We start from the raw sequence: 284823 nt of genomic DNA on the forward strand, positions 1-284823 counted from the left end.
CCGTCTTTACTCTTCAATGAAGGCTTTAAACTATGTTGGAGCCTGTGAGGATTGTGTTGAGGATATCATTTCAATTCTTCCACTGAGGCCAGATATTTACTCCATCCTGAGTCATGGCAAAGGATTTGAATGAATCTGTGTCACTCCAGAAAATGCAGTCCCAATTTTCCACAGGGCTTTACACCCTTCTAGCTTACATTTGGCACTGGATATTATGAACTTCTCCAGAACATCCTAATTATTTTTAAAAGAGCTTGCCACAAAAATTACAATGAATAATAAAGTGTACGCAAAGCATTTTATAAGTCGCTATCAAACAGGAGAAAGAAAATATAGAATGAGAGTGAAAGAGAGGACCAAATTTCTTTCTATCCCCCTTCCTCCTCCTCCTTTTCTTCCTCCTCCCTCTCTTCCCCTCCCTCTCAGGCTTTGTGTGTCTGCTCTTCAGTCCTCTCCTCAGTCAGTCCTGTCTCTCTTAGCTCAGGCACCTTCAGTCAACCCCAAACCACTGGAGCTTACAGCTGAACAGGTCAGGTGATGTGTGCTAGGTCCTGTGTCCAGTCTGGGATTAAATCACTCTGAGGGTTTTCATGTTACCTACAGAAATCTCAGGAGGAGCGTGTTTCACCGTGAGGTAAGTGGGAATGCCTTTTAGCACATAACATGTCAGTGCAGTTTGCCATAAAGTGCTTTTCTTGCACTACATGTCCAAAAGCTACTTTAAGGTGCACCTGTTGTGCATTCTCTGTAGAAATGCTGGCTGTGTTCCAATAGAAATGTCACTATGCCCATTGGGGTCAGTCTCAGCCCTGGGCTGTGGTGTAGTGGAACTGGAGTGATGCTGCTTCATCCTATACCTCTAGGATGAGTTTGAGTACCATTTCTGATCCAGATCGAATCACAGAACATAAATACTTGATGCTATTGTGGCAGAATTCAATCTAATCATCAGATCCAAATTTTGTTTCTACATCTGTTGTAAAGCAGTTCTAAAAGGGCAAAGGCTGTTGGTGCAGTAAAGTCTGATTCTTGATGAGCACCCTTGATTTTAGAAGAAACTACAGGTAGGGGTTCACATCGGTTTGATACTGGGCGTGTACATTGTTATGTTAATTTTTTTTCTTTAGCATTTGTGGGGAAAACATGATTACGTCAGCAGTATATTTATCTTTGTTAGTCAATCTGAAAGTCAACTGATATATAATTTTTATTTGTAGCTGAGAGTTTCAAAAAGTAAGATCATTTGATAATTTTACGATCATTCTGAACAACAACGAAAAATTATGAGATAAAATCAGCGACACGTTGAAGATTACATTTATATTTTAAAAACAGAATTATTACATATGCGGACACGTATTGCACGTTTAGTATTCCGCTTTCAAATTAAATAACCAGTTAGCAGAACGTAACGGGGAAACAATATAGAATCGAAATTCCAGTTCGACCTTTAGGGACAAAAATCTGAAAGTTTATATATTTAAAAAATGAAATGTTTTCAGACTGGCTTTTGTTTTCATAATCAAGGCAGTAATCGGCTATTTCGTGTAATTCCATATTTGACGCCGAACTGGAGTTGATCCACTGTTGCTTAAACAGCGCTTTCCGGTAAATCACCGAAACACGAAATATCATATATAATAGTTTTTTTTTACTTTTACTTATTGTTTATTGGAAACTGTATATTTCAGTTCATTTTAAACTCATTATTATTATTATTATTATTATTATTATTATTAATGATTAATGTATTTTCGTTTCTAAACGGATTGTTAAAAATAAACGTAGGCTACCTTTAACCTGTAGGTTAAGAACATTTTTTAAAAAGAGACAGGGAAATATAATTAACGAAATAAATATCGTAAAACTGCATTTTGCTTTTTTAAAAATATATATATTATTTAATAATAATAATAATAATAATAATAATAATGTATTTTACGGGGTGCTTAGATGCTTTATAAAGATACAAAAGGTTGTTGCAATATTATAAAGAAAACATTTTGCAAATAATAATGACGATGTTTAATATTCTTGATTTATTATTATTATTATTATTATTATTATTATTATTATTATTATTATTAAGGTGTCATTTTTAAACACTCACTCTTGTTACAGCGCACTCCCGCAGATAAATGCTATAGTTTAGAAATATAGTTTGTTTGTTCTTCTTCTTCTTATTATTATTATTATTATTATTATTATTATTATTATTAGTGTTGTTGCAGCAAGCAAAATAAAAAAAAATGTTTACTATCAACGCCTTTATTACATGAGGAGCCCATTTGGAATACTTACTTTATTTGGTTTCCCACCCGTTTTCAGACTGGTCTCAACTCTGGTGCTTGGATTGGCGCGTACATCCTCATCGAGTGATAGTGAACCTCTAGCCAATCAAATTGTAGGCAGCGGGATCGTATCAGCCAATCAGAACCCAGGAGCACCCGAATCCGTCGGAATATAGGTAGTAAAAGAATACTAAAGAGCGGTGGAATTTTTAACGGTCAACTGGTTAAAGTGCGCATGAGAGTGAATTACACAGTCAGTCGGAGGGTAAGCGCTTCGAAGGATGTTTTTAAAATTTCAAATTTCAACGGTTTTCCGCGCGCGCTGTGAAATTTCTCTCAGGATACACTCAAGTGGATTTCGTATGAGGAACATATCTGATTAAATATACCTTGTAAAACTATGTTTATACTGATACATTTATGTCTAAATGTTTTCAGCTTAATTACGTTTTTTATATCACATGTCCAAAGTGATAGCCTAAATATCGAGGTTTAATCCTTTTATGTAGTAACCTCTGTTTAAAAGATTGGGGACATGTAGATATATTATTTTATTTTGAATGTGCTGATTTTGTTTATGGGAGGTGTACGTCTATTATTTTATCATTAGTCTCACTGCCCATGAAGGCAACAACAACCCAAACCCACCTTGATTCCAAAATTCAGTATTTACTATTGCACTTGTAATTTTAGAAATAACGTCTTTTGGAAAAGTTTTACAACTGAAGTAACTTTATAACTTACTGAAAAATATATTTTATTTTTCTGTCTGAGGGAGTACAACTGGCAGCACTGACATTCCTTGCACATTTATTGCACATCATGGAAATAAGACAAGTATTTTTGAACGTGGTATATTTTATTTTGCAAAACAATCCTTGATGAGTTTTCATATGCCTTTACAGACATGCGCTTTGTTAAATGTGAAGTGGTGTTGCTTCTGTTTTATTCAGCCAGCACTCAGAGAGAGGCAGGAACGGTATGAAAACAGAGGAAAACCAGTCATGTCTTCAGCAGGCTCCTACTACCACTCCTTTTGGTGAGAACACAAAAGATCCAGAACACCAAACACAGAGATGACTCTTGTTATACGGTCACATTTTTACATGTGCAGCTTCAGTTATACTGTCATGTACAAATCATGTCCAAATCTCATCATGTTGTAGTACAATCAACAAAATCTCAGATCATTCATTTTTGTAGAAGATTTAAGATACGCTGAAAATCTTTCAAACCAGAAGCACAGATTTTGCCTTATGAAAGGGTTTTGTTTTGGTTTTATTGATGAGAATTTATGAAACCAAAGACACAGTTACTAAAGGCAATAAAATGGCCCCGACTTTACAACAGCTCCAGCTCCATGTGTTATCAAATACATATATATAGTAACAAGTAGAATTATTCAAAATATCTTTGAATAAAGTATTTTTTTTTTACTTTCACTTACATTGAACGTTAAGATGCCTTTGGTCTTTTTTGTGTAAAAGTATTACTCATTGATACTTATATGTAATACATGTGATGCATGACAAGACATTTTATAAAATTAAACCTTTATGTGTTTATTTTCTCAGATCATGTTGGCAGTGGTGAAGTGTGTGCCGGCTGTGAGTCTCCCATCGCTGACCGGTTCCTGCTGCGTGTAAATGAACAGTCCTGGCATGAGACGTGTGTGAAGTGTGCCGTGTGCCTGAGCACACTCAGCGGGACGTGCTACTGCCGAGACCGCCTGCTCTACTGCAAACACGATTATGAGAAGTAAGACAGGACATTCCAGCACATTCTCTACATTTCAAAACTCCAGGGCCACCCCAAACCTGTCATATTCTATACTGAAATAAGAGTAGTTGATAACATTCTTGCATATATTGCCACAGAAAAACATGTATCCCCATTTATGTTGATTTTTTAGTTTAATACGTCATTTTAAAAGTGTCTGTCCTGTAGCTGTTCACATTGTCTGAAAATCTCATGGTGAGTGGACCGACAGAAATTCTCCAAAATTACTCAGAATACAGTCTTTTTACTTTGACTTCTATTGAAAGTTAAGAAGGATCTTTGTTTCTTTAAAGTCACTCTCAGAGATACATTTTTTTCTTTGGATAGCATTGATAAAAAAAATATTGCTCACTGGTAGCTACAATGCTCAGGTGTTGCAATATTTGCAAATAGGGAGTGCACTATTTAGGGAGATGATTTCCTTTTGTTTAACAGGGCTAGACAATGTTTCATAAATCCCTAAAAATACTGATACGGAGATAACACTTGTAGTGCATGATTAAACAGCAAAAAAAAAAAAAAAATCTTCCTCTATTTCTTATAGAAAAGTTAGCTGTAGATTACAGACCTAGCCATTATTTACGATATATGTAGGCTGTGATACTAAAGTAGGAGATCAGTGCTTGATATTGTTTAACTTTATGTACTGCAAAAACTTGTCTTGTATTTACTTGATTCAAACATACACAAGGTTTCATAAAAATGACATCAGTCCAATTTTGACTATTATTTAACTTGCTTTTATCACACAGTTAACAAATGTGATGAACATTTGTGCATTTCTTTTCATTGTACATTCATAAACTGATTTAATGAGGTGTATATGGCATCTTTGTTCATATGCATCTATAGAGCGAACTCTGCCGTTCACAATTTCAGGTGAGTTTGAGCAGAGAAACTTGTATGGTCTGAGCTGGAGATCTCTGATCTCGAGGACCCCTAGTTAGATATGTTCAGGTCCTGATCAGTGTGAGACTAGGCCAGTCCGTGAACCAGCAGTGACATCAGAAGGTTCCAGACAGCTGAAAGACAATATGGCAGGCTGTTATCACTTGTGTGAAAAGTGTCAGACGCCTGCGAGCAGGAGCACTCCCTTCAACACTGACACCTGGAGCAGACTTGCAAGGAATGGAGAAGGGAGGAGATGGAGGGAGTAGAAAATGAGAAAGGGAGGTTGGCAAAAATGATTCTTCTCATGCTCTGTTTCAAAACATCTGTTTGTTTTGTCTGTATTCCATACGCCCCAATGTCCACAATAATGTCTGGATCAGGGTAAATTAGCAATTATTGTAGAGCGGACTAGATTATGACTGGATGCAGTACACTGCTCAAAGGTAGTATGGAGTTGTCACTGTATATTAAACTGTAAAAGTCACCACTTCATTGTTTAATTTACAGTAAAAACAATAATTAAATACAGCATGCATTTAAGGTATGCATTTTTCAGGAGATGTTGCTATTGCTTAGAGGGGAAAAAATTCCACAGCGTTTTCTGTCCATCCTTTCACTGTGAGAAGACTACTCTTCATCAATATGAACTGCCTCCCTCAGAGCCACGATCTTAATCACTAAATGTGTCTGAGATTACTTAGATTATAAGTAGTAGGTGAGGTGGGAAGGTAAGGTAAAATATTCCTGCATATTTTTAAAACCAGCTAAAACACATTCTTAAATTCTCTTGGAAACTGCTTTAAAACATTAAATACTGAAAGGAACAAATTTTATTGTAGTTGATGAGGATTTTGTTTAATAATCTATACAATTATGGTTTTAGGTTGTTTATTGATGCTAAAAATATTTTTGTAAGTAATGGATGTTTGACTGGCAGTAATAAATGTGGCCTCAGATTTATGAAAAATATTGTACCTTCATACAATATATTCATACAATGTCTTCTTGTTTGGAATAAAGACAATCACTTTTAATTGTCTGCTCTAGATATCTTTACAGTAATTAAATGATTACAGAATCTGATTTACATTTGGAGGTCATTTTCTTGCTTAGCCTTTAGAGTTCTTAAGATTAAAAATAAAAAATGTGAGTTAAGTTTAGCATGTAGTTAACCTTAGCCTTTTTCAAACTACTGGATTAGTCTTATGCTGATTCTTTACTCAAAGCATCTTAGCATTTAAGGTGACTTTAGGGTTAAATGTCCAGCGCAAACCATACCAATAGTTCTCTAAATGATAGCGGAACTTCTGAAATTGCAGTTTAGCAGCAACAAAACCGTAATGTTGTCTGGTACTAGTGGACTTTGAGAGGTCAGATTGCTGATTCAGACTTGTGCCACTACAAAACGTTGGCACCGAAGGAACTACAGGCCAGTGGTATTCTGTACTTATGTATTGATATGGCCATAAAGCTGACATTCATGCCTGTAAGCCTGAAAATGTAGCAATATTATATGAACTTTTTTGCTAAAGACTTGTGTAACAAAGATTCAGCTCATAATTTTAACATCGGCAGAACGGTAACATGCCCTATTGTTTCCTGTGCTTAATATTAGATTTGGGTAAGGACTAGTCAGAGAAAACCTTTTCTAAAATATGCTGCTATGAAACCAGTGTAATCTGAATCAAAGTGATATACCTGAAGGTAAACATAAGAGGATATTCTAGGTAATTTTTAAGAGATTTAAGAGAATTTTTATTGACAAATCTTTTTTACTGTCAAACGTATTCAAAATGATGTATGTTGGTACATATAAACAACGGAATATATAAACATAGCAACAAAATGAAGCAGTTATAGAATGCATGAATGAATGTATGGACAAAATCCCAGTAGTTGTATCCAGCTAAGAAGGCAGTAGACAGACAATTAATGGTTTGTATTATGGATGAAGTTGCTGAGAATCAGAAAAGGTTGGCACTGAAACACTTTTTAAAAAATCTGCTTTAAAAGCTATACAAACTTTGTTAGTTATGGTAGTGATGTCTGCTATAAGTTGAGTGCCATGGTATGTATCTGCAGAGGAGACTTGGCACACTCCTATCATGGTGACCTTGAGTGGACAAGCAACAAAAGCTCCTTGTGTTCGCTGCCGTCTGTCCATCGGCACCCAGCACCACTCAACCCTCCCCTTCCCCCACTCCCATAACACACAGCAGGTGCTTGCCCCATTAAAGGACTGCCAAGAAATTTCTGATAATAAAAAGTACAGAATTCAACTTAAGACATTTTTATGTTTAACCCTAGCCTGTTTTGCCATTTGTAATTGGTGATATGCTCATTGTTGTTTTTTCTTTAAACTAAAGTAGTAGGAAATATTTTTGGAGTGTGTGATATGGCCCTGAAATAATATCACAATATTTCAGGGTATTTTTGCGATAACTTTTTTGACGTTATGACAAAAACTGAAAAATATTTTATTAATTTCAAGACCATATTGTTGCAACAAAATAAAACATGTTTTATTTTTGCATAAATGTAACAGTTATAAATATACAGTAGAATCAAAAGAAATTTGTAAACATTTGGTTATTTTGTAAACAGCAGTAATTTACCAAGCTTCTGAGTTTATTAAAAATAAATAATATAAAAAATAAGCCTAAAAGCCTAAGACTGATCTAAAGTGCTGAAAATTAGGTTTTATTTTTTGACTTTACACATTCTGAACTGGGTGATTCTGCTGGATTTGAAGAAACAGATTTGTTGCGTATCCCCCTATTGTTGATACAGACTTCTTTCATATCTTACATATTACGGTGGTTTATTTAATATTTTGTAACCAACCCACCTCCATATGACTGAAGTCACTCTCCATTTTGGAACAATCTAATTTAATTAACGTATGCTGCATTATGAGTAACTTCATGAAGTCATTACGTAAACAAGCCAGAATATTGCTGTAATCGTAATTTTGATTTATTTATCATTTTAAAATTATATCGATATTAATGTGAACGGCGCTAGTTGTGATATCATTATGCTTTCTTAATTGATGAAGATGTTTCTGGAAAAAACAACCAGGTATATGTTGTCCCAATTTCAGCATTATTAGCTGTTTAGTTATGTAGTAGCATCTGTGTCTAAAAATACATTCATTACAATAGTTGGAAGTGATCGAGATATTCCATATCATCCATAAGCTAATTATTGCAGAGTGACGTTGGTTTAAGGAGCACTATAATATTCCTTAAAAATGTTACATTTCTTTGCCATGCATCATTCTCTCTCAGCAATCTCACAAATTTCTTATCAAGTCTTTCTTTGACAAGTGTTACAGCAACACCCACACACATTTAGCACATACCCACAAACTGACCGCCAGGATCACAGAGCCAGACAAACACACTCCGTCTTCGCATGGCTGTTGGACTTCTCAGTATGCAGCAGGCAACCAGTTAGCTGGCCCTGCCTGCAGCAGCCAGTCCCACACCAATAAAGACAGGCAGCCCCAGGGCATGGCGCCTGGGACCCAGGCTCAAAATGAATCTAGCGAGGGGCTCCCTCCATAGCCCCCACAGCACCAGTGTCCTCCATGCAGGGAGCACATATTTAGGATACTCCTGGTTTAATAGATCACTCAGCGGGACAGGGACACCAAAACCAAAACAGATCAGCTCCTTCTGGAGCTGAGAACTTTAGTCCCCAGACAGAAGAACATAACAGTATCATCAAAATGAGGCCTTACAGATGATTAGCAAGATATAAATTGCAGTGCTGTACAAACTGACTTTGTTTTATTACATCTACTGGCATGCTATTTTTAATTTCCGTTATCTAAACACAAATATGGGCATTTTTTACTGTCCTACATAGCCACTGATGAATCTTGTGTCTTTTTTGTTCTTTTGCTTGTATTTGTGTATGTGTCTGTGTGTGTATTACAAACTTTTTGAAACTTGTGTATTTAAAATTTTTATTTATCAGTTTCAACATTTGAATTATGTATATTTCACTATTTTACAAAGTCAGTATTTCAAATCAAGTAAAATGTCTATGCATATAACAAGGCTCAAAACCAATATTGGCTGGCTGTTATCTTTAGCCCCTGCATTAAAAACAGACATAATTCTATAGTGTAAATTACAGCATGCTTCCCAAATCCAATGTCTGTGAACACAGTTTATCCTTGCATCCACATATGCAGCTATTTCGGGTGGACTAAGCTCATTTAGGATGGACTGAGGTTAAATGGAAAAGTGTCCTTTGGTCAGACAAACCCAAATTTAAAATTTTGCAACTATCGTTCCAAAACAATTCACTTTGATATTTTCAATGAAATGTGGTGTTTAAATGATTTGCATATCAGCTGTAGTATCATGATCAAATCCTTTCTAAACTCATTCTTTTTAAACTCTATCAGCTTCAGTGAGCATACAGGTGCGCCCTGTAGTTCTACAATAACAGACGGTAGTCCATCTTCGATATGTTATTTACCCTCTTCACACTTCCATACTCAATACTAACAAAGAGCAGGTATTATTTGGGTGGTAGATCATCCTTAGCACTGGAGTGACACTGACGTGGTGGTGGTGTGTTAGTGTGTGTTGAGCTGGCACAAGTGGATCAGACAAAGTAGTGCTGCTGGAGTTTTTAAACCCCTCAGAGTCACTGCTGGACCGAAATTATCCCACCAACCAAAAATATTCAGCCAAATACATTCTGTGTCCAGTGAACAAAGTCTGAAGTAACTGCTTTTTCTGATCCACTCGTACCAGCACAACACAGTCTGTAATTTTAGAATTACAAAGTGCTTCTGCATGGCCAGTGCAGCTGAGTAAACCAATAGTGAGTGTAGAAAAAGGTCATAGAGTTAAGGCTGATCCGTGGATGTATGGGCAGCACAGTGAAGCAGCAGATCCTGGGGTTGTGGGCTGAGCCCTACCTCGGATGACCGTCTGAGGAGTTTGGTGTTTTTTCCCCCCGTGTCTGTGTGGGTTTCCTCCAGATGTGCTGGTTTCCTCCCACAACCTTCTGGGTAGGCCCTGGACCAGCCTGGACCCTGAACTGGATAAGTGGTTACAGACGATGAATGAAAGAATGAATACATTTTTTTTGTTTGTTATTGTTTTTTGTTTGCTTTCAACTATGTAACTATCCAAGATGAGTGCACTTCTCAGAACTATTGTAAAATGTTTCCCAGTCTTCAGGCAGAATATTTATAATTATTTAATGTAATGTATTGTCTTTAATGTCTGGTTCCTATATTATCACTTTGAACGATCCTTCAGAATAACATTTGGACCAGCATATTTCACATGAAATCACTCTGTAGGACTGAATGATCTAAATGACTGAATTATTTGTGATGTATTGCTTGAAAATAATTCTGAAATTAATGAATTATCCTGTCTATATCCTCTGAAATTTGAGCAGTAATATTTTGATCAAATCATTGTGAGATCATTAACACACAGTGCTGCACACTTTTATAAATGTCTTTATTTGGCCATGATGCCAAATAAATAGCCCCTTTGAACATCTAAAGAAATTTTAAATAATTATTTTTGGTAAAAGAGAAAATAATAAATGGACGAAAGACAAGTATTTTTATTTTCTTTGTCTTATTCCGTCTGTAGTTTATGGGCACCATCTCACTTTCTCTCTATTTCTCTCTTACCCTGTCTCCTTTGCCTCCCTCCATTACCTCATTTATCACTGTCTGGTTTCTAATAATATTTCTCTGTACCAAACCTCATTGCCCGCTTGTTGAGATTGATAGCAGTGATGACACCAATCAGTTTATCCCTCCGTTTATCGCCCGTTTTCTCTTAATCATCTCCCTGTTCTGTGGCTTTGCGTCTGGAGGAGGCAGGAGGGGGCTGCCATGATTATGGGAACAATGCTAATTAGGCTCTCAGACATGTCTCCTCACTGTGCTGAGGATAGAGGGCTGGCTCTAACTGAACGGCTTCTTGTGTTAATGGACACCAACAGCATTTGGCAATCAGTGCAAACTTTGATCTCATTGTGCCGTGTTCAGGCTGCTGTAGTTGTTAGTGACCGGACTTAAAACTGCCACTGGTGTGAGTTAATATAAAATATCAATTTATGGTTCAGGGTTCTGGAGGGCCCTCTGACAGTGAAGCAATAAGGGCACTCTAGCAGGCTGTTATGAGTTCAGAGGTGAGGTTCCCAAAGGAGTCATAGACCTGAGGACACTGTAATGTGGTAGAGAGTTTAGCATTTTGTGTTTAGAGTAGCTCAAATCAGTAAGGCTTTCAGGAAAGTGATTCTAGTTTCTTTCAGATTGCGGAAGTGCAATGATTTTGGATGTACTCTTCTTATTTCTACCATATCTGCACCCATAACTGTTTTAGTAACATGAATGCCATTTTAGAAAATGGACATTTTAAAACAATTTCTGTCAAACATTTTTCCCCATTTTTAGCACCACTTGAAAACACCAACTGGCTTTTACATTGTGTAAATAGTTCATCATGAATGATGGAATATATGGTCTTCTATAAAGTTACAGTTTCAGCAGCCTCAGCCCCAGTCACTGCTCATATCAGTTGTTTGATGGTGGCTCAGTGTTAGCACAGACGTATGAAGGTTTGTTATTTATACAACGAAAGGCTATTTTGTGATTACTAGACATTAGTACACATAGTACACAAGCGTTAGTTTCACGTAGATTAACAGTTAAAGAATAGAATATTGTACAGTATAATGGTGTTATATATTTTACTGGCCTTTCATTTAAGACTGTTTGGGTTGCACTTTTAACTCTGGTGGTTTTATCTGCAGGAATTCCTGTATAAATGTATTTAGGTCAGGAAAAACTAAGCAAAACAAAAACAAAAAATAAAGAACTGGTACTGGCAGTGTTCTTGTAAATGGTCAGAGTACATGCTGTTGGTCTTGTCTGTATCTGAAGGATCATTCTGATATGGGTTAGTGTTCAATGACATGTAGGACCGGAATATATCCCGCTTATACTGGGATCTCGATTTTGGAGCACACTTATTGTAGATTAAAGGCAATGTTTGAGATTTCAATCCAATACATTTTTTATAAAATTCAGTGAATGGTTCGTCACCATTCACTAACTCTCTGGTCTGTTTGCTTGCTGGGAAAAGTTTGGTGTTTATACACAGCCCTAGCCTGCAAAATGGGAAAGTACCTTATGGTCTCTCCGTGTGTCATTGGCTGAGCCACGGCCAAGGAACAGCATCTGGAGGTGTCCGGACGGCAGACACACCAAAAGTGCGACAAAACTAAACAGCTCAAGTTACAAATGAGGTTCTGTGGTACATTAATCAGTGAAAAGATGACAAAGATGTTAAACTTCAACCACATCAACAATCATATCATTCCAACTTCAAAGATGTGAAACTTCTGATAGAACACAAACACGAGTGAGAGTTTGTTTTTCTGTGAGAACAGCAGTTCTTCAGAATCATCTATGTTGCCTTTAAATGAGCAAACAATCATTGTCTCCAGTGATTTTTCTTCACAAACCAATGTAATGCGGAGACCTAGAGGCCTGGATGTATTATAGCTAAACCTAACCTATTTTAAACATTCACAAAAAATAAAATAATCTGTTGTATAACATGTAATAACTTTTAAGTGAGAGCATATTTTTCAGTGTACATATCTGTTTGTGGTACATGGTTCAGTGACACATTGCATATATGTCATATATCAGTGTTTTGTTAAAGTAAGCATTTCTTGGCCATGTTAGGGAATGACAGTCTTGCAAGATAAATGCAGTGAAAACAGCCAAACTTCAGTAACTATGTACAGTGCAGCTTTGCTAATGTAGTCGGACCATCCCTAAAAACTACAACAGAACTTTTAAGGTGTTTAGAATAAAGACTAACTTTGCCATCTCGGGTAAAAGACCAAAGCAGGTTTCACTCTTTGTCTATTCACTGTGTGCCAAAGAGAATCACAGACATTGGAATAGGAAGAGAGAAAGGACAGATGGATGAATGAAAGGGAGTTCAGGGAGCAGAGCAGACAGGTCAAAAGAGACTGTGGAAAAGGAGAGGATAAAAAAGAAAGCGGAGGTAACCATGCTGAGGCAGATGACTCTGAGGTGTCTCCTCTTGTGATATTGCCACTGTTTTTGCATAATGTGTGATGAGTTCTCATCATCTCAGCTCCCCCACAACAATTTCATTACAGGCGGCTAATAAATGTTTCATGGCAGAACAAGCTGCTCGCCTCTGCTTTATTAAATCTGAGATAATAAAAGGAGAAATCGAGAAAGGGAGGGGGCAGGCCAGAGAGAGGGAGAGAGATAGGGAGAACGCCATAGAAATTCTCAAACAGGGCTGCTGTATCTTCTGTTTCTGGGGCAACGTGTCCCCCCTCCTCTTTCTTTTTTTCTCTCTCGCTCCGGCACAGAGACACAGGAAATGAGAATCTGGCTGACAGGATATTGCGTTCTGGTGGCTTGGGGATTAGCTGTTTTATCCAAACACACACACATACAACACACACACACACATACAGGTTTACTCTCACCTCGAACAGACACACACCTCCACACATTGTCATATTTAATCTATACACCTCGGAATATCCCACATGCTACATAAACAACCATGCAGAGGTGATTCAGCTTGTGCAAACCTTGCACAGATTATAGTGTCAGTTATCAGATATTTCATATCCACTGTTCAGCCACTGTCCCACAGTCCACAGTAGTGGTTGTCATGTCAAGAAAATCTCCACTTATCAGAACAGCTGAATAATATTGCACAGTTTTTACATAATTATGATAAAAAGAAATGCTTTCTCAAGCTTGTAACTATAGACCTGCCATGAATCATCCTGTAGTTGCTGTCTGCTTTTATTCAGGGTCAGAATGAATGGCATTTTTTCAAAAATTGCCTATTTTCTTCTGTGTTGTGGTAAACAAATTGTTCCACTGAAACGAATGACAGGAAATACATACATTCATTTATTCATTCATTCATACATTATCTGTAACCGCTTATCCAGTTCAGGGTCGTGGTGGGTCCTGAGCCTACCTGGAATCGTTGGGCGCAAGGCAGGAATACACCCTGGAGGGGGCGCCAGTCCTTCACAGGGCCACACACACACACACAGTCACTCACTCACACATTCACGCCTATCGACACTTTTGAGTTGCCAATCCACCTACCAACGTGTGGTTTTGGACCGTGGGAGGAGACCGGAGCACCCAGAGGAAACCCACACAGACACGAGGAGAACACACCAAACTCCTCACAGACAGTCACCTGGAGTGGGACTTGAAGTCACAACCTCCAGGTCCCTGAAGCTGTGTGACTGCGACACTACCTGCTGCTTTAGCAGTATTTCAATAATAATAAACACATGCAACAAGCAAGCTAACACTCCTGCACTGATATGATGTTTGCCTGAACCTAAGATTGCTGCTAAATTGATGAATATAGACCTCTTCTTAATATAGTCTTGAAGCCAACTATAGAAAGATGACTTAACATAAGAGATCTGTTCAATCGGCAGCATACAGAATGGGCAGCCAAAAGTTCTTATACATATTTTACTGTGCTACTTTCGGTTGGTGTCTCTGCCTCAGTGCTTTAATCTAATCTATGTCTGCCACATCTATAGCTGATGTCAGTGTTCACTGTGGACAGTAACTTTGACATCCTACTCTGTATTTATTAAAAGAACAAAACAAATCAAGATTCAAGGGTTTTATTGTTGTATGCACAGTAAACATTCAGTTACACTGAATGAATGAAAGTCATATTCTGCATTATTTTCCATTCCTGCTAAGAAAAGAACAAATAAACTTACTCTTACTGCTCTAAAATACTCTTACTGCTGTATACAGTATATCTGTATTTATTATTATAGATGTGTACATATTGTAAATTTCCTTTTGTGTTAAATTTTTTATTAGAGTGTTTATTCTTTTACAACTGGTTGCTACTGTAATAATTGCAATTTCCCCCTGGGATCAATAAAGTATTTCTGATTCTGATTCTGAAATATACAGTATATAAATATAAAATGGAAGCAGGAAATAAGCTAAAACTACAAGAAAAAGGGTACACTATGTAAATGTGAGTTAGGATGTATTCAGCTTGAACAGTGTAATGCATTGGAAAAAGTTTTAATAAAAGTAATGTACTTGCTTATTGGTTGACAACTGCAGAAAGACTTTAAAACATTCTTGTAAAAAAATCTGCAGTAAAGTGTCATCTGCATAATGTGCACATTTTGAAGTTCAAAGATCAGCAGCCAAAAATTTAGTTGTGATTGTTCACAAGTCTAATGGCCCACATCATAAAAGTTGTTACTTGATCATGAAGAGACCATATGTTGTGGTGAGCTGTGTCCTTGGTGATGTTGTATGCTCTTTTGATTACCCTTGTTTTGTGAATGCTCCCCAGGGATGGAAAATTGTTCCTTCTGGCAGTGTTCATCCTATTCTGGGGAACATTTTCAGTCCTGTGCAGAGCAGACTGTGATCCTCTGGTGTGCATGCTCTTGATGGTAGCTTTGCAGAAGCTTCTAAGAATTTTAGTTGACTTGCCAAAACTGGTTATATGAATGTTGAGAAATTAGAAGGTACTCACCTCATCCACCGCCATCGCACCTATGTGTAGTGGTGTGTGGTCTGTTTTTCTCCTTGGATAAACAGTCATTTCCTTAGTCTTGTTGGTATTTAAAGAAAAATGTATTGTATGGAAAACATGCGACCAGATCTCCCTTTCCAGTGCTGTCTCCTCACCTCCAGTGATCATTGAATGGTTGTAGTACAGTACTGTTTGCAAATTTGATGTTATAGGGATCCGTATGGATCTTCAAGTTGCACTTGAAGAGAGTGTAGAGCTCTGAGGGTTTCTGTGACTGTGGCTCTTGTGCTGGATGTAATGGTGCCCAAAACAATGATTCTGTTAGAAAAATCTTAGCCCAAATTCAGAATGTAGTTCAGAGTCAGAATGTGTGGATCATGATCAATTTTGGTGGTATGACTGCATTGACTGCTGAGCTGTAGTTCATAAATAGTGTTCTCACAAATTGTTTCACAAATTAACTTGAAATGCACCTAAGATTTTAGTAAAATGATGACAACCACAAGGAAAAACACTTGGACACACAGTTCTCTCTTCAGACGGTACTGTATACAGTGAGATTAATATAGTATATTGTGATATGTGTGTATGATTGCACATTACAATGTACTGTACACTAATACTTATCAAGAACCAAATTAAATATATCAGCACTATCCAATGAATAGCATGTATCTCCACAACTTCTCAGCTTTATAGGAGAAGGAAAAAGCCTTTTAGTGGAAGTCAATGTGAAAGGATTTTATGCTGAGTAATTTTGGAGCATTTCTATTGGTCCATTCACTGTAAAGGACAGTTCAAATGATGTAGTAAACTAAAAATCGACAAAAATGGAGATACATGATTTATTTTGGACAATGACAATATCAGAAGAGACCAAACACATTTTTTATTGTGTGTATTGTAACAAACCCACATCTAATAGCACTCTAGCACACTGTGTCCAGCATTCAAGAAAAAAATTGATATTCCAGTTTTCCTCAACAAAATAACAGGTTTGGACACTTTGAAATAATCACAGTAGCAATATTCGTTATATAAGTCACAATTACATATCGTTTAGAGCTCTAGAGTCACAGAACTGTTACTGACAGGTGTTCAGTTCCTGAATGTTAGCACACCTTACTGTTGGTTTGCTCTTATTCTTAGCCCATATTTCATGTAATTCAACCAAAATAATAAGATAAAGTGGTTTAGATGTCATCGATTGTTTATAACAGCCCCTTAATGGGTGCACAATTGGTATTTATTCATAATGGCTTTCCTGAACATTTATTTTTTTTTAGAAACAAATAGATTTATGTCAGTCCCGAACACATCCATTCATCCCTCAGTGATCTCTTATTTGACTGTGAGTGGGCTCATATATACATTTATCACCTACCTGTTGGTGTTTGCATATTATCTTTGTAGATATTTGTGTTTCTCTCTGTGTGTGTGTGTGTGTGTGTGTGTGTGTGTGTGTGTGTGTTGGAGGCGAGTAGCAGGCGAGCGTTGCGGGGAATGCTGGGAGATTTTAATAACGCAGAAGCAGTGCAGTGAGATTTAATAAAAGGAGATGATGTGATTACTGAACCCTGGCTCTGAGCCACCTTGCTTCACAGCAATATCCGCTCACACACGCTCACACACACGCGCGCACACACACACACACACACACACACACACACACACACATATGTGCTCACACACAAACCTTGCAATTATATTTACTTGCATGATTTACGTATTGACTCCTAATGCATACACAATTGCACCAGCACAAAAAGTCCTGTAATATTTCTGCCAGTACAGAAACAGTCATCTGCTTGAAGATGCGCCATACATATATGTCCACCCACATCATGATTCAGAAAAAATCATCTCAAATTTATGTTAAGCTTCAGCAGAGTGACAGTATATCCACCAACTGCTTGGAAAGGTGAGCTCCACTGCCTTTTTCCCCCCAAGAAGGTCATGATCACAGTTAACCCCTTTACTCCTGGCTGATCAATGTTCTGGTAAATGTTTGAACACAGAGACCTCATAACTATGGCATGGTGGATGTGTACTACTTTTCTCCCTGATTTATCCTCATGCAACTGCTATGTGAATTTGCTCTGAGAATAATCTGCTGCACAATTTAACATAAGTAATCTGGTATATGAATGCTGACTGAGTGTTGTTTACTAGCCAAATTCACAAATTTTATCACTTTAAATGACACATTGTGGACACGTATCATGAGATTGTTTTAGACCTGTTAGCTTAAGGAAGGGAAGATTAAAACAAAGCTACTGAGAAATTAGACCCTCTAAAATCCATGCAAGGTCTGGGAGAGCACCAAAACTTCCCCCTCAAAAACATATTTCTGTCCATCTTTCTATTTTGCAAAGACAAATATAGAGGTCTAAAAGAATGTGTGGCAGTCAAGAAGTCATTAATGAGTCAAGGGAATTCAAAGATAAAAAAATTAACAGCTATAACAGACATGTTTTAAGAACAAAACGAAATAAGCTTAAAATTAATAATTTGTACTTGATGAATTTTTGTACAGGAAATTAGAAAAGTCTGACATTTGCACAGTTCTATATATGAACACAGCTTTATTATGTGTGCTATTGTATGATTATATTTTTGTGAATTCAACTGCATGCAGTACTACTAAGTGTTTTATGAATGCAGTTAGAGTGCTGTATGATTGCAGTTTATGCGCTATGTGACTGCTTGACAGCTCAAATGATATGTTCTCCCACGGGCACCTTTTCCGTCACAGCAAGAAAGGAAATGCATCAGGCAAAATTTCTTTGTGCCTGTAACCATGGTTTTTGTCATCATGAACATATCTTCAGGGCAGCAATGTCTAATGCATTTTTCATTTCAGCAATTATCACCCAGCCTGTAGTTTGATTCATTGCCATTCTTTCTGATGCTTTTTTGCTCATTTGGTTTTGAGGGTTTAATGATATTTGGTGAAAGTCACATTGCAATATTTTAAGCCATTGTGATAAATACTGCATTGAAATATGAAGTTTACTCTTTGTCAATTAATGGCTGTATAATACTGTAAAAAACCCACATTATTATAGTTATATTACTACCTTCCAAAAAGCCTAACAACACAACTATTTATGTGGTGTAACCTAAGATGTATTTAAAGATGAGTGTATGTGTGGAATTGGTGAGTTGCTGAGAGGAGTGCTGTAATTAGGCCTGTCACAAAAATTGTTATTGGTTTTTCGTACAATATATGGACATTACCTCAGGAATTTGTTTTGTCTTAATGTTGCCCATAGTGTTTACTGACATGTTTGTTTACATACGTCACCAAATTTTATTTTGTTCTGTGTTCTGTTCTCGGCTTTTCTCTACTCTCTCCATTCTGGAGTCATTGTGTGCAGAGTAAATTCATCTGTGTTAAATCAACACTATTAGTGGTAAATTATTAGTGGTAAATCAACACTGTTATTGGTTAAAGAGTTCAGTTGTGGTAGTGTCTGTTGAACTCTTGCAGATTTGCTGTGTGGATAGTTTAAAAGAGTGGATTTATTTTATTTTTGTTTTATTTATTTAATATATTTTAACATGATGTATATTCAATTCCTTTGCATGAATAACTTTGTTAAGAGTTTATTGCTCTTAAAAGGGGTGTAACTGTAATATATCCACCACATGAAATGTCTATTTTGAGAGGTCTGTCTGTGCTTTGCAGGATTAAGAATCACTGATTTATGTTTTCAGATGGTCCCTTGATTTGTGACAGTTCTGTATTAATAGTTCCTTTTTAAAGATCCTTTGAAGGACAACATGAAACACAGAAATATGTGATTGGTCGGGATTTCAAAATATATATCTGATACATTTGTCCACGTCTCTTTTCGGTTTTTGGTTTAAGAATATTATATATTTTCCTGGTCTAATGGTCAATAGCTCCAGGCTTACATTCAGGTCATGATACAGTAATATAATACAATACAATACAGTACAATAAAATGTGATGGGTTTCAATACCGTTTGTTACATCCTTAATAACTGACAGAGGCTTATTTGCATGTTCTGTGATATCAATGCTGATTGGCCAGTGACGGGATAACGATTAACACATGACATGTATTGTGTGTCTTGTTTACTTTGGTGAAGGTTTGAGGATCTGTTGCTCCGGGTAACACTGAGGGCCTGGGGCCTTTGGTATGGGTTTGTTAAGTGGAGGTTGGTGTAATTTGGCGGGTTTGGCAGATGGATTGAGACAGATTAGCTGTAGCAGCTGCGTTTCGGACAGGATCATCACATCCGTGCAGATTAGATGCCTTTATGCGTGGACCTGGCTGCCTCTCCCTTTACCGGATTTGGAGAATAACACCTTCTTCTCTCTCAGCAAGAGTTCTGCAACACACTCACAAGCATATGCACACACTCTTGCTTCCCTTTGCTCTAGGTCTTATTTTGCTGAAAAAAAATTGTACTTTCTCTGTTCTTTATTTCATGTTGCTTGCTCACATTACTGCCTTTTTGGGTGGCATCTATATCATTCTCTCATCCACCCACACACATTCACTCTCTCTTAGGTTTCTTATTGAAATAGTGAAATAGTACTTTTTAAGATGGCCAGGCAAGTCAAATTACTTTTCTCCTATTTCCTCTTGTAATATGAAAATATTTACTGCAGTAGCCACCTAGTATTACTTTAGCAAACACCTGGGATAATAGAGCAACCACCTGAAATAATTCAAGCATCAGCCCAACCACCCTGTTTTACTACTATGTAAAACATAGTAAACCTTCTAGCAACCACCTAATAGGTCAATGCAGTTACATATAAACTACCTAACAATGCTTAACAATGTTGAAGGAAACAGTTGGAATACCATTGCAACAATTAACAAGACCCTAGCATCTATCTGGTACCTAGCAGTCACTCAGACTATTGTAATAAACAGGATCATTCTTGCAAACCACCTGTAATTCAATAGCAGCCGACTCACGTGCATCTGGCATCTACTTGAAACATGATATGAACCTATACAGCTTCAAGCAACACCCTGGAAATACCAGGGATATTCTTAAACTGCCCTGGCTTTTTATCTAGAAATGGACATTTTTGTTATGAATTAAGCGGTATTAGCAAATGTTCCCATTCTAGTTTAAAATTATTCCCTCATAAACAAATTAACAAGGTTTTTTTTTCAGTTTATGTACATTTTCCAATAATTGTGTGTTATATTTTCTGAACACAGAAATATTCTACATCTTTGAATCAGTTGGCCTCTTGTTTTAATGGGTGTTTATATGTATCGATGTTGAAAATTAATTCATGCACAAACACAAACCTTCAGAATTATGACGGGACCCCATATCAACACAGCCGCAGGTACCTGTCAATACTCAAGAGTCTGGTCCTCTGTGTGTGTCTGTGCGTAAGTGAGTATGCCATGTTTATTTGAGTGTGTGAAAAAGAGTGAGGAGAGATTAACCCCATGGTATCCTCAATCCCTGGTTATGAGTTTATAGCGTCTGTCTAGGCATCGCACTGTTTAAACAACAATCTAATTAATCCTGTCTTTATTAGTTTCACTGAGCTGAGCTGTGCAGCGAGAAAGGGAGGGAGAGAGGGAGGACGGGGAATTCTGGCAGAAAATACCAACAAGGGAGGGAGGGCAGGGACAGGAAAAGAATGGGGGATTTATGAAGAATTTAAAAGCGAAATCACTGTGCCTTTAAAAAGAACTGATTTTGGGGAGAGACCTCATTAAAAGGGGAATATCTATAGGGTGTCATTCATGGCTGTGAATAATTACTGAGTTACTGATGATCATGGCTTTATAGCCACAGAGAAAGCAACATGGGTAAGGCACCCCTTGGGCTTTTATTATTTAAGATCATTACTGTATTATGTGTTGGAGCTGCACACCATTGTGTTTAATTAATAAATACGTTATTGTCACCTTAGTCGGTCAGTCTATTGTCAAGTGCTGCCCCCCAGTGCCTAACTAACAAAACTGCAGAAATATTACAAGATGGGTTTATATGCCTGGTTGCTCCTGCGCAATGGAAGTATTGCGTATTAATAATACATGTATGTATAATGTTCAATAAAAATAATTGGTAGTATGTTTTTAATGTGGCACTGCTTCTTTTATTTTATAATTTGATCATTTGATTCCTGATTCCTATTTAATTTCTATCAGCCGCACTTGAATTAATTTAATGAAGATAAACAGGGTTTTGGATGGTAACTGTAAACACTGAATTCCTTGAATAGAGGCCAATAATTTTTTAAGCTAAATGATATTTATTCTAATGTTGTTTTTTTTTAATAAATGCTTACTGCTACATATCGTTTCCTCAGATACATAAAAATGCATACACAGTTTTTCATTCTGGGATCTCTAACCTTTTTTGGCTTGTTTGTGTGTGTGTGTGTGTGTGTGTGTGTGTTAGATTGTTTGTGCGTAAATGCAGTGCGTGTCTACAGGTGATTGGTCGCTCAGAGCTGATCATGCGAGTGCTGGGACAGGTGTATCACCTGGGATGCTTCAGCTGTTGTGAGTGTGAGCGCCGGCTGCAGAGAGGTGATGAGTTCGTGCTGAAGGAAGGCCAGCTGCTGTGCAGAGGTGACTACGAGAAAGAGAGGGAGATGCTTGCCGCTATCAGCCCCGCCCCCACAGAGTCAGGTAACAGAGAAGAGACTTCTGAGAAAACATGCTCAGGTGTGCTGAAAACTTTAAATGAACTCATTAAGCATGACCTGAGGTGAACTGATATTCAGACATTACAAATTAGATAGTCAGACATGTTGATATATGTTTCAATTTCAATAACATAAGATAAAATAAAATAATTTTTAGAGGCTATTTCAGTAAGGTTTTGTGGCCAGAAATGAAGGAGAACATGTTTTATCTCTTTCCATGTTGGGAATAGGCATCTTTAAGGGAATGAAAAATACCTCCAGGTTTATGACAATATTTTATGACACTACTTTGTAAATGCACAGAATGAACTATTAAAACTGATTTTTCTTCTCCTGGCCTTACAGTTAAAAGTGAGGATGAGGAAGGTGGCACTGGCTCTGTTGGAGGAAAGGCTGGGGATGACAGTAAAGAGCACAAAAGGTCGAAGCGACCACGCACTATCCTAACAACACAGCAGCGCAGAGCGTTCAAGGCTTCTTTCGAAGTTTCCTCTAAACCTTGCCGAAAGGTGAGTAACAAAGACAATCAGAAAGCATAGCAAACCTGCACAAAGATACTCATGAATTTGAGAGATGAATGTTTGTGCCCTGTAGGTGCGAGAGACACTGGCAGCTGAGACTGGGTTAACGGTACGGGTTGTGCAGGTCTGGTTTCAAAACCAGAGAGCTAAGGTAAACCTACATCTATGTTTGTTGCAAAGTAAACCACAGTTACCTTTTTGAGTAAAAGACTACATGGCACCTAAATAGGCCTTTCATGACAGCTGATATAAGCCTGCATGAACATCTGTAAAGATTTATCCCTGGAAGTATCATTCATAAAAAAAGTTGATTTAGTCAATTTCACTTTGTAAAGTTATGGCAACTGAGGCTTGTTACAATATGTTGTCATAAAAGGCTTAAATACACTACAACAATACCCAGTTTAGTTTTACTACAGTTGGGGTTGGAGATTGGTGTGTTTGATTTGAATGGCTGTCTTTGTGTGTGATCAGATGAAGAAGATTGCTCGCAGGCAGCAACAGCAGCAGCAGCAGCAAGAGCAAGAGCAGATCGGAGGGAGCAGGAGGGGGCCGAGCAGAGGGGGCCGACAGAGCAACGATGACAGTGAGGGTAAGAGGTTGAATAGGTAAACATCACAGGGAAACAAGTTATAGGGATAGTTAGTTAAATAGTCCGAAATATAGAGTACTGTGCATTGTACGTTACATTCAAAATTATAAAGTGTGTATTTACTGTCATCTCATTTGTATTGCCTGAAAATTTAATGTTTGTATTTAAGGGCTGTTTTGATTAATTGATTAAATATATAAGGGGTGGTCTCTTTTGCAGAAAACAGTAGATTGACAGAAATATATTAATCTGTGTTCACCAGCCATATGCTTGAAGATCTGCTTCCCTGCAGATATAAGTTTCAAACCCAATACACAAACCCAAAAATAGGCCTCATCCAGTATGTAAAGGCTCACTGAAAAAAACAACAACATTTTTTTAGCTACTATGTCTAATTATAGTTGCAAAAAGGAGGAAAATGGTTTGGCTGTAAATACAAATGTATTGACAGAAACAAAACATTTGAAAGATGTTGTGGCTTAACATTCTCTCTCTCTTCACAGATGGTTCCAGCACTCATGGATTAGACGGCATGCTCTCCTATTCTTCTATGTCACGGCAGCAGCTCTTGGCTCTGGACCCAAACATATACGGGGCTGAGCAGTTCCGGCATGGCCTAACACCCCCTCAGCTAGGCCCTGAGCAGATGCATCCCTATGGTAAGATAAAAGAAACACAGAGCAGCAGAATCTCTGACAGCTCTGAGCTTTGTCTGATTTTCAAGCTTTGTTTACATTTTTCATCCTCACTCTCCCAGACACAGAAACAGTTTTTCATGACTTGGACAGCGATGGGAGCCTTGGTCACCTTGGAGATTGTCTCTTGGCGACGGCTGAGGGAGGGGTCGTGGCAGGACGCGTGGGAAATCCAATTGACCGCCTCTATTCAATGCAAAACTCCTACTTCACCTCATGACCCTTCTTCACCTCTGACCCAGACTAAGTCCAGCACCATCACCATGGAAAAAAGGCAGCATGCAGACAAAGTCTTGCTGGAAACCCAACTTTTGCCCCATCAAGCTTGAAGGAACCTACAAAACACTATCAAATTTGAGCTGTCCCAATAACGATCCAGAAGGAATAAGTTTAAATAAGATTTAGGCAGCAATCAGCAAATTCCACAAACTAGGATTTGACTAGGAAGAAAGGTTGGAGGCACCAGGAATAATATTACCCTCATGGGTAATCAGTATAGGTTGTGCACGATATCAACATGAAGACATGTACATAGATTTTTGTAACAGTCATAGGCACACTATAAATAAATGGAGGCAGCTTATCTCTAAAGTATTACCTCACTGTTTGTCCATGTTGCTGACTAAACAGCTTAAAAGTGAATATTTAAAATTGTAAAAAAAAAAAGAAAAAAAAAAAAAAAAAAGCTAGATGTAATTCATTTTCAAGTCTATCATTTACAAAGGACTGACTGTATATGAATATCGTAAATAACCCAGTAACACATTAGTGTATGGCAATATTCAAAAGGCATGAAGTCAACGTAATGAAAACATCCTGTACATAAACCTATATAGACATTTTTAAGAGGCTCAGATAAAGGCTGATTTTGTCAAATTTCAGATCAAAGGAAGATCAATTTTCTCTGACATTATGTTGAGTCATACTTTTCGTATAAATAGTGAAATTTAATTCAGTTTTTACATAAGGGCCTCTAAAAATCTCACATTTGATAAAGCAGTGTCGTTTTGTAATAATAATTTCACTGACATTCCCTGAGATACAAGATCCAGTGAATGTGTCGTGATAAGAAATGTCAGGGAAAAATTTGTCACTTGAAATATGTTGCGTAAAATAAAGATTGGCATATGTAGGTCAGTTGCAAAGAAGGGCTATGTAGAAGTCATACAGCCTTATGAAACATGCCCTACAATAAAGTGTTTATAATAAACATTATAGCATAGGAATTATCTTCAAAGTACACCCACATTTTAATTTAGTATTCACTTTTTAAGACCAGTTTTTTGGCCTGTATCAGTATCTTAGTGTTCTACTTTTTTCACTTAAATTTGTGTTATAATGCTAGTGAGAAACCTGCATAGCTAAATCTAGTAAATTATCTCAGATTAAATGTAATTTAGTGTTTTCCTTTCAATGCCTAATTTAACGGAACTTACAAGTTTGTTATGAGGTATTTTATAGCAGTGTTTCATTAACTTAGGGAGTTTTGTAGGGTTCAGAGAGCAAGGCATAGTAATACATACCAGAGACGTTAACACAGCTCCTTTCAGATATAAAGGTCAGCAAGACAGAGATGAGTAAGTAGTAGGCACCACTCGGTTGGCTTGTCTCAAAATTTAGATACTGGAGTACTGTTTACTTAAACTGGCCCAAACAAAATTATGTGTGAATCAGAATAAAAGTTATTTTGATTAGTTACAATACCAACATCCACATTAGTGAAGTCTATCAAATAGGAATGAGAAGATGCTCTTAAATATATGTGAAATAAAAGGCCAGAAACAAAGCAAAGAAATCCTAAATAAGAATTTTGCTTTTTTTACAACCACACTTACACATTGCTTTAAGGCTCTTCCAGTAATATTCAGAGTCTTACTTGAAAGATTTGAAGCTCTGTTTGAGCTGGATTAGTTAGTTGAACCTAGGGAAGAGTGTGAGATGATTGCAGAGATGAGTTATTTCAGTCCATTATAAACTCTTTCTGGATTATTGACCAATTAATCAAACCTGCTTCACTAGGAATCTTTCCTGAGATTTATTTTAAATATTAAGTTAAACCTAAGATGGTGAAACAGGCCTAAAGACTTATGTTTGATTCATTACTGATTAATTACAAATACATATCATTAAATAAATCCTACAGGATATTGTAGCTAAAATTACAAATCAGAGCAGGGTTTGAGACATTTTTAGAAACTTTACCTCTGTTATTCTCCTACATCTGGAGGAAATGACATTTGAACTAGATCATTAGCTAAGTCCGACTTAGGTGGAATTCTTTAATGTGTGCCAAAAGACTTCCACTATCTTGACATCAGCCCAAATTTAGGGAAGTCTTAAATTGCCAAATGCTGGAAAGAGGTTTAGTTAATGGTAGGGATCTCATCAGGGTCTAACATAGCTAACAGGGTTGCTTTGAGAGCCTCGCGGGTTACAGGGTAGAGGTACACTCTTATAGCATCTGCTTTAATCTTTACTACAAGTGTTGACCAAACGGCACCTCTGTTTTTCAGGAGGAGGGCAGCACTTGGCAAGTTGATGCGAAATGTTATTGTGCTCAGATGTGATACGCTTAGTGTGTTTGTATTGTTACTGTTGTTACAATTACCACTACAATCTCCCTGTTACTCAGTATGATACTGTGGAATATTTTGTAGTTTCTCCTGTGTGGCAGAACTTCAGTATTGGAATATTTATGTTTCAGCATGTTATACTGTATATGTGAGACGTTTCTTATTTAAAATTGAAGAATGTACAGAGCACTTATCGTTTTAACAGTGTTGACTCTATGATCTTGATCTGCAAATGTCTGTACTGACAAATCAGATCGAGCCAAGTAACTGTGCAGCAGAATATTAGAATATTTACACATCAGATGGTTTTGGATCACTTGTTTATTTGGACACTGTCAGGGTAATTCATTGTGTAATAACATTTATAGAAAGTTTGCTAAAAGGGAGAAGATTTAAGGCACAATTTTTACATTAATTTTTCTGTGATTATTTTTGAGTGAATATTGTGTTTCTGTGTATTGTGTTTTCACATTTACAATATAATTGCTAATTTTAGCTGTTGTTATAACCATATCTTCTTGATTAGTGGGCCTACATCTTCGATATTAGGCTTTTGGATTGTCATCAGGAAAAAAAAATGGAAAATACACTGCCCAGTTCAACTTCACGTTTGGCTACCCTTTTGTTGTAATAATAACTGTGGTTAAAAGTTTATGCCTCACAGCCCTGTCCTCCCACTCAGTGGTCAAAGGGATTCTGACCCTCCATAGGCCCTCATTTTTTTTTGTTCTTCTGCCAGCAGGCAGCAGGACATAAGAGGGAGAGACCGCACACATTCCTTAGTTTAATATTATACAGTCAAACCACAAGGGAGACGAGACTCATGAGGAAAACCACTCCACATTCTCATCAGATTAGAATAAATATTTTTCCTGATTCAAAAATGGATTAAATGTCATGTCTAACAGCTTGAACAGGAAAGAAAACTGAGGTGTGATATATCAACTTCGACATCTCTCATCTAAAGCCTTCAGCAAACTACCTCTATAAGACTAACCGAGCAGCTGCTAAGATTAGTTCCCTTATAATATGGAGATGAATATTACCATATTGAGACTAAAACATATATCAAAATAATTTATTTCAACATTTAATGAATTCGGAAGAAGATCGTGAAACATGCAGAGCTTGTTATTAGGCCTGCCACAATTATTACATAATTCTCTGGAGGGCGGCACAATGGTGCAAAGGGTAGCGTTTCTGACACTGCTCCAGGGAGCTTAAGTAGTGGGTTCAGTCCACATCAAGTCCCAGAAACACGTTGGTAACTGGATTCGAATCTGCTGTCTGTCTGTATGCATGTGAGAGACAGAGACTGGGTGAGTGTGCTATTCCCTGTGATAGACTGTCTGAGGTGTTCCTGCCTTATTCCCAATTTCTGTGTAGGCTCTTGACCCACAAAAGTGGATGAACCAGATACAGATGACCGAATGCCTGATTGGAATTATCACAACCATATAACAACACTAAAACAATATACCTTTATTGGCATTAAATATTAAGAGTTCGGTATTTCTTTGTAAAATAATATTTCAAACAGGAAATGCTGGTGTGTCTCTGTCACACAGCTCCAGTGTCCTGGGGTTGTGGGTTCGAGGCCCGCATCAGGTGAATGAGGAGTTTGGTGTGTTCTTCCTGTGTGCGCGTGGGTTTCCTCCCGGTGGTTCAGTTTCCTCCCACGGTCCAAAAACACACATTGGTAGGTGGATTGGCGACTCAAAAGTGTCCGTAGGTGTGAGTGTGTGATGCCCTGCGAAGGAATGGCGGCCCCTCCAGGGGGTGTCACTGTCTTGCGTTTAGTGATTCCAGGTAGGCTCCGGACTCACCGCAACCCTGAATTGGTTAAGTGGTTACAGACAATGAACATTTTCCAGTCAAATGTATAAAAAAGAAATCCTAGAATGTCTTTGTGTGTCATTTCTTATAGTTTTAATCAAACAGAACCACATTAGACTTAATGATCCCAGGCGTAATACTATCATCTGTTAGGAGGGGTCTTGTGTTCTATGTGGGTTGAGTTTCTGCTTTCCCTGTGGAGAGACCAATGGACCATTGTCAGTTTGAGATGTTTCAAAACACAAGCATTTTAATCAAAGACAAGTTTATAAACTGGATTCAATTTTTATTTCAAACCACAATTGGCCATAATCTCCCTGCTACTGGGGAAAAGATCAAGAATCATTCATTTCATATCCAGAAAATAGACGTTTAAGCAAAAACATGCACAAATGCCTCCACTAAACTATCAATTATAATATCACATTCTCCTGTATTTAGTGTGTGAGGTCTGGGCTCTTTGGTGGTGAGTCTATTGTGTGTAAAACAGCAATTTGTTTGATTTGCAGATTTTTTTTTTTATTTCCATTTCCTTTTCTCAGTAAGGCTTCTTGCAGACCATCTGTGCTGTTTTCTCAAAGTGGAAGAACGAGGAGCAACACCTGTGTATATATATATTTTTTTTATCTAAAGAGAGACTAGAATTTGTTCTTCTCTTCTCTCACATATGCCAGTTTAAAGTAAAGTTTTTGTGGTTTTTAGGTGTCCCCTGTTCTCTTTTACAAGGAAACAGACATGTCTTTGCAGCCTGTGGAGCACTCCTGCGTGAGACTGTGGAAAAATAGCTCCCTGCCTTATGGTTCCCAACTCAGAGCATAATTGGGTGAGAAATAGCCAGTATGATGAGCTACTTTGCATCTACAAACATAGATATTTCAGCACCACAGCCTTCTTTATATCTGATCTTCTTTATAATTCTGCCTGAACAGTAACTGTCTGTGCTTAATGGTGGTTTAGACTGGAAATTACATAACTGAACAATGGTATTATTATTATTATTATAAAAATAAATATAAATATTATTATTAAATAATAAGTACTTACCCAAATTTTTAATATCAACACCCTCTGCACATGCAATAAAACATACAACTTGTGGAGAACACTTCTCAGGTGAGGCTGCGTTCTCTCGCAAACAGCTTTCAAATTCTGAAAACTCAACTGCACAGTCTGTCCTGATTTTCCTGATCACTGGACTGCAGGAACAAGAAGCAGAGTGTTTAGAAATCTTGTACAGACTAATAATAAAATACCAGAAATGCTTGTTTCTCCTGATGTAAAGTTGGTTTGCATTTACCCTTAGTTGTATTTTAACAACAAATAAAAATTTGCATGCTCAGACCACACCCAGAACTCAGCTTAAAGTTGGATATGAACTCTGAGAATGTTGGGGAGGAAGGAGTTCTGGTTGGTTTTTGATGTGGACACAGAAGCTAGAGCCTCCTGTCCCTCAGCAGGAGAAAGCAGTCAAGGAGACGGTTTATGATGTGTCAAATGTGTAAGATGAGGAGTTTCTTTTGCACATACTTCATATTTCATAACAACAAGCAGAGAACTGAGTGTAGACATACTGGGAGGAGGTGCATTGTGCCACTTTCATTTTCAGGTGTTGGCACTCTTGCTGCCAGGTTGCTGGATTAGAAGCAACACAAGCCCCATACTCTTCCATCTCCTTCTGGCAGCACTTGGCTGTAATTTCCAGGGCAGCCTGCCTGAAAACAACAGACAGCGTTACATGATAGTTAGGTGAATATATCATTAAGTTTGTAGAGTCCTGCCTGCCCAACATTTCTTGTAATCTCAAGGATGTCAAAAGTGAGTTAACAGTAGACACTAGGACATTACAGCAAAGAACTGTTTGCAAATAGCTACAAATGTTGGTTTTGGGCAATCATGGCCTAGTGGTCAGAGAAGCCATCTTGGGAAGGTCACCGGTTTGATCCTCATGACCGGCATGAAGGAACAGCACTGTCGTCTTCCCTTAATCCATGGCTGAGGTGCCCTTAACAAGGCACCTAACACCCAACTGCTCCTTGGGCACTAAGAATGGCTGCCCGCAACTCTAGGTGTGTTTACTGCCCCTAATGTGTGTGTGTGTGTATATGTGTGTTCACTGCCACAAACGGGATAAATGTGAAACACATTGTACAATGAACTTTAAACGCATGTTAGAATGTTTTGATCGTTTGTTCCGGATCAATGCCACTCCAATTCATCCCAAATATGTTGGATGTGGTTCTATGATTCCAGGAGTAACCATGGCCACAATGGTAAGAGAAGTGTTTCCCTATGACTGGTAGATAATTGGGGGCTGAGGGAGCGAGAGACCAGCACTGTCTCCTCTTTTAGCATCCACCGCTGAGGTGCCCTTTAGGCAACTAACCCCCAACTGCTCCGCGGGCGCTGGGATGGTACTCTGTTGCTCCGGCTGTGGGTGAGCTCACTCCCCCTAGTGGACTTGTTTGTGTCTGATCACTGCCAAAGATGGGTTAAATCCAGAGGAAATAGTTGACAAAAAAATAAGCGTTTAGCACTTCATCACTCTATCAAAAAATGCACTTACACTGCCCTACAGACAACCTAAAACCGCTTTATATTCGCATGATTCCTTTATATTCATATATTAGTATCGGGTCAGACTCAAATTACTCCTTACTCCCTATGTAGTGCCATACGCAGGTCATACATTGGTGGAAACAGCCTGTAAACGCATTATACTGTGTATTTATATTTTGCGATACTACAGTACTCCTCATTTAGCGAGTAGTGACGGTTTCAGCTAGGGAATCGATATTGGTTTTAACATGTAGTGTGCACTATGCAGGGAGTTAAGAGCCATTTGTGGCACACAGACTACCACCCCTAAAGAAGCGAAAGAAAGAAGGAATGAAGTGAACATAAAATACCCTAACCCGTACTGCTAAAAGGCTGTAATGGCTATAAACACGCACACCAAGAAACTCAAGTGAAAACGCAACGTAATTGTCGATACTCCAGAGGTTAAACAACAGCACTCACATGTTTGACCGTCGGTTTCACCACAGCACAACACGAAGGTTCATAAGCCACATGGATCTAACACCACACAATCAACCGACTCACTGATTGGTTAGAGCGCTGAACTAAGTGCGTTCCTATTGGTTGTTGGCCTATAAATCACGTCATGTGAGGCGGGCTATACAGAAGAAATTTTTATTTTATTTTATTTATTCATATTGAACAATGTATGATGCTCATGCAGATAGACGGACAGTTTAACCGCAATCAAAATAGGCAAAAACAATTATATAAAAGTCCCTTGCCTGTCATATATTAGCCCCCCCCCCAAAAAAAAATAAAATAATTAAAATTAAATAAAACTCTATGTGGCTTAGATATAAATTTACACATTCACACCACTATCTCCTCTTCACTGCTCACTCAGAGATGTTATAAATATATAAAATTTTTGCACAGCAGCAGCTTGAAAGCCCCACCCTGCAAGTTGATAGGATTTATTTTTTTTATGATGTCAGAAACCCTAACTGTTTTAATCTGCCTCTGTGACGGTGTTTCAAACACTCGAGTTTCAAAGTGGAAATGCTCCACCATGGCATTGACTGCTTATTTTGCTCATGATATGTCCCAGTGTATAAACTCCATAACGTCATGCTAATCATGTCAAACATTTAATTTTCATTGGAGGGAGTTATAAGTGCTACAGGTTTCTGTGAATATTTTTAAGTGTACAAATGCACATTTTTCAAGCCCAAAAACCTTATCAAAAACATATATTCTGAGTGTGCTGGATTTTGTGCCTCACTAAATAAGAGACCATAGTTAAATTTCTTTTTTATTATTTTTTTTTCTTTGACTGATCTACAATCAGTTTGAATCTAACCAACTTTAGGAATGTATACAATTCACCAAATAAATAAATAAAAACAAAAATATGTAAGCAAATGCTATTAGGCATTAGCACTATTAGCAACATCCTGACCAGACCATGAATGTAAACACAAAATATGTTTACAATTTTAAAAGAATGAACATATTGAGAATTTGATCATATTTGGACAAATATCAGAAACAATAGCCAGCAAAGTCAACACGTGTGCACACTGGGACAGGCCCGGTTAGTTTGTGACCTTTGTAGTGCACTATGTAGGGAGCACGGCGTGGATTTGAGCGTGACCGATGTTAAATCTGACGTTGTAGTTTTTTGACGGAACTTACGTCTGGTGCCGTACGCTGTTACGTATACGGAAGGCGGCGTACGTTGTGAGCGGCTGCTGAGGTTTTATTGATTTATTTATTTATTTATTTTAGATATTATTTTGTTTGTGTGTGTGGCCGGACAACACGAACGGCGCGCGGCTGCGTTACATACATAATCCGCCGTTTTCACCGGTCAGGAGGAGGCGGAGAGAGCGAGATAGGGAGGGAGGACGGAAAGAGTGAGAGAGATAGAGTGTGTGTGTGTGAGAGAGATAGAGAGATGGACGCGGTGAAACCTCATACAGCAGCGCCTTCCAATAATCACATTGAGCCGCGGGACCGGGGCCCGGTAGACGAGCTCGTGAGTTCGGCGACGTTGTACCGGCGCAGGCCGTGGCTCCTGCACGGCACCGTGCTGCCGTTCGCCACAGTGCTGTATCCTGGCTGGCTCTACGCCTTCTTCGGCGCCTCCGGAGCCGTGACGGAGCAACCGGAGGCCGGACTCCTCGCGCTCGCCGCCATCGGCATCGCGCACATCCTCACCGCGCTCTCCGGTTACTGGTCCGTTCATATGCATTGCTGGCTCACCTGCTCCAAGGTAAACACACAAGTACCGTACACTGCAAAGGGCTTTTACCTAGCAGAGAAGATGTGGTGTAAGTAAACACCAACCAGCCATATCATTAAAAACAGCTCATTGTTTCTAACGTTACATTCATTGTCCATTTTATCAGCTCCACTGACCATGCATATGCTTTGTAGTTCTAAGTTTACAGAATGTAGTACATGTGATGTTCTGTAAAATTTACAGCCCCCCTCCAAAGGGACCAATATACAGCAGGTGTGATTTGAACGAGCCATCATTCTCTGCTGCAGTGACACTGACAAGCTGGTGGTGTGTTAGTGTGTGTTGCGCTGGCATGAGTGGATCAGACACAACAGTTCTGTTGGAGTTTTTAAACCCTGTGCCCACTCACTGTCCTCTCATTAGACGCACTACTTTATTGCTCCTCCGAGTCTACTTTATTGCTCATCTGTTGCTGCCAGTTTGTTGTTCGCCTTCTAGTTCTTTATCAGTTGTCAAAGTACAGTGCCCGTGGGCTGCTGTTGGCTGGATATTTTTGGTGAGTGGAATGTTCTCAGACAAGAAGTGACACAGGGGTTTAAAACTTCAAAGCAAAAGGGGTTTTCACATGAAGCAGGATGCTTTACAGAGCCTAGGGTTACACTGCCCAGCTACAAGCATGGCCTACAGGGTTTTAAAAACCAAGACTTGTAAAGTCTCAAGTATTAACACCCCCTTGCTTTGTAACTTGTAACTGCATTCTCTGATAGAGTGATAAAGTGCTAAAATGCATTTATTGTCACTGTACAAGGTACAGAATATTTTCCTCTGCAGTTTACCCATCTTTGGCAGTTGAGGGTTAGGTGTCTTGTTCAAGGGCACTTCAGCAGTGGATGTTGAGGGAGGAGACAGTGCTGTACCTTCACTCCCCTCCCCCCCCAATCAAGGGATCAAATCAGTGACTTTCCTGTCCCAAGCCCACTACTCTTACCATCAGGCCGCATTTGCGTATAGTGCTGTGCCTTTTTAGTGAGTAGAGAATGAGTAAATGAGTGAACCATTTCTGACACAGCTCATGATTAATGATGTTGTACTGGTGAGAAACAGTATACTTTGCAGAGGGACATTTTTAATACCTACAAAACACTCACTACCGGGACAACACACATGATAATGCAACTACAACATACTTTTTATGTGCCCTCCGTGTTTTTTAAATTTTGTGATGTGATTTAAGGCAGTCAGAATAAACAAATGACATCACTGAGTAGCGAGTGAGTATTCAGATATCACCTTCGTTTGGATTTCTAGGAGCCAAAAGTCAGCAGATTTACTGCTTAGCTTGAAATGTCTGTGAGGCTTTCATAAAATGAAAGTGAAAGGTACATTAAAAAACGCTTATATTTTTGACACAGTGGATTTAAAATTGAAAAACTACACAATGTTTCAAAATCTTGTGAATTGTTAACAGTTACGTTATAAATGTTTGTAGACCTTGTGTGTGGTGTCACAACTCTTCTCCTAAGCACTAAGCTCTCAGTCCTAATTCCACCTTCAGGATCCCACGGTTGCTCCACTCCGGTCTGGTTAGTTCAGCTAGTTCAGCCAGGATGCTTTCCTGAGCAGGACTTCTCAGAAAGACAAAAGGAAATGATTGTCCAATAACACTGTCTCCTGGCTCTCCTCCTATTTACAGCCCTAACTGAAAAGTCCTTTTTGTGAAATGCCCCTGCTCCGTGTCACTGCACTGTTCTGTGTTTAACCAGCAGTTGGATTACAGCATTGGTAAACGGTCAGGTTCTTCCTGAGCTGAATCACACGTTCAGCGAGAGAAAACACGAGAGTGTAGTAAACAACAGGCTTTAGTTGGAAAGTTTATGTAAGAAAATATTATCAATTATCAATTATTAATTGCTGATGAAGAGTATGATGTCTCTTGGTCTTCATCTATGTAACATAAAGCTTAAGTAAGTAAAGCTTAATGTTACATTTATTTATGGTCTACTAAGTGTTTATAGCTTTATGTACAACATAAGATTTCCACCTGCCATAGTACGAGGTAGTGGTTCCCAAAGTTTTCTTCAGTGCCCCTCTTTTGTATTTAAATATATTTTCTAACCCCCCACTCCTGCACACAGTGCTAGCTGTGCTCAGACATACCTCATGTGTTTTCCTTGCTGTGCCACCCTTCAATAGCTGGGAACCACAGGTATAAGGCATTAAATAAATCATGAAATATAGTGGACTCTATTTTAGCACCCTTTCATAGAATGACTCATGTTGTGGTCCCAAGTTTGGTTAGCGCACAAGTCTCTGAGTTTGAATTGAAATAATTGGGGCATGTTGATGTTAAAGATAGAGTGGCAACCTCTGTGCTTACTATACATCTCCAGTCTTGGTCACCTCCACGTTCTCCTGCGTGTGCTGGACAACATGAGAATGTGCAGTGGGAATAAAGCACTTAAGGGAACACTAATTTGAAGTGAAATGATACCGCAGTGTGTGAGAATCTCCTTTTCTGTGTGTTTGTGACAGGAGCCAGATCCAGCAAAGGCCACTTTAGCAAAAGTAATACCCACACCTAACAATGGCTCTGCTGAACTCGTACCACTTCAGAGGGACAAGGTGAGGCTGCCTTCCTTCTTTTATCCTGCATATATACACTGTTATGCAAGGTGTGTGATATTACATTGATGTGCACATTTTGTTTGTTACAAACACTAATAGTTTTGGTTTTTATAGGATGAAGATGGAGAGGAAATCCTATCCTTTGAGTTCCAGAAAATCCGCTACATATTTGACAAAGAGAGGAAGCAATTTTTACCTGTGGCCTTCCCCATTGATCAGACGATGGGCTACTTTCAATCATGGAGGGGCTACCAAGAGGAAGCAGATCTGCGAGCTGCTGAGAAGCGGTACGGGACGAACCGTGCAGAGATGGTGGTGCCGGACTTCCTGGAGCTATTCAAGGAAAGGGCCACTGCCCCGTTCTTTGTCTTCCAGGTGTGTGCCATTAGGATTTTATATTGATGGGTCAGTTAAGTGTTTTCTTCGACTGCACAGCACTTTTATTAGGGATTTTTCATTGAAAACACCACTAGATTTGTTTCCTTCTCTGAGAAACCATCCCAAAATGTTATCTAACGTGTTTGCACCTAACATTCATAGGGGAATATGGTAAAAAATATATATATATATGTCGGGCAGAGCTTTCTTTTAAATGCGCCACCACTAATATACATTTTTTTGGGGTTATTTGTTTTATTTTTATTATGTAAAAGACGTGAAGTGCATTACCTCTGAATGTGAATTCTACTACTGCTCCTTTGTACAAAATAAACCCTTCTGATTTCTCTTTATTATTTACATTTAAATTTGCATAAAAATATACAATCACTGTAATCATAATTTCTTTCATTCAGTGCACATTTGAAGGTATTTTGAGTTATAAATAAGACATTTATTTTGTTGTCCTGCAGGTGTTTTGTGTGGGACTGTGGTGTCTGGATGAGTACTGGTACTACAGTGTCTTCACTCTCTTCATGCTTGTGGCCTTCGAGGCCTCTCTGGTGCAGCAGCAAATGAGAAACATGTCTGAGATCCGCAGAATGGGGAACAAACCATACATGATCCAGGTAAAAAGTGCAGTTTATTTTTCCGAATTTCTGCTCTTCAGAGATTTGATGGTTCTTTGTCTATTTGACTATGGTTTACTGAACTGAGATAATAGACAATTAATTTTTGTTATGTATAAACGTATTGTATCCTCAGGTCTATAGGAACAGAAAATGGCGGCCAATATCCAGTGATGAACTCGTCCCTGGAGATATAGTTTCAGTTGGTAAGTGTCACAGAGTGTAAGATATATTTCACAAGATGTAGAAGACAACATGACGCCTTGTATTTGTCTTTCATTCTCAAGGACATCATCCTTCAGAGTAAACAACATGACGAATGGCCCTCTTAAGGACAAGGCATATATAAAAGACTAATGCTTATTTAAAACATTTCAGTACATTTTGTCCCAGTATTTGAAAAATAATGTATATCATGAAATCTGTTCAGTTAGTTTTTACCTGTATGACTTGGGTTTAATTTGATGGTTAATGTGAATGCTGAGTGACCCAGGACTAGGACAAGATGCAGGACAAATTTCATAATTTTCTCTTTTTGACCTGCTTGTGTTTAACCTATATAAAGATACAAAAATAAATACCAGGCCAGTCCCAAACCTGCAGAAGAGCACTAGTTTATTTATTTATTTTTCTAAGAAGAGTTGTTTATTAGACGGGTTTTTTACAAAGCAGGATTTCTCTGTAAACAGAAGTAGAACAGCTATAATTATCAAGCTCCAAGTGTGTTACAGTGTGTTTTATTTGACCTTGATTCTTAGCGTCTCTGGCAGCTGAGAATCCCTGCTTTGTGAAATAATATCTTTTTTTATTCTAACTCCGCATTCCTGGACCTCATCTGTTTCCAAATCTCACAGGACGCTCTCCTCAGGAGAACCTTGTCCCGTGTGATGTGCTGCTGCTTAGAGGCCGCTGCATTGTGGATGAGGCCATGCTTACGGGGGAGTCAGTACCTCAGATGAAGGTCAGTTTAAGCTGCCAGATGTACAAAATAAAGATGTTGCTGATTCCTTTGTTTGTAAGAGCTCTTGCCTCCCGTCAGACAGCTTGTAGGATCATAACTGGTTTTACCTCTTTTAGAATTCATTTATTTATTCATTCATTATCTGTAACCGCTTATCCAGTTCAGGGTTGCGGTGGGTCAGGAGTGTACCCGGAATCACTGGGTGCAAGGCAGGAACACACCCTGGAGGGGGCACCAGTTCCTCACAGGGTGACACACACACACACAAACACACACACACACGGACATTTATAAGTTGCCAGTCCACCTGCCAACATGTGTTTTTGGACCGTGGAAGGAAACCGGAGCACCCGGAGGAAACCCACACAGACACAGCGAGAACACACGATACTCCTCACAGACAGTCACCCAGAGGAAACCCACACAGACACAGGGAGAACACACCACACTTCTCACAGACAGTCACCCGGAGGAAACCCACACAGACACAGGGAGAACACACCACACTCCTCACAGAGAGTCACCCGCAGTGGTGACTGGAGCTGTGTGACTGCGACACTACCTGCTGCACCACCAAGCCGTTCACCTCTTCAACATGAGGAAATCTGTACACTTGGTAAAACACTTGGTAACACATGGTAAAACTTACCCAACACATTATGGCAAACACTGTTTGGCAACAAGCAGCATTTTCATAACCATTTCCTGTAATAGCTTTCTGTGAGGGAGCTTTTAAAGACATTAAATGCTTTGTATTTCCGATTCCCATCACCACTGAAGCTGAACAGTTCTGACTTGGCAAGTTTCTCTTGATTGGAGCACTAAGCATAAATCCAGTGACTGTTTACCTCTTAATGATTGTATTATGCAGTTGCAATTGGTGGAAATCCCTTTTAAGATCTCTTGCCATATGATTTGACTATGATTATTCAGGAAATTATAAAGTATATTACCTTTATTACTGTTCTAAATATATACGTGAGAGAGAGAAAATTTCTAAAATGCACAGAAACTCTTAAAGTGGGGGTGGAATATATAAAATAAGAGTATATCCTGAGAATGTTACTATGGCCAAGAAATTGCCTGTTTTATTGAGATTTTTATTTCTTATTGATTGTGCCATTTCAAAAACAGTGCATGTGAATCACATATATACTTTTACTCTCACTTTAAGAGCAAAGGCTTTAATAACTTTCAACTGCTGTCTTTGAGCAGAGAAAAAATGAACAAAAGTGTAATTGCTTTGACCTTCTGGGGCTAAAGGAGCACTTCTACAAAGAATTAACTCATAACTGTATGTCTGTAATATATTTAGGAACCTGTTGAGGACTTGGACCCTGAGAGAATATTGGACCTGCAAACAGACTCCCGTTTGCACGTAATCTCAGGAGGCACAAAAGTGGTCCAGCACAGCCCCCCTCTACGCGCCAGCGCTGGCCTCAAACGTTAGTATCACACGGCTCCGTCTGTTTCATTATGTTCTCCCTTTGATTCCAGTCACTGTTTCCTCTTTTTAATCTTAGCACAGAACATGCTGTGAGTCATCTTACACTTGGCTCATTCACAAATGGATTCTCTCTGTTTCCCTCCCTCTCCCCCTCTCCCGTTTCATCTGTGCAGCTGTGGACAATGGCTGTGTAGCATATGTTTTAAGGACAGGGTTCTACACTTCACAGGTGAGGAGATTTCATCAACTGGAAATGACTCCTTGTAACCGTAGATTCTTCATTGTATATAGATTAAAGTATAAATCCAGTACATTGGTTGTTTACCAGATAATATCATCTGTCATCATTACATGACCCCTGGTTTTATTAATTATGTATAACATAACATGAACTTATTACTTATCTCTAACTTTGCTTTTGGAAAACTGCATTTATACTAGTTATATACCAGTTCCTGTATTATATAATAATAGTAACCTGTTAAAATAATTTAGGAAAAGAAAATCAGTGTTACTCCATACTACATAGACATTTTTGAGTTGTGAACTATAATATTTATATAATTTTAGAGTTCCAGTTTGTGATTTTGAGAAATGTGATGATTGAAACTCTGTGTAACTAAATATATAATATCTAAATGTAAAATTGTATCATGCAATATTAGTTATGACTTATATAATAAGAACACAAGTGCGTACTAAATAGTCTGAATTGTGCTGATATTTTAATTTCAGGGGAAATTATTGCGGACCATATTGTTTGGAGTGAAGAGAGTAACAGCTAACAATTTGGAGACGTTCATCTTCATCCTTTTCCTGCTGGTGTTTGCCATTGCTGCAGCTGTGTATGTGTGGGTCGAGGGTGAGTTATTGCCACACTCTCTACAAGTGAAAACTATGCAGATGGTCAAATTGAAAGTGTTGTAATTGATCTTAATCTGTTATAATTAGTTCTCCTGCGTAGTTTTGTTTAATGCCTTCATACGCAGCTGTGTAAACGTTCCCATCGTGATAGCATCTGCTGAAAATACGTGATAATTTGCGGAGGGCTTTGTTGGAGTGTAAACATTGTTAAAGCTCAAGAGAAGGCAGTAAAATGGGGCCATTACCCATGACAAGCTTACCTTTGTGCACTATTTTCAAAGCAGAGAACATATGTTAAACAGAGCTGCCCCTGTGTGGGGGGCATGTTCTAAGAAACCTATAATAGGAAACTCGGGACTACAAAAATATGGTTTAATCCATTTTTTGTGGGGGTGGGAGGAGGGGGTACTTTACTGTAGTTAATATAATGGATTGTTTCTTTAATACATAGTAATTACAGATGTAAGAACTATGTGGAAACGATGACTATAATCCTTATCCAGAATGCTTGTCCTCTCCAGCATCAGTCTTATATATGATTTCTGTCTCCTTCAGGGACCAAGGATGTGAGCAGGAACAAGTATAAGTTGTTTCTGGAATGCACTCTCATCCTCACCTCTGTAGTGCCACCTGAGCTACCCATCGAGCTCTCACTGGCTGTCAACACCTCTCTCATAGCTCTGGCCAAGCTCTGTGAGTATCTTTGTGACAGAGAGTGTAGGATTTATACACCAAGCTCAATTCATGGAAAGTTAAAATAATATTTCAGCTGTTTTTTCTAATAAACCATGTAGGACCAGCTCATATTTTCAATTTTGTTTTTTGTCAGATGTGTTTTGCACGGAGCCCTTCAGAATTCCTTTTGCTGGAAAGGTGGAGATTTGCTGCTTTGATAAAACTGGAACTCTGACAAGTGACAGCTTGGTCGTGCGTGGAGTGGCAGGACTGAGGTAGAGCCCTGTGTAGTCAACTACACAGTAATATGAGGTGTATTTTATCTCCCGTGTGTGCTACATTCTTTAAGCTCCTGCCTCTGTCTCTCTCACAGAGAAGGAAAAGAGGTGATGCCGGTGTCTGAAATCCCTGTTGAGACTCATAGAATTGTGGCTACATGCCATTCCCTGGTTACACTTGATGACGGTCAGCTGGTGGGTGATCCACTGGAAAAAGCTATGCTGACAGCAGCAGACTGGACCCTAACTAAAGGTCAGATGGGCAATACTTATCCCACAAAATCTTGTTAATTGTTAAGCAAAGTGTGACATATGTCAATAAAAAATCATATCTGTGCCTCTTTTTCCAGATGAAAAGGTGTTTCCTAGAGCCATAAAGACTCCAGGGCTGAAAATCCACCAACGGTTCCACTTTGCCAGTGCTCTGAAGAGAATGTCTGTCCTGGCATCGTACGAAAGACTGGGCTCCACTGAGCTATGCTATATCTCTACTGTCAAAGGAGCTCCAGAGACACTTAGGAGCATGGTAAGCTCTATAGAAATGCTATAGAATTCCTACAGTTAAAGGTACACTAGGTAGTATTTTTATGTTAAAATTACTCCTTCAAAATAATAGGGCTCTGGGCTCAGCACTGCAGGAACCTTCATTTCAGGACAGTGCTGTTAAATGGACTGTAGGGGGAGCCCAGGAGCAAAAATCTTATAGTATTACTTTAACAATAAAGCCCAGCATTTTTAATGTTATATATTATTGCCACCTCTTTATTGTGTTTGATCCAAAATATAATTGAAAACTATTGTCTTCCAGTTTTCACAGTGTCCAGCCAACTATGATGAGGTGCACAGAGAAATGTCCAGAGAAGGAGCCAGAGTCCTAGCCCTCGGATACAAGGAGATGGGGCACCTCAGCCACCAGCAGGTCTTATACTAATGTCTGAAAGACTAATTAACAGCCTTCTGTTATTCTGTGCTAAGATCATTAGCACAGAATAGGAGTGTGGTCATAATGGCTGACCAGTTTGTGTCTGTGTCATTTGTGCCAGGTACGAGAGATGAACCGTGAGGCTCTAGAATGTGATTTGAAATTTGCTGGCTTCATGGTAGTTTCCTGCCCACTCAAGAATGACAGCAAGGCAGTAATCAGAGAGATCCAGGAGGCCTCTCATCATGTGAGTGGTATAAGGATCTCTAAGGTCTTTAAAATATATTAAGACAACATTTTAGAATATTTTCTTTAATACCTTTTTAAAATGGACAGACTCCTTCATGTTACCATTATTTTATATTTATACCACATTACTTCAGTATAAATATATTAGCATATTTTATTGTGACCTGAATCACCAAGGGGAGTATACTTTTGGCTCTTTCAAGTTATGCAGAATAATCATGCAAATAACTAATTAATAATTGTTGAATGTTAGAGGAGGTACAATTGAATGTTTTAAAATAAGAAATCCAAAAAAATCTTTTAGCCTGTAAACCTGTACGGAGATCATGATTTTCAGGCTTTCCCATGCAGTATATTGTCTCTAATATTGTGTCTTTCTGTGTTCAGGTGGTAATGATTACTGGCGACAATCCTCTAACTGCCTGTCACGTAGCCAGAGAGCTCCACTTCATCCAGAAAGAGCACACACTGATCCTTCAGCCCTCCATTCAAGGTACAAGCCATTTAACACCAAGCAAGGCAGCTTTTGACATGTATCATCATTCAGGAAAGAACTAATGTCGCCCATTTAAGTGACATTAAAGAAAGTTAGATAAAAATAGGGGCAATAAACCTTATTATTTGATGAATTCCAGCACAATTTTTGGTGCTTAGGTTAGAGAGATTAGTCCATTTGTTTTGTAGAAACCATAATTTAAGGAGAGTACAGCTTTCAGATCATGAGGCGAAGAATAACAAAGCGTATGTGAACTGCCAGTAGACAGTAGAAAATTGCAATATAAATATCGATCATAAAAACTGCAATTAGATATTTCCCCCAAATCATTCAGCTGTAGTTCTCCCTGCCATTGCATATCTGATTCAGCTCATTAAGTGCTCGGCAGCTGACCTATATTTGAGGCGTGTGCTACACATTCTCATTAGGTAGAGTGGGTTTTTTGCCAATGTCTAGCCTTGTAACAGTAACTGTGAAAGAGAGCATAGATGGATTACATGGCTGATGGTGCTAAGCCAATGAGATGTTCAAGCCTGGTGTTCATTGAAAGTAAAATTACTCTCCAACTTGTGTTCTTTTTATTGCTTTCCCTGCAGGTGAATGGCAGTGGGAGTCTATAGATGGCAGTGTCCATGTACCAATGCCCCCTCCCTCTGTATCAGGGCTGGTCAGTCAATATGACCTTTGTGTGACTGGAGAGGGGCTGACCAGGCTGACCTATGACCCTCGTTTGCTCAGTGCACTGCTGCCACATGTGCAAGTATTTGCCCGTGTCAGCCCAAAACAGAAGGTCAGAAATTTACTGTTGACTATTTCGTATGTATGCTATGAGTTTGCTATTAGAAGAACAACATAGCGGATTATAACCACTTACACTTTCTGTTTGTAAATCTTTTATCATGAAATTGTTTATTTAAAATGAAGGTCCATATGCAGGCATTTACTAGACATTTTGAAATATGGATTAAACGGTTGTATACTTCTCCTTCTTTTAGGAGTTTGTCATAACTAGTCTAAAGGGATTGGGATTTGTGACTCTTATGTGTGGTGACGGGACCAATGATGTTGGAGCACTCAAACATGCCCATATAGGTGAGATTTTAGATTGTATTTTCCTTTTATTTAAATATTTTAAATTATTTATTCACACATAGTATACTACAACATACACTGACCATAATTGGGCTGTCTTTCTCACAGGAGTGGCTCTGTTGGCTAATGCCCCAGAACGCATGCCAGAGAAGAAAAAAAGAGGACGAGAGAAGGAAGCACCTGCTAATGACCCAAAACCCATGCCTCCAATCACAAGTTCAGGGGGAAAATTGAGCTCTAGAGCAGCCAGGCAAAGGGTGATGGCTCAGAGAGAGGAGCAGCTCGCTGCACAGAAGGTGTGTGAAAAAGGGTCACTAATTGATGAGCACTGAGCTAAGCTTGTTTGATCCCAAGCTCACAAATGGTAATTGAACCTGCTGGACCAGTGTTTGATGGTTTAACAGGTGATTTAATACTTCTGTTGATCCTGGTAATTAACAGATACATTTATTCAGGAGTATTTGAGCAGGAAGTCACCAAAATATGCTGGAACAATGCTGGGAATCTCTACTTGAATTATTCTATTATTTTAACATTCTTTAATTTGCCTGCAAAATAACTTGTAAAGTACAAGCCAATGGTGATAAAGCTCACATAGCCACTGTTATTTAAATATTTGGAGTGATGCACATTTAGTGGATTTCATAATATATTCTTTTCAATTATTGAGATTTTACCACTTTAAAGCTGTTTAAGCCCCAGCCAGTAGAGGGCGCAACACACTCACTCACAATCTCACACCCTGGACTCCACCTACATGGACCACGGTTGGCTCATTAGCTGAATGGTCTCATGTCATTGACACTGTTACGCTCATGATGCACAGTCTCCTCAATGTCCTGGACAGTTGATGCATCCTCCTCAGGAAGCAAGGCTGGCTCAGCAGTAGTGTCTGCCTCTGGGCCTGAACACAACACACCTAGCTCCACTAGCTCCAGATTTTAACAAAGTCCTCGATATAGACAGACTGAAGTGGGCAGCAATTTTAATCATCAAAGTCATCCTTTTTGCACAACCGCAACACATCCAAACTCAGCCTGGCTACAAAATCGTCCAAGTGAAATCTAGATGTAGCTATCCTACCTATACTCCTATATTACAACACAGTACCACACAGTGGAACACAACACTCTGGCAAACCTACTAAACAAAGACAACAACAACCATATACAAAGTCACAAAGAAGTCCTGGATAACTGAATATCCCAGATGAGCCCCCAAATATGTTACGCTCCTCAAGGTGAAATAGCTAGGAATAATAAGGAGGCAACGCCTATGTTGTAACCTGTGTATGGCGAGCGCAAGCAAAAACACCACAGCAATAAATGAGTATAAAGAAAACACCAGTTTACTTGGTTACGAGAAAACAGATGGTATGGTACAAATACAAGTATACATAAATACAAATACAAGTGTATATATAAATAGAAGTAAAAAAAAAAAAAAAAGTTAATAGTATTTGTAAACAGCTTATATTGTTAAACACAATTATGGAAAACAGTTAGTAACAGTAAAGGTGGACATTGGATGGTGCCAAAGGAAAAAAAAAAAAAAACACATATGGGCTATACCTGCACGTAACAGACACACTGTTAAAACTTCTGCTCGAATCTAGACATGCTTGGTTAAATTATATGTCTAAGAGGGTTAACTGAGGAGTGTCTATTGCTAATGTTATGGTGTGAGGGCACTTGTTTTCAGGTAATGACACTATGTCAGATGCTGATATAGCATGATTCAGTCTGCTCATTTCAGCCTGCTTTGATGAATAAGGGTGTGTGTGTGTGTGTGATGTTACAGGAGAGAATATGTCAGGTACTGCGGGAGTTGGAAGAGGATCAGCTTCAAGTGGTCAAACTAGGAGACGCCTCTATAGCTGCTCCATTCACGTCAAAACTATCCTCTATACAGTGCAGTAAGTACCAGATATGATGCTGCTATTCGAGTGTTTTAAGCCATCAAGTGTTTTGTCATTCCTTAACTAGTGTATGTTACATTAAACAGTTTCAGAATATAAAATAAATACACCAGACAACATGCATGACAGTAAATACGCAGTATACAAATTTCACGATTCTAATTAGACAACATGACAATATACAGATGAGTGCCATGTTTGTGTACAGCTGTTAAAGTGGCAGTATTTAAATATAGGGGCTCATACAAACATCTGTAAGCTGTAAATTTATAGGTGGGTTGTGGTAGAATAATAAATATAATCTGTGGTTTAATTGGTGAATGTAAAATGCAGTGTAACATAGTATCATCGCTCCTTTTTTTTCAGTCTGTCATGTGATAAAACAGGGCCGTTGCACCCTGGTGACCACACTGCAGATGTTTAAGATCTTGGCTCTAAATGCCCTCGTTTTGGCCTATAGCCAGTCTGTACTCTACCTGGAAGGTGTCAAGTTCAGTGACTTTCAGGCCACTCTTCAAGGCCTGCTTCTTGCCGGCTGCTTCCTCTTCATCTCAAGATCAAAGGTATGAAAACTCTGTCCTATTGTTTTCTACTGCAAAGATTTTGGGCGCTCATGAAAGCTGATGTGGTAGAATGTTATAATAATGTTTCTTGTTCTGGACTGCAGCCCCTGAAGACTTTATCCAAAGAACGGCCCCTGCCCAATATATTCAACCTCTACACTATCCTGACCGTACTGCTCCAGTTTGCTGTGCACTTTTGCAGTCTGGTTTATCTTTACAAAGGAGCACAAAGCAGAAGCCCTCCCAGGTATCATTTTATGTATATCATTTATATATTTTTTATTTACTTTGATTAAATGTTCTCTTCTAATCTCTTTTATATGGTTCTCATTAGCAGAGTGTAATTAATCAGAACTATGCTGCACTTATTTCACAACAATTTTGATCCCAGATGGTTTGTTGTTTTCCCAGTCTAACACACATACTGAGCTTGGTAGATAACAAATAAACACATTGATGTTTTTCTTGCTTAGAGACACATGATGCAGTTAAAGTATTAAGTATTTAGTTTAAGTATTATTACGCCAATTTTGGCCTGTTGGTTGTATGCCTACCATATGTAGAAAAACCTCTCATTACAAGTCCACTACCCCACACCTCCTAGTATTTTCTTTACACCTAAAGACAGGAATTGGACCTTTGGGATAAAGATGTTTTCCAATTTGCAATAATTTCCCGTTTGTTTCATTTCTTTCTTTCTTACAGAGAGGAGCAGTTTGTTGATCTGTATAAGGAGTTTGAGCCCAGCTTGATCAACAGCACTGTGTACATAATGTCTATGGCCATGCAAATGGCTACCTTTGCCATTAATTACAAGGTATTGTATATTTTTAGAGAAAGATTTTATAGTTTTTAAAGCAAGGATTTGTATTTGATTATATGTGGATAGCTGGACCTAAAATTAATTCATTCATCTGTAAGCGCTTATCCAGTTCAGGGTCGCGGTGGGTCCATAGCCTACCTTGAATCACTGGGCGCAAGGCAGGAATACACCCTGGTGGGGGCGCCAGTCCTTCACAGGGCATCACATATATATACACACACACTTTCACTCACACCTACGGACACTTTTGAGTCGCCAATCCACCTACCAACGTGTGTTTTTGGACGGCGGGAGGAAACTGGAGCACCCAGAGAAAACCCACACAGACACAGGGAGAACACACCACACTCCTCACAGACAGTCACCCGGAGGAAACCCACGCAGACACAGGGAGAACACACCACACTCCTCACAGACAGTCACCCGGAGGAAACCCACGCAGACACAGGGAGAACACACCACACTCCTCAGAGACAGTCACCCGGAGGAACCCCCTGCAGACACAGGGAGAACACACCACACTCCTCACAGACAGTCACCCGGAGGAAACCCACGCAGACACAGGGAGAACACACCACACTCCTCAGAGACAGTCACCCGGAGGAACCCCCCGCAGACACAGGGAGAACACACCACACTCCTCACAGACAGTCACCCGGAGGAAACCCACACAGACACAGGGAGAACACACCACACTCCTCACAGACAGTCACCCGGAGGAAACCCACGCAGACACAGGGAGAACACACCACACTCCTCAGAGACAGTCACCCGGAGGAACCCCCCGCAGACACAGGGAGAACACACCACACTCCTCACAGACAGTCACCCGGAGGAAACCCACGCAGACACAGGGAGAACACACCACACTCCTCAGAGACAGTCACCCGGAGGAACCCCCCGCAGACACAGGGAGAACACACCACGCTCCTCACAGACAGTCACCCGGAGGAATCCCACGTGGACCTAAAATTATTATTTATATTTATCTTTGTTATTAGGGGTGTTTTGATTAAGAGATTGTGGGCCAATGCCAATATCAGATTTCTATGGGCATGTCTATTTGTGCACTAAACATTTATAACAGAAATTTGGAAATAGAATGCATCTGCTTAGATCAGCATTAAAGAAAAAATTAAACATATATATTGTTATAACTTCAGTATTTTAAATAAATTGCAGACAGTGTAGCACAGTAGCCCATCACATAAATGCTCTTCCAGTGTACAGTAAACAAGTGAATACTTTTAAGAGATGATCTGCTTTTAACAAAAATATATATTTCTGATATCATCATGCATCCCTAATAGGTGAGTACTTTTAACACAAGTCGAAGTGTACTAATTAAAGGCTGTTTTTCTTCCTCAGGGTCATCCTTTCATGGAATCTCTCACAGAAAATCGTCCCTTGCTATGGAGCATTGCCTTATCTGGTCTTGCGATAGTGGGGCTGCTAACTGGGTCATCACCTGAATTTAATGAGCAGTTTGCCCTTGTGGATATTCCAACAGAGGTGAGAATATGCAGTTCATACCAAAACATTGTGACAGTCATGCTTGCCTCAATACAGGAAGTTGTATGTAGTTTTGTAGGGCTGGCCTAAGCATCAGAGTTACTCATGTTGTTGTTTGTTCTTATATTGTTCTAATCTTTGTTTAATCTGTTTTCTGTGTTTGTGTCCTTGCAGTTTAAGCTGGTGATTGCCCAGGTCCTGGTGTTAGATTTTGTTGCAGCTCTGTTAGTGGACAGAATCTTGCAGTTCCTGCTGGGTAAAGGGACCTTGCGGTTGCCGAACTGAACTGTTTTATCAGTAGTTGCCAAAGCAGCCGCTGCCTCCAGCAAACTTGCCGCAAATGGGAAAGAAGGCAGTCAATGGCGGCAGTCAACTCTGTGACATTCAGAGGAAGCAGGGATGGACAAGCATGGCACTCAATACTGTACACACCCCAGTGTTCCCAGTCTTTTTTCTCATTCTTTATTCCTGTTTTTTTCTATCCTTAGACCCATTGCTTTTCTCCTGATCATATTATCCCCTTCAATCCATTATAACTTCCCCTTCCCTGACCCTGAGAGGCCAAGAAGATAACAGTATTGTGTGGAAAGTGTGTGTGTGTGTTTGATGCGTTTGACTTACGCACCTGACAGGGGCATTCTCTAAGAGAACTGCAGAGTGATTAATTTTTCTTTTTTCATTTTGTAAAAATACAGATGTCTGAGAGACTTATAAAAGACCAAAAACTATGTGTTGCTCTGTGTTTTTTTTAATCACTCTGATTCTAAGTATATAATGTACTGATTCATTATATAAACATTACAAATAATGAGAGCATTTCATTTATAATTTGACAAATAATGGCATATACTAAGCTACACTTTCACATAAAGGCTTCTGTCAACATATTTTCTCCATGTTACCAGTGTTCAACTGTGTTTGGACCATGCAGCAGAATTCACCTAAAACCAGACAAATGTCTGAATTACAAAATATCAGCAAGAAACATTTTTAATTGAAAAACAGATCAGCTTCATGCGCCTTGTAGAGTCAGATTACAGGACAGATCAGTGAGTATTCGGCTCACAAGAATTTTGTCTCTGCCCAGACACCATATATCTCCAAAATGTTAGATGTTTGGTAGTATTTCAATTAATGTTTTACACCATGTGAAGGACATCTATTTTTTAAAAATATAAAGAAATATACAGATGCATCTTTATTTTTATGGACATTTACAGTCTGATTAACGTTTATCATTTTCATGCATTTCATTCTTGAGTTTTGGAAAACGGAGCTTAATTATAAGTGCTCAAGCAGTTCACTGATAAATTTTTTTAAGTGTGTATTACTTTATCTGACTGATTCTGCATACTTGATGTCTATATATTAATTATTTCAAAACGTGTGTGGGGTGGAGGCACTGTTGAATATTACATTCGTTGTGTCTTATGTGCCATTTTCCTTGCATTCGATCATTGTGTGTGTGTGTGTGTGTATATATATATATATATATATATATATATATATACACACCGCGACCCTGAAATGGAGAAGGAGAAGAAAATGATGATATATATATATATATATATATATATATATATATCATCATTTATATATATATCATCATTTTCTTCTCCTTCTCCATTTCAGGGTCGCGGTATATATATATATATATATATATATATATATATACACACACACACACACACACACGTATGAAATGCAAAATAAGCAGCCAAGGCCTTGACTGAATATTTCCGATTTGAAACTGCAGTTTGCTAAAGGCAGGCCAAAAAAAAAAAAAGTGTTTCTTAATAATTCTAAATAAATCATATTTCTAAGGAACAGTTCCTGTGAATTTACAGGATGAACTACAAGTGTGTACCGGAAAGGGTTACCTCTATGCCACTTTTATTTGGCAAAAAAAAACATAAATATGTAATATGCCGAGATGAATTTTTATTAGTTTAATCCACAACCAGAAGTTACAGCAGCTCTAACAGGGCTTAATGGAACCACTCATTCAACTACATTTCCCATGATGCCTGACGGCGTCGCAGCGCGGGCTTTGAAAGAAAATGGAGGAGCTTCAAAACGACAAGAGCGGAGGGTTCGTATTTTGAGTTGTTTTCACGGTTTTTAACTGCAGGATTTCGTTGGCAACTTCTCTGCTTTGGAAAAAAAAGATAATAAAACCCATGATAATATATCCAGCGACAATATCCTTGAATGGAAAGGACAGAATGAGGTCTGTTACTCTATTGTAGTTTTTGGTACCACTTTAAATTCACGCCTAAGTAATAAAATGGCGAATAAATTCTGCTTCGTAAAATCAAGTGACATTTTAAACAATTTAAAAGTGAATTAGTTCGTACAGAAGCTGGGCGAACTTTGAGTTTAATATATGAATTCTCACTTATAGCACACGATTTAATACATTTCTCTGTTTGACAGGCATGAGGGTGAAGATATGCATTCTACGGTAAGGAACAGGCCCAGTTTTAGTACTAACTTTACCGGTTTCATAATCAGAACTCACTGAATAGTCATCATATAACGTCCTGTTAAATCTGTAAACCTTCCCTTTATCTGCCCAGGTTGTAGCCATCAATATATTCTGGTTTTGCTTTACCTCTTTCTTTTGCTACTTGGCTAAGATAAGCCTCTTTTTCACTGATGTAGGTTACAACAGAAGAGGTTTCTCAAGGGACCAAAAGACAGTTGGAGATGTCTCCCAGCCCACAACCTCCTCAAAAGTCTCCTCGCACCTCGGCTTCACAGGAGTTCATCTCATCTGTAGAAGAAGGGAAAACAACAGATGAACAAAAGTCAAGCTGTGCTGAGGGTGATGCAAGAGAAACTGTGGGTGAGGATGTTGTGGTCACTGATCTAAGCCCCAGCTCAAGGAGAAAATCTTGGAGGAGGTCAACTAAAGGCAGGAGATCACTCCCCGCCCTCCAGAACACCTCCCAGGGTGAGTCCATTTGGTTTGCCTTTCTTCGGCTGCGTTTAGATATGCAGAGCATCTCATTGAAGTGTAAACCAAACAGATATCCCAGACTTAGAGCTGGCTTTGTTGTGCCTTTAAAGACACTATCTATCCTGATAATGTAATCTGTGTTTTTATCTATTGTTCCCATTATTCCTTTCAGATCTGTGTAAATCAGTCAGCCAAGACCTGCAAGATAATGAGAGGCTGGAGAAACTAATGGAAGCTGCCATGCAGGTGCTAAACTGCTAAACACTATTAGTAAATTAAGTTTTCACTCTCTTTGTTTGATACTGTTTTTGACTGTTAACCTTTTTTCTGTATTTTATTTTATGTCTATGCAGCATACAGTAAAAAGACTGCAAAACACTTTGTGTACTATACCAGGTGCTGATATGGAATTGTTTCAGACACAAGGTACAATATTATCCATCTTTAAGTAGATTCCATTAGTTACATTTTCTCTTTTTGGTGCATTTAGTGTTTTTGATCCTCACTCTGTAAAGGTTGAATTTGCAGACATGTTAAAATGAAAACTATTTTTTGTTTTATAGTTGATTCTTTACAGGTAGAATGGAAAAGTCTAGCCAAAAGCATTAGTCAAGAAACTGTGCTTTCACTCTTTAGCAACAACAGGTAATGGTTGTTTCTAAATGTGCTTGATGTCACCTATTGTTTTACCTCATATTGTATATGTTTTGTCTCTTATTACTATAATCTCTTTTTCCCTTTCTGTAGTGACCCTTCCATTCAGAAATTCATTGATCATACGAAGGAGGCCATCGGCAGGTAGACTTACAGTGCTATAATCAGAATCACTTTATTTCACTGTGTTACACACACACACACACACACACACTTTGTGGTATGTACAGGATTTGAGCAACAATCTTAATTGTCGTTTATAGTATGTTACAGCATGTTCATATAGTGAGAAGTAAAATTGTGCTATTTGCCAATATGCTTTTGGTGCTGTTTTGGGCTTCTGTAAAGGGGAACTTGCTGGTTTATTTAAAGTTAAATGTATGCACTGTTTTTAATGAAACTGCTTAGAGTGAACCTATCTGTAGGTTGTTAGGATTGCTGATGGTATAATAAGCATTTTTAGCTAATTTATTAAAAATGTATGTTTTAGGTTGCAGGCTGAAAGTTCATCTTGGGAGACTTTGTTGATTAAGCATCGATGTAAAGCTGAGGAACTGGCCAAGTGAGTATACCCAAACTGACATGAAAACCTCAAGTTTATTAATACTTAAGAACTTAAATAATTTGCTTTAAATTTAGCGTAAAAGGTTGATGATCAGCTTTCTGATTCGCCTTTCTTCTGCAGGCGAGTGAAGCAGGGACAGGAGAGTGGATTGAAACTGGACCTGTCCTTGCTTGCCCAATCTTCTCAAAGCAAGCTCATCCTGAATAAACCAGATTACCACACAGTGCTCTGTAGACAGGAGAAAGTGCTTAATACAATGGAGTTGGTGGTGAGAATACATTTTGCTTATGTTTAGACTAACTTTGAAATGCATGTTCACTGATTGTGTGGAATGTGGTTTTTATGTATTATGGAATAATTTGGAAAGCCTTTGGATTTAATTTACAGTTCCTTTTATTGTACAACAGGTTGTGCTGGTGAGCAGCAATTAAACTCTTACACAAGCCAAAGAGTTAATTTCTTAATACAGTAATCCCTCGTTTTTCGCGGAACTACATGTGATATCCTACCCGATTCTTTAATGGAGTAATTCCTAAGCTGTGATTTAGCGTCAGTAAATTTCACTCGGATGTGGACATGAACAATACACGTACTGTACGTAAGAAATACTTGTAAATGATATATTTTGTCACCTACAGGCCTAGTCTAATACATGTAAATAATAAAAAAAAACCTTTTAATTTACACATCTTTCAGTTTTCCTAGATTTTCCCGCAAAGTAGCGAATCCGCGAAAAATGAACCGCGAAGTAGCAAGGGATTACTGTACTACCATTTAAAAATTTTGAAACATTTTCATCCATATTTTTTTAATATTTATAATATAACAATTATTTAGCTACAGGAAAGTACATTAATTATTTTTGAAGCATTGTAAATGACAGTTAATAAAACGAGGAATGTTTGATAGATGCCTTGAAACAGAGGTGAAACTTTGTGGCATAAAATACATTCATAAAATTAAACATGTTTAAGGTTAATATCAATCATCTCTAACATTTCAAGTTTGTTCATAATATGATTCTTTTTTTTATAAATATATTTCTAACGTTGTAAATAATAGTCAATAGATTTATTACTACAATTTATTAAAGCACATTATAATTACATAATCCTTTGGACCTACTAAGAAGGCAGAAATTGTGTTGGTCACTACACAAAAGACAAGTCTGAATTACACTTGATTTAAAAATTAATATCTATTGGCGTTTGATTTCACAGATGGACTCTCAGTGTATGATGCTGAAGGAGCTGCTGTCGTTCCAGGAGCACTCTCAGTTGATGGTGAAGGAGACCAGTGCCAGACTGGGTGAGGAACACACTCACAGATATGTCCCTGTTAGAAAGGAGTTATAATGGTCATTAATTTACACTGCTTTCCACTTGTTTTGTTCCACAGCTCGTAGCGCTGGATTCCAGGATCTCCCATCCTCTCCAGTGAGACAGCTTCTTAACAGGCCTCAGTCTACATCTTCCTAGGTCTGCTGGTGCTGTGCAGTGTGCTTTCAATCTGTTAAATAATTCCCTGTTTGTAGCTGTATATGTTTGTAAGTCTGTTGTTGAAAAAGACTTGTTTATTTTAGGCAGCGTCATGTCATCTAAGTTGTTATTTTGCACCTTCTAAAATCCACCTGTTGATCAAACCTAACAACAGCAGTCAATTATTATGAGACATAGATTAATTACCAAAACTGTTGAATAACAACAGTTGTTCCAGTATTGGACTGGTGAACACTAGATGGCAGTACAGTTATGCATGTATAAAGAGCCATATTCTGCTGATATTTACTTGCTTGTACCTGTCTGCCCTATTTTAATAACTCTTAGATTTTTTCCACTTTTCTTTTAAATTTTCTGCAATATCCGGTGTTTAAATTGTTTAAAAATAAAAGGCTGGTGGAGTGTGTCACTGACCTGGGAAATTTAAATATGAAAGCATTTTAACTAATCTGTAAGCTTCTTCCTTTAAATGAAGACAGGAGAGGCCTATTTATGTTTAGAAAAGGATTTCAATAACAGAACAACCTCAGAGAATTAACATGACCTCTTGGACTTGGTGTTATGCATGGCCCTAAGTCTATATTTTATAATGAAATTAACAAGTAATGTCCTTTTGTAGACTTCCAGCTACATTGTTTAATTGTGCTTTCTAAAGATGTTAATAAACTATCTGCACTTTTTAACTAGCTTAAGAGAAAAGCTTTGCACATTTTCAGTAACAGGAGAATCCCACAATCTGGTCTTTATTTCCCCAGTTTACTGAGGACTGTTTTCCTGCCCTGTGTTCTCACCACCCATTTGTATCTCATGACCATTCTGTGGGCCTTTCCCCCTCCCCCACTCCCAGCTTACCACCCCCTCTCTTCCCCTCTCAGTAATGCCGGGCTACTGAGGCAGAACGAAGCACTGACATTGTGCCAGTGATTCACGCTCCAGCTTTTCATTCACATCTTCTCTCATTCTTTCTCTCTCTCTCTCTCTCTCTCTCTCTCTCTCTCTCTCTCTGCGTATCACCTCTGCTTATCAGGAGAAACTCTGCAGGCTGCAATGCATCGAGTTAGTGCTGACCATTTGAGAAGAATGATGTTTATGTCCCTTTTAATACCACACAACTCCAAGGTAGAACTCTACTCAGGCAAAACTACTACTTCTGTTGTTAGTAAAGTAAAATGAGTGCAACAAGCTTAAAGAGATAGTGAAAACTTATATAAAACCAGAAAGGGGGGAGGGAGGGGGGTGGGGTAAATAGGGTTAGATCAACATTGAAAGGGACTGTACAAGATGTTCATGAATACACATGTTTATACATTAATCATACTTCAAGATTTAAAAACCATTTTAAATGATCTGATTATTTTAAAATGAAGTTGTCCAAAGAGATTTAATGTGAAATAATCTTACCAAAGCAGAATACTTCAGCTGTGGCAATGGGAACCAGACATCCTAAGGGGTAACATCGAGAGCGCTAAATGACACCTGTTTCATGTGAAAAGGAATAAAGTTGGGTGAGGATCGTGAAAAATGAAACACGAGTACAGTTTTTGTACATAAAGCGTCTGCTGTCTCAGACTTGGTGTTTTCTCCTCCTTGTTGATAAGTTGATTAGTATTTTATATGCGTGGTGTGAGGTGGAGGAGGCGTTGGAGAAAAGTGGGGTTAAGTCCCTGTGTTTGAGGCAATAGGGGGGGGGGGTGGCACACAGCTAGAGATCGATTCTTATTTAGATGAAAATGAGGCTGAGTGCTCGTGGGCTGAGAGTGCATCTGCCTCAGAAAGAGCTAAAGAGGACACCTATTCAGACTAGAATTTTAAGAAGCGCTTCTGAAAGAGACAGGTAACTTTCACTTTGAGGGCATGTGGCAGATCAAAATCAAAGCCTCTACCACCTGCATTTATTTGATATTAATTGATAATTACGTAGAATTATTTCTCATACATTTGTAGCATAAGTCAGGACATGTGAAAATTATGATATTTGGGTACTACAGCAATAAACAACATATACACAGCGCACACTTGACATGAGAAAGGCCAGGAAACAAGATGAAAACAAATAATGTTTGTTGATTCAACAATTCCTGAAATGGCAATCTTTCATTTGTGCAAATGTTGGAGATCAATGGTTCATTTAGTCTCCAGTCAGAGACCATTAAGTGGAAGTTAATAATACTTAACATGAAATTAAACAAAACCCTCAATAACTAAATGTATTATTACACTTTAGTGTGTTCACATTTTGCCTTCATTATAGCTTCTATTTTTTTAACGGAACTTGTTTTCAGTTTTTCAAAGAAATCTGTGGGGATAGAATTCACAGCCAAAGTTCAGTCTTAGAAGTTGTTTGCATTTTGTTTCGTATGTCCCTAGAAATGCCAAATGCAGATTACCAGTCCTTAAAACCTTACCTCAAGGACACCGTTTGGTGACCAAAGCAATGGCTTTTTGACATCCAATGACTCCACATTTTTTTAGACATATAGTATTGGGTTGTTTCCCCATTGTGGAAGTATGGATTTTTCAGATCTGAAGCAAGTGTGGAGTTTGTCTGTCTCTCTACACAGGTCTGAGGACACCCGGGAGTCTGCCAAATACTGAAGAATAATAAAAAATATTGTCCGGACTGTTTGCCTGCAACTGAATATAAAAAAATGCTGAATTTGACAGGCTTTCTATTTTTTTTCCCCCTAAGTAGAGGGAAACCTGTCTAAATAGAAATTGCATTGAAACACATAGTATCTTCACAAACCTTCTTTCTCTGATGCCACACTCAGGCATATTAAATTATTAGACAGTCTGTTAGACCACATGTATCATTTAGGGTCACATAGTGCGAGATTAGGTAAACAGTAGCTGTTTCTCACGCCCTAAATTCATCTCGGGTGTATCCCAGCACAGCAGTGATAATGTGTCGGGGTCATGGTTTGCACGCTCCTCAGATTGATTAGTGGCAGATTGTAGACGAGAGATGTGCAGAGCGTCAGCATAAAACTCTGGCCAGTTTCTCGTCCCGTTCCCTCCTCGAGTACCAGGTTCCGGCCGCTGCTGCTTCTTCCGCCGCCTCCTCCTCCAGCCATTTGTCTGAGAAGACTGTCTTTCTCCTCAGAGTGATGAACTACCCCAGAACTGTGAGCGTTTGCAGAAAAAAAGAATGGGGCTCTGCTTATTTTTAATCTGCACAGTGCGTGTGCCCACAAGATAACGTATCAGAGATGTTTTATTAGCTTGAGTTGTATACAACCGTACCTGATGAGAAAAGTCTTGCCGTGGGTTTATCTGCGACCTGCAAAGAACTTGACAACATGTTGATTTCTTGAGATACTGTACAGTTCAGGAGTCATACACCACACTTCACTCCTTGCATTTCCATATAAAACAGAGGTTAATTCAAGTTTTTCTTTTTCAGGAGATATTTCTGAGGAGAATAGAATACTGTTGCGTAAGAGTGACAGGAACAGGAGAACTTGGGATCCCCTAACAGCCATGCAGTGACTACTAAATTACCACAAATACTTAGAAGGACTGGACAGTTCAAGCCACACACTTGCCTTGGACAGGACAAAATCCACAGGTTTTTTTGTCTGTTCTTCCACTATGGGAAGACAACACCATGGGTCTGAAAGTGGGTGTTGCTGTTAGGAAGCTGCTACTGAAAAATGAAATGCACACACAAAAAGGATAATAGAGCAGCCATGGGCTTGTCAATACAGTGGACAAACCACCACAGAATTTGATTAATTCTCTCTAAAGGAGTCTTGCACATTCCTTCCATCAGACCTCAAGGATTATGGTTTGTGTCATCTCCCAAATCCCCTAATCCTGAATTATGAGAAATTAATTAGAACAGGGATGGGAGGGAAAAAAAAGAAAAGGACATAATTCAGGTGTACAGGCAAAACCTATTTGTTGAATTGATATCCATAAACACAACCGTATCAGTTCAGGATTTGATGAATAATCCTGCTTGTTGCTTCTAGTTTGCCTCTTGTACAATATGTTGCAGAATATCAGTGATAAACTCAAAATGTAAAAAGGCAATATGGCAGAGGGACGTAACAAAGAATGCTGTCTACATTCCTGGGTGACCAATAAAGATATTAAATGAGTAAATATATATGTAACAAAATGATATAAGTATTATTGGCTCTAGAAGGCCTTAATGCAAAACAATGAAGGCTGGAGGTGTTTTTGAATGTTGACTGTATGGTGTCTTTGAAAGTCTCTTCTATATCATCTACTGTTTCTTAAATATACATGAATTCATTCATAGTCTGTAACCGCTTATTCAGTTCAGGGTCGCGGTGGGACGGGAGCCAACCCGGAATCACTGAGCGCAAGGTAGGAACACACCCTGGAGGGGCGCCAGTCCTTCACAGGGCGATACACACACACACATTCACTCACACCTATGGACACTTTGGAGTCGCCACTTTTGGACCTTTTTTTTTTTTAATCAAATGACATAAGGAGTCTGGAAACATAATTTAATGCATTATTATAAACTATTATATAACCTACTGTACTATTATAATACACTACAATAATGTGTTATAACAGGATATAAACACTATGGCTACCATTTGACAGAAACATTTTTAAATTATGCTTCTTAACAATGAAAATAAATGAATAAATATAGACAGTGATAAATGTTTATGTAGTTTTATAGCAGTTCTGGTGAAAGGTTTATGCTGGTGTCATTGCAAGTGCTGTCCTTCAATGAAGTGTTACCCTATTTCTATAAGTTGTTATAACATGGTACATTACTGTTAAGGGTGATACATTAAAATATAGTTGACATGGTGCATTGATTTTTTTTTGTTTGTCAAATATTAAAAATATATATTTTTATTAAATCAATGAGCAGATGAGAAAACATGAGCAAAATTGACAAGGGCCACATAATTACTGCCATGCTATTTGGCCCTAAATAGCGAGGTTTATGATGCCCTCTTGTTCGACGGGTGAATATCTACTGACAATGTACCAGTGAAAGGGTCTGGGCACACAAGTATCATCAGTGCATGAAAGCAATGAAGGCTACTCAATCTGTTCCAAACCCACAGAAATGTGACTGTGGCAAAAGTCACTGAAATTTATAATGATAGTTACAGAAGGAATGTGTCACATGAGGCTTTACAGACTGGTCAGAGTGCTCATGCTACCCCCTGTCTACCAATAAAAACACCTACAGTGAGCCTGCGAACTGCAGAACTGGACCTTGTAGCGGTGGAAGTAGGGGACCTGGTACATTGAGTTCTGTTTCCATCACATGCCCATGGTTATGTGTGCAGTGTTTACTGGGGAGTGTGATAGAGCATGTGATGCACTGTGGGAAGAAAAAGAACCAGTAAAGGGAGTGTGAATATTCTGCCAGAAAACCTTGGGTTTGCTTTTAAAATTAAGAATACCAATAAGTAGTTTTCTCTAGTAACAATTTTATGCTTCTGGTAAGACTTTACAGTAAGGATTTGAAGATCTTCTACTACGATAAAATGTGTTGGCGTCTGGTGGGTATACCACACACCAGGATTTGTCAGTTTAGCCTGATACCTTAGGATTAAAGTCAAGCCACTCCTGTAAGAAATGGACTGAGGGGCATTCCTTTAAGAAAATCCTTGAACAGTGGCTTGTTTTATCTGGCAAACAGAAACCCTGCTTTGTTGTATACACCCTACATTTTCAGGAAACCTGTCACTGTTTCGGTACCTTTAGCTGTCACTGTGGTGGTACCATGCCGCCCACGGTGGCGCAGCAGGTAGTGTCGCAGTCACACAGCTCCAGGGACCTGGAGGTTGTGGGTTCGATTCCTGCTCCGGGTGACTGTCTGTGAGGAGTTGGTGTGTTCTCCCCGTGGGTTTCCTCCGGGTGCTCCGGTTTCCTCCCACAGTCCAAAAACACACGTTGGTAGGTGGATTGGCGACTCAAAAGTGTCCGTAGGTGTGAGGGCAAGTGTGTGTGTTGCCCTGTGAAGGACTGGCGCCCCCTCCAGGGTGTATTCCCGCCTTGCGCCCAATGATTCCAGGTAGGCTCTGGACCCACCGCAACCCTGACTTGGATAAGCAGTTACAGATAATGAATGAATGAATGTGGTGGTACCCTCAAAGGTAAATACTCAGTACTTTTTTGTGAAGGAACATAATTGTATCATATTTAATTTTAAATGTAGAATTTTAAGTTGCGTTTATTTCATTTGCCATATTTCAGTTCCAGGACTTTCATTTTACATTTTATTTTTATTTGACATAGTTCTGTAATGAAATCTTTCAAATATTTACCTCTCCCTTTAGAGAATGTAATGTACCATTAGGGAACACAAATGGACTTTAAAACTACTGTTGTACCTTTTAAAAGTATATTTGCTTTGTTTGTATATTTAGTGACAATAACGTACCTGTACAGTACCTCTATTTTTGACAGTGTACCCCTGATGTTGGATGGTATCTCATGAATCAGAAACACCACTCAGAAACTTAACCCAGACCTTCTGCATAAAGATCAATCACTTTAGAGATCAGGTTCACTGTTTAATGAGCCCAAGGGGGAGGGTGTAGTAAAGTCCCTTTAGCCGACACTTGGCATTGGGCGCTCACAGTGAGCTTAGGCTCTTGTACAGCTGCTCCAAATTGCCCTAATGTCTTGGTCAGTGATTTGCTATGGAGACAAAAGTCCGGACATATGTTTGTCCTCTATTTACCATTATATTGCGTTTATTTGAACACAATGCGCGATGATGCCCCCTGTGGTTGCCACTTGTACTGCAGCCTTCCTCCTGGGCGATGACGTAGCGGCTAGTGTGGCCGCTACAGCGGTGCGATTTAAGGAGAGAGAGAGAGAGAGAGAGAGAGACTCGGATAGAAAAAAAAGGGAGAGAGTGAGAGAGAAGCAGGAGGGCTTCGGGGGGAGAAATTAAGAATTAAGGAGCCAGTGGTCGTGTGGCTGGGATGGAGCCGAGCCTTTCCACTTTGAGCAGCGAAAGCAGGTTTTTAGCGGCTCGTGCGTAATCTCTACATTCCGGTTCTTTATTTTGTTCGCTCGCGCTCCCGGAGCCGTTCACGGTAACGTTAGCTCGCGCGGCTAACCAGTGCTGCTGTGGCTGTTGCTAAGCTCGGCTAGAAATGCTAAGTGGCCTCGCTGCTGCTCCAGAAGGAGAAGAAAGGTAGCGAAGAGTCCGAGGCATTTTTATTTTCCACAGGGTGATCGTACTTTCTGTGGCGTTTGTCCGTTTCTTCCCTCAGACTGAACGCTGGTCTTCCTCTCGACTCGCCGAGTGTTTTTTTCGAAAGCTGTTGTCGTCGCCGCGTTAACGGAAAGTCCGCGGACTCCGGAGCTGTGTGTGTGTTTTCGGTACAAACGCCAGCGTTGTGGTTTTTAAAGGAAACCTCCAGTTTAACGGACATTTTGGGTTCGGGTTTCTCCAAACTAAACAACAGAACAAAAGTGTTATTTAGTTTGTATTCTTCTGACGTTACTCGCTATCGGGTTTCTTTCAAAATTCGCGCTTCGTGAGGGACTAACTGTTACTTAATGTGTGTTTGGGGTCTGTTTTGATCCTCCTTTTTATCGACGTTACTTTCAAGTCTCCTTACTCCTCGTAGCTGCACTTCAAGCCCTGTTGTTTCCACTGCAGCCAGTGCAAGTGCACGCATCTTCTTCAGTATTTTCTACGGCCAAACAAACCTCCAGTGTCCGCTGCCACAGCAGTTGTTGTTGTTGTTGTTGTTTACTCACTCTGTATTTCACTAAAAACTAACATTGTTCTCCGAGCGGTAAGGAGCTGTATGTGCCTTTCAGTCCTGCCTAGGATCGACATTCGTATATTTTTCTATCGTCCCGGGCCTTGCACCGTTGCAAACCCTACATTTTGTGAGACTAGTTTTTGTGTTCCTCCCCCACCAAAACGGCGAGGTTTCTCTGAGGAGAAGCATGGACGATCAGACCCGTATGCTGGGTCTGGGGGGACTCGGAGCCCTGCCCCAGGCCGACGTGGGCGACCCGGACTCGGCGAGGAAACAGGCTCTCGGCCAACCGCAGCAGGACATCGGGGACATCCTGCAGCAGATCATGGCCATCACGGACGAGAGTCTGGACGAGGCGCAGGCACGGTAAGGACAGAGTTACAGGATGAAGTTACAAGATCCAGACTGCCTCACGTTTTACCTGATGCTGTTTCTGTGACTTAGGCCGGCAACCTGCAAGTATTAATGGGGCACTTATTTAAAAAAAGATCACTAAAAGGTAAACAAAGCCACTCAGAGTGGTTTACAAAAGGTGCCTGCTTCTTATTCATTCCCACTCTCGGTAAGAGGAGCACAAATACAGCCATTTTACTCATAATCCAACAGGGAACCTGCATGTCCTGAGATTTTATGAGTTTCTGTCAGTTTAAACCATTTGTATTTATGTTTTTTTGGGTTCCTGTTTTCATTTTTAAGAATTTGAAACCATCAGCTGTGTTTCACACTGCCCCAAGTAACACAAAACAATGTCTTAGGCGTCAGGTTACCAGTTAATAACCTTTTTTTTTTCTAGAGTATGTTTAGAGGCATTCACCCCCCACCAACACAGTGTACAATTCTGACAGGGCAAGTTTCTCCAGATCTGAATGTTTCACATGAAGTCACTTCGGATTACTGTGTTTACACCATAGGGCTTTAGATTTGTGGAAATGTTGAGCACATGCAAGGTGTTTTTCATCGCTTCATTGGTTGTCAAGCTAATGAATCCTTGGTGGGGAAAATTAGTAATTCTTTTTCTTAATCTCTTATTTATTTGTTTCATGGTTATTACATAGTAATTAGTCCTCAGATTGAAAAGCTTTCATTTATTGCATTTCAGTTAACTGTCCGCTCAACATACGGCAAAGTGTCATGGCCAAATATTACATCACAGTAATTGCAAGTCTATTATACACAGCACATATCAAGAAAATTTAAAATGCTGCAGCGATAACAATGATTTCATCATGCATTTAACTTATTGTAGTGCACTAAATACAGTTACACGGGCCAAATTATGCTCTCTTTTAAATGGAACATGTCAGTTGATTAGTTTTCTTTCAGTACTGTTTGACCCTGTAACAAAATTGATCATGTTAATGATAATGTACCATTTTATTGTCCATCTCTAGCTCAACATCATCTGTACTATGGAGATATAATGTGCTGTAATGGCCACTACTTCACCTTCTTTATTGGAGATGTGGTGCACCTCCTCGGTAGGAATGTGGAAAAGTATGAACCATTAAAATACTAAGCATCAGGCTAGTTGTGAAGAGCACGTGTGCCCTGGAAAAGCAGTTTAGGCAACCAAACCATGGGCCCCAGTAGATAAATGAATGTGATTAATCTGCTCCCTCGTCATTAGCATAGCTAATCAGGCAGCTCTTAATTAAGCCATCGCCGTTGAGAGTTTGCTGGTTCGGGGCTGAGGTGCAGGCCTCAAATCCCGGCTCTTCATTTGAAAGATTTCAGCACCCATAGCCTGTGTGTATTGACTGTGGTTTAATCGATCTGTCCTTGTATGTGAGTATGTTCTCATGAGCCATCTTCGGTTGAAGTATGGTTCTTGGTTCTGTCCGAAGGTTTGCTGCACAGAAAACTCTCCATCTCCAACATCTATGCTCTTCAATAGAGAATTGTAGGCTGTTCTGCGATGTGTCATTAGCTTGTGATTTTCCACCAAACCACTTGACCACCTGGTTCTCTTAATTAATTCACTTCTTTCACCCCCCTTTCCGTCCCTCCATCCATCCCTCCCTCCCTGGTGTTCATCCTTTTCATTGTGTGCAGGGCGCAATCAATTCTCCTATAATGTGTACGCGAGTGCAGCTGTCCACAAATCGAGTTTCTATTAATGAGATTGGGGAGGGGGTTACACGGGCAGTTTATGAACGCTAGGATATTGCTTTCTACGAGTGGAATCCAAGTTAAAGGTTTTTAACCAGGCCATGTCCTTTGGATGTACATTGTCTTGCTTTGATTTCATTTCACTTTTCTTATGTTTGTCTTTTAGTGATTGTGTATTTCTACAAATAATGCTAGATTAGCTTATTTAGCTTAAATTAGCTTAGCCTTTTTTTACTTAACCTGCAAATATATGATATAATGAAAAATAATGCTGTTTTTCTTTTCACATTTTCCATATACTATTTATCTTTGTCTTAATGCTTAGAGGGAATAGCCAAGTTGACAAAATGAGGTTATTAGAGTTGCAGGTAAAAAGACATAATTTATTATATACATTGTTGTCTGTATTATGTAACGCTCCTGTTGATCTGTTAGATTTTATGTATGTTATTTGATCTATATCATGGTTATTGCACTTACATTTTTTTGGAAATATTCTGAGGCTGTTATATGAGAATGACTAAAGCCTGTGTTAATTAATTTTATCCCGTTTCTAAAGTGAGTACAAATTATAGAATGAGAACAACACAATGTTTTATTCAATCTGGTTGTGTGCTCTATTTATTGTCCCCCTAATGTTCAAGGGCTTTGGTTGCAGAAATTGCAATGCGACAGATCTGGTGCATTTTGTTTAAAATGCCACTATAACACAGATGAAATTGGAAAGGGTCCCGGTTGTCCGCAGCCAACTGGCATGACCTTTGTTTCCGCTCAGAAGTGAAATAACAAGTTAAATGAAAGGCGGGTTGTGAACTTATTTTTGGCCTAGTGTTGTGTCTCACTGTAACAGGCCATACAATCTGAGGGCAGGCTTTCCCCTTGAGCCTGGTCAGTTGTGATGCTTTTATACTACAATAATCTTATTTACTTACATTTTAACATGATGTTTTGTCTATTGTCCTGTCCTAAAGCAAAATTTGGCAAATTTACTGGTTTGGTTGATTATAGGTTGTCTTTGTCAGTGATTACTCTTGTATTTTATGTTGCAACGTCTTGAACAGTTCTCCTTTAATACACATGATCCTAATACACATAATCTAGGTGTTTCAGAAGAATGTTGGACCCGGATTGTGTAGAACATAGTTGTACTAACGCTGAAGTATCATGATGTGTTCCTGGTATAACATCTGGTGATATTTAAGATTGCATTAATAAAGTAAATGACCTCATTCTTCCTGAATACTACTCTAGGCAACATTGCTGGTTTTCATTTAACTTTCCGTGCTGATGCATTTAAAATAGCAGCAAATGAGGGCTGAATTTAAGGTTAACACAGAAACACATAAATAAAGATTTCTGTTTTGTCAGTACTTCTAAAACTACACCTAATGTGTGTGACACCAATAGAGGAATGACTATATCACCCAGCACAAGTATGATTTTAGATGTGGAAGAGGTTTGCTGGCCTGCACAAGTTAAACAAGTTACAGTAGGTGTAGTCCACTATTGTCTACCACAATACAAACAATGATTTTATACACTGGAATTGTCTCTTATCCTTCAGTGTGTACACATTAGGTTTATTTTATAAAACCTCCCCTTGTTGAAACTGTAATTAAGGTGATATTAGAGACAAAATAAATATTAGTGAATTCATTCAGCAGATGTTTCAGGAAATCACTGGCCCACGCTTTTCTTGGAGCTCTGCCTCCGTAAAGTGTTTAGGTCCAGCCCTAATCTAACTCATCTGATCCACTTAATCAATATTAGTTTAATGAATATTAAGGCAGGTGTACTGGAGCAGGTGGTAGATCTCTAGGAATGAGGTTTGGCAGCCTTGCTTTAAAAGAGAAGTATGTCAATTTACACAGTACTTGCTGATACATTAAATTAAAGCAGAGATATTTATTTCAAGTTTGTATTTGCATTTTTTGTTGGTAAAATTTAATTTGAACTGAAAACATTTGTTTTTGATAAAGGCATTAAAACTAAATTCCTTCCCTAACAAAAAACAGAATAAAACATTCCGGGTAGAGTGTTGAATAATGATAAGACACATTGATTTCATTAAATCTCAACGTGGATTCATATTAATGCATGTTACAGTGCATATATGCAGTGCTATACATTCATGAACTGTACTTTTAATTTAAGTAGTTAGAAGACGCAGTGAGGAATTGTATGTTATTTATTCCCTGCTCCATTTGTAAAATCAGCAATAAGGCTATAAAAAGGGACCAGGTTAGACGATGTTTGTTTAAATCATTTCCATACGTTCTCAGTATAAATAGCAAACATGATGTGATTCATATCATCACTATCCAATGAAAAGCATGCATCTCCAGATTAGCAACTTCAGAGGAGAAGGTAAAAAACCTTTTTAACTTTCCGTGGAAGTCAGTGTAAAAATATTTTTGGAGCATTTTTATTGGTCCATTCATTATGACATTTTCCCACAATGTGAAGGACAGCTGCTGTGTTCAAATGATGTAGTAAACTAAAAATCAACAAAAAATGGAGATACATGTTTTTCGTTGGACAGTGACCGTATATTTTCTGGTTATTACAGCACAGCAAGGGACTCAGGCGCAGGCAGTGATGCACTTTAGTCTGAGTCTTAGATTATTTTTGGTCAAAGCTGTTTGGTCAAATTATGGAATTGTGTTCTAGTAAAAGCTTGAACCTTTTCATCCCCATTTTCTTTGTGTCTTGTCTGACTATGACAAGAAAGAAAGCAAGAAATGCGACTTGGACTTGATAAATGGTCAGTGCTAAGTGCTGCTTAGCAGGCCGGATGTGAACTCTATTGCATGTGTTTTTTTGCTCTCTTAAATTGATGGCGTTGTAGTGGGAGAGGGAGAGCAGATATTTTACTCACTGATTTCTGAGAAACAAATCAAGCAATAAAAATGTGGAGGAGAAGTTTAGCAAGTTTTCTGCGAAGCATTTTTGAATGATTCTGCTGCTGTTAGTTGAGCACTTCGACATAATTACTAATGCCCCATTTTCAGATACTTTTGAAATTTCGTTGACCAGCCATCATTTAATTCAGTGTCTGAGAATGACACAAAGCCCCAGCTAACTACAGAGATATACATCCACCTGCGAATCACATGCTCCCAGTTTTTCTGTTCTACGTTCACTGTGAGGCTTCTGCCTTGGCCTCACACTGCCATTGCATGGTGGGTTGGGATGGGGTATTGTTGGAGCGGTGGAAGGCGATGCCAGTGCACTCCGTGCTGGTTGCCCGCAACCTTTCACCTTGTTGCCCTGTGTCCAGATGCTGGCAAGAGGAGGGACCAACCGAGTGGGGTGGAAGAGGTGACCCCACAGAGGGAGGGGGAGCTGGGGGGGGCACAGCAGGGGATGCCCTGCCGCTCAACTTCCAGCACAGGTCAGTATGGGACTGCATGTGCACCCCCACTCCCAACCCTTCTCATACCTTCCATGCCAATGGCAACCGCTCATTCAGTCCCTGCAGTGAGTGACAGGCAACCCAAACACTCACACTAGTATTCATTTCTCCTTAGGCCTGTTCGGGTATTTATGATGCCTATGGTTAGTGAAAAATAAAGACTGAATATTTATTTTTGTCATGATTACATACATTACTGTGCTCTTCTAAGCAAATCATGATTATAAGTGCTACTGGACATACATTGACAGACTGCATGATTCATCAAAGAGAAATACTGTTTAATAAGCTTTTTATATGTTTACACATTTATATATATATATATATATATAGATATAGATATAGATATGTATATAAAGAATATGTATTTATTTTCTTCTCTTTCTTTTTTCTTTTTAGTGTGGCAATACATTTAAAACTTTTGCTTGAAACAACATTTGTAACCTCAAAAAAAACTGTTTTTGTTATATGTATCCTACCAAGGAAATAGCTTAGGAATTTTTGTAATATATTTATTTTTGCCTATTTTTGCCACCCCTTTTCTCCTTCCTCATTGAGAAGCAAGTCCTAGGCTATTCTGTCTGGCATTAGCGAATACACAAGCAATGGAAAAAATACTTCCAGTGCTGCCTTAACTCAATGTTGATGTATAATTCACTGGTGAAGGAAAAACTGTGCTGATGATGATGATGACTCACCACCTATTTCACCACTTAACCTTAGTGTTCAGTGTTAGCTCATTAGCTCATTCAAGTAGGTATCTGTGAGCTTTTCAATTTTCTACTGAGTGCTAGTGATGTTTTTGGCATGCTGGTTCACAATATGTATATCTGAGTGTCACTTCTTTAAGTGTTGAATATCAAAATCAGTAAGCATGTGTAACTTTAATATACACTGAACTGCATTTAATTTACCAAATAATCTATTCTCTGTATCAACCTGTAGCCACATTTGTAATTAAACAAGTAATTGTTTTCAGTTGTTTTAATTGTTTTTATAATTAATTGATAAAAAAAAATGATATATCTGTCGTTCAGTAGAAGAAAGAATGCAGAGAAATTATAAATAAGACTCGTCACTGGTTAAAATATGAATGGGATTCTAATACTTTAACTGTTTGCAGATAAAATCCCACCTTTCAGCAAAACAAGACAATCTGCTTGCTGGTTACGCTACAAGAGGAGGAGAGTTGACCATTTTGTGGCATTAGTGGGGAAATCCCACCCTCGATGTGGAGATCTGTGCAAGCAACATAGCAGGGACAATATGAAAAAATCACGTTTTGTGTGCATTAATGAGCAAAACACTACAAACTATTCATGATTTTTTTGTTATATTTTACCAGTGATTTGAAACGGTAATTTGACCTTCAGTTTTGACTATTCTGGTCTCTCTCCATTCATAGAGATAGAAGCCTGGTCTTGTGTGACTGGAAATAACTGCTTGGGGGCATTGCAAAGATGGCCGCTGAGTGAACAGACTTCTCTATATGGTCTTTGATATTTCATTTGATATTTGATATTTTTGGAGATGTTACTAACCTCATGATAATCAGTTTTAATGGAAAACACATTTCTTCTTTTTGTTAGTGTGTTAGCTATGGGCTAAACTGAGGGCATATTGTCATAGTTTAGTCATTTGCCTCTACATTTTAGGCCTCGTTTTCTTCAGAAAGATCAACTTCAGATCAAGAGCCATTTTAAATTGCTAGAACTGCCGTGTGGCTATTTTTGGTCGAGGAAATTGATTTGAAGGACTGAATTGTAAGCAGTTGAGGTTCCTTTCATTTAGCAGTCAGTGGATTATACTAGGTTTTGTTGATCCAAGCAAATATTCAGTGGTAAAATAGCACAAGATACAGCATGTTGTAAGCTTAATTGCCATATGTTTTATTGGTGACATCCTCTACGTACTGTCATATCAAACACTGGCTTCTGAACCTGGTATTAAATGACATGGTGAGCTGATATTCTGGCCCAAATTTGAACTCATTCAGGCTGTCAATAGAGAGTACTAAAATTCCTTTAGTCTATGACCGAATATAATCGGTGAAAGGCCGTCATACAATTCCTATTTCACAGAGAGTGAATTAAAATCCATGTCCATGGTTGTCGGGTCTTAAGATGACTGGCTCTCTCTCACAAGTAACTGGCACAAGCGCGAATGCATGTATGCTAAAGATGCTGATCCGGTAGCTGAGCCAGAGGTTACAATAGAGGGAATGAGTCATGCGTTATAATATAGCCCTATTTGATAGGCCTATATTGCACATAAGCCTTATAATGAGACTGTGCTCTGGAACCTGTGCTGTAAGTAATCAGTGATTCAGGAAGAACTCATTTTAGATTGAAATGCAACATTATTTCTCTCTGAAGCATGTCAGTGTTTAACAGTTTTGGCTTCTTTAGAAGCTGTTATAGCATCCCTTGTTCTTAAAGCTTGCATTGGCTTAAGCTTAAAAGGTCTGTGATTTTTTTTTAAGCAAGCCACCAACATGACGATTGCTGACCATTATAAAAGGTTAAATTATTGCTTCTGGAAAATCTGTTTTCCTGTATTTGATGCTGTTCTATGTAAAAGTTCCCTCGTATAAACCAGACCAATGTAAATTTCATTTTTGGAGGCCATGCAATAATGAAAGGCTGCATAAAAGATGAAAGTTTGCTAGTGTTGCTTTCTGTAGTGTCGGTACAGTCCATTCTCAGGGTGTACAGAGGAGGTGGGAAGAGCACTGGAGGGGAGATGGTGCTTAAACAGCTTTTCCCTGAAGACAAATTAGGACTACGCTTCATTTAACTCATTTAGCTGTAGAGAGGCTGAAGGACTACTACAGCACACTATATCTAGGTTATAACTGGGATGGGTTTAAAAGAATCGGACATTATGTATTGTGATCTTAGTTATGTACATTGTGATTGGTGTGAGACTTTAAACTGAATCATATTTTATATGTTGCTTTGACCCATTCCTTTGATTTTATGAACAAGAAAGTGGCTGATTATGAGTTCTTGATATTTAGATGCCTTAATTTTTTAAATATTATAATGAGAAAGTGTTTTTGAGATTGTGAAAATACAGTGACACATACTGTTATTGTAAAATGTGGTATAAATCACTTTATAACTTCACTCTAAGTATGTCACCCTTGAGGTACAAGCTCATTGTAATTTCTGTCTGTGAACGTATGAACCTCTTTTGAATAGTTCTGGAGTGAATTCAGAGTCTGAACAGAGTTGTACTGATGTGCAAACTCTCTCTCTCACTTTCTCTTTCTTGCAGGAAACACGCCCTGAACTGTCACAGAATGAAACCTGCTCTCTTCAGTGTGCTGTGTGAGATCAAAGAGAAGACTGGTAAGTTATTCGCTCTTTTCAACTGTACTAGATTTTTGTGCGAGTTTCAGAAGGTGTCAATCCAGTCTGTCTCAACTAGCTTTTCCCCCTCATGAAACTGATGTATTTCATTTAAGATCGGTCGTATAGAGTGGCAAAGGTTCATCCGATGTTTGTTTGTATGTTGCTTTGTTTTTAATAATGTGGGCTCCTTCCAGCTCCCTCTTTTGTCATAGCATAATAACTGTGAGTTCAGAATCAACATAATGTCCAATATGTCAGCTTGAAGTACTGATAATATCGAGCTGTTCACAGTACATGAGCTGAGTCGCACGTTGTGCATTGATTGAATGTTCTCATCGTCTGAGCTTAGTCTTCATCCACATTGATGACCCTAGTTCACTCCTCAGTCAGCTTGTTCCTTACGTTGTACCACGTTCGGTTGCATCTGCTTTTTTACAATATGTAGAAAACATGTTGTGATTAGCTAGGATATTTGACTCCACAGGCTTGTCTACAGCATGCTTTTATTGGCATTACTTTTAGACGTCTGTTGCATGTGAGTCAAAATGATTATTTAAAAAATGTTCATAGAGAGCAAACACATCCATTAGTAGCTTTGCTGAAAATTCTACAGTGGTTAACACGTTATCTTTGTATCTGCGCTTTCTAAGCCATGACTATTAATATGCTCAAGGCTTTTGACAGTCAGGCACATCCTCAGCACCATTCTCTCTTTATTATAACATATTGACTTTCCCCTTCCCCAGCCTCCACCTCAGTCCTACATAAAGCAAGTCCATGTAGAATTACAGTGTAAAAATGTTGAGTGGGCACCAGTTTACTACGATCTGTCAATAACCCGGCCTCGCTTCTCCCTAATTGGATGCAAGAAACGGGTCGGCTGGAGGAAAGGGGGGTGGATGTGGGGGTTGTCCCTGTTGCCAGGGCAACCTGCTGTCTTATTTACCTAATGTCATTCACTTTGATTTTCACATTTAGCCTGCCAGCTGAGAGTGGGCCTGGGAGAGACGCAGCACTGAAAAGCGAGGCACAAGAGCCTATAGGGGACACACAGACCATTATAGAGGGCAGAAAATGTTTTGTATAGCGTATAGGTTATTACCAAATGTAAGATTTAATCGATGGTCGTGATATGCACCTTTTTTGCCAAAACATCATGGTAAAAAGTGTACTGCAATTTAATATAGGTCAGAACTATAGCTGTAGTAGTAAATTGATTGAAGAACTGTAGTGTAACTCTAGTATATTGGTTTCAGTGCTGTAGTATTTAGGCCAGACTGCTGTAGTATGTAGGCTGAACTGCTGCAATATTTGCCCAAAGTGCTGCAGTATGGAAGCTAGAGTGCTGTAGTATAAAGGTTAGAGTATTGTAATATATAGGTTGAGGTTCTGTAGTTTATAGGCTATGCAGTCATGTATTAGGATACAAAATAGTAGTGCTCTTAGATATTTTCTGTCGAATTCAGACATAGTTAAATATAGCAGATGCTTATGTACAATGATTAAAGCTACATATGCTACAGCTCTCTCTTTCAAGCCAGGATTTTGTATATTTGATATGATATATTTGCAAACATCATTTATTTTTTGTATCTCTGAATAGTCTCCTTAGGGTGGCAGGATTCTTTTGACAATCAGTGATCCTCAAGGGGATGCATGTAGTATAATAAGCTATTAATAACTTATTGTTGATTAGTAAGTTATGACCCAATTTATGCTGTTGTTTTCCTTCCATTTGAAACTGTGATGCTGGATCAATTTAAAAAATAATATATAAAAGCACTATAACACTCATGGTTATGTGTTAATGCGAGTAACACTGGCTCTGATGATCTGTCGTACTCTCCTTCCTGTGACCAAAACACAGCTGTGATCAATAACTTACCCTCTCTTGTATTCCTTGTGTTTGTTTGCTTTGGCTAAGGAGCTGTAGTGTAACTGATGTATATAGGCCAGACTATGATATTATAAAGATTGTGGTATCTGAGCACTGTAGAATGTCTATAGTATATAACAGGGCTGAATGATTTGGGGGAACAATACTGAATTGCAGTTTTTCTTTCCAATGTTGTAATTGCGGATCGCTAAGAGAGAGCTTATTAGAAATTACTCCTAGGTTTTTTTTTTTTTTCCCAATCACAAAGACTATGATATACATATATTTTTAGGCTTGGTGCATGAATGTTGAATATCTGTGTCACTGTCCAAAGAACAACATGTATCTTCAAAATATGAGAAAAAAATCTTAATTTTCAATGAAGGTCAAAGTAAAAAGGTTTTATTTCAAAGTAATTTCTATTGGTCGGTTCATCATGAACGTTTCACACATTGTGAAGGACAGCTGTTGTGTTCAAATGATATAGTTAACTAAAAATGGAGATAAATGTTTTTATTTGGACAGCGAAGATGTATTGAATGCCCAGGGAAGCAAAGTTGAAAATTAAACTGGCTAAACCGGTATGTTTACAGACTGTTTATTAGTGTGCACTACCCCTTTAATTCCAAATCATATTATGTAAAATACATAGTGTGCTAGAACGCTACTCTAATTTCTGCACTTAAAATTTAAGATAATCATAAATAATGTAGAATATAATTAAGATTACAACTTAAAAAATAGCAGTCTATAAAATAATTAACTCTTCATGCCTAGTATATAGACTGGAGTGTGTGCAGCAATTCTCTGTCACACTCAGCAGGAGTCCTGTTGGCTGGTCACCTCTCCATGTCTGACCACGCTCTGTCCTGTTATGTGAAAGCCCCATACTGCTTTTAGGCCCCGTCTCCGAAATGAGGAATGTGAATTATACAAGGTGCTCTCCTTTATTTACTGCTAGTGTAGTCATTTCTCTTTCTCTCTCTCTCTTTCTCTCTCTTTCTCTGATTTCATCTATTTCTTGTTCACATCACTATTATATTCTTTTTGCTGTCTTTCTCTTACTCTTTCTCTCTGACTCATTCCCTCTCTTTAATGTCAGCTCACTCACTCTGTCTCTTTGCATGCACTCTCTCTCTCTCTCTCTCCCTCTCCCTCTCTCCCCCTCCTCCTTCCCTCAGTTTTTATACACTTTCTCTCTTACTGCCGAGCAGCAGGGATGAAAGCAGCCAGAGCTCGGGTCTATCCCCGCTGCTTCGGTCTTGTCCTCTCCTCCTCCCTCTCTCTGCCTCGCTCCCATTCTTGAAAGAGAAGACTTGCTCTGAACTCCAGGCTTTGATATGATAATGGGTGGGTAGGGGGTGAGCAGAGACTGGGGAGAGTGGGGGAGGGTCACTGAATTCCTCTGAGCACTGCAGTTGGAGAAGATTGTTTTTATTGTTAAGGAAATGTTCTGCTCAAAAGCAAGTCGCCCTGCTGCAAAAGGTCTTTCCTTCTTTTTTTTTTGCCTGCACTTAAACATGACCTACATATGTGTGAAATTCAAGATTAGTTCATTAATCCCCTTAAAAACAAATTAAGAGAGGTGCGTTTTCTTTCCATTCTTTCATCCCACCTCCCCCCACCGTCACCCTTTAAGTGCTGCAAAATGGCTTCTTGCTGGTGAACATCTATTTCTTTCTGCTTTTTTCAGTGTCAACGCACACACTTTGGTTCATAGATTGAGTCATTTTTGATTGGGTTATCTTTCTTCTTAGTGCCATAGCCAGAAATTAATTTTGAGGGCTGGTTATCACAGCAACCACAGGGCTACTCATTCATTAACTATATTTGCTGTTGCTCTTGCAATAAAAATGAAATGATTAGTTGTCAGAATTATATTTGCAGGGTTGACTTTGCAAGACTACAGGCAAATGAAAATGGACAGACTGGCTCTTCAGCATGCACATAACAGCACAGGTCTCAAATCAGATTCAAATCCCATGACTACATTGGGGGGTGGGAAATATTTCATGGACTTCATGGCCTGAAACTTAACCAGTGCCTTGAAAGACTTTAAACAGAGAATGTCACTGAGTCTGTCATTTGAACAGCCAGATGTACATGGTCAGCATATTTATCCCATATATCTGTGTGTTGTAACAATTAATTTGCTCATATGCCTGTGTAGAGATGTTTTCTGAATATCTTCACATGAGAAAAATTAAGTCTTTTCTTGAAGTTTGCCTGTGGATGGGGATTTTTATGTTCTATTGTATGTATAGCAGTTTTCAGCTTTAGAATTTAAGCAACAGTAAAAACCAACCCATGTTTACGCTATGTGTAGCCTCCTGGATATAATTTGCTATAATTTTAGCAATTGACTACAAATGTTTTTAAGTTCAAACGGGCTTTGTTTCCCTCAGTTTCTGAAAAGAGGATACAACTGAACAGTGCTGGTAGACAAACAGTGAAGTTTTTGTTTGAACTGGAATGAATGGCAGTGACTTATTTGCACATTAAGTTGTACTTGAGATGAGCTAATTATTATATGCACATAGTGGTACCATGGAGGCATTAAAAAGCAATTAATCTGACTAATAAGGTAGTTTCACATGACAGATTACTTAGATTTAGCACAAAGTATTTCTTTGCCTGAATGAACAGCTTAATACTGATCTTCTTTTGGCTTTGCTTCATTGCATGGTAACTTGACTTAACTTGCTTCGTCTTGAGCTTTGTAACTTGAGACTTGAGGGTTAAATCTTGAGATTTACTTGTGACTTACATAAGCATGTGTATCATTCCTGTCTCTGGAAAACTGGGTCTGAAACTTCACTTCTTGTGGTAGCCTAGATATAATATATTTAGCCAGTCTTCATAAACCAGTCCCAACTTTTGAGGGTTGTAGTTTTGAATGCAGATTTTATTGTTGTTGTTTTTATTATTATTTTCATTTATTGCCAGTATCTTTAATTTATTGCCAATTTTAACACTGCTGTACCAGTACTAATCTAATTTGAATTAATCTGAACCTAAATTCTGAAATCAGCAAGTAATGTTGTTTGCAACAGTAAGCACAGTTCAGAATTGTACATCAGAGTGCACAGGAAATCTCATGGTAGAAAAGTGGCTTTGTGGTGCACACCAACGACATTCATGTAAATGCCACCCTGTTTCATGTAAAATTGATTTCCCTTGTCTTTAACGTAAATATTTGTTGGCAAATATAATTATCTTTGTGCATTATCCAGTGCCCCCCGGCATGTAATGCAGAAGATGCATGCTGATTGTACGTGTGAAAGCACATGATATGATTTCCACCTTTATTAAGGAAATGAGGCTATACTTGTACAGAAGTCCAAGCCATTGCAGATATTGCTAGGGGTTAGTTGAATTTGTGATCATCAATTCCTAAACAGCCTAGTAAATCAGTCAGAATCTTACCATTTTCAAATCAAGACAATTTATTGTATAGTTTCCTTATTTACAACCGTCAAGCTTGTTTAATAGCCACTTTTATTTCTTAGCTTTTCCCAGCAGATAATCTTTTTTTTTGGGGAGTTGTGGGCGGGGAGGTGTTTTACAGTTTGTCTAAACACCTGCTGGTTTTCTAGTGAAGTCCAGTGAGTTTATGTGAAGGCCTATCACTGTCTGGTTGTGCTTCCACTTGTGGAAGTTCAGTCAATCACAGGCGTAATTAAGGCTTTTTAATTATTATTCGTTCTTGAGAGAGCTTAATTTTAACCCTGCCATAAAATTTAATGAGTTGTTGGAAACCACAGACTCCTATTATATTTTATGAGGCCAGGTCTGCAGGCCCATTGAGCAGAGGAGACAGGGCAGAAAGAGACACACACAGACAGCAGCAAAGGTAGAAGAAACAAGAGAGGTGGACAGTAGCAGAGAGAGATTGCTGCACATAGAAAGACACACATAAAGACAGTGAAAGTGCATTCTACTACCGTCCATACAGTTCAGCGGTTTTTTCTTCTGCTGAAATACAGACAGCAGAACAGGGATGATCTCAGTCCATCAAACAGACAGAGATTCAAATCAAACATATACTGTATAAACACAGCCCTCTCTGGCTCTGCCTAATGTCCACTTAGTGGCATAGCAGCCATAGAAAATGTTGATTTTTTTACCCTTCCCTTGCTCATACTTGCTCTGTCGGAGTCTCATCGCCTCTGCGCTTGTGTTTTTTGTGTGGCACTCTGTCACTCAATCTGTTTTTCTCTTCTCCATTCCCCTCTCTAGAGCGGTGAGAACGAAAAAGATACAGCGTGCAAAGGTGGTGGTGGTGGGGGGACGTACAGAGAGAGCGAGGGAGAGGACGATAGAGAGAGATTGATGAGGCTGTAAGAGCAGCAGTAATTACTCTGTGTCCATTCCCCATGCCGGATTGGCAGACGGCTAATATCGCCCAGACCCCTGGCCCTGACAGGCACCCCCCCATCCCCCTTCCTCCCCAACATAGCCACTCTGAGAGGGGGTGGAGGGGTGTCGAGCATCACCTCACACCCTTTGCTACAGACTGCTGCTGTGTGGGCTTGGATGTCTTTTCTCTCTCATTACGTTATTCCTCAAGGAATCGAGCTCCTGATGTCCTCTTTGAGAGAGGACAGGCAAATACAAAATGGGACCAAGGCGGTTTGTAGCATTGAGACGTTCTGTGTTATGTTACTTGACCTGGAAGATTGGAACATCATCCACATTTTATAAAATTAATAAGACAAAGAATTGATATTGTAAGGATTTGAACATTGTTGCTGCATCATATGCATCCCTAAAAGAGATTACGTAGTGGTAGTTGTGGACAATGTGACAAAAATATATCACAAACGTTTCCAGTATGTATAGTCTGTGTCATGATATAGGCCTGTAGTTTTTCTGAAGTGGTGTGTCTTACAATTTAAAACCTGTAAATAATACAATTTATGCTCAGTATTTTATATAATATTCTAAACTAAATGCAGCCACAAAACCCAATTATAATATGTTCCATATATAAATATATCACAGTAGCAGATGTTTTCTTTTAATAACCATACTTCATGCTTCTCTATAGGTCTATGATAAATAAATCTTTTTGCTTGGTTTGATTGGATTTTTCATTTCTCTTAAAATTGTTCAAAATTAAACTACTGTTAAATATTGTAGCAGTTAACATTATAAAGCACCCGTTCCCCAAACACTTTTTTAAACTCCTTTACAAAAGATATCTGACATCAAGCCTCCTGACTTCCCAATGTGATGTCTTTATTTTCCACATGAGTGGCCTTTGGGGAGTGGGTTGGTTCACACATTTCAATCAAACCTGTAATTATTTAATTTAATTAATTGATGTCCCACAACGGGAAATTACAGCAAAACTCACAAGCCCCACAAAAGTGAGTTAGTATCCCAGGTTGAATTTACCTCCAGTGTGCTGACCTCCCTCATTAGGTCTCTCTTTCATTCACTCCCTCGGTCTAGGGCCAGAGTTTGGAAGAAGCCAATGTCTTTTTAATTAAAGATATGTAAATGTGGCCTCAGCTGGATTACTTTAGCTGGCGTGGTTGTGGCGGGGCGGTGGCGTGTCGGAGCCCAGCTCCTAATCCAGACTAATTAAAGATTAATTACAATTGATAGGAGCCTTCCACCCCTCTGTCAAGCTCTCTGCCTAATTTGCTGGAGTATCTCCCCTCCCTAATGCTGGTGAGATGGGGATAAGGTCTGTTAGGGTTATGGTTATGACTGGAGTCTTGGGGGTCATCAAGGGCCTGTGTCTCTGTAAGCCCTGAGAGCTTCCCTTCAGGCCAGGGAATTTACGCGGACGACACTTGGATTGAGGTCTTAGCCGCTTGTTAATCTAGAGTAATCTGTTTGTCTCACGCAAAGGTGTCAATACAAACGCTCCTTCAAATGAGCCCGTTCTCACAGCTGCGTGTGAAAATTGCATGGGCGAACGTGGTTCTGTAAGGAATACGTTTCTGAGCTGCTTGTCTCCTGCGTGCTCTGTGGTGATGCCTCCTCTCACAGAGGTAACTGAGGTAATTCCTCTCTCCAGGCTTCTGGAGAGTTTTGCTACAATCCCTGGCGCTGTTCACTGTCAGCACACACTCACTCTCAGGGTGCACACTAAAACTCGCTGTATGGGATTCTGGTGCCCGCCTCTCCCTGGCCCTGTTCGGCTCTGTCACGGTGCTCGTTCGCTCGTTATAAATGGGGGCTGCTCCTCTGATCTATTGCTTAATTGCCACCTAATTTGCATAACAGTGCAAATTAACGACCTCTCAAATGAGCGTTCATTTTTCACAAGGTCTTTAGGAGCTCCTTAAGAGGCGGTGCTAATTAGCACAGGAGGCAGCTGTGCTGATGAGCCAGAGAGCTGGGGAACGCGAGTATGGACGCAACTGAGAGCAAGAGAGGGGTGTGACCACAGGAGTGACGCATTATTAAGAAACCTATTCCCTGTCCTATCCTTGTTCGGAGAGAGGATTTCAGAATAAACCTATTTTCTCATCATTTGGTGAATTTAATGATTTTTTTTGTTGATGTACCTAGTACACTGTGATATCTTGCACACAGAATGATGAAATCTATACACTTTTTGTTTGAAAAAATATTGGCTGATTATTTCCTAAAGTACCCGCCTGCATTATCAGTTCTGATAAAAGCCTGTCTAATTGTTTGAATGGATCAGAATGATTTAACCTGTCCGATATTCAGTTTCAATGTTGATAGATTTTATAGGGGTGGTTTCCCAGAAATGAATTTAGCCTAATCTTAGGGGCATTTTGTATTGTAGTTTTCCATTACAGGAGCAAAGGAGGATATAGTCCCGGACTAAGCTTAATCCCTGTCTGGGAAACCAGTCCATAATGTTCACATTCAAACTTAAAGAATGTGAATCGAGTGCATTCAAGCATCTTGGGATGAGGCAAGTGTAAGCCACTTGTGTTTAAATAGTTGTGTGTAAGGAACAGAAATACTCAAAAAGTTATGACTGTGACAGGCCTATTTGGAAATGTGTATATTCAACCAGTTTTGCCCATCCCTAACTGTCATGGCAACACAGCCATATCCTCCATGGTTTTCTTTGTGGTAGACATTCACAGAGGCCCTGATCAGTTTTCTGGGAATTTCATAGAATACAGCCTTTGGAGCAGGAGCAGTCTCTCACCCTGCCGGATAGAATGCATATAACACATATTGTTTTTTTTCTTGATGTGGTGTGAATTAATTAGGGAAGCCTGTTGTCTCGGTGTCGAGGTGTCTATGAACTGCTAGTTGAGTTAACTGAAGTCAGATTAATGGAATGCTTGGTTGAAGCCATGTGTTTGTACAAGGTGTGAGCACTTCTGGTCACACCTTAATCAGATCCCTCTATGTTGACACTGACCACTGACCACTCCTTCACCCAGAAAGCAGAAGGATATGTGTGTGTGTGTGTGTGTGTGTGTTTGTGTGTGTGTGTGTGTGTGTGTGTGTGAGAGAGAGAGAGAGAGGCTAAGTGCGTGCCACAGTGCTCCAGTAAATAGACCTAACAGACGCTGCTTAACCTGAGCTGCTTAGAGCTGTTACTGACCGATGGATTGTGCAGATTACTCCACCCTGGCGCAAACTTGCATGCCCTCTTCGCTCTCTTGAGTGCCTCCACATAACACCACTCAGTCTGACCTCATGTTCTCTCTCTCTTTCTCTCTCTCTCTCTCTCTGTATCACTGTCTCTGCCCCATTTGAGGTAAATATCAGACCCTTGACATTTTCCTCTTGATGGTTGTCTCGTTTTCACTCTCTTTTAGCTTTCTCTCTTTTTCTTCCTCTTGGTATTGCCTCATGTTTCTAAGAAGTTGCTTAAGATGTGTGGATAGTGGTCTGCTGCTACTAACCTCTGTTGTTTACCAGTTGATGTGAACTCCAAAGAGTCAAGTGGCGGAGATAACTTAATGTGAATGCACTGTTTCAGGAATTGTGGCTCCGTGCCAAATTCTATATTGTTCTTGCATATTAATGCCATTATATGAGCATTTATTTGGATTATTTATATGGATTATCAGTAACCCAGAAATATAACATTTATATTTATTGGATTACCAATGAAGTTCTGATACTGGTTCTGATATCACACATCACCTAATCATTTTGCTCTTCTGGAATGCAGTCATCAACCAATATGTATTAAAATATAAAATATAAATCCTGTTCAGGGGCGCAGCAGGTAGTGTCACAGTCACACAGCTCCAGGGAGTTGTGGGTTCGATTCCCGCTCCGGGTGACTGTCTGTGAGGAGTTGGTGTGTTCTTCCCGTGTCCGCGTGGGTTTCCTCCGGGTGCTCCGTTTTCCTCCCACAGTTCAAAAACACACGTTGGTAGGTGGATTGGCGACTCAAAAGTGTCCATAGGTGTGAGTGTGTGAATGTGTGTGTGTCTATGTTGCCCTGTGAAGGACTGGCGCCCCCTCCAGGGTGTATTCCCGCCTTGCGCCCAATGATTCCAGGTAGGCTCTGGACCCACCGACCCTGAGCTGGATAAGCGGTTACAGATAATGAATGAATGAATGAAAATCCTGTTCAGGGCAATGGTGGGTCCAGAGCCTACTTAGAATCACTGGCTGAAAGGCAGAAACACACACTGGACAGGGCAACAGTCCAATCCAAGGCATCTCACGTGCATGTGCGCGCACACACAGTCACACACCTACGGACACTTTTTGATTAGTCAGTGTTTAAGCAAATAATACATTTACAAGTAGAATACATTAAAATGTACCAATCACCAAATTATATCAGGGATTTTTCTTCTTTCTTGAAAAGTATTTGACATAATAATTCATCTTTGTAACAATAAGACAGAGTCAGGAGAGGACATCCAATCAGAAGAGACGTACTTTGCATATATTATTTTTAAAGGCACAGTAACTAAAAAGCTTATTTAATTTTAAGGCTTGTGTAACTGTTCTTGTGAATTTTGTTAATTACATACAACAAATAAACAAATAATATAAGTGAGTAAGTGTATGAGAAAGTGTTTTTAAAATACACAAGTATAATAGCCATTAAAGAAATTGGTCATTGTTCTTCTTATGATTCTTATATTTCAATATAGGGCCATTTTTTGTGGCCTACATCAGTTTATGTTTGTATTTATCAATTTGGGCCTTTTTTATTTCTTTGTCAGAGCTCAGAAATGCCACCCCTATTGCTATAGCCTTCAGGCTTTAGATTTATCAGCAGTTATGGTCAGAACTCAGGCATTTTTTGAACACCATTTTTTTTCACTGCTCTTGATTTCAGCCCATCATGATCACCCCCCACCCCCTTAGTGTCTGTGTGTCCCTCCTTGGTATCCTCACTCTCTTACCCATCCTTTGTGTTCTGTTCCCTTCTCTCTCTCTCTCTCTCTCTTTCTCTCTCTCTCTCTCTCTCTCTCTCTCTTTCTTTCTCTACTGTCTCTCTCTCTCACTCACACACACACACACACACACACACACTCTCTCTCTCTCTGTCTCTCTCTCTCTCTCTCTCTCTCTCACTCACACACACACACACTCACTCACTCACTCTCTCTCTCTCTCTCTCTCTCTCTCTCTCTCTCTGCCTTCGTCACTATGATGCTTTTATATCACCTCCTGTGACTCTCCTTTTGCTTTTTTTCCCCCGATTCTCCTTGGCTCTCCTTCTCCCCCTTTTTCTTACCTTTCTCTCCCTTTCTCTCTCTCTCTCTCTCTCTCTCTCTCTCTCTTTCGCTCTCCCCTGCTCCCTCACGCTCTCCCAGTGAAAGGCTGAGAATACCCAAGGGAGCTGATGCAATTAAAATGCTAATCCTGTCTGTCTACAGAGAGAGGGAGGGAGGGAGGGCTGACAGCATGAGGGATTGCGGCTCACATGGAGAACTCGACTGAAATGGAGAACAGAGGGAGAGACCGGGGGGCTGGGGGCGCATAGAGAGGGAGAGCAAGAGAAAGAAGGAGGGGGTGTTTGGCGGGAGAGAGGCCAGAGTGAAAAGGGGGATGCAAGTGAGAGAGAGCGAGCGTTAAGCGATACAGAAGAAAAAGACAGACGAGGGCTGAGCAAGAGCTGAGAGCGGAGCCGTGATGGACTGTGTCTCCAGTAATGCACTGAAAATGGCACCATTAATATACTGCTTGCAGCAGTGAACACAATGCCTTCGTCTGCACTTAACACATCACCTGTAGTGTACCTGAATAGCAACGCTCCATCGTCTGGGCCAAAATGAGAGGGATTATGTATGCAGTCAAACCCAGCTGCTTTCCCTGAATATTTCATAGGATGACTTGCCAGCTCTGTAAGCCAGCCCCACACATTTTACCAAGCCCTGGAGGTGGTGTATTAAAGAGAACCCCCCCCCCCTTTTTTTATTTTTTTAAATTTGCTTTTTAGCTGTTTATTTTTTTATCTGTTTTAGCTGTTTAACATTGCTTGGTTTGAGAAAGTTTGGAGAGGTGTAATTAGACAGGATTTTCTTTATTTATTTATTTTATTGTTTAATTGAAGGTACATAAATTTAATGGAAGGATATTAGCACAACTTGGACAGATGTAGCGCATTAAAACATGCATTATCTCATTAGCATGGGGGTGTGTTTATATTAATGAAGTGTGCTAATTGAAAGATTTACAGGCTGGCTTTATTAATCCTCTTAAAGAACACAAACATTCACACACCGTGAACTCGCGGGCTGCGCCTCAGAGCCTCCGCACAGAAGGGAAGCCCACTGAGAGAGATACATATTCCACCATTTGTCTTTTGCCATTTGCCATTTAATTAGTGGCTAATTGTGGGTTTCAGATTCATTTTTGCACCATACGGTGTGCTGAATCTGAATGACAGAAGAGTAGTTTAAACATGAGGTCCATAACCCTTGGCTCAGAATAGTGCGGGGGTATTTGTGTGATTATTAGCAATCACGGCTTAATTGGGATAATTAGGGTAAACACAGGGCAGTAAGCTTCAGGGCTGCAGCTGGAGGGTTTACTGTTTGTTATTGGAGGGAGGGGGTAGGGGTGAGTATTGCTCCTTTGACTTGATTCAAATGCTGGTAAAATGGTACCCCTGGTCTGACCAACCCCAACCTTTAGTCCTTTCTGCCTGGTCAGCTCAGGAAGTGGTTAGTCTGGGAGCGTGTTTGGGGCAGCCGAACCGGTGTTTGTGTACTGAACCATATGTGTGGAGTGTTTTTCTCTTCTTTTTTTTTCTCTTTTTTTCCCTCCCCCCTTTATTCCGTCTGCTTGCTGCATGTTGGTCCAAATCCTTTTTTCGCTGCTTAGCCTCAGTCTCCACGGAAAAGTGAACAGACACTTAATCTGATTTAATGTACTCTCCGAAAAAAAAAGTTTTACTTCTATTTTTTTTATTGGACTTAGGGGGAGCTTTACTGGCTGAAATCAGGAGAGGGTAAAAGATAAAGTAAGAGAAAGAAAGAGAGAGAAAGAGAGGGATGGGCGAAACAGGGTCATTAGTTCAGTCGGCTGGGTACGCTGCATTCCTGAACCGTGAGAGGGGGAGAAACGGAGAGAAGGAATGTGGTAGAGGGGGGTTGAATGAAGGGACCCAGAAGAGGCAAGAGGGAACAAGAATGAAATGAGTGCTAGCCAGAGGAAAAAAGTTAAAAACTCGAAGGAGGGAGATTATAAAGAGGGGGAGGGAGTTAGAAACATATTAAGTGGCGTTACAGTTGGTGCAGCGAAATGTGTTATCAGTTAAGTGTTTGAAAGAGAATACAAAGAAAAGCTTTGACTTTTTTTCTGTCTGTGTGGCACAGTCAGCAGATCCACATTAGCAGAGCACCTTGTAATATGCATGGTGGAGTAGATTCTGTATTGTCACTGTCCTAAAACCGTTTCACTTTAAGACTATTTCTATTGGCCCACTCATCACATTGTGTTCACAAAGAACAACCGTTGGTTACAAAAACACAAATTATAGCGGATTAATAAGAATATATGTGTACAACATCTATTGGCCTCTGCCCTGAGAAATATCTAGCTGAAAGTTTTGTCTTTTGTCTTTTTTTTTTTTTTTTTTGTGACTCATTAGAAACAGGCTGGACCAGCAGCCTCACGGAGTTACCCGTTGTGGCGTTCTTTGTGGAATGCTGTCAATGTGTTTCAGTAGAAAGTTCAGCAGCTTTTTTTTTTCTGCAGAAGACAGAATATCCCTTCTTTCTGTACTGTCCCACGATGTGCACCTTTTTCTCTCTTGCATATATCCCCCTCTGTGGATTTTCTGCCTCTTATGTGCATAAATATGAGGGGGGCTGTCTGTAAGTTGTGTGAGAGATGTGCTGGAGCTAGTGGGGTGACAGGGGTCCCAGGTTAATACACTGCTGGACTGCTGGGGCTGAAAGCTGTACTTATGGCTGCCGGCGCTGCTAGTGACAGCACATGCTCTCCTATTACTAGAGCCATGCCTCATACTCGCATTACACTGGCCCACTGTCACAGAGGGACCATGCTGTCCTCTACTGGCCAAAAGCAGAACTGTGCCCTTTTTATTTTTTCTTATTGTTTACCCATACTGTGCTTGCGTGTTTTGTTCTGGTTTGCTGTTGTAGTTATTTAATAAAATATGATGAAAGGAACCTGGTGTGTCATAAAAAAATAATATTTATATCATACACAGTGCAAGGGCAGTATTGCTTCTGTAGTGTCAATATATTGTATGTTGTAAATGCAAAACTTTGATAGCAGCAAAAATACACTACGTAGCATACCTCCCCCCCTCTTTGACATTAGCTTTTGAGGTTATTTCATTAGATACTGTTTAGCTTCTGCAATAATAGCTTGTTAGTGACAAAAGCTAATTTAATAGCTTATTTCAAGACCCTTTTAACAGTGAAACATCAACAGCAAACATTGAAGGCAATATGTGAAACATCTATCACCACCCTGCTCTATGTTTTGGAAGCAGGACATTACTGTGCTTCTTTGTTGATGTAAAACAGTACTTCTCAGCCTCTCCTATCCTCATAAAAACACATATCTTGTCTCTTTGTTCCACAGTGTTAAGTATCAGAGGGGTTCAAGAGGAGGACCCCCCAGACCCCCAAATCATGCGCCTGGATAACATGCTGCTAGCCGAGGGTGTGTCTGGTCCCGAGAAAGGTGGCGGATCAGCAGCAGCAGCAGCCGCCGCAGCCGCAGCAGGCGGATCACCCAATGACGGAAGCATTGAGCATTCAGACTACAGAGCCAAACTCGCACAGATCCGCCAGATCTACCACTCAGAGTTGGAGAAATATGAACAGGTATGAGGCCCATTCAGGCATGGTGGTCTCAAGCTTTTTATACATCAAGCTATAATATACAGGAAAGTATATTAGTGGCCTTCTGTTTAGGATGTTATGTATTGTTTAATTCTTTTTGAGCATTCTTACAAATCAAGCAATTATACAGTACAGATTTTTTATAGAAGTACAAATGTAAAAGATGTAAATATTAGATCTTTAAGCGTTCATCTGATCTAGTTGCAGTCCCAGTGTGTAGTAATATTATTCTAGTGATATACTGCAGTTATATTTTGATCATAGCCTGCAGTCTTGTTCTATGTTGTGACTCACCATCTCTCTCTCTCTCTCTCTCTGGCATCTCAGGCTTGCAGTGAATTCACCAACCATGTGATGAACCTGCTGCGGGAGCAGTCGCGTACCCGACCCATCTCACCCAAAGAGATAGAGCGCATGGTGGCCATCATCCACCGCAAATTCAGCTCCATCCAGATGCAGCTCAAACAGAGCACATGTGAGGCAGTCATGATCCTCCGCTCTCGCTTCCTCGATGCCAGGTGTGTGTCTGTGGTCTGTGCTCTCTGTTTCAGCCTCTGCACAGGTTTTATTTGAAGTGTATAAGCCATAAGATTGACTTTTGGTTTTTGATGCAAAGACTTAGGTTAATACTGTTTTGGAACAATATTACGAGGTATATCCAAGGTTTTACAAAGATGTATTAGTCAACAAAGAAAATGTATTGTTTCAGATTTACAAATATTTAACTATTAAACACGAAAATATATGTAGGTTCACTGGTTATTTTGGATAGTAAATAAAATGGCTATATGCCATTTGATATTGTATATGCCAAAATTCTTAATTCCTGACACTGTCAGTGTAAAGAACTTTCCTCTACAGTGAGCATTTTGCATCGTACCACACTGAATAAAGAATCAAACACTGAATTATGCAGCACATTTTAAAAGTCTGCTATTCCCCTTTAAAAGCCTTGTGCATGTTTCTAAATTGCTCATTTAATGTCTAATGTTATTTTGTTCTCTTTACAGGCGCAAGAGGCGTAACTTCAATAAGCAAGCAACAGAGGTGCTAAATGAGTATTTTTACTCTCACCTGTCTAACCCCTACCCTAGTGAGGAAGCGAAGGAGGAGCTGGCCAAAAAGTGCGGGATCACTGTCTCTCAGGTGAGAGTGTTGACTGACATTGTTCAGTGAATTTCCATCGATCAGTTGAACTAACATCTTTGGCATGTATCAGCTTTAAATCATTTGTCCTTGTCATAAAGTTATGATCCAATTATGATCCAATTAATGTCTTTTCAGGTCTCTAATTGGTTCGGCAACAAGAGAATTCGGTACAAGAAGAACATTGGTAAGTTCCAAGAGGAAGCGAATCTGTACGCAGTTAAAACAGCGGTGGATGCTGCAAATGTGTCTGCACAGGCTAGCCAGGCAAACTCTCCAGCAACACCCAACTCAGGTAATGTCTTCACCAACTGCTTATTATTCTGTAGAACACAAACAAACACACACACACACACACACATACACACACATACCTTTCCTTAAACTTCCCTCAAACCAGCCAGAGTACAACACATGCCAACACAACTAGCTCAGCGCCTTTGCTGGCCTTGAAAGGGCCCCAAAAGGTCTGTTATTATTTCACAACACACACCCAAACATAAACACACACACTCACACACGCACACTCTGCTATCACTGTTGTCTTTCCCTTTCAAGGTTCTACGTGTGTCTTTGTTTGTCTTTTCCACCGGTCACAAGTCTTCGTTTTTGCTCTTTGCTCATGGTCACCACTGTCTTTTGACTGTCTTAAGTCTGGTTTGATCTGGGGCTTGGCTTTATGGGCTGAATTCGGTTGTTGCCTCTTTCCATGCAAATTTCTCACACCACTGTGGTAGTTTATCTTATATGAAAGGACATAAGATATAGGAATTGTGTGTTTTCATTTTTAAACATACACTCTATTTGGTAGTTTCATTTACTCCATGTTTAATTGCAGAGAATCAGCTGATTTCACATGATCAGAATTTTCATATTATATTTAGTGAGTGGTTTCCTCTGATTTGTGGCATTTTTTTCTAGTCTCATAATATCTGTTAGCTTTTGTCTTTGTCACCTTGAGCCATTTTCACTGTTTAACATTTAACACACTATATATCCCCCCTTTCTTTTCCACTTCAAAGCATACATATATATTTCTAGTATAATAACCTCTATTTGCTCAGGAGGCAGAGGGTAAAAGGTAGGTGATTTAACATTATTTTACAATGGTTAGTTCTGACGTTCTCATATTACTACCAGTGCCTTCCCTCAACTGGTGTGCTTTAAGATTTCATGGTGCATAAAATGACAAGTAGAGGCAAGTGGAACTGGGTGTAAAGGATAATTATTGTTAATCATGAGCTTGCTTTGACTGCGTCCATCATGGCCTGCAGACAACCGTTTGTTCCTGTTTGTTATGGAGTTTTTTCTTCTTTAATACAAGGGCTTGAGCAGGATGTCCCAGAAGCCTTGGAATGTGACCTGTCCTGATTTTCATGCCCCGAGCACAGGGTGCATTTCCGTTGAGTCATGTCTTTAAATCCTTTCCATACGTGACCCTGGCAAAACTGCGTGTATTGCCCCACAGGGTCTTCAGGGTCCTATGGCTTGTCTCGGTCAGGAGAGGGTTACCTCGGCCTGCGTTCGCTCAACGGGGAGGGCCTCAACATCGCCCCCTCTCTGCAGCAGCAGGTAGGCACTGAGGACTCCCCCAAGGCCTGCCTCAATGCCCTCCCTCTCCCAGAGGTTCCTTTTTAGTTTCCTTAACCGTCGCTCCCAACCCTAATCCTGGAACAATCTTGCCATGCATATAGTGTTCCCACTCTAACGCACCCAGTTAAAATCAGGAAAGAATTGTTGATAAGTTTTGGGGGTGGTACATGTATTTCGTTCTTTTCGTTTTCGGTTTTTGTTTTTTTATACTATGCTCGTGTTACTGAAGTAGAACTATTATTCTATTTCATTTCCTTAAGAGAAACATGATATGTAACACCCTGAATTGCATTAATACCTTCCAAGTATTTATATTTATCTGAAAATGTTCTGTTGCTCATCACTTAGAAGCAATTGTAACTTGTTTTATTAAAACATCCAGTCGTAATTTTACTGTCAATAATTGTCGTAACTGTCAATTTAACTTTATTCAAGATTTAATTTTATATTATGTTTAGATTTACTTTGTATTTTTGTATGTTTAAGAATATTTAAATATGGGTATGTTTCCTGTAAAGCAAGGTGTTGTGCTCCAGACTTTTGAGAATGATTTTGACAGTCTCCATAATTTTTAAGTATTCTTTTACCCCGATGAAAGACGTAGATTTAATTGGTTCATGTGTGTTAGAGGAAGGAAACGCTAAAAAGTGTATGGCAGTGGTACTCCAGGTGGCTTTAGTTGTCCTCCCACTCATCCTGAGCCCAGTCTCCTGTGGCACCAAGACGTCTGCCATCAGACTCTAGCAGTAGCTCCCAGTCCTGCGCCCTCCCTGCATAGACCCACACCCAAAGACCCTTTTACCATTTCTTTTTTACCATCATACTGTATTTAGTACTTGTTCATTGTACCCTGTGTTCTTACCTTGCACCTTCACCCATGTGCTGTGGGTCTTCTTATCCACTGGGTTCTTCCTTCAAAATGCTGATTCAGTTTTCTTGTTCTGTGATTCTGTGAATAAGGACAGCTGCACACGAATGTGGAAAAGGTCCTCAAGCTCATGCCTAGCCCTGAGGCCTAGGCAACATAGAACCAAAATGGATTAGGAGTCAGCAAGGCTTGATAATAGAGTCGTTGTCACAGTCCATGTCTGACATGTGACTTCCGTCAAGTCTGAAATTGATAAAAGATTATTAAGTCCGGCCTTGGGATGTTAAAGGGTTTAGGGGTTTTGTTTTGTGACTGCTTTCACCGACTTTTATAATCACCGTGTGGAGTGGAGTTAATAATTATGAATAGCATGATTACTGATAATGGTTTGCTATTTCAGATGTACTTTGGTGTAACAGTCACACTGCACTTAAAAACAGGAGTGCCATTCAAGTGCCATTGTGTGTGTTCATCTAAAACTAGGTGTGTGATTGCAGAATGTAATAATAATCATGTATTATCTTCTGTGTGTGACAGGTGGATACCCTGCACCGTGCTACACACCTGACGGGCGGCTATGAGGAGCTGTCAGGAAGTGCCCTTTACACCCCACACCACCTAGATGTGAGTAATATTGCACACATTAATTTTACATTTAATCAAACAAAGTTTGAATTTAGTTTGTACTTGGGATTTACATTCACCATAGTACTACTTTCATACAACATGTAAGGATTTTAGCAGAAACTTATTTTCGGCCCGTGCCAGGTTAGGTACTTACCCATATCTGATCAGCTATGTCTGAGTAATAAATACATTTGTTTGTGGACATTTTTTGGCTTTCACAGATATTAATAGTTTTTCTTTAAACCAGTATAATACTCATATTAAGAAAGTAAAGCAGCGGGACTTGAATGACAGTTTTAAATAGTGAAACTAAATCAGAAAAACAAAATGAGAAAGGTGATGCAGGTGTTATGTGTCTTTCTGCTTGATCCTTGGAAATGTAGTAAGAGTCAACAATCAGCAAAGATGTTTTCTACATATTGACATTAAACAATTGCTTTTTACTGCTCCCTAAATAAATCAAGTGCTACTCTGCTTTTAAAATATAGAATTTCTGAGGCTTAAGAATAATATTTTAAAATGTCCCGTTGAATTGTAATAATAATGTAGAGTGTAACACTTTGTTTTCTTTCTGCTACAGGCCAACGGAAGCTGGCAAGAAAACCCCAATCCCTCCTCCATCACCCCTCCACCCGGACATCCCAGCAGCGTCCACTCGGACACCTCCACCTGAGCTTCCACTACTCCCCACAACTCACACACACAATATCTGAACTCTTCCACCAGTGCAGCCCTCCTTGATCTCTGCTTTTGTTACACAGTTTAGCCACTGCTGATGCCAGTGAACATTTTCCCCCGAGTTCTACTTTGTAGGTCAGCTCCACTGTGGAGATGGACCACAATGGACACACATACATACACATGTAATGACCCACTCATTCAGCCAGAGAAGATCACACAGGAGCTCCTGCCTCCCTGCTGAAACCAAAGTGCTGTCAGCAGTCAAATCTCCTTCTGTTCATCAAAAAAAAAAAAAATGAAAGAAAAAAACAACCTCAGACAACCCAAACACCAAGATCCCATGCAAAATTCCTTCAGTCTCCATTTAACTTGTTTTGCCTGTGCTTTTTTTTTGGGAATTTTACAGCTGCCTAAATAATAGAATAACTAGTTATGTTTTAAGATTCATGCACATTTACACTTGGTTGCATTCCACTATTCAAAGGATCAACTAAGCACAAATATAGATATATTTAGAAAGGTGAGGGTAGAAGTGGAGAAGACAGCAGTGGTGTAAACCTTGGCTGGGTGATGGGTCATGCTTTTACACTTACTTCTAGGGAAATGGAGGGAAATGGTGCGCAGGTCTGTACAGGAGCAGAGGGCAAGAAAAAATGTAAACCATGCAGCTAGGAGTTACACTCTGCCCTAGTCTGCTGTGTCTTTTAAGAGAAGTAGTAGTTTTCTTTAGTTCTCACTTTCTGTTTTGAAATAGACTAGTGCTTTTTTGTAATACACTTTCCCACAAATAATGCACCAGCCACCAAATATAAGTACACTGTAGACTTCATTAGTTTTTCAGTTCATTCGGAGTGGATGGTACATGGAGCCGGTTTAGAAGTGGGCCAGGACAAGCAAGGTGTTTTGTTTTGTTTTTTTGTTTTAATAAATACAAAACTGTCTTCCATGCATGTAGGCTTCAAAGCTGTTTTAGAGATTTAAATTGCATAGCTTGTTCAGTTTTAAGATTCTTTTTTTTTCTCCTCATTTTTAATTTCACATAAAGAAATGCTACAGAATGGAGAGGATATATTGACAGACCAAAAACCATAAACAAATAACCTTACCATGCATCATGTACATGCACACAGTATATTGCCCCACCAGGAAACCACAATTTTGGGGCTTTTTGCAGTATAGTGTGCTTCCCTACAGCTTTGCATCAGCCCCCAGATGCAACAAAGCACTGAAAAAGATCCAGTGCTTACAACTATGGTCTTTACCTGTACTCTTCCAAACCAAAAATGTTAAATACTAAATGCTTATGAGAGTGTCTCATAATTGTAGATGTAAATTGTGCTTGTTACAGTTTGGGAGGAAGCGGATTCTGTAGGGAATTTGATTTTGTGCTTCTGTATGTGTTGTCTGATGGCCTCTCGTGGTACATATATATGTTTGTGTGCGCATGAGTGTGCACAGGACGTGTGTTTGGAGATTTTTTTTTTTTTCTTAAATTGGTTTCTGGGTTTTTGTTTGTTTTGTTTTTGTATGTATTCTCAGTCACACTTTATAACTGATTGTATTGTATGTGCAATTAAAAGCACTCATTCAGTAATAATAGCATGCCACAAAAGCACATGCCGTCCCTTCTGTTGCTGATCATTTTATGCCTCACAGGAACTCCTTTCTTTTTTTTTTTTTAAACCAGTTAACATGGCCAAGCAACAAGGGCTTTTCTCCTTTGAAGTTTAACCAAAAACTAGCATCAGACATGTTCTGAATTTGAAACAGGTGGACTGCAGCCAACACCTTGGAATAACACACCAATCTCGAGTATCGTTTTTCTGACACAGGAGATATGGTATGCTGGGTTGTGTTGTTTCTAACGTGCGTCTATCCCTCTCTCTTTATTTTTAATACAGTCAGACCGTGGTAGTACCAGGGCGTTTTTGATACACGAATGGAAATTGTTACACAAAAGACTCAATGATGAAACATGAGGGGTTTTGTTTATATGTATGAAAGAACAAACTCTACGGACCTTTTCAAGGAATTACCCAGATCATAGTGTCATGTATAGATTAATGTTAGTTAAAACAAAAAAAAAATCATATGGCTGTCTTATAACTAATGCTATTACTACACCAAATTACATTTGTTTTGTTTTTCTTCCTCCTTTTTGTACCGGTCATCTATGGATGTCATTGTACAGATTGTGGAATGTTTCGGTGTATTTCTCTTTTTATATACTTACATGTTGTTTTTTTAATGCCTGGTTTGTTTTGCCTTTACTCTGCTGATGAGTAATATTTGTAATGTTCATTTTGGATTTTGTTGACTTTGAATTGGGGATTTGGAGTGTTATCTGCGTGTTTTTTGTTAGACCTGATATTTGTTCATGGTGCAGTGAGAGTTTCCTTACTGTCGCCGTGTTATATCACATCCAGTCACGGAGGAGTAGAAAAGTGCATCCTCCAGCAATGACCACGTAGCGAGGAAAGCAAAAACGTTTATCCAATTTTGTTGAATTTAGGCACTACATTCGATTTTGAAGCTCCTCCCTTTTTATGATTTCTGATTGGGAGCTTGGGCTGGTTAACAATTATTATATATTTCATTATAGTTATTACTTGTTTAATAATTGCAGATTAGGCCGGAACCAGTGATGAGCTTTGACTCACCAAAATCAGCTCATCGACATATGATGACCCCAATAATTTGGAGCTGTCTTCATACGTTTCACCATAACGTGCTTGCGGTATTTGAGCTGCAATGTTAACAATCTCCCTCTGATTTTTCAGAACAAAACAGGGATGGGTCAGTCATACTGAAAGTAGGCTTGATAACTATTCATCTCCATTTCTGTCTAATCTCTGCTCTGTCTAGACACTTAGCAAGAAAGCAAGTTTATCTAAGCATTTTATCTACAGAGAAAGGTGTGCTGAGATGGATTGTGATTGTGTTCCCACGTATGTCTTTTTAAGCTCAATCATTTCCTTTCCCAGCATATGAGAGTAGACAAACACAAACTTGCCCTTTTATCATGATGTCAGAAGTCTTCTCACAGTTCCTTAAACTAGTCAAACATACAGAGGGAATGTAACTGAAACTTCCTTATCATTGAATGGTTTTGCTTTCATTGCTGGAGACGTGAACTTTTCTACAGCAGGAAGTTGCATGTTTCTCACACAACCGCATGAGATTCCTATTGCACATCAATGGTGTCTGAGATGGTGCTGGTCACGTTGTGGTTTGACTTAAAATATCATGTCACGTGAAATTAACGTGTGCAGAGTGCACAGTGCGCTTTGCCTTCACACAGAGCTCAGAGACTAAAAGTCAAAGCTGAGGCACCGTGACCCAAGAGAAGCTTCCTGTCATCATTATACTGATTTCAGCAACAACCACAACTGATCCTAGGTCAGTGATTTAATATACTTTTAACACCACTTGCAAGTCCACACTACTATACAATTCTACTGCACCATGACAAATGATACCGAGGTGGTTCTTTCTGTTATTTTCTTAAAGCTGTAGTATATCCTTCTTCCTCCCATCTTTTGTCCCTTCTGTATTCACCACTCCCCCTTTCTCTACCTCTCCTATTCTCTCCATTTCTCTTGTATATAAACCTTGCCATTTTCAGACTTGCTAGTCTGTTATGAACTCCTTTTATACCTCAACTTTAGAACTGTTCTAGTAAGAGAAAAAAAAAGAAATATGAGAATTGTAGTGTTCCTTATTAGAAAAACAAAAACTAATAAAATAATCTAGTGTGCTTTTGATTTTTTGTGTCTGGTTTATCATTCCACTTATGAGGCTGCATGTGTACATCACGCAACATGAACTTGTACAAAAGCCTTCTGTGTGGTTTATTCAAATTATTCAACATTTACTGCAAACCTAAGAACATGTAACAAATGCTTCATTTAGACAGCAACATCTCTTGTTTATAGAACAGTTATGTTATAAAACCACACTGGTACATTGATGCCCTGTCCACAATTATGACTTTGTGAAGAGGTTCTGAATGAATCAGATCTAAATGTATGTGCATGACTGCAGAAAACAAGGCAATATATTTGGGGTCTGGATGAAGGAATGGAATGAAGAAAACAGTCCTTTGTGTCACGAGAAGAAACTTGCATCTGTTTTAAACAGGACAGGAGTCTTTGCATTTTAATGTGAAGAATGACATTCGCACAGAGTGTTGTTGTACTTCTAGCATTTCTAGGTCAGCAAACACTCTCTTCTTATTGTGTCTGTCTGAACATTGGAAGGTTCAACCTCCTCTTCCCCTCCCCGTCTGCACAGAAAGCACAGTATGCGTTTGAATGTTCTCCTCATCTCCTTGTCCCGGCAGGAGTAGATGATGGGGTTCACCAGAGAGTTGCACTCTGCCAAAACCAGGCAGTATTTCTCAAACTGCAGAACAAACTTTTCAAAACGAAGCCCATCCAGCAACAAAATGACCAAACCTGGGGTCCAGCATATCACAAAGGCACCTGAGGATAGACACGACAACATGCAAACAGAACAAAAGTCAGCAAGCATAAATCTTGAGGCTTTGTTTGTCAAGAACCACATCCTGTTTTCAGCAACATACAGCCCCAAACCGTGGAGTCTACTTAGAAGGATTCACTAGTTTTCATTAGGAACAGCCTTTCTAGTCCAAGAACATCTGTTTCCTAGAGAATGTTACTGTGCAATTATCATTCCAAAGGACAACAAAACTGACTACGTACCAGCCAAGGGAACAAAGTGCTACATATGCTGTACCTTAATAGTTAACATACCCTCCAAACACTCTCAACACCTCCAACACTAGGATTCAATTCACTAATCTGCATTCTGGTTTGATTTAAACTTTGCCAGATGCTCCCATTGAAAATGACTTAACCCCTTCAAGACAGTTATGCTGCTACATACGGACACTTACACAAATTTAAATATAATAGTCTTCCTGCCTGGTGAAGAAGCTCATAGACCACAGTGAATAACAGCCTGTCTCAAAGTATGCAAATTTGTGACGGCAGCCACGTGCAGATGTCACACTGATGGAATAAACCTCTCCTAGCTCTCACTGCCCAAACAGTAGAGTTCCGTGTTTAGCACATTTAAAAAAAAACTGTTGTAGTCCTTTTTGTGTAGCAATTTCTACGCATTACCACATACATTGGCGAAACTGCACTAAAGCTAGGTTTATTAAATAGTGCCCTCTCTTTTTTAGATACATGTACACTTCAAATCAGTTCAAGGGTATTTTAAACTCCAAGATATTTGCATCGGCCAAAATGTGTTCTCTTACACAACAAAGTACTTTTGTTAATCTCTCTGAATAGGAGTATCTGCTTCATGTTGTAAATGTTAAAAGACAGGGCTTTAGTGACTGGTCACTTAGTAGTTTCATTTGCATACTGCTGTCCTACGTGATATCATTACAGCAACCGCCCATATACCGTTAATGATTAACAAGACAGCACTTTTATTTTTATGCGAATACCTGCCAAACCAGATTGTACATGTTAGGACTTGATCTATCGTGATCTAATTCCAAAATGCCTGTGCCGCCCCAATTAATACGAACATATTGTTGCTGTCCAATAAAAAAAATGTATCTCCATTTTTGTTGGTTTTTAGTTTGTTACATCATTTAGAAATTAGAAAACATCATGAAGATACATGGAGATTGGAGATACATGTTTTTCTTTGGACAGTGATTAAATATATTGCGCATAAGGTAAGGAAATCCTTTACCCAGGATCATGGAGACCGTCTTCATCAGGCTCATAAGTGTATCGCCGTTCGAGATCTCTACGATGTTCAGGGCCATGTTTCGGCTTTTCCGTCGCACATACACAAAAATGTGCGTGTAGATGGCTAACATGATGGAGAAGGTGAGGAGGTTGAGCAAAGCCCAGAACACAAGGAAGCTCCGAGAGTAAAGCGGAGCTACAGTGGAGCACGTTTCCAACTGGCAAACGCAGTTCCAGCCCATTGTGGGCACCAGGCCCATGATGATGGCCACCGTCCAGATGACCACGATGAGCAGCAGCACTCTGCGGTTGGACATGGTGCTGTGTAGCTGCATGGTGAAGATGGTCTGATGGCGCTCTAGAGCCACGGCCAGCAGGTTGACCACAGAGGCTGTCAAGCTCATCTCTATCAAGGCCCCACGGAGGAACCACTGCTGCTGGGACAGCCCAATGGTCCATGGGCCGGTGTGAAAAATGAGATTGAGGTAGGAGATTCCGGCGAAAAGATCTGCAGCTGCCATGTTTCCCAGCAAGTAATAGATGGGGAAGTGGAAGCGGCGGTTCATGATGATGGCCACCATGACCATCATGTTGGCAAGGATGATAAATACACAGACGGGGACCCCCAAGCCCACCACCACAAAATCAATTGGCCTCCATTGTTCACTGATGTTCTTTCTACTCTCAGAGTAGAAGTATGAAACGCTCTGATTAAGTCCCTCACACTTTTCAGAGGGCATCGCTGAGGAAAAGCTCAGGGTCAGGAGAGTGACCCCAGTGTCGCAGCTAGATTTCCCTTTCCTGTGGTTGCAAGTCACACTCCATTAGAGATAGTCAGTTCAAGCTAGGGTGGCATCCCATCAAACGGTTAAGAGGAAATCTGTTCTTCAAGAATGTCCTAGAGAAATAAGAGAAGGTGATATGGTAATATATATCAATGCTTAAAAGATGCACAATATTAATTTATGATATTTGGACACAGTGCCAATATTAAAAACATTTTACTGAGCCGCCATAAATTATAAAAAAAACTAAGTTGACATTATTTGTAATTAAACATACAAATATACAAATAATTATCCTGCTTTTGTGTCACAGCCTTCACTTCTATGTAAAAGCTTTATAGTGATCCTCCTGAACATTTCTGAGATGATTTGACTACATTCAACCACACAAGCAGAAGTGAGGTCACATACTGATATTTGATGATAAGCCCTGTATCACAAAAACAGTGCAACTGATCCCTATGATACTGGCAGTAGCCCCAGCTGACTTTACACCCCTCTAGCCGACACTTGGCATTGGACAGGATGATCTTCGGCTTATGTACAGCATTTCCTTGTATCTGTCAATGTTTTTTTTATAAGCGCTGCTCAGTGCCCATGAAAAACCACAAACATTTGGCCATGTCATGTATTTACAAAGAGGTGAGTTTTATCATCACATTCCAGTGAATTCAGGTGCCCGTGAAGGGCCTTTTTATTAGTTTGTGTGTGAAAGACATTGTAGAGCTTTCACATTTCCCAGTAAATAAAAGGAATTATTACTGGAAGAGTTTAAACTAAAAGTCATTACATTTTCAAAATTGGTCTGAGTCATTACTGCATAACATAAGGCATTTGGAAATCTTAAACCTTTGCCTATAACTCAGCCCTTAATGTAAATCACAGTTATGAGGGGCATGAGATTATATAAGTCGTTTCACTCAAGCAGAGCTGCCAAATTCATTACTATTGCATGATAAATCACTGGTTTAAGAGGCTGTAACTGACATCCTATAGGATTTCCATGTTCCACCTTAAATGTTGGAGCAGGCGCCAGAATGCAACTCCTGCACCATTTAAGGTGGAACGGAAAATTTCCCCAAAGAAGGCACTTTCAGCATCCATTCACTAGTTTGGGGACAAAAATGTGAAAGCCTGTATATACACATATACCCAACGTTAGACGTTAAAAAAGAGCTAAACATTCATTTCACAGTGACAACAATCTTAGATTCACATCTCTTACACCAACATTCAGGTTTGTCTGGTTTGTTTTCTGAAACCAACAATGACCAACCAGGAGGCTGAGAGGTGTAGGTTTTCAGAAAATTACATTTTACCAAAAAAATAAATAAAAAAAAAAGAGAGCAAAGCAAATACAAAACATCCTGACGACATTTCGTAGGCAGAGCAACATCTGCTTAAAGTTAGTTGTACACGACTGGATTCGCCAATTATATTTTTTACAAGTTTTAAACATTCCTTAACAAAACCAAAGGAAGCGAAACAAACCTCTGGAAATTTTAGAATCACTCACCGTCGACGTGAACGGTCCCTCTGTGTTCAGAAAAGTCCAGAAAAGATGTTTTGTGCGCGACAATTGCGCTCCTTCTTGGGTGTTCTCCCGCGACTGACGCCTCGACGACCTCCTTTACCGAGTTTATGATTTACAGCTGAACTCCGGGCTGAAAAAACAGACCTCGCCGATTGGTGGGGATATTTTGACGTCACAACTGTCCATAACGGCACTAACTGTACTGTGGCTGTTCTGGTTTATAATCTTATTTAAAATCAACGACATGCCCTTTACAAAATGCACTTTAAAAGCGCGTAAAATGCAGTGGAATTAATTTAATATAATATTATCCCCGAATTCTACTATATTATGAAACGTTAACCAAATGGAAAAGGTTTTGTACAAAACTAACCTACGTTTTACAATGAAATTTACAACGAAAGGTCACTTACAATAGTGTATAAATCAAATCCAATATAATACACATTCCAGACGTCAGTTAAACCCATCTCTGCCTTATTATAATAATTTAATTAGTGCAATTATTTCAAAATAGCTAACTAATTAACTGAATAAATAAATAAATACAATAAAAGTTGCCTTCAAAGCCGTTAAATGTAACTCTACACCTTCACCTTCATTCATTATTAACAAATCTAAATGAGTTTCAAAAACACCTAATAATAATAATTAGTCCCCACCTCTAGCTTAATTTGGATATGATAATAAGGGAAAAATTTGAAACAGGAATTATAAAGAACATGGATATTTTTTAGAGGTTAAAAGTAAGTTTTACACTTCTCTAAACAATGGTTTATTACGTATGTGTTGCTGGGAGAAGTTGAGGTATTTAGTTTCCAAAAACAGTTCAAATAAAGAATTAAATAGAGAACCAAGTACCATTGTGCCAGAATGAGGTTTCAGTGACTGAAACTTCAGGAAAGGGAAGAGTGAGAGACAAACTAAAATTATATAATATATTATTATATATTCCTAAGTATTTATTTCTAAGTATATTTATTTTGTCAGTAAAATAATGTATCATTCAGTGTATAAGTGTTTAATTGGAAATTTTGTACAGAATCAAATGAGGGTCATGAATATTTTGGAAGTAAAATTGGGGGCCGTGGGAGTGAAGGAACAGCACAGTCCTCCATCAGTCCATGGCTGAAGTATCTAATCCACAAATGCTCCCCAGACACTGGGAATGTCTGCCCACAGCGCTGGGTGTGTGTTTACCAATAGTGTAGAATTAACAGGGACAGAAGTGACATGTCCCCACCAATATCCAGTGATTATTGAATTGTACCCACCAATAATATAATCCCCTCAAAATAAATAAATAAATAAATAAATAAATAAATAAATAAATAAAGATCTCTCAACGTCTCATTAACCTAGAAGTGCAGAAAGGGTTAAATCACGTTCTCTACTAGAGTCCTACCACCCAGTAACACATATGGTCAGTGTGATTGGCAGTGCCTCTCCCTGCTGTCGCGTGAGACTCTGTAGCTAAGTTTGGTTGTTTGCAGCCAAAACTGGAAGGAAAACTTTCCAGTCATATACAGAGTTACTGTGCAGGACTCAGGTGCAATGTGAGTGACACGTGGGTGTCAAAAGCGAGTGAGGATGGCAGCAAAAAAGAAACTAGGCTTAGGTAGACCTAAGCAGCTATTTTTCAAAGAAACGTGTAAGTCGCTTAAAGTCAAGTTTGCTAATGAAATTAGTCCATCATTTGCACTATGGCTGAAGTAAACTGAAGTCTAAACTACTTCGGTGTCAGACATTAGTTTAACATTAATTTAAATTATGAAATGCATGCAAAGGGTGTGTGGGGTCCCCACCAATAACAAGAGCAAATCTACGCCCTTGGTGTTTGCTGTCCAGAGTGTATTAGCGTGTGAGAAAAAGAAGGTCAAAGAAGGGTTCAGTGTGAAAGACGCATTTCACTGTAAGTGGTACACTGACCGATCAATGCACTTTTGCACACTTTGAACTTATTTTGGAGCTTGTGAAATATTTGGCTAGCATGTATATATCACCCTTTCTGTACTTGTGAAAAATGTTGCATTCTCGTACGTGAATGTGTGAACCCATTAAAAAGAAATTTCTCAGAATAATAAAGACTTACAGTTCTGGAACCATTTTGTGCACCCACATATAATTTACACACATGGAAAAAGAATTTGACAAAGTATTTTTTCTATGTGTAATTAACATTTTTACAGAAATATTTTCACCAGTGAGGTGCGAATCTGAGATATGGACACACAATTCCAGTCAACACTGAAGTTAGAAGCTTCAAATCAGGAAATACAAGCATGCTGCCCTCTGATTAGCAGGTTTATACATGCAATCTTTCACATTTTAACAAAATGTGATGCACAAATTTGGGCTGATTTTGTCGCTGTCCAAAAAAAACCCCAAATATTAATCTCAGATTTTATTTCAACTGGACACAACAATGTCCTCTAGAATGTGTGACAATTTATTGAAGAATGGATCATTAGAAAGTGTCACGAATTGGAATGAGGTTCCTTCCAGCTGACACAACATGCAGAATATACTCTGGCACACCTGTGTGAGTGCAACTGCAGGGCGGGTGGCTTGGGGAGGCCCTAAAATTATATTGAGCCCCTCATACAGATACGAACACTCAACTAACAGGAAGATTTAGCTTCTTAACCACACATCTTTTAAGTTTATGTCCATCAATCACACATGCGCAGAGTCAATTACCATTTGAAATACTGCTACATTTGAGCATATGTATTTGTCAGAGTATTACAAGCAGTAACATTAGCATTTTAGGGATTGCCATTAAGACACTTGGTCTTTTTTTCATGTTCATTGTTTCTGTGCATCAGGTGGAGAGGAGCAGAGCTAAACAATCTTCAGTTCCTGTGTTGATATGTGCCGGATGTTCAGAAGTTTCACTAGAGTTCAAGAGGTTGCTTTATAAGCAATTTTCAAAGCATTTAGAGTTAATTCTTATTTCATGCCAAATTACCATTAAAAAACATAATAGGACAAATAGTCCCTCCAATCTCAGTGGTTAGTCCAAACTGAATCAACTTATTTTTAATAGAATCAGTTGCTGATCTGAGATTGAATAATGTGCTTAATCATCATCATCTTTTTCACTTAAATCATTTCAGGGCTGTGATGATGTGCTTAATAATTTCCTAAATATTATAATAAAAACTGTGCTCAAGTTGTATATAAGTTTTCACTAGAACTGAGTCCAAATGATCTCATGTAAAATGATCCACACATAAAAAACTCTATCCTTATCTAGTAAAAATAATTATCCCCAGGTATGAGTTAACTCTAAAGCTACACACACTGATTATGCAGCTGAGGAGCCGGACATAGTGTGGCTTGATGTAATATCCCTATCCAGAAGGAAATCCAACAATAGTTTGTTGACCACCCCCAGCTGATTCTGCTCGACCTAGTGACTGCTGTCAGGGATTAATTGTACAATGACAGGGCCTCTAACATAAGGTCGCATCCCTCCGGACATCCCTCTCCACAAAAATACCATACCCTTCTCCCAAGATTAACATACTGACTACTGCCACATCCTGATGCTTACACACATACACACACACATACACATATACACACACAAACACACACAGGTTGAGTGAGTCTACAGGAGTTTAAACTAGAGATATAACATGTATATGGAAACTACTTTGTAAATAATAAGTTCCAGGGTCTGAACCATTCGATTCTAACAAGTGCAGAGTCCTGTGATCTACAGCCAACTTCTCGAACCAATCTTTAGAAGTGTGTAAAATTATCTCTGCACATTTCCTTTAGAAACTTATAGAAGATTGTATGAACTGAATAAGAGATGAGTTCAAGGAAACTGTGTACACTAACACTAAAATAAATATGTATTATATTAGGTTCTTGAGGCTTCTGTGTAATTTGAACAAAATTTGAACATTTGGATATGAAAATAATTTATTAGACCTTGATGCAGTTTTGGTCTGAGTGCAAAGCACAGAAGTTACTGGAGATTCATCACAAAGCAGCACAGATGCTGTTACAAATGTTAAATAGTGAAAGCATAAGAAGTGATAAGTAGCACAATGCCTATTAAATTAGCAGATAATATAAAGTCAGTGTATATTTACATTTACATTAATGGCAATTGGCAATGTAACCCAGTGGACCATTTAATTCTAATCATGTTACAACTGTGAGCGACTGTGACATTAAAACTCTTGCAGTTTAAGTTTTTTCCGAAGAGTATAACACAGTTTGTGTGTCACAGGCATCTGTGGCTTTGTATGTGTTCTCCGCTCTGGGTTTTATGAATCATTAGGGTCAATCGAACAGATCGAGACCTTTACCAAGCTGCAGCAACCGTTAAGCTTTCATCTGATGTTTAAGCATTTTGATGTGAATTTCCTGTATGCGGTAGTCTTTAAAAAGATCTACATCTACATGAGTCATTTAACATTAACGGAAATAGGACCCGCAATTAGATTTCAGAAGCCAACAGGGTCTCTACATGTTTTGTGCTTTTTCAGTCCTGTCAGAGGAGTATCTCATGTGACTCCTTATGTTTGAGAGAACGCCAAGAGGGTGTAAAGTGCCTTCAAGGCCAAGGACGGGGGCTAAGTTCATTGAGTCATTGTTCTTTTGAAATTGCTTCATCCTGTTAAGGTGGGTCCAGAGCCTACCAAGAATCACTGGGCGCAAGGCAGGAACACACCCTGGACAGGGCAGCAGTCCATCATACCACACACCCACATTCACTCATACAACCATATCTGTGGACAATTTTACACAGACAATCCATCCTGTCTTTTAGTATTGTGGGAGGAAACTGGGGCACCCGGAGGAAACACATGCAGACACAGAAAGAACTCATCAAGGTAAGGATTGAACATAGGCCCCTAAGACAAGGGAGCTGTGTGGAAGGGGAACTATGAGATGTGCAGCCATGTTAAATTATGTACAACTGGTTTGTTTTGATGGAAAAAGGTGCTTCTAGATCTTTCTTTAGCACTGACTCCTTTTTACAGACATATCTGGGTAGGATAACAAATCCCTACTCAATAAAACCTGGAACCATTACTCATGCAAGTGAAAGCAACATGAATATAGACACCACATCATATACTTAATAACTGACAGATAGCAAGGCACAGGAAAAAAGATTTCAAAGAGTTATCAGATAGATCTGATCCACAGTTTTTCAGCAGTGTATTAATACTTTATTTGTATCTTCATTCATTATCTGTAAGCGCTTATCCAATTCAGGGTTGCGGCGGGTCCAGAGCCTACCTGGAATCATTGGGCGCAATGCAGGAATACACCCTGGAGGGGGCGCCAGTCCTTCACAGGGCAACACAGACACACACATTCACTCACACCTACGGACACTTTTGAGTCGCCAATCCACCTACCAACGTGTGTTTTCGGACTGTGGGAGGAAACCGGAGCACCTGGAGGAAACCCACGCAGACACGGGGAGAACACACCAACTCCTCACAGACAGTCACCCGGAGCGGGAATCGAACCCACAACCTCCGGGTCCCTGGAAGTGTGTGACTGCAACAACTACCTGCTGCTGTTCTTTTTTTCTAGTCGACATAATATCTGAATGACAGCTGTGATGGGTGTCTAACCTCAGCAGGATGTAGTGGTAGAGTTGGTTCTCACCATACAGAAGTGTGTAAACACAGCTAGTATGTAAATAATGGTATTATCTTATTGTAATATACAACTGAAAATGAAAAGGAATCTACAGCGGTAGTCAGCTAGGCAGCACAAAAATGAGAAAACATAGCCCATATCTACAGGCCTAGAGTCAGAGACCATCCATCATTAATTTAACATCCGTTAATGGAATTGTCATTAAGTATAAATTCTACATCTTCAAGTTATACTTCTGGCCGCACTAGAGACTCTACCTCAATATTACTGAATACATTTGGGCTTACTTCAACTGAATAAAAAAGAAAATACAACCAAAAATGAAGTACATGGGTCCACCTACTACGACTGAACTTTGAATAACTTTCCTGAAAAGAATGGAAGCTGTAATAAAGAAAGGACCCACTGACTGTGGATCAGCAAATTCACCAGTGTTAAAGCAACACTATTAGTGTAGCAGGTAGTGTCGCTGTCACTGGGTTCCTGGGGTTGTGGGTTCAAACCCCACTCTGGGTGACTGTCTGTGAGGAGTTTGGTGTGTTCTGCCAGTATCCAAGTGGGTCTCCTCCCATGCTCCAACAACATATTTGTAGGTGTCTTGGCGACTCAAAAGTGTCCATAGGTGTGAGTGAATGTGTGAGTGTGTTGCACAGTGAAGGACTGGTGCCCCCTCCAGGGTGTGTTACAGCCTTGCGCCCAGTGATTCCAGGTAGGGTTCAGACACACCGCGACCCTGAACTGGACAAGCAGAATGTTAATTTAACACTAGTTGATTTACTACTGGTGAATTTATTATGTATTAAGGTAAATGTAATTTTCTGTTATGTTTCTTATGTTTTCATCAAAAACGACAGAATCTTTTATTTCCGAGGAGTATTCTGCTGAGAGGTTATCCATCACAATATATATGTTAGGAAATGGTTAATATAAATGTGGTTGGTGAAATTTTAATTTACAAGCTTTGTTTTCTGTACAGGGGGCACGGTGGTGCAGCAGGTTAGTGTCACAGTCACAGCTCCAGGGACCTGGAGGTTGTGGGTTCAGGTACTGCTCCGGGTGACTGTCTGTAAGGAGTGTGGTGTGTTCTCCCTGTGTCCGTGTGGGTTTCCTCCAGGTGACTGTCTGTGAGGAGTGTGGTGTGTTCTACCTGTGTCTGTGTGGGTTTCCTCCGGGTGACTGTCTGTGAGGAGTGTGGTCTGTTCTCCTTGTGTCTGCGTGGGTTACCTCCGGGTGCTCCGGTTTCCTCCCACGGTCCAAAAACACATGTTGGTAGGTGGATTGTCGATTCAAAGTGTCCATCGGTGTGTGTGTGTCGCCCTGTGAAGTACTGGCACCCCCTCCAGGGTGTGTTCCTACCTGCGCCAAGTGCTTCCAGGTAGGCTCTGGACCCACCATGACTCTGAACAGGAAAGGTTTCAGACAATGAATGTTTTCTGTACAGTGGTAAAGTAGGAACCAGAGGTATGTCACAATTATATATATAATAACTATAATATTTATATATAAATATTAAATATATATAAATATATATATATATAAATATAATATTAATATTATTATAAAATACACATGGTGACATGGTGGCGCAACAAGTAGTGTCGCTGTCACACAACTCCAGAGTCCCGGGTTTGTGGGTTCAAGCCCTGCTCCAGGAGACTGTCTATGATTAGTTTAGTGCATTCTCCCCTTGTCCGTGTGGGTTCCCACCCACACTCCAAAAACACACGTTGGTAGGTGGATTGATTATTCAAAAGTGACCCTAAATGCGAGTGTGTGAGTGTATGTGTAACTGTATGTTGCCCTGCAATGAACTGGCGCCCCCTTTAGTGTGTGTTCCTGCATTGTGTCCAGTGATTCCGGGTAATCTCCTGATCCACTGTGATAACCCTGACCTGGATAATCAGTTACAGACAATGAATGAATAAATTAATAAAATATATTTTCTTAACATGATTCAAAACTATGTCCATGCTCATCGAGAATAGAATGCTGTTCTTACTCAGCCATGAGGGGTCATAATGAAGACATGCTGAACCATGTTGGGTCTCTCCAAGGCAAAGGGGCCAAGAAACCATCCCCCCAGCACCTCAACACCCCCCAAGGCCCACAAATACACAGCTGGTGTGTCTTATAGCAGAAGATACTTTTGTTTCGTTCCAAACCATTTACACAAAAACCCAGTTCCCAAAAAGTTGAGGCGGTTAAATGAAGGAAGTTAAATGAAATTAAAAACAGAAAACTATCCTTTGAAATATCACTTTGAACTTCATTTAAAAAAACTGAACAAAGACAATATATTAACTCTTTAATAACATACCAAACCAGCTTCATTGTTTTGTGTAAATTTGTAGTAATTTAAAACGGATGTCTGTAACACATTCCAAACATTTGTGACAGTGCCAGCCTTAGACTAGTAAAATTGTGAAATGCTTCAAAAACATCTTAAATAGTTGATATAATCATGCTTGCTCATAAAAGCAGCATCCGGGAAAGGCCTAATCTTTTTTCGAGCAAGGACAGGCTGAGGCATGCTGCTCTGCCAAAAAATGTGCCAATAATCCCGATAGTTTAAGCACAATAAGTGGTTGCAAGTATTTTAGGTATTTCACCCTTTACAGCACATATCATCCTCAGACGTTTAAGAGATTCTGTGGAAGTCTCTGTGTGTAAAGGTCAAGGTGATAAGCGATTGTTGACAACAAAGGTCCAAAAAGCCAGGCAGCTGAAGACTTGTATATTGGAAAAAAAAATTAAGCTTTCTAAACCGGGAAACCTCAGCCCTTGGGCTATTGTTAAGTGTTGATAAAACAATGTGGGAAGTCAGTGTGTTTTTGTTCTTTCATTTTTCCACTGGGGTTTGTTAATTAATCGTTTCAATTTTATGGATTTATAGACCACCCACACACAAAGTGCCAATGAATTCTCTGCCACTTTGTCAGTGGTGAATCTCATGTCATATGAGAGTTTCTCCAGTGAGTTGTCCGCAAGCTGAGAAGCTAATGCCACTGTGTGGAACACCTGCTGAACTCCACCAACTGATAACACCAAGAGTATCTGAAGACTACTTTTGTACTGTTACTGAAATAAAAATGTCGTTCAGGGAGAAAGGTTGATTTCCTTTACATTAGATAAATCACCAGAACTGATTCATTAATGAAAGTGTCTGAAAACTAGAAAGATAGGGTCAACTGCACAGGCTCATTCCAACCACAAGAGGTCCTCAGTATCTTTGGATATTACGAAATTACTGAAACTCCCTAATGAGGCAACAGCACAGGAACTTAACCAGGAGCCAGCTGGAAGCAGACTTATTATCTAGAGACATTAAAGCTCAAATATCTTTATTTAGTGACAAACTAATGATGAGTACCTTGCAGGGGGAAAGAGTAAACTTTATTATTTTAATCCATCTCTACTTGTCATGTAGGTAAGCCTATTTGACCAGTGAAGGGCCCCAAAGGCGTGCTGTGGGTTTCTTGTGTAGGTTGTCAACAGTCCTGTAATGGTCCCAGAATCCACCCTGGATCCGAATCAACACAAGGAAGGCAGTGAACTCAACTGTGCCATAGACAACAACTCAGTAGATTAAAGAGAGCAAGAACCAAACTTATAGCGTGGGGAGTAAAAGTAGGTCTTCTCTGCCATGATAAAGAGGCCTTTAGCCACGCTCACTGGACTCTTTCTCTCTCTACTCTCCAGTGTGCTTTGCTGGTGTTATAAAAGTTTATAAAAGTTATATACATATAGGAAAAAATAAATAATTGTGTGCTTATATAATAATAATTAACCACACATTTTTATTTTCATTTCACCTCTGGATGTAGCCTTACTCTGTATATGCTAAAATGAACATACTGGGTGAAAGATAAGAGTTATAACATTTTATATCTTACAGGATTATAAATAATATTTCACACAGCAAGGCAATGAGAACAGATATTTATCACTTCTGTAGACACACTAACAAAAGTATACAGTTCAGTTCGAAGCAGGAGTGGCATATTTAGTTCCAGGAAGTGAAAAATCCCTTCCCAGAATTTTGTTCCAAAGGGTTTGGGATGATTATAGGAAGATGGAATAATAGCTTGCAGGGCATTTTTTTTCTTTCACTTTCAAACTTTTGCCGCTTCGGATTCAGAAAGGTAAAGAATAGAGGTTGGAAAATGTTACATATATATATATATATGAATCATGACTATTTACATGATACACAAAACCACAAAAGTGTCATAACTTGACCTCAGGGTAAAAAAACAACTAGAAACGTATTGGCCCTTTAAACACCCCCTCCAGTAAAAACATGTTAACATGTCCTTTCGCTGCTGTTCATACGCTAGAGTATTTATCATGAACAAAAGAACCAGTCATCGCTATGACTAATCATTTCTAAACTGCAGTGGCTCAAAGAGTGTGTCAACCGGGTAAATTCTGACAGCCAGTGTTTCTAATGTCATAAACTTGAGTAACTAAACCCGATAGGAGTTTCGAGCTGTAGGTTACTGGCGGAGGTGTGGGTGGAGAGAGATATGGAAACTAATTGTGTATATATTTATATGCATATACATAATTAAGGTGTTGATTTATACCTTAGTCAGTTAGAAAGCATTATTGATTTTCATTTTTTTCTGGGTATTAATTTCTAAACATGTAACTATAATGAATAGAAGTTACCCTGTAAACATTTAGCCGTTGATTTAACGTTGAAATAACGTAATGACGTTCTCTTAAGGTTGAAAATGAAAGTTGAAAAGACGTCTATTTGGACGTCCATTGACGATATTAATTGGTCCTGAAATAAATTACTTGTATAAAACGTATTTTGGACGTCCACTAACGTTATCGATTGGTCACCACTTGATAACTAACTTATTAAGATGAATTTTGGACGTCCATTGACGTTTAAAATATATCCTTGACGGACAGACTACTTTCAGACCTATTTTGAACGTCCAGAGACGTTCCTTGTTTACTGGGTAGTTTTTAGTGGTTTAACGGATGACCAAAATAGGATTTGACGACGCTAAAAATTGAAGTTTAAGAAACAACCCTCTAAAGAGTCCTTTCTGACCTTACCACACGGTGTCGCAATGTGGACACATTTTTAGCCTTGGTACTGATGTAATTATGACTTCGTTTTACATATATCCCTTTAGTGCTGAATTTAATGTATAGCATCTTCGTTTTAAATATATTTTATTTAATAATGTTGCCTGGGAAATTAGTTAGCAAAAAATATACATTACTTGTATTTCCCTTTTGTGGACCTGGATGCTAATAAAAAAATAACTAGAAAATAAAGCCTAAACAATAAAAAAAATCACTAATTATTATTTTATATTTACTTGGTCATTGCAAAACGATATATCAAACCAGGAAATTAATAAGACACCGACCAACAATAGGACAGACGTTTTGTAACAGGAAATAGTGAAGATAAATTAATGTTAAGTAATATAAAAATATATAAAAATAAATAATAATATAGAAAATCGACAAAAAATTGAGCAGGCATCCATTTTAGGAATTTGTAACACAGAGCCAAAACCTATACGAATGCTAAAATATTTGAAGAGTTTAAGAAAATCCAAGTTAAGGTATATAAGTCAAAATTGAGATGTACACATTTAGTATTGGAATTATGTGGAAAATTCCCATATTTAATTCATTAAAACTCCTCCAAGTCATTAAGATTTTCAACTAATGAAAAGGATCATTACGGATTAATTTGATATCTGATTCGTAGAAAGTTCAAACATAAAGATCCGGATGAATTCTTTGAGTCATTGTTTTTGTATTTACTCCCTCCAGTGTCAAAGCGCTGCTCCTTACGCTCTTTGCGTAACGCGGGGCGCGCATGACGTCATCGACGTCTACAGCAAGAGAGGGAGAGAGAGCTGTTTGTTCTGGATTGTGTGAAGAAGAGAAAATTTTTAAAGGAAAAGAAAGGACACGCACAACACTGACAACCAAATAAAAACAAGGTAAATAAGCGGTGTGTTTGACTGTCGTCTGCGGTGGGTTCTGCGTTGAACCCCCCCGTATCTGTGCTGGAAAACGAGGGCACTTTGTCGAGTGTCTCAGTCAATATTTTTGAACGAAGCTTGAAGTTGGCTCCACATATTGGCCTAGTTTGTTATCCTAATTATCCGTTCTACCTTAAATTGTGCAGCATTTGCAAGTGCTGCACAATTAAAGGTGGATGGAAGGTTTCGAGTCAGAAGCTAGGCGAATATCAAGCCTGTTTAAACCGCGTATATTATCTTTGACTCGTCGTGTTGGTGAGGAGACTCAAAACTAACGTTGCTCTAACGTTCGCATGACAGTTGTTATCCTGTTGTGGTTTAGTTTAGGGTCGTCTGTCTTCATTTATTGCACAAGGATGTAAATGAACCCGCTTGGCTCGTCTCTGCCTTGTTTTTATTAGCTCGCTTTAGCAGGCCATTTTCAACGCAATGAAGATAACGTTAGCTACGCACCGCTTTCTGCGTAGGTTGGTCACTTTACGCGCGACGTAAGCGCATGTAAACAGTGGTTGCACCGCGTGAAATCTCGCGTGTCTTGTTTCGGGAATGCGGGAACGGGGAAATTCTACGTATCCCTCTGCACAGTTGCGTATGTTTTGTGTCATGTTTTGAAAACAAGATACGGCGCCTTGTTTCTAATATTTGCGACTTGCATTCTTACATATATGTGTTGCTGTTTGAAGGAAGGGATCCTGCACTGCTGTTTTGTCTTTGTATATTTTGCGTATGTTATGTATTCAAGACATCGTACATTTGTGAAGTAAGGGCCAGGAGTCGATCCCAGAAAAAGAATCGATTTTTCAATTCAGATGTTTGTAGATAAGAGTCGACTCTGAAGTTTTAAATTCGATTCCATAAAACTGTCTGGATGTATTTTGATATAGACAAAGTTGTTGTTTCTTTTTGAAATATTAAGTTTAGCACAAAATGTAGTTTATGCGCAATATGTACCCTCTAGTGAAGTTGGCACAAGGGAATTGTGTACAGTTTATCTAGCCCTAGTTATTCTTCATATATAAGTTCATTTTATTAAAATTAGCACTCCATAATTCCTGGGCATAATTGTTATAATTCCCTTTATCAGTATTAGATGTCCTTTTACTATCTGATTAATTACATTTTAAAAAGCATTAAGAAGGCTTTCATGCATTTTCTTTTTCACTCCATTTTCTTAATAAAAGCTATGTTGGTGGGTGTGAATGGGCTTTGCACAAATAAGAAATGTCAGTGCTATATTATGAAGGTCATTCATTTTATTAGCTAAAAATGGTATCTTGTAGATCATATCTTCCCATTCTTTGTGGTTACAAGTCCTGTTAATCTCAGAAATAAAACTGACAGGAGTTTTATTAATCTAAAAAGGCAATATAAAAAGGTAGAAAATAATAATACAATTATCATTAACATGAAAAGCTTAAGGGTCAAAAGAGTTACATTAATAATATTTTATTTTAATGTTATCGATTCACGGAATCCAAATCGAGATTTTTGTGTGGAATCGACTCCGTCGAATCGGAGCATACTGAATTTTCTGGAATCGAGCGAAGCCAGTGACAGGTCAGGATACGCCAAGTCAATATTCCCGATCAGGCTACGCACGGCGACGTAGAGTCTGAGCGTAGCCCGGCTAACGTTAGTTAGCCGCTCCGCTGCGGGTCGGATAGCATAGCAACACTTTTTCGAGGCAGGAGTGAATATGCGTGGTCATACTGGTGACAGTAGCAGTGGCGTTTGACACCGGGTCTTGTTTTTGGCGCAACTCACTCGGTATTGTGGGGAAGAGAGTTGAAAAACCGTAACGGCGAGGCCACAAACGAAGCCGAGTTCAAAAAGCCCGGAGTCCGAGCTGCGCGGAGTCGCCATTTTGTGCGCTTCCCCCCGGAGGACTGGAGAAACGTTTTCGTGTTAATGCGGATATTAAAAAAGACTTTATACCATAACACAACGCCGCAGGCTCTTTTTACTCGCCCCCGAGGCCGCCCTTTGAGCTCAAAGGTGATTTTGAGAATCATTTGTGGTGTTGTTCTGTTCTCAAACTTGCCGGCTTGTTGGCTGCGGTCGAGCTTTCGGTTTGCATTAAGCAGCATCATTCACACACACGGGCTGAGCGATTCATCACCTTCATATGAAAAACACGATATTAATAGGGTCCAATTTCAGTAAATAGCAATACCTGCTATTTTAATTGTAGCACATATGAACTTTTGGATTGTCCAGTTATAATTGGAAAAGTTTAACCTACACTCATTAAAAATGGGTATTTTAAAACCAGTGTATGGTGATATGGTTCTTCAGATTGATGGAGAGTATGGGGTTCACTATGGGACTTCTTTTGTAAACAGCTGGAAATCGTAAGACTAGGCGAAACCTTGGTTTTCTGCAGAGTTATTTTAAAAATATGCTTTAATATAAGACATAATTTCCATCATTTTGAAGGACCATTTTGTCATGCAAAAAATATTTACTTGCACAAATAATTCTGTGTAGATCACAGAGCCATTGCCTAGACTGAAAAACCCTTGATATTTATTCTGACACCTAAGGATTCAGGGCTGATTCCAGTGTTCAGTAATGCTGATGTTTACACTGTAAATGTGTCATGTGTCTGCTGATAACAGACCCAAGTAACATGAAACATTTTAATGAACACGGAGCTTTCTGACAAGGCTGTACTCCTCTTAGATTATGATGGTTTGTAGCGTGTGTTCTCCCGTGTGAATATTAGAGCTGTTTTTGTTGTCTTAGCAAGTCTGCTGCTTCATTCTGAAGTTGATAGCAAGCTGGTTTCCAAATGCCCAAAATCAATGCTCCCTTACCATGCCTGATAATTAATCATGGCAGTATTTGGGATACATTTCTTAATATGACTAGAATTGAGCATGAATGTGAAATTAAGGTTGTGCTTTTGAGTCCATAACTAGGTTTCCATTCAGGTGTTGAATTAAATTCAAGTTTGCAAAAGTATAAGTCGTCTCCATCAGCTCTGTTAACGAAAGTGAAACATAGGATATAAGTCCTAATTATGTCTTCTATGTGTTTGGAGATCTGGTTTCTCTGTGTATATCTTTAGGCTTAGGGAGATTTACTGGAGTTTAGGACCTATGGTTTACAAAGAAAACGTTGCTAATAAAGAGCACCACAGTAATAAAGATGAAGATCAGATCCCTTTTGTGCCTCTAAGATATATGTTGGTATTTTGTCTTCTGTATCTTGATTTCTTTTCCTCAACACTTTTACTTAACACTTTTTCAAATAGTTTTCATTCAGATGTGTTGACAGGCATTAAGCCTCACATAGATTTTTCTATAAATTCAGATTATTTATTTTTATAAAAATGTATAGTTATTGGTTTTTTGAAGTGTGTGGTAAAACTGGCACATGTAGGTATGCTTACCTGTCACATATTAAGGCCAGGCATGTTTTAAACTGAGAAAAACATAGACCGGTGAGGTAGTTTTGTAACAGTGGTTTGGGAATTCCTCCTTTGATCAGTTTGTGTCAACAGAAAGAAGAGCCAGGTCTTCCTGACAGATGTTTCTGCCAGCTGTTCAAGCTTTATATTTCCTAAATATCTGCACGATGCCATGCTTAATCATTAAGCATAATAGTACTCTATACATTTCTTAATATGACTAGAATTGAGCAAGAAACATTTTAACAGGCTTGAAAGTGAAATTAAGGGAGTGCTTTTTTTTTTGCGAAAGTATAAGTCTCCGTCAGCTCTGTAAACGAAAGTGAAACATATGATTTCAGTCCTAACGATGCCCCTGGTATTAAAGTAGACAATCCAAGAGAACATAATTGGCCTCGCCCTATCTGTGTGAGTAGGATGCCCTCCCAACACCGCACCCTAACCCTTGGCACAATGCTAGTCGTACTTGGGCATCTGTTAGCTAATGTATCAGCACTGGGCAGATGTGTCCTCATCCAAGTGTGTCCAGCTTCAACAACAGTGTTTGATTATTAAGTCAAATTGAAAAGATGAATTGTTTACACATTAATGTTGGGCAGTTGGGGTCATTTGTGCAGTTAAGTAAAGTGGTTTTGTTTAAAATACTAATTAAAATAAATAATTTAACGTCAACATTTCCAGCATCTCTGTCAATGTTTTTCCCCTCCCAAATAAATAGGTTGAAACCAAGTTAGTTCTGTTAACGTGGTTAAATTCATTTAACTTTAATATTGTCCAGTATTATAGATCTGTTTGGTAGGACAATATATTTGACTTTTTTTCCTGGAACTGTCGCTTTGAGATCACTAATGTTTCGGCGCCTGTGATAGCAGGAACAGGAGCTTTATCTGGTCAATGTGCAAACTGTGTGTACCTTTTCTGCTTATTGGCTGTGGATGTGTACATGGCTATTTATCAGTGCAAAGTGCGTACAGATTGCTGAGGATTAATGGGTAAAACCTGGTGCTGACAGAGGTTAAAATGTCAGAGTCATGGGGTTTGGTCTTGGTTATACTGACACTCTGTGGACTGCCTTATTGTTTTAATTCAAATGGTCCAGATTGGTCTCAAATGAACATATGTTGCATTGATTGCTTTGTGATATTTTTTTTCCCACCCAAAATTCTCTTGGTGCTCAGGAAAGTTCGGTTACCATGGAGACTCCATGTTTGGCCTAATTGTGGATGTAACCTCTGAATGAGAGTGCAAGAATGAGTGGACAGGGTGGGAAACTAGATTCAGGAAAATTGATTTATTTATTTATTTTTCTGTTGTCAGTGCAGAGCTGTTGGTGTTTTACAGATATTTCAAGAAACTATTGTTATGATTCTGATTTAAAATGAAGCTTGTTACTGGTACTGTATTCATAGTGAAAATGCCCAATCACTTGTGGAGAAGATGGTATCATACAGGTTAAGTTTACAGCTAAAATCTCTAAAAGATTCTATTGAGAACCAATATAATGACATTGATTTCCAATCAACTGGAAGATAATGGGCTTTTTTCTTTCTTTTTAATTTGTAATCAGAACACCAGTGATTGAGATGGTGAGAGAATTTTTGAGACCTTACTCTCTGATAGATATTGTATCCAGTAAAAGCTACTTTATAGATAAGAAAACCTAAGACTTTGATGTGGTACAGTGAATGTGTGGCTTTTTAGGATATGCATTTACTGTTGCATCACTGCATGGATTGCATCAATTTTCCTGTATATTATTCAGCATTATTTTTTACTTGTATCTGCTTATATACATGTACCCTTTGATTGTATCATGCAGGCTACACTAATGCAACCAGTGCAATGGTTTATATATGCCAATCAGATTTGTGACCAAACTTAAGAATATTGGACCAGAACTTTCTAAATATATGATGTATTGTATTTACAATTGCCAAATATGTTTAACTACCAACAACAATGCAGTTAAACCAGTTCTAAGATTTTAAACATTTTATCTTCAACAAAAGATCAATTGCCTGCATGTGTTGAAGTCTACAGACGTGTTGCTACTCCCTGTGTTTGGTGTCAGTGTTATCTTAATCATTATTGTCAGCCAGGCCAAGAGGCTTACTAGCCTAACATCACACAGTAGAATATTACAGTTTTGTGAATTCTAACAATACCAGCATGTATGTAATTAGTTCTGTCTTCCTTATTTACCCACTGCAATCCAGTATGTCTGCTGCATATAGTATGTTAGAGGATGTGGGTTTGTGTCATTTTTGAATTTGTGCCTTGGAAATTGTGCATTAAAAAGGGTGATGATATTAATATATGAACATATGTCTATTAATATGTTTTTTATATAATTTAAAAAGTTGTGGAGAAATGTTATTTATGTTTGTGGGAATGAAAATATCAGGAGTCACAAACGGTCTACTCTTCTGTAAAACAATAAGTATATCCTTAAAAATTGACATGAAGTGAAATATAGGTCAAATCTAAATAATTCAGGTATTCAATAATGAAAGTCTCCAAAGTGTGGCAGCCCTACTGTCAATGCAACTTGGCGTGTGTGTGTGTGTTTTGTTTTGTTTTTTTAAATAAAGCACAATGCTGGTAGCAAGGCTGTAAGGCATGATCAAGCAGGTGCAGAATATTACCTTGCAGAACCTTCAGCTTGCATAATTAATAACTGTGCCAGATGTAAAATCCTTAATTAGTGCACTGATTACCTTTTACACTCTCTACAGGACCCACAAGCTTTGCAAACCATGTGTAGTGTTGATAATGTTAAAGTTCTCTTAATTTAGGCACTCCTGCTGCTTTCAGAATCTGCTCAGCTGTATGAATACAAAAGATAGTTCGGGGTTACTGTGTCTGTGAAATCTTTATGCTTAACAGCCATGACTAACACAATAAGCTAATAGTTTACTGCAGTTACGATTTGTTATAGACAATGTAAGAAAACTCAGCTACTATTACTTTGACCTTTATCTTTTGATTGCAGTCAATTACAGTTTGTCCAGAGATTTGGTAAATTTTGTCTGAGTAGACATGCTTTGAATCTGAAGTTGAAGTTATTTTTTGCTCTCTCTCTCTCTCTCTCTCTCTCTCTCTCTCTCTCTCTTTTACTCTGATTTATCTTTAGTCGCTGATTGAGCCCGTGTGATCATCTGGCGGTCCTTCCTCAGAACTGCTGACATTTCTCCGTGTCTGGTGAGAGCAGCTCCTCTGCTGAGTGCTCCTGGGGATGATGAGTACACTCAGATAGAGAGGGGAGAATCTCTACACACGAGAGCTAAAAATGTAAGTCAAGCATGCAGGGTTTCTTCCTCTTCCCCACCCCCGGTTTTGGTACCTTGTCTATATTTTCCTGTGTTGATGCTCTTATTGGCACATGTATAGAAATGAAGTGATAGACAAAAGCCATTCTTGTTCTCTATTATTTACTATGTAGCTATGCCACAGGTAATTGCGGCAGCTGCAAATTAGAACAGATGTAAGGTGTAAGAGATTAACTCTCCCTCCTCTTTGTGATGTTTATTTTTGAATAGTAGACTGCATTTTGTGCATATGCCGTTTTATGGCTCCTGATGAGGCTTAGGTTTCTTTATCAGTGATATGTTTTATGTACATAAACACACACACACGCATGCACAGTGATGCTGAGTAGGGACCCATCACAACCCTGAACCTGATAAGTGGTTTCAGACAATGAATCGAAGAATAACTTAATGAAGCTTAAATGAATGCTTAAAAAATGTTCTTTTTGAGCGTCTGTGTACACCTAAATATGAATGTGTGTTTTGCCGTGCTGACATACGCAAGGCAGCATATAGTTTGAGATGGATGCCAATCTTTTGTGTCTTATCAAAGGAACCCACACAGGGTTTTTGTGCAGAATGCAAAACAACATACTGGAAGATTCTGAGCCAAAAGCTTTGATGGTGATTAATTTCAACCAAAGTCTTAAAGTATAAGAACTGTAGTTAAACTGAAAAGCATGTGGAAGTTTTGAAATATGGATTTAAATGGTTAACTATTCAATCTTCAATCTCTAAATTGATTTTAAATTTAATTTTTTTTAAAGCCCCATGAACTAAAGTGTTATATAGGATTGCTTTAAAGGTGTTAATTGCACTGTCTGCAAACACTGCCAGAGCAACTGTATAGTGTCTATGGTAAAGAAAGATGAAGGCTTTAATAAAACCTTGATCTCAGTTCCATAGAGACAGGCATGACTTAATAAAAGCTTGTAATGAGTTCCTTGAGAATCTGACTTTCTAGAGTCTGCAACCACTGTCAAATCTAGGTTACTGTAACCATGTGGCAAAAAAAGTAATTTGTAGTTATTACTTCTGATTAGTAGTGTATGTGCTAAGTTGACACGGCATGCTTCATAGAAATTCCTGTGGCTTCTCAGAACAGTCACAGGTCAATCCAGGTGAATATGAGATTAGTTTGTCGGCTCATGTTAAATATAATGAGAATTTTGTAGATTTTTTGTAGCACTCATTTGATAAATGCAGTTTTATGGGAACGTCTACGATTGTGGGGAGCTGCAGTTCTCTCTGATTTCTTTAGAAGCTGCATGTCTTTTAAGGTGGAGCTATATGTTTGAGCAGAAAAACAAGTGTTGTTTGCACATGGCTGATGTTTAACTTGCTTGTATGTCTTTATTCAGTGTTTGGACTACCACAGAAATTTGTTTGCTTGTTTTTATATATATATATATATATATATATATATATATGTGTTACTAGACAGTTTTTTGGTTTACTCTCCAGCATCAGTAAACAATTTGATATAGTGACTGACCTTTAACATCCCTGCAAACCTGGAGTGTTTTAATCAAATTAGGGCTTCTCTATGGTGGTTTGTTGCTACTGAATTGTATGCGTGATGTGTTTGTGGGTTAAATTCTTGTCTTTTTGTTGTTTTATATGGGCGTAAAGCTACAGGGTTCTGGAAGTTATTGAGTGAAGTTTTTTTTATTAGTTGTTCACGGTCTTCTATTGTGTACTAGGTTAATTGAGTACCCTTCTTAATGTGAATGCATGGATATTGGAATTGATATTGGATATTGGAGGTCAGTGAAAATGCTTATACAGTAATACATTGACTTACGTGTTTAATTCATTCTGTGCCCGAGCTCGTAACTCAATTTGCTCGTATATAAATCAAATTTCCCCATTTAATATTAATTGAAATGCTTTTAATCCTTTCCAGCCCCCCAAATAAACATACCTATTGTGTTTTTAAATAAGAAAAAAAAATTATAATTAACAAATTATGTATAAAATAGTAATAATATATAATAGAATATAAATAAATACACTGGTTCTTTTAAGTGTATTTACCTTGAACATCAGATGAAGATGGTGGAGGAGGTTGGGGAATTTTTCTTTTCGTGTACTATCACTTAACTTACTCGCTACACACTTAATGCTTCAAGACTTTAAAAAACAGCTATATGACAGAGGTACTTGCACGGCAAGGTTACCAAGTCAACCAAACGCTCGCTGGGCTACTTGGTGCCGGATGGCGTAAACTCACTCACTCGTAACTCAGATCTCGGTGCGCAAAATAAAGCAAAAAAAAAATCACCTGAGCAATGATTCGTATCTCAGAAAATTCATAAGTCGATTCACTCGTAAGTCAAGGCTTCACTGTACGTTGTAATTAATGTATTCGGACATAATTGTTGGACATGATTGTTGCAGTTATCTGCTTATTCCATATTTATTGTTCATTTGTATTTATCAAATGTTAAGATACTTATTTGTAGTTGTGTGTTTTGAGTTGGTTAGGTAATTGTAGTCTGCATAGTAGCAAAAAAGCTATGCATCTGTAGAGTTGTTTGTTTTGTAGTGATGTTAAAGACTAAATGAATGGTACTGTACAGTATGTGCTGTTCACTTCAGTGCCTTCCTGTGCTATGGTGCAGAGCCTCTGATTAAACTTCTAGGAAGCTCTTCTAGTAAAATTACTGCTTTCATTACTGTTGTACTTTACAGATGATCTTCTTTAAGTGTTTTTGATATTAAAATAGTCTAGTGGTAAATTTACATTAAAAATGCAAATAACCATGAACTAGAAAAACACTGAAAAACATTAGATGTGTTGTTGTAGCTCCTTGTATTTTAACATTTCTATCACGATTTGTATTAAGTAATACAGACCCAGTAATTTTCTGGCCATTTCATTGTTGATAAATAGTACAGTATTATCTATATGCACCTGAGATCAGTCTTGTTAAGCATAATTTGTCATGCTTCACCGTGTGCAAATTTGTGTGGGCATTAAGAGTCTGGTGATACACAGTTTTTGGTCCTGATAGGTTACTGGATTGATAAGGGTGGGTGGTGGTGAACTCTGTTTAGGCCCTGGAGAGGGTGAAAAGGGCGTCTGCCGGTGCTCCACTGTGCCTATGTGTGACTGCTGTGTCATCCCAGGACACACACATTCAGACGACAGATGGGAGGGGTAATGCTGTGTGGGTGTGTGTTTTGGGGGTTATGTTAGGAGCAGATGGGAGGAAAGGAGAGTTTCTCTTCATTTCAGGAGGGGAATGAATGGATGGATGGAGCAGATGAAAAGGCTTTGTGAGCCTTCTTTTTTTGTCCCTCCTGTACTTCTCCTTTTTATTCATTAGCTCACCCTCACCTGCTTCTATCCAATATCCCATTCCTTTCCCTGGAGACTGTGCAGACACACACACACACACACACGTGCACACAGTGGATTGCTTGCCCCTCTTCTCCTCCAGCCAGGTCCTTGATGGCTCTGGCTGCTCAAATGCTCGGATGATTAATGGCTTCAGAAGTCTGAAGGCGCTTCCTTGCACAGAGTTATTTTCTTCCTGTGCTGCTGCTGCACACTACCCTCCATCCCCCAACCCCCAATCCACTCCATCCTCAATCTCTCTCTGCAAGACTTCTCTAACAACTGCCCCCTCCAAACACACCCTGCCAAAAAATTCCCCAAATGGCAGAGCTGGCCTGGGTTGTCTTAGTTATACTTGAATGTCTCTGGGTCCAGTATAACTCTTTGTCACCCTGGCAGCTGCTGTATTGTGCCTTGGAGAAATGCATATGGCATGTGGACTGTGTGCAGGTCCTCATTGGCCCTGGGCTTTTAAAAGGTTGTTATTGCATATGAAAAGAGAAACTGTATTTATTTAGTTACACAGTGCTCATGCTTGCGGAGTTTAGTACTGGGTTTAAATTGAGTACCATTTTATTTTCTTAATTTAAAATATTATCTTCCTTGCTGATGTGTAGATTTCAACACCAGCTTTTTTTTTACCTACTGATGCTCAGTGCAAAACTATTTTTTTCTTGTCGTTTTCTCCTCTTTATTTCTCTTAATATTGGAGGATATATGATTTTGTTTACATCTGTCAATACTCATACATACTTTTTACAGCACGTGCATCCTGCATCCCTGCTTAGTAACGGAGAGCATTGGTTGTAATAAAAGGTAATTTTAAAGTTGAGGTGAAAAGTGTCTTTCCCCTCCAGCAGAGGCATTTGCCCAGGCATGGTAAAGTAATCAGGGTTACCCAGCCAGAAGGATATTGGTATGGAGTGTATGGCATTTGGTGTCTATTGCTATATTGCCCCTTTCACACATGCACTGTAATTCAGAAATGTTCTCTACTCAGAGGAGCTGTATGCGTGAACATTAGCAACATTCGTCCCTCACTTTACCTGGACTTTATCCTCCTCGAGCCCTAGTAAATGTTCCGGGTAAAAGTCAGTGCATGTGAGAACGGCACGGGAAATGTTCCGGAGTTTCTCCTGCACACGCTGTACAAGCACTGTACGTCTTGCCTAAATCCCTTATTTCAGCGCGTCTCAGGCAGTCTGCATGTGTGAACAACCATATATATATATATCCGGGAAATTTCTGGACCCGATACTCCGAAGTTTGTTTAGAAATTCTCAGTAATTCAAGTGTGAAAGGGATATATATATATATATATATATATATATATATATATATATATATATATATATATATATATATAAATATATATATATATATATATATATAAATATTATATACACACACACACTATATATATATATTTTTTTCATTTGTGTAAGTGTGAGAAAAATGTTAGTCGGCGTTTGAGGAAGAAACAGATGAAGTATATGAAACTTTGCTTATTTTTAAACATCTGTTCCTCTAGATTGTATCTTGTGGTAAGGAAATCCCAGGCTGTCTGTAATTCCCCAAACAAAACAATAGAGAAGAAACCACCACCTTTTTTGTTTGAGTTAGTGGTAATGGTAATTGCCGATTGTGAGTGTGTGTAGTTCACATTTGTGAAAATTATGGCTGTACTGCTGGTCCTTTTTAATTCAAAGAAAGAGTCGTGTATCAGTTTTGCATAAATTAGGCCCAGTTCTGCTTTTGATGAATGTGATATTGAACAGTACTATTGCTCAGCAATATTTCTTAATCCTGTCTCAAGCTAAACAGAGATCAGCTTCTTGTTATGACCCTGCCAGTGAGTGCAGGCACTTACAGTATAGAGGATTATCTGTTTAGTGCGATTAAATTCATAGTCCCCCAGGGTACCACTTGTTCAATTTGGTGGCTCTTATTCTCACGCATACCCTCGTCACTAATTACACCAGCATGTTCTTTGGCTCTGACACTGGAGTTTGGTGGAGACTGCGGTCGTTCTTTCACCCTCCCTGCCTCTCTGTCTCTCTCACTCTGGCAACGCATTCCTCTTTCCATCCCCTCTGCCAGTGGCTTTTGGGTGAGGTGCTGTGTGACCGGGTGGTCTTATACACCCTGAGCGAACCGCACCATCATGAGAGTGAGGAGAATTAGCCGTGTCATGATGATGTGTGAAGTGTTTGTGTAGCCAGATGGCAGCTTGATTACAAGGGGGAGGTGACAAGAGCTGTCTTCTGGGAGAATAAGTCGGCCTTTCTTCTATGTCTCTCACACAAGTAGAGACAAACACATCAGTCTATAATTCAAACTATGATAATTTGTAGTGGTATGGCTGAGATTGCTCTGACTTAATCTCTCGCTGGAGCCTCTGATAACAGCAAACATGGCTAAAGTTCCCTCATCCTGGACTGACAGTTCAGCACTGTCACCATCACTGTTTGTTTACAACCACAGCTTTAGTGCTGTAACCTCAGTGCACCGCTGCGTATGTTCAACATAGCTAAAAGTTGTGGGCGAGTTGACAATGTTTGTTTTGTATAATGTTCTTTCAGCCTGGGGTGTCATGCAAATGGGTGTCCGATGAATATTTACTAGGGTGTTGTCATAAATAAGAAACTGCCTTGTGCCATGTCCTCTAATTCACCCTCCCAGTGGTCTCTCTCTCTCTCTCTCTCTCTCTCTCTTTCCCTCTCTCTCCCCACCCCTCCGCTCTCTCCTCTGAATATATTAGACCCTTTTTTTTGTAATTCCATGTGTAGCTGTTGTTCCCTGGCCTCTATACTTGGAAAAAAGCCACAGTGGCTGTCTTTTGTGCCACCGTAGTCTAGACGTGTATGTGAATGCGCATGGAGCTCAGGGAGCGGCTGTAGATAAGGGAGCCCTTGGTTTGGTGGGGGGACGCCTGAAGATTGGCCTGAAAGGAATTGTGGAGGGGGAAGGGAGGGCAGAATGGTAGTAGAGAAAGGAGGGGGGGCTGGGGAGTTGGAAGGTGTGTGGTGTGTGTGTGGACGAGAGAGAGGAAGGGAGGGTTGAGAGACCTCAAGCTATTGATGGGCAAAAGGAAGGGAGGGGTAGGAGAGAGCGTGAGCGAGCGAGAGTATATATGTGTGTGTGTGAGTGTGTGTGTGAGAGAGAGAGAGAGAGCAGAGGGAGGGGTGTATGTGTGGGCAGAGTCTGTTCTGAATGAGGAAGCGGCAGAGCCATTTTCACCGTTGAGTAAGAGCACGCCGCTTCATGTGTACGTGAGAGAGGGAGAGCGAGAGAAAAAGAAAGTGCTTCTTGTGGATTTTTACTGAAACCTTGGCTAATGCTCTCTCCTCTCCCCCTCTCTCGCTTCATCGGGTGGTGTTGAGTGAGCGAAGCCTTGGTTTGTGAACACAATGGGGCAAAGTGCCTGTGGCAACTGGGCCGTTGTGCTCCTGAGAGGGGGAGGGGGTAGAGAGAAGCCCGGCACACAGAGCTAACGCAGCTAGCCGGCCAAAGGCCTCTTCTGCCTCTCTCTCTTCCTCTCTCTCGATCTTTCTTTCACCGAAGCTGCTCGAACTGTAGGCTCTGTTATTTTGGGGTTTCCCTCAGGATCCAAGACACTTGCCCTCAGGATTATTGTGGACTTCCTGTGGATTAACATGTATTTGGCACAGTGGATTCTGGGACATATTCACTGGAACTGGAGATTTGAAGGCTAGTTCTTCTGATGTTGTGGGAGTAAGCCAATCTACGCAAACTTTCTGGCTTCTTTTTCATTTTTTGGGTCCTTTTTGTCTTTCAGTTTCGTTTTCTGGTGACAGGAACTCATAAATGGATTACAAAATGCATTCCAAGTCAAATGATTTACTGGATTTTCAGACACTGGATGCGCTTTTGGAAAAAATTGCACATTACCCACCAGCTGTAAAAAGGTAACTTTCTTTCCAACTGATTTTTTTTATGCTCCCATTTTAACTTAATTTTGGACCTCCAAATATTCTGTTCCTTGAAGTTTGTTTATAGACGTGAGCTGCCCAAACACTTACTCACTATCTTTTGACCTTTTCGGTTCTGATAAACAAGTCAGTTGTCATCATTGTACCCCCTTCATATCACAATTGGTTTAGTAGTAGTTTTAAACAGTAAGATCTCTAAGTTGTGATCATAGAATGGCATTGTTAGCAAAAAAGCTAAAAAGCCGTGAATAGGCACCCTCCCGTTGAGAGAGGGGGTGTGTGAGTAAGCCTGGGGGAGGGGGTGATTTCAGAGGAAGATGGGGGTGGCGTATTTGTTGTGGCAGCAGGCAAGGGTTTTGGAATCCTGTCTCCCGCCTTCAGCAGAGTAGCTGCTGTGAGAGTGTTGTTGCTGTTTCACATAAGCTGTTCTTACTGGTTAGCATGACTTGCTTAATTTTGTTCCTTATAGTTTTGCGTCCAGTTTCACAAGCTGATCTTTATAGTTATTCATCAAACAAAGTATACACCGTATTTAGTACATCTTATCAGTCTTTTATTCTGTCATAACTTGACCTGTCTGTCATATGTGGTAAACAAAAGACCCATAGACAGTAAGAAATGTACAGTGGAAAAACACAGCTAAATTGTAGCATTGTTTATAGGTGCTAATATAGGTTTGTATTTTGGGATATTGGGAGTTTCTGATGGTCAGGGATCACATGACACTTTCCACAACAGAGTATCAGCTAGTTGATGTGTGATGAGTTTAAATAAGCTGGGAAGTGTCTTCTGAGTGAGAGTGGAAGACCTGATTTGGCCATGTGATTTATGTAATATATACAGTCTGGCTTATTTTTGTATTCGACTTGCACAAGTATCAGACTGAACATAGGAATGTGGAACAGTTGCAGTCAGATGGTGGAAAAAGTTCTTTACATAGAGGCACATAGTGCACATGCCATGCTGGTTTTGCTGCCTGCCTGATAATAGGTAGCATTTGCGCTGCATATTTATCAGCTGTACTACTTATGGGATGAACTTGAAAACTTTTAACTTAGCTTTTTATTTGTGGATTTTTATTTTTTGAAGCTGAAACCAGTGAATGAAACAAGCAGCACTGGTAACTACTGAGATGTACATACCGTTCAGGTCTGAATCATGTCAGGTTGGAAACTGTCCGAAAATATAAATCCATTATAAATAATGGATATCCATTATTTTATATTATAAATAATGGTTATCCATAATAAAGTTTATTCTCAGTGTTTTTCAGTGTCAGTGATAATTTATATTTATACTAGAGCGAACTGTAGGATGATGTATGTAAGGGGATTTACTCTTCGGAGATGGCAGCAGAGGAGCTAGTGGAAGCTGAGCTCAGCAGATGAGGTCCCTGGAGGAGTGATGTCGAGACAGGAGTGTGAAACAGGAGAGGGAAAGATGGATGAGGGTTGTGGGAGGGGTGCTCTAAGCCTCGTCAGTGGAGTTGCATTTATTATTTATGTATATGCTTTCAAGCAAATAACCAGCCGACCTTGTCCCGTACTAGGACCTGCATAGTGTACGTGTGTGTTGTTGGGAGGGGGGAGTGGGTCTTTTTGTCCTTTGGAAGTCCCCGCAAACATTAATGATTAATTGTTTACTTTCACGAGACACCACCATTCTGTTGACTTTTTGTTCTTAATGCTTTTCTTTTTTTGTGGCAGTGGTTGGGTTTGGCCTGCCTGCAGAACCAGATTTCCTGGTTTGTAGTTCACACTCCTGTTGGCTAAGCCACTTCCTCCCTCACAAACATTCCTCAGACATTTGTAGTGATTTATGCCGGGGTCGTAGGTCAACTGTTATTCCAGAGAGGGTTTGTGCAAAGGAAAGGAAGTCTTACCCCTCTGTTTTGAAATCCACTTCTAACTTAATGTTGAAAATCTAGAAATTTTCCTCAATAGAATATTAATAGGTTTACATAAGATTACAGGAACAATTGATAAAGAAGCTGACTTAATATTGTAAGCTAGATGTAATTGTAGTACCCCTAAGTGTAGTTTTTTAATTCTCATTTTATGTCCTGACCTTTTCTGGTCAATGGAGCACTCAAATGAACAAGTTTAATGGGGTTAATACTACACTGTTTACTAAATATGTTTAAAATTTAGCTGACAAACTTGTTCTTGTGGCAGTGATCTGGACGATAAAAAAACAAGTATATTTTAGCACTCTTCACTATTTATATTCAATTTAATTCACACTTCAATATTTCAGTCAACTGTGAAGTGGATCAGTTTGAGCTCATCTAGAAATGTACGCATCACATATATATAAGGTCTGCACAACATGAAGCCTCCACTGAAACCGAACTCAATGAGTCAACCCAGTAATGACGAGAATATTGATTGCATTTGTAAATGTGAGTCATTGAATACAAGGAGTTCACTGCAATCTCTGCTGTTTCAGACAAAATATTTCCAAGTTGCTGAGTCATACATTCACTGTCTTGTTTTTCTTAAATACGCTATATACAAGTTTGCAGACTTACGTTTTTCTTTGAACATCTAGGATATTAGAAAAGAGTTATCCACCATTTACAGCAGCACCCTGTACTATGTTGGAAAGACATTACATCAGGTTTTTGAAAACTACTGTGAGGATTTGATTAGATTATTTTGGCCACAGAAGCATTAGTAAGATCAGGTACTGATGCTAGATGTTGTCACTCCAGCTCAACCTGTGAGGTATGAGAATACAAAGTACACTAAAATGATGGGGGAGCTTTTACATAGCAGTAGCACAAAAAACAATTCTCTCTGGCTAGTGGTCTGTGGTTTTTTGTTTTTTCTTTTTCAAAGGTGTCACAATGTAGTTCTTTGTGACCGTTCTATGAAGATTTGCATTTGGTCAGTCAATGGTTCAAATCAGTCGCAGCACAAATGTACATCCTGGCTTGTTAAACATGGTATTCTGGCAAGAAGTGCAGGCTACTTGCACTGCAGACAAAATATGTCATCACGAATTACTAATCTTACTGTACTTCTAGAAAAATGGCATCGGGGCGACTTAAGACCCAGACATTGTGGAAGTGAGCAGCAGCCTGTGAGTGTTCACTCACTCCTTCCCCTTCATGTTTGTTGTTATTTTGGTTGCTCACGCCTCATTCTGTGATATTTTTCTCACATTTCATTGGCTGCTGCTTGTCACGGCTGTTTGTGCTTGTCATAGAAATTCCAACCAAATTCAAAAAGGCCATTCTGAACATTTCAAGCATGATTAAAAATATGGCAACTTCAAAAACTAGAAAAACAATGTTGCTAAACTATGAGTTTGTGTTTTCATCTTTCTCATACTCACTGTTTCTTCACCAAAATCATATTTGCATCACTCCAAAGCACTAACAAGGACCATAAAGATGAATGTATTTAAAAAAGAAAGCTTAGTCTGTGCCTTGAGGTGCAGACATGCTGGGATTTTGGGAGAAAGTATATAAGGCAGCCGTTTTTAAAAGTTTCTTCAGTTTCTTCAGTATTTAAAGACATCCAATACTCCTTTACCAAAGCCCTATAAGTACAGGAAACCTTTTTTAAAATAATGGGCCTACAATTCATAATAGAATCTCTCATGATCTTGGATTAGCCTGGAAAATGCAAGCATTTGTTATAAGTAGTAGATGAGTTGTTACACCAGGCACCAAAGCAATGGGTGGCTGAAAGGTCCCAGAGTTACTTTGTACGTGTGTGTGTAGGCACGTGGAGTAAACACAAGTCGCTGTTCACTTGGTGCCGGTGTGGTCTCTCTGGAGGCGTCTGGTTCCAGTGTTTGTTCTGGATTAAAGGTTGTTTTTGAGGAATCTTCTTAAATCAACATCAAAGGTTTTTCAGTTTGTTTTTGTTTTACAGCCACTGTGTTGCAAACCTGTGAGAGCTAGCTATCGGATTGATCCATTTTGACAATATTCAGAGTTTTAAAAAAGTAATTTGCTTAAGAGCTGTTAAATACAGGCTCTGACTCTATGTAAGCACCCTGTTCTGCTACAGCTATGGGAACTGACAAACAGTTTCCTTGCTCAAGGGCAAGTAAGGTTAGTTGTCAAAGCAAATACAATTTTCATTCAGCTGTCCTTTTACAGTGTAAGTACCGACTTCTGTTCCCTGTCTTGTAACAGATTGCGCTGATTTGATAATGTTTCCCCTAGACTTTATCTCAGACTGGGTGATTGGACTGATTATTCTACCAGAGTGGTGCGAACACATTATTGACAAATGCACACTGACACAAAACAGTAGTATTTTTTTAGTAGACTAAAAAAATACTGAGGTATTTGGTAGACTTTTTTAAATATACAGCAAATTTAAACTGTTACTAGACACCATTAATAGTTCATATATATGGTACAAGTTAACGTGTGATGGATTATGTAATATTTTTATACAGTGTGGGTTTCCTCCGGGTCCTCCAGTTTCCTCCCACGGTCCAAATACACACGTTGGTAGGTGGATTAGCGACTCAAGTGTCCATAGGTGTGAATGTGTGAGTGTGTGTCATCCTGCGAAGGACTGGATGTGTTCCTGCCTTGCGTCCAGTGATTCCGGGTAGGCTCCGGACTCACTGCGACCCTGAACTGGATAAGGGTTATAGACAATGAATGAATGAATTTAGAACATTTTTAGACCAATACAAAATAGTATGTGAACAGTTTAAATAAAAGCATAAACTGGTTTATTTTATTCATGGTTTGAAGAATGGATGTTGATCCACATCTCAAGAAGTTCTGTGTTTTAAGATTACCGTGACTAGATATAGATTCTAATCCAACAGCACAAGCCGCCTCACCTCTGATAGGTGGTTCTACATTAAATCAGTCTGTCAGCATCTCACTTACATCTTTACAGGTCTAAATAGATACTGCATAAATTAAGCATGGATTACAACAGCGACAAGGGGTGAGATAATATCAGACATACTACATCTCAGTATTGGGGTACCTAATGTTGGGGAAAAAAAATCTGATCAGATCTTGTAAAAAAGTAACTGAATTTTTGTGATTTTTTTATAATATTATACTGTAATTACACATTTATTACAATACATAAATATAGGGAATTATAGGGAAATTTCATGTATTTCCCTATAAATTATTCAAATAAGAGCTGCAATTTTTAATTGTGATGCTTGAGGAGTGTATATATAATCTTTCCATATGTACTACAAATTTGATTTGATTAGTTTGTACATAGTACTTTTTAACGTGAACATGGGAAGTGAATTTTTAATATTGGCAGTATCTGTATTGCACAAGGAAAAAATAATTAGTCTCTGTCCATTTCTGATTTGTAGGTGTAATTTCTGTTCTCTCTTTGAAGTTGTATTGGATACCTCTGCTTGTGAAGTACAGCGGTTTTTGGATTGCAGTTTGATTGCACTTTCAGCTCCTCTATGCTCTTTCCTGGTTGGCAGATAGGGCCTCAAGGATCTGTCTGAATGTGATCACTTACGGGTAGCAGACGGTGGGGCATATTTTTCCTCAGTAGTCATGCTGCAAAATACACAGTTCCTCTTTTTACTTTGCTCTCCGTCGGAGCACTTCTGGGTGTGGAATCGATGGTCATGTGGTCCACCCACCGGTTCACTCATCACAAGGTGAGTCATCAAGAATGCACTTAGTCAGATCCAAACAACTGCTTTCTATGCTTGTGACCACAGGAGACGAGAGTGGATTTAGTGTATTTTGGACAGCAAAGAGCTAATAGGAGAGCTTGGAGACTGAGTGGGTGATTTAACTAACCCCTCTACAACAGAGCCTCAACATCTTCATTTGGTTGTGTTTATCCTTAATTTTGATGTATTTTTAGTTTGGAAGCAATGTGTAGCCTAGGGCAGAAGAGTCTTAGACGTCTTTGTGTGCCGTCTTGTTTCATATGACGTAAACACAGAAGCAGGTGGGGGAGAAGCTTGAGAACACTTAGTTCTTCTCTGACCCTGTGGCTGAAGGCACTCCTGTGTCCTGGGGAATGTTCCACGAAGTATGATTTCTCAGTTTAGCCCGATAATTTTAGTCTCAGGTCAAATGTGTTCAGCAGGAAAAGAGATGAAGGACACTCCTATTGGACAGTACTCATATCTAGGCTTCAGTAACTAGCTAAATCCTGAATCCTGATTTGTGGAGCACCCCCTGAACAATTCAGAGACCCAGAAAGCATCCCTCTGGCCTAAATGACCATTACTCAGGATCTGGGGGGAAAAAAAGTAACAGAAGAAACTATTTCATAAATATTCAACATGTTTGTTTCTTTAATTATATTTGCTAAATATTTTTTTTAACATGAAATATCCAAACTTTTCTTTGTAGTGTTTAATTTAGCAAACTAAATTCTAAACAGATTTTGTTTTTATTTTTAATGCATAAACATATTTTGCATTGTATTCTTTATTAGGGGAAGATTGATCACCATGGACGTTTTATACTTTATGAAATTGTTAGCTTTTGCTAGCTCAGTTTAATGGTAAAACAGTCACTTAAAAAACCCTCTTACACCCTTTTCTATGGCAATATTCATGTGCTATAAAAACGTGGTTTTCTCACGTGAAGCAGTCCCGTGTCTTGATCACCTAAAGACGCCTCTTCCAAAACCTGTGACTAGAGCTGCAAGTGTTGGATTCTAAAGACTCTATTGAATAAAATGTTATTTTAAATCTGATAAGTGTTAACAAATCAGCATTGGTGAGATCATATATTAATGTTTGATTTTTTGTTATTTATTTATTTATTTTTATTTATCCCCCTGGATCTTGACCACTAGAGAACCTTCATCACTGCATTTCCACAGCCTCTAGCAGATGCTTGGTATTGAGCATGATGACCCTAGACTCATGAATGTTCCAGAGTGTTCAGTTTTATTGGTGAATACTTTTCCTTGGATGTTTCACAAGCTCTGCTTTCACCAGTGAAAACCAGCATCTTTAGTGGGTGCACCTTTGTTGTAGCTAAATTCACAAGTGAACCTATGTGTGCTTTTAGGTCCTTTACACCTTTATTTGCTACACAAAACATGGGAATTTCTTTTTCAAGTCATCCGAGAATTTACATTTACGTTTCGGCATAGCTGCTCGAGATGAGGGTAGGTACATGAGCTTTGCCTGACGTAAACAAGGACTACTGACGTGCAGACTGACCAATTAAATGTTTACAGAGAAGGTTATCGACCAATAACGGTAGCTCTACAGTCAGACCGTCCAATCAGAAGATTTTAGGCTACTTCACCACGCCCCCTTCTCACTCAAGCGAACCAATCGGAGTAGGGGAGGGCGGGACTAGTTTGTGAATGAAACACTTCTCTAAATTCTATGTAAGCTCTAGAAAAACAAAATCCCGGACGTTTGTGAAATTCAACCCAGACATTTTTTTAAGTCTAAAAAAGAGGACATGTCCGGGTAAAAAAAGGACGTCTGGTCACCCTAGTGTAATCTTATATTCAAAAGGCTAATTGTTGACACTGGTAAAAGTATGCTAGTTGCTACTAGTGATTGACTAGCTTTTACCCTGAATTTATTTTTCCCGATGTGGAAACGTGTGGCTTCATTGCTGGAAATATGTCAGTTATTAAAATGAAATTACTATTTTTAAATAATCAGGTTTATCCCATTAATAAATATTTATTGCTGACCTGTTATTGACAGATTGACAATGAAACATTTGTGTTTTCTCCCCAAATTATCCATGATAATTTATTTTTCAAAATTTCAGGCCTTTTCTTTAATAAACACAAAGTATCATTTTTTTAAAGTTGATTGTTTTGCTTCCAAAGCTGAAAAATGCTTTATATTTGTTGATAGATGTTGTGTTTTTATATAGTGAGTGTTTTTCTGAACTCGTCTGGCTTGTCAGTGTTTATGAGTGTTTACTCTGACATCATCTTAGGTGACTAAAATCATTTCAGATGTGTGGTAGTACCATCTGTCTGGAGTGACTGGATTGTAAGTGTAACTATTACAAACACTCTATAAATAAATTGAGCTACAAACTAAAATCTAAAGAAAGGGAAGCGCCTTGACCTTTGTACTGTTCTACAAATCAGCTGTAGATAATAGAAAGCTTTACATGTGCATCCCACAGTGTGTGTGTGTGTGTGCTGAAGTATGTTTAAAGTATTGGACAATAGGACCTTTAGAGTTGTGAAGGTTAAACACCTAGGAGATATTAGAGGGAAGTGGAAAGCAGAGTGTGCTTTTTATCTAACCTCATACTGAGTAATGGTGGAAGGGAAGGGCACTGTACCCGTCCAGAGAGAGCAAAACCAATTATGTTCTCTTGGACTTATGACTACAGATGGTGGTTGTTCAGTACTTTACTGATATAAGAATGAAGAACTGGCCTCTGCCTGGTCTTTGAGATAACTTGGTTGATCTTTGCTACTGCATGCTTTTGTGCAATGGAACCTAAAATATTAACAGCACAAATGAGAGCTTGTTTCCTCTCAGCCTCACAGTAAAGCAAAACACAAGCGGTAAAGACTGCACTGTATATTTTGCTGCTATTTAGACATGGCTCACTGTAAATATTTTGTTGAGCAAAGTACCTGCAGGTCTCTTGGGCCATCCGCCACCCATCTGTTGATGTAAAACAGTGGTGGTTACATGCTAATGTAGAACAATTTCCTTCAAAACATCAGTCCAACTCCAGGATGCCAAATGTATTTCGCTATATTACGTCTGGTCCATTTCCAATCCATTATACCATTTTTGCACTCAGAATATGTCACTGTCTTAGATGTGCTGTAAACAGACACTATTAACAACCTGCAGTAGAGAGGAATGTTTTCCTAAGATCACAAAGTCTTCTTTAGGGTACATTTTACAGTGATAAGAAGTTTTTATTTTATCTCTGCAGTATGACTCTCTACAGTGTGTGTAGGCCAGTCACATTCTTTCAAAACAAGAGCATGTAAAATGTGAGCACCCAGCTGTTGCACTATATTTTCTGCCTCTTTCAGGATGCCACTAGACCACTTACAGAATGAATGTTTGCAATATTTTTCATTTGTGAGTTGTAACTAGTATAAAAATGAATCATGTATTACTCATGACATGTGTCCTACAAAATCTTGCCTAAATTGAGTGTTTTTATTAGAAATGGAAAAACAAATACCAGACTGTTTTGGCAGAGGCTTCTTATTAAATCTGAATCAGATTTTTTTTGGTAAACAAAAAATGACTCTGCCTATTCCTGTACCACTCATTGCAGTTAATGCCATGCTAGGCAGCTTGCCTATGCCTACGTCATTACTACACCCAGTAGTGTAGATATACCAGAATATTACCCTGCCAGAACACACACATCCAATTTTATCAGTTTCAAGTGGATTCTGAAGTTTGCTTTCAGATGGATCATGTTCTAGGCTTTGTTTAAGGTGTTTCTGAGAATAGGTGCTTATTCCCGACCCATTGTGATAAAGCATTTTCCCCCATTTCGGTTTAATAGTGAAATTTGTTTTAAAAGCATTCCAATCCCATGTTTGTGAAAATGGGTATTGAACTCAATTAACATTCTGGAATTTTGTTTGGCATGTAAAAAAATCAGGTCAGTTAAATTACGAGGTTAAACCTACAAAGTGTGCTGTGTAATTTTAGAGCACACTTTCCCAGCTCATGACTGCAACCCACAGTCAAGGCATTACATGCTAATTTGCCAAGTGTTATGTCAATATGTCAGCGTAGGCTACTGATTTATCTTGCCAATTTTAGCAAATCATTGCAGGTTAGATTGTAACAGATGTTTAAGTGAGTGGGAAAACTCTTATGTTGTGATTTAATTTGCTTATTCATTCAGTGGAAGCGTGCTGGACTAAGTGCTACTTCATATATATGTATTTTTCCCTTCTGTATATTTTTTTTTCAGTGTACAATACTAGCTATTGTTTTGGTTTTTAGTTTTTTCTGTCAGTGGGATTTATTTTGGGGATTTAAGGCCTTCCAATTTCTTACTGTTGGTCACATTACCCTTAAGACATGTCACTGTTTGAATAGGAAGAAAACCGCAGCAGAGGAATCAAACTCCTGCATCATTCTCAAGCTGTTTATTACAACCAGTGATAGTATCTGGGTCATATCTGAATGATAGAAATAGTTCAGAGTCAGTTAGCTGCTTATGTATTTTTTGCATTCGCACTTGGAGAACCTAATAGTGTTGTTATTGTACTAAGCACTTTTAAATACAGTTGTGATTTTTTCAAATGAGTAGCTCCTTATTTAGATCTTTTATATTTTTTTGACTCTGAATGTAGAGCTTTGTAAGGTCAATGGTAGTTGGGAGAATGGCAGAACATAAGACATTTTCTTGACAAACATCATAACATTTAGTTTTTCATGTGTTGTTGCCTCAGGTTTGTGACTCGGGAGGATGTTTCAACACATGTTTAAAAAGCTGACTTAAAAAAAGCCATCCACTCTCATACACAGTTTGTGACCAGTGTTCAATTTATTCTGAGTAACTATGAATATTGTCCTAATTGGTCCGTGTTTGCATGAAGCCAGCATCCCAAGGGGTACTTACAATAAGTGAAGCAACACTTGCACATTGTTGCACTTGGTTTTATTTTCATAGCTGCAAGCAGGTAACGAAAAAGACTTTAGGTGACAGACGGGCATTAGCAGAGTGAGAAAATGTGTTACTTTATAAAGAGATGGAGATTAGACGTCTTGTCAGTCACGCTGGCCTGGCGTGCAACAAATAGCTGCTAAATAAATAAATACAAATGCATAAACAAAAGGCAGTTTTAGTAGTTATTTCATGAGTATGCATGGATTGATCACATTTCTGAACTGGAATAATGAAGTCTATTCAAACTGGAATGGTTAAGGCATTTTTAAGGCACACAAAAACAAGTGCATTCACGTCATTCGCCAGTGTGATACCTCTGACTGATTCTGGCTTGCTTGAAATAGTTCCTTTTTCTGTTGACGCCTCAATGACTGAGATGTGCCAGAGTTTGAGATAATTGTACTTGTGGGAGGTATGGCTGAAATCACCAACAGGGAAATCTTGTTCATTACATCACATCTTATTAAAGAAACTTCTACACCACACACATGCGCACGCACACACACACTAATATATATATATATATATATATATATATATATATATATATATATATATATATATCTCATATCTTTAAAGAAACGTCTACACCACACACTTGCGGCACGCACACACACACACTAATATTAGTGTGTGTGTGTGGTGTAGAGGTTTCTTTAAAGATATGAAATATATATGTATGTGTGTGTGTGTTAAAGGAACCTAATATTTATTTTTTTGCTCTCTATTATATATTTTAAGACAGATGTTAAACTCAATTTTTCATGCTTTCATGCTATTATTAAAATATCTGTATAAAATATATGTATATGTATAAATCCTGCCTGTAATCAAAGGCATTGGGCTGGTGGTTTGACACGGCTGTAGTAGGTCAAGACTAGAGTGACAATTACTAGAATACTCCTCCTTAAAGTGTATGCTGTGTGAAAATGCTGGGGGATGTGGGTTGTATATGGCTGTCAAGTTAGGAGTGGATAAGAGAGCGACAAGCCGGATAATTACTGTGATAATTATGACAGTCATGAGAGGGTTTCATGCAGAAGTTGGCGAAGCTCTAATGACCTGCCTTTTCTCTCAGCAGAGATCCTAGTGAGGAGTGCAATGGAATCAGCGGTGCTCTCTCTGTGGAGCCCGCGCCTGGCTCGAAACTGAACGAGTGGTGTCCTGCGGCGTCTACCCCTGCCCCTGTGCCCACGCTACGCCCTGCCAGCATGGGGGACGGCCTGGACGCGGCGCAGATGTCGGGGAGCAGCAGCAGTCAGGGGCAGCCTTCCTCCCAGCCCCCTGGTGTCTTCAACCCTCCTCCTCCTGAGATCGCCAACGCTGCCCGGCCAAAGCGCCAGACCAACCAGCTACAGTACTTGCTGAAGGTGGTGTTAAAAACCCTGTGGAAGCACCAGTTCTCATGGCCTTTCCAGGCTCCTGTAGATGCCATCAAGCTTAATCTCCCTGTGAGTGTTCTGACCTTTATGTGGTCTCTTTCTGTGCCTGGAGTAGTTGAAGGGAGTGAAGTTAGTTTCTGGTAAATGAGGTGTGGTGGTTTGTGGTGGAAGCATATGACTTTCCTTGCCAAGAGCAGCCTGCCTCTGAATAGGAGGTTTTGGGCTTTTTTTTGTGGTTGTTTTGTTATGTCACTGACTTTTGTGTAACCCTTTAGGACTATTACAAGATAATTAAGAACCCTATGGACATGGGAACAATCAAAAAAAGGCTGGAGAACAGTTACTACACAAACGCCCAAGAATGTATTCAAGACTTCAATACCATGTTTACCAACTGCTACATCTACAATAAGGTACTGAAAGATGTCAGTTTATCTGAGCCTGAATGTCTGTCACTGAATATCACTTGCTCTCATTCAGTAGAGGCATAATAATAAAGGTTAAAACTGAATTTTTGTGACTGGTAATGGTATGTATTGCCCCCTACAGGCTGGAGATGACATAGTCTTAATGGCTGAAGCACTGGAGAAACTGTTCCTACAGAAGATTTCAGAAATGCCCCAGGACGAGGTTGAGATCACTGTCATGACTCCTAAGGGTCGTGGCCGGGGCAGGAGGGCTGATGCAGGTAAGAACTCTTCAGTGTTGTGAATAAATATAACTGCTACAAGCAGGGGTCTCACTTCATGTTGATATCATTTTCTCTCTCGCTCACTTTTTTATTAATCTCTTTCATGCCTACTAGGGCTGACCGTGAAGCCTGGGCCTGGCTTGGATTCTCCATCAACGACTCCCCAAACACGTGGCCTTTCAAGTCTGGGATCAGGGCCACAGACTAGAGGACCACCCCCGGGCCCCCCTTCTCTTCCCCTGCAACCGCCCATGCCAGTTCTACCCCCTAGAGTACCCCCTACGATTCCAACCCATGCACCGCCGCCACTGGGCGCCCCCTTTTCTCTGGCACCAACTGACTGCAATCCTCAAGCCCCAATTATTACATCGGTGCCTCCTCCCTCGACCCAGACTGCTCTACCACCCATGCCCATTCAACAGAGCACTCCTCCAGTTCTTCAGAGTGTTATGCCTAAAGTAAGACATTAAAAAAGGAGTACAAAATGTAATTAACTAATTTATAACTGTCACACTAATGAATGGTAATTGTTTCCTGCGGTTTGAAAGTAAGTTAGAATGATCAAACCCATGTTACCAGTTTGGGGCGAAGGAAAAAGTGTCATTTTGTTATTGTTCTTTACAAGTTTTTATGTAATGATTGCATTTGTTTAGTGTTCTAGAAATAATACAGATATGCTTGATTAATTTTTATGTAGTTTTTTTTGTTTAAATTATTGCTTATATAAAAACAATTAGTTGTCTTTTTATTTAATTTTTTCTCTATATATTTTTTTTTAAGCTTGCTAGTTTAATGGGTCTTTCAGGTGATTCTATTAAATTGTGGCAGGTCTTACAGTAACAAATGGTCATGTAGTCCACCCTGTAAGCTCTTCCTCTCCTCTTGTATCTCTTTTTCCATGAGCAGCAGAGAAAAAGCCAGAAGAGGAAAGCAGACACCACGACACCCACAGCAAATGATCAGCTGAGTGAATCCTCTCCAGCTGAGTCAAAGTCGGGGAAGACTATGCCACGACGAGAGAGCGCCCGGCCTGCAAAACTCTCTAAGAAAGAGGCACCAGACTCCCAACACCATATGACCTTTGGAGTCCCTGTCGGTGCTCACAGCCCCAAACAACAAGAGCAACTGCGCTACTGTCTAGGCATTGTGAAGGAAATGTTTGCTAAAAAGCATGCTTCATATGCTTGGCCTTTCTACAAACCAGTGGATGTGGAGGCCTTGGGATTACATGACTACCATGACATCATTAAACACCCCATGGACCTTACTAGTATCAAGGTGAGAATGTAGGTTTTTTTTTTGTGCTGCAAGTGAACTTAGTAAGTTCATATAGCTCAGTTTTTATTTGAGGAAAATCAGAAATATAATTTATTATTAAAAAAAAAAAAACTTGTTCTTGCATTGTTGTTGTTTACCTGGTTGTGCATAACATAAGCAAACATGCCATCTATACTTGGTAAATAGTTCTGCCTGTTAATTAGAGGAACACATTAATGATATAATTTGATTATGAACACGTATGTTTTATTGTAGGAGAAGCTGGACAACAGGCAGTACAGAGACGCGCAGGAGTTTGCTGCAGATGTGCGGTTAATGTTCTCCAACTGCTATAAGTACAACCCCCCAGACCATGAGGTGGTTGCCATGGCACGCAAACTGCAGGTATATAGGCAACCCCTTACGCATAACACCACCTGCGAACAACACGGATAATCATTACGGTTCACTGAGAATCATCTCTCCTTTACCAGGACGTGTTTGAGATGCGTTTTGCTAAAATGCCGGATGAGCCCGAGGAGACCTTCATCCCAACCCCTGTTCCTGTTCAGCACCCTCCTCCCCCTGTTCAAGCCTCATCCTCCGACAGCTCCAGTGACTCTTCCTCAGAGTCTGAATCCTCCACAGATGATTCAGAAGAGGAAAGGGCTCAAAGGCTGGCTGAACTGAAAGAACAGGTGTTTATTTAAACTAGAATAGGCAAACTTTGTCAAAAGCTTTGACATAGGGATCAGTTTATTATTATTATTATTTCATTTTGGCCTTTATTATTTATTTATTTATTTATTTATATTTAAATTAAATTTGTCTTTAAACATGATTTTCTTCTATCTGTTTTGTTTGTGGTGTAGCTTAAGGCAGTTCATGAGCAGCTGGCAGCCCTGTCCCAACCCCAGGCCAGCAAACCAAAGAAGAAAGAGAAGGAAAAGAAAGAAAAGAAGAAGGATAAGCACAAAAAGAAAGGAGCTATGCCTGGGCTGGACGAGATCCTCGAGCCTCCCCCTGCTCTCCAGACACAGAAGAAGAGCAAGAACAACAAAGACCCTCTGCCCAAGAAGACAAAGAAGCCTAAGTAAGCCAGAAAAGCCCATTTTTAAAAATGTTAATTAAACCATATTCATTTTATATAATTTGAAAAAGTAAACCCATGATTAAGCATTTATGGTAAATATGGTGTCTTTTACCTGCTTTTGTCCTGCAGTAAGAAGGAAGGCTTGAAAAACAACCGCTCCCTGCCACCACAGGGCCCTGTGCCACCTACGCTGCAGCCAGTTCAAGGTCTGGACTCGCTTGATGATCTCAGTCTGGGAGGAGGCGCAGGACCTGCAGGCTTGGCCCCTATGGAAAAAAGCAAGCCCATGTCCTATGAAGAGAAGAGACAGCTGAGTCTGGACATCAACAAGTTGCCAGGGGATAAGCTTGGCCGCGTGGTCCATATCATTCAGTCCCGTGAGCCTTCTCTCAAAAACTCCAACCCTGATGAGATTGAAATTGACTTTGAGACACTTAAGCCTTCCACACTGCGGGAACTGGAGAGATATGTGTCATCTTGCCTCCGCAAGAAGAAGAAGCCTCCGGGTGAGGGCTGTTTGATTATGCTTCTAATTAGTTCTCTTACTGTTCTGAGGCATGGATCAGTGAGTGGACAGCACAGAATTAATAACTGCCTCTTATTTCATATGTAAAAATATGAAAGTTTCACCAGTAGCTAATGCTTTGCCACTACATTAAACGGTATGCACTTGATTCATTTTACTGCATTTGTGACCATATACAAGTAAATAAGACTTCTCTTAAATTTTATACGAGTGGGTATATCCCTGGTTTCCCATATTTTTCCCAAAAACCTGAAATGATTATTGAGATTTCATGTGGATATATAACAATCATGGAAATGAACAAAACACAGTTTACAGCATCATTATTTTATGTAGGTATTATTGCTTTTTTAAATCCAGTTGCGGAGAAGACCATGGAAGCAATGAGTGCTGCAAAGACGAAAGGCTCGTCCTCAGACTCTGGCAGCAGTAGTGAGTCTAGTACCTCAGACAGCGAAGAGTCTGAGTCAGGTAAAATCATCAGTCCGAATGTTATCAGTGAGTCTCAAGTAATTTGTGTCACATTTTGTTTTTTATAATTTACATTTTATTGATTTTTGATTTATTGACTTTTTTCTTTAAAATCTCAGGATTGGCTTCTAAACCGAAGAAGAGGGGCCACGCCACGAAGGAGGGAAAGAAACCCCACCATCCAATGATGGTTCCAGGCATGCCCCAGCCTCAGGCGACTCTCCAGCCCCAGGCTCCAATGCTTCAGCCCACAGTCCATCTAAAACAGCAGCAGCTGCTGCAGCCACAGCATCCATCTCCTGCTACGTACATGCCTCCCTCTGTCACAGCACTGGAGTCCTCACAGCTGCTGGAGAATACGTTTGACTCTCTACCCCCCTTTGTCCCTCCCATCATGCACCTGTCCCACCACACAAATGACTCATCATCTCCTGCCCCGCCTCACCTTAATGCTCACCCGGCAGGTGGCCCTGGCTCACCTGAGACGCACCCTTTTTTAAACCAGCACCTCCCAACCCCAGGTAAGTTAAGGCGTCAAGACTCTGAACTTTAAATGTGAAACAGACCCTGTAAGTAGGTTAAAGCTGTTTTTACCTACATTGGCCTTCATCTATAATAATCCTTTCTCAGTTTCAGTTGTGGAGTAACCAGGCACTGTTTTATTTTTAGGCAAGTTTACTGGGTCCAATGACAATATTCTATTGTCTTAAAATTTGTTGTTTTAATGGGAATATATATATATATTTTTTGGGCTTATTGTGGATATCATTAGATAGCCCACTACTAAGCCACTTTAATTATTCCTAAATACATTACGTGATGCAGCTCCATAGGAAACTAATCTCATAAATTCAACTCATTGTCTACTAAACCAGTCCTTTTTTTTGGCTGAATAAGGTACCCTGAAGTAGGGAAAACACAAAAATACATTCAAAGCATTAGGTTGGGAACACCCTGCATTAAAGTTCATTTTAAAGTGCAAATCTACTCCATGACAGATTTTACATCTGATTCTTCTTGTACTAATCTAATTTTTCCCTTTTCTTCCTGGTCCTCCAGCACTGCACAACGCTATGCCTCAACAGCCTTCGCGACCCACTAACAGGGCTGCGCCGCTACCTCCCAAACCGCCAACAACGACGCCCCAGCCGCCTTCGCAGCCTCAGCACCCACCCCAGCAGCCCCTACAGCTTCAGTCGCAGCCAGCTCCACAGCCCCAGCACCATCACCTCCCTCCCCACCTCCTGCACCCACCACAGCCCATTCGACAGAGACCCCTGTCCCCTCCCACGCTCACACCCCAAGGCCTTCTCTCCTCACAGCCGCCACAGATGCTGCTGGAGGACGACGAGGAGCCTGTGCCCTCCATGCCTCTCGCCCAGGTCCAGCTTTATTTGCAGCACCTGCAGGGCCGCCAACAGCAGCAGCAGCAGCAGGGTGTGCTCCTGCAGTCCCTGCAAAGCCGGCAGCAGCAGCCCCAGCAACCCAGCCAGGCTTCCCTCCTACAGACAGTTCAGGTTCAGTCACAGCTGGGCCAACAGACTTCTCTCTCCGCGCCACAGATGCCTGTTCAGACCCAGCCTCCACCCGCACCCCAGCACCAGCCCTCCCCCCAGATTTCCCAGCACCAGGCCAGACACTTGCAGCAACAAGTCCAGACGCAGACACAAGCCCAGCAGCAACAGCTTGCTTATTCTCAAGGTCCTGTGCAGACCACACAGACACAGCCAGCCCAACATAAGGTGTCCATAACTGCTACAAAAACACAGCAGCAGATCATTCAGCAGCAACAGCAACATCCTTCTCCACGTCAACACAAGCCTGATCCATATAGCACGGGTAAGAATCAAGCTAATAAGCCAAGCTGGATGTTTGAGTCAGATTTTAAACATGTAATTATTTTTTGACAAAACAAAAAACAAGCTGGACTGGAACATAATGTAGAGAGAAGATATATGAAATTTAAATCACAGTCAGATGATTAGTCAGTAGAAAAATGTTCAGATTTCATTAATTTCCTTAAAGATTTCAGTCGTAGTGACAGTAGAAGTGCATTCAACTCTTTAGTGACTTCTTAAAATGATACATCCATCTGTTCTAACAGGGCACCTGAGAGAAAACCCTTCTCCCCTAATGATGCATTCCCCGCAAATCTCCCAATATCCTAGTGTAGTCCATCATTCGCCTCCTCATAACCTGCAGCCCAAAAAGGTGAATATATCTACTCACGTTACCCTGATGTTAAGAGTGTCCTCTCTGTGACTATGTTCTCATCTGTTAACTGTATCAATGTGTGACCGCGTCATCTTACAGGAGCCACAGCAACGATGTCCTCCAGTTCTCGGGGTTCTGAAGGAGGAGAAACAGCCTCCCTCACCTGTGATTCGTAGTGACTCTTTCAGCCCTGCATTGCGTCCAGAACCACACAAACAGCCTGAGAGCAAACCAGACGTGCCACCTCATGGCCAGCAGAGTGAGTGCTGTTTACGGATCCAAAACATAACAGATTGTGATTAGAAACACCAGGAAGTGCACTGTATACCAAGGTCTTGACCATGTCACCTTGTCTCAGGGCCAGATATGAAGCCACTGGAGATTTCCCGACCTGTTATCCGTTCTTCAGACCAGAGCGGCCCCTCTCCTTCCATGCAGGAAAAAGACAAATTTAAACAGGAGCCAAAGACGCCTGTGGCCCCTAAAAAGGTACAGGTGGGTGGAAAGGGAAATCCTTGTCAGTTTCATATATTCTGTATCATAGTTTGCATAATGAATGTCCATAATAAATGGTTTTGTGAGTGTAAGTAAATATAGCATATTATTTGTTGTCCTTTCTCAACAAAAAAACTATTTTTGAAATAAATATTATACAGGAGTCAAATGATTAAACAGATTAATTGTGGTAAATTACTTTAACGTGTGTAGTAAATTGTAAATAATTGCAATTGTTGTATTTGCTTGTATTTCATTATTAAAAATTCCATGCCCAAAATTTTTAATAATTATTTCTATGGTATTTAAAATATCAGTCATATGCCAGTGTTTGTACGCCTCTGTTCAAATGACAGATTTAGTTTTTCTGAATAAAATTAAGAACACGTACAAAAACGTTATGTAAAATGTAAATAAATAAAAAAAAAGATATGTTATCTGTCCAGGAAAGCACAAAATGTAATGAAAATGCAGTGTAAATTATGCTAGCGCTGTATGTAATCTGCATTTTTATAGATACAGTGCCAAGCCATATACATATTCTAATATCATTGATTTTAAGCAAGGAAGAAGTCCTGCCAGGATAATAGATTTTTAAATGTGATTTTCTCATGTGCTTAAAATGTCCTTCTTTGTAGTACTGTATATTGTACCTTTTTAAAATCTACTACGTTGGTGCAGTCGGGGAAATGTATTTATATATAACCCCCTACCCTTTTTGTTTTTGTTTGTTTCTTCACTCTTACCTTCGTCAGGATGTGAAACTGAAGAACATGGGCTCATGGGCAAGCCTAGCACAGAAATCCACATCCACACCGTCGTCCAAGCCCTCGTCAAGCAGCGACAGCTTTGAGCAGTTCCGCCGTGCAGCCCGGGAGAAAGAAGAAAGAGAGAAAGCACTGAAGGCCCAGGCAGAACAAGCTGAAAAAGACAGGCAGCGCAGAGAGCAAGAGAAACAACGGTAAGAGAGACAACCTTTTGTGATTTAATGGGGAATGGGGTTTTTGTTTAATGCAGATTGGCTGTATACAATTGGAGACATTGTGTTGCGTCACTGCTTAATTTTTTCCCCTCCAAGGATATAATAATAAGAATATTAATATATATACGAATAAAATGTGTGGTTTTTGAATTACAATTCTGTGCATATTAATACAGATTAGTAAAGTCATTAACATTTTTTATGAAAAAAAAATGCAAGTAAATTTCCTAATGTGATTTTATTAGATATTGTAATATAATAAAAAAAAATCTATTTCTGAAACATCAGTAAACTGGAAGATTTACTCTCTTGTGCTCTCCCAAGGGGTCGTGATGAGGAAGACTCGATGGAGCCTGTGCGAAGGCCACATGAGGAGCCACGCAGACGCTCTGAGCAGCACCAGGTCCCACAGCAGCAGCAGCAGCAGCAGCAACAGCAGCAGCATCAGGTCCCCACACAAACTCCCAACCAACAGGCCCCACCCCCCTCAGCCCCGCCACCCTCACAGGCCCCTGCCCAGTCCCCGGCCTCTAACCAGAGTGCCCTGGATCAGCAGAGAGAGATGGCGCGCCGTCGGGAGCAGGAGAGGCGGAGGAGAGAGGCGGTGAGTCCCCGGCTCCTTTGTTTACTTTTTTTGCATTTGATTATCAAGTCCAGCAGAATGTTACAATATCTTAGGAGTTTTTGACATTATGCATCACATATAATTAATATTTTTACAGAAGCAATGTTCTAGGACACAGAATACAATCATTTTATAACTATAACATCTTTATTTTTTTCTTCTTCTTCCCTCAGATGGCAGCTACCATTGATATGAATTTCCAAAGTGATTTGATGGCTATTTTTGAGGAGAATTTGTTTTGAAGTGCATGAAGAAGCAAAAGAGACTGCGAAACATAACGGATTCCTCTGCATAGAGAAAATTAACTGGTGACACGGTAAGGGAATAAAAGACCCCAACTGACCATGAGAAACACTGAAGAGGCAGAGACGGCACTGGGCGAGCTGAGGCCTTGACAGGAAGCTTATAGCTCTCCTGTTGCCTTAGCAGGAAAGAGGGACCCTCAAGCTGGGACATCATTGCCTCTCTGGCATTCCTTATTGATTTTAACCTGTAAAGGTAGCAGGAAGGAGAGGACTTCTCATGGGGCACTAGTTTGAAGCAATGGGAGCAAATGGATGGACTTGACTAATGGAGGAATATGTAAGCGACAACAGCTTAAATGTTCTGATTACCCGTAATACGGCATTCATCAACTGCCAGATGTCTGAGGGGTATTGCTTTTTGTTTTCAACATTTTTTTTTCTTCTTCTCTTATTTTGTTCTTTTTTTTTTTTTGTACGATCGCATGCAAGCAAGTAACAGGATAATATCGGTTGTGACCCAACTCCACATCATAAGTTATTATCTCAGGAGGGGGAGGTACAGCTTGCCTTACACCTCTGACCTGTAGACGTCAACATCGTAGTACCCGATATTCACCGAGCGGGGTTATGAACAAAACACAAGCCGAAATGTTACCACCCATTTTCCTTTATGTAGGATCTACTGTAAAGAGCTATTTTCTTAATGATTACTGTTCACTTTTATTTTTTTTTTTCTTTTTAAACCATTTTACCAACACTTAACCCCCTCTGCCAATCAACCATCTCCTTTTATGCTGAAGTCCTACACCTGAAATGCTTCATTTAATGTCTTTTCTTAATATATAAATCTATTTTCTTGTTCTCCCCACCTGACATGAAAGTTTAGGTAGCTTTGTAGTAGATAAACCTAATATATGCATTATTCCAACAATTGTTAATTGAAGACAGAATTGTTTATGGTATACTTTTAATCCTTCAACCATTTCATTTAAAAGTTCGAACTGTACTGTATGAGGAAGGGGGGTTATTTACCTGTTCTCAGTATCCCTCAGTTCGAGTTTAATTTGAAAGCATGCATTAAGTGCTTTCTTTGTATTATACGTATAGAATTCACGAGGCGTTATTGTCCATAACTGGTTCATGCTACTGCATTCTAAAAGCGTTGTAAGCAGCGGCCGAGCGAGCACTCGGCTCTTCGGGAACACCGCGGAGAGGACGGAGCCAGAGTGTGTGCACCTCTCACTTGTGTGTTTTTGTTTTTAAATTGTGTTTTGGGTTTTTTTTGTTTGTTTGTTTTTGTTTTGTTTGTTTGTTTCTTTTCTCTCTTTTTTTTTTTTTTAACTGCATGGCTCCTGTTTTTCTTTCGCAGATCATCATTTTGACAACCAATCAGAGGGGACTGTACGCTGTTCTAGGTATAACGATTACATTAAGATTTGAAACAGAAAAAAAAATTCAAACAGTTCTGATTTTATATCATTGTTCTTGTTCAATTATAGTGGATGTGAGTTCTAATTATGTTATTTGAGTCGGCAAAAAGGGGGTGGGCGGGCAGGGTGGGCGTGGGCACAGTTTGAGACCGTTGCAGGGGTCCTCTGAGTTTTCTCCTATGGTGTTTTCTCCAGTGCCTGTATTGTATTGCGATTCTAGTTGGCATATATTACATTCTATGGAGGGCAAGGGAGGGATTGACAGTTTTGGGAGGGAGAACTCTGGGTTTAGGGAAGAGCTTGTGTAAAAAGCAAAAATAAAAAAACACAAAAAACAAAAAATATTACAAAAAAAGGAAAGTCAACATTTTATATTCTACCCATTTACAATATTCAGGTTTAAATCTAGTTTTAGCTGGACTTCTTAACTATACAACAGGCAGTTAAGTTTTCTTCATTTTCTTGGATCTGTTTTAAAAGAACACGTCAGAGCAGCCACATACTCTTTATTCTGTATGTATGGATAGTTGGATGTGTGTATGTATGTATGTGTGTGTCAGTATGGTCTCCAGTATGTGGCACAGGGAAGTGTTCTCCTCCCAGGAGCTTCCACAAACACTTCACAAGAAATAATTGCTTTATGATTTTTTTCCCTCAATGAAGTCCACATATATTAAATATATATAAAAGTTTTTTGTTAATTCGGTTTGTAAAAGGTGAACGAAGAAACACTTCATTCCTTCAAGCCTTTAAATGTATTCTTTTGTTTTCCTTGGTAACAGTTGGACATTATGTGCCATAGATACAAATTCTCCAGAGAATGTGCTGACTGCAGCTCAGCAGAGAGTTTGCTTTATTCAGGTATTTTATTTTATTATGTTTTTTTTTTCTCATTTTCTTTTTCTTTCTTTTTTTTTTTTTTTGGTTTGTGTTAAACATTCTCCTCGATTACTGTTTGGTATGTGAGTGAGCTATCGAGGTCAATGATTTAATCTGTTATGATCATGATATAAACTCATCTCTTTTATAGAAAATTAAAAGGAAACAAAAAATGTGTCTTTTGTCCTTTGTAATCATTGCATTTGATATTTGTTAAATACATTTATGCTAGAATATATTTTTTGCTTCACAAGGACTGGATATTTCATGTCTGTTTTACTTTCCCCTTTGGTTGACTAAAGGCCTCAGCATACTTCTTGGGGAGACAACGTTCGCCTTGCTTCGGCGAACAATATGCAATAGAGGAGAGTATGCGACAAACAAAAGCATACTACAGAAAGTATGCGACCTTGCATCGCCCAGGCCTCACGAATTTCATTTAGAGAGAAGTATGCTGTGGCCTTATGTCTGTTCAGGTCAAATCTGCACAAACTGGGGCTTTTAGGGCAGGTGTTAACCCATAAGGACTTTTAATTGTACCTGGTAGAAAGATCCCCAACAAACATATATTACACTACTAATAATTTTTTTCATTTTTTTAAACATTTTAAATGGCATTTTTTGGGACTCCCATGTTCCCTATCATGGGGAGATTGATATTTGACCAAGTTTGGCTTTGCTCTGTTTGGGTGGGCAGGATGGCCTTCCTTCTCATGCCAACCAAATCAGGCAACTGGTAGCTGACATAAAAGGTGTGCAGTCAAAATCCCAGCTCACTGCTGTCTGATCCTCTTGTACCAGCGCAACACACACCACTGTCAGGGTCACTGCAGTGCTGAGAATGATCCCCCATCCATATAGTACCTGCGCTGGGGTGGACATGTGAGGTCTTGACCAAAAGAACAGGTTAAAATGGGTGGTTTGTAATTAAAGTGTTTCAATCCAACTTGTCCTGTACAGACCAGTTTGAATCACAACACCTTGGACAAAGTGCCAGTCTGTCACTGGGAATCATGCACTCGCACCTTGGGACAATTTCACACTTCCACGTGTGAACATTTTTGCACACTGCCATATTCTCACACTCAGCCAGTATAACCAATTAATCTTAGAAAGTTTTTTTGGATTGTGGGAGGAAACCCATGCAGACACAGGGAGAACACACCACACTCCTCATAGGCAGTGACTGAGGTGTGGTTTGAATCCCTAAGGACCCTGGAGCGATGTGACTGCAAAACCGTGCTGCCCTTCTGTGAATAATATTTGTTCTCATTTGTCAACAATGATTCCACGGATTCAGCTTTCTGTCTTCGTGTTTGTATTTTTAGATTCAGTGAATATCACGACGAGATAAAAGCTTTATGAATGACTTCTGAATGCTTTCATAAGAGCCGTGTGTGACGCGCTTTCCGACCGCAATCAGCAATGAATTTCAAAACAAACGTTCAAAACAGTGATTGATTTGTAGGAAATAAGGCAGAGTGAAATTAATGTGCTTTATGACTCATTAATAATTAATTCTATATTTAACATAGAGTATGTATATGAAATACGGTTAAGGAATATATTTTAGTTGTCTTAAAACATTTACTTTGAAAATATACTTAGCAAGCCCAATATAATTAGCGTGATAAATAAAATCAAAACTGAATTCTTAATCTTCGACTTCTTCATTTATCTCTCATAGATTTTTATATAACTTTATCTCTTGTTTATATCTGAGGGCTGTGTTATGATAGTTACTGATATATATATATATATATATATATATATATATATATATATATTAATTATATGCGAAAATCCTCATTAGTTCGCCGTTTCATCTGCTACGTAAGAGTCCTATTTCCGGTGGAGTGCTGCACGGGGGACTTTTATTTTGTTTATGCTGTATGACTGCTGGATGAGACTTGGCCAGTTGAGGCTGAGAGCAGAGGAGAAATGGGGGTGAAAATAGAGATATTTCGGGTAAGAGACACTTAACTCTGCTTTTATTATTAAAAATATGCTTTTAAATAAATGAAAATCTCGAAGCTGTGTTCAAACATCAGTTAATAATTGTGTTTAGCTCTCTATCCTCTCTGTGGATTCAGACGTAACACACGTTATACAGATATAGATATTAAAAACATTCTGTTAACAGATGATGCTGTATCTGTCCTTCCCGGTGACGATGTTCTGGATATCGAACCAGGCAGAGTATTTTGAGGAGTATATTGTAAAAAGAAAGGTCAGTATCTTATTTGATCTCCTCTATTGAGGTCAGCTTGTTCATCCAGTCCAGGTTATTGTTTTTTACCCAACACACCTTGAGCAGGTGAACAAGATCGGTACAGTTATTTTGAGCGACTGCTGATATTCTCATTTATGTAAAGGCACATAAAACCTTTCATTGTTAACCAAAATGACATATATACATGCAGTTATTTTATGAATTGCAAGGAAATGAGTGCATACTGTATTACATTTAATTAGTAATGCTTATAATGGGCGGCACGGTGGCGCAGCAGGTAGTGTCGCAGTCACACAGCTCCAGGGGCCTGGAGGTTGTGGGTTCGATTCCCGCTCTGGGTGACTGTCTGTGAGGAGTTGGTGTGTTCTCTCCGTGTCCGCGTGGGTTTCCTCCGGGTGCTCCGGTCTCCTCCCACAGTCCAAAAACACACGTTGCAGGTGGATTGGCGACTCGAAAGTGTCCGTAGGTGTGAGTGTGTGAGTGAATGTGTGTATGTCTGTGTTGCCGTGAAGGACTGGCGTCCCCTCCAGGGTGTATTCCTGCCTTGCGCCCAATGATTCCAGGTAGGCTCTGGACCCCCCGCGACCCTAAATTGGATAAGCGGTTACAGATAATGGATGGAGTAATGCTTATAGTAACCCAACAGAAATCATGGGTATTACTAAAAAACACACACACAAAATGATGTAAAGATGTTTATTGGTTCTCCTGTTAAAATACCTATGCTGTCTAATCTATCCTTCAATCCAGACCTGTCACCCTCAATTGGCAATTGCCTGTTTATAAAATGGAAAGAGTATGGTATATACAAGTTTCAGAATCCGATTAATTAAAGGCATTTTCAGATTTATGATTAGACTGGGAAATGAATAGGTCTCTTATGTGGTCAGCTATGGAGGACATTTTAGAAAGCTCCACATCATTGAACAAGAAAATCTTTTAATTATTGTGCTTGGTTTTACAATCATAATTCTCCCTTGACCTCACTTAAGAATGTGTGTCAAAAGATCTTAGATTTGTTCTTAGCGACACATCTAAGGGACACTGTGTTAGAATGTCTTTGCTTCTTTGTCTTATTTAATAACTGAAGAGAATTACAAATTAATATACATAGGTTGGACTTTACCCTGGCCTGTATCATAACTCATCTTCCAGATGTCAACTTTGCAAAATATACACAGGGTTAATTATCCATGTTTTTTGGAACTGTAATAAATTAAAACAGAAAGCTGTACATGAATTGAGTGTCATGGTTTTGGAAATTCCAATGATATTTTGCCCCATGCGGTATGTATTTGGTACCGACCTGGAGAGGAAACGGTCCCTGGTGTTTGTCAAGATGATTGTTGTAAAAACATATTAATAGCGAAGTAATGCATCATGTTTACATTTACATTTATGCATTTGGCAGACGCTTTTATCCAAAGCGACTTACAAAAGAGGATCTCACAATCAAACTACAGCACCATTTATACAAAATACCTTACATTGAGTGCAATATGCAGGAAGTAATAAGTGCATTAAAGAAGACTTTCAGGGCAAGAGATACTCTCGGAAGAGCTGGGTCTCCAAGGATTTCTTGAATGCGGAGAGGGTTCCTGTTGCTCTGATAGTGCTTGGAAGCTCGTTCCACCAGCGTGGTACCAGAGATGAGAATAGCCTCGACTGACCTGTACGGGGGGTTGGCCGTGTTCCTCCTTTGAGGAACGGACAGGGCGGGCGCTAACATATGGTTTTAAGAGTCTGTTGAGGTAGATGGGAGCAGAACCAGTGAATACTCTGAAGGCCATCATTAGTGATTTAAATTTGATGCGAGCAGCTAAGGGTAGTCAATGCAGCTCAACTAATAGGGGCGTGACATGTGCTCTTTTAGGCTGGTTAAAAACCAGGTGTGCTGCAGCATTCTGGATCATCTGTAGCGGTCTCACAGCACAGGCCGGAAGACCTGTCAGGAGGGCGTTGCAATAGCCAAGATGGGAGATTACTAACGTCTGAACAAGGAGCTGTGTTATTTGTTGAGTTAGGTATGGCCTAATCTTCCTTATGTTGAATAGGGAGAAGCGGCACGATCGAGCTACAGCGGTAACGTGATCTGCGAAGGTCAGCTGGTCATCAACCATGACACCCAGGTTTCTTACAGCCTTGGTGGGAGCCACTGATAGGGACTCTAGCTTGATGCTGATGTTGTGGTTAAGTCGAATCAAGAAAGAATTCCAACATATAATTAGTTTTAAAAAATTCTGAACAAAACATTGTGACTGGAACAAGACCCTTATTGTTTAAAAGACATAGCTGATATCTTTTGGAGAGAATGGGATGTATTTATGTACCCCTGACCAACCCCTGGCCTGTATTGACTACGTAGAAAAAATATACATGGTGGCCATGTAATTTTTATATTTTTTTAAATGTTTTGTTCATCCCCTTAATTTTGTGTTTTTTTGTTATTGATTTTTCATTTTAATAAACACATGTAATAAAAAAACAAACAAACATGATAGTGCTATTCTGCTCTTGGTCTGTAATAACGTGCATTTGCCTAATTTTTTTCAGAGGGAGATCTTTCCACCAGATGAAAAACTTCATGTAAGTCTTTCACTCTTTCGATATGATAACCCTTGAGTTCTAATAATCAGACTACTTTTATATGTATTAGTGTGATCACAATAATAAACAAGTCTAACATCTTTCTTTCAAATACAGAGGCAAGAGCTTGAAGAGTTTAAGGAACGCATGAGGAATCTGAAGGAGCAGAAGATGCTGAAACGCCTGGCCATGGAGGCAGGGAGTTCAGCAGAGAAGGACTGATGTCTCCGTTACACAGTCAAAGAGACCAAGTGGCTAAACTACTGCTACAGCTATAATAAGCCAGAGCTTGGCACTTTAGTCATGCGTCCTATGGAGAGTGTATATATTTTTGTGAAACTGATTATAAATTTGATTATAAAAGCGTGCAGATTTTTAAGTATAAATGCTTTCAAAATCAGTGCAACTGTGTTTTATTTTCTTTTTTAACAGTAAATTGTTTGGGTTGTTGCTGGATCATGTGTTATATATTTATTTTTTTAAAAATCAAAAATAAATGCCTTGATTTTTATGTTAATGTTTTATTAAACTTTGATTTTATCACAAAAAAACAAGTGCAAAAAAATTCACTTTAACATTTCTGCAAATGTTTCAATATAAATATGAGTGATGTTGTGTCTTAAGCTATTTGCCTGTAAGTTTTACTTTGTGTCCAAAAGTTTGTAGACACTCACTCTCCTAAAGTTTCTCCTTAAATGAAGGGTATCAATTGAGAGTTAAGGTGGCACTGTGGTGCAACAAGTAGTGTCACTTTCACACAGCTCTAAGGTCTTGGGGTTGGGGTGTTGAGCCCTGCTCCAGGTGACTGTCTGTGAGAAATGTGGTGTGTTCTCCCTGTGTCTGCGTGGGTTTCCTCCGGGTGACTGTCTGTGAGGAGTGTGGTGTGTTCTCCCTGTGTCTGCGTGGGTTTCCTCCGGGTGACTGTCTGTGAGGAGTTTGGTGTGTTCTCCCTGTGTCCGTGATGGTTGCCTCCGGGTGCTCCAATTTCTGCCCACGGTCCAAAAACCCATGTTGGTAGGTGGATTGGCAACTCATGAAAGTGTCCATATGTGTGAGTGTGTTTTGCCCTGCAAAGGACAGGCGCCCCCTTCAGTGTCTGGTCCTTCCTTGCACCCAGTAATTCCAGGAAGGGTTCAGGCTCACCACAACCCTGAACAGAAAGACGCAGTTGCCGAAAATGAAGGAATAATTGAATAGTTTGTCCCTCTTTGTTTTGGTTACATTTTGAACTAGATATTAAAACCCTGCTGCGAGGATTTGATGGTATTCAGCCATGTGAACATAAACAAGATCCTATGCTTACATGGTTTAGCTCTAACATTCATAACCTGAACTCATCCCAAATTACTTATTATGCTCCATCACTCTGCAGAACCCAAGTTCCCCCACTCCTGGCTGCCCCAGATAGTTGTTGAGGTTTTGTGCTGTCTACTTAAACAATTATGTTGTATCAGGTGAGCTAATCTGACTTGAACTTGTCTTTGCTTGCTCTGGATTTGTAACAAGACACTGCCTCCTTGAGGGCTACAAGAGAAACACCAAACTAGACAACTGAATTCTCAAGGTCAGCATCTTCCTTCAGTTGCTGTTTCCCCTAAAAGCATTTTATATTTAACTTTTCTTCTCACCACAGATTGGGATACAGATGCGGAAACCCCTGTTATATATATATATATATATATATAATCTTTGAATTAACTTATGCTCCATAATTAAATACATCCACATACATCCAGAACAATACGTGCAAGTGTGATGCCTGTGTTTGAATGTGAAAAAACCTTTATAGAAAATGCCCACTTGCTCCTTTAAGCTCTGGAAAGTAGGTGGTGCAATACATCCCCTTATCACTCAGCGAACTGCTTGTTTTATTATGCAACATTGTTCAAATGTAGTTTCTCCTGTGATTAATTTCTCAGGCACCATCAGCAGTCCTCAGCATCCGTTTTGAGAACTCTTTTAGGGCAAAGGTATCAGGTAACTCTGATGAGAATGGACTTCGAAACATAATATATCCAAATGCCATCCATTAATTTTGGCCTTATTGATCAGCTCCATGTCATCCGGCAGATTTAGCCGTTGAAGGTCTGGAAAAGCAGATGGAAATCAGAGATGGGCATCTGGACGACCTGTGTGGTCAAAATCCTGAGGCCCAGGAGAGGGCCCAGGTTGCAGAGCAGCTGACCAGAGTGAGTCACACAAGAGTGGATGCCCAGGATGTGGTCAACAATTTGTACTCACAGAGCTTTGGCTCTGTAACGGATCTCCAACATGCACAGGAAGGTACAAATAATTACAACTAATTACAGAGCAACTGGATTGAATTCTTATTGTAGGCATATTGTGAACAGATGTTATACAGATGCTGTACAGATACATTTCAGATGCTACACTGGTGTTCAAGAATGGCTCAGTAATTTATATGAAACAAATTTTAATCAGAGATGCACACGAAAACACTCTTGAATTAAAATAAGTTGGAAAAATTTGTTTGAATAAAGATAACATAACATTTCTAGGAAGAAGTATTAAATTAGTTATAATGGTATGAGACATTTACAGTATGTACAGGCCTGCCATTGCTCAAAGAATGACTTTTTAAAGCACTCTTAAAACCAGATTTTATTTATATGTAGAATATAGTTCTACCATAGATGCTGTACTTACGCCCCCAAGGTCAAACAGTTTGGGCCATTGATGTATTATGTTTTGAGTAATGATTTTATACAGATAGATCATTCTTTGGACACTACAAATATTTTTCATGTGTATGCAGATTCAGGGCTGGTCCTCTTTGTTAAAAAAGATGGCAGCACAACTCTTGGAGTTGCTCATAAGAAAAAACAGGTAGAATAAGAAAGGATTTAAAAAATTAATCTCAGAATTTTGTTACGCACAATACATTTTATGTTGATAAACTGGTTAATATTGTAACAATTTGTGGAGAAATATCTGTACGAACTAATGCTGGATTATTTCCTTTTTTCCTTTATAGAGATCACAGTCACCATGATGAAGACATGGATCCTGTAATCATAATTAAATAAAAACATGTGGCATGTTTGTGTTCATGATGTTTTTAAGATCCTGGCTTTTCCTTGTTTTTTTTTTTTGTTTTTTTTAAATGGCCTCTTTGCCACTACAGGGCTTTATCCATTGATGAATTATATATATAATTATAATAATTATATATATGATATAGATTGCTATATCCATGCCAAAACATTCTGTGCTGGTCAGGATTCTTGAGTCTGATTACTTCTCCTTGTTTTATCTCAGGGTGACCAGACGTCCTCTTTTACCCGGACATGCCCTCTTTTTTAGACTTAAAAAAAATGTCCGGGCGGAATTTCACAAACGTCCGGGATTTTGTTCTTCTAGAGCTTACATAGAACTTCGAGATACGTTTCGTTCCCAAACTAGTCCCGCCCTCCCCTACTCCGATTGGTTCGCTTGAGTGAGAAGGGGGCGTGGTGAAGTATCCTAAATTCTTCTGATTGGACGGTCTGACTGTAGCGCCATCGTTATTGGTCGATAACCTTCTCTGTAAACATTTAATTTACTGTGATTTACTCAATTTTACTGTAATTTACTCAAATTACTGTGATTTCAGTTTAAATGAAGGCAACCGGAATGTTTTGATGTACTATGAAGCTATCAAATCTAAGTTAAAGGTGGTACAACAAAATATTATAAATGTGTGCAAGTGTGCAAATTTCTCTGGGAGAAGAAGGGTTAAAATGTATTATGTCACATCTTTTAAACGTTTATAGAATCCAGAGTTTACCAGTGGTAAATATAACTGGTTGAATACTATTTGTTTTCTCCCAGTTTCCAACCCCATTCAATTGCAGCATAAACCTATTCAAAATATGGCTGCCCCTTATGTGGAGTCACCTGTGGAAACACCTTCATTCACAGACTACAAAGCAAGTTAATCCTTCATCTCGTGTGAGTTAAACTTAGGAAAGAGGTAAATAAAGTAATACACACCAACTAAACTGTCACTTTCGTGAATGTTTGAAATGTCTGTTGTTAGAAATAATTTCAAAATACAACACTTTTATTTTGGAAGGTGCACCTCTCAAGTCCGTGGTGGCGTAAATGAGTGCTGTGGACATTTGACAACACGGAAGAGTCAAAATGGCTTCGAGCGGACTGAAAGCGGTGGTAGGAGACAGTAAGTCGTGGATTTATTCTGATATTAAACTGAAAGAAGTAACATTCTCTACGGCTTTGAGACTTAAAGACTCTTTCGGTGACCCTCTGCGGGCTGTTAGTTTGGTTTAAACGGGTTGGGTGAAAATCTCGCTGGGAGTTTCGTCATTTAAAAGACTGCGCAAAACTTCCGCTAGAGTTTTTTGGGGAAACTGGTTCGGTTTCTGTAACGTCTTCAAAAAATCATAGAAAATTGGATTTCAACCGTGTTTTTTTTTTTAACTGACAGAGCTTTCAGGCGCTATGCACCTCGGTGTTAGTATGCGTCCTGCTTTCGGTCTTGTGACTGACCACCTCACAGTTGAAATACCTTAAATATTTGTATATAGCAATAGGTAAAAGAGCTTTAAACTCACTGACTTCATCAAATCCTTCGTATTAACGTTCATTGCCAGATGACTCTCGCTAGCCAGATAATTTAAACACGAATAACAATCTGTCCATGTAAACATTACAGGGAAAGTGCTAGACGTCCAGCCCAATAAAAGTTTACCTAATTTGCATATCTTTGGGGAGTTAATACACTAAAGGGCAAACCATGAAAAAAAGCAGTCAGCGCCCCAGATAAGCATTTCCGTTTTTAAAAATGCTGTTTGAAAGGCAGTCTGAAACGGGGGACTTGAGACAAACAAATTTTCTGACCTCACAAACCTAAGGAACCAATCTTGTCAAATTTTAGGGTGGGGCTTTTAAGCTGTAGACAGGTCGCAGGAGGTAGCCTAAATGAACAGATACATTTGTGCATACTGAATAAAAGTGAATGACATTTTGTTCAAAGAGATGAGTTTTTTTTTTAAATAAATGTCAGATACAGCAACTGCAAAAAAAAAAAAAAAAAACATAATTAGAAGAGAAGGGCTTAAAATAATTATTGTATTTTGATTTTAAATCCCACTTCAGACTCCTTAAGACACACTGGCTCTCTGAATCAACTTGTTTCAAAGCAGGTTTCACCCATGGTGCTGGCTGCTTATTTTCTCATTATACATTTTCAAAATATAAAAACACAACACAGACATTGTAACAAGGTCAAACACTTGATTTTCACAGGAGGAGTATTTAACGTTTTTTAACACATCAAATATACAAAATGTGTGTTTGAGATATCATAGCTGGTATAAAACAATTGTTAGACACTTATATAGGATTTTAGTATTATATCTTCTAATTTTTCATATAGTAAGGAGGCTTGAGCAACATGGCAGCATGTCACAATATTTTGACAAATACCTGATGTCAAGGAAACAAGGCTTTTCCTTAATATTTCTTTAGATGACTGTTTTGGTATTTTAAGTGTTTCATGTGACTTATTTTGAAATATCTACATTTAGACAATCTTTTGCATTATTTATAAGTCAGTGGTCTAACAGGTCTAATTTTAGGAATCCTTTGTCATTGCTTCCTCTTTTACGTGTGGCGAAAAAACAATTGCGTTATAACCTACTCACTAGTTATTGTTAAGTCTCTTCTGAAATGTTTAAATGGATGGGTGTCTGTAGAAAAGCATGTTGTAAAATGGGACAGAGTAGAGCAGTTGCAGAGATGCTCAGTGCCAATCATCTGCGAGAGTAGTATTCCACCAGCACAAGGTTGTAGTGAATGGAGGCTGTGTTATCTGGAGTGATAGGGCTTTGTTTAGTACTTCTGTGATCCAGAAATAATCAGCCAGTACCGGTACCTGACTAATCCTCTCTTTGCTGGGTGCCATCAACTCCTTCCCGCTGTTACTGCAACAAAGGGGGACAAAGTATTATTACTCTTGATTTAAAGAAGAAATGTTGAATGAACCAGTGTTCATAAACATCTGAAAAACAAATTGCACATTAAGAAATAAGTATCTTATTTAAAATCATGTGTGCCACAATTATTGGCATCCTTGATGTTAAGGTTATGTACAACGCCCATTTGCCAGCAATCTTCTCCTATAACGTTTCACAACATGGGAGAATACAGAGAGAGGGATCTTTGACCATTCCTCTATGTACAATCTCTCTAAATTGTCCTTTGTCCTCTCCTATGCACTCTCCTCTTCAGCTTCACCCCACAGGTTTTCAATTGGGCTGAGGTCTGGGGACTGAGATGGCCATGGGAGGAGTTTGATTTCAAAGAGTTCATGATGCCATGAACCGAAACAAAGTTCCCAGGGCCTTTAGAAGAAAAACAGTCCCACAGCATCACCGATCCTCCCCCATACTTCTCAGTGGGCATGGAGTGCTTTTCCGCATACTCATATTTTGTGTTATGTCAGACCCATTTCTAGTGTTTGTTGCCAAAAAACTGTATCTTGCTTTCATCTGACCAAAGCAGACGGTCCCAGTTGAAGTCCCAGTACAGCTTAGCAAACTTCAGACCTTTGGGTTTATGATTGTAAGTGAGAAAAGGCTTTTCCATGCATGCCTCCCAAACAGCTTGTTGACATGTAGATAGTGCCTTATGGGCAGATGTAGGCGAGTGGCTGTAGTATGATGCTAGTACCTGATGCAATTCTCTAACAGGGACCTTTGGAGAACGTTTTACTTCGCTTACCATGCTCCTCATTGTGCGTGGTGGCAAGATAAACTTGCGTCCTCATCCAGGCTTATTTGCCACAGTTCCAGTTGTTTTAAACTTCTTGATGGTTCCTCTGACTGTAGACATGGGCAGATGTAGGCGAGTGGCTGTTCTCTTGTAGCCGCTACCTGACTTATGAAGGTCGACACATATGTTCTCTTGTCATTCCCTTGTTGAAAAGTGGATAAGAGAAATGGGCCTCTGTGTCATGTCATGTTTATACCCCAGGAAGTGAAGATTCCTAGAAACTCTAGATAAACTACAGTAGCAATGACAGAAATGCTTCACTTACATTTATTTTCTAGGTATTGTTATGGGAGCCAATAATTGTGGAACAGGTGATTTTATAAAAAAAAATTATAATAATTTCTTAGTTTTAGTTATTTATTTATTTTAAAGGTTACATTTTTCTAAAATTTTTCAGTGTGAGATTATGATTCTGCAATAAAAATTGAATTTTAAGGCCTTTAACACTTTAACTAAGGGTGCCAATAATTGTGGAGGGTCCTGTATATTCCATCAGTATTGCTACTAATTTATACTGGACTGCAGTTGATGGCTACAGTATTGATATTGGTGTCAGTAAAGAATAAGTGAAACTGTGCAGCCTTTAAATGTTATTTAAATATGTGTTGTAACAGACATAATGTTCTTGCCCTTTATTCAGAGATCCTCACTGGAGTCCTCAAGACCGTCAAGAAAGATGGCGAATGGAAGGTAAAACCAGTAGGGTTCGAAATAGCCATTGAGTTTTTCATAATCCGTAACTGGTTGTGTTTTTGAATCATGTTTTTACTCCTAGGTGCTTATTGTGGATCACATGAGCATGCGCATTATTTCCTCATGCTGTAAAATGTCAGATATCATGGCAGAAGGTGTTACCAGTGAGTAAATTATTTATTATGAGATGTTTTGGCCTTTGTGTTGTTCTGTGTTTCCCTACGCTGAGTTACTCTGAGCTGTAAATCATCAAACCATGTCAGCAGTTACTCTGTAGAACAATAGACAGTATCCCTTTTTCATATTTTATTGTGTTCCTGTTTTGAACATATGAGATGAACCAAAACAGCACATTTTAATTGAGAAATTAGGTTTTAAGATTTGTTTTTGTATTATAACACAACCTTAGAGAGTAAATGAATGGTTCAGTATAGTAATAAATCAGTGATTTTCTCCAATGATTCTTCTTAACGTTAAGAAAACGCTGCTCTACTGACACCTAGTGGCTTGGAAATATCAGAGATTATGTACTGTATTATGAACAAAGTCTCACTCACGTGGGGGTCCTACTCTATGGAGCATTTTTATCTTCTATAAGTAGCACTTTACAGAATAACATAAATATTATTTGATCCATTTCGGTAATAAGAATGACTTTTGTCTCCTTTAAAACAATGTGAAATATTATAATATCCTGTATTTCTTTCAGTTGTGGAAGATATCAGCAAGCGCAGGGAGCCCATCTCTAGTCTGGAGGCGATTTACCTCATTTCCCCTGTGCCGAAGGTAATACCATTTTCCCACTGAATAAATTATATTATCTGACATTTCGATTCACATGTTCATATTTAATACATTTGTTTTTAATTTCTCCTCCCATATAGTCAGTCCAGGCTCTGATCAATGACTTCAAAGATTCTGCATTCACATATAAGGCTGCACATATCTTCTTTACAGACAGTAAGACATCCTCTACACCTGCTGGTTTTAGTGAATATACTTGGCTTGTAATATCCTTATATTACTCTTTAGTTAATTAAAAAATCAAGATTTAGATGTCAATGACCCTTGTATTTACATCTATTTAAACATTAAATCCTTTAAGCTGTATGCATTATTTGTGCATGTAAAACAATGCTTTTTTTTTTTGTCTTGACCTGCAGCTTGTCCAGACGGTCTATTTGCTGAGATTGGCAAATCAAGAGTTTCAAGGGTCATCAAGACACTGAAGGAGATTAATGTGGCTTTCTTACCATATGAGTCTCAGGTCTGGATTTATTGTGTTTGTGTGTACAATTGCGAATACGATAAATTAGGCTTTTTCTACATATAGGTAGATTTTATTTTGTCACTTACAGAAACTTAAATAATATTAATTATTTAGTCTAGCTTAGATTCTATGATCTTCCTCACTCTGATGACAACATTGCTCATTTAGTTTTCATTATATCTGCAATTTTCTTCTGGATCAGCAAAGCGTTGTCTTAAGGTGAATATATATGTTAATAATTTCAACACACAAATTCATCCCATATGATTCTTTTTTTCTGCACTTTGTAGGTGTACTCCTTGGATGACCCTACTTCATTGAACCTGTTCTACAGCCCGACTAGGACAAACCAGGACGAGCGTGCAAAAATGATGGAAGCTGTTGCAGAGCAGATTGCAACACTCTGTGACACACTGAAGGAATATCCTGCCATCCGCTACCGCCAGTACGCTTCTACCTCATTCCCATTTTACCTGGTCTTATATTAGGGGTGTTCACCTCAGATACAAAAAATAAGCTATTAAAGTTATCGTATATGATTGAATTTATTTAAACGTACTAACTGCTTACCAAATTAGGAAAGGTTGGTGAATTACAAACTAGGTCAATGTGCTGTGTGTATCTTAAAGGCTAAGCACCACTTAATGGACCTCCATGAATATTTCACATTATTTTAGTTACTGACATATATAAGTATGAATTAAAATGAAAATAGCAGCTTAATTTGCTTTAAAACTGACAATTTTATTAAATTGACGGAAAAACCGGAGCTCGCTACGGAAATTCTTGAACGCGACCGTGACGTCACTGGTGGACAACAGCTGAACAACGCCGCGGTAAAACACCGTTATGACTGACTGTTATGACAGGATCTAGCTAAATAACCAACATTATTCATGACAATAGCCTAGCAATAAGCTAAACTCAAATTTAGAGGTACCGTTATTCGTGTAAATGTGATCGAAGTCGAACTGGAATTCACCCGACACTATAAACCTCCGTAATGCAACTATCACTACGTAGCCGAGTATAATCTGAGCCACCGAGTTTAGCGAGTCAATCTAACGTTAACTAACACCAACTAAAACAGGCGAAATAAGTGTCCTTACCCTGTTTACCTCCATGTTACAGAGGCTCTTGAACACCTTTCGCTGGTTTCCTTACATGCCCATATTGTTGGAAAAGCACCAGTGAAATGAGCTACAGATAACGGAGTGAGCGGATGGTCCTTTCCAAAGTGCCCGTTTAAAGTTGACAAATTTAGTCCATTTTCTGGATATTTTGAGATGTTTGGGCCATTTGTGCACAGATGTCCCACTGTACATTGAATTATTGCAGCCAAAAACAACACACCTTTTCATCATTTTGCATTAAATTAAGTGCAACTTCTAGAGTTGTTGTCCACCATCTACGTCACAGGCAAGATGCCTATTAGAGTTTCTGAACACCATTGGTGGGGGGGACCAATTGTCTTTTAAACCTTATTCCTTGAATTATTCCTTGAACTAACTCAAATTCCACTGTATTTATTTGTTTGACACTTTCATATAGATGGTGCTTAGCCTTTAAAATTTAGATTAATCTGTTAATCGTAAAGAAATCTTATGTTATGAGATACTAAGGTAATCAGCAGTGGAAACATTGGTCTGACCTGCAAGTGTTGTTAACTTATTCTTTGTAGAGTTTTGGTTTCTGTGTTTGTTTTTGAGGGCCTTGTACTCTTGTTTTCTCAGAGGTTCACAGGAAAACATGGCACTGGCTGAAATGGTGCTGGATCGTTTAAATGCACACAAGGCGGATAACCCCAGTATGGGAGAGGTGAGGCCTTCAGATGTCACTGTCTTTTATGGGTCAAACTCTGAGTCGAGAGCTGAGGGAAGAAACCACTGGCGTTTGCAGTGGGTGGGAACAAGCAGTGAAATAATTGCTGTCTAAGTAGAGCTGGACGTGGGTTGGAATGTTGAGTACTTAGAGAGTAGGCTGATTTTATGTAGGACTTGGACGCATTCACTGACGGATTTCATAAACCCCATTCATTTTGAAGGGCTGAATTATCTCTGTACATATCTAGTTTAATGGAATGTAAAGAACTGAACTGACGCCCTAACACTTCACTTCTCACCCTCTTCAGTTTCCGCTATTCTAATTTACACTTCTTGACATTCATATGCTGCTTCTCATGCTGTCTTCTGCCGTCTTTTCTCTTCCTTTTGCTTCTCCCTCTCAGCTGGTTTTTCCATGAGCCAGAGGTGCGTATCTGAATGCCTTTTTCTTTATTTTCCCCCTCCCCTCCCTTGTTTAACATTCAGTCTCTGATTTTTTTTACCTGATAGTTCAGGTGTTCCCATTGTTCTTTCCTGCAGAAGCTGAATGCTTTAAGTGTCCCAACAGGAACAACCTCCTATTGTGAATGCATGCATTACATATTTTGTTATTATTCTGAATTTATTCTCAAGGTTCTGACAGTTAAAAGCTGCCAGTCTTTTCGTAAAACCTGTTTTTTACTGGTATGCATGAAACTGTTGCCATTTAAAAAAAGATCTGGGTTGGGACTGAAATGGATCTTGCCTGTGTTGATGAGTACTGTTGTGCATGCTGTGCATTTTTTTATCTTAGTGTCTGAAAAAAGCACTATCCACTCATAACTATTAGTACACATTGTGAGTCACCACATGCATTATGATTTGTCTCAAGTCATTGGAACAAGCAGCTCTATATAGTTACAAAGAAAGACCCTAATGAACATACTGTGTGCTACTAACCATGCAGTAAAATCACTGTACTGTAGCAAGGTTTGTGTATTTTCATTTGTTGTTTATTTTAAATCTGTAATTCTAATGTATATTTTGTCTCTGTTATAAATTCTGACTAATTCGCCCCTGTTTATATCAGTCATTATCAAGCAGGTATCCATTTTTTTTCACAGCCCACATTTCACATAGGTTCTGTCAATGATTTTTTTAAATTTGTATTTAAAATTAAAATACATTTTAATGTATTAACCGGCGCAGCAGGTAGGTGTCGCAGTCACACAGCTCCAGGGGCCTGGAGGTTGTGGGTTCAATTTCCCCTCCGGGTGACTGTCTGTGAGGAGTGTGGTGTGTTCTCCCTGTGTCCGTGTTGGTTTCCTCCGGGTGACTGTCTGTGAGGAGTGTGATGTGTTCTCCCTGTGTCTGCGTCAACGTGTAACACACGTTGGTAGGTGGATTGGCGACTCAAATGTGTCCGTAGGTGTGAGTGAATGTGTGTGAGAAGGACTGGCGCCCCCTCCAGGGTGTATTCCTGCCTTGCGCCCAATGATTCCGGGTGGGCTCTGGACCCACCGCGACCCTGAACTGGATAACCGGTTACAGATAATGAATGAATGAAGATAGAGGTATTTTGGGTGCATTTTACTTTAATAGGGATAGAGAAAAAACTGTTTGTCTCTCGTATTTTAATTTTAAATACACAGTAGAAAAATCTATTAACTGAACATAAACTGCCCTTTAACCAGGCCTGTTATCCTAAAAAGATGTGTAATGATATCCTACATTAAACATACTAAGCATGTTTACACTGGTTCTCTTTGTTTTAGAGCATCTAGCAAACTGACCTAAACCCTATCTCTGGCAATTGGCTAGCTTACTGAAATCTTTAAACTTAAAATCTATCTTTGTATTTTGGATACAGGGAACAGACAAGGCTCGTTCTCAGCTGCTGATTGTTGACCGTGGTTATGACCCCATCTCTCCTCTGCTGCACGAGCTCACTTATCAAGCTATGATCTATGACCTGCTGGAGATCGACCAAGACATCTATAGGTAAGAAATCAAAAGGGTCTGGAGGGCACATTTCCTCTTTTAAATATCAGTGTTTCTCAGTAGTCTGTGAATCTTTTCTGGAGTTGGTTTCTGACATGATTCTAACCTCAGTGATCCTGCTTGAAAATAAAATCAAGCCGTTTGACACCTTACAGATCATTGCATTGTACAATCTGTAACTGTAATAATAATGCTTCTTTTAACAAGAAATCACTCCCCGTGAGGATACAGTAATAATAGTTTTGCTAAGAGACAGAGAGAAAGAAACGGAGAGAAGGCATAATGACCCTACTAATCAAATAAAATACAGAATATTTTTAGAAATAACCGATCCCTCATTTTTGTGTTGAAGGCCTGTAAAGATTTGTGTGTGTAATGTGCTCCCACTGTTATCTATATATTTACAGGTATGAAACAACTAGTCTTGGGGAAAACAAGAAGAAGGAGGTTCTGCTGGATGAAGATGATGAACTGTGGGTTCAGCTAAGGCACATGCACATAGCTGACGTCACCAAGTAAGGACGGCAGTGCAGTATTAACCTGGTCCTACTCTCTACACCAGAAGTCACCAATCTTATACATAATGAGCCGGTGTGGTTGCAGGTTTTCATTCCAACAAAGCAGGAGCACACCCTGTTTGAACAACCAGTTCTTTAAAGACTGAGGCTAGTAGACTGAAGTAGAATCAGATGTGCTTTGGCTTTATTGGAATAAAAATCAGCAGCCACACTGGTCTTGATAAGAGGGGTGAATCCGCTCTACACTATATCTGGGCTGAGACATGTCTGTCTGTCTGTCTGCAGGAAAGTGACAGAGCTGCTGCGTACATTTTGTGAGAGTAAACGGATGAATACAGACAAGGTACTGAAGCATTCTCTTTTTTAGGGGTGGGAGGCATATGAGGAGATTTTAACTTGCTGGTGCTTTTTCTTTTCACTGTTTTGTTGTGGTTTAATGGACAAAACAAAGTTGTCTGTTCAAGACTAGACTAGAGACTAGAGTGAACGAAACCCACCCAGGAAGCAAGATTAAGAGCTATTAATAGTCAACACATAAACGTTGAGCTTGAATAACAAGCTACTTTTGTTAGATACAGCAAACAGTGTATGTAAATATTATTGTAGGGTTCTAATATAGTGTGCAAAATGGATATGTGGGGAGGGTAAAAAATTTAATAAATAAAACAGGAGCTGTGGCTATTTTGAAGGAAGGTCATAAACTGGTTTTAAAATAATAAGCTACAAAAGATTCAATACAATCTATTGGAGTTCTTGTTAACATATTTGTTTATAGAAGAATGAAAGAAGCTTCCTGATTCAAACTTTCTCGGTGATTCTAGTCATTAATATCAGTGCTTCTTGATTAGTCCTTACACCCAATTTGAGCAACTCTGGCTTGCATCTTGTGTTAGCCGCACCTAGCTCTTGTTTAAACATGTCCACCTTTTTTTGTAATTTTAAAGAGGCTATCAAATCAGTGTCGGGTAGGAATGAGTTAGGAAAAGCTGCTTTAATAGTCTAAAGAATGATCTGTGTTCATTTTAGTTGTGTATTTTTCTCTTCCTTGTTTTTTTAATGTGAACATTAGCTCTCTAACGTAAATCTTAAATCTCATAAATCATGTCAGACTTCTCTTCACTCCTGAATGTGTATGACATAGCTTCTGTTCTCACTTAGGCCAACATTAAAGACCTATCTCAGATGCTGAAGAAGATGCCACAGTACCAGAAAGAACTCAGTCTGGTTAGTTTTTTCCACATCATATTTGTTACATCATTGATAAAGATAGGGCTTATAAATTGTGGGATTAGGTGATGACAGGTGCATGTTTGTTTTATAGTACTCCACTCATCTGAACTTGGCTGATGCCTGTATGAAGAGATTCAAGACTTCTCTGGACAAGCTTTGTGAGGTGGAGCAGGTCAGTACTTATTTTTATTTAATAAATATCAGTCTATTACAGCAGAATGCAACAGTGTTTAATCTGAATATTACAGCAGTTAGTCAGATAATTACAACATTTATCCTTTTAAACGGGAACACCCGTCTTGTTTAACGCTTGCATAATTCATCCTTTGAGATGTAAACAGAGCAGTTTGTTCAGAGTGGTTTGATATGAAATGAGGAGTTCGGTAGAAACTTAGCGTGAACTCATACTTGGCTCAGTTACATTGTACCATGCCCAAGAACGACTCCCCCCCCCCTCCCCTCTCTGCAGCTCCTATAAGAAGATTCTTATGGAAGCACTTCAGTAGTAGATCAGAGTGATTCCCTTATCTCTGTGTGTGTTACGGTGTCTGTCGTATCTTTAACATTGTGTTCGACCATGACTGGAGATCACAATAGAGGCTTACAGTGTCCAACTGAACACTAATCAGATGAACTGGAGTTTGAGTCAAAAATGCTTATGCATGGTATGGATCACTTAGAGTGAGTGCACTGTAAATTTTTCTTTCCTTTCCTTGTGTTTGATGCACGTTTTTGTATAAAGAGTTTTTATGTAACATTATAGAACTGAGGGCACGCACACCAACAGATGTGGTTTAAATGACAGCTGTGACAACGCATCTTGTTTTAAATGCCCTCACACCCAGTGCCGTTCTGTCTGCGTCTTAAATATTGTTTTATTATGCAATCAGCTTGTACCAAGCGGAGTATAATTGTTACTGCACTGATGATGTACAGGAAGCCATTATGTAATCCCTGAGAATGCAGGCCATTAACACCATAGTGGTATTACATTGCCATTATCTAGTAATCTGCCATGCAGATTTACCTGCTGAGCTCTTTACTCAGCCCTCACACGTGTACTGCTTTTACTTCAGCATTGGGGGCTTAAGTGCTCGTGTCCGTGCCGAACTCTGAAGGAGTGTACAATGTGATTAATGTTGCTGTTGTCAGTCCACTAATGGATTGTCCATCTGCTCTCTGTTCGCTGGGTTCGCATCTCTGCAGCAAATTACTAATTTTTTTTTTTTGTAATTTCAGTTCATTCAAATGCCATTGAGGCAGACCCCTGTGACATAAAAAAAAATAAACTTTTACAATAAAGGTTTGGCCAGGGCTCTTATCCTGAGCCCTAAAATATAATATTGGGCAGCAAAAACCCAGCGTTAGGAATCTTGCCCAAGGAATCTACGTGAGCTATGAATTGAACTGTAGTCTCTGCCATGTATAGAACAATGGTGTTATTACAACACTATACCAAATCATACCAAGATACAAGTATACCTACTTTTAAACGTGGCTTTGGAAATAAATTGGTTTAATATGTAATTACTTTATAAATAAAAGCTGTCACGTGTTGAATGTATAACAAACTATTAATGATTATAATTTACCAAGCGTTCTTTGATCTTTAAACAGGATATGACTGAACTTTTGAAACCTTAAGGTGGTTATTTGTGGGCCACCTCTTTCCACAAGTGGTTTTCTGTGACCATTGCTTGTATCCAGGCAGATTTTTTCAGTGTCTGTGCTTTGTGATCTGTGCAGGATCTTGCAATGGGATCTGATGCAGAGGGAGAGCCCATCAGAGATGCCATGAAGAGCATTGTTCCTGTTCTTCTCAACACGGAGATTCAGCCATATGACAAAATCCGGATCATACTGCTGTACATCTTCCATAAGAAAAAGGGTATTCAGACTGTCTTCTATTTAAGAACAAGGCACTACACTGCTTTCCCCACCTCTTACTAAGCTTCAGCATATCGACATTGGGACTTGTGTATATCCATATGAACCGTGTCAAAAATGCCATTGTATGTGTCCTAGGAATTGGGGAAGAAAACCTCACCAAGCTAATTCAGCATGCCAACGTGCAGCAGGACAGCAATATTATCACCAACATGCAGCACCTGGGCTGTCCCATAATCGCTGGGGTGAGGGACCTTCTCAGTGCTATAGATCATGTAGATTTCCATAGCCAAAATAATACAGCTGTTGTCAGTTTTGATGATGTGAATTTTTTGGCTTGTTCTGCAGGGTGCCAATGCTGGTAAGACCCTACCAGACAGGAAAGAACGAACTGAGAGCACGTACCAGCTCTCCCGCTGGACCCCCATACTCAAAGATGTCATGGAGGTAGATTAATTATTTTTTCTAGTGAATAAAATGTTCAGAACTCAATGTCTGTTTCTGGTCATGTTTAAACTGACTCTCTATTTCTCAGAATATCATTGACGACAAGCTGGATAAGAAGCAGTGGCCGTTCCTCTCAGACCCTGCCCCCATCACCACCACCCAGACTGTAGTGAGGTAAGAGCAATGTATGGTTTACGAAAGAGAATGGATTACACTTACAGTCTAGAAATATATATTTTTTTTACATGCAGAAAAAGCCTAACCATGGTCTGCTTTATGCCTACAGATTTATACTGGTCTAAAATTACTCCACAGTTGTCATGTCGCTGTCATACTTAGTTAATGTCACTCCAGAATTTTATTGGACACATCAAGTGGTTTGAATGTCAACACATTAAAAACCTACAATACCTTTTATGTCTGAAAATACCTAACACATTTTCTGCAGTCGTGACTGTTTGTAGCAGTGCTACTTCTGATTGACAGGTTAAAAACAGAGCCCCAGAGCTGAATCAGTTTGGATTTGGCACGTGTTGTTCTCAAAAAAGTAATGAGAAGCTACGGACGTAGAAAACCTCAATTTTACACTTCAAACTCTTAGCATTTTCCTTTTGGATTCTACTGGTTGAGGGCGGCACGGTGGCGCAGCAGGTAGTGTCGCAGTCACATAGCTACAGGGACCTGGAGGTTGTGGGTTCGATTCCCGCTCCGGGTGACTGTCCCGGTGTGTTCTCCCCGTGTCCGCGTGGGTTTCCTCCTGGTGCTTCGGTTTCCTCCCACAGTCCAAAACGCACGTTGGTAGGTGGATTGGCGACTCAAAAAAGTGTCCATAGGTGTGAATGTGTGTGTGTGTCGCCCTGTGAAGGACTGGCGCCCCCTCCAGTGTGCATTCCCGCCTTGCGCCCAATGATTCCAGGTAGGCTCTGGGCCCACCGCGACCCTGACCCAGGGTTACAGATAATGAATGAATGAATTCTACTGGTTGAAAAATAAAGAATCAGTAGGTTCATAATATTAACGTGTTGTGGTAAAATACGTTTTACAAGTATCATTGATGTTCTACAATTTATTTTTTATTATTTTAACTTGAAACCCAGCAGTGCACGGTTTGGACACTGGCACAAAAACAAGGCTGCAACAGAGTACCGCAGTGGCCCTAGGCTCATCATCTTTGTGATTGGTGGCGTTACACATTCTGAAATGCGCTCGGCTTACGAAGTCACCAAGGCCACAGAGGGAAAATGGGAGGTGCTCATTGGTGAGTTAAGCCTTACCTACTGATCATTTAAAACAAAGCAAAATCACATCACACAGCAATATCTTACAGAAAATGTTGCTTTTTCATTAGCGTGAGGTGGAAATAAACTTGCATCACAAATTAAAGTCATCAGAACAATGACAATATGCATAACTTATACATATTTTAAGTTGTTTTATGAAGAGTAATTGTACATTTACAGTCCATTGTACTCTCAGCAAATATTTTTCCATCTGTTTCAGGTTCATCCCACGTTTTGACACCCACCAGCTTCCTGAATGATCTGAAGAATCTGGATCAGTCAGACCAAGCACCTGCTTAGACACGACCTACGCTTTGAGTCAAAGCCAAATCTGATGCCTGTCTGAAAGCCTGATACTTTTGAACTTACCGATGTCTGAAGAAATCAGTTTACTGTGAATGGTTTTATGTTTGATCTTGACATGGAAACTGATGATGATTCACTGTCTTTTATTGTTCTCTTATTTTAAATTTCCAGTACAAACAAAATGGTGTATATATTCATGGTATTTAACTAATTTAATATGACATTTATGAAGATGCTGTATCTCAAATCTGTTCTTAGAGTCCACATTACATCTTGCCAATGTATGGGTGAAACCCTGTATGTCCCCCCTCCCCCATATCCTGATACTGGTGTGGGCTTTAGAAATGCACACTGGATTTACATATAATTTACCATTCTTTTATTTAGTTATTTGCGTCTTGTTTTTCTCAGCTACACAAAGAAAGCTTCTGCACTTTTAAATATTATGGAAGCAGGAGTTGTGGGAAAGAGCTGGTGTTATCTATGTATTAAGGAAGAGCTCAGGCAGTGAGGACAAATCAGTCCACACTGGTTTTCGTTTTTTTCTTTACTTTTTCTAAGTCGTGGTGATAGTTGTCTTACTCTAAACTTTCGCACTTTTTCTATGTTACTGCACATATCTGTCATTTGCTTGGGAAATGTTTGTTTGCCTGTTTGTTTAAGCTTAATAAAGTTGCACATGCTTTATTCTGATTTCAACTTCATGTATGTCAAGCCACTGTCTTTCAATTGTCCCTTTTAAAAAGGCCAATTTGTGCTTAGATAAAACGTTCAGCTATCTACACACATTTCATTGGTAATGTTCACTAAGTCATACGTTTTGTCCTTTGGGGCTCAGGAACGTGTTTCCTACAGATGTGCTTTTGATTTGATATATGGGCCAGCACTCTTGGCAGTGTGGGAAGTCCATTCTTAGCCATCTGCCTGGCTTATCTTTGGCTTTATAACTTCCAGCTTCTGAAGTGTGCAGAAATGACCCGTGCCATTATTCTCCAATCTCAAAAACACTCACCGGTTGTAGAGGTCATGTTGAGTGACCTCTGAGTGCTGAGCCTTTACTTTTTTGTCTGAGGCTCAACGATCAGGGTCTGCCACACAGCTGCCTTCATAGGACTGATCTTTCATAGGCACTCGTCATTTAACACTCAGTGGGTCGGACTGGCCGGTGATAAGAGGGGCATTGCCTTCCACCGTGAAGGATTACTTGCTTTTTATCAGGGATTACACTCAGAGCACTGGCCCGGTCTCTTAATAGGTTACAGGTTAATACTTGGTGCCGGAGACCTTTTAAAAGCGCTCTCACAATCCTCAAACTGTCACATTTGTTTGTAGAGAAGAAAGGCAACCACATGAGGACCATTTCTGTTGTTTGGTAGTTCATGCATTCATGAACTTTCTCGAAGAGGATATCACTTAATGTTTCCCAACAAGTTCTAAAATCTGGGAATTCCTGATTTGGGAGCTAATACACTGTGCAGTTTTGGGGCGCTTTCACAATGAAGTCCACTGAAGGGGAAGAGGGGGATTCTGGAGGAAATGAAGTAGCGGAGCCACCTCAGGTACGACACTTGCTTAAATATATATATATATATATATATATATTGGATTTTTTAATGTTCTAGCGTTTGTTTGTTTAGCAGGTTTTATAAGTGAACAAATTTTATACTGAATGTCTATATGTTTTCTTCATTTATTAATTTAGTGTGGTCATATGTTTGATAGACACCTTGGCTTCATTCAAAACTGCCAGTGACTTATATCATGGTTATTTTTTAAATGTAAGAAATGTTTTGTTAGCATAAAGCAACCATGTGCTATATTGGGTGTATAATCTTTAGTACTCTGTTTCATGATCTTCAATGTGCCTTTGAAACCTTTGAATAACTATTGTTAAAAGCACATACTGAGGGTCATTTAGGCCAAAGGTAGTTCAAATGCCTGGGAGATTTTGGTGCTGAGATTAAAAATAAAAAATATACAATCCATAAATTGTATTACAATTTTTAATAGAAAAAATCTATTCTTCATTCTGAAACAGATTGTTGTTTTATTGCTTTGTTGTTGTTGTTTTTTCTTTTTCTTTTTTTTCACATTGTAAAAATCTAAACTTCGAATACGTAATAATATGTACATGTAATTTAAATTGAGTGTTTTAGCTGAATCAGTATTCTGCATTAGGAGCTGTCAACAGAAGACAATGAGCAGCACCTGAGCTTCCCTCAAAATGTTCAGCAGAGTGAGATGGTGGAACAGCTTTGTGACCAAGACAAAATCACAGCAACCACGTCCCAAACTTCAAACTTCAGCAGTGTCCCTGGTTAGACTTTATATTCCATTACAATGTTGTTAATTGTTGTAACTGGGGCAGCCATAGTCTTAAGGTAAGGGAAGTGGGCTTGGGACTGAAATGTCACCAGTTCAATCTCTGGTACTGGCAGGAAAAAGTGGGGAAGGGGGGAGTGAAAGAACAGTGTTCTTTTTTCTTTCAACATTCAGAGGTGACGTGCCCTTGATCAATTACCTAAACCTCCAATTGCTCCCTGGGTGCCAAAGTGGATGTGTGTGTTCACTGCTACTAATCACGTGAAGGTCAAATTTTATTTTGCTGCTGTATGATCACGACAAAGTGCATTTAATAATTATTAAATAAATAATTATTATTAAATTAAAAATAATTATTCATTTATTCATGTATTTATTGTCTGTAACCGCTTATCTAGTTCAGGGTCACGGTGGGTCTGGAGCCTAACCAGAATCACTGGGTGCAAGGCAGGAACACACCCTGGAGGGGGCGCCAGTCTTTCGCAGGGTGACACACACTCACACATTCACTCACACACTCACACCTCCGGGCATTCTGAGTCGCCAATCCACCTACCAACGTGTGATTTGGAATGCGAGAGGAAACTAGAGCACAACAAGCTGCTCACAAAATATCTCTTCTCAAAAATAAAATTTTCCTTTGCATGATATTAGTCTTACACCACCCTCTATTTCTGTATGTTTTCTCTCTGTACAGAGTGGATTAAACAACATCTAATGTATTCATAACAACTGAATGCAATAACTGACTGTAAAGACTGGCTTTTAGGGGCATTCAATTTAGAAGACCTCTGGTTCCTATCACCATCACTGTGAAAAATTCAAACTTGGTGAAATGTAGCATTTCAGATCAAACCACGGTCAATGACATGGTGTAAATCTTAGCCATTTATCCATGCAGATTTTTTTTTTTTTGTAGACCCCCTGACTCTTTAAAATATTGTTCTAATGTTGGTTTTGTATTGTTAGTACTACCCATTGTGAGTTATTAATTTTGTTTGATGCAAATGCTTCCACCAGAAATTAAATTTTGGTGGTGTATCTTAACACTAGGCAGCACGGTGGCGCAGCAGGTTAGTGTCGCAGTCACACAGCTCCAGGGGCCTGGAGGCTGTGGGTTTGATTCCAGCTCCGGGTGACTGTCTGTGAGGATTTTGGTGTGTTCTCCCTGTGTCCGCGTGGGTTTCCTCCGGGTGCTCCGCTTTCCTCCCACAGTCCAAAAACACATGTTTGTAGATGGATTGGCGACTCAAAAGTGTCCATAGGTGTGAGTGTGTGTTGCCCTGTGAAGGACTGGCGCCCCCTCCAGGGTGTATTCCTGCCTTGCGCCCAATGATTCCAGGTAGGCTCTGGCCCCACCGTGACCCAGAACTGGATAAACAGTTACAGATAATGAATGAATGAATGAATCTTAACTCTAGATATAATTTCTTTGTTTTCCAGAACTAACTACTCTAGATCCTGAAAAGTTCTTTCAGCTAGTGGCTGAGTGTCAGAGGCGGCGGATGGATGACCAGCGAGTTTCGATGAATTTGTTGCCAGGAATACAGATATATTCCAGCAAAGGAAGTGCACTAATGAATAAATGGGAATCAGACCAACTGTGCAACTTTGTTATCCGAGCACAGGTGACTCTTCCAGTATTCAGACAAAAAGACAACAAAAACACCACAGCGCATACCTTCACATCTACACATCAAACAGCTTTTCTTTATTTATTCTGCTTTCCACATTTTACAGCAGTACTCAAACAAGCCTCCTCACAGGAAAGGAGAGCTTTGCTTTATTTCATCTACTATGCACATCTTGGAATAATGTGTTGGATGATCACTGTTTCAGAGCTCGAGGATGGAAGACCAGAGATGCACTCCTCCACAAATCATCCTGACCCCAGACACCCCTGTTACCCAGAAAAAGAGTTTTTCCAGACCCGCTTCTCCTACTCATGATCCAGACACAATCTCCAAGCCCCTTCCAAGATCTGCTACTTTCAGCCCTAGTTCACACAACGACAGCATGCAGACTGAACATAATACCCCCATCCAGGTGAGAGATTTTCAGTGTTCTTTAAAAATGCGTTCATATTTATTTCATGCAATCATTTACGTGTAGGGTATAGGCCTACCCCATGCCCCCAAATGCCCTCATTACTTGCACAGGCATTCAATTTTATAGACACAGCATTTCTAATCTCCATAGAAATAGCACTGCTAGTTCAATGAGAGCAGCTTCACATGAGACTAATGTGATGTAAAGCCTTGCCTGAGAAGTGGAGTCTGTCAATACAGCAAAGTGGATTACAGTTCAAATTCAGGATTAGAAATCAAATGTTGTTAATTTATTCATTCATTTACTGTCTGGAACCGCTTATCCAGTTCAGAGTTGTGGTAGGTCAGGAGCCTACCCAGAATCACTGGGCATAAGACTGGAACACTTCCTGGAGGGGGTGCCATTCCTTCGCAGGGCGACACACACTTACACATTCATTATCTATAACCGCTTATCCAGTTCAGGGTCGCGGTGGGTCCAGAGCCTACCTGGAATCATTGGGTGCAAGGCAGGAATACACCCTGGAGGAGCAGCCAGTCTCTCACAGGGCAACACACACACTCACACCTACAGATACTTTTGAGTCGCCAATCCACCTACCAACATGCGTTTTTGGACTGTGGGAGGAAACCGGAGCATCCAGAGGAAACCCATGCAGACACAGGGAGAACACACCACACTTCTTACAGACAGTCACCCAGAGGAAACCCACGTAGACACAGGGAGAACACACCACATTTCTCACAGACAGTCACCCGGAGGAAACCCACGCAGACACAGGGAGAACACACCAAACACCTCACAGTCACCCAGAGGAAACCCTCACAGACACAGGGAGAACAAACCACACTCCTCACAGACAGTCACCCGGAGCAGGACTCAAACCCATAACCTCCAGGTTCCTGTGTGACTGCGACACTACCTGCTACGCCACTGTGCCGCCCTCACTTACACATTCACGCCTTCATCACTATAATATGGTTCTTGCCCATCAGACACTTACCCCAGCCGAGCAAGAAAGGTTGCTGTCCTTGATCTGTGTGGCACTACGTGGGAGAATGGAGGACCAGCGCTGCTACCTGGACCCCAACATGAGGACACACCCTTCCCCTGAAATATCAAACATCCTCCCTGAAGGTAGGTATAATAATATAAAGAAGAAGAAGTTATTAAATAATATAGCACATTTCATTTTAGTTACAAAATATCATAGTAAAAGATGAAACACTGTAGTATATTTTCATAAAATAACAGCACAATTAGAAAAAGGAGATATACACCAGGTATATACTGACATAAACAAATATATATTAATGGAATCCTAAAACCACTTATCGAATGCTATTCCAGAGTGTAGGAGCAATATAAGAAAAGGAATTCCCACCTACTCAGCTGTGTGTGTTCTTAGCAGTTTGTAGTAAGCCTGCCTTAGCTGAGTGAAGTGGTCTGGATGGGCTGCAATGCTTCAACAGATCAGTAAGATCTGCCAAACAGAAAATAAGACCTTATTTTTTAATGTAGAGTATAAATAAGACCAGAGCAGTGTGCTTAAACTTCAATTTAAAGTAAATCGAGCCAATTAAGAGAGATAGTAGCATATTATTGATCCCTATTATTTATTTGTTTGGTGGAAAAAATGTGGAAACAGTAAAGGACCTGAAATTGAGCCTTGTGGAACACCATATTGTATGTATTGTATAATGCCCCAATTATTTAGAAATGAAATTACATAAAAAAAGTCATAAAACATAAAATTTTATTCATTTGTTCTTCAGTGACCTTTTTTTTCAAACAGGAATGGATCCAGAACAATTTTTTAAGCTTGTGGCCAAAATCCAGAGCCATAGGCTCGATGACCAGAGGGTAGCACTCGGCTTTTTACCTGGTATACAAACGCCAAATGGTGATATACAGACACCCTTGACTACGGAAGAAGCAGAACGATTTTACAACATACTCTCCAGGGTGCAGGCAAGTAGTTTTCCTGCTCATACATCACTCCTGAAAGATGTTCTGATAATCCCAGAAATCAGAAGACTTCTTGGTGAAAAAATATTTTGCTAGCAGCTTGAGAAACACATTTGGTGACACTTTATTTCAGTAGCATGTTGTGGATGCTTTAAAGACGCTTGGTTTAAATGGATTTCATCCATTATTTTAGATGTCTCAAGTCCTTGAACGCACAGTGATGCTTCGGCTATTTGGCCATACATCTCTCCATTAAACGTTCTGACTCCCCATTTCTTTTCTTTAGTCCCAGAGGATGGAGGAGCAGCGTTGCTATGCACCCCATATACAACTGGGGACCCCAGCTCCCCCCCGGAAAGTCTGGACTAGCCCTGACTCCACAGTGCAGGACAAGGCTCCATCTGGACCAGAATCATCTGGAACAGCCTCCAGGAGGTCATCATCAGTAATCAGTCCACCTGCAGAAACACCGCAGTGGCACCAGAACAACAGCAACCACACACCCCAGGTATTTGACATCTAGTTATTTAATTTTTTTTGCATGCCTGACGTTCTGTAATAGCCACCTCTTTATGTATATACCAGCATTGGTGCTGTCTCAGAAGCCACATGAGTATAAGATCATTTTATATCTTTTAATAACTGAGTTTGAGGCAAGGCTGAGAAAACCTCAAGACACCAAACACATATTGGTAGATCACCTACACTTAGGGTGTGTTTGAGATTGTTTTGATTCGTTCTGTTCTGGTTTGCTGCAGACACCATACAGCACTGAACAGGACCAGTATTTCTCCTTGGTGCATCAAGTGCGGAGATGGATGGAGAACCACCTACATGGTGTTGATCCAAATGGTAATGAATTTTATAACATTTTATACTTGTGAATCATGTCCATGATTTTTCCATATCAGTAAACACTGCCTTTGAATAGAACTAAATTGTCTGCAATATCAGCATAGGAACCTCCGAGCCTTAAAGCGGATTTCCTTGGCCAACAAAATGCATAAGCAACTACACACAATGAATCCCAATGTGCTGTGCCAAGCGACACACACTAACAATGGTCACTGAAACAGCTGAAACATGTTTTTCGGGACGGCATAGTTCCTTTAAGAAATGGTTTACCGGTGCAGAAAATCTTGACTGACCTGCTTAGAGCCCTGACCTCAGCCTCATTCAACACCTGTTTATGTTAGGGAATTTAAATGGATTAGCCTATGTAAGGTGCATTACTGGACTACATTACCTCACATCCATCTATTTCTCATGCAGCACTCAGCACAGAACAGTTCTTTACCCTTGTGGCTAACTCTCAGAGTAAACGAATGGATGATCAGCGAGCTACGATGCCACAGCCGAACCAGATTGAGAAACCAACAATTCCGCAAATCGTCCTGACCCCAGGGTCACCTGCAGCGCTCACAAGGGCTTCATCCAGACCTACGTCCCTCATTCAAGAGCCAGACCCACTCACCCGGCCTCCTCCTAGATCAGCAACTTTCAGCCCCATCTCAGAGAAGGAGAGGATGCAGTATGACAGTAATGTTTCTGCAAAAGTCAGTCTGACGTACTACTTAATACATTCATTCATCCAGTTTATTTGAAGCAATATACGATGTTCACTATTTTCCTTTATTTTAAAAGGAATCAATCAGCCAGGAAGTGTTTGGTGCCTTGTTGCAGTGGAAAGCTTCATACCCAAATATGTTTGGCTAATTGACATCATCTGATGTAAAGGGCATTGAGTAAATTAGATTTTTTGTTGCTGGATTAGATTAATAACTAAACACTCTCTTTTATTGCAGCTCACATTCCAAGTGTCTGTGTGCCTCACTCCTCCCAGACAGGTGAGAGAGGATGCACTACAATATCTTCTCATCAAGTTTACTGCCTTTTGCTCATAATATGTTCATTTATTTCCTTGAGCAATGAATGACAGAAGAGTGACTTCAGGTATATATTCATTTTTGTCTCTTTCAGGGGAGTACAATGGACGGTCAGCAGGTCTCTTACCCTGACGTCTTTCTAACGATTGGAACTCCGGGTGGCGAGGGCATTGTAGTTCCTATCACACCTCAAGTTTGTTCTCCTCGACCCAGGAGACATCACTCCAGGTCTTCATCTCCACACAGAGCCCACAGTCGAACGCCCCACCACAGACCCTCCCCCCCAAACCCCACCAGTCAACCCTGCCCCATAAGCCCAGATGAGGACTATTTCTCTCTCATACAGAAAGTCCACACCGCTCAGCTACTTCGAGGAAACACCACAGAGAAGTGCCGGGAGCCTGGGAAAGGTCGAGTGAAAGTTGATGGAGAGAGAGAGAGGAAGGATCGTTTTAAAAGGAAATAAGCAATATGTCTTATATATTGAACAGCTAGTTTATCCTGTGCATCTATATTCTGTCTACACGTATTGGCCCTGCTGGCAGAAAACACCTATTATATAGGTATAGATATACAGTTACAGGCTGTAGCACATCAGCTGAGGTCATTTAAAAATAGACTACCACAAGATCATGGCTCACAGCACAATAGAGCAAGCCAAATTATTTCTCCAAAAACACATATGTAATGTTCAGTTCATTTTTATTTTATAGAATCATAAATTAATCTTGCTTTGTTGTATTTAAACTTGGCAAGGATTGTAGTAAAAGGCTTATTTCATTGCAGAGTTGGCCATGGATGAAGGGCCATCAGCAGATGAACTACAGTCTTTAACTGTATATCAACAATGGAGCTAATAGAAAAATAGAAAGTGCTTCTAATAAAGGGGCCAGTAATAAAGTGGCTGTACCAGTGAGTGGCCAGGAATAAAATGGCTATGTCATTGCGCTAGTTCTTTCTTAACACTGTGTAAAAATATTTAATGTAACTAAAAAAAATCTCTGTATTCAAATCACCTTTGCACATGATATGTATTGATTAAAACTGAAATGTATAAAGTAAAACTCATGATTATGTACAGTGACTCTGGTGTTCTATTCTGAGAGAGAAATAAAACTATTTAAATAGGAATCAAATTCCATAGGAATTCCATTGATTTTTATTTTTCCCCATGTTTCATTTACTGAGATGTAAACACAGTATACTGAATCTCTGTGTCATATAAATTGTATGCTTTAATGCTGCGTTTAAGGGCATCTGATTCCTATCAGCCCACTGAGAAATATTCTGACTTGGTAATATGATTTGACTTCATTAATCTTCATTATTTAAATGTGCTGAAAAATGAGTGAAAATTTCTTTTAAGTTTATTAAGTCTTTATGTCATACAATGCTGTAAAACAATTAATGTTTCAGTATGTTAAAGATTTTCTAAGGATGACTGAACAAAAATTCAACAGAGGTGAGAAATTAGTGCAATATTATTATCCATCCATTATCTGTAACCGCTTATCCAGTTCAGGGTCGCGGTGGGTCCAGAGCCTACCTGGAATCATTGGGCGCAACGTGGGAACACAATATAGAGGGGGCGCCAGTCCGTCACAGGGCAACACACACTCACACATACACTCACGGACACTTTTGAGTCATCAATCCACCTACAAACATGTGTTATTGGACTGTGGGAGGAAACCCACACAGACACAGGAAGAACACACCAAACTCCTCACAGACAGTCACCTGGAGCAGGAATCGAACCCACGACCTCCAGGTCCCTAGAGCTGTGTGACTGCGACACTACCTGCTGCACCACAGCAATATTATTATTCATAATAATAAATAGTTTTACCAGTTCATAAGCAGCTACATGTTCCAGTGAAGTGCAAAAATGTACAAACATATATTTAATTCAGTTATATATGTAATAGAGCAATAGAGACCGGCAAAAGGAGATTGTTACTGGCTTTGTTTACCTTTCAGGAGGGTCGCGGTCAGAGATATTGCACTAAATCTGTTTAATGTCTCCCCTTTGTGAGGGATCCAGTTTATGGAGTATTAAATGGTTTTCAGGGACTAAAACATAATAAATATTGTTTATATCTTTCAGGGGTACTAATTTGAGACATATTTGAGGCCTAGATTCAATAAACTGTAGGGGGCAGTAACAAGCCTCAGTTTTAAACCTAACCTCAGAAGAAGACTTAGGCGGAGTTAGCGCTGCGTACACAACACGTTCAAAGTAGCTTTTCCCGGCTACATTGGTTTTATCTTTTGCCTCATATTATAATCTTTAGAGGAGAAGAAAACATGCCAACCTTTAATGGGAAACGAGACGTGACATTTGTATGTATTTCATTTTCTTGATGAATTAAAATTAGCTAGTTAGCACTTGCCTCAATAAGCTAAAGTTGGCTTCGTATTCGATTATTCATTTCCACCTTAAATGTTACAGCGGTTACATTCAGCTAGGTTTGAAATTTAGATCCTTTCGAAAGCGAACCCCTGCTTCATTTAAGGTGGAACGAAAAATTCCACTAGGGACTGAGCCTGTCAGCAGTGTGTTCAGACCTATGTTAATAGCTAACGTTAGCTTATTTAAGGGTAACTGATCGTTCATTTCACTTAAAGTGGATACCCAGATTAACGAGACAACATCTGTTTCAGGACGTCTTCTAGCGACTGTTAGATCATTTAAACTTAACCATTCGTGAACGTTTATCTGACATGCTAAATGGCTAGTTAGCAACTGAAAACTTACACCTGAGTAATATGTACAGTGGTATTTATTAATATTATGGACGCTTGTTCCGTTTATGAAGTAGGTTTAAGTGAACTCATATTTGCTTCGTGGGTTTTTGGAAAAACTAAGTCTGAAATGGCTCCCTGCTACTTACATGGTGCACTTATCTGACTAAACTGAGAAAGTTTGCTTTGTGGAAAAGCCCCCAAATCACCATGTTTTCAACACTAATAAATTTTATTTACTGTCAACAACCACACCATTGAATCCACGAAGATTCACTAATCATCACTTGTTTAGGGCCCCCAAAACACCAGCTTTTTTTTTGGGTGCTGGATTCTCAGCACTACGGTGGTGTGAGTGGATCAGACACAGCAGTGCTGCTAGAGTTTTTAAACATGGTCCTCACTCACTGTCCACTGTATTAAACACACATGCCTTGTTGATGCACCTTGAAGATGGACCACCCTCTAGTCCTTAAACAGTGGTCACTGGGTGCTACCCACACAATGCTGTTGGCTGGATATTTTTGGTTGGAGAACTATACTAGTCCAGCAGTGACACTGATGGGTTTAAAAACACCAGCAGCACTGCTGTCTAATTCACTGGAGCTGATCAGATGGTCAACAAGTGTAGAAACGAGGAGGACATTTAAAAATTTTGGCTATTCAGGATTCTGTCTAAAACAATGCAGCTGTGTGCTCCCATGCTATCAACTAATTCCGTCTTTATATTCAACTTTCAGGAGGAAGATGACTTACCTTATGAAGAGGAAATCATCAGAAATCCATATTCTGTCAAATGCTGGATGCGCTACATCGAACATAAGCAAAATGCCCCAAAGTCCGTGCTTAATATGATTTATGAACGAGCACTGAAGGAGCTACCTGGCAGGTAAATGCATTTAGTTTGTTTAGATCTCTGTGCCCATATCCTCAAATCTTTCAGTAGGAGTTCTGATATAAGATCATATATTTATGTAGATTTCTAAAGGGGAATTTTCTTAGTGTTTTAAATATTGCTTTAAAATATTAATGTGAAAATCTGTGTTTTTATAACCATTGCATGTAACAACATTTCATGAGGGGGCTTTTAGTGGCATTAAACTCTTCAGACATCTGCTCTCAATTACCACCACTGCGAAAAATTCAGAACAGTTTTCACTAGAATGGAGTATGTCATAATAAATCACTTAGTGTGACTATGCTGAAATTGGTATAAGACTGTTTTCCAATTGTACAAATTTCTACATCTTTGTGAACTCTACAGTTACAAACTGTGGTACAACTATCTGAGAGAAAGGAGGAAGCAAGTGAAGGGAAGGTGTATAACAGATCCAGCCTTTGAGGAGGTCAACAACTGCCATGAAAGAGCACTGGTTTTTATGCACAAGGTAAAATGTCCCAGCATATTTTGGCAGTTTTACACAAGTTGTGATGCATACTCACCGACCTCTACAAGGATCCAGACCCTCAAAATTCAATACTATTTTTACTAGGCAGGCAGTGACAATAGTTTAGCTACCAATACTTAAATATCTTTTCTCTGGACTTCCTTCAGATGCCAAGGATATGGCTGGACTACTGTCAGTTCATTGTATCTCAGCGCAAAATTACAAGGAGCCGTCGGACGTTTGATCGGGCACTCAGAGCCCTGCCCATTACCCAACACACTCGAATCTGGCCCCAGTATCTTCAGTTTGCCCGCAACCTACCACTTCCCGAGACAGCCATTCGGGTTTACCGTCGATACCTTAAGGTGAGAAGGGGTTTGTGCTGCATTATTGATGAACACAAGCTTGAGAAACAGTCCTCAACTGTTAAATGTTAAGTAATACATAGTGTATTATAAGATCATAGTATTGTTGTGTTCTGTGTATGACTCATGAATATATTTAAAATCTATTGTTAAGAAGTGTTTATGATGCACACACAGATTTCAAATTTGATTCTTATACACAAATATGATAATGACTATCAATTACTGTAGTACTGTATCCAGAAGTATTAAAGCATTGTTTTCCAAAGTAATTCATTCAAACTTTCATCTTCTTTGTGCCCTGACTAGCTTTCTCCAGAAAACGCTGAGGAATACATAGATTATCTGCATTCTGTAGGACGCCTGGATGAAGCAGCAGTCAGACTGGCAGCTGTGGTCAATGATGAAAACTTTGTCTCAAAAGAAGGAAAGTCAAACTACCAGGTCAGCATATGTTTTATTTCTTATATTTTTAATTCAATCAGGCTTTTGTAGATCTCCGCTCATTCCTAAAGAATTTAGCTATACTTTTTTCTGTGTGGCCTCTGTTTGATACTATAAAGAAATAACATGGAGATTTTATCACAAAGCCTAATTTATTTGGTCTCCTCTTGCAGCTGTGGCATGAGCTGTGTGACCTCATCTCCCAGAACCCAGACAAGGTTACTTCACTGAATGTGGGTGCCATCATTCGCGGTGGCCTCACACGATTCACAGACCAGCTGGGCAAACTCTGGTGCTCTCTGGCTGATTACTATATCCGCAGTGGTCATTTTGAGAAGGTATGCCCTCATTCACTTGCTGCTGCCTTCATCCTTTTGTTGTTGTTGTTTTTTCTGTCAGAAAAAGGAAAATTCTACAAAGAAAGAATGTGAACATGTGCTTTCTCCTGTGTTTCATACTTTAAGGCACGTGATGTGTACGAGGAAGCTATCCAGACTGTAGTCACTGTACGAGATTTCACCCAAGTGTTTGACAGTTATGCTCAGTTTGAGGAAAGCATGATCGCTGCTAAAATGGAGACCACATCAGAGATGGGAAATGACGAAGATGGTGAGAGATACTGAGACGATTATTAATCGTCTGCTACACTTATAATCTTAAACAGACCTTTTAAATCTGGGCCTGGAAATATTCAAGTGTTGGTTTTTGTAAAATGTCTTGAACTGCAAACATAAGTGTTTACAAAATCGATAATAAAAAACATGCATTTATTCTGACCAATATTCTAATCTTCCTGTTAATAGATGATATTGACTTGGAGTTACGCTTGGCTCGGTTTGAACAGCTGATCACCCGCCGTCCTCTTTTACTGAACAGCGTTCTGCTCCGACAGAATCCACACAATGTTCACGAGTGGCACAAGAGAGTCAAACTCTACGAAGGCAATCCTCGACAGGTAAATTTGAGAACTGGTCTTCCAAGTACATTGCTCCAGACGTACAAATCCTGGGGAGCCAGAGTAGTGCACAGTTTGGTGATTTTTTATGTTCACACTTATATTGGAAAATCACCAAAGTCCAGGACTGGGTATCAAGATATTTAATGATCTCAAGAAAACCATCCCATTCATGCTTTTATTTGCAGTTTGTTTTAACATCTGTTTGTTTGTAGATAATCAACACATACACCGAGGCTGTTCAGACAGTGGATCCAGTGAAAGCCACAGGGAAGCCCCACTCCCTTTGGGTTGCATTTGCCAGGTTCTACGAGGATAATGAGCAGCTGGATGATGTAAGACAAATATGCTCAATGTTTTCAGTCTCTTTTGTAATGTAAATTTTGTAATTTTATTGAATATTAATATTATTCAATGCCATATGCTCCTTTAAGGCCAGGACTATTTTTGAGAAGGCCACGAAGGTGCAATACAAACAGGTAGATGACCTGGCAGCGGTGTGGTGTGAATACGGGGAAATGGAATTACGCCATGAGAACTACGACCAGGCACTGAGGATACTCAGGGTGAGGCAGTGAATGTTCAGATAGCCCGATGGCGCAATGGGATTTCTCAAATCTTATTTAATGGTTGACCTACGTTAATGATCATGAGAGTTATGATGTTATGGATTGTTTTTTTATTCCTCAGAAAGCCACAGCCATCCCAGCAAGAAAGGCAGAGTACTTTGATTCTTCAGAACCAGTGCAGAATCGAGTGTATAAGTCACTGAAGGTGTGGTCGATGCTGGCGGATTTGGAGGAGAGTCTTGGCACTTTCCAGGTATCGTTTAATCAGCAATAATTCTGTCACATTCTTAAAGAAAGATACGTGAGATGAACATAAATTTGAATTATATTGGCTAGATATGTTAATGGGATAATTTTGTCTCTCTTGCAGTCGACAAAGGCCGTCTATGACCGCATCATTGATCTCCGTATAGCCACACCACAGATCATCATTAACTATGCCATGTTTCTTGAGGAACATAATTACTTTGAAGAAAGCTTCAAGGTAAGTCTGTTTTCTCAACCAGTCTCTAATTATATTAAAGGGGTACTGTGTAAAAAATTGTAACCATTGAAAGCTATTCATGCCTGCCTTCAACACTGGACACTCTATAGTGTGGAACATGTTCTAGTTTAGACTATGAAAACCTTCTTCTGGTGATGTATTTTGAAGGTGGAGGATATTTCTTTGACGTATTTATACTTCCTGTATAAGACCATATCGGTAATATTACATTTGTGATGCATTAGTCTTTACTTTAGTGGCTGTGCTCGCAGTTAGGATTTCTGTTTCAGTGGGGGAGCTCAGTATTGTTGCGTATTTGCATTATACATGCTGATAATTGTAGTGTGAGGACAGTGATGCATGACTTCAAAGGATACGTTACATAACCTGAAGGATAAGCTGGACCACTTGTTTAAGTTCAGTTATTGCTTTGTTTCTTTGTTTGTAAGTTCAGTTATGCTTTGGTTGTAGCTTTTATAAATCACATGTTCTCTCTTGTATCTTCCAGGCATACGAGCGTGGTATTGCACTCTTCAAGTGGCCCAATGTGTATGACATCTGGAATACATATCTCACCAAGTTCATAGAACGCTATGGAGGCAAAAAGCTGGAGAGAGCACGAGACCTGTTTGAGCAGGCTTTGGATGGCTGTCCTTCGAAATTTGCCAAGAGTAAGGCATTGTTTGAAGAGCTTGCTGAAAGAATTAAAAGAGGCTTGAGTGTAGTTATTAAACTCCTTGTTTTCTGGGGTCCTTTGTGACTCGACAAAGTGAATTAATGTCTCGAGACCTAGTTCATAGTCATTTTTTAGCTTTGGATTAAAAAATACTACGACATATTTAATAGTCCATGTTTCATTTGTCTGTGTTTTTCAACCAAATGATGATTTATTTTATTTTTTATTTTTTTGTGTGTGATTTGTGAAATTAACAGCTATCTACCTGCTGTATGCCAAGCTGGAGGAGGAGTATGGGCTTGCCAGGCATGCTATGGCTGTGTATGAGAGAGCCACACAGGCTGTGGAGACAGAGGAACGCCATCACATGTTCAATATTTATATAAAAAGAGCTGCAGAAATCTATGGAGTCACCCACACCAGAGCTATCTACCAGAAAGCCATTGAGGTATTGCACCCTATAAAGCAGTGGTTTAAGTGTGAGGGCCATTATCAGCTCACTATAAAATGTCATTTGGTCAAAGTTGTGTTATTCCAAGGAACTCTCATGTCCTTAATGAAATCTAAACACATTATGAGCTCTTATCTGAACATATTGTAGTGTGCTCAGTTCAGACCAACAGCGGCCACAGTGGCAGCATGTGTTTTTCAGCTGTGCATCACCGTGTTGGTGTGTGTTTTACAGGTCCTCCCAGATCAGCATTCCAGGGACATGTGTCTGCGCTTTGCTGACATGGAAAGCAAACTGGGCGAGATTGACCGGGCCAGAGCCATCTATTGTTACTGCTCCCAGATGTGTGATCCCAGGGTGAGAATACCAACTTATACATCTTCATACAAGATATACACCTATCCCTTTACCTAAATACAGTCCAAGGATATCTGAAATATGCTGCTTCAGTTATGCACCACAGCTAACAGACTAATGCTGCTTTGTTAATTTTTATAGATAGTAGTATTTAACACCGTGTCTGAATTCATTTAAGCAGGACTTTTTCAGATTACTTAACCTGACATGATATTTTGAAGTTACACTGTGCTAACTGATGGGATATAACCTACCATTACTTGTTCACTATAGTAGCCACATAGCTTCAGTACAAAAATGAAAAATGTTTTATTCCCCCAGAGAATGTTACACTACATTTTGTTTGTTTCCGTGCTCACTCTTAAAACTAGCTTATTCTGACTGTAATCTCTCCTTTTCTTCTCAGATGACTGCAAACTTTTGGCAGACGTGGAAGGAGTTTGAGATTCGTCATGGGAACGAGGACACCATTCGTGAGATGCTGAGGATAAAGCGCAGCGTCCAAGCTACCTACAACACACAGGTCAACTTCATGTCCTCACAGATGCTCAAAGCCACCACCAGCGCCACAGGCACGAGTAAGTCAGTCTCAATTCACTAGTTTCATATCAGATATATTAATGAAACCAATGTGTTGTCATTTGTTGTGTTCTTGCCAAGCACAAGTTTACATGGTTCTGGGGTTATTGCTGTCCTGACTAGAAATGTCTATGCCTTCTTTCCTTAGAAAATTATAGGACAAATCTAAAAATGCTGGTCCCATCATGTTTTCTCCAAACTTGTATTCTCATTAACCCTTTTCTAAAATGATAATGGATGGTTAGAACGAGTCTCCCAGACATTAACTTGGACTAAGTAGAAGTCTTTCTCTTCTCTAAATTTGGATAGATTTAGCAGGAGGATTAACAAAGTCAGTCAGAAAAGCAAGATCCTGCATGCTGATTAAAGTGGGATTAAACATCAGCTAAAGGGAATTAAGTTTTACTTAATCATAAAAATTCATTCATTCCCTGTAAGCGCTTATCCAGTTCAGGGTCGCGGTGGGTCCAGAGCCTACCTGGAATCATTGGGCGCAAGGCGGGAATACACCCTGGAGGGGGCGCCAGTCCTTCACAGGGCAACACAGACACACACACATTCACTCACACCTACAGACACTTTTGAGTCGCCAATCTACCTACCAACGTGTGTTTTTGGACACACCAACTCCTCACAGACAGTCACCCGGAGCGGGACTCCAACCCACACAGGTCCCTGGAGCTGTGTGACTGTGACACTAACCTGCTGCGCCACCGTGCCGCCCTACTGATAAAAATATTAACTACAATTTGATTTTTATAGAAAATATAGAACATCCAATAGACGCTCCTTCACATGCCTGTTTTGCTGTAACCTGACTACAGTACAAGCATTTTTCCTCTGTAGAGGCATGTTAAAAGTATTGCAATAAACCTAATCTGAATAGGGCTACAGGATTTCAGACAGTGTGTTGCTAGGTTAGTGTATATCGTAAAAGTACATTCGTGGATCATCTAATGTGTTTTTTCCCTATCAGTATCGGACCTTGCCCCAGGCCAGAGTGGCGTTGATGACATGAAGATGTTGGAACAGAAGGCACAGCAGCTTGCTGCCGAGGCTGAACAGGACAAAGCGAAACCCAAAGAAAAGATACTGTTCGTCAGGTGAGAAATACACCTCTTTGCTCTTTTCTGTTTACATATCTAGATATGACTGACAGAGCCCGTTCACAGGAGCCACCCTTTGTGTATGCAAGCTTAAGCAAACGAAGGTCCTGCTGATCTCTGTTGAGCTATTGGCTTGTTTCTTTTCTCTGACTGTGTGTTTAATAAATGTGCAGGAGTGACACCTCTCGAAGTGAACTAGCTGAACTGGCCAAACAAGCCAACCCAGATGAGATTGACATTGATGACGATGATGAAGAGGATGATGATGGAGATGGAGAACCAGACGGTGAGTTCCTCTGCAGATTCTACATTAGAAACACTTAACTTGTTTCTGTAGTCTAATGTTGTCTGTTTTGTGTTTTGAGCAGAGGTACAGTTGGAGCAGAAGAGCGTCCCCACTGCCGTGTTTGGAGGACTGAAAGACGACTGAATGTCTGTTGGTGTCAATGATCTATATTCTGACAGTAGCTTGAAATAGAAAATATTTCTAAAATACAAATGACTGCTATGAAATGAGCATACCACACTCGGTTTCATATGTCCAAGCTAAGATTTTCTAGTCATGTTTGCTGGTGTCCAGCATTGGCAGATTAACTCTTCAGAACACAAGAGGGCACTCTTCTTACACACACTGTTCTGCTTGACTTAATTATGTTCCAAAGTCTTTCTGGTGGTACAAGACCACTGAACCAAGCCCAACATATTTTGGATAGCTTCCACACACAGTTAAAAGGTATCAGTGTGCAGCCTTCAAGGACTCTGAATGGGTGGAGTTTGAAGAGCTAAAGGTTTTGACACTGTAGATGATTTGTGTTGTGGAGGAATAACATTTTCATTGTCTTTTTTACTGTAAATGTCTACTTTTTCATAAAATTAAATTCCAAACAAGTGATTTGCATTGGTGTAGTAGTGAATTTGTACTTTGGAAAATGCTTTGGCATTTAAACAGCACAAACAAGCATCTGAATAAAGTAGTATCAAGGTTTTGATCGTTATCTGAAGGAGACAAAAGCACTGAGAGTAACTTAAACTACTGCAAAAGCAAAAAAACTTCAACACACCAAAATAATGAAGAAAAATGTCATGCCCCCATAATTAGATTAAAATAGTTAGGCGAGCTAATCCTCTTAGTGCAGTTACATTGGTGCTGCCTTTGGTCAGATCCCTCCAGACATTCAAGGGACATGTGATGTTGACTTAATAAGGACTTTGACTTCTTTGAGTTTAAGAAGTACAGCTTTTTTACTTTTCAAAACGCCACAGTTTATACGCAACCTGTTTACATTTTAAATCTGAGGGCACAGAGGCTTTGGAAATCATGATTAACAAGGGTACATGTTCTTATTAGAAAAAGATTACTGTTTGCAGTATTTAATGCCATATATCCAGAGAAAATTTTGACCAATTGTTTCTGATACATGGCATAATCTTATGTGACCTTAATTTTATAATAGATTACATTATATTAAGGTTCTGCACCAGATTTTGTCAAACTTGGAATACAAAAAACTACAGATTTACAGGGATGAGTGTTGCATCTTTTTTTAACACGTTATGAAGATGAAGACTGTTGAAGACTAGGAAAGCTTTACACGATGTTGGAACGTCACTGAGAATGTAATTGAACTCAGTCATAAACAGTGAGATCAGGTGGTGATGCTGATGATTAAATCTGGATCACAAACACCTTCAGCTCATCTCTGTGGATTGGATGGTGTACCATTACTTCAGAGAAAACTGGAGGTTTATTGCTCCAAAATCCAGTGCTGAGGAGCATTGATTCTTCTCACTGGGCAGTCTTTGGCTTGGGTCAGCAATGGTGCAAATTAAAATATTGGAACTTAAGAGATGTGTAAAGATTTTTTGACATAAATGTATACAGAGAAGACTGTACGAAAAACTGTTTGAGATTCAACCTCTTCAGTGTATCGCTCCATGTTAAAGCCATGAAATTCAGAGATTTTATGTCCAGACCAGATCCACATATAGTTCACTGTAAGTTTTGTACATGTGTTTCTCTGTCCCAGCACATGCCTCTTCACAAGTATGCAGCAAACCAGGCTGGGTTTTGGGCTGAATCCCAGATAACTCCCTATTGGGAAATATTGATGGCTAATTTCCCAGAAGTGTAAACCCAAACTAAATAAAATTTTAGCATTATGGTTTACTCTAGGACTATGTTAAATCTGTGTCTAAACAAGCAGCATTATTCTGCATGTACACGCCATTATTTCCTTATTTACTCAATCGTGCCTTTGTTAAAAAGAATCTGGTCTGAAACCTAATAACATCAGTTTGAATGGGTGGGGTTAAGCTGCTGTAGGTGGAATACACAGATTAATTAAATCCATTAAAAAACAACAAATGATTGCAATAAAGCTACATAAGAAAACAAATTGTTTTTGTATTGACTGTATTTTAAAATTCATTTATTCATGCATTGTCTGTAACGCTTATCTAGTTCAGGTTCGCGGTTGTATTTAAAATGTTCTACTTAAATATAAGAAATGCTATTTTATCTCAAAATATGATTTATTCTGAAAATAAATCTTTATATAAAAGTAGTATTTCAGGGTTTATTCTGTTTTAAAAAAAACTCTATTCAAATCTACTATTGTAACATGCTACTATACAATCCCAACTTTCAAAAATGTTGGGCCGCATTGTAAAACAAAATAAAAACAACATTCTGTGAATTCTCAGAAGAAACCTCTTCCAATGTTTTCAATGACCACGTTGATTGTATTTTGTAAATATAAACAAATTTAGAAATTTAGATAAAACAAAAATGTATTTGATGTATGGGTGTAACAGTAGCGCAGCAGGTAGTGTCGCAGTCCCAGTCCCGCTCCGGGTGACTGTCTGTGAGGAGTGTGGTGTGTTCTCCCTGTGTCTGCGTGGGTTTCTTCCGGGTGACTGTCTGTGAGGAGTGTGGTGTGTTCTCCCTGTGTCCGCGTGGGTTTCCTCCAGGTGACTGTCTGTGAGAAGTGTGGTGTGTTCTCCCTGTGTCCACATGGGTTTCCTCCGGGTGCTCCAGCTTTCTCCCACGGTCCAAAAACACACGTTGGTAGGTGGATTGTCGACTCAAAAAGTGTCCGGAGGTGTGAGTGTAAGAGTGAATGTGTGAGTGTGTGTCGCCCTGTGAAGGACTGACACCTCCTCCAAGGTGTGTTCCTGCCTTGTGCTCAGTGATTCCGGGTAAGCTCCGGACCCACCGCGTTCCTGAACTGGATAAGCAGTTACAGACTATGAACGATGATGTATGGTGTATTTGTATCTGTATATTGATGTATGGATTTTTCCTATTGAAATAGATTCATACTGATTTTAGTTGCAGTTCTCGATGTAGTTGTAGACAGTTAAGCGACAGTGGTTTTCTGAAGTACTCCCAATCACATACTTAATGTATAACTGTAGCATGACAGTTTCTCTTGCAGTGCCATCTGAGGGCTTGATGGTCACACGCATTTAGCAGTGGTTTCCAGTGAATGCACTTGCGCTGATGTCATTGCCATAATGAAAGACAATTTCGTTGCATACATGCACTGGGAAATTTTTTTAACTTTTTGAAAATTGTCTCATTAACTTTGGCACAAAGTAGTAAGCCACAACACATCTTTACCTGCAATGGCTCAATCTTGTATGATGCTATTATTATACCTTTTATATTCAGCTTCTTAATGTGTAATGCTACGAAACAGTGTGACATAAATTTTCTATAATTTTTCTAAAATTTTTCATTCTAATTTTGCCCCATCTCAGGTTTTTTTGGTGTGTGTTGCAGGCATCAAATTATAAATATGTTTATATTTACAAAATATAAAAAGTTTGGAAATATTTTTTTTGTAAACTTTTCAGTTAATTGAATGTTGGATACAATACACAAATCACATATTCCTATTTTAATGCATTTTATAAAATGTCCCAAAATGTTTATTATTGTAAAAATATTTTATTCAAAAAATTACTACTTTATTCTTTAACAGTAGGAAATCATTCTAAAAGTAAAAATTAATTCTAAATTAAACTGTGACTTAAAAAAAAACCCTTTATTTTCGAAATGTAATATGTTTATTTTTTTTTTTTAACAGTGTCTCTAAAACTCTGTTCACCTGTACACCTGTAGCTCTGCACCTGTTTGGCGAAGGTAATAAACCCGTAACGACTCTCCTACCTGCAGGCGGCGATCAGAGGGTTAATCCCGCCCCCTCTGTTTACGCAGGTTCTCCCGACGCGGGCTGTGATTGGCTAGCGGGTGATGATTGACAGCTATGTGGAGCACCTGGAAATGAGTCCGGAGCAGCGATTCGCCCAAAAAAACGCAACGGCAGCACGATGCGGACTCTGAAACGGGGTCAAAAAATACGTGAATATCGGGCACGTCGGTGAATACGGCCCCGCCGGAGACTGTTGTGTGTGTCCGGGGAGAGTTTGGATGTCTGAAAAACAAGAGAAGGAGGGAATATACCGCTGTTTAACCCAAATCCTTGTTGTGTTTTTTGGGGCGAGGAGAAGGAGGACGCCACCCGAGAGCCTTCCACCGTTCTAACGCTAACCGTATTCCCCCACACTGAATGAGGTGGGAATACGAAAGGATGATTGCTTAATTTATTTCACGGATTCGACCATTTCTGTGGGTCTACGTCTCCTCTCCCCCTCCCTTTTTTCAGTCTCTGTCCTTTAATCCTCCTCCGGACGCGCTATGGTGGACTCCGGTGCCATAAGGAAGACTTTCGTCGTCCCGGACGTTAAGCCTTTGGATCAGTACGATTTACACAGAGCCAGGATATGCTGCAGTGTGGGCTGGCTTTTGGCGAAATCCTACGGCAATGCAGGTACTTTCGCCACAATAAGATTATATGGGAACTAAGGAGAGTTTGCATATCCGTGTACTGGAATAGCTAACATTATATCTGAAATAATTAGCCTAGATATAGTACACCTCAGCATTTTCTTTCTTTGTGGGAATAGGTGTACATTGTGCCCTTAATCAGTCATCCATCTTAGAGAACAGAGAGGGAGAAATATTATATTTTACCCCATATGCACTCCAGCATCTGTCTATTATTGTCCCTGCCTTCAAAAAGCATGAAGGTGAACAGCCTGGCTGGCTGTCAGCGTTTTTATTTCACTGCCACACAAAGAACACATGTGTGAAGGGCTGTGCACTTTAAAAGGCCCATCTTATATATGTATCTCTTCTATTATATTGTGTTTATTTTATTTTATTTAACTCCTTCCTCCTATGAGGTTTATGTATGTGTTTATTGTGGCTTTCCATTCCTCATCCCTGCAATAGATCCAAAACTGCACCATGCCCCTATTTCTTACTTTTCCCCCACCACATCAGAAAGTATGCAGCATAGAGTCCATATTTTGGGCTAAATCCCAAATTGGGACACATTGGTGGCTAGATTCCCAGAAGCGTAAACTCTGGACATAAATCAGCGTTTGGCATAGCACTTTTGCCCAACACTGTGCTTAATCCATGTCCAAGAATATAACCCAAAACCAACCAATATTTTTGGTTAGAAAAGCCCTGTGTATGGAGTAAAGAGCCATTAACATAATCCCTGTTGGTTCACGGGGTCAAGGATAGACGTTTAAGTGGCCATATCCTACATTTTTCTTGCTTTTTATATTTCTGTACGTCTCCTCTGAGTTAAATTAACCAAACAGGGACGTCATAAATTTATCCCGTTTATTACCCATAGTATTATATAGATTACTCCTTTAAGACCAGTGTATGTTAATGAAACACTTCTTATAACGTCAGTACAAATGGGTGGGACTCTCATTACTAGGCGATATATTTAAATATGTAGTTTCTTGTGACATCACATCAACTGTAACGTTCATTGTTATTATAAAAAGAAAATGAGACTTCAGGGGGCCTCTTCACTGTCTTTCTGTCCCCATTTCGATGCAAATTGGCTCGCACAAATCTACCTCTAAGGCTATATTTAGTTATATGTCCTAGAATGATTATAAAGTATGTGTTTTATGTCCCAGAGTAAAATGAAAATGTTCTATTCCATGTTAAATTGAAAATAGGTTTCTGTTGGTCTACAAAAAATGAGTGGTGCTTAAAAGGAGGATACTGATGAATGGTCAGGCAGAGGGAGGAGGGGGCTGTGTGTGTCGCTGCACAAATTCGAATGCGACCCATGCCTCTTAAGGACAATCGTCGCTGCTTTTTCCAGGAATTTCCACTTTATTTACTCTAATGTAAATGAGTGTTGTTGTGGGAGCTACCTCTTTAAGCACTGTGCAGTCAGTGAGGCAAGAACACACCCACCTCCACTTCCACTGATCCTTTTGTTAATGCTGCCACATCATGGTTTCTAATGGGAGTTTCACCATTTCCGAGAGTGTAATGGGAGCGTGTAACAGTGCCTCTCTTGATGCCGTTGTAGGTTTTGTTTTTGGCTGTGATGTACGCCACCGTGTCTGGGACATCAGGGGGGGGATTCCACAATTTTAACCAGATAACTTAAGCCTGAAGACGAGCTTTACTCATAGGAGAAAAGAAGGATGTTCCTATTGGACAACTCAGACACTGGGTTTAAGTAACCCAGCCATCTCTGAAATCCGTCACTGTGGAATACCCCCCTGGGACAATTTAAACACAAAAACAAACTAACCTCATGTAACTAGAGATGACGTTTTCGTGTTAAAGGGGTATCAGTATCTGGCACATTTCAGCAGAAACTGCTGTGTCACATATTCTATTTTTATTTTCTGGTAATGGTAAAATAGTGGAGTCAGAAGGCCAAAGAAAGTGAGGACAACATAGTATGTTTTCTTTTGAACAGTCATTTCCTAAAACTCCCAGCCCATCATGTAAACAACACAAGAAATGTAGGAGGAGTCACAACATGCATGGTGGATTTCCACATATAAACCATACCACCAACCTGGTACACAAACAGTCACTCAAACACAATGGAAAACTAAGTTCTTCACCTACACAACAAAGATGATGACTGTGAACAATAACAACAACAAGGTTTCTTCAGTGGGGTGCCCGCAGAACACACTGAGATCCACTTTGTATAGCCACACATTCCAACTCTCCACAGCACATAGAGCACATGGGACACCACAGTAGTGATAAATCATAAATGTATATGTGGACTATTCTCACAGCAACTGTACTGCCTCAGATTCTCTGTTTTGCACCATTTTCTCTTTAAATCTTTAGTACAACACTTATAAATGAGTTTCTTTGCTTTGAACATTACTGGTGGGTACTAAAGACTTATTCTCTCCATATGTTGAGCTGTCTGACGGTGCTGCATATGCAAGCTTTTTAAAAACTTTGTGGGAATTGTTAATAACTGGGAAATATTTTTATTAGATTAGTCCTATATTGCATACGGATATTTAATGATGATATTTTAGTTGTACTCTGGATGAGGTACAGCTATGAAACAACTACTTCAGCTCACTAATGTATAAAAATTGACACTGAAAATGGAAGTCTGTGACTGTAGCAAATGGGGCAGATTATGCATGTGTATTTTGAGTGTTCTTGATTCCCCATTGTGTTCATTTAATGAGCCACTATTAATCTGTTTATTACTCTGCATTCCTGCCCTTGCTTTGGCTTAGTTTTCATTGGCTAGTGTACAAAACAGCAGCCCAGACTACAAGGGAAACGGACACGGTGCTCGCTTTGAGTTGAGCACAATACACTCATTGCTGACGTGTTACTGTAGATAAACTGCCGTCAAGGTCTTGAACACTGTGATGTGACTTCTAGGTAAGTCTGTGGCCAGTTAAACTCTTTGGAACATCCTAGTCCACTCTGCTTAGTTCAACAGATGAAAATAAGCACAGTCAAGTGGAACACTTTCGAGTTAGACCTGGGAGGGACACAACCTCAATTGTACTTTATCAGCTCGGCTTGTGTGTCATTAGTTATGCAATCAGTAGCCATGCAGCTCTAGCTCGGTTTGTGTTCGCTCTCTTTGCATCAATGGCCAGACTGCTTGACCACGCCCTCTGGTCAAAGTCACTCTCCTTGGAACTCTTGCTGGAACTGGAAAAGGAAGGCAGAGCTGATTAAAGGGGACTTCTACTATTTCTTTCATACATATCTACATAATTAAATGTTTACGAACCCAGTAAGAGTATTTCCTGCTGTAGAGAACCTATACTACCATTTCTTTGTGTTTTATTGTGTTTATAGGAGCCAGACATTTCAGTGCCAAACCACCAGTAAATCTTCATATGGGTGTCATCCGAATGATTACATGTGATAATGGCAAAAAGGGGCAAATCTGAAAAATAAATCCCTTTGTCCACCAATGTCCTGACTTAAAATATTGCAAAGCAGTGTCTCTGCATTTGCAGGTATGTCATGTAATAACACTGAGGTAATGAGGTGAGCAATTCTGCCTCAGGAAGCTAGGAGCATTTCACTTTATTCATATTTCTGATATTTAATATTAAAAATAGCTTGGCCGGGTGGTTGAGGATTTCACTGCATGTGGCCACGTCTGTCTGCGCATCTGCTCTGTGTGAACCTACAGTGGTGAAATCCTGCTGAGCCAGGACTGCACTTATCTTCCTGCCTGACTTTCATGACATCATCAGTTCTCCTCTCTGGACCTAGACTGTTGTGAGCTCTAGTTTGTGTGTTTTGTCTCTGCAGTGCCACAGTGTGTATGGGAGAAGAGTTTGAAAATTTGCCTAACTCGAGTAAGCCTACACCTACAAACTCCCTGAATGATCTACTTATTCCAGGGCTTTGTTAGGTAAATATGATCCTGTGGGACAGGTTTCAGGAAGAAAGTGGATATTTTGGGACTGTAGTACTTGGCTGATGGTTAAGGTGACTGCTAGCACAATTCATTCATTAATCAGAGCACCTGCTCTCACGGTGAGACGTGTTGAGGCATGTACCCTACAGTTTAGTTTATTTGTGATTTTCACGTTACGCGAGTAAGTGCGGAGTTTAGCTGTTAGGAACGTGAAAATGCGTTGATCTGAAGGTTTAGACTGCAGTGGTTTTGCGATATTGCAGTTCATTATATTAACAAAGGTAAAATGTTCAATGATATGCATATAATTTGAACTTTTTTTCATTATTTATAAATGTATATATATTTATTTTATTTAATTGTAATTAATTATTTATTAGTAGTATAAATAAGTATTATAATTAAATTATTTGGTTAGTTCTAGATCACAACCACCACTCCAACTCAAAGTTGCTGTGGTGGGGCCTGCAGGACTACAGATGGCTCATATACAGCTGCTCCAGAGCATCCCAATCTGCTCTTCTATTGAGACTGTAAAAAAAAAAAAATCAGTAAGTGCACAGTAGAACACCTTTAACAATGAGTGCACCCTATAGTAGTGAATGTATAGAGGATATTTATTGTTATCAGTTGGGCCTTAATTATTAATAAACTAGTGCTGAGTAATCACTAGACACTCTGGGCCTTCATCCATGGCCATGCTGATAGCGCCACGTCTCCTCTATGGCCTTGTGTGTCTGTACCGAACCCAAAAGCTGTCTTAACCTCAGCTCATAGGAGCTTGCCATGCTGCTAATTGCTACCTGTATTATCTGAGCACTTTCTTTGCATGTGGGTGTTCTTTTTCTTTCTGTGTGGGCTGTATTTACTCTGAATGAAGTCAGATCTGTGCAAGAGACGGCCTTGCTGCTTTGTCCCAACTGACAGAGCTAAATCTACTATCCCACCACCCCACATTCCCATTCCTGCACAATGGAAGCCTGACCCTGCCGTCCTCTGTGTACGTCTACAGTTAAGATTCGGATGATAAAGTAAAACTGAATAGATGCAATCGATACTGTTCTGTGGATTCATAGTTCCATAAGTAAACATGAGACGTACAACAACTGGATGTAAACTGAACATGGCTTTCACCAGCAGGATTTCTGCTAATGCAAATACAACTGTGGAGCCAGTGTATTTGGTAGGTCAAACAAGGCTGATTTCCTAGACGGAGATTATGCTTTTACATGGACTGAAAGGGTTAAAATTGAATTTAATTTGGGGACAATTTAGTCCAAGCTTAGGCTTAAGCCAAAACAGGAAATCTGGTTCTTGAATAGTTTATTAGACAACTGCTATGATATGAAATACACACGTTACACACGCCTATTACCCACCTGCAGCTGCCACTATTGTTTGGAACTCCCAACAGGAACCTGGTTCTTCTGGCCCCGCCCCAGAACTCAGCTGGGAGCTCATTGGAGTGATTAGTCATTCATGTCTCATTGGTGTGTCACTGTGATGAGTTGGCAGGTCACGAGGTGTGTGGATGATGGTGTGAGAGGATTGTTGTCGGATAATTCCTTTAAAATCTCTGACAGTGTTAGTGTCCGCTGTTCAAAGCAGCCGCATGTTTTACCTTTTAGCAAATGGATCTCTACCTTTGTGTGGTCAGGTTTGCCAAGTTTGATGTCCAGCGGGGTTGAAGAAAATGGATTTCATCAAATTAAAAGCTTATATGTGACCTATATTGCCCTGGGTGTGTTTCATAAAGTAAGATGTTTAAGCCCAGAACCTTGATTTTTGGGTTCTGAGAAAGAACTCCCCCACCCCAGCTACTACAAGCTTCATCTATTAAGAATAACTAAAAATGCCCTCATCATGCGCAATTTTAAAGGCAAAGGGAGAGTTTCTTAAATATCATTTTGTTCCTAAGGAATCTCCACAGTAGAAGGAAATGTTATAAAAGCAGTTGAGTGTGACCTACAGTTTCCCATCTGGATTTAAAGCTGTGACCTAAAGCAGACCTCTCTAAACTTGTCAGTTTCTGTAAGCCATACTGGAAGAGTCTAAGCGTCAGTTTACACACTGATTTTAAATGAATGAGCTGTTTGTTTAGTTTAAAGTAGAGGCTCATGTTTCTAACAAGCACTAGAAGTTAAAAGTTACCCAAATTGCTTGTGTAAATACACCCCAAAACACTCAGTATACTTAAACCACATCCAAATCTGACTCTTGAATTTTTAAACGGAAGATATATGCTTACAAATAGAAAGTCCAGAATAATCTAGTGTACTTAGTGCCTGTATGAAAAGGGTCAGTACCACTATTTTACCAAAGCTTTTCCTGCAACGTGAGTTATGCTACTAGCATAGTGGAGGAGATGGGCAACTTCTCAGAGCAAATCATTAGACTTTATTTTGTTTTGACCATTCCCTATGGCACAGTAAATTTGTTCTACATTATTGAAGAAAGCTACTGGGGTTTGTGTCTACAGTAGCAGCATTTCAGTTCACTTTTGTGATGTTATAAATGTAGCTTTCTAGCTACAGTACGACATATTTAAAAAGAACATTGTAAAAGCACATACACTTCAGAAAGAATTTGTCTCCCGCATTGGGCATAAGACGCTGTGCTCTGTCAACACCCATCTTCATGTTACAGCTTTAATGTACGCATATAGAAACCCTTACACAGATTCACTTGACACTCCAGACGGCTTTGAATCAGAGAGACTTGCTGCCATCTGACCACTGTGCCAACCTGGATGCCCCCAAATCAAAATAAAGTGTGCTTAACGTTCCACGTTCCCATAACAACCTTCTCAAACCTGATGGGAAGCCACAACTCAGAGTTGTGAAGGGCTGAGTCATGTTAAACATGTACAATAACTAAAGAAATCCTTCAACCATGGCGCTTTAATTAGCTGTGTTTAAAGATGATTTGATGCCACTCTTTTCTGGTACTGATGCTGATACTTCTTTAATTTTAAGTCGTGCTGAGAGCAATTTTGTAATATTTCAGACTTGATTTCTAACAGAATCTGATTATTCTTTTCCGTGAATCTAGTCTAGACCTTCAGTTATGATTTCTTCTTTTGGTGCGATATGATCTGTAGAGGGCAGCAGGGAGTAATGTTTGTTTATTTGAGTCACAAAGAAAGATGAGGCTCACTTCAGGCCCTGGTTTTAGTAGTTGCGTAAAACCGACAAATACGATTATAGTTAGGTTATTTTTTTAACCATTAATTTTCATCCAAAACTGCTTACCTTCATTGTGTATATACATCAATCAGCCATAACATTACTACCACCTCCTTGTTTCTACACCCTCAGTCCACTGATGGTGTATGGGCAGTTTTTAGTTCTACGATTACAGACTGTAGTCCATCTGTTGCTACGCCCACACCAGCACGTCAGTGTCACTGCAGCGCTGAGAATGATTCACTATTCAAATAATACCTGCCCTGTGATGATTCTGGGGAGGTTCTGACAGAGTGGGATAAAGTATGCAGAGCAACATCTTTGTTGAACAACAAAGTGTTTCTGGATGTTCAATGGAGCTGAGAGAATGAGGGATTGTAGAAACAAGACGTTGGTAATAATGTTATGGCTGACTGAGACCTGTACTATGTATATGACTGGTTATAGGTCTGTATTTTTAAAGTGCTTTAATACTGCTGGTAGAACACTGGGGGAGTAAACTAAATAAGTCTTGAGTTGATCATTTAGGCACTGCTCCACATGACCTGGGGAAAGCCGTGTCCTGTTTGCTGTTGATTCACAAAGTCATTGCATAATCTTTTTTGCCAGGGTTTGTATAAATAGATGTTGTTTTTTTTTAGTGTAGACTAATTTTAGCTCAATCAGCGTTGATGACTTTTAAATTAAACCAGCCAAATATTAACCCCTCACTTCCTTGATGACTGAGCTAAATTTCTCCAGTGGTGGGAGGTTGAAAGTAAAGGCCTACATCTTATGTGCACATCACCAGAAGACGTTTGCTGTTACAATAGCATCTTTAGGGGACATTGAAAGCAGCTGTTTGTGCTGATGTAGTGAGCAAAACCTTATGCTCTTCAGTGTTATTTTCCAAGCTTATGCTTTTAATTTTTGCGTTTGTTTTAAAAGGATTTGTCAAGGAGAAAAATGACTAACTCCTTTTCTTCAATACATTTTTCGTTTTTACATTCATTGAAACGAATCCACTCGGCAAAAGTAAGAGACCACCATTTATTTGCTTGATATCCATTTTAAATGGCTATTAAGTACATTTATGATATGCTTCAACAAATAAACATAGTGTATATTTTCTCCCATTACATTGAGTTCTAATCTGAATCAGTATTTTACCAAATCTCCAAAGTTCAGTCCTAGAAGTTGGTTGTATGTTTTTGTATGATCCAAGTTAAATCAGTATAATTTGGTGATATTGAAGCCTGAGATCTGTGGTGGCTTGTCTATTGTCCAATCAGAGCTCTAACAGCTTCTTTGTTTGATTTGTGAATGTTCCTCACAGTTCTTAGCTGTTTCCTTCTTGGTAACAGTCTTTCACATGTTGAGTCATGGTTAAAGAAACACCTCGCAGTTTTGAAAAAAAGCATACAACTTGATTATTATCCTTTCTTTATTTTGTATTTCCACTTTGACTTTCCCTTCTTAAATGCATCGTCTTATATTGCCTATCTCTATTGAAAACGTTTAACCTGTACCTATGGCTGTTTTCACAGTAAATTATTTGCAACAAAGGCTCTGACTTTGCAGGCTACCGAAGGCGCTTGCATATTATATTACGTTAATACATAATGTAATACATATGGGGTGTATAACCTTGCATCCTTACAAGTTATGAAAAGAAGTGTTCATGTGTTTGTCTGATTTGCCTGGACGTCTGGATTCGTCCTAGATTTAGACAGCTTTCTCTATTTCCAGGTATTACTCCCTCTTGCTTTTCTCTCAAAGTGCAACACAGAACGGTCATTCATTTACAGCTGGTCCCACAGGGAAATGGCTCTATCACTTTTCCACATCAGACCTTGCTGTGGCCTTTGCATCCTGCTTTGCATTCTGGGTTTGAGCTCTGCATCGGAAGAAGCTGATAGATAGACACATGAATGTAAAGGCGCTCTGTTTATTTTTAAAACTAGAGATGGTTTTCCAGTTGAAACAAATTTAACAAAATAGACAGCTTTATTAAGAATTGGACAAGTTCCTGGTGCATTGTCAATTTCCAATAAAGCAAAATGGAATGGGAGCAATACCTGATTTTCCTGTCTCTCATATTGACCACATGGATAAGAGCCATTGATTGGTCAGATCAGTAAGTGTTGCAACATAGAAAGCCCTTGATTGATGTCCCTAGATTTCAATGATTTCTATGAGCCATGCTTGTCTTAATCAGAACATTTCCCTTGTCCTAGAACATGCCCTTTCCCTCATCTTAGAACAGGTCCTGCTGCTTTTAATTGCCTTTTTCTCATGTGTGAGAGTGTATGTAGGGGACGGGCTGCAGTTGTGGTGTGGTTTTGATTGGCTGTAAATGCAGCAGAACCAGTTTGCTGTGGGTGTGAGCGGTATATGTTTCAGCTTTGACTTTCACAGGTCTTTGTTGTTTGTTTTGGTGCTTGTTTAACTAGAGTTGTGCCCGAAAACTGTCCTTAAGCTATGTGTGGAGACTAGTGTGGCATAGACTGATGAGTTTGCGTCTGTCTCCAGAATGGGCCATTGTAGCAGAAGCTTTATACATGTATGTGGGTCATTGCTTCCCTGTTGGTAAAGTGGTTCAGGGTACATTTTTAGCTATATTTCTTGGCCCCACAGCTTCTGAGTGTGTCTCCCCAGAACTGTGCCTTTCTTTGTCAAGCACATCAAACACAAAGACGAGCTCGTGCACCTGGCTCTCGCTGGTTTCGCATCTCCTGCTCCTGTCTGGTTACCTTTCAGTTACAGTGTGATACAGTACTCTACATTTCCAAATATGGCCTCTTTTAATGAGTGGTATTTGCTTCTTTAAGGTTCACCCCATCCGTAATATTTGTGGTGCGTTGGAATGGTTTTGTGATCCTTAAGTAATCCAACGACATTAGTACTTAATCCTAATTATTGGCTTTGTGGTTAAATACCTCAAAGAAATGTCTCTACACCTACAATTAGCATTTTCTTTCCCAGAAGAGGCTGTAACTGCAGCAGTGGGGAGAGCAAACTGCTTATGGATACACTTCCTTTCTAAAGACACAATTTGCAAGCAAATATCTACAGACGTTTGGGAATGTTGTGTGTAGAATTAGAGACAGGGTACATCATCTTGATTACAAAGGGTTAAGCCCTGGGTGGGTGTTTGAGATGTGAAGTGGGTGTCAAACACAGCCATTACTCTGAGCTCTGCTTGACTTGGTGTTGTCGGTGGAAGCTGGCCTTCAGGACAAACATGGTAATGCTTCATTTAACCCTTGCTCTGCCCACTCGATCAAATAATTGGTGCCTTGAAACTGTGTTGAATAATCTCTCGCTTTACCTGGGATCTGTGGTTCTGTCACTAAGTAGGATTTCATTACTTTGCTTAAATAGACAAATCCTCACAGCCCTAGCTCTCTGCGATTGTCTGTCTGTGCTTCAGTATGCTGCATTGTATTGTGTGTTCTCGGACTGTCTTGTAATATTGTGGTTATATTTATGAAGTTGTTGAGTAAATTTAATCAGACAATGTAAGCCATACTGATGTCTATAGCGAGTAACCAATATATTCTCATATTCTTTTCCCTTCCAGTATTGTTTTATTTATGCCACACTCCCCACCCCAGACTGCCCCAAACATGTAATTAACACTGTGACAACATCTGGAGCATCTTTATTTCTTCCCACTTGCTGCTCCAGGGATTTTATAACATTATTATATGTTTTCATTTCACGCCTGTGGAAAGAGTTGGGGATCATAACAAACGTCTCTTTATTTGCAGCTGCTGCCTATTAGGATGTGCATATTTTACATCTTCTATCCATATGCTATGTAGCAAATCAGTGAATGGACACAATCCAGCTGATATCCTGCAACACCCTGTAACAAAAAGACCACAGTGAATAAAACAAAATGCTGTAAGAACACAATGTGCAGGCAGCTTCTGTCTTGACAAACCCAATTCTACTGCTCCAAAACCCTTAACTGAGAGCTTTATTCACCTGCAGCTGCTGTTTAGCATTGAACACGGTGACCTTAAGCTCATGTGAAGCTGCTTCATAAGGCCACGTGTCTAGTGTTAAAGAACTGATAATGACTGTTTTCTTCTTTATTGTAGAGAATGTTCCAGTGGAGCTGCGAGACCCCTTCTATTGTGACCAGTATGAGCAGGAGCATTTGAAACCTCCTGTGACCCGACTGCTGCTGTCGCCGGACCTTTACTGCCGCACCTATGGCCTGCTGCTTGCCGGGGGCTCCGGGGCTGAGGAAGCGCCCAAAGACAACACCGCCCTCTTGCAGACTCTCAGCAAAAAGGGCCTGGTTCCCAAAGACCAGAACGTTCCAGTGACCGTAGCTGACCTCAGCCACAAGCCCATCAAAATGGTGAGAGGTTGCTCTGTAGTGGTTGTGGTTCCCAGGCACATTCACATCTGCTGTGTGGGGAGAGAAGAGTGTATGGTGGGGGTAGCTTTTGCAGACGTGAGCGCGTGAATTATTGAGCATCTATGTCCGCTGGTGAGCACGGCTGCAGATCAGAGAACACCCCAGCCGCGCTGGAGCCTATCCAAGCGTCCAAATCAATCCAGCAGTTGACCTTTTTTTTCTCACTTGGGCAGGGATGGGATTTTTTGATCGCCTTTAGTATGAGTTCTGTTGACCAGGGGAGTAGTGAGAGAGGAAGGGGCTGGGAGGGGTTGTTCTGTTTTGTGCTTTGATTCATAGGATAAAAGGACACAACCCACCCCCCACTCCAGCAGCTATTAAGGTAGAGTGGCTGCATCTGTAGGTGACTGGGCCTAGATAAGACTAGGTCTAGATAATAAAGTGCACATAGGGAAATCAGGCTTTAAAGAATAACTCCTATATAATCAAATCTAAAACTAATCTTTTAACTAGTCCTTTTGTCCTGTAAACATATTAAACAGTCCCCAGAAACCTGTAACAGTCTACTTTTCAAATATAAGGTTGAAAAGGGCGTTTTATTTTTAGCTTTTTGTTATATAAAGATATGTAACAAGGGGCACTTTTTAGTCAGAGCGCAAGCCTTGATGGACCACAGAAGTTCAGCTATTCACATGATAACAGCACGGTAATTCAGTCACTCAGACTGTAGGACTACAACTCAACACAAAGGGCAGAAAATGCCCATTTTTGTTTTACAGGGTTTTCAAGATCATTTTAAGATGGTCTGTTTGGCACTGATTAGCTTATATGCTAGGTAGTTCAGTAGCATATTATGCTCTCTAAAACATTTCACGGCAGCCTACGCACGTATTAATTTGTCTGCTCTTTCAGCTGTGCAGAAGCACAAAGCTCTGCTGCTTGTAGTAAAGGTGCTCTGTGCTGATCTCAAGCGCCTAATTATAACTTTGTAGCTCCAAAGCAGTCTGTGTTGTTGCTAAATAGCTAAAATACAGCCTGTTACAGCCAAATGATTGAATTGTGTAAACTTTACAACTAATAAATATAGCTTTGCAGTTTGTGGTGTAAATAAGCTCTTCTCTGATAGATACTACATTTCTGTCACACCTTGAATTAATCATAAGCTAAAAGGAATGATAATAGATATAATAATAATAATTGGAGCAGCTAAGTCAGACTCATAAAGGTTATGCTAATCTTATTGTTGCTGTTAGCTTCACTGATGTAGCCTGTGATTTGTAGGTGAGGTGTAAATGACTGAAATACTTGTGTGTGTATAAATGTGTTATGGCTGCTAAAATGTGTAAATGGAAAATTATTAGCGTATTCAAAGTAAAGCTTTATCTATATTTGTAACAAAAGAGAAGAGAATCAGAATGCTGTAAACACCAATGTCTATAAAGATCAGAGCTCAGAAAACTTAATAATCTATACTATGTATTTTTTCAGTGAATCCACACCTTTGAAGTAGGTTTTTGGAAACAAAAAACAGATGTTCTAACTTATCTCACATTATTGTTGCTGAGATTGTGTTGAATATAAAGATGTGTAGCTCTGTGGGGTTGCAGTTTTTTTAGATGGGTGAAATTTGTAAAAATGTCAAGGCAAATCATACTATCTCTGACATGGCTGAAAGGTCTCAGACTCTAGAGGGCTAACAAATCATGTTTGTGGCCTGAAAATTTAATTTAGCTTTGCACTGAAGTCTACACTGTAGCATGGAACATTCAGCACCTACCTAGCAAGTAATGGAAACTTATACCCTCAAGTTGGCATTTGCCTTAGGGGTGTTTTTGTTTACCACAGGCTGTAATGGAGGCACATTTTGACTTGGAGTTGACACTAGAAAATTGTGTAAATTTGTACATTCCATGAAATATTTTCATTTAAGGCAGTGAGTGAATGATGTTGCTCTTTCCACTCAGTCTCTCAGCACAGATTTGCTGTTAGCAGACTCGACTTGTTTACGGTTTCCCCAGACGTGATCTTTAGGGGAATTTCTTTAAATGGCTGTTTTGTTTTTGGAATTAAACGGGATTCCACATGTTGAAAGATCTTTGTATTTTCAAACATGAATATAACTGTTTGATTTGTCACTCGTTTGTTGTGACCTAATTCTTTTGCTCTTCTTTTATCCCTGGATTTTCCTACCTCTTTTTTTCATTTATTTTTTTATTTTTTATTTTGCTGTCATGGCTCAAAGAGATTTTTCCTTACCGTTTGTGTTTATTTTGGCACTGGAACACCTCCCAGTAGATTTGCTCTGCACTTGGCTGCATCTGCCTGGTGGTCATGGAGCGGGTGCTGGGCTGGTGTCATGGCGACAGGTTCAGCGAGGTGTGAGGATGCGTTCTGGGCTCGGCTGGTGTTGTCTGGCGGCGTGGGGAGTTCTCAGGCCTGGCTGAAACAGGGAGAGCCGGGGTTTGGCTTCGATGCTGTGGTGTAGTGATGGAGGGAAAAGTGGGTCATGCGGCAGAAGCATTAGAAACATGGAGCGGTGGGATTGGGACACGGCCAGTAAACAGCTTTACAACAGCAGCAGTCACAGCAAAGCTCAGCCAGCGTACTGGCATGCGTCAGACTTACTCGGAGCTGTGGAATCATAACAGAAACATAAAACTACATCATACACACAGTTCTCTATCAAAAGAACAAGGTCACAGTGTAGTTACTGATTTCCGATTATATACAAGCTCAAACTGACCAGTTTTATGTTTATTCATGTTCCTTCCGTTCCTTTCCCTCTCTTTTTATGTTGTCCCTCTTGCTTTATATCTGACCCCCCCCCCCCCCTTCCCCGCTGTCTTTTCCTTCTGTCTCTGTTTATCAGTCTCTCTCTCCTGCTCTTTCTACCCCACCCCACCCCAAAGCTGTCCTCAGTTTGAGGATAAAAGATCTGTGAAGATTAATGATAATCTGTGATCCAGACTCCACGTCAGCTACAGTGTGTCAGCAGAGGGACACTCTTCACTAGCCCTGGTTAATGGGGTTCGGAATGCAGCCAACAGGTTTTGCCTTTAACTCCTGCTACATAAGCAGCATGCAGGGATGGGGCTGGGTCCACTTCAGCTGGACCCTGGGCTGTTTTTCTAGTTAACTGATGAGGGAACTGATGTCTGATGAAAGCCTTGACTGGCCAAGCCATAACAATGAGATCCAGAGTTCAGTCTGCTTCCTGTGGGGCTGGAGTGAGGCTGCTTTGGTGGTGAAATGCTTGACAGGATCTATATTTGCATGTGTAATTTATTAAGCGTTAGAACTGCTAACATGGTCACTCTGTCTCAATATGTGTCGAGCTCCCTACATTAGGGTATTTGTAGATTAGATAGATAAGTGGTAACAATCCTGTCCTTGAACTTAATGACCTGAACGAGTCCTCTGTCCTAGAATGTTTTGTAAATATTCTATAAATATTTGTTTATCTACTTCTTTTTAATTGTTTATTTTGGGGTAATACGCTGCTTAACCTACAAAGCTGCCTGTGTAGGCAATAGGGAACAAGGGAGCTGACTAGGTATTGGGTTACTTCCAGTGTCTGACAACTTGTGGTACATCTGAAGCAAAGCAGAATGACATGTTAATGCTGTGTATTTCTCCAACTGAGTAAATAAGTGACGTGGCCGTTTTTTTTTTTCCATGATCACACACTACACAACAAAGTCTTCTTTAGATTGCGACATTGCTCTGCTGTATTTATGGGCCGTCCAGATGGGAGGGTTTTGCCTAAGCTAATACAGATTGCTCTCATGGTTTGTGTGTTTACATGCGTGTCTAATCTGAGGAAGGATGACAGTCCACACCATCACTCACGGTTTCCTGAAAACTGCCCCCCACTGGGAGCTTGACCCCACTCAGCCTTGTGCTGGTGGCTTTGGGGGTTGGGCTAAAGATGTGTTTTGATTATTTTATTTTATCCGCATGACTTCATATGGTTCTTTTGTTTTTCTTATTCACTCAGTCTCAAGGGTTTGTTTGGATGCTTATGATGGAAGAGACTGATTGATGTTAGTCTGTGTAAAATTTGTAAAACCATTACAGAATTTCTGTATCTAACGTTAGTTCTTTAAATTTATTTAAGCTGCGACTGTAAATTATTATTATTATCCATTTCATCACAGTTTTTGACCATATTCCCTCATCTCTCAGCTGATTGTTGCCTGCCGTTAGACCTCTCTAGGACTCTGTTCAGGACTGTGGGGAGGTGCATTGTGGGTCATGGGTGGTTGCCATGGCGATGTGGCAGGTTTGTTTGTGCTCTGTGTTCCAGGACTGGGCCTCGCTCCCCTCTCATTAAGAATGAACTTGTGATTTGGCTTAGCGAGTTCTGGAGGACCGGCATGGGAAGTCCAAGCCCGCATTCCCCCACCGTCTCCCTCTACCATTTTCCCTCTCTTTCATTCCACGCCTTTTGTCATGAGTTGCTCTCCGCCCCCTCCTCAAAATAATTACTGTACCTCACCGAAGAGCCAGGCTTGTGACCCTCTTCTCTCTTCATCTCTCTCTCGCTAGTCTCTCCCTGTTGTTGTTTTTTTGCCCCCCCGCTCTCCCTTTCTTTATTCTCTTAGTGGTAGTGTTTCTTTTCACTGGCCTCTCTCTCTCACTCTCTCTCCCACTTTCTCTGACTGTCTGGAACACATTGTTTTTGCCTCCTACACTTAATCATGCATTTCAAATGTAGTACAGCTGCTCCTCTTAACACCTCTCAAGTCTTTTAACAATATATATATATATATTATCTTGGTCTTATTGTTGTAACCCTGCGTTAGTGCGGCACTCCAGTGAGTTAAACCCCGGTCTCTGGGGGCTTATCCTGTGCAGCCCCTCATCCCTTGTCGCTCATCTCATGCTGCTGATTGAATGCGGTGTGACGGGGCATCACGGTCAGAGCTGTGCAGAGGTCAGCACTTCAGCTCCAGTCACGCTTTCCCTTCCACTCAAATGTGGAACTGCAGTGGTCTGCTGGTCCCTCACAAAAGAACAGAAGTGTATATAGTGTGCATGTTCGAAGGGTGAATAATCAATTATGCTGCATTTATATGAAGACAGCAATGGTGGTTTCATCGTTTGAAATATCAATGCCTTTTATAATAATATTAAGCAAAGTACACAGTAATTTTCAGGCTGTTTATATTGTCCATAATCTGCTTTACTGCCAACAGCAGAGAGAATACGTAACTCATGTTCCTGATAGAAACTGGAGGAACTTAATGTATTCTGTTTTTATTTCTGTAAGTATATGTACAAAATGATCTGTTTAATGTACTTGAGTAAGAACAGGGTCAATGCAGCAGGTCAAAACAAATCAGCCAAATGACCCTTTTTCAAACTTGGCCAAAGTGACCCGTTAGTGAAAACAATTGTGTAAAAAAACAAAAAACCATATGATGTATATGTTTAGTTCTATATTTCAGAGTCTACAAAAATTGGAAATGGAGATGCAGAAAAGCTAAAGTATTTTATTGTTATGGACCATTGCATATTGTATCAAGTGTATTTTAACAATAATTCAGGGTCATATATCATGTTGAAATCTGATCCTGTGTATATGCAGAGTAAAATACTGTAGACACCGGCTCATACAGATTGGCCTTGTAGCAGTGTACACTAGGGAATATGTTCTTCTGACCTGTTCCTTCACTTGAGGGTTAATGATTATAACAGAAAAAGCTGTTTGTTGCCAATTCAGAGAGAGGGAGGTGACCACAAGCTGTGTAGTAACAGAAAAAAGAGTCATATTTATAACAGTGCCCAGACTCTGGAGGTAACACAGCATACAGTACAAGCTCCAGTGTGTGTTCTTTTCCCATGTATTGTGTCCTGATCACATCAACTCTGGCAGGGATCATTAAGAGCTGGCAGATGTCCAGCTTTCTGGAAATGACTGGTTGTCTGTAGAAGACAGGGCTTGGCTCCTGATCCCTTTCTCTGTCCATCAAGTGGGTGGTTAGCAGAAATACACCGGGCCCTGTCCTTGAAGCCTCCCAACAAAGTGGGTTTGTATAAACAGAGTAATGACTCACAAGAGGATCTAAAGTTTAGTTTCACCTTACTGTCTGTGAGGAGTGTGCTTCAGTCTTCATTCTTTTTTTAATGTACTTCTTCACACCACTGAAGGGCCTACAGATGCACAGAGAAAATGTGGCCAAACCATAGGTGACATAAGTCAGTGTTTTTTTCTGATGTACTAAGAATTATAAAGGAGCTTGTCCCTCTTTGTTGTTGTAACTGCCTCTGCACTTCATAGATTATCATAGACACACTTCATAGATTATCATAGACACAGTATTACCATAGACACACTTCATAGATTATCATAGACAAGTATTCATACTAGATGTTGAAATATTTCTGTGAGGTTTTATATTTTCAACCACAAAAATATGAATAATATAATGAATTGTATTTAATTAGCGCTTTTCAAGACACCCAAAGGACACTGAACATTATCAATAAAAGGGAATAAAATAACAAAATATATAAACTAAAATAAAATGAAATACAAATGTTGTAAATATAGAAAACAATAGAAGTAAAAATAAAATATGATATCAGAGGTCTGGCTCACTCATAAGCCATAAAAGCCATATATAACTGGAGTATAACATCATTAAAATCAGCCACCCCATCACCCCATCACTTTAGAAAACATGATAAATCAGCTTCATAGCCCAAAGGTGGGGAGTTACCTTTCTACACTTGATACCGAGCAAGGTAACTGTGTCCCATTTCATTTCATACTTCCTAATGGAGATTATACAGGCTGTGTCTAGTTGATATTGCACGGGTCACAATCTCTAACCTGTCTTCCTTTTTGCACAGGCCTTATCTTTTATTTCACAGGCATGGCTTTGGGCTTAAATATAGATACTGAGATGGTCGAGAAATGGAACCCATTGAGAAGCACACTTTTTCAGTTCCTCCATGCTATGTGATATATTGGTGTAATAGCATGATCCTAGATCTGTACTAGTACAAGTGTGTTCTGCCAGTCTCACGTGGTCAGAGGTTCCTCCAGCACCTCAATGACCTCACATCTCTCATTGTCCTAGCCTTGTTGAGTGTAACGGTGTCTATTACAGAAACAGTAGTAGTCAGGCTAAATGTAGTAACCGTGAAAGCAGTAAAAGTAGTTGCGGTGTCAGAAAGACAGGGTGAGAAAGTTGCTGGTGGAGCAAGAGTAAAGCAGTAGTAACAGAGGTGGGCAGCGTCTAATGAGCTGTGTTTTCACCCCTAGTGCATTCTTAAACATTGGTTGGATTTTCTGCATTCTACCGTCCAAATAATCCCAACATTAACTGATGTTGAGCTGGGGCAGCCAGCCCATTGTTCTGAGAAGACCAGTCAGCAGCTTAGCCTTGCAAACTTTGTTCTTGTTTGCCCTTTTCTCACCAACTTCTTTGTGGCAGCTTTCCCACATCATTTTAGATCCAAAGATAAAGGTGTTTGGTCACCTGACAGTGACTCTTCTGGGAACAGCTTTTGTGGGACGACTGCGTTAACTTGGCATTAAGACTGGAAGTCTGGAGGAGTTGCAATGGCAGTATGATGCACAAAAGTGAAAAATAGACATTGATGTATAATGTTAGTTATGTTTTTCCTAACTTTCTTGGGGCTTTGTGTATTTTATTATTCTTTTTTTTGCTAAACAATTTTCATGCTCTGAAACAAAAAACAACAATGGCTGTTTCGACTGGAAATGATTGATGTCTTGTCTGTTTTTGTCTTCCCCACTTGTAGTAACAGTAGCAGTGGTAGCACTGTCAGTGCATCAGGGTGAGCAGGTGTAGAAAGTTGCTCCTGGTGTAAACAGAGGCTCGGAGTAATGGCCTAACTCTCTTATCAGCCCTAAGGAGCTCTCCCTGGCTCAGCTGCTAATGTTGGCGGGTTGTTTTTAATGGGCTGGGAGGATGAGAGGAGGAATAACTAATGGCCTCTGATGCAGAAGGTCCTTCATATCTGGACCAGAGCTGCAACCGTCGATTTAATATTGAAACGGCCTTGTAGATGATGATGTTGTGGAGGAAATTGATATGATCTGTACTGTGTACGCCCATGCTGTGATTCTAACGCACTCTGAAGATACACGTGGATGCAGGACTGAGTATGTTTTTTCCTGGGATTTTGTTTGTAGGGTGGGCTGCACTGGCAATGCGTGAGTCATTCCACAGTCCACAGTCTGTCAGAGAGAAAGAGGAAGTTGAAGCAGGAGGACAGGAGTGTCCTGCTGTAACTCGGCCAGAGGGAAGAGGAGAAAGTGCACGCTGTGTATTCAATATTGATCCTTTCCACCGTGACTCATCGCAGTTGTTTCAGTCTGTAGATCACAATACATCACACAAACATTGAATCAGCACGTAACACTGATTCACAGGTATCCGTTGACCAACAATACCTCTCAATATTGAGATACTGGAGCACAAACTTGAATTGTTTTGCGCGATACTGGGATTGAAGTTTGCTCATTATTGGCACGTTATTGACAATAGTTCTGCAAATACTGGTGAAGCCTCAGGTCATCAATATCAGTATCAACGTCAACAGCAGACTGATATATTGATGTAATGGCTCTAATAATAATGACATGACCATTGAGAATGACCTAATATGACAACCATCAATTAATAAAGCGCTTTTTAACTATAACTTATTTTTTTGCTTGTTTCCTGTCATTCACAGCAATGATAACCTGTGTGCTCATCCACACCAGGTTTGTTTGAATTGCTCACACTTTCCCCAGAGCACACATTTATTTCTTTACCATCTCTGCGGCTCTCTGCGGACTCCCTCCATTAGCCTCTGCGATCTTGTCAGACTCCACTAAATGTCACTGGACTGCATTATTGAATAAGGCTGGTCCTAATGGTGGCTGGTGTTTGTCCGCCCTCTGACAGCTGCTCTTCTTCTTTGTGATTGGTGCAGAGCGCTCACTTGGCATTGATGGACACGCTGATGGCGTTGAGCGCCATGGAGACGGTGAGCATGGTGCGGGCGAGCGGAGGACAAGAGTTTGGAGGAGAGGACAGCTGGGAGAGTGCCCTACTGCACTGGGTCAACACGGTGAGTCTGCATCGCCACACAGCCACAAACAATACTGTACATGCACACTACACCCTGAAAATATGCACTTTTTATAGCAATGGGAGGAAAATCAAATGCACACTATTCTCCCCTTTACCCAGATTATGGTGGATCGTCTAAGGCAAGTGGTGCTATAATTGCATTATTGTATGTCCAAATAATAAGTGAATTCAGCTAATGCTAATTCAATCTGCCCCCATTGTAGTGACATTCAGTTCTCCACTGGAGAAATGCACTGACCAATAGAAATTGATGTTAAATAACAGGCACTTGTGTGCTCATGGTCTCACAGGGGTATAAAGCACCTCAGCATTGGAACTGTGTTCTTTGGGAAGATGGAGCTCCATCCAGTATTCTTTAGAAGATTTAGAGTGGCATTTGTGATTCAGAACTTACCGTCCACCATCAGTACCCAACCTCACTAATGCTCTCCTGGCTGAATGCAGTCAAAGTCTCAAAGAAATGTTCCAAAATCTAGTGTTAAAAGGTGGAGTCTGTCACTGGAGCAAACTCTCAGTTAAAACCCTGAATTATGGAAAGACCCTGTACATTTTAATCATGATGGAATGGAACTTTGGTTTGGTTCTGCAAGTCTGTTATGTCTTTTGGTCTCTAATGGTCTTTGCATTGAAAACACCTCATGCGTACAGTCATGTTTTTTTGACCGCACCCAGGTATATACATAATTGGGCAGGGCAGTATGATGATACTTCACCTATGTTGTAGGTTTGCACCTTATTGCAACATAAATTCCTACAAAAAAACGTGTGACTGAAGCATACACACTGTTTGTTTGGTCTTTGGTGTAGCCTTGCATCATGCCGTCCAAAGATCCATGATGGTTCCCTTGCTAATCACTGGTTGGGAAGTGAAGAGCCATGTAGTACATAAAATTATCAAGATGTCGTGTTCTCAGCTCCTTTGTACTCTTACCTGTCTTTGTCCAAACAAAGCAGTATTTCTGAGCAGTTCCACTTGCTTAAAGAAAGTAAGTGATTTTAAACAATTAATAAAAGATGCAAAGAAAACTGGACTTCTGTTGAGAAACAAGAGAAAACCCATCTCCAAGTATTTGATGCATCAGTGTTTCTGTACAAAATCTAAGCTATAGTAAACATGGTCATTCTCATGTGGTGAACCCACTCTATGGAGCATAAACTGGTTTAGGGAAGGCAGTGCATTTCATTTTCATAAATATTTGCTAATTTTACAGTGAAAATGACTGTGTCAGGTGTGTTTCTACATTTGATAAATGTGGCTTCTTTCTTTCCATTATAGTTGAATGAGAAACTGAGGGAAAGGACAGAGAACGACCAAACTCAGCCCAACACAGAGCCACAACCTGTTCAACCCTCGGTAAGATTTACACAGCACTGGGCAATCTCTTTCTGGACACTGGCGTCTTCTCCTTCAAAACTTTCTCTGTGTGTATTTACTACCTCTACTCTTTGCTCTCTCTTCTTTGCTCCTGTTTCCTCTTCATGTGCCCCAACCCCTTCACTTGTCTCTAACAGTGTCCAACCCGCTGGTACTGGAAACTTGTTCCTGTAAGTCTCTTTCTCTCACTATGTCTTCCATCCCCTCCATTTTCCAGTCCTAGCATCCAGTCTTGCCGGCCTCTCTTGCCCCCTGCTGGCATTATGTTCAGTAGCTTGTAATATTATCTCCTCTCTCTCTCTCTCTCCTTCTCCCTCTCCCTCTCCAGGCACGTTTGCACAGTGCTGATGTCATTCATCATTACAGCAACAGATCAGTGAAATAAGGCAAAGGGCTACATCCAAGACTCTGGTTCACACCCTGCTTTGTGTAGCTACAATTATGGTTTCTATGAGGGATGACATGGATTCATTCTTCATGTGAATTTATTTATTTTTTATTATTCTCAAGACCACTTTGAACACCTACAAAATGTTAACGTATATAGCAATTAACATTTATGGCACAAGGTTTAAAAGCTTCCATTATAGTCTTCTGTGTTATCTAGGTCAGTACAAGCAAGCTCTTCCATTGCTTAGGACTTTAGGAGCTTCACCGAAGGCTTAGGCCTGGAGTGTACCCTGGCTATGGAACACCACCAGTGAGGCCTGTTTATATTGGCCTAATGTGGACGTGGGAGGAAGATTAGAGTAATGTTAGATAAGCCAGGCTCCGGTGGTGTATCAGGTGTTCGTCGTTCACACAGCTGCCTGTGTTCAGCTCTGTGACCTGTCAGACTTTCTGAAACTTGTCTCCCGAGTCCCTCCTGTCCCACTTTTCTTTAACAACGTCTTTGCTGTCCCTCATTTCATCAGCTTGCTTCATTCTCACCGTGCCTTGCATGGTCTCGCTCTTTCTCTTGCACCCTCTTTCTTTTGCACCCTCTTTCTTTTACTCTACAGTGTTGTGCAGATGTCAGAAAAGAACAAGTTATTTAATTTTCTTTTGAAACAGTGAGAAAGTTTTGTATTTTTATTTCAGCAGTGGGAGGAAAGGTAGAAAATGTATTGTAAAAAAATACATAGAAGACTCAATTTACTCTGTACACCTTTTGTCTTTACGACAGCATTCATTTTTCATCAAGGAAAGATACAGAGATATTTCCACCTCTAAAAAGTTCAGTCTTAGAATTTAATTGTATTTTCTGCTTTTCACAAACCAAGCAATTGTCTCATTGCCCTTTATTCTGCCTTTTAAGAAAACTTAAAGTTCATTTGTCTGATCTGACAGTTTTGATTAAACCTGAGCAGCTTTTGTTGGAATGCAAAGTGATAAATGTATTTATTTGTACACATTTGGAAGATGGAAGAAAATGGGCTGTATATATACAAGGGTTAAGGGTGGAAAAGTAAAATAGTAAAATATTCAATAGAACTGCAATTACACTTGGTATCTGAGGCTGTTCAGTGGTTTCGACTTCTATTTAATGCAGAGTTCCTTATTCCACAAATCAAGCTAAAAAGAAACAAAATGGTGGTCTCTGCTTTGGGCACAATTAAGCTATACGTAGCTTGGAGGCATAAACCTACAATTAAATATGCCTTCTGTTTTAATTCATCCATGTTTTCACCATGCATGTAAAACCCTATTTCTATGAAACTATCACAAACAGACCTCATTAAAACGAGCATGTTCATAACACTCCCACCAATCAGCCACTCTTGTGTCCTGCAGCTCCGGTACAGGAAAGAGAAGATGCTGTCGAAGCTCAAGCCCTGTTTTCCTGTGGTGAAAGAAATGAAGGATCTGTCCAATGGCTGTGCCATAGCTGCTGTCATACACTACTACTGCCCTGGGCTGCTGCGCCTCGAAGGTACACTCTGAAGTTTAAAGTATAAACAGTACAGTGTATTGACAGTACTCTATAATAACAGGTAGTAGTTTTTTTTCCACTCTAGAAGTGGTTCTTGAGAACCATTTTTCCTTACTGTATCTCTGTTTACAATCAGTAAATTGATCTTATGCCTCATGTGGGCTTCTTAATCTTAGATCTAATTTTATCTGAAGAGCATTCCTCCGTATCATCAACATACTCAAAGCAACAGTAACATTCCTAAAGTTTCATAAATCTATCATGTTTTTTCTTCCTAGTTTCACTAACTTTCTCGTCTCCTGTGTCTTGTTTTCTCAGATGTTTGTATGAAGGATTCAATGTCTTTGCCTGACAGTTTGTATAATCTCCAAGTCATGCGGGAGTTCTGTGATAGCTGTCTGAAGGGTTGCTGCCATCTAGCGTTGGAGGACATGGTTTACAGCCCACCAGAGTTGCAGGTGCTCCTCTACACATGTACATTCTGCTGTGGTGGGGCATGACAAGTGGCAAGGATTTAGCAAGCCACCTTTTTACCATATCTTGGGGTTTGGGCCATGATTGTTTCATCTTATTCTGTGTTTCTTTGTATGTTGTTGGTCTAATATTAAATCATCTGTGACTAGGTGAATATATTGTGTTTTCTGGCGGAGCTCCTCTACTGGTTTGAGGTGTCGAAACCTGAGTTTGTTCAGCCTCAGCAGGTTCCAGAGGCAACTGGTACGCATTAGTCTGCTCTAACAAGTTATTATGTATTTAATGCCTAAAATGCAATGTTTTTTTTTTTGGCTTGTGGAGGGGATAGATTTTAAACCTTCAGACAAATCCACATATTTCTCTTTTCAGAATCATCTGGAAGGGCTGACAGTGGCAAGAGTGGAAACAGTAACAGGTACAAGAGCATAACATGCACACAGAATGTTTCTGTATTCATTAGAGGATGTGAGGCCTGTAAAAAATAAACATCGGAATTAAGTGTTTCTCTTTTCTCTCTTCCAGTAGCTCTCCCTCGCTCTTTAAAAAGCCTTTCCTGCCAATCTCCTCTCCAGTGACCCCAGTTCCAGGTGAGCTACACAAAACAGCACTCTGCAGTACTGTGCAGAATTCAGAGACCAGCCTTCATTTATGTAACATCCTGTCAGAACAGCCGCTAAATACAAGTGGAACAGTACATACTTTTGATCATCCATTGATTTTGTGTCTTGTGTTTTTGTGGATGTTTGTTTGTCTCTTGAATGTCTTTGTGCCTTGCATGGATATTGTTGCTCTCTTAAAACCTAAGCTTGTTCTGAAATGTAAACATAAGATCTTAAGTCTGTGGGTTTCTTATGACGGCAACATTATCTTATGTATATTCATCCATTGACATTAGCCTGTGTGTCTTTGTGTTTCATATCTCTGTGTGTTCAGGCTCTCTGACTCAGTCTACCTCAATGTCTCATGTAGAGGCAGTTGGACGAACGTGGACTAAGAAACCTCCTAGGTAAAATAATTTATTCCTGAAGCTGGATTTTCACTAAATGGTTCCTGTCTTCCTTTTTGTGTTTATGACACTCTTTATCCCTTTGTGTGCAGTCGTTCCCTGTCCTCCGCGGTGTCCTTCAGTATCCCCTTTGGTTTGGACAGCGATGTGGACATAGTGATGGGCAACCCTGTCATAACACGCTCGGTCAGCTCTGACAACTTAAATCCCGCAGGACAACCCATGACACATGTCCCATACACTCCTCCGGAAGATCTCACTCACGTGTTGAGCAAGTCACCAGGTCCTAACGGCCCTCACCGAGCCTCCTGGTCCACACAGAGCCCCAAGGTTCCCCTCCTGGCTGAGGAGAATGGCCTGGATGAGAGTGAGGCAGGGGAATTGCCCACCATAGAAGAAGCGCTGCAGATCATCCACAATGAAGGCAAAATGGAGCCACGGCTACACCCGGATGGAGCACCAGATGGATTTTACTTGCACTCGCCGGATGACCCAGTCAATCGTAGGCACAACGGTACCCCAGCCCCCCTCAGCTGCTCTGCCCCTTCCAACTCAGGAATGCAGCACCAGCCGTCTGGGGTCATACGTGAGCCAGGCCGAACCAGACACACGTCAGAGGGCTCTAGAGATGACGACTCTGTGCTCAGAGATGGAAGTGTGGACTCTGATGCATCTGAGGACTTTCCCAAAACCCATTCTACTCCGGCCACCCCTGCAGGAGGAGCGCGAATCATCCGCCCGCAAGGTGCAGAGACCCCAGACAGTGGTGTGAAAATGACCAGCTTCGCCGAGCGCAAGAAAAAAGTGGTGCCAGAGCAGCCCAAGTCCAGTGAGCCACCAGCACCACAGATGACTACCTGGGCAGCTAAGAAGGAGGACAGCCCTGGCAAAAGCCCGGTACTCACCAATGAGATGTCAGAACTGGGCGCTAGGCTTGAGGAAAAGCGCAAAGCCATCGAGGCGCAGAAGAAACGTATTGAAGCAATCTTTGCTAAGCATCGGCAGAGGTTGGGGAAGAGTGCTTTCCTTCAGCTCAGGAAGGAGGACGAGGAAGGCCAGGGTGAGGTTGGTTCTTCCTCTGCGGAGCTGGATGAGAGATTGGCACGTTTGGAGAAGGAAGAGCGACAGGATGAAGAGGAGCAGAAGAAACAGGATGAGCTTAATGCCTCAAACAAGGCCTCGGTATGGCAGACCTCTAAAGAACAACCAGTGGCGGGTACACTGGGGGAAAAGAGCACAGTCCCACTGGGAGAGTACAACAACGCGGTATCTAAGCTAAATGCAGCCCTCAGCTCACTGCAGAGTGATATGCAGCGTTTGTCTGATCAGCAGAACCAGTTATTGAGGAAGAAATCCCCACAAACCAACCAGGCCTGGGTGATCCCACCCAGCACAAAAGCATCCACTCCAACAGCACCGCCTCCACGAACCTCCAGAGAATCAACGCGTGAAATGCCCCCCACCTCTGCATCCTCGTCCCCCTCCCCATCTCGCAGAGTTCCCGCTCAGACAATGCATCCCAAGTCACCTGGGTCCCATCGCCGGGCACAATCTGCACCCCCTAAAAGCCCCAAACACCACCAGCCACACTCACGTTCATCTGACCTTAAGACTCCCACTCTTACCAGGGTCATCACAGCCCCGCAAAGTGTAGACACCATCCCCCACCGGCGTAGGATGTCCCCGTGGCAGTACCGTGACCAGACCTCATCCTCCTTCACCATCGGCTCACCGTCCAGTCACAGTGAATCACGACCAGCTTCTCAGCTGCTCCGACCAGAGGAAGACTACAACTCGGATGCAGGCTCCAGTGAGGACCGCACTGTTTTCAGCCTGGATCTGGATGCGGGCTCCAATGGTCAAGCACTGGCCAGAAAAGACTATCAGGGTGGAGGCAGCAGCTCTGGTGCGCCTTCTGAATGCTCCTTTGAGAGCGACATCCCCGCAGCTTCCTTCAGTGGCAAGCGGAGCAGCTTGATAGAGATCTCGCTATCGTCTCTGAGAGGGCTGGAGGGAGAGGATACTGACCCGGGGCCTGATGCCATCTCTGACACCATGAGTGACGTAACTGAGCCCGATATGAGGGGCGGGGTTGGATTCTTCTTTAAGGTTGGTGCTGAGAAAGTGTTTTTGTGTGTATGAACTCCTTGCCCTTTTCTGTTCACACTTCTTTCAATCTTCACAGCCTGATTCAAATCTTTTAAGTATGATCTAAAATGAGTGTTTCTGAGTATCCCATTACTTTGCACCCTTTTCAGAAGTTTCTTGTCCTAACAAATGGTCCAGCTTGTGAAGGGCTTGATAATTATTTAATGAGTTGGACAGGGGATGCATAAAATTAATGCAGGCCTCTAGTAGAGATTCCCTGATGTTACATTATAAAATTGGTGCTTCTGCAGCAGGACGAGGCTCGGCCAGAAGATGAGATGGCTCAGCGGAGAGCCGCATTGCTGGAGAAGCAGCAGAAGCGAGCTGAAGAGCTAAAGAAGAAGAAACAGGAGCAGGAGAGAGAGAGGGAAGCAAGGTTTGACCATCTTCAGTGTTCTCCATCACCATAGCAACTCCGCAATTGTTTCAATGTTAACATGAAAGCACATCATCTCTACTTGATGCTTTGTGGTTAAGCCAGCAGCAATAAAGTATACATTAGCGTAGAATTCAAGTTTGGACAAATGTCTCTTTCTGTCCCACAGTAGACGCGGCTCTGTGGATGAGTTGCGGTCAGGTGAGAGGGTGGACCGACCCCAGACACCCTGCACCCCGCCTCCAGCTCGAACTCCTCCGCCACGCACCCCGCCGCCCGAGGGCACTCCTCAGAGGCGTGGAGACTTCACTCGGCAGGAGTATGAACGTCGCCATCAACTCAAGATTATGGAGGACTTAGACAAGGTTCTACGACAGAAACCCACCACTGTACGAGGGGTAAAGAAGCAACGACCAAAAACAGTGTTCCATGATGACTCCGCCCTCTCTCGCAGCCCTGCAAAAGGATTTATGGGTATGTGTCTTTACTGCATCTGACGTTTTTGCAGTGCCAAATAATGCTTGAAAGTGTTTCATTATTATTTTTTTTCCTGTAGGTTCTAGGCTGAATAAGGTATACTCTCATTCCACTAATAACCTTTCCTCCATGGCCAATGATGGGACACTTACCGTCAGGAAATCTCCAAGGTAACTAGCTGCAGTCAAGGCGAATGTATTTTCTGATGGTCTTGTTCAGCATGCACTTTCTCTGAATTCAACTCAGCCTTGAGCCTGTGTTCATTCCGAGCGGGGAACCTGTTTTTTTCTGGTCTGGGTCACTTTGACCTTAAAAAATGAACACTGTATTTTGAAGTGATTGTGCTTTCTAACCCTCGTTCTCTGCTCTGCAGTCGTTCCCATTCTCCATCAAGGCTGATGTCCCCGGGTCGTTTGGCCATGCAGAACGGTGAGAGGGACTGGGAGAATGCTTCCACCATTTCCTCCCCTGCTTCCATCCCTGAATACACTGGTACAGTATCACGGCTTATCCCATTTTCTTTTTTTCTTTCTTTCATTTTCTTTCTTTCTTTCTTTTTCTTTTTTCTTTCTTTTTCTTTTTTTTTCTTTCTTTCTTTCTTTTTCTTTCTCTTTCTTTCTTTCTTATCAGATTTTCCTTTCTATGTCTTAATTTCTGATGGGTGGTTTGTCTTACTTTGTGATCAGGACCCAAACTCTATAAGGAGCCAAGCTTCAAATCGAACAAGTTCATCATCCACAATGCCATCTCGCGTTGCTGTTTGGCCGGAAAGGTCAATGAACCGCAGAAAAACAAGATTATAGAGGTGAGAGACCTTTTAGTCACTTACCTCTGCTTCAGCCACTTTTTATGCAACTGTGTGTTTGTAGCATTTCTTATGAAGACATTTTGAAAGGAATTTAAAGGAATAGATTTTTTGTTTGGGCCCAGTACTGGTTCCTTCTTTCTTGTTCATGGCTTTAAATAATTCTATAAATTGAGGATTTTTAAAAGTTGTTCTGTATAATATAGAAAAAAATACTTTTATATGATTTTCCTCATTCAATTTTTATTCATACTTTCGCTGTAGGAAATGGAGAAAAGTACAGCCAACCACTTCCTCATCTTGTTCCGGGACTCCAGTTGCCAGTTCCGTGCGGTTTACACCATGAACCCAGAGACAGAGGAGCTGGTGCGTCTGACGGGAATTGGCCCCCGGGTGATCAGCCCTGCCATGGTGGAGTCCATCTACAAGTACAGCTCTGACCGCAAGCAGTTCACTACAATCCCGTCCAAAACCATGTCCATGAGCGTGGATGCCTTCACCATCCCTGGACACCTTTGGCAGAGCAAGCGTCCCGGGACACCGAAAAAGCTCGGAACCCCCAAGTAAAACCAGTGGCACTGTCCTACTCTAATTTGTCTCCCTTCAGACTCAAGTTCAGCACAGGAGCAGTGTCAGAGCTGGTTTTGCATGGCTCCAAAAGGGGAATTAAATTGTGGCAAATACAGAATACCCCACAATCAGTGGTCCCTCAGATTCAACAGAGCCCTTCTGAGCACCTCCATCTGCATTTGTTTTGAATTATCAGATGGAAAGTTAAAAAAAACGCCAATCTCTAAAAATGTCACAACACAACGCCTTTTATGGTGCTGTGACCAACAGGAATTACTGAGCGTATAGATGAAGTGACCTCTCCCATTTAGCCCTGCCTTTCTCTTGTCTGATCCCACTCGCTCATCTCCAACGTGACCTTCTGGCTGTTCAGAATGGGACGAGGCACTGACAAAACTGACGCTGCTTTAAGGACATGCCATTAAACTGGAGCTTAGCCTCCGTTTCCAATCTTCCTCTTCCTACTTCCCTTTCCTGTCTTTTTATATACACATCATCTCTATTTTCCTTTCTCTTCCTCTTCCTCTCTAGCCCTTCCTGTCCAGGGCACTGGCTCGCATCCATGAAACTCCAAACTCTGAACCTGGTGCATAGTAGAACATCACATCTAAATACAGACTATCATTGCCCCTTAATGAATGTAGGGCACAAGCCAGCCAAGGGCTTCCCACGGTCTCTTGTCAATGGCCAGTCAGTCCAGTGGGCTGGGCTTTTAGAAATCTTCCAATGGGAGGAAGAGGCCATGGTTATTCATGCTACTGTGCCTAACTGTATGATAAAGAGTGAAGGCATGTGCTGTAGTGTGTTGAGGACGTGCCTGTAACTCTCACACTGCAGCCCTGTCCTCTGACTAGCCCTTACTTCAACTTAGCTGTAGACATCTGGATGTGTTTTTTAAAACGCAAATTTTTGACATATTTATCCCAGTAACAATAGCCTTTGGACCTCAGGTGAACCGGGTTAAAACTCGGCCCGTATAGGTTTTCCTTCCATCTCTTTCAGTTCGTTGCGAATGAATGAAGAAAAAAAGATGTCACAATCTGTGATCACCGATTCATTTCTACTCTCTTCAGGTGTCACTGGGGAAGGAAAAAAAACGATTGTGAGGAGGAATCCAATTCAACGATGATTTAATGTATATCATGAATGCTGTTAATGATTCTTTTCTAATTTGATGATTTGTATATGGAAGAGAGGATTTGTAATGGTATAAATAAGCTGCCTGTGGCTTCAGCGTCAGGAGTCGCACGCTGGTGTGGATGTGAGTATGTTTGTGAGAGTGAAAGAGAAAGAGAGCGAGAGATAAGGGAGAGCGAATTCGAATAAAGGTCACATCTACAGAACCTTGATCAACTTCCACTTATTTCGGGTTAATACACCCTCTGTGATGTTAAGCAGGCGAGCTAACAGAGACCTGTAGTGATAGTTTAACATGTTAAAAGAATACTCAATTTTATTTGTAGGTTCTGAAATCAAAGACCGACTCCCTTTGATAGGAATATCAACATGAATATTATAACACTGCTGCAGGTAGTGACGCTGTCACACAGCTCCAGGGTTCTGGGATCAACCCGTGTCAGGTCACTGGCTGTGAGGATTGTGGGGTGTTCTCCCTGTGTCTGTGTGGGTTTCCTCCTACAGTTCAAAAACTGGTAGTTGCTGGTAGTTGGATTGGGAGTGACTGGGTGAGTGTGTAGTGCCTTGTTTTGGGAGTGTTCCTACCTTGCACCCAGTGATTCTTCGTAGGCTTAAAGAAACAGGTTAAAGTGGTTATAGAAACGTAATGAATGAACCACTATGAGAGAATGTCTTGTCAAAGTGTTCTTAACATTTTTTTAGTAAATACTAAAGCCACAACAACAACAAAAAGTGGTTGTAGTCACTTTCACGTTCCCTAGTCCCATTCCTGACAGAACAATTATTTACCCATTATTTTGACTTGAGTGTTCGCTCAGCCACTGCCTACTGGCTTCTATAATAAAGCAGCTTTGAGTCAACACTCTTTCAGTTCTTCTCTAAGTACAGGGCAACACATGAATGCTATCACCTGTAGTGAATGGTGTGCTGGGGATGTTGCAGATATAAATCAGGTTGATAAATGCTGGAGTATTCTTTTAATATGTTAACTCAGGATAGTGCTGTCCTGGACCTAAACAGTGATATTGAGAAATAGCTCCAGTTTAAATATATTGGCCTTTATTCATTTTGGGCATGATGCAAGTGCCCCGTCTCTCTTTCCTCAGAGGACATTGGGGCAGTTTGTACTTTATCTATTAAGCACTAGAACAATTTCAGCCAGACTGCTCTCTGCTGGCTCTTAGAATGGAGGAAAAAATGAAACTGCCTCTCGCTAATAAAGAGGTATTCGCTTATCTGAAGTGAAGATGTGAATATTTTTATATAAATACAATCATTGTTTGTGGTGTGGTTGAGTAAGATTCTGTGTGAAGTGAATGGACAGTGAAGTCGTGTGTAAGTTGTGTTTGTCTTGGTCCATGTGAGCGATCATAGTGATGAAAGTTATCCTAGTGATGAAACTGGAGTCTGTGCAATCCTCCTAGAATGTTATGTCGGTTATGGTTTATTTATTGGGGTAAAGGCTAGCTGCAATTCTTATTATTATTATTATTATTTTTCCTGTGTTTAGTTTCAGATTTTTATTATTTATGTTCTGGTAAGTTGGTGATTCACACGTTCATTTCATACTTTAAAAGGCACATTGAAATACTGGCCATTTCTTATTTTGTTCACCATGTTCATGTTCAGTCTTATTTTCTCCCTGATTTGTTCATAATTGCAGAACTGTTGGTCAGATCACACTGATCTGATGAATAAAATCATTTTTAAATCATCCTGTTCATTCCATAAAGGTTTTCGTCTTTTTATTTTGTGCTCATGTCACTTTCATAGTTTTTTGGGGCAGTTGAACACAGAGATGCATTTTAATTTGAACACATTTTTATTAACAATAGTTACAGAAATATTGCACTCTCTTTATGGGGTTTGTATCTCAACAGTCCATGGGGCTATTCCACAACATAGGATTTCTCATTTAGCCAGCTAACTCAAGCCCATAGTCAAGCCAGAGCTGAGGGTGGTACCTATTGGATGGTCCTCAGCTTTGGGCTTACGTTAGCTGGCTAACTGAGAAATCCTGCATTGTGGAAAATCTCCCAGGTTTTTTTAAAAAAGGGATGCCTTTTACTTGTTTATTGTGTGGTTACAGTACGAGGCAAAAGTTAAAGATAATCTTTCTCATGGTTAATTGCCAGAAAAAAATGCCTTGAATTTTTTGTGTCAGAGGAAATAACACACAGAAGCTTCAACTACTTTAAACACAGCTTTCTTATCATAGGAATGCTTTCAATTTTTTCACACCTCAATATGTCAGTCTTCAAAGTTGTTGTTTGCATTTTACATTTTTCACAATTTCCTGCAAGTAATCCCAAACATATTCAGTGATGTTGAGGTCGTGGCTCTCGGGTACAGTCCATTGCTCTGACAACACCAGCAGCTTCTGTTTACTATTCAAGCCTATTATCAATAATCTTTTCAGCATCTTTTCAGGCACATAGCGTTAACTGTCACCGTGTGCAGCTTTCATGGCCTTTTAAGTTGGCGATAAAATTAATTTAGCATGGTCTCTTACTTTTGCACAGTACTGTACGTTTTTGTTTGCTGTCCTAAGTGCTTTAGGGTTGAGGAAACTGAAAGGCATTAAGGTATTTTTAAATTTTCCAGCAGGTGACGGGTAAGGCTGTGTCAATTGTGCTTTGCATGCAGCATTTCCGTGAGCAGTGAGTTGCAGGGCAGGTCTCCCAGCAGGTGGCGCTGATACAGATATTCCTCCACCTGCAGACTTATGCTGCGCACCTCTGGCAACCGCAGGAGCAACTGCCCGAATTTATCAGTGTGTCCAGGGTGAGTCTGCATTGTGTGCTCCATCAGAGCCCTGTTCACCCGCTCCTGAGTGCGCTCCACCTGCTGCCGGTCTTGTACTGACTTCACATCTGTAACATATCCATGTGTTACACCATTAGAGTAAAAAATACAGTAGTGTCATAGTGCTGTAATATTACTCTGTTATAAGTGGACAATCCTGGAAATCACTGCTCAACCAGACTTCTATAAATCAGCAGTGTAATTAACAGGTTTAAAAAGCACCAAATGTTTGAGAAATGACAACCCTGAACTATACAATTTTATGGCCTTGTTTGAATACTGTATTTAACATGGATTTTGTCAAATACAAGCCCTCCCTGGGAGGTTCTCTTACTATGAACCTTATGAAGTGGAAATAGTGAGGTGAGTTGAAAAAGGGTAAGTTAAAAAGTGCATTGAAATGTAGGGCTGCACGATATATCGTTTCAGCATCGTCACTGCAATGTGTGCATGACCAATACTCACATCACAGGACGTGCAATACCACATGAAGCATTTCTGTCAAAATCTGAGTGCATGCTTTAGATGTCTGTATTGGTAATCGTTAATTAATTAAGATAGATGGACAAATCACATGGATATATCAACACAGTGGATGGGGCTGGTGTTGCATTTATCTGCATATGTCTGTCATTTTTTTTCACTCATTCATTATCTGTAACCCTTATCCAGTTCAGGGTGGAGGTGGGTCCAGAGCCTACCTGGAATCATTGGGCGCAAGGCGGGAATACACCCCGGAGGTGGCGCCAGTCCTTCACAGGGCAACACAGACACACACACACACACACATTCACTCACACAATCACACCTACGGACAATTTTGAGTTGCCAATCCACCTACCAATGTGTGTTTTTGGACTGTGGGAGGAAACCCACACAGACACAGGGAGAACACACCACACTCCTCACAGACAGTCACCCGGAGCGGGAACTGAACTCACAACCTCCAGGCCCCTGGAGCTGTGTGACTGCGACACTACCTGCTGCGCCACAGCCTGAACAGCACAGAAAGTGGAAGGGGTTGGGGAAGTGGAGGAAACGCAGAAAAACAGTTTTGAAACACTACATTTAAATAATTGTATATATATCCTCATTTAAAATTAGTTTCCTGTTGACACAAAAGGAAAATTGCACTGTTCTCATTTTCCATGACACACCGGCTCTACCAGAGGCAGACCATTTATCTTTTGCTAGTTGTTGTCAGGGACATTTTTAATACTGCGATATGTATAGCACCAGACAAATAATGCAAGTGCTGGCACTAATCTACCCAAGATGTTGGCTTTATCATGTCTCACCTGGGTTGAAGAGAACGAGGTATTTGAGACAGACAAACTCCTGCCTGTCCAGCTGAAGGGCCCTGAGTTTGGCCACCAGATCCTGCGACCTGGACACCAGACTACTGAGCGTCTGTCCCGCCTGAGACAGCACTGTAGACACTACAATCTGCAGAGGAAAAGGAGGGATATAGATATGTAACTGGCTCATTTTTTACGTTAGGAAAATGGAACTCTTCATAAAACATGGGTAAGTTCAGTATAGTCCTGAAGTCACTCCAGTACTGATGTCACTGAAGTTGGCTTCTTTCGTTTTTCAGTCGAGCCTCAAAGATAATGCAGCTAATGGATGTAATACATCACTAATCAACAAATGCAGGCTGGAGTACTAAATCAGCAATTATAGTCAGCTTTAGGCCTGTAGCTTGTCTGTAATTTTTGTTCTTTTATTGTTAGGCTTTGATTCCATTCAGTCTCAAGATAAAATAGCTCTGGATCACAAACAACACTCTAATTCCATAACTCCCAAGATTGTAGCTCCCATCATGCATTTTCTGTAACTGCTACATCCTGCTCAGGGTGACAATGGGACTGGAGACATTCCAGAATCATTGCGTGAAAGGCAGGAACACACTTTTGAGAGGGTGCGTTTATAACTTGTTAGCTACATTAGCTACATTAGCATGGTACAAAACTACAGAAATGTGCAGACCTGTTGCCCTGAAACCAGGTAGATGCTGCCGTCCTTCCCATAAGCCACCTGTCTGTACAGGTGATCCAGAACCAGCAGCTCACTCCAGCAGCTCTGCAGCAACACCATCTGATCCTCCACCTGCAAAATATTACACACTATAATGACAGGTGGTGCAGATGTCCCTGTGTTCACCAGTGCTGAAGAAAGCAAGAGCGTTGTCTGTCAGGCCCTCCTTTAAAAGTAAAACAGTTTTAATTTAGTCTTTTACTGAAAGACTTTGCTAGTATTTTAAAACTAACATCGTTACACTGTTGAGATTACAGCTGAAATTTGTGGGAACATCGATGGGAGAAATTGCTAGCATTCAGTCCCATAAATTTAAGGTCATTAACCATAATTCCAAGCTTTGCCTAGAGAAAAATAAAGACCCTCCGGCAAAGGAATAGCATTGTATAGTGGAACTGTACTCTTCAGTGTGATAGAGCACCACTCATTACCATAAAGAAAGCACTGTAGATGCTACAGTCTGCAGAGGGAAAAGAGGGACGTAGCATTCTTCCCATAAACGTTAATGAGGCCAGGGGGTGAGTGGTTAACGCAGATGGAAGACATTGATATTTAATTAAGGACATTATGTCTACACCAGCGGAGTCTTTACAGTTCTGTGGGGAGGATTTCCTATGATTGTGATGTATTTGTGTAATGCAAGCTGGAAATTGTACAGGGTGGGTCATTTATATGGATACACCTTAATTAAACGGGAATGGTTGGTGATATTAACTTCCTGTTTGTGGCACATTAGTATATGGGGGGGGGGGACATTTCAAGATGGGTGGTGACCATGGCGGCCATTTTGAAGTCAGCCATTTTGGATCCAACTTTTGGTTTTTCAATGTGAAGAGGGTCATGAGACACATTAAACTTGTTGGGAATTCACAAGAAAAACAATGGCGTGCTTGGTTTAATGTAACTTTATTCTTTCATGAGTTATTTGCAAGTTTCTGACCACTTATAAAATGTGTTCAAAGTGCTGCCCATTGTGTTGGATTGTCAATGCAACCCTCTTCTCCCACTCTTCACACTGATAGCAACACCGCAGGAGAAATGCTAGCACAGGCTTCCAGTATCTGTAGTTACAGGTGAGGACACCATTGTTTTACTTGTGAAATTCCCAATAAGTTTGATGTGTCACATGACTCTCTTCCCATTGAAAAAACAAAAGTTGAATCCAAAATGTCTGACTTCAAAATGGCCGCCATGGTCACCACCCATCTTGAAAAGTTTCCCCCCTCCCATATACTAATGTGCCACAAACAGGAAATTAATATCACCAACCATTCCCATTTTATTAAGGTGTATCCATATAAATGGCCCACTCTGTAGTAATGGTGAAACGTTATATAAACCTGTCAGTTTTGCTAAACGTAAATGTGCAAAACAGAAAATAACATTCAATAATTAATGTGTAATAATGACATTAAAAGCTTAAATGTGATGAGCAAACTATCCTTTCGGATGGTGGAGAAATTAAACTTTGCCTTCACTCTTCAGATCCATTAATTAATTAATCCTAAGGAACTGTGCTGTTATTCATTTCCTTCCTGACCACAAAGAAACCAAGACATGCTTAATCATGATTCATTTTCTATATAATTTTCTTATAGAGCAACAATAATTTAATTGTTGTGATATCACAAATATAGTGAAATCAAAATGATTTCATCCACATGTTGTGGCTGGGCTTTTGTATACAACTGTTTTGTTTCCTTAACACTTATTACGTAATAATAGATGCATTAAGTAGAAATTAATTGAACGTAGGCCTGGACAATATTTCAATATCAATATCTATCACAATATAGAATATTTCAATAAAAACGATTTGATTTTTAAACACATTTTCAATATTTCAATATACATTAGTTACGTAATCTGTCACTGACTGCTGTTCATCAGTTATATTTAAAACAAATTTTAAAATTAATATTGACAAAGCCAATAGATTTATGTTGGATTGTGATGTCATATATCTTGTTTTTTATTCACAGTTTTTCAGTGGCTTTTATATTGTTCATATCAATATCGGAATTATATTGTATCGACTGAAATTAACAAACATATCGTGATATAAATTTTGAACATATCGTCCAGCCCTAAATTAACAAATAGGAAGTCACTGGACCTTAGCTTACGACCATTTTTTTTTACCTTAAGTTCCTTAAACAATGAGCAGTTTCGGGCCCACTCCACCAGGCCAAACAGCGTTTGATCAGCCATTTTGCACATGATGCTGAAGGTGTTGAGTCTGTCATGTTTTCCGCGACTCGCCTGTTCTCTCCGGAGACTGTCCACCACTCGAGTGCTGACCTGAGACTCATCTGGCTCACCCTGCAGCAGCTCACTCAGAAAACACATGGCAGACACAAAAGGGTCTGAGGAGGCTGGTTTGTGTGTGTAAGAGGATGTGAGCACAGGTGAGGGAAGAGAGTGTGTTCCACTGGGTGTGGGGGGTGTTATGGAAGCTGGACTGTAGCTAAAGGGAATCTCCCTCGTCTCATGAGGGTAACCATGGAAACCAGGATGGTAGAGTCCAGCATAGGAAAGGGCTGATCCGGTTATTGTTCTGTCTCTGGTCATGCTGCAGTCCAGCACCACAGGGAGCTCTGGTTGCCCCATGTCTGGGGGAATGTGCTGTGACTGGTGGAAGGGGTCAGGCCCGAGGGCAGCTGGGAAAGGGCTGGGCAGCAGGTGAAAGTCATTTGATAATACAGGTAAAGGCACTTGTGGTCCTTCCACTTTGATCCTGTAGTGGGCAGTGTTGGCTTGGTGATGGAAGCCCCCTCTTTGTTGTTTGAGCTGCCTGTCCCGACGATAGAGGGGTCCAAACTTGTTCCGTCCTCCCCGCATCCTGTCTGCTCGCACAGCTTTGAATATATTCAGAAAACAAGAAAGACAGTGCTACATCAGAAAGACTTAGAAAGGTGGGTTTTATCGATTACGGATGTAATAGACACTCAACACTGTTTTACATACTACTACTACTATTACTACAGATAATGTCTTTATTTATATTGAACAATTCATTCTGATTGAGCTTACATTTCTATTACTTATAAATATTACTTATAAATCTCTGGAATGCTAAAAAAAATGACCTTCCACCAAATGTAATTGTAAAGGACCCCTGAGGTTTTACTGCATCCAAAATAATGTCTAATACTGCAACAGATCAGTAAAGCTGGAGCGAAGTCATAGAGAAATACATTGTAAATGACAGTACACTTACCTGCGAATATCTAGTAATAAAATATCTTAGAACAGCAACTTTCTACAATCAAGAGAGGCCTGGAAGCCAATCTTACATCTGATTTTGTGAAAAGTCTTTGTTATACAGCATAAAATCACCTATGCTTTTCTTGAATATGTCCCTTTTGTCTTTCTGTACAGTGCATTTTCAGACTTCATTATCTCTCTGACATCAAAGTCTCCTGCTGCTGCTGTTTTATGGGTTCAAAGATAAAAGGAATAAGGGCTGGAGCACACACATATCACAGCATTGAGGAATGATCCAGCTCTCACTGACACACTTGCCTTAATTTCTTTGTGGAGACCAACACTGAGGATTATAACATTTCAGACATTGGGGTACATTTGTTGGGACTTAATTCAACTCAACATCCACATTTAGCTACATTTAGCATAGAAGTGAAACCTCAGAGGGCAATAGAAAAGACCCGATAAAGATAAGGATAAAAACTGTGTGTGTGTGTATTTGTATAGGAGTGTAGGAGCATACCCTCTCTCTTCATGCCCACAGCCAGGCACTTCTGGAAGCGGCAGTAGGGGCATCTCTTTCTTTGTGCTAGGTCCATAGGGCAGCTCTGCCTCTCAGCACAGGTGTAGTGCTTATTATTCTGCACAGAACGCTTAAAGAAGCCCTAGAGAGAGACAGATATAGAGAGCTGTGACTCATTCAGCAGCATTTCCTATGGTTTCACACAGAATAAAAGACCACTGCTTAATAAAGACCTTAATTTTTAAAAAATTAAAGAAAACTCCCCTGCATTGGAGGTGTAGTGTCAGGAACAGCTGTAACCTTGATTAGCTTGATCAGGCATCTTATATCAGGACTAATTCTACAGTCAGTTCAAGCAGAGATGTAGACTACTTGCAAAGGTGGAAAGGGTAAAGAAAAAAGAGCAGGAGGCACATGTTTAACATTTCTTCTGTTTTACCCCTGTGTGCCTCTGATGATATTGGTTTGTGTTAATGAACCAGAAGGAGTCATAATTCACTTTTACATAAATATATTTCAATGGTTTGTTACTGTGCCTTCCAGTAAATGATCTTTGAATACAATATTGGATCTATACAGTGGGCAGCCGAACTGATACTGAAATAATTGGCAATTAAATTAAATCAACAGCCAAACTTTAACCCGCTCCACACAGAAAATAAAACACATTACTGCTCTGGTGTTACTGGTAAAAATGACTATAAACATAACTCTACTTCTACACCCTTCATAATTACTTTGTGTCTGTGTGTTGTCAGGCCTTGCCTTGCAGCTCTCGCAGGTCAGCAATCCATAGTGGTACCCAGACACTCTGTCTCCACACACAGGGCAGGTTTCTTCTTTTTTCAGATGCACATCAGGGTCTACCTTCATTTCACTTGCTGAGTAAGAGCACAGACATCTGCATTATGCAACTGACATCAACTGGTTCATCGATTTGCTCTTTAAAATCATGATTAAAAAAAGGGAAAATGTAAAAGGGAAATGTAAAAGATGCTCATTTTGTTTCAAAATTGTGAAAAGATCATAAAATACATCTTGAAAACAATGAAAATACTGTGGTTATAGAGGAAAGCACTCATTTCAAGAAATTACATTTTTTTAAGATTTTACACATCTTTTACATATTACACTGCACATTCATTCATTCATTCATTGTCTGTAATGTCTTATCCAGTTTAGGGTCGCGCTGGGTCCAGAGCCTACCTGGAATCATTGATGCAAGGCAGGAATACACCCTGGAGGGGGTGCCAGTCCTTCACAGGGCAACACACACACTCACACATTCACTCACACCTACGGACACTTTTTGAGTCACCAATCCACCTACCAACGTGTGTTTTTGGGAGGAAACCGGAGCACCTGGAGGAAACCCACACAGACACAGGGGGAACACACCAACTCCTCACAGACAGTCACCCGGAGGAAACCCACGCAGACACAGGGAGAACACACCAACTCCTCACAGACAGTCACCCGGAGGAAACCCACGCAGACACAGGTAGAACACACCACACTTCTCACAGACAGTCACCTGGAGGAAACCCACGCAGACACAGGGAGAACACACCACACTCCTCACAGACAGTCACCCGGAGGAAACCCACGCAGACACAGGTAGAACACACCACACTTTTCACAGACAGTCACCCGGAGGAAACCCACGCAGACACAGGGAGAACACACCACACTCCTCACAGACAGTCACCTGGAGGAAACCCACGTAGACACAGGGAGAACACACCAAATCCTCACAGGAGCGGGAATCGAACCCACAACATCCAGGCCCCTGGAGCTGTGTGACTGCGACACTACCTGCTGCACCACCGTGCCACCCTACACTGCACACTTTTAATTAAAATTATTTTTAATTGCTTAATTAATACATTAAAAATACATTAAATCATTATTACTACAGGAAATACCATTTTGAAGTGTGTTCTCTATAGAGGATGCGTACCTTTACACAGATAAACATACAAAGCATTCCATTTGTTTAAACTTTTGCACACTACTACATTCAAGTCATTTATCAGGAGATGAAAGTTCTTAAGAGACTGACATTCAGTCCTAAATTAAGCAAAACAAAGTACTTAATACAATTTACAACCGTTACAAAAAACAGTGTCCCAGGTACATTAAGAAACAGGAGCAGCTTTGACCCAGTCACATGAGGCAGTACTTACATGTGGACGGGGCGTCCAGTGGAAGCAGTTCCTGCGTGTAGCCAGTGGGTTGAGGGCTGGGAGGTTGGGAATGGTCCGGGTGACAACTTGGGAGGTTCATGTTCGCTAGGAGACAGGGAAAATTGACTTTTTTTTTCACCTGTCATTCATAGCCATGCATGTCCCGGGACAGGAGAGTGGGGACAGGGGTGAAGACAGAGAGTGCCAAACAGCTGTGTGAAAGCCTGCTGGAGGACTTTGCTCCATGCTGACGGTAATAAACCTGCCTTTGGCACACCTATGCTGTCTGGAGCATGCCATAATACAGCAGGGGCACTGTAGAGAGAGTAACTGTAAAAGTCACACACATTACTATTCAAAAGTAATTAATGTATACAGTGATGTGAAAACAATGTATTTTTGATGTTAAAAAAGGAGGGTGGGTGTAAACATTACAGTAGAAGGCAAAGGTGTATAAAACGTTTAGAAAATGAAAACTGTTACCAGTGCTTGATAAATTCAGTCTATCGTGGGCTACATTACTTCTTACTGTATAATCAGTGTTGGCCACAGTTAAAATGACTGCGTCTCCTGATTAATGTGGAAATGCTGTAGCACCTTTGGCACTGACCATAAAAGTAGCACTCCAGGTTAGACAGCCACTGTAGGAAACATGGGTTTTGATTATGGATTAACTTACGTCAAAAGAGATAAAGCAGTTCAAGGGCGATAGATCATTCTGAATGAGATGACTGATATGATGACCTGATATCTGGGATGATATATAATCCCTTTTTGCTGATAATAGGAAACAATAGCTGAAATGCTCCAAACTGCAAAGTGCACTAATTTATTATTTCAAAATTTGTACTTATCAGCTTAATTATTATTTCCTTTTTTTTTACACAGGCCAGAATTTTTTTTGTCTGCAGAACTATGTGAGCATAATAGAATAAGCATTTAAATTGTAATACAGTGGCTTGAAGGCATGAGAGATAGTGTAGAAGCTAAATTAATTAGTCACTCAAATACATGTATCTAAGTAACGTTCAAGTTTAGTTCACGTGTTTTGAGTAGGGTGACCAGACGTCCTCTTTTACCCGGACATGTCCTCTTTTTTAGACTTAAAAAAATGTCCGGGCGGAATTTCACAAACGTCCGGCATTTTGTTTTTCTAGAGCTTACATAGAACTTCGAGAAGTTTCGTTCACAAACTAGTCCCGCCCTCCTCTACTCCGATTGGTTCGCTTGAGTGAGAAGGGGGCGTGGTGAAGTAGCCTAAAATCTTCGGATTGGACGGTCTGAGTGTAGAGCTACCGTTATTGGTCGATAACCTTCTCTGTAAACATTTAATTGGTCAGTCTGCATGTCATTAGTTCTTGTTTACGTCAGGCAAAGCTTATGTACCTACCCTCATCTAGAGCAGCTGTGCCGAAACATAAATGTAAATTCTCGGATGAATTAAAAAAGAAATTCCCATGTTTTCCCATGTGTAGCAATTAAAGGTGTAAAGGACCTAAAAGCACACATAGGTTCAGCTAAGCATACAACGGCATGTTGTTCGACCCTCTTAAGAATGCCCTCCAGGGTCAGTGACAGGACCAGGATAGGTTAAACTGACGGCCAAAATGGGCAACCCCCCTGAAAACCCAAAAAACCCCATAGACTCACTGGGCTGCTCCAGCTTTTTGACATAGGCATCTCCCATGGGTCCTTCTGTAACAGCCAGACTCTCAATCCACTGCACCTGCTTGGAAGCCTGTGATTGCTGTAGCCACCATGGGCACCCTGACCATTTTAATATTCACCTGAAGGATCAAACTTACTGTTAAGATGTTGCTTTAATACAGGTAATAACCTCGTCCTGTACTGATCCCGTGATGCAATGTTAGTTTAACCTTTTCTCCACACGTTAAAACACAATAAATCAGCGTAAGTATCATATCTATGCCAGGATTTAACATTAACTAAGTGACAGTAGCAGAAATCACTTGCTTTGTCAGTCAAGCTCAGTGTGATGTGACTGCGAGCACTTTGTGAACGTGTTACATAATACTTCCATTCATTTGTGCAATCTAACCCACATTTTCATAGCATTGTCTAACCTGTGTGCATTAAACTGGGTCTAGCAAATCACACTGATTGTTTGTGTTCATCTTTTATAGTAAACAAGATCATTTACAATATCAGCTATGTAGCAGAGACAAACTATATTCTCTCATAAAAAATCCTTTATTTTAGACAATGTTGCACAATGGATGCTCAGACAAGCCACACATACACAGAACACCATTTCAGAGAATATTATTGAGATGGTTATGAATATTCCTCTTTACTTTATAGTGTTTTAGGTTTTCCCAGTTCTTCCATTACTATACAGACAATTATTGTTGTTTGTGTCCAAGTACCTATTGTACCCTTATTCTTGCACTGTTTTCAATCCACTATCCACTATTTGTCAGTAATTGCAAAGCTGCTTGGAGACAGAAACAATGGGTGAACGTAAAATACGATATTTTTCTGAAAATTTTAGAGCTGAATAGTGGGATATACGTCTTGCTTATTTTGCACCTGATTTTGTACTCAAATTAGTGGTCGACCTATTAATCTGTCCGCCAATTATTGCCATTTTGAGATAATCAGCAGCTCTGGAGTGAGGTTATAGCGCCCACTTGTGTCCATTTCACCACACTGCGGACAAACAGGAGAAGAATGTCTCTGCAGGCCGGAGACCAGCATTAGGGAGGTTAAGGGTTAAGGATAGGTCCTTCTCCATTTTTCAGATGTAATCCAACTACACGCACAGCGATTTACACAGCTGTTCTGTGTACTGAGTGTTTACATATGAAGCACGACGTCGTTTAAACCGTGGACTGTTAAACCACAACAAACATTTAACATCATTTCAAATTTTGTCTTAAAAAGTCAAAAAGGAGAGGCGCTGTACCGGTGCAAAAACCCTAAAACATCGGTAAAGCTTTGTAACGGCTCGCTCACCGCACCACAGTAAACATCCGTTTATTTTTTCTGCGTAACGGCAAAGCAGCAAATGAGTTCCTGGCGCCAGGTTTTTACGTACAATTTTCGTGAATCCAAAGCGTGCGGCCTCCCTTTACTGTGAACCAATGAGCGACTGCCGGCTGTGAGGGTCGCCCTAGGAATGATGGGTAATTGGTGGAGTGATGCGAGAAAGAGCGCTTTAGAAAAATATATAGGCCAAAATATTTGGAACAAACTTCAATTTTCACGTTTTATTCCATATTTTTTTATGTTTTGTGACAGATTATTAAATCTTTTTTTTATTCCATTTATGTAGGATTTGTTTTGTATTTGTCTTCCTGTTCTGTTTGGGTCTGAAGATCAAATTTTTTATTCATTAATTCCGTGCAGTTCTCATAGATGTGTTGTAGACATATTTATTGTGTGTAAAAGATCCTTAACCTTCCTTTTTGTGTCAGTTTTTTTTGTTATATATTTACATTATATATTTTCTTATGTGTTCTCCCCGTGTCCGCGTGGGTTTCCTCCGGGTGCTCCGGTTTCCTCCCACAGTCCAAAAACACGTTGCAGGTGGATTGGCGACTCGAAAGTGTCCGTGAGTGTGTGAGTGAATGTGTGTGTGTCTGTGTTGCCCTGTGAAGGACTGGCGTCCCCTCCAGGGTGTATTCCCGCCTTGCGCCCGATGATTCCAGGTAGGCTCTGGACCCCCCGCGACCCTAAATTGGATAAGCGGTTACAGATAATGGATGGATGGATATTTTCTTATTCAGGAGGCTGAATTAAATAAGATCTTATGAAAGCTCAGGTGCTGTTTCTTGAAAAGGACAATATTGCCTTGAAGGAGCAGAATAAATCTGTAAGTACATTAACAAATGGGGCGCTGATTTTATGGATTGCTAGGTGTTAACAAGTTGTGTGTTAACTCTGTATCAATTACTGACTAATCTTAGTTGCAGTTGTATCTTCACAGCCATTAGCACTGAAGTACAGAAACGTTTCGTATTACGGCCCTGTGCTGAACTGCATCTGCAAGGAAAAATCAAGGTTAATTTTTATTGAAAAAAAAAAAAAAAAATGTACAGCATAAATGAGTGAAAAAAGAGTCATTTTGATTAATCCATTAATTCGTTTATTTATTTATTTTATTTAGCAAATGTTAAATCAACAATTGCGATGTTAAAAATGTAATTTGGAAGCCAGAGTACAGTATAAAGCTATAGAGCTGAAGAATGATTAAACAATAAATTGCAGTATGAATGATTTCTAAAGTAAAAAAAAAAAGTTTGCTTTGGGAAAATTTAAACAAAGAAATGTATTAAAAGAATCAATGCCTCTCTATTATCTCTATTATGTTATCAAACGATATGAACTGTAACAAGGATTTAGTCCATCAAGTCAATTCACAGAAGTATACAGACATGCTTCCAAGGTCCACAGCAAACTGCAGCTTCTTCTGGACCTAACAATGAACAAATCAAAACCAGGATTTAGCATAACAGATGTGTTCTTTGTTTATATAGTTTATGATAATGACGGTTTGCTAGTATGGACCACACCTAAAACAGTGAGTTCAGCGCGGCTTAGGAATGTGTGTGAATCTGAGCCCCACATTTGGTCCAATTCCCCAAATTTTGTTATTACATAACACCAATTATCTGAATGGATTTACCTTTGACAGATAAGCAGTGGATATTACTCCGATGTTGGACACACAGGATTTCCCTCAACTATGTACCACACCTCATTATGTCTGTCCTTCACCTTCATGGGGCTGAAAACACACATAAACACCACAGAAATGTCTGAGAAAATGAATTAAGTGAATCATTGCAAAGTCTGAGATTTACATCCTTGGTACCTGTTATAGCCAACATTGTAGTGGTGATCTTTATTGTAAGAGGCTTGGACGTTGTCAAGTGACTTTTTCAGGAGATGAGAATAATACGTAGAAGTTATCGCTATGGTCCAGCCTCCGTAACTCTTCACGTACACATTCATGTCTGGCATATCAGTGAAATACACCTGCAGTTCAGAGGGAAGCAATTCAGAAATCTTTCAGAAAACAGGACACAATCTGTTGAGGATTTCTTAGCAGTTTTCTCCTTAGTTTAGTCATTGCCACTTCCCATCCATTAACTAAGTCCCGCACAGTCACACAGAGTTACAAGTCTGGAATTGTGAAGGTCATTACAGACTTCTTCTGAGACATGAGTTTTTACAAACAGCTGATAACACAATGGACAGCTCAAAATGCAGGAAATTCCCAGCTGCCCGATTGACCAATGTTAGCTAACAGATGCCTAACAAAAGTAAAAATTGATGGGGAAAGTGGGGGGGGGGGGCATCTTATCCACCCATAAAGAGGCCTGTTGTACTCTCATGGACTACCCACTATAACTGGTTGTGGCATAAGTGGGCATCAAACAATTCAGAAATGATTATGTGTTATAAACTCACAGAGCTGTCCGTAGGTTTGGGAGCGGTTTTCTGGTAGGCAGAAGGTAACAGAAAGCTCAGACTATAGACTGCTGGCTCAAGCATGTCTGCGTCCTCTTTAATTTTAGTTATGACTGGGGCTGTCATGGCAATTTTAGCACCTGCAAATATAATGGCATATTATTAAGCAGTAGATATGTACAAAAAAAACACATTGTATAAACTGTCCCTCTCTTTGTCTCCAAATGTGAACAATATGGTGTTATGCTATGATTACTGAGCTAAATTATATAATGAATTGTCTGAGCTGGTATTTGCAGTTAGTTTCCTTTTACTGCAGAAACAACCTTCGCTCTTTGGGAACGCTGTAAACTACATATGGGAACTTTTCTATTATTTTTTAATGGCTAAAAACATTTCTGTTGAAGATGGATGATTAGTCTGGATCACATTCACCCCTCCAACTAATTTCAAAGGTATTTTAACTCCACACTTTATGAACTCACCTTGTTCATTTTCACCGGTGATGTATTTGAAAAGCTTCCTGAAGCTTTTAAAAACTGCCACCTCCATAAAATAAGATTCAGTGTCTGTGGTCACCCATTTTGAAGCCTCATAGTGACGCACCTATAAAGGAAAAGGAAAAGCTATTTAACAAAGAGTTCAGGACTGATAAACGAGTTGAAATCCAACTGCAAGAAGAACATCTCATTCATTCATTATCTGTAAGCCCTTATCCAGTTCAGGGTCGCGGTGGGTCCAGAGCCTACCTGGAATCAATGGGTGCAAGGCACCCTGAAGGGGGCGCCAGTCCTTCACAGGGCAACACACACACATTCACTCACACACTCACACCAACAGACACTTTTGAGTCGCCAATCCACCTACCAACATGTGTTTTTGGACTTTTGAAAAACAGTGCACCCGGAGGAAACCCACGCAGACACTGAGAGAACACACCACACTCCTCACAGACAGTCACCCGGAGGAAACCCACGCAGACACTGAGAGAACACACCACACTCCTCACAGACAGTCACCCGGAGGAAACCCACGCAGACACAGGGAGAACACACCACACTCCTCACAGACAGTCACCCGGAGGAAACCCACGCAGACACAGGGAGAACACACCACACTCCTCACAGACAGTCACCCAGAGCAGTAGATGTCTGAACCTCTCTTCTAGAACTCACCTCATATTCATCTCCCTTACAAACCAAATCATACAGCAAGCACTCCTCAGTCTCTGTGCAGAAGGAGGTGGGCTCACTGGAGTTGCTGAAGTAGAAATGTTTAGATGTTTAGAAGGTTGTTAGAATCGTAGTGATGTGCGATCTTTTCTCAGTACAAATCACAAAATTCTTCAAAACACAATATGCGATGTTAATACATCATATCTATGATTTCCTCATTTAAAAATATTTGAATGCAAAAAACCCCATCATGTGAGTTTTAAGGACAATGATAAGGACTAATATTTCTTGTTGTGGTTAATTGATTGAAAAGAGCATAATGGGTTTAATTAAGTTTGTAGAGATCAGGGAAAACACACTGGGGTCTGACTCAGAGAGATGGCCCAAAGTCAGATCTATTTGATCACTAGACATGACTATAACAATAGAGATGTATGGTAAGAATCTTCATAATGGAAGGACTAGAAGAGTGTAACTCACCCAACCCTGGCTTCTACAGTCACTGTCAACAGCAGTGTGATGGTTCCTGCAAAAACGATCCTGCCAAAAATTGATCAGTGAACATGTTAGCATACAAACATGGTCATATTAACTAATGTGTACATTAACATAGACTGTTATTTACCTGATGTCTAATTTATATGTATGTGCCTTATACAAACCATGTCACTTATCATCTAGTAAGTTCTCTTATACCTCAAAATACTTTCTTAATGTGAGATTTACTTTATTGATGAATATGAAAAGCTGACAAAGCTTATTCAACGATATACTGTAAGATTATTACAAACAGCCTGTTTCTTCTCTTACTGTTCATGTTCTCAGCTCCACAGTGTCTCTGCATACTTTGTTTCCAGTGGTTAATGTGCGCTGCCCATAGGATGTTCTTGGCTGGATATTTTTCGTAGGCGATCTATCCTCAGTGAAAATGTGGTGTTTAAAAACTCCAGGAGTACCGCTGTGTCTGATCCACATGGACCATGACAGCATACAGCACACCATTACATTAGTGTCACTGCAGAACTGAGAATGCAGAACCACCAAATCATACCTGCTCTCTGTCGGACTTGTGGGGGTCATGTTCAATGAAGGACAGGGTGAAAGGGTTCAAAAAAACAAGTGAGAGCAACTACAGTCTCTAATTGTAACTACCTGTATGGTCAGTGGAGCCGAAAGAGTGGACAGTGAGTGCAGAAAAATGGTGGTCATTTTGTAATGTCTGACTGGTTTATAGTGTTTACTGATTGACAAGAGTTTTTAAAAAAATTTAATTGAATAAAAGTCCCTTCTTAAGTAAAGCCATAGATTTATGTATAAATGTGGTATATACAAAATGTTATATATTTTTAAATACATATTTGAGTGTTTTAATACAGATGACAAACTTTTTTTGTGGATAAATTCAACAGTCTTAACAACTTTTTTCCCCAGTAATAAAATAATATATATTTAAAAGTGTACTTACATTTTGTCGAGTTTAAAGAATGCAGCTTCTCGGGTAAACAGTGAAGAGGCGTCCAGTCTCTTATTTAAAGGTAGGTGTGTTATGAAAGCTGAAGAAGACCCACCCAACGTGGCTCCTCGTTCATGTAAGCGCCTTACATAAAAACACACCGCACTTTGTTTTCCCACCCGTTTTCAGATAAGCCTCGCCTCTCTCCGCTACGATTGGCTCGTGTATTTGGCGGGCGATGAAATATTGTCCAATCATAACACAAGTTTTTTCACCACTAGCCAATCGTATCGAAGGGGTTGCCTTCCCTCAACTTCTTTGTCCTGCTGAATTTATGTTCTTATATAAAGTGATTATGAAACGTATCCGCGAAGATAATGGTTTAAAAAGGCTTTAAACGTATACGTTTACACCTCCTTCGTAATTTTTAACATATGCTAGCTTCTTTTATATGGCTTTTCTACCAATCTTTTTCAAATCTCTGTAATTAAGATGTAAGCAACGTAATTCAGTGTGCATTCTAGAGATGTTTCCAGACTTCCAGATTAGACCGTTTTATCAGGCCTCAGTATAAGCATTCATATTTTGTGCTGGAGCAGGGCTAAATTAGCTAATTATCCCCCAACAATTTATTTGAAATGTCCAGTTTGCTGTAAATGGAGCAGCTCATTTTTTTTGCCTGTAAATGGTGTTAACAAAAAAAATCTGTTCTGAAAAATGTGTTTATAATCCCAGTTTTCCCAAGTATTAGTTTTGCCAGTGCCACCCTGATAGCTATTATCCACCTACACCCCCATCACACACAATGCTATCAACCTGGAAGGGTGAAGGCAAGAACATGCTTCCCACCACCTCTTTTTTGAACTGCTGCTAATCCAACACCACTTGACAGTTCCACAACACTACGATGAGAATGCTAATTATCCCAAACTGCAACATAAGCAAACAGAAAGTGACTGTACTGACAAAGTCATAAACAAATGTTTCTTGATGAACTAATGTTAAGTAGTATACACTCTGCTTTGGGATTGCACTACTATGAATAATCTGTTAAATACAATGTTACAATATTAAACTGAAATAGTAAATATGTGTTTTTGAAAACAAAAGACACTTTAAAGTCCTTTTCTAATACTGAAGTGCTGTGGTTATCTAAATTCTGCTCCCTGAACATTGCCAGATGGAGTGTAATCCCAGCTGTTCTACTCAGTTTAAGGCAGTAAGAGTAATTGTTTTCTTAAATGTTAAAAGTCAAACTCTAGCAGTACAACCTTTACAGTTTCAGCAGGAGGTGAACAGGCCTCCTCTAACCCCAGGAGAAAAGGCACTAATTTTTTGCTATGTAGTTTTAACATGGAAAAATTGCAGTCATATGTTCAATCTTTTTCATAAAAAATTTTATTTATTGAGAAGTATATATAACTGAGCTAACTACTGAGGTTCCTAGGCTGAGAAACTCTGGATGACTAAAGTGTGCTTTTTTCCTCTTTGTTCTGTAGGCTTTTGTTTCTCTGTTCTTTACCTGAATTTGAAAGCTCTGACTAGTGCTCATGTTCAAACATTTTAAATCCCAGAAGTATTCTCTTCTGTACCAGAACAGTGACCCTACCCACATTATCCATTTAAATATAAGATAACTATCCAGAATAAGGTTGTATTACAGATTCATTGTACAGATTCATTCAGTGAAGGCAGTGTTTGTCCCCGTTTAAAATGGTCAAACAATTTAAAGCTTTATTGGGACTTAGAATCTGACACTCCTGAAACACTACTAGCGTTAGTGGAAATGAAAACCAGTCCAGTTACTGTTGGAAAGGTCCAAGATATTTTGGGTTTAAAAGTGCGTTGAAGTGTATTTGATGATTCTACACTGTCTTAGAAAGTGAGATTTGATTCAATATCATAATCAACACTTGTAATGTGAAGGGCTGGTGTGGGGTGAGATGGTTTAAACTACTGAGGTAAGCTGTAAGTTAACACTAAACTCAGCAGATATTAGAAGCAGAAACTGCAAATCAGTGAAGGAATCAAGAGACAGAACAATAAGAAGTCTGAACTTATAATAACACCTTTCATGACCACTTAGAGGGCACCTAGAGGGCGCTTCAAACAAGGGAAATGTACAGGCTTTTCTATGAATAATATAAAATCTGTTTGCGCAAATTCTTATGCCTTCTAACGTTGCTGAACTAATATATATATATGGTATAAGCCTAAACCGTATTAGATTATTCATTCCTAACAGACACCACTTGCAGAATAGTCTTCATTCAGATCCTTGATTTATTGCTGCCATATATACAAACAGTTGGCAATCAGAATTACATTGAATTCTTGAATAATGATCTTTGTGCTTCATAAGACACAGTAAGACTACACTTTTTTTCTCCCGGAACCTGTCCTGCACATACAGTCATGAAACGCACACATTTTTGGCATTAAAAATAATCTTTGAAAAAAATCTTTGAAAGGAAACAAAAACAGAACTTTTAACATTATTTGTGCATAAAATATGCAAAGTATGTTCTCTGTTGATGTGTACTTAAATTCACTTAAAAAAAATCTACAAAATCAACAAAAATAGTCAATGTCAGGGGGAAGTGGGGAATGTACTGGGGGCACCCAAACTTATGTAAGTGCAATTCAACTATATGTAGCTTTACTAGTCTTTTATAGGCTCATATCACTGTTTTTTCACGTGATTGATCTATTTGAGTGCCAAAAGGAGACATATTCATGATGCAGTCTGTCTGTTTTATTGGATCTTATTTAAAACAATTAATAATGTTTGTTTAATGCTGTACATAAATAATAAAAGCATTTCTGAAAATATGTGGATTTGCTGGTCCTCTCATAGCAAAATATTCAGCGCTAAAGATAAGACAAATAAACAAAGCCAGTCAGCTCGCAGGGGAAGTCTGCCTTTGGTACAGAAATAAACTGGAGCATTTGTCTTAAAAAAAATAAAAAAATAAAAAATAAATAAAAGATGTGCCCCCATTCAAAGAGATAATGGCTTTTCAATAAATGTTCCATATTAGCAGAGTAATTAAGAAGGTTTTTATGCTTTAAATTAAATTCTCAATAAAATTGAATCAAACTTTAATAAGAATAATTCTCCAATGTTATATTTTAATTATAGATTATTTTAAAAGCATAGATTTTTGTTTTGTAATTTTGCAGCAGCAGCAGCAAAGAAGTGAAGGTTATATTTTATAAAAAATGTTTCAAATGCTTGAAAAGCTTTTAGAATTATTTCGCTAAAATCTAAATGTGTCTGTGCCCTGCTTTATCTCTGATAAGTCTGCAGTGTAAATTCTGAAGACATTTACTTCAGGGCCATTTTGACAATGGCTTTGGTAGTGCAACACATAAGACTCAGTCAGGGAACCGGTACATAACCCGGTTCTGATTCAGTACAGTTCTCGTGCTGAACTGTCCTTGGACTACATATATATGTGAATGAACAGTGTAACTACCTAGGCATAAGTATAATAAACCTTCCAACATGACACCGAGCTAAGCTCAGAGACCACCTTTATTGTGGACTCTAACATTAAGTCAAAATTCAGTCAAAATGGCCATTTCAATTATTTCAGTGTCAGGAACAAGGCCAAAAACATACATTACAAACAATTACAAAGAATCCTCTATGACTAATTAAATAAAACAAATTAGCATTCCATTATTTCTGTGTTTACCGTCTGAATTAGGTAAATCTTCCATTCATTTGTGGAGACTTGCTTTCAGGATAAAAAAAAAACCTTAAAAAAAAAAAAAAAAAAAAAAGGCTAAATTTTCCACAATTCTAAAAGTGAGTCGTAACAATTGGTTGAATTTTCTGCTTCACCTGATCCTGACAATCCCAAACTCCATTCAGTGATGATGAGATCTGGGGACTGAGGCTCTTTTTGTAGATTATGAACATTTGAATATTTTGTACATTACTTTCCTGCTTCTCTTAGAGCGTATCACCATGTACAGTGCTTATAACTGAACCACAGTGTTTTAGAGTACACCAGTGCCAGCCAGCACTCTTTCATCACACAAAATAAAGCATTCTCAACGAAAACCAAATTTCTTTGGCTAGTTGAATGCGGACACGTTGTGGTCACTTCAGCTGCTTACACTGTGTCCACTGCTGCTACTGTCAGACTCCTCCTGGCTCTCCTTTTCCTCACCGATGTCATCCAATATGATATCGAACAGCTGCTCAATCAGACTGCCCTGGCTCAGGCAAGTGTTGACTGTGGAACCACTGCTTATGTGGGCCAGGCTGGGGTTGACCACCTGTGGCTTCCTGTTCTTCTGCCTGCTGCGAGGGTGGACACATTCTGTCCCTGGAACATGGGGCTCTAAGGTGAGATAAATCCAGAGAGACAACAGTGAAAAAAATGACGGCTTACCTGAATGAAGTCGACAGAGACTTTGTTTGTTGTACGACAAGTGATTTATGCACAGCCGTGTCAGAGTCAGAAGTCACCCCTGATGACCATTACATGTAAGTTACAGCAAGTCCATTTCTCATTTTTGCTTACATACGTTTTTAAACTTACTGATTTTTTTGTTTTTTCCACTTTTGCAGCTGGATTACCCTTTTTTTAAAGTGTTGTTCATTAGTCGTCTCCAATTCCACATTTTCAGGGAGTCTCTCCCTATAGCAAACAAATGCAATAGCTCTGGGATGGTGAAGACTAATGTTTGTTTCGTCCGATAGGTGAAATTAAACAATTTAAATGCACCAAAGAAGAATGCAAACTGCCCACATCTGTCACAACAGCTGACAGACAGTAGGCAGTGATGGGAAGAGAGGGCCATTTCCCAAACCATAGAGCGTGGCCTATTGTGCACTCAAGGTCTCCTGGCCTCCGAAACCAACTCCTCTGAATTATTTCTTACAAAAAAAAAAGGTTTCTTTGGCTGGAAACTTCAGAGACCACTGTGCTGACTGACGTCCTCTGAGGCGAGGAGAAAACTGTATTGTTTTTTTCTAAACTCTCACTTTAAAGAGTTAACTGTGTAGTGAAAATGTTGAAGGTCAGCAGTGTGGATACCCTGTCTGTTGTAGCAGTCCTCTGCCAGGCAGCTGTGCTGTCTTCTCCTGGGACCCTGGTCTATCACACGTTTGCGTGGGGGCAGGATTTGGCTCGGCAGTATAATGCTCCTGCAGGTGTAACAGGGTGAGCCCACGTCCATTCGGCCAAATCCCCTAGCAGAGAGGAATAAAGAGTGGAAGTAAGAGGGGATAATATCTGACACTGTAAAGAAATGACCAGGAATATAATGTTGGAACAAAAACACATCTCAAAAGTGATTATTTTACAGAAAAAAATTAAAACCATTCGTTAATTAATAAATAAATGTATACATTTTTATTTGACATAAATATGGAGTTCTTTAATCAGTCCATTCAAAATTTGATATGAGAAAGTAAAAGGCAACTTGTATTTTCAAATTATATCAAAACTTTAAAGATGGCAAAGGAAGGAGATAAAAGTTTTGATGAAATATAAACATAGTGTCATATACACAGTAAACCTATCTGTGTGGAGTCACTGGTGTAAAATGGACTTGTGTCCAATGCAGCCTCAAATACCTCACCTCAAACCTCCAGGAGATTTCCAAGATTTTGCCATATTTTCTCCCCAATCATTAGCTGTGGCCAATTTCACTCTGTTAGGCAAAATTCTCCATATCACACACGATGCCCCCAACCCCAGGCCAATGAAGGTGATATGGGATGCCAGCAACAGCCTTTTCTTTTTGAACTGCCATGAATGTGAAGGCACTAGATCATTCAGTGCTGTGTAGAAAAGCGCCAACAGCCCAGATCTGTCACATCAGTTGACAGATGCCCACTCTGATCTATGCACTACACATGCACACACTTTGATGAAGTGTCTCCTCTCAGCCTCAGCTGGCTGTGGAACCAACAGATGCAAGATCGAACTGATCCCAAGCCATTGCATGGAAGTTAAAGTGTATATTACAGGAGGGGAAACGCTACAGTTCTGTGGTCTTTCAAGAACACACCTGCTGTGAGAGTTCATTTACCCATCATGCTTTTCCTCACCTGAAAGATCGAGCACAGTTTGGACAGAAGAACTCTGCAATGCCCCACATCTTGTTGGGTGGCACTGGGTCATACTTCTTCTTGCATCGACGGCAGCGCGACACCTAGGAGAGATCACAGCTCACATTTTAGTATCAATTTAAAGGTATTGGAATTTTACCTGAAACTTCCTGAGCTCTGTTGGAAAGGCATCTCAAGTTGCACCTCTTTGTTATATTTAAGGAAGATTTTGGTGTGGTGTGGACTAGCTCTGTAAATAGAAGTAGTCCAAAAGACATGCACTGTCATGTAAACTGTTGTTCGGAAGTATGTTGTAAGCACAATTTAGGGCTTTCATGATTACTTTGTCGATTAAAAAAAATCAACAATTAATATTACACTCTTAATAAGGCTTAGTCTCCATCATTATAACTCCATGTTAAACAGGTTCTCCACAAGGGGGCGCTATTAGCATGTAAGGACACCACTGAAAAAGAAGATACCTACATAACTAGAAGAACGTTTAAATGAAGCATATATTTGTACTTAAAAATGTCATGGAAATGAAGTAAAACTAAAGCTTTTCTGTAAAAGTAAATAATAAATGAAGGGGTTTGTTTCATTAAGCCCAGTTAAATAAATTAAAAAGATAGCTAACAGGGTCTTTTACAAGTTTCGACTAAATATTTTCACACCTTATATCTCCATTTGCCATTTACATTGGGAGAACATTTGATTACAAACAGACCAATCGAAATGGTCCAAACCAACCATAGCCAAAACCTTTACCCTTTTTCTCTGGGGCACTTTTCGCCACCACACTTGATCACACGTCTCGCAGGCAAACTGATGGTTGACAGAGGGGATAAGGTTTCTCTGAGCATGATCAAACATGCGTTTGTTCCTCTCAGTCAGAGGCAGGACCCGAAGACCTGTCCCAAGGTCCTACATACACACACACACAAATAGGCACACACATAAACTTCAAAAACACAGCTCATAAATAAATATCTATCAAATTTACAGTGACCTGTAGAAGCGGACATGTGCCAAGGTCCTAGAATTCAGTCAGTGTGACATTACGGGAAAAAGCTAAAGTCCAAAAATGGACATTAGGTGACTGACCTGAATGTCCCTGTCCTCTTTTGGTCCTTGTTTTGTTCTAGGCTGCAGAGAGACAGATAGTACAGGTTGGCAACGGTGGATCCATTGATTTTATTAAATTACACAGAGGAAGTAAACGCTACCCTTACTTGTTCAGAGCGTCCTGAATCCTGACTGGCCCCTGATGACCTCGCTTCCCTTTCTTCCTGAAGTTTTAAAGATGAAATCACACTGAAACAAACTGCAATAAATGTGTGCTTTCTGCTTGCTATACATTATATAACTAGGAGATAGTTGTCAAAATATATTCAAATGTATTTTGCTTGCTTTATGTAATTTTATTCAGGTTCATTTTACTTTCTTCAAAAAAAACACTGCTTGGAAGAGAGACTCATGGATGTGCAACAGGTAGTGTCACAGCTACAGAAATAGAAGGCATGCTTAGTAGAAACGAAGTGTCTGGAAACAAGTTGAATAAACTTGTAATACGATAACAACAAACTCATAATGAGTAATACCATTAAAATGAGATAAACCAGTTTTCCCCTGAGCACAAACTCTGTTGACATGTCACGCGGTGTTTTGTTTGTTTTGTTTAATGGAGATTCAGCTAACAGGAAATCAAGGCTTGGTGCTAATCATTGGTGGCATGATTTTGTGGTTAGGGACATTGTATGACGTATTATTTTCTAAAGAACTGCTCAAATGTGATGGTTGATGTGGTCGAAATCAGACACGTAGGGTAATTTTTACGCTATGACGCTAATAGCCAACATGGAACAGAGTACATTAGCGTAGCACATAAAAACAGTGGGAACAGCCATTTTAAAGCCAGTATTTTGGCAGATCATCATTTGGACCGAGGGGAAAATTGATTAAATCTCAAGTTCAAGTTCAAGTTCAAGACGTTTATTGTTTACAGCACACAGTGAAATGAAATAGCATTCCACCAGGACCAAGGTGCTACATAAAACAATACACAACATTAAAGTGCAACTAGTGCAAACATAAAACAGTGCACACGCATCTGATCAGTTTTGGGCAGAATTCCTGATTTAAATTCTTAGCATGTGAAACGTAGTGTGCAAAAATGTACCTTCTCCCGTTCCTCAGCTTGCAGTCTCTGAACCACATTCTGAAAGTGAGCAGGAAATGCAGGTTTCACTCGTGCAAACTGCAGTCTGTCCATCATATAATGTAATTCAAATGTCCAGAGAAAAGACAAAGAGAAACCTTACCTTCACGACTGGGTCATTTTCCAGAGACCATTTATCCTCTTCATCGAGGTCTGTGTGAAATCATCACCAAACAAATCCCCGAGTACAGAAGAAAGCAAAGAAGCTTTGTCACTTCTAATGTACAGCATTTATATTTATATATATGAAAATTTAACACAATGCAAATAACCTGAATTCAAATGATGTGGCAAATTGAAAGGAACACTATGTTGTTTTTTATGTTACAATTACAACTTCAAAAATCATTGAGTGGCTTCACAGGCCTCAAATAGCGAGAATAAAGCCTCTGTCATTGCTATTCTGGGGTCAGAGCTGCAGAAACTGTGCTATAAAACTTTTGGAGGAGGGTAGGAAACAACCACCACCACCCAGCCACCTCCCCACTAATTTCAAGACTCTAGTGTAAAAATTAATTACACTCTGCAACTGTAAGGGAGCCCAGGTAAATACACCAAACCTTACTTTTCATTCCTTTAAATCTGAACAAAATGGAGATTTATTTTGAGAGTATTTATTCATTCATTGTTTGCAACCTCTTATCCAATTCAGGGTGGGGGTGTGTCCAGACCTACCTGGAATCACTGGGTGCAATGCAGGAGCACACCCTGGAGGAAGTGCCAGTCCTTCACAGGGCGACACACACTCACACATACACTCACACTCTTACACCTATGGTCGCTCTTGAGTCACCAATCCACCTACCAACATCTGTTTTTGGAGCGTGGGAGGAAACCACAGACAGTCACCCGGAGGAAACCCACACGGACACAGGGAGAACACACCACACTCCTCACAGACAGTCACCCAGAGGAAACCCACGCAGACACAGGGAGAACACACCACACTCCTCACAGACAGTCACCCGGAGGGAACACACGCAGACACAGGGAGAACACACCACACTCCTCACAGTCAGTCACCCGGAGGAAACCCACGCAGACACAGACAGAACGCACCACACTCCTCACAGACAGTCACCCGGAGGAAACCCACACAGACACAGGGAGAACACACCACACTCCTCACAGACAGTCACCCGGAGGAAACCCACACAGACACAGGGAGAACACAGCACATCCTCACAGACAGTCACCCGGAGGAAACCCACACAGACACAGGGAGAACACACCACACTCCTCACAGACAGTCACCCGGAGCGGGACTAGAACCCACAACCTCCAGGTCCCTGGAGCTGTGTGACTGCAACACTACCTGTTGCGCCACGTGCCACGCTTTTAGAAGGTAATGAAATGTAATTCTTTTACAGACTGATCAAAATGTGCTCGTTCTCAACTTGATTAAACATCTACATCAACATTTACCTCTGTCTTTCATCAGGACAATTTCCATGGCAACCATCCGGTGGTCATTCCCATAGCGCCGCATCAGTAAAGTGGACTTGTCCACTGGAATCTTCCCATGGAATTTTTCCCTTAGTCGTCGAACGCTTTCTTCCAACTGAGTCAGCAGGACAGAGCACAACATTCAGATTAATTTAGACAAGCACTCCACAGTCCACACCTGTGATAATTAAAAGCTAGAGGCAAAGTTTACAACCTGAGCAAACAGCAACATTATTTGTACCATTCTCTCATAAACAGCTTTGTGTGGTTAGAAATTATACTCGGAAGATTTCCTGTCTGACAGGTTATAACAGGTTATAAAGCTACTTGAAACACCAGATAAAAACCAGGAGAGCTGATATTAAAAGGGAACCCCATTTATTTGGAAAGTTTTCTGTGGCGATTCATGTCTGGAGTGATTTGATGTGTGGCTTTTCACATTGAAAGAAATTGTGATATTACTAAACCAGCTATAACCACATTCAAATTTGTGATAGCTTCAATGACCATTGACAGTGCGACAGGTATCACCTGAGTTTCTGTGTTCCCCAAAAACTGTAACTCTGGAAAAAAACATAGGCACTATTTTGCCTTACAACACCCTCCATGTATTCTTTCGCTGGGGCCTTAAAAATACATTCAACAATACTGTACTCAGGAAACCTTGTGCCAAGCAATGAGGCAATATTTTGAATAGTTTTGAATAACAGCTCTCAGCGGGTGTAGCTTTCAAAAATACTTAACACTTCAGATGTCTGGTTCCTATCACCGCCATTTTTAACAATTCTGAGTTGATAAAAGTATTTCATATGAGACCAGTTTAGCTGACTTTGTTCCCAACTGAAAAAAAAAATTAAATAATAAAATGTTTCCAAAAATCAAACGAGTTCAACCTCTAAAAGGTCAACTCAGAGTGTATGAGATAACAATATACGTCACCGATGCAAAATATTCAAATAAAACTCACCAGTCTTCACAAGAAACTTTGTAATATGAATGACGTTACAGGATAACTAGTAAAAGTACACCAACTTTATGTAAACACAGAAACAATCACGAAGTAAAAAGACTCATGGTGTCAGAAATAAATGAGTGTCACAAGTCTCTACAAAAATGTTGCAGGATTCATATGTATTTACACTGGCTTTAATGTCTCAAACAAGGCCGTTAAACTCTCCTTTCCACTTTGTGAGCTACAACGATCTGTGTCCACAGTACAGCATGAACGACTGCAACCTGCCTAAAGCGGTTGAAAACAACCTACCTGCACTTCTTCCCGAATCCGACTCATCTCTCAAAAGACCCGAAGTTTTTTCACAACAATAAAAGCCAGACACACGTCCTCCGTTTCTTGTAGCACTGTTTTCCTGGTCTGCTTTCTCAATCCTGTTCACTTTCAGTTTTCATTATGAGTGCAGTTCCACTATATCACCACAAGGTAGCGCCAAATGCAAAAAAAATAAGTAAATAAAAATAAACAGCGTTTGTAACGTTACACAGTTTTGATTGTGTTGCCTCTCAGCCAATCACATACACGCAGTGACAAACAACAGGAAAGTAACTAAGACACAGGCTAAGATATACACCAGTACATATTTGAAAAGAAAACTACGAATTACAGTCCCAGTAAACAAGGAACCTCCCTGGACGTTCAAAATAGGTCTAAAAGTAGTATATCCGTCAAGGACATATTAAACGTCAATGGACGTCCGAAATCCATCTTAATAAGTTAGTTATCAAGTGGTGACCAATCGATAACGTCAGTTGACCTCCAAAATGCGTTTTATACAAGTAATTTATTTCGGGGACCAATTATTAACGTCAATGGACGTCCAAAATACGTCTAATATGTCTGTGTTTGGACGTCTTTTCAGCTTTCATTTTCAACCTTAAGAGAACGTTGATTAGACGGCAGTCATTACGTTATTTCAACGTTGAATCAACGGCTAAATGTTTACTGGGGTATTAGACTAGTACATAAAAAGGTAGGCTAGAATGAAGTTTTAGATCAGCACGTGTCCACAAACTTTTGGCCATATAGTGTATTTCCACACCTTAAGTGCATCAAAATACGAATCACTTACTAATTGTAGCCGTATTCTCACTACTGTATTTTGCTTTTAAATATTGGCGCTGGAAAACTACATTTCCCAGGATGCCCCGCGGCAACGCGCTCTCTCCCGCACCGCTCAGGTTTCTGACCAGCGTCCTGCTGACCTGTTGACGAAGGGCAGTAACGTGATACATAAAGTGTGCTGAAAGAAGCAGAAGGAGGTCGTTTATTTGTTGTCTGCCTTCGACAAGAAGGAAGGAGTCGCAGCTATCGAGATTAATAACTTTGGTCAGTGAGTAGTGGCTATTAACAGAAAAAATATCTCTTGTTTTTCTTTGCTCGCTTTATTTGGTCTGTTTTTGTCAACAACGGAGATGCATTTTTCTGAGTAAAATGTACGTAGAGGAACGCTGTCTTCTTTTTCCTTATTGTAAATGTAACTTAATGTCTTCCTTTATGATTAATTTATGTTGGCTTACCAAATTATTATATATATTTGTGTTTATATTTTTAATGTATATATTCCTGCTTCTTTCAGTTCAACAGGCTGTTACACAGTTTTTTATTACTGTCCCTTTGAGACTGATACACCTTCTTTCAAAAAGCAGTCCAGACTGAAACACTCTTTATAACCTCATTGTGAATGGGTGAATTAACCTGCTGAAGCCTGAAGTGGTTAATGTTTTCCTCTGTCAGCCACAAGATTAAAACCAGTGAAAGGTGAAGTGTATACTATTGATTAACATTGGACCACTTTTGGTAGGTACTAACCACTTCATATTGGAAACACAACACAAGACCTGTGGTTTTGGAGGTGCTCTGACCTATGAACGTCATAATTTCACCTTTGTCAAGGTGACTTAGATTTTTATTCTTGACCAATCTGCTGCTTTCAAAGTTAACTTCAAGATTTCACTGCCTTGAGTGGTTTTTATCCTGTGTCTGATAAGTGTAAGTTAGCGCTGTGCTTTTAAGAAACTGTTGTACTGATAAATGTGAACTAGGTCAGACACAGTGTGTTATACAGCAGGGACTCACGGCCCGAGGAATGTAAACCAGATTAGGAGTTAATCTGAGCTCATGCTGGAAGGTGTAAGAGACGTCTCATTGTCTAATTATTTTGTCCCCAAATCACCTCTGACTGCAGCATGGCATCATGGGAACCCGCAGTGTGTTGGTGACTGGCTGCTCATCTGGGATTGGCCTGGCTGTGGCTCTACGACTGGCCAGAGATGAACTCAAGAGGTTCAAAGGTAAGAAAAGTAGTCGATTGATAATAATGTTCAGTTATATAATATATATTATATGATAATAAATAATACATGTTGTAACTCAGACTGATCCACTGTGTGCTGTGTTTGAGTTAGTGGTGGCCACCATGCGAGATGTGGAGAAGCGTGGGGCTTTGGAGAGAGCCGCTGGAGAGACTCTGAACAAGACGCTGGAGATTCGGCAACTGGACGTCTGCAGCGAGGACTCCATCAGAGAGTGTGTGTCCGGTCTGCCGGACCAGCGGCTGGACATTCTGGGTAAAAATGAACAAAGGTTATATATTATCTGTGTTTGATGTACTCATGCTTTCTGGTGAGTGTTCAGGTGTGTTCCATACCGTTTGGGAAGTGTTGTATCCAGAGCAACTAACAACTGTGAGGTCTTGCCCAAGGACACTTACTGTTTTAGCATGGTGTTCTTGTGCCTACCTGAGCTGGGAATCGACCCCTAGTACGCTGTGTAAAGTGTCTAACTCAGTTAAACATTGCTACCATTGCTTTCCTGTGTGCAGTCAGTAATGCAGGTGTGGGTCTGATCGGACCTCTGGAGTGTCAGAACATCAGAGAAATGCAGGACCTTTTCAACACTAATTTCTTCGGGCTGGTGAGGCTGGTGAAGGAGGTGCTGCCGGATATGAAGAGGCGTCAAAGTGGACATGTCGTAGTCATGAGCAGCGTTTTGGGCATTCAGGGTACACACTGGACACCACTGCACACTGTACACAGACCAGGGGGGATGTGTGATCTGGAAAGTGGTCATGACACGTGAAGTTGTTCTGCCAAGATATTTAATAAAGGCTCATAAGTGTTTTTCATCGGACAGCAATGATTCAGATTTATTGACAACGATTAGGAGGACATTAATTTCAAAGCACAATGCCATTAAATATTTTTCCTATTCTCTAGTAACGAAAACACAATTCATTAGCAAGTGATTCAACTCAATAATCTTCACGAGGTCTCTGCTTTCCACGATTATAAATCCCACCCTGACGTTAGGACACATCACTCATTCATTATCTGTAACCGCTTATCCAATTCAGGGTCGCGGTGGGTCCAGAGCCTACCTGGAATTATTGGGCGCAAGGCGGGAATACACCCTGGAGGGGGCGCCAGTCCTTCACAGGGCAACACAGACACACACACATTCACTCACGGACACTTTTGAATCGCCGATCCACCTACCAACGTGTGTTTTTGGACTGTGGGAGGAAACCAGAGAGAAAATCCACGCAGACACAGGGAGAACACACCAACTCCTCACAGACAGTCACCCGGAGCGGGAATCGAACCCACAACCTCTAGGCCCCTGGAGCTGTGTGACTGCGACACTACCTGCTGCGCCACCGTGCCACCCACACATCACTCATTACATCACACATTAAACTCATTACTGGTGGCTCCCAAGTGGCACAGTGTAAGTGTTGGCCAAGAGAGCACATTTGGCTTCGTTTTCTCCCCCCAACACAAGCACAATGCTAGCCAACATGGCTGTCTACTGGCAAAGCAGCTCTGAACAGTTAGCGTTCTCCTCCGGGAGCGTTGAGCCGTCCAGTGGCATTGTGTTAGCAGCAGTCCAAAAAAGCTAAAGTAACAAGAAAAGTTTGCTTAACGTATCTCATATCAAGCTTGCGCTTTCCGTCACCTTCTCAGCGTAACCATTGTGTGTGATTGTTGGGAAAAAACTCATTACATATTTATCACGCATAAAATTAATTACACATTCATCATATTCATCATTACACATTCATATTCACGCAGTTCGTTACATATAAAGCTCATCACATATTGATTACATATAAAACTGCTGAGTTGCCGAGGAACTCCACTGCTGCATGAGCTGATGTTTGTTGCTTGCAGGCCTGCTCTTCAATGACATCTACGCTGCCTCAAAATTCGCAGTAGAGGGCTTTTGTGAGAGCCTTGCTGTGCAAGCTATGAAGTTTAACATTAAGTGAGTTTCAGTAAACTTTAGTTTGAACCTCTTTCCTTAGAAAAGTAGTAGATGAAGTAGTTGAAATAACAGCTGGTGGGGGGCTGGATAAGCTTCTCTCAGGATACGGATTATTAACGGATTAGTCGAGTACACTTTGTCCGTATTTGAGACTGAAATCAGTAATGGAGTAGACATATCGGGAATGTAAAGGGTTTGGGTTTGTGCACTGCATTATGGGAGTTGTAGTGGATTTACTGGTATTCCTATAGCAACTTGTTTAGTTTTCATCCACCATAAAAGTTGCTCTTGAAATATGTACTCCATACACTAACATTAACGTATTAATTGATACACTAATGGTTCATTACATCTTACAGATCATCGTAGTTAGTCAGAATGCACGTCCCTGCTCTCAGTCTCGAGACGGATTAGCTGCTGACCAGTAGTAATCAGTCCATCTGTGCGTTTTCCATGTTTCCTGTCATCCATCTTGTAATTCCACGGTTTACAGGATGACCTTAGTGGAGCCTGGACCGGTAGTGACCGAGTTTGAAAGGAAGGCGTATGAAGAAGCTGAGAATATGGACCTCTCTGGCACCGATGAGGAAACAGCGAGAATCTTCCGTGAGATTTACCTGCCTTACTCCAGAAAAATATTCTCCTCACTGGGTCAGACCCCGGAGGAGGTGGCAGAGGTGAGAAAAGAACCCTCTGTTGGTTTGCTTCATACACAATATTCATCTAAACGTGTAACAAAGACGTAGAAGACAGGAAGATCCCCTGTTCACAAACCTGTCTCATTTTGAAACTTCAATATATATTTTTTATAAATAAATTTGTGCTAATTATCCTACTGATTTTAATAATGACACTCTTTTCTTGAGTGCACACTCAAAACATGTCTCATACATGGTTCAAATACATATCTAATGGCCCAGGATCTTTTGCAGCAAACCCACCAGCTGATTGTAGCGAAGGACCCTCCGTTCCGACACCAGACTAATCGTTTATACACGCCCCTGACCACCATGAAACACGCTGACCCCACGGGACGCCTGCCTATAGATGCCTTCTATAAGATGACCTTCCAGCACGACCGCCTCTTTAACGCCAGTCTGGGCATCATGCGTCTGCTGCAGAAGAGGATGGGGAAATTGAAAGAGTGAGAGAATCCTCGGGAGTGTGAAGACCACCTCAGCTGGCTCATGGCTTTGGGTTTTCAGAGGAGGCTCAATAATACACTGTTGATGTAAATCTATATTTTTGCTCTGAGAACATAACCTTTTGAGATATCTCTCTCTCTCTGAGCGACCAGCATCGGTGAAACAGTAAAACCACATCAGGAACCATGATTTCAATCCCATAATTTCATCTCAATGGATAAACCAACATCTGATGCTTGTGTTAATGATTTTAAAATGTGTGCAATTTTCCAGTGGCAGGGGGACAGTGTGAAATAGTTCACAAACCTGTGACGGACTGCACGGCGTGTGTTTTGCCTCTCTGACAAGTGGAGAAGTACCATACAGAGTTTATAGGTGAAAAGAAGTGATATTTTCATTTTATCTTCACTTCTCAACTTAATCATTGATGTGTTTCCTGATGGAAGACAATAAAAGACGCTGGACAGAAATGTAGTTCCCTACTGTTTTATTAGAAGTAACATATTTTACAACTTTTGCCTGTAGAAAGAAACAACGTGAAAAGGTGTTTATATACAATGATTTTAAACTACTTTAAACATGTATAGGAATTAATAAAAAAAAGCCAGAAAAATATCTATGGCTGTTCTAATAATGCAAGACAAAATATATATCACCACATCCTCACTTTCAAAAAATAATGCTAATAGAAAGTACACTTTTTTCTTTTTTAGTACATAATCATTTTTTTTTAGAAACATAAGACTTCTCTTAGACAAAATAGACCTAAACAAACAATCGTATTTACAAGAAGATGCTGGGTTTATGCACTCAGGGGAAGACTGAAGGCTAATAGTGAAATACGTGAAAATTTATGAAGAGAGTCCAGGCATGGATTTGTTGTTAGCCTTTACGTAGAAAAAGAAAACGCTGAGGTCCAAAACCAGTTTAACAAATACACCAGAAACACACTGAACTGTTTCATATGTGGCTGGTTTTGAAGTCATTGTAGCCAGTGAATCAGAAGGGGGTATGCTCTTGTGGCAACTTTTATTTTGTTAAACAAGCATCCTCGACGAGAAACATCTAACCTGAACCATGACCACAGTGCACCGGGGCACAAGTTTATAACACGTATCTTAGGCTTGGGACATGATTCTTCTGAGAGAGATACGCATCTATCCCTGTAGCAGACAGCAGGGGGCAACACTACATAGTAGTGTTCGCACCACATTGACGACTAAGGCCAGACGCCTACCCTCCAGACTGGCCGGGTGGGGACTGCTAGAGATGCAGACGACACTGCATGCTATATAACACCTCCCTGAGGAGTAACAGAGCGCTAGCAGCCCGCTAATCACCTCTCCAGATGATCAGCCCTTCCACACATACAGGTAGAGTTCATAGCTGACTAGCATGCTAACACATCCTGAGTTCAGGCCTGGATACGACTGGACCACGCAGTGATGAACCAAAAGACCAAACAAAATGGGGCATCTAGGGTTTGTGTATGTGGAGATGCAGTCTTCTCTAGGATTTGGAATGGTTTTCATTAAAAGACTAGACTTAAAGGAATGGTTCAGTCAAAAATGCAAATGGATTATCGCTTAGAAGCATAGTTCCAACTGTTAGCAGGACATAATTGTATAACACTAACTGGAGGATGTTGTCTGGATAACACGCTTCTTTGTCTGGCAAACCAGGCCCTAGCCTCAAGCTCGACTGAACCAGGGGTCGGAATGCAGCCCAAAACGCTTTCTTCTGGTCAGGATTCAGCAGAGACTGTGGCAGTGTTGATATATATATATAAGACCAGATGCTGGGGGCTGGCCTTTAGTGGGCAACGATCAGGACTGTTCACCAGAAAGATAGTGATGTCACAGTAGAGTGACAGAAAGCAGCAGCCTATAAAAACACAGCTTAGCAATGTTCCAAAGGTAACCATGGTAATAACACACAGAAACAACAGAAACAATAAAAAAAAACAAATATTCTTAAAACTCATTCAAAATAATAATAAAACAAAAATTGAAAGGGCAGTAGGTGACAGTTTAAGTATTGCCAAATGACCTCTGCAGAAGCTGAAGGACTGGGGGTGGTTATTTTGGTCAGGTCATTGAAGGACAGCACTTCAGGATCTAGAAACTATCAGTTCTGTCAGCACTTGATCAGTAGCGTGTTTCCTGTTAGCAGTAATGAATATCGGTGTCCATTAATGCCGATCTGGAATGGAAGCTGTCACTTTAACCCTTACATGCTTGGCCTTAGAAGTGCTTCAAAGATGCCCCTCAACAATATTACACATTACTCCTACGGAATGTATCGCTTCACTTTAGATCAAGAAATTTAAATATATCACTAATCCTGGCCAATTTACACATGCCTACTCTTTTGGGAAGCCGATTTTGTGAATTAACGTTGGCCTAAATAAATAATATCACTCAAAAAAGGCGAGACGCCCAACTCTTACTGTCTGTAACCCATTACTGGCTTTAAGGGTGGAGGTCAAAGCCGACACGTTTAAGAAATTTCAGTAACAATCGACGTGCACCAGAGCTTCTGGTGAGCTCGGATGGATCCTGTAACAGACATGGAGCAGCATGGCAAGAGAACTGGAGACAGACAGCCGGAGAGGACGCCCCCACAAGGCAGTTTTTCAAGGAACACGAGACAATAAATAAAAAGAAAGGAATTTCCTTCAAAATTTCACTTTTTTTTCCTCTTTTATCTACTTTTAAAAAAGTTTGTTAGTTTCACGTGAGTGTCCCCAAGTCTTTGAAATGAAAGACGTGGTTGTTTTCTTCTTCATATACGTTTTTTTTAATAACAAAAAAAACAGTGTCCATCTGTGACAGAACGTCTTACTTCATTAAATTGTCTTTTCTTTTTAAGACAACACACTTTTTTCCCTTTTACTCTTTTCTTCTGCGGGCAACAAACAGCCGACAGACAGGTCTTTCTTGACAAACACAGAGTCAATCCTTGATCCAATTAAAATCTTGGAAATGGGCTGACACGTAGTTAAAAACAAAAAAACCCATACGAGCCCTAGAGGGAGATTTTTCTCCTCTGCTCTCGCCAGGTTCCAGAAGCTGCGCTTGTTTCTTGCTTCACGCAAACACCTGCATCTTGCCATTGGGTTCTGGGACTCGGGGGATCTGGGTTTGGGCTGGGCCTGTGACGGCAGGGCTGGGGGTGGAGTCGGACCAGTCAGAGACACAGTGGGGCGAGGGACTCGACCAGGGCTCTGGAGACTCAGGAGAGGGCGTCAGGTAGGGGTGCTCGCTGGGCAGGTGCAGGTAATGCTTGGGTGTGGCATCCATGGCGGAGGTGTAGCTGTGCTGCGAGGGTGGGGTGGGGTAGTCCTCTAAGCCTGCGCTGTTGCTGCTGCTGGTGGCCTGCGTCGGAGGTGCCTGGGAGCCTTGAGACGGGGCGGCCTGGCTTTGTGAAGGCTGAGGAGTTGGGGGTACTTGAGGCTGCTGTTGCTGCTGCTGCTGCTGCTGCTGCTGGGGCTGAATTTGACCCTGCTGCTGCTGCTGAATTGGAGCCTGCTGCTGCGGCTGGGGTTGATAGAAAGCTGGAGGATTTTGTGACTGCTGTGGAGTTGGTGGTGTTGAGGAACCCATATTGGCCATGCTTTGCTGGCTGAGGGAATGGCTGTGGATCTGCTGCTGCTGTTCCGCTATGGAGGGCAACTTGACTGGGCTGAGCGAGGGAGCGCTGGACACTGGTGTGGGTTGCAACATGGGCTGCTGACTGTTGCGGAACACTTGCTGCTGGTGCATGAGCATGTTAGCCTGTGGGTGCATGGGCCCTTGTGCGCCTGCAGAGTGCACCAGGTTCACCATCTGCTGGCCACATTGAGGCGAAGGGGCTAATCGGCTGTGCCAGTCGAACGGCACGCTAACTGGATTGACCAAGCCCATGCTCAGGCCCATTTGTCCAGGGTTCAGGACGTAGCCGTGTGTAGGTTGGCCCCCCTGCATAGACAGACGACTCTGCATAGAAAGACCACCATCAGCCAGGTCATTCAAGCCAGCCATAGACACTGCAAATGGGCCACTGCTGCCATCCAGCATGCTGCTGTGTACCATGGGAGTGCTGGGCACGGACATGGATGTGTGGAAAATGCCCGGAGAAGGCATGGCAGCTGGAGAGGTGGGGTTAGTTACGTATCCGGCATTGCTAGCGCCCCCACGTGGCGAGTCCAGCGAGTCGACCGGGGAAAGAGTGACAGAGCTCTCCAGCAGTGCACTCTGCATGTCCAGAGTCAGCTTCTTGTTCCGTGCCTTCACTGAATCCTTCAGGCTGGACGCATGCCCTCCGCCCAGGCCTTTGGCGCCTGGACGGCGGTTCTTCTTGCCCTGAGGGGCGGTTTTGAGGCCAGGTAGGAAACTGCTGGGGGGACACATAAGAGGGGAGAGCGTGTGGGCTCCAGTCAGGTGATGTCCGGCGGCTCCAGAGTGGTTCTGAGGGCTGCGCACTGTGTTGTATTCATCCAACAGCTGCACGATATCGTGATGCATGCGGTCCTGGGCGATGTCACGTGGGAGTCTGTCCATGTGGTCTGTGATCTCCCGGTTAGCAAAGTGGGCAAGAAGTATCTTCACTGCCTCACAGCTGCCTTCTCTGGCAGCCAGGAAAAGTGGGGTTTCCTCCTGAAGGTGATTAAAAGCAAAGGTGCATGAGTTGGTGAAGAATAATAGTATAATAGCAACTAGTCATGACGTAGCTAGGGTGTTATACCTTAAGGTCTTGCATATCTTTATTGGCACCATTCTTCAGGAGGGCAACTGTGGCTTCAACATTGTTCACAGCTGCTGCCCAGTGCAGTGCAGATTTACCTGGATGGTGAAATGATACATGGCCATCACATATTTGATGGAGTCTAGCAATGACCTACACAGCTTACTTATTAAACCTTTATTACAATCAAATGCACCTCTGTAATAACCATGAGCATGCATGAACCATAAATGAAAACCATAAACGAAACAAACACAAAAATGAACGCAAAGTGGATAAACATAAGGATACAATGAACACATGCTATTGCTGATAATGGTGGAAAAAAGTAGGAAAGAGATAAATGGATAAAGTTAATTAAAGATACTGGGAAAGTCTAGTTTAGTAAAGCTTTGGAAGTAAGAGTAAAGTAGAGCTGCACTCACCTATCTCATCCACAACATTGACGTCAGCATGGCAGGTGATTAGCTCCTCCACCATTCCCTCAACTGCTAACCTTGCAGCTAGGATGAGCGCTGTGGAACCGTCATACATCCGTGCATCCAGATCTGTTGCCCGTGTCCTGATCAAAATCTGCAAGGTGAGAGAAAGGTATGTCAGAACCATTATACATCACATGGTAAACGCATAAAGGGGCTTATAATATTATACTGCTAACAACTAATGATTAAAACACCTCAACTTATGGCTGTGCCGTACCTGGAATACTCCCTGAGCATCAGCCGCCACGGCTGCGTGCAGTGGCGTGCGGCCAGTGTTGTCCTGTGCGTTTGCATCCGCGCCGGCGTCCAGCAGCCTCTTGGCAGCATCGGCGCGAGCATAGCGGGCAGCCAGGTGCAGCGCAGTCTCCCCGGTCCGGTCTGTCTGTGCCCCCAGAGATGCCCCCTGATAGATGAGGTCTGATATGATGTTGGCTGAAGATTCTTCTGAATCCTCGTCTTCTGCCACCTCTGGCTCCAGGCCTCCACCACAGAATGAGGCCAACATCAGTGGAGTGAAGCCATCTGCAGCAACACAAATACATCTGTTAATTTTTAAGTCTATAAGGAAGTTTTAGTATATGTATATAACTTATTTTATTGTGTTTTGTATATAATCTTCATTTGGAATGTCATTCAGCTCAGAAAGTGAAAATCAACTCGTAAAGAGAGCTAATTTCTCATTTGGCACGTTATGGACACTGTGTGTTATGATACATACCCGGTCCTCGTACGTTGACATCCATGCAGTCACCATCAAACTCGCCCTGCGGAGGTGTGAGGGCCATGGAGGGAGGCATGCGTATGTCTGCAGCTGCTAGATGATGCTGTGTCCATTGTCTGCTGTCCACAGCATCCTCACTGTCTGAGAGAATACTTGGCTCCTCCACCTGGAACACACAAACATAAAATGGTATCATACTGCTTTCACTTTTAGGGTGTGTTTATGCTTGTTAGCTTTGGTTGAATTAAAACTATCCCTGGCGTGACTGCTCCGTTAGTATAATCGAACAGAGTAAGTGTGAACGCTTCCTGTTGAATTCTGCTGTGCAAAAATACAAGCAGACGGAGACCAGCTGAACAGGCAGTAATTGGTCTGTTTCAAATCTAATGCTGGTGCAGTTCCTTTCAAGCGTGAACACAATCCGAATCAAAGACATCTAAAGAACCAGTAAAATGCACGTATAAATAGATTCTTACACTCCTGTGTAGCACTTCTCAAGTTCACCAATAGAGGTCACTTGGTGCCCTTGTAGTGTTTTGCTAATCTTCTCAAACTCATTCTTTGTGGAATGTATTTATTCTGGAATGGAAACCTGAGTGTGTTCATTGCAAATAAAAAAAAGATCCTTTTTCTGCTTTGAAGTTATTAACGTGACCTCGACTTACGACGTTGATCGGTTCCTACGTCGCGTTGTAAACCGATTTTCGGAACATACGTACATACTGTACGTAAATAACATACTATAACGTACAATGCAACTGGGGTGACGCCGTCCTCCTCGGTCCCGAGCCGCGTAACTGTGTATTCTTCTGCCGCACACACCAAATACGAAGTTCGCGGTATGACGTTTATGACGCAAAACCACTTAAGTCGAAACAAGGCTTTATACAGTAAAAGGGAGATGTGTTGTAACCACGAAACTGATGTAACCCGAGGACCTCCTGTACAAATAAAAGCAATAAAAAGAGATGATCACCTTTAATCTCTTGGCCTCAGGGCAGTCTGTGTCTATCCACTGGTCACTGTGGTCTGCAAGTAAAGACTCCTCCACTGTCTTTGGCATGTGCCTGCAAACAGAGACAAAGGTGGCTTAACTCCAGGCTTCTAAACTAACTGGCGTTATGCTTCAGATACATATCTCATTTGTGTGGGTTCAGGTACCAAAAAAAGCAATTCATTTAGCATCCTGAAAACTATCCTAATGATAAAGTGACTCACTTCATGCCCAGAGCATCCTGGCCCACTGGCTCCCTGCGGTTCTTGTTGCTGCTGGTTTCTTTCTTGAGGAAGAATCCCTCAGGGAACCAGAGGGTGCTGTGCTCACGCTTACGCCGGGCGATCAGCATGCCCACCACTAGGATTATCAGTATGCACAGCCCTGCCACACCCACCAGCAACAGCTTAACAAATGTAGTCGGATCAGGCCCATATGGAATCTTCTCACCTGGAAATGTGAAACAAGATTATTCACTCCGCTAAATGGTCAGTAATCAAGTACGTAGCTGTAGATGACTTAATGGAAGTTAATGACTTGCTGCTGTTGTATACAAATACTAAATCTACGTCTACGTCAGAGGTTGCCCTCTACAAAAGACATAAGCTCAGAAAGAGACTGACCGCACTCACCGCGGACTTCTTTGAGTGGGTAAGGGAAACGCAGCATTTCCCGGGCAGACAGGGCCCCCAGGTATTCAGCAGCACTGTCTGCTGTGGGGAAACAGTTATCTGAATCGCAGAGGCGGTTATCAATCTCCAGGTACACAATGGACCTATATAAAAAGAGATGCTGTTAGTATGGAATCACCTGAGGGACTGGGACTGGCCATATGTATATGTACTTCCCCCTGGACCTTGAGCTGCACTCACTTAATCAAGACTTAAAAATCCCATTCATGGATTAAATGACGTTACATTGATTGTTACTTATTTTATATTAAAAAATAGTAAATAATAACTATAAAATTTTAAGTATGAGAAGTGACAAGCCCATCTGCTCACCCGATGACCTCCTGTTGGGGCACGAGCTCTCGTTTGAGGCGGGCTTCTCTGCGAGTGTATGGCCGGATCATGGCATCTCCGTTCTGGTCGAGTCGGAAGCGCAGGGATGTGTGCAGGATGCCGCTGAGTTTCTGTAGGAAGGCTGTGCCAGTCCTGCGCAGCTCCTCTGGTGGCAGCAACACTACAATGACCAGCACACCGTCTGCGAGGTCCTCAGGAACCGTCGTCGCACAGTCCAGACCATCCCAGCCACACTCTTCGGTGTTACAGCCCTGATCGCAGCGGCCGTCTGCATAGTGGTCCATGCAGTATGTCTCATAGATGGGACTGGGGTGAACGAGTAAAGAAGGTGAATGTGGTGTGCCAGGCATGCCTTATGTACACGTATTCGCCAAATTACTTTTGTAAAAGTTAAACAAGCGAGCCTTGCTACTTACTTGCAGACCTTCTCCTTGCTCTTGCAGTCGAAGTTGTCATACAGACAGTCGGCGTTGTTGCACGACTCGTCGCAATGGCTGTTGTTGAATACGCGCCAGCAGTGAGGATCAGCACAGCGAGCCCAAGGGTTGACAGCCAGTGAGCAGTCACCTCCGTCCCAGCGGCAGACGAAGGTGTTGCACTCTTTATCGCAGACGCCATCGTTGGCCTTGCCGTGGCAGTCAGCAATTGGACAGATGGGCACAGTCAGCTCAGGCATGGGAGGCTCCTGCTCGCAGCGTTTACCCTTCCAGCCTCCCACACACTGGCAGCTGAAGAAGGGGTAGTTGGTCTCGTCGGTGCAGGTGCCACCGTTGCTGCAGGGTTTGGAGGCGCAGCCCTGGGTGCTGCGGTGCTGACACTGTGGCCCAGCGAATCCTTGCTGGCAGGAGCAGCGAGCGCCACGAGACGTCACAGTGCAAGAGCCACCGTTATAGCAAGACAGCTCTCTGCAGGACATACTGCGCTCACAGTTAACTCCCGCATAGCCCTGAGAGAGAGAGAGAGAGAGAATGATTAGAAAATATAACGACAGTAAGTCAGCCCACAATGTCCAGCTTGTTTTACTGATTACTGTAGGAACAGAGCATCATGAGGAAAACTAATAATAAGCGTCCTCACCAGCTGACAGGTGCATATGTATCCCAGAGGCGAACTGCCGGATGTTGAACACGCTCCACCGTTCTTACAAGGCTGAGATTCACACACACCGAACCTGTTCTGACAGCCTCGACCTGGAAACGTATGCAATCACAGTGGGTTAGAATCTGTGCCTCTATCCGCACTCGACCAATGCATAAATACCCAGAACACTCAAGTACCTGTAAAGCCTGGTTTGCAGACGCACAGGTAGTCATTGGGCAGCTGGATGCAGTCCAGGCTGTTGGACGGGTTGCAGGGGTTGGAGTGGCACTCGTTTATATCTCCTTCACAGCGATCTCCTGTAAAGCCTGGAGGGCAGTTACAGCGATAACCTCCCACCTGATCCACACAGGTTCCGTTATTCTGACATTTGGGCATGCCGCGGGGCCTTGTGGGAGTGGCGCAGTCGTCCTCGTTTATCTCACAGAGGACACCTTGGAGACAGGTTGAAATTAGCACTCGACTGCACAAGTACTTAACACATCCAGGCTTACGACTTTAACTTTGTGGAGTTTGTGAGGGTGTTAATACCTACCCAGCGTTCCAGGAGGGCAGGAGCAGATGTAACGCCCCACCAGATCAATGCAGGTGCCTCCGTTCTGACAGGGATGTGAGCGGCACTCATTTATCTCCCTCTCACAGTTCTTTCCTTCAAAGCCTGGCATACACTGAGGGGGAGCAATGGTGCAAGTTAGTGAACCAAACCATGGTGTTATACAATAATAACATATTGCATATTCCAGATGAACCAGGGAATATGTTTCTTACTGTTTATCACAATAATTGATAATTACTCACATCGCAAGTGTAACCTCCAACATATCCTCTGCAGGTGGCGCCATTGAGGCAGGGCTTTTCCTCGCAGTGGTCTACCTGACTTTCACAGTAGCTGCCCGTGTAGTCGGCTGGACACTTGCAGTAGTGTGAATTCCCAGTGTTCACACAGTGGCCGCCATGATGACAAAGCTCATCTGCCTGAAGACCTGTGACATAGTGTTTTCAAATTTTAATACAGGGAAGCTAAACCTGACTGCAGCTTTAATTGTTATGACAGTATTTCCCTGCCTCAATTAAATGAGAGCACGAGAGCAAAGAAAACCCTCAAAACGGCAAGGAAACTCAACTCCAAGACCAGGGTTACTATAACAACTTTAACAGCACATGCAGATGTGAACCGAGATCACACTTACCCCTCTGTATTGCAGCCATCTCGCATGAGACCCCGGGGATGTCGCAGTAGCGTCCAGACCAGCCTCCAACACAGTCGCAGGTGAAGGAGCCATCTTTCGCCCTGCAGCGTCCCCCATTCTGACAAGGGTTGGAGCGCCTGCACCAGTCCACAGCATTCTGCACAGCAACACAGACGCCCAGGGTGACTGAAACAGGCTAGACTAGGCCTCAGATCGCTTTAATGTTTTTAAATAAAGTATTTAATCAAGCAATCATGACTGTTTGTGTAGATTTGAAAAGATAACCTTAAAGGGTTAGTGTGAAAACAGACTCTGGGACCATTTATCATGACATTAATAGTGTAAAGGGTGTGTAAACTGCATTTATGAGTTTGACAGGCGAGATTATAGGGAAAGAGTAACTTGAGAGCTGCTATAGAAACAAAATTAAAAGCTACAGAAGTTTCTGTCGGCATTTTCTATGTAATTATTCCTAATGTAATTAGTGGCAGTGAAGGCTGGGGTGTGTACCTGGCAGCGGCTGCCAGTGTAGCCCTTTGGGCAGGAACAGTGGTAAGACTCCAGGCCGTCCTGACACACTCCTCCGTTGAGGCAGAGCTGTAAGTCGCACTTGTTCACCTCGTACTGACAGTGCTCTCCGGTGAAGCCTGAGCGGCACGTGCAGGAGAAGTCGTTGACCTTATCCACACAGGTACCACCATTAAAGCAAGAGCTGCAGGACACACAGAGCAGAAGATTTAGCCTTATTTCTGACAATGTTAGCTTCGTTAAAGTTCTAGAAAGATATAATCCGAATCTGGAGATGAATCACTAGTCTATTTCTCACCTCTCAGTGCAGTCAGGAATGTTGGTCTCGCAGTGGAGGCCAGTGAATCCTGGTTTACAGGTGCATGTGTAGCTGTTGACGTAGTCAGTGCAGGTTCCGCCATTCTTGCAGGGGGCGCTCTGGCACTCGTTGACTTCTATGGCACAGCGCGGGCCTGTGAATCCAGGCAGGCAGGTGCAGTAGAATGTGTTGATGCCGTCTGTGCATGAGCCTCCACTGAGACATGGGTCTGCAGGAGGGTAGAACAGTAACAGTCAAGAATTTAGATGGATGTATGAAATGGACTGACAACAGAGCTGACTGATGGCCCAGAGGGCAAACAGAAATCTCTGAGAAACACCGAATACATTTACTCACTCGGGAGACAGTCATTGATGTCCGTTTCACAGTTGGGTCCGGTGTATCCGCCGCGGCAGGAACACACATAGCCACCCAGTGTGTTGGTGCAGGTTCCACGGTTTTTGCAGGGGTTTGATGCACACTCATTGACATCAACATTACACAGCTGACCTGTGGCGACAGAAGAGCAGTCGTTTAGCAGATGATTATAATGTTGATTAGTGCCATTTTTCTGAATAAATTATCAATGTTTAGATCCATACATTGTTAAGATTCTTTTTAATTTTGGCTTCCGTTTACATAGCTATATTCATGTATTCATGTAGAACTCCGCATTAATATGACAGGATCACTCACCCTGCCATCCTGGTTGGCAGTTGCACTGGTAGCCAAGGTAGTCAGGTGTGTGCGTACAGAGGCCATGGTTGGCGCAAGGATTTGGAGAACAGGGCGTCAGCACCTCGGCACACGTGGGGCCACTGTAAGGTGGCTCACACAGACAGGTGAAACTGGCAACACCATCCACGCAGGTGCCCTGATTCAGACAAGGGCTGGATGCACACTCATTGATGTTCACCTGACACAGGTTACCTGAGAAGAAAAACAAGAGAGAGAAACAAACCATAAGTTGGTATCTGCATGTAACGTATTGTGAATGATGTGCAAACCATAAAGTCTACCTGAAGGGGGCGATATAGCCCAATTCATTTGCCAGGGAGACATTTTAATCCCTTAACTACTACAAATCGGGTTCACATGGGATCTGTAGGAGCTATTTGTATTCAGAAAACATGTGTCTTTGAGTTCATACATTCATTTGAATGACTTTCCTAGAGGGAGACTCTGCCCTAAAATAAATGATGTGAAGGATGAGGACTTGGTAATGATTTAAGACTTATAATTACCTTTGACTAATACGTTTGAGGCTAGGGCTGGCTAGGTTTATTTTATGTCAAGACTGTCAGCCTTGTCATGTAGTACGAGTGAAGGGAATTAGCTGCGTGAGGAGGACACACCCACCTCTGAAGCCTTGCCGGCACTTGCAGGTGAAGCCGTTGAGCTGGTCGATGCAGGTGCCTGCATTTTGGCAGGGGTTGGGCAGGCAGTCGTTTCGGTCCAAATCACAGTTCTTACCCACCCAGCCTGGCTCACAGTCACAGCGGTACCTGCACAAATCCAAACAGTCACTCTCTGTTACATTTGAGCACAACTTTCACTATTAGAAAGAGCCATTACTCCAATAACACTAAATAAATAATTAATATAATGCAATGTTTAAATACACATTACACATACACTCTACTGAATGAAGCTGATATAACAGAGTGGCACTAAACTGTGCAGCGCTAATAATAAATGAGACAGAATGAAGTACCCATTGGGGTCCTCTCTGCAGGCTCCATGCATACAGGGGCTGCTGCTGCACTCATCCACATGTGAGAAGCAGAACGGCTCGTGGAATCCAGCTGGACACAGGCAACGGAAGCCATTCTCCTGATCCAGACAGGTGCCTCCGTTTCGGCACGGATTGGATGAGCACTCATCCAGCTCCACATTACACTGAGGGCCTGAGAGAGAGAGAGAGAGAGAGAGAGAGAGAGAGAGAGAGAGAGAATGAGACAGAGAAAAGTGTTTTACTGATGTGAATGAAGGAATGAATGAGGAATTACACCACTGCTAATGATACCTTAGACAGTTCACGAAAGATTAGACACATTCACACAAGCTTGGTCACCATTCACAATGCCAAGCATTGTCTGGAGGGGTATACACCCCCATAGAACCACGTTGTGAAGCACTAGAATTGGTGTTGACACAGCATTGGTGTTCCAGGACTAAGCATCCAACATCAGTACCTGCCCTCGCTATTGTTTATGTGACTGAATGCCATCAGATATTAATAAACTATCTTTCAAACAATTTGGCTTGGGACAAGCTTCTTTCTAATACCATTGACTCGAGGAGAAATGTCAGATGAGGTGCCAAACCCTTCGGCCATACAGTGTAACATCAGGTTACATCACTAAGTAAATGAAAGTTCCTAAGCATGCAACACCTCTCATAGAGTTTGAGAGAGAAGGAACCTTACCAGTGAAACCAGGTTTGCATACACAGTCATAGCGGTTAATGCCGTCCTTGCAGATCCCATATTCACAAGGATTGCTGGCACAGTCATCATAGTTGATTTCACAGTTGGTACCTGAACAAAAACATAAACAGTACTTACTAATAGACCTAGGTAATATTGATTATAGTGGCACCTAACACTTAAATAAACCCAAACGAGATATTCAGTGATCTAGACATCCATGTATTAACTCACCTGATGTGCCATGCTGACACTGGCAGATGTATTTGTTGACCAGGTCCACACACTTGCCCCCGTTCTGGCAGGGGTTGCTGTGGCACTCATTAAGTTGGTTCTCACAGCGGTAGCCTGTGTAGCCGGGCACACAGTTACAGGTGTAGCTGGCAATGCCATCCACGCATGTGCCGTGGTGGCAGGGATCAGGCTGGCAGTTATCGATGTTACTTTCACAGAGTCTGCCCTCAAAGCCTGGAAACAAGAAACACACTCCGAATCACTACTGTTGTATAAACATAGCCCAAGGTGGTGATTTAACCGCAGGTTTGAGCTGATTACAATTTATTTCACCAAATCTACAAACAATCAAAGCAGACTGAACCGTGTTTCACAATGAACTGCAATTGAACGGACTGCAGAGTGAATGCAGAGTGGGTCAGATTTTTGAAAAAAGAACCAAGAATTTTGGTTTTGCAGTTTCTATCAATACTACTTTTCCATTCTGTGTGTTCAGTTAGGCCAAACAAAGAAAGCAATAATCATTTATTAAAAAACCGTCTTGGTGTGTGCCAAACGTTCAGTGTGTTTAAATGGGCAGCGTATATCAGACTGGCTTTCGTCTGTGGGACTCAGACATGCGCTCATCCACAACAATCTATGGGACAGCTTCTTCTGCAATGTTTCTTTTCTCACACCAATTCAGCCCCTGCTATTCATGGTTTTGTCTGCGGTGTGAAGACTTCCTCTCTTTCACTCGCACGCTCCTTTTCCCCCTCGCCCTCCACCTCTTTCCCAGATCCTCTCTCTCTTTTTTCAAATCCAGAAACTTCCAATTCCTTTTCCTCATTCTCTGTCTGCATGCTAGTGCTTTTTTTTCTCCTCTTTCGAAGGTCCTTTCTGCTTCCTCTGTTTCCTTCTCTCTGTCTGTCTCTCTCTCTCTCGCTCTGCTGAAAGGTCCTACAGTGTGGTGCCTGGGTTCCCGTGGTTTCCATGCCGACAGGTTGTCAAGCAGCGGCGGGGCAGGGCCGAGTCGGGACGGTCCACTGAGGGGAGGGAGGTTGGGGGAGAGGGTGCCTTTCATCGGGGCTCACAGAACTGCTTTTGTCCCAGAGAGCGGTGGGACAATACCTCGCGCCTTGCTAACGGGACAACTCCATGCAGCAGAACAGGAGCAGCAGAATACCAAGCAGCTGGCTTCCCCAGACAATACCTCACACTTCTCACACTACACTTTTCGGGAACTAACAGACACACTCAAGCAAGCTCATACATCAACAGTAAATGGTTCAGCTACACAATACAAACGAATGCAAACCCATACATGATTGTGCACTACCTTTAATTTCACTTACACTTTCATGTAAGTAGCACCCTTTTTACTTAAACACACCATTGGTGCTTTCCTGAAGTGTCACGTACATAAATATTATTTTTATATTAGGTGTTCTACCACATGCCTACATTAAAGGAACTACCCACAGACACTCCGTTACATTTACACAGTCCTTCACTGCAACATGCACTTGGCCTCTTGGAGAATCTGGCCAGTGGGTTGCAGGAGGACAACAGACGACACATTCCTCCAGACGGGACAATGTGAAAGGGGCTGCTGGGAGTTTTAGGCTGTGCCATACGGCGCTGTGTGGGTATGTTATTGTGGGATACGGATGAGCAGATGTCGGGGTGACAGCAGAGCGTAACCCCCGTCCTCAGCAGCTGCTGGCCCTGGTTGACCCTGTGATCCTGAGGTCCAGTGGGGGGAAGAGGGGGATTAAGGGCCTGTTGACAGTCTGATCAGCGTTGTGTAAAGGGAGGATTCTGACCGCAATATCGGACTCGTTGTTTTTGGGGGACACAGGTATGTGTGGCCGGTCTGAGGCTAATATGGACTAGAACTTTGGAGATCACCAAGTGGGAATACAGCTCCAACTTCAAATTTGACTACAACTTCTTAAGAAATGATTCAAAGCTTTAAATATGTTTCAGCACTCTTGAATTTGATATGATAATTTTGATGATTTAAACTGATGCCATTGAATGACCTTATTCCTACTGACCCCTCCGTACACTACTAGAGTTGTGGTAGACTGTGGACACAGACACATGTAGCCTAAACATATTCATGGCTTACCTTCAGCACAGCGGCACTCGTACCCGTTGGGCCGGTCGATGCACTTGGCTCCGTTCTGGCAGGGTGTACTGGCGCACTCGTCAATGTCGATCTGACACATGGTGCCGGCGAAGCCTGGGACAGGCAAACAGAGAGGTGAGGGGTCACATGGCGGCAGTGAAGGGTCACAGTGCTCAGCTACAGAGGGCAAAGGTGTCCGGCCTCGGCCATGTGTACAGACTTTGGGCTACTGGCACTAATCAAGCTGTGACCAGTTATGTTGTTAACAAAGTCTGCATTTGGTTAATCCCTTAAATTCTAAGGATCCATCAGCACTTCAGCTCCTGATTCTCACAGGGCATATAACTTTCATGGGTGTTACTGAGTGACTCAGAATGACTACTACATGATGACGTTCTACTTCTTCTTGTCTACTGTCACCGGCAGAATAGAAAACCTTTAGAATGAAAAGTAAATGTGTAATTCAGCTTTGGTTATTAGTGTGTTTAGGGTCAATGAGATATACTGGAAAAAGCCCTGCTATATGAAATCTAGATCTGAGAGAGCCACAAAGTCTTGTTCTACATTGTCCTTGTGCCACACAGGCAACAAAACTACCACAAAATGAATGGGAGAAATTTATACACTGCCAAATAAGAAGAAAAACATGGCCGCTATGTTGATTAGCCATTCAACAAGTACTGTTTCTAGTCAGCACATACTCCTGCAATGATCACCCAGTATATCCCTTCAACTCTTATAGGTTTTGCTAAGCGCTAAGCTTTTAATTATCGCTTGGCATGCGTAGGCTGGGAAAACGTGCACTGGGGCAAAGTAAGAGCAGTCTATAAGCAGGGGCCCCCAGTGGAAAATGTCCATTTCTGCAGGGGCCGAATGCAGCATGTTGATTAACAGTGTTGTGATGGGATCTTGTGCGGTGATGCCTGGGGCAGGAGGTTAGAGGTGGGGGGGTGGGGGGGGGTGAGGAGGACATTGGAATTGTTTTCTCCATGCGCCAGAAAACCACCCCCCACCTTATTTCAGTCCTAGCACAAGCTCTGCCGACTCAATAGCTAGATGGGGGGTTTTTTTTGGGGAGGGGTTGTCTGCCCCAGATGTAAATTGCAGACCAGGAAAAGAATCTCATTAGCAGGACTGCTGTTACCCCCCCATCCGCTTAAACCATGCTGTCCTCTTCTCTAACACTATGGATAAGTGGGGGATGGATTGGGAAAGGGGGGCACAATAGTGCCTTTGTCCCGGCACGCAGCCCCGCTGCCCCCAAAGGCCCGGCTCTTATGAGTAATTACACACAGCGTCGGAGCAGCGGCAGAAGAAGCACCAGTCTCATATTAATTGACTTAAACTTTCCACAAGTGGCCTCGCATTCTTGACAGTGGATTTGGCCGATTTCCTGAGTTGTCTGAGTGGATGCTGGCTGTATGGGGGTTAACGTGGGCGGTCTCCTACCTGGCTGGCAGGTGCAAGTGAAGCCGTTGACCAGGTCTCTGCAGATGCCGTCGTTTACGCAGGGGTTGCTCTCGCACTCATCTATGTCCACCTCACAGTGTGTGCCCGTGTAGCCTGAGCAACAGAGACAAACACAAACACCCTCATCAAACAGAGCAATGAATATTTAACACCATATAAACCAGTGCTGGGACTGGAGCAAGTAGTTTTGAAGTTGTAGAAATGTTATTGTAATGGTCAGGTTTTGTTGAATCTAAATCATTTTTACACATCTTTGCTGTTCAAAGGAAAGCATGTATCTTCATTTGTGTTGACGTTTAGTTTCCTGCATCGTTTGAACACAGCAGCTGTCCAAAACGTCATGATGAATGGCCCAATACCAATGCTCTAAAAGTACTTAATAAAACTGACACACAGCAAGAATTGCTCTAGTGTAAGGGTTAAAGGAAGCTACATGCAAACCCAACCCGTTTAGAGTGGCTCAGGGGACTTCTTACTATACCAGACGCCCAAAGAACAGGCTACACTACAAAATCATGTCTGTGCGATTATGGGTAATGGTCCTATGTGTACACAGAGGGGCCTCTCCTTTGAGCAGAACCTCTACTCCCTACTGTCTGTGGCATGACCCCACAGAACCAAAGACATCACTCAATAGAGCACTAGCATGTCCCATAATCAGCATCTCATACTTGCTCTACCATCCATTCAAATATGGACGGTGGCAGCAGTGTAATGAAATCAGAGCTAAAGCAGCAGAGCCCACAGTGAGCGACGATGATGAGGATGGAGAGGAAGAGGTGTCTGTGGAAATAAAAGAGTTTTTTTGCAGAGAGGGGAGGTTTTGGGGGGTTGGGGAAAAGCGCTGGGAAAAAGTTTGCTCTCTCTCTCTCTGTGCGAGGGGCACAGAGAGGAGCACAGAGGGGCCCTATTGTTGCTGTCCATTCCCACCACTCCACAGCTCATTATCATGCAACACACACTCCTCCCCCACTCCTCTCCCTCTCTCTCTCTCTCCCTGCTAGTCCTATAGAACACAGCCCCAGCCCTCATTTGTATAGACCCCCAGACCCTGGGATGCATGTAAGAGCCGGCTACGGAACTTTAAAGTGTTTGTAAGTGTGTGTGTGTGTGTGCTGGAGGCGAGAATAGAGTTGGCCTGTAGCTTGATGCTTCTTGCACATCCATGATCCTGTTGAGATGCCGTCAGAGGCTGGAATTTAGGACGAAGCCCCCACTCCTCACTTACAGAGAGAGGTTATGTAACAGATTCATGGGCTAAGCGCTACAGGTTACATCCTCTCCAGTCACTCACACTGTACTCTCACAATATATACACACACACACACACACACACACACACACAGTAGTGCTTAGCCCATGAATTCTTAGACATTGCAATCCTTTAAAAAAGGTTATAGATTCATGCTAATATAGTAGGCGGACCTTATTCTGTGTGTTTTGGACGTACCAGGCATGCAGATGCAGGTAAACTCTCCGATGCGGTCGAGGCAGGTGGCGTCGTTCAGGCAGGGCATGGACAGACACTCATTAATGTCAATCTCACAGCGAGGGCCAGTGTACCCGCGGCCGCATTGGCACTGGAAAGATCCCTCTGTGTTCACACACTTTCCGAAGTGTTCACAGGGGTTTGCACCTGAGCAACAGAAGTTTGAATAGAGAGAGAGAGAGAGAGAGAGAGAGAGGGAGAGAGGGAGAAGAGAGAGAGAGAGAGAGAGAGGGAGAGAGAGAGAGAGAAAGAGAGAGAGAAAGAGAGAGAGGGAGAGAGAGAGAGAAAGAGAGAGAGGGAGAGAGAGAGAGAGAAAGAGAGAGAGGGAGAGAGAGAGAGAGAAAGAGAGAGAGGGAGAGAGAGAGAGAGAAAGAGAGAGAGGGAGAGAGAGAGAGAGAGAGACAGAGAGAGAGAGAGTTAAACATTTAATTTATAATAGCTTATAAATTCAATGTTCAAAATTTAAAAAACAAACAAGCAAAAAAAAACCTATTCTGCAAAATTTCCGCAATAAATCAAATGAGAGACAGAGTGAAGGTGAAAGCCACATGGTGTTTACACACAGAGTGAGACACATGTACACATGGAGATTTGCAGCAGTGGTGTAAATGTAAATGTACCGATGGAGCACTCGTCCATGTCCTGGTTGCAGGCGCCTCCGATGAATCCGGCCGGGCAGGTGCAGATGGCTCGGCCATTCAGAGGGTTTGTGTCACACACTGCTCCCTCGTTACAAGGATTACTGACACAGGCATCATCCAGGTGACACAGCAGACCTACGACACAGTGGAGAGCGTCAGGACAAAGTCGGTGGAATCGTGGGTAAGTGAGTGATGTGTGAGTGGATAGGGGATGTCATTACCAGTCTTGCCAACAGGACACTCGCAGTAGAAGGAGGCCACGCGGTCATGGCATGTCGCTCCATTGAAGCACACGGCTGTGGCACAGTCGTCGATGTTTTCACTGCAATCGTCTCCTGTCCAGCCGTTAACGCACACACACGTGTGGCCGCCGATAGTGTTGAAGCACGTGCCGCCGTTGTGGCAGGCGTTTGGTTGCATGAGGCACTCGTTCACATCCTCAGCACAGTACTGACCTGAGGAACAAACCCACACGGTTACACACATGTGAATTCCCAGCCTTTTCTTACAGAAACAAGCAGGCACACTGCCAGACTGCTTTTTCATGAAATCGTACCATGATGGAGATTGATTAGTGGGGTATAAGCTTTCATTACTGTGTCAAAGAAGTAAACTTTAAACGACAAGGTCACATACCGGTCCACTCAGGTGGGCACTGGCAGTTGTAAGTGTTGACCCCGTCCACACAGGTCCCACCGTTCATGCACTTGTGGCCTGGACAGTCGTCCACGTTTATCTCACAGTTAAGGCCCCCAAAACCTGTGAGTGAAAAAAGAAAACAGCTGTAGCTCAGGGGAATGAGAAACAGAGGGGGGAAATAACTTCATCCACACCAAACGCCCACAGCACACATCATAACTCACACTTTCTTACACACTCTACAAGCAGGCCAGGCTAACAGGAGTTAATAAAAGGTCCAGTGGGTGTTGGAGTGTTTACATGTTTCCCAGCGGTTCCCACAGTGGCTGCAGCGAGCTCCCCTGCGCTGGGCCACCCTCCCTGCCGGTTTTGCTTGTTTTAGATTCGCTCACAGTTTCAATGACTTCCTCTCTGGCGAGAGCCATTTCCTGTCGCACTCCCCAGAGGCAAAGCAAGAGGGTCATAAAGCAAATTCCTCCCTGATACTGAGTAGCCTCTCCTTTTCTTATTCGCTTTTATTCTCCCTCTCCCCTTCACTCGCTCAGCTATTTATAGCAGGCTGCAGTTTGACCTATAGCAGACCTATAGCAGCAGCACTAGCCTGGGAAAGCCTGCAGCATGCGGTTGAGGAAGAGTACCCTGGGATTTGGGGAGGACGCACATGTGGGAGTGTGGGAATACGACTGTGGGAGTGTTCAATTATTAAAGTAAACCAATGCAGCACTTTAGGGGTAAAATAGTAGTTTTCCCATGTACCTGGCAGGCAGGCGCACTCGTATGTATGGTCTCCCGTCTGGTGGCAGGTTCCACCATTAAGGCACTGTGATGGGGCGCAGGGCTGAGTGGGCACTTCACATGTGCGCCCACCGTAGCCTGCCACGCACTCGCAGAGGAAGGAGCCATGTGTGTTGATGCAGACTCCTCCGTTCAGGCACTTCCCGGGCTTACGACACTCGTCGATGTCATTGCGGCAGTTTTTTCCTTGGTACCCTGGTGGGCACGAGCAGTTGTAGTGGTTGTTCCAGTTTGTGCAGCGGGCACCATTGGCACATGGGCTGGTGGCACAGGCATCGATCAGAGAGCAGTTTTGACCTACAAACATAAACATATCCAAAAGGATCATTAAATCAAAGAACAAATTATAAACAGCTTGTAGCACTGGCACATGTTGCAAAAAAAAAAGAAATGTGTAAATTAGTATTAAAAAGTCTATAATTTTACATAGTACACCATTTTTATAGCATTTATTTTATTTGTTCTGATGCTTTCTGAGTGTTACACCTCCTCAGCCCTCAGAAAAACTACTGAATGATATTTAAATGTTGATCATTGTAATGTTATGTTTTGTCACATTAAAGGACTTTATTAGTTTTATATTAATTAAGACATTAAGGCTGAGAGCACCCTCAGCAAATGAATTCAACGGATTAATCACGTTTACCCAGTTTTCTCCTTAGCCCACAATCAGCCGAGATGAACATGCAGACCATGAAGCAGACCATAAACAAGTCCTGGCTCATTGGTGAAATTTGTGATATGCATTTTACCAGTTTATTTAATCAGTCTCACCTCTGAAGCCCCTCTGGCACACGCAGGTGAACTGTGGCACCCCGTTGGCCACCTGGCTCTTGCAGGCAGCTCCGTTAAGGCACGGTGAGCGAGTGCATGGGTCAAGGTGCTGACACAGTGGTCCGATAAAGCCTGGCCGACACCTGTGGATCAATAACCAAATCCGCACATGAGGAACATGGAATACTTTTGTAAACAGCAGAAGCAAAAACTCTCAGCGTCCAAACATCAAGTGACAAGTCTGCTAGGATCTGACTCAGTACAGGAAGAGCCTAACACAAGCACACAAACCACAATTTAGTCTTCATAATAATAGTGCTTGAGCTAGTTCATGTTAAGACAAACACACACACAAATCTCATGCTGCAGGACAGATGTAACCTATCTTTCCTTCTCCACTAAAACAGACAAACCCGCTCTCCAAATTCCCCCAATATTCCCAGCTGCTTCATTTTGCTCTGTCCGTGCCAGTCCACATTCCACCATCATTACTCTTGCTGAGCGCTGTGGCCAAGGCTTGTCTGCGCTCTCAAAGACAAGGCTGAGAAGAATAGGATTTACCTACAGCACTCTTTACTAAGCTTATACAACTAGGACTCAAAGTACAAGCTCCAAATAAAAAAGAGAGATCACTAAAATGCTCAGAGAGACAGAAGAGTACATGCTGTACAACCCAGGAGATATCGGTCAAGCTGCTTTTGTGATGACTTTGCAGTGGTTTCTTCCTGTCTCGATTCTATGCCTTTCATGGAGGTTGTATATTATCTTGATGGATGGCTGAGTGCGACCTGAAACTGCTCAGGTGAGATAACACACAAGCAGCCTTTTGGGTTTTAAAGGTCGTCTCTCGGGGGCCAGAGCTGGAGCCTTTGGTCCTCTGGGTTTGAGAGGCCAGTATATGAGGGGTAACCCTACACCCACCCAGGGAGCCACAGGATGGGCCACATCAAACAGGCTGTTTGAAGCTGACGACAAGGGCTGGGTGGTTCTTTCCCGCCTTGTGCTCTCTCTCTCTCTCTCTCTCTACTGTAAACCAAACCCAGGGCAAAGACAAACAATGTTTTTTCCTCTGCCTCTCTTTTACAGGACGGACACTCTTTACGCCAAGCTATCTCGTCCTTTATATTCACTCCTTTGTGTTCTGGCTGCTCCTCCCCTGGACTCATTTAATTGAGATTTTTGGACTCTAAAAGTTTGCGCTGACCTGCCTCCAGGGGGCGCCATTATAAGTTGCTAGTAAGACACCAGCACAGTCCAGTGGCCTGTGGAAGCCACAGCACCAAAGCGGATGGATAGGTGCCTTACAAAAATGCCCTGTTACAAACTCCAGTTCCAAAAGCACCATTTTAAGGGTCTGATCCCACACAAGTGAACAATTATAGTCAATTAATCAGGTTTGGTCTCTTCAGCCTGCTTCTTTAGCTTGGCACTAAAACTATGAGTCTATATGGGAAAACTGTGGGAAAACAAGAGTATTCGTGTCCTGCCCAGGCAGACATTCTCTTTGACTTGAGCAGCTCCGGCCATACCGGAGCAATCCTGTAGGTAGGAAAAGTACTTGTTGTGTTACCAGGGCTACTGCTCTACCTCCTGAAGCCCCCACAGCACTGCATTGCCTTCCCTATGAAACCTCTCACATGCTGGGAGGTCAGATGCCAGAGGTCAGCAGTCTGATTGTAATGATAATGTTTCCGCGAGGCAGAGGGGCTGAGGGTGGGGTGTGGGTGTCTGTTTGGGCAGAATGTCTTTGGAGGGCTGAGGGTGGGGGTTCAGTGGGGGTTGGGGTGGGGGGGGACAGGCGAGGGTCCGGTACGGAGGGAATGTCATGTCATACTTCCTGTAATCCTCCGTCTCCTGCTCTGAAAACACTCGCCCTCTCTCCGAATCCCAGATCCCCGTCGCCTTGGCAACCTCACAGGCGAGCGAGCAAAGCCTGACACACTACCAATCAGACGCTACCCTCCGTCCCCTTGGCTATTTGTCATGGCTTGGCGGGGTTTATTTAGAGGCAAATTAACTATGTCTGGAATTTCTGGTGTCACTGAAAAAATGAAACTAGGGGCCTCGGCACAAAGAGAGGTTTGGAGGGGGGACCTGTGCAGGGAGCTGCAGCCAGTGCGCAGTCTGATGCTTGCTGACCATTTAAAGATCTGAAGGAATGCCACACTAACAGTTTTCCACTTCTTAGCCCAAGTATTTTTAAATTTCCCAAAAAAAAAAAATAAATTAATAAATTAAAATAACCTCACGCATAATGAGCTATTTCTGACATTTCACAATATCCACCTGAGTCTAGACTTTGCAGTCCACGTTGGCTCAGTACTGGTAACTCAGTGCACTTATAATAAATAACAATTTGCATCCCTCTAGGGTCTGATTTGAACGTACGGCATTGTCCGTGAGAGATGGTAAGAGCTCGTGGAATGTGGAGCATGCGGTGTACCCTAACCTTATCTCTCATCTGGAGAACGTTAAATTAAAGTCGCAAAGTTTTCGCTATAAAATTACCCCACACTGTGATAGAGATCAAGACAAATAGGTTTTGGAAAGTGCAGGAGTGGGGAACAGTTGCCCGTGGGAATTTCAAACAGTTCCCAAACTACAAGGGGTTGCTGGATATTCTGACAAGAGTGATTTCAACACAACACAGGAGAAAACAAGACCCCGGGAAAGCATGCTTTAGTGTACATGTGGATGTTGGAAACGTTTACTGCACGGAGGTCTGCGCATGTGGTCATGAATGTATGGGGGTGTGTTGATATTGGTGTTTGGATTGTGAAATGCCCTTGGTGAAAGTGTGTATGTGAATGTGAAGATATTGGTCAGGCCGTCTCAGGAGGGAGGACAGGAAAGGAAAGGTTATTTGTCCTCACTTGGGGCACCGCAGCCAAAACACACATTCTTTTGTCTGGGCCTTGGCCGCTCCTATTATTCTCTTTCTCCAACATACGTCCAAGAAGCCTATCAGCACATTCTGTGAGAGGAACATTTAACACAATGTCTTCCAGGCTTTCAGACATTGTGTTAATATTAATACATGACCGCTGGACTTTCTTCCAAGCGGAGAAAACTGGAAGCATAGCAGCTTAAAAATAATCAGGATTTGGCATATTTTACAGTTTGAGCCAAGCTAGTTTTTGAAGAAAAAGTAATATTATTATTATTATTGTGATACATTCTGTAAAAGTACTGTTTTTTTGGCTATCATCGCTGCTTAAAAATTACGGTCCAACTGTGTTGTTAGAAATAAAGCATTAGCAGTCCTATTGTATTGTAATATTAATGTACATCCAGCGGTTCTACCTCTGATTCTAACTTACCAAACCTAGGAAAAGCTACACGTCATCATGTATTAAGGAATTTCTACATTTTATGGCATAGGCAGATGTTGGCTTTCAGCATCAGCTCACAATCTGTCCAAAATCTAACCCCCAGGGCAAAGAGTAAGCCTGGAAGTTTTTTTTTTTGCCAGAATAAGGCGCCTGCGAGGAGGAAGTTTGTGTGTTTT

At 40.5% G+C, this 284823-nt stretch overlaps 17 protein-coding genes across 37 annotated transcripts in view; 10 read left to right on the forward strand and 7 right to left on the reverse strand.

Moving 5' to 3' along the window:
• The first annotated feature begins 493 nt into the window (after window positions 1-493).
• On the forward strand, window positions 494-27485 carry lmx1al (LIM homeobox transcription factor 1, alpha-like). Of its 4 annotated transcripts, none has more exons than XM_066674301.1 (9): window positions 494-634; window positions 3245-3330; window positions 3866-4049; window positions 21986-22218; window positions 22581-22744; window positions 22830-22907; window positions 23231-23348; window positions 23852-24007; window positions 24106-27485. In XM_066674301.1, the coding sequence occupies exons 1-9, from the start codon at window positions 591-593 to the stop codon at window positions 24261-24263; spliced, it is 1221 nt and encodes a 406-aa protein (XP_066530398.1). In that variant the 5' UTR covers window positions 494-590; the 3' UTR covers window positions 24264-27485. The 4 variants fall into 4 exon arrangements, with proteins under 4 accessions (XP_066530398.1, XP_066530399.1, XP_066530400.1 ...); XM_066674302.1 differs by lacking the exon at window positions 494-634 and adding an exon at window positions 2494-2556; XM_066674303.1 differs by lacking the exon at window positions 494-634 and adding an exon at window positions 2560-2683.
• A 237-nt stretch (window positions 27486-27722) lies between these two features.
• Window positions 27723-31570, reverse strand: LOC136700174 (coiled-coil-helix-coiled-coil-helix domain-containing protein 5). The gene is made up of 4 exons (XM_066675445.1): window positions 31471-31570; window positions 30024-30164; window positions 29497-29648; window positions 27723-28646 (listed from the first exon to the last, which is right to left on the reverse strand). Coding segments are annotated over exons 1-4 (321 nt in total). The 5' UTR covers window positions 31473-31570; the 3' UTR covers window positions 27723-28620.
• Window positions 31571-32706: 1136 nt separating this feature from the next.
• Window positions 32707-49386, forward strand: atp13a1 (ATPase 13A1). Its single transcript, XM_066675855.1, has 25 exons — window positions 32707-33247; window positions 35750-35839; window positions 35957-36217; window positions 36694-36849; window positions 36986-37055; window positions 37704-37810; window positions 39126-39255; window positions 39431-39486; window positions 39993-40119; window positions 40677-40814; window positions 40951-41071; window positions 41170-41327; window positions 41425-41600; window positions 41883-41993; window positions 42118-42243; window positions 42633-42738; window positions 43338-43531; window positions 43737-43833; window positions 43942-44129; window positions 45634-45748; window positions 46118-46314; window positions 46419-46561; window positions 47020-47131; window positions 48506-48649; window positions 48824-49386. Exons 1-25 carry the CDS (start codon window positions 32930-32932, stop codon window positions 48932-48934), a joined length of 3552 nt encoding a protein of 1183 aa, XP_066531952.1. The 5' UTR covers window positions 32707-32929; the 3' UTR covers window positions 48935-49386.
• A 1223-nt stretch (window positions 49387-50609) lies between these two features.
• On the forward strand, window positions 50610-54970 carry LOC136700116 (kinetochore-associated protein DSN1 homolog). Of its 2 annotated transcripts, none has more exons than XM_066675348.1 (11): window positions 50610-50741; window positions 51086-51113; window positions 51314-51605; window positions 51784-51857; window positions 51965-52037; window positions 52175-52256; window positions 52359-52409; window positions 52756-52827; window positions 52951-53098; window positions 54051-54138; window positions 54229-54970. In XM_066675348.1, exons 1-11 carry the CDS (start codon window positions 50710-50712, stop codon window positions 54306-54308), a joined length of 1020 nt encoding a protein of 339 aa, XP_066531445.1. In that variant the 5' UTR covers window positions 50610-50709; the 3' UTR covers window positions 54309-54970. The 2 variants fall into 2 exon arrangements, with proteins under 2 accessions (XP_066531445.1, XP_066531444.1); XM_066675347.1 differs by having other exon boundaries at window positions 50741-50879.
• A 6185-nt stretch (window positions 54971-61155) lies between these two features.
• Window positions 61156-94526, forward strand: pbx4 (pre-B-cell leukemia transcription factor 4). Of its 4 annotated transcripts, none has more exons than XM_066673580.1 (9): window positions 61156-62431; window positions 67455-67568; window positions 70869-70942; window positions 85809-86053; window positions 86399-86589; window positions 87082-87217; window positions 87356-87512; window positions 90216-90302; window positions 90886-94526. In XM_066673580.1, the coding sequence occupies exons 1-8, from the start codon at window positions 62253-62255 to the stop codon at window positions 90257-90259; spliced, it is 1140 nt and encodes a 379-aa protein (XP_066529677.1). In that variant the 5' UTR covers window positions 61156-62252; the 3' UTR covers window positions 90260-90302; window positions 90886-94526. The 4 variants fall into 4 exon arrangements, with proteins under 4 accessions (XP_066529677.1, XP_066529678.1, XP_066529680.1 ...); XM_066673581.1 differs by having other exon boundaries at window positions 87356-87404; XM_066673583.1 differs by lacking the exon at window positions 67455-67568 and adding an exon at window positions 88686-88789.
• Window positions 94527-94789: 263 nt separating this feature from the next.
• On the reverse strand, window positions 94790-99159 carry lpar2a (lysophosphatidic acid receptor 2a). Its single transcript, XM_066673584.1, has 3 exons — window positions 99023-99159; window positions 96723-97619; window positions 94790-95470 (listed from the first exon to the last, which is right to left on the reverse strand). The coding sequence occupies exons 2-3, from the start codon at window positions 97459-97461 to the stop codon at window positions 95196-95198; spliced, it is 1014 nt and encodes a 337-aa protein (XP_066529681.1). The 5' UTR covers window positions 97462-97619; window positions 99023-99159; the 3' UTR covers window positions 94790-95195.
• A 3191-nt stretch (window positions 99160-102350) lies between these two features.
• Window positions 102351-122854, reverse strand: LOC136699440 (uncharacterized). The gene is given in 8 exon segments (XM_066674150.1): window positions 102351-102530; window positions 102532-102594; window positions 104914-104972; window positions 106685-106742; window positions 106744-106808; window positions 107608-107752; window positions 108123-108286; window positions 122722-122854. Coding segments are annotated over 8 exon segments (867 nt in total).
• Window positions 110554-146819, forward strand: brd4 (bromodomain containing 4). Of its 8 annotated transcripts, none has more exons than XM_066674211.1 (20): window positions 110554-110661; window positions 117249-117406; window positions 136380-136752; window positions 136959-137096; window positions 137233-137371; window positions 137489-137832; window positions 138281-138652; window positions 138908-139036; window positions 139126-139329; window positions 139504-139724; window positions 139854-140230; window positions 140611-140748; window positions 140841-141242; window positions 141781-142560; window positions 142826-142932; window positions 143035-143194; window positions 143294-143430; window positions 144186-144391; window positions 144737-145016; window positions 145211-146819. In XM_066674211.1, exons 3-20 carry the CDS (start codon window positions 136513-136515, stop codon window positions 145277-145279), a joined length of 4443 nt encoding a protein of 1480 aa, XP_066530308.1. In that variant the 5' UTR covers window positions 110554-110661; window positions 117249-117406; window positions 136380-136512; the 3' UTR covers window positions 145280-146819. The 8 variants fall into 8 exon arrangements, with proteins under 8 accessions (XP_066530308.1, XP_066530311.1, XP_066530303.1 ...); XM_066674214.1 differs by having other exon boundaries at window positions 136383-136752; XM_066674206.1 differs by lacking the exons at window positions 110554-110661; window positions 117249-117406 and adding an exon at window positions 124028-124695.
• A 2600-nt stretch (window positions 146820-149419) lies between these two features.
• On the forward strand, window positions 149420-152892 carry pet100 (PET100 cytochrome c oxidase chaperone). Its single transcript, XM_066675739.1, has 4 exons — window positions 149420-149559; window positions 149735-149821; window positions 152378-152410; window positions 152528-152892. The coding sequence occupies exons 1-4, from the start codon at window positions 149533-149535 to the stop codon at window positions 152630-152632; spliced, it is 252 nt and encodes an 83-aa protein (XP_066531836.1). The 5' UTR covers window positions 149420-149532; the 3' UTR covers window positions 152633-152892.
• A 3375-nt stretch (window positions 152893-156267) lies between these two features.
• stxbp2 (syntaxin binding protein 2) lies at window positions 156268-171315 on the forward strand. Of its 2 annotated transcripts, none has more exons than XM_066674781.1 (20): window positions 156268-156383; window positions 156486-156590; window positions 159846-159895; window positions 159981-160062; window positions 160608-160684; window positions 160783-160858; window positions 161062-161165; window positions 161459-161613; window positions 162902-162986; window positions 164841-164971; window positions 165379-165486; window positions 165775-165832; window positions 166648-166713; window positions 166811-166891; window positions 168466-168607; window positions 168745-168851; window positions 168955-169053; window positions 169142-169227; window positions 170154-170311; window positions 170554-171315. In XM_066674781.1, exons 2-20 carry the CDS (start codon window positions 156554-156556, stop codon window positions 170631-170633), a joined length of 1782 nt encoding a protein of 593 aa, XP_066530878.1. In that variant the 5' UTR covers window positions 156268-156383; window positions 156486-156553; the 3' UTR covers window positions 170634-171315. The 2 variants fall into 2 exon arrangements, with proteins under 2 accessions (XP_066530878.1, XP_066530877.1); XM_066674780.1 differs by having other exon boundaries at window positions 156270-156383; window positions 170151-170311.
• Window positions 171316-181054: 9739 nt separating this feature from the next.
• xab2 (XPA binding protein 2) lies at window positions 181055-189890 on the forward strand. Its single transcript, XM_066674613.1, has 19 exons — window positions 181055-181207; window positions 182350-182498; window positions 182874-182997; window positions 183165-183362; window positions 183672-183806; window positions 183980-184144; window positions 184271-184415; window positions 184610-184761; window positions 184977-185096; window positions 185196-185327; window positions 185452-185583; window positions 185701-185814; window positions 186323-186485; window positions 186748-186938; window positions 187176-187298; window positions 187705-187876; window positions 188854-188980; window positions 189157-189269; window positions 189352-189890. Exons 1-19 carry the CDS (start codon window positions 181172-181174, stop codon window positions 189411-189413), a joined length of 2553 nt encoding a protein of 850 aa, XP_066530710.1. The 5' UTR covers window positions 181055-181171; the 3' UTR covers window positions 189414-189890.
• Window positions 189891-193314: 3424 nt separating this feature from the next.
• Window positions 193315-226349, forward strand: camsap3 (calmodulin regulated spectrin-associated protein family, member 3). Of its 4 annotated transcripts, none has more exons than XM_066673780.1 (17): window positions 193315-193818; window positions 205025-205290; window positions 214249-214386; window positions 215686-215763; window positions 217558-217696; window positions 218015-218154; window positions 218320-218413; window positions 218540-218585; window positions 218693-218757; window positions 219104-219176; window positions 219269-221285; window positions 221576-221700; window positions 221870-222174; window positions 222257-222347; window positions 222551-222669; window positions 222864-222982; window positions 223247-226349. In XM_066673780.1, the coding sequence occupies exons 1-17, from the start codon at window positions 193686-193688 to the stop codon at window positions 223547-223549; spliced, it is 4251 nt and encodes a 1416-aa protein (XP_066529877.1). In that variant the 5' UTR covers window positions 193315-193685; the 3' UTR covers window positions 223550-226349. The 4 variants fall into 4 exon arrangements, with proteins under 4 accessions (XP_066529877.1, XP_066529879.1, XP_066529880.1 ...); XM_066673782.1 differs by having other exon boundaries at window positions 221579-221700; XM_066673783.1 differs by having other exon boundaries at window positions 219140-219176.
• Window positions 226350-226545: 196 nt separating this feature from the next.
• nr5a5 (nuclear receptor subfamily 5, group A, member 5) lies at window positions 226546-236101 on the reverse strand. Of its 2 annotated transcripts, none has more exons than XM_066673881.1 (7): window positions 235448-236101; window positions 234027-234142; window positions 233262-233403; window positions 231674-232389; window positions 229484-229603; window positions 228793-228940; window positions 226546-227562 (listed from the first exon to the last, which is right to left on the reverse strand). In XM_066673881.1, exons 1-7 carry the CDS (start codon window positions 235545-235547, stop codon window positions 227315-227317), a joined length of 1590 nt encoding a protein of 529 aa, XP_066529978.1. In that variant the 5' UTR covers window positions 235548-236101; the 3' UTR covers window positions 226546-227314. The 2 variants fall into 2 exon arrangements, with proteins under 2 accessions (XP_066529978.1, XP_066529979.1); XM_066673882.1 differs by lacking the exon at window positions 235448-236101 and adding an exon at window positions 234592-234666.
• Window positions 236102-239627: 3526 nt separating this feature from the next.
• On the reverse strand, window positions 239628-243636 carry soul5 (heme-binding protein soul5). Its single transcript, XM_066675229.1, has 8 exons — window positions 243524-243636; window positions 242539-242598; window positions 242059-242143; window positions 241369-241489; window positions 240884-241023; window positions 240285-240448; window positions 240096-240197; window positions 239628-239885 (listed from the first exon to the last, which is right to left on the reverse strand). Coding segments are annotated over exons 1-7 (651 nt in total). The 5' UTR covers window positions 243526-243636; the 3' UTR covers window positions 239628-239885; window positions 240096-240118.
• A 2153-nt stretch (window positions 243637-245789) lies between these two features.
• Window positions 245790-254642, reverse strand: shfl (shiftless antiviral inhibitor of ribosomal frameshifting). Its single transcript, XM_066675005.1, has 10 exons — window positions 254513-254642; window positions 253228-253363; window positions 251906-251955; window positions 251764-251802; window positions 250817-250873; window positions 250689-250730; window positions 250353-250508; window positions 249585-249688; window positions 248566-248720; window positions 245790-247866 (listed from the first exon to the last, which is right to left on the reverse strand). The coding sequence occupies exons 1-10, from the start codon at window positions 254537-254539 to the stop codon at window positions 247628-247630; spliced, it is 1005 nt and encodes a 334-aa protein (XP_066531102.1). The 5' UTR covers window positions 254540-254642; the 3' UTR covers window positions 245790-247627.
• An 812-nt stretch (window positions 254643-255454) lies between these two features.
• zmp:0000001048 (retinol dehydrogenase 8) lies at window positions 255455-259680 on the forward strand. Its single transcript, XM_066675006.1, has 7 exons — window positions 255455-255589; window positions 256449-256554; window positions 256669-256830; window positions 257085-257264; window positions 258433-258526; window positions 259020-259203; window positions 259459-259680. Exons 2-7 carry the CDS (start codon window positions 256458-256460, stop codon window positions 259672-259674), a joined length of 933 nt encoding a protein of 310 aa, XP_066531103.1. The 5' UTR covers window positions 255455-255589; window positions 256449-256457; the 3' UTR covers window positions 259675-259680.
• A 677-nt stretch (window positions 259681-260357) lies between these two features.
• Window positions 260358-284823, reverse strand: part of notch3 (notch receptor 3) — a 34869-nt gene continuing 10403 nt past the window's right edge. The window contains exons 3-33 of one of the 2 annotated variants that reach the window (XM_066675004.1): window positions 281316-281458; window positions 280503-280838; window positions 279744-279866; window positions 279329-279562; window positions 279087-279242; window positions 278428-278613; window positions 276957-277070; window positions 275508-275621; window positions 273395-273628; window positions 273161-273271; window positions 272447-272639; window positions 272092-272237; window positions 271429-271662; window positions 271090-271242; window positions 270733-270961; window positions 270417-270618; window positions 269907-270063; window positions 269515-269699; window positions 269252-269384; window positions 268896-269150; window positions 268696-268808; window positions 268035-268564; window positions 267598-267924; window positions 267226-267368; window positions 266818-267043; window positions 266576-266666; window positions 265597-265765; window positions 265096-265400; window positions 264822-264969; window positions 264397-264494; window positions 260358-264308 (exon numbers count right to left, since the gene is read on the reverse strand). In XM_066675004.1, the coding sequence (XP_066531101.1) occupies window positions 262761-264308; window positions 264397-264494; window positions 264822-264969; window positions 265096-265400; window positions 265597-265765; window positions 266576-266666; window positions 266818-267043; window positions 267226-267368; window positions 267598-267924; window positions 268035-268564; window positions 268696-268808; window positions 268896-269150; window positions 269252-269384; window positions 269515-269699; window positions 269907-270063; window positions 270417-270618; window positions 270733-270961; window positions 271090-271242; window positions 271429-271662; window positions 272092-272237; window positions 272447-272639; window positions 273161-273271; window positions 273395-273628; window positions 275508-275621; window positions 276957-277070; window positions 278428-278613; window positions 279087-279242; window positions 279329-279562; window positions 279744-279866; window positions 280503-280838; window positions 281316-281458 (7336 nt within the window). In that variant the 3' untranslated portion in view covers window positions 260358-262760. Of the gene's footprint in view, window positions 264309-264396; window positions 264495-264821; window positions 264970-265095; window positions 265401-265596; window positions 265766-266575; window positions 266667-266817; window positions 267044-267216; window positions 267369-267597; window positions 267925-268034; window positions 268565-268695; window positions 268809-268895; window positions 269151-269251; window positions 269385-269514; window positions 269700-269906; window positions 270064-270416; window positions 270619-270732; window positions 270962-271089; window positions 271243-271428; window positions 271663-272091; window positions 272238-272446; window positions 272640-273160; window positions 273272-273394; window positions 273629-275507; window positions 275622-276956; window positions 277071-278427; window positions 278614-279086; window positions 279243-279328; window positions 279563-279743; window positions 279867-280502; window positions 280839-281315; window positions 281459-284823 lie in introns of both variants that reach the window. The other variant, XM_066675003.1, reaches the window with a different exon arrangement.

Source organism: Hoplias malabaricus, chromosome 6, assembly GCF_029633855.1.
Source record: "Hoplias malabaricus isolate fHopMal1 chromosome 6, fHopMal1.hap1, whole genome shotgun sequence".
Classification (NCBI taxonomy): domain Eukaryota; kingdom Metazoa; phylum Chordata; class Actinopteri; order Characiformes; family Erythrinidae; genus Hoplias; species Hoplias malabaricus.

Coding starts and splice junctions, on each gene's coding strand:
- nr5a5 (XM_066673881.1), bottom strand. CDS start 235,547: ATGAACCTCCCAAGTTGTCACCCGGACCATTCCCAACCTCCCAGCCCT. Junction 234,143..235,447: donor ACTGGACGCCCCGTCCACAT/GTAAGTACTGCC, acceptor GCTCTTACTCAG/CAAGTGAAATGAAGGTAGAC. Junction 227,563..228,792: donor CCTCGTTCTCTTCAACCCAG/GTGAGACATGAT, acceptor GATATGTTACAG/ATGTGAAGTCAGTACAAGAC.
- pet100 (XM_066675739.1), top strand. CDS start 149,533: ATGGGGGTGAAAATAGAGATATTTCGG. Junction 149,822..152,377: donor AGTATATTGTAAAAAGAAAG/GTCAGTATCTTA, acceptor AATTTTTTTCAG/AGGGAGATCTTTCCACCAGA. Junction 152,411..152,527: donor CACCAGATGAAAAACTTCAT/GTAAGTCTTTCA, acceptor TTTCAAATACAG/AGGCAAGAGCTTGAAGAGTT.
- LOC136700116 (XM_066675347.1), top strand. CDS start 50,830: ATGATAATATATCCAGCGACAATATCCTTGAATGGAAAGGACAGAATG. Junction 50,880..51,085: donor AATGGAAAGGACAGAATGAG/GTCTGTTACTCT, acceptor TCTGTTTGACAG/GCATGAGGGTGAAGATATGC. Junction 52,828..52,950: donor AAAGCTGAGGAACTGGCCAA/GTGAGTATACCC, acceptor TTTCTTCTGCAG/GCGAGTGAAGCAGGGACAGG.
- soul5 (XM_066675229.1), bottom strand. Junction 241,024..241,368: donor CACCGGTGAAAATGAACAAG/GTGAGTTCATAA, acceptor TTATATTTGCAG/GTGCTAAAATTGCCATGACA. Junction 240,449..240,883: donor CCAAACCTACGGACAGCTCT/GTGAGTTTATAA, acceptor TCTGAACTGCAG/GTGTATTTCACTGATATGCC.
- atp13a1 (XM_066675855.1), top strand. CDS start 32,930: ATGGACGCGGTGAAACCTCATACAGCAGCGCCTTCCAATAATCACATT. Junction 41,601..41,882: donor CAGAGACACTTAGGAGCATG/GTAAGCTCTATA, acceptor ATTGTCTTCCAG/TTTTCACAGTGTCCAGCCAA. Junction 41,994..42,117: donor GGCACCTCAGCCACCAGCAG/GTCTTATACTAA, acceptor CATTTGTGCCAG/GTACGAGAGATGAACCGTGA.
- LOC136700174 (XM_066675445.1), bottom strand. Junction 29,649..30,023: donor GCACAATGCACCTCCTCCCA/GTATGTCTACAC, acceptor TTGTTCCTGCAG/TCCAGTGATCAGGAAAATCA. Junction 28,647..29,496: donor TGTTGATATTAAAAATTTGG/GTAAGTACTTAT, acceptor GTCTCTCCACAG/GGAAAGCAGAAACTCAACCC.
- pbx4 (XM_066673583.1), top strand. CDS start 62,253: ATGGACGATCAGACCCGTATGCTGGGTCTGGGGGGACTCGGAGCCCTG. Junction 87,218..87,355: donor GCGGGATCACTGTCTCTCAG/GTGAGAGTGTTG, acceptor ATGTCTTTTCAG/GTCTCTAATTGGTTCGGCAA. Junction 87,513..88,685: donor TCCAGCAACACCCAACTCAG/GTAATGTCTTCA, acceptor ATTGCCCCACAG/GGTCTTCAGGGTCCTATGGC.
- lpar2a (XM_066673584.1), bottom strand. CDS start 97,461: ATGCCCTCTGAAAAGTGTGAGGGACTTAATCAGAGCGTTTCATACTTC. Junction 95,471..96,722: donor GACGGTCTCCATGATCCTGG/GTAAAGGATTTC, acceptor GTCTATCCTCAG/GTGCCTTTGTGATATGCTGG.
- stxbp2 (XM_066674780.1), top strand. CDS start 156,554: ATGGCTTCGAGCGGACTGAAAGCGGTGGTAGGAGACA. Junction 156,591..159,845: donor GAAAGCGGTGGTAGGAGACA/GTAAGTCGTGGA, acceptor CCCTTTATTCAG/AGATCCTCACTGGAGTCCTC. Junction 166,714..166,810: donor ACCAGAAAGAACTCAGTCTG/GTTAGTTTTTTC, acceptor TTTGTTTTATAG/TACTCCACTCATCTGAACTT.
- xab2 (XM_066674613.1), top strand. CDS start 181,172: ATGCCAACCTTTAATGGGAAACGAGACGTGACATTT. Junction 187,877..188,853: donor CACCAGCGCCACAGGCACGA/GTAAGTCAGTCT, acceptor TTTCCCTATCAG/TATCGGACCTTGCCCCAGGC. Junction 189,270..189,351: donor TGGAGATGGAGAACCAGACG/GTGAGTTCCTCT, acceptor TGTTTTGAGCAG/AGGTACAGTTGGAGCAGAAG.
- brd4 (XM_066674206.1), top strand. CDS start 124,595: ATGGATTACAAAATGCATTCCAAGTCAAATGATTTACTGGATTTTCAG. Junction 142,561..142,825: donor GCCTGATCCATATAGCACGG/GTAAGAATCAAG, acceptor CTGTTCTAACAG/GGCACCTGAGAGAAAACCCT. Junction 142,933..143,034: donor ATAACCTGCAGCCCAAAAAG/GTGAATATATCT, acceptor GTCATCTTACAG/GAGCCACAGCAACGATGTCC.
- shfl (XM_066675005.1), bottom strand. CDS start 254,539: ATGAGTCGGATTCGGGAAGAAGTGCAG. Junction 251,803..251,905: donor AAAATGACCCAGTCGTGAAG/GTAAGGTTTCTC, acceptor GCTCACTTTCAG/AATGTGGTTCAGAGACTGCA. Junction 247,867..248,565: donor GGACTGCTACAACAGACAGG/GTATCCACACTG, acceptor ATCTCACCTTAG/AGCCCCATGTTCCAGGGACA.
- camsap3 (XM_066673780.1), top strand. CDS start 193,686: ATGGTGGACTCCGGTGCCATAAGGAAGACTTTCGTCGTCCCGGACGTT. Junction 215,764..217,557: donor CACAACCTGTTCAACCCTCG/GTAAGATTTACA, acceptor TGTGTCCTGCAG/CTCCGGTACAGGAAAGAGAA. Junction 222,175..222,256: donor CCCTGCAAAAGGATTTATGG/GTATGTGTCTTT, acceptor TTTTTCCTGTAG/GTTCTAGGCTGAATAAGGTA.
- zmp:0000001048 (XM_066675006.1), top strand. CDS start 256,458: ATGGGAACCCGCAGTGTGTTGGTGACTGGCTGCTCATCTGGGATTGGC. Junction 256,831..257,084: donor CCAGCGGCTGGACATTCTGG/GTAAAAATGAAC, acceptor TCCTGTGTGCAG/TCAGTAATGCAGGTGTGGGT. Junction 257,265..258,432: donor CAGCGTTTTGGGCATTCAGG/GTACACACTGGA, acceptor TGTTGCTTGCAG/GCCTGCTCTTCAATGACATC.
- lmx1al (XM_066674301.1), top strand. CDS start 591: ATGTTACCTACAGAAATCTCAGGAGGAGCGTGTTTCACCGTGAG. Junction 635..3,244: donor GGAGCGTGTTTCACCGTGAG/GTAAGTGGGAAT, acceptor TGTTTTATTCAG/CCAGCACTCAGAGAGAGGCA. Junction 22,219..22,580: donor CCCCGCCCCCACAGAGTCAG/GTAACAGAGAAG, acceptor CTGGCCTTACAG/TTAAAAGTGAGGATGAGGAA.